The sequence below is a fragment of the Dama dama genome, chromosome 12, assembly GCF_033118175.1.
Source record: "Dama dama isolate Ldn47 chromosome 12, ASM3311817v1, whole genome shotgun sequence".
NCBI classification, from domain to species: Eukaryota; Metazoa; Chordata; class Mammalia; order Artiodactyla; family Cervidae; genus Dama; species Dama dama.
In genome coordinates, this window is record NC_083692.1 from 79,426,223 (window position 1) to 79,714,580 (window position 288,358).

Sequence of the window (288,358 nt, forward strand, 5' to 3'; positions counted from 1 at the left end):
CTTGTTCCTGAGCATCTTCAGGGATTTAATGCTTCTTAATGGGAACTGAGACATCTCAGTTATGGCTAAGTTTTTAAGAGAATGGGAGTTAAGGGAATTATTAAAAAGCAAGTGTTACAACTTTACATGTACTTTAGGCATGCTTTCAAATCTATCCAAAACTCGGACAGAATGCCTTCTTAAATCACTGACCTTGCCCATCTCACTCTCTGAAGCCACAAGCAGCAGGACCTTTCCTTTCTCCACATGGAAGACAGTGGGGCTGGGGATTCTGCTCATCAGAATGTTACTACTAGTTTGCATCAGATCTTGCAAGGATGTCCTTGAACCCCAACTGTCTGTGATAGATTGTTCACTGGCTTTCCTAAGTCTATAGATTTCTTTTGCTACCTTTGTGGCCTAAGAAAGTGGTCCCTTCTGTGCACTGCCTACTTGGTAGAGCTGAGGAAAATAGGAAGGGCAGGGACAAAGTACAAGGCAAGACAAAAAGACATTAGTACCAAGGGAAATACCAATGTGGACTCAGAGTGCTCCTCACTTGAATTGACAGTGACCTGAGCTTCCTAGAAAATAAAATTGTCAGTATTATAATGTATATTTTCTTAGTGTCTCTGAAAGAATGTATGAGAATTCAAGGAATCTTTGAATCCTCAAATCCTGCAGATATTACCAAAAAAGGGCTTAGCTGTGGCTGGAATAATCCAAAGTCTTGGCAGTAGCTAAAGGAGGTTGTCAGCTGCCATCCCTGCAGACTGCGAAGTAGGTCATCCATGGCTTCTCATTCATCTTTCTGGGCCCTTTGGACCCTCCCTACCACATCCCTCAGATGATTTTATTCTGTTCCCATCGAAACCTGGTATCAAGAAATCACCAGAAACCAGTTCACGCTAATTTGATGAACAATGGAAACAGTTAGAGGCTTTAGGTTTTCTGGGGTTGGGGTGAGAGAGAGAGAGCATTGTATTTAATAGAGATAAGAGCCATGAAAGTGAAAGTCACATCCAACTCTTTGGGACCCCATGAACTATACAGTCCATGGAATTCTCCAGGCCAGAATACTGGAGTGGGTTGCCTTTCCCTTCTCCTGGGGATCTTCCCCACCCAGGGATCGAACCCAGGTCTCCCGCATTGCGGGCAGATTCTTTACCAGCTGAGCCACCAGGGAAGCCCAGGAATACTGGAGAGGGCAGCCTGTTTCTTCTCTAGTGGATCTTCTCGATCCAGGAGTCGAACTGGGGTCTCTGCATTGCAGACGGATTCTTTACCAGCTGAGCCCTAAGAGCCATGAGCTAAAGACTAAAGCAACCATGGCAGAATTTTCAAAGCTTTGGGTACTGCCCAAAATGAAAGACTGAAGTTTGTTCCCTCCCATTTGAAGACTCAGCGTGGATCAGACAAGGAGTGTCTAAAGTCTTCAAGCAGGCACTTCTCTTCTTATGTTCAGGAGGAAGCCCAGAATTGAGACCAATTTAAAAAAATAAAATTTATATGTGTGTTATTTAATTTAATAGCAGGAATATGTTTGCATAGTTGCCATTTTTCAGCAGTGGAAGAAACATCTATGTCAGAGCGTGAGTTCAGGTGGGCAGATTGTGTGGTTAGGAGCTAGAACTCAATGACCTGAGTTCTTCCTTTCCTAAAATTCATTACAGTATCCATATTGGAAAAAACTCAACTGACACCAAAAAGCAACTACAGTTAGTATTTGGGTATATTCCTTCCCAGCTTTCTTTTTTGATGTATAGATTGTTACATACTGTGTATATGGAATCATACTCCATATACACATTTCATCATTTTTTACATTATAAAATCAATTCCTTGTTATTAGATGCTTATACTGACCAGTATCTTTAATGATCTACATTAATACTGTACTTAGAAACTTGCTATGTATCAATCAGTTCTTGTATGATGGAGAATTTGGGCAACTTCTACATTTCTCCAATGGTAAGAATTGTTTTAAGGAATATACCTATATGTAACATTTCCATTACTTAAAATTGTGATATGTAATATGAGGTAAACTTTATATATATGTAACTAAATACACATAACTATATTATTTACATAAGCATATATATACAGTATATGTATATATGTGAAGTAAGTTCCCACTTTTCCTCAATTAGAAGATTTAAATAAAAGTTTAAAACAAATCTGAAAATATAAATATATTAAGGTTGTAAATAAGATTGTGAAATTTTACTTTAAATGTTTAATATGTCAATTCAGTTGCACATACTTAATTTAAATCACATATTACATATTTATTGATTTTGAAATAAACTTTTTTCCATTCTTAGTTCATAAAATTTATTTTAATTTCCTTAGTAGCAACTTAAGCTGATGTGTTTATCATCACTAGAACTGTTTTTTATCTTCAAACATTTTCCAAGCATATCATGTGCCTACATGTGTCTACAATGTGCCTACTTTATTTAAATTAAGCACATTGGGAATCCATGTATGAAGTCATCACTAAAACATTTCTAAACCACAGAACTAATTCACAAAATATTACAACTATTGCTTTTCCACTTAGCCTGTAATTGAGTATTTGTGATCTCAGCAACAAAACATTCATTTTAAAAGATTTGTTTAAACAATATTGAACACATAATTTTAAAAGCTTAATCCCAAGAAAAGTGGTTAAGTTTTGTTAAATTATACCTATCTTTTTCACTAATCTCATCAGCTGACTTCCAGAGTATTGTAGAACTGGCCTTGATGAAGATCATTCCCGGTAAAAGGATCTTCACTAAATTGTACTTAACTGTGCAAAATCAAATAATTGTGTGAAAGCACTATAATATTGCTTTTTGTAATTTTTGCAAAGAATCAAATATAAGGGGACTCTCCCTTCTCTGAGAATAAAGAATTTGACCTTTCATTTAAACATATATGGTATTTTCTCACAGGGAATTTTCCAAAGTGAAGATATTTGTTCAAACTAGTATTAGTATCTTCACCCTTTTGATATTAACTAATTGGCTTCCAATAAATATATAGCAATTTATAGTGTTACCAACATCTTACAAAGCATTGGGAACATAACTTTTTCTAACAAAACATTGCTTAAATTAGAAATTTAATTCTGTGTTTAAAAACTGCTTAATTGATGCTTTATTTACATTCTTATTGCTAGAAGCATATAACATTTTTCTAAGTTTGTTATCTGATGAGTGACTTTCTTCATTTGTCCTTTGCCAATTTATCTTTTAGGTTCATACATTCAAATTACTTATGAATTTGTATGATTATAATAGTTTTTGCATGAGTTTCATAGCATTCAACACAATAATAACATTGGAGAAAGGATATTTCTGAGATATTCTAGACAGTGGAGGGTGGTGATGGCAAGATGCCAAGGAAAAGATAAAAGAAAGAGGAGGGTTATTGTAAAGCTATGCTTCACTGTGACTACGTACCACAGAAGTTGAAGTGTATTAAACCCTTGTTCAAAAACCCCAGCTATGCTCCACTACATATGTCTCAGCATCAGGAACCAACCTCTGAGTGTCAGGGGAAAATAATACACGAGCTTACTACCCACTTGCCCCCTGATTCCTTTCTTTAGAGATTTACCGCACATGTCAACTTGCAATAGTTCAGAATGTGAACAAGTATCACCAAAGTCATCAAAATAAATAATCTTCCCACATTTTAGCAAAATTTATTGGACATATACTCATGGCCATATAAAAGAGAGCATCATGGAAGAAGTATAGGAAGTGGAATTAATAAAGACTCTGAGTCTGTGTGGGCTTCCCAGGTAGAACTAGTGGTAAGGAGCCAGCCTGCCAATGCAGGAGACATAAGAGCCAGAGGTTCGATCCCTGGGTCAGGAAGATCCCCTGGAGAACTTGACAACCAACTTGCAATATTCTTACCTGGAGAATCCCATGGACAGAAGAGCCTGGAGGGCTACCATCCATAGGGTCGCAAAAAGTCAGACATGACTGAAGCGACTTAGCAGCATGCATGCACACACATTAGCCTGAGTACTGGGTCACTCAGGAGTATATGATGAGGCAAGAAGTTGAACCCACGTCTGTCTGATTTACATAATTCCTCTTTTCATAAGCTCAGTGTGAAACAAAAACGAGTGTTTGGAAAGTGGTTGTTGTGAACTGAATTCTACTGATTGAAAGAGACAGCTTTTGTAAGACATTTCTAAAGTCCATAACTAAAAGCAGATCTGCAAGGTGAAAATATAACACTAAAGTCCTCAAACCCTGACAGTTCATGTGTCTTGTTCTATGAGAAAACCGTCAAATGAGGGAGTAGAGATAGCAAGAAGGTAGTTATTAGGTAACACTGGACAAATGAAGAGTACAGACCCTTCAAAGGAAAACCTGAGTTACCACAAGGTAAGTTAAGAGATGTGGCAGGTGAATTCTTTTTTCAAGTAGAGTTAGCTGGAAAGAGCTCTTGGAGATGAGCCTTAAATGGGTCCTTGAAGATTACACAAGACCTACCCCAACTGGGAATGTTATTTCAGAGTGAAGGAATCTTCCTCCTCATCCCAGAGTAAATGCACCACTTATCCCCCTGCACTTACACTTTGTGTTTTTGAAAGATATTTCTTGGGAACTCAGAAAAATTTCTGATCAATCAGAAGAGAAATCAATCAATGTAAATCCCACAGGTCTAAGAGCTGACTAGTCCTGGCCTGTCCTTCACTCTTCTGACCCTGCTAGTGTTTGCTCCTAGAGCACAGGGATTAACCCCTTCATCCTGGGATTATAATACCCATTACCATACCACATTGCTCTTTGTGAGTCTATAACAGAAGAATAAATTCATGGAGGAAGAAAACTATACCTAGGCTTCCTCCTAGGTTGTTCAAAATGACTGAGCTCATGGCTTGCAGGAGTCCCCAACTTCCGGGATCTAATGCCTGATGATCTGAGGTAGAGCTGATATAATAATAATAGAAATTAAGTGTGCAATAAGTGTAATGTGCTTTAATCATCCATTAAATCATCTGCCCTTGTCCATGGAAAAATTGTTTTCCATGAAACCAGTCTCGGGTGCCAAAAAGGCTGGGGATCCTTTCCTCAAAAAATATAATACATCAGCTCAATAAAATTTTTAAAAAAGAACTCATTTTGCAGTTTACACATATCACACTTTTAATGAAATTCTCATTTATAGAGCAAATATGGAACATATCATCCTTGGGTTACAATTTCTGAAAGAGCGAACTCTTTTAGATATTAATGTTTCAGCATTTAGTGATGAGTTTATAACATCTCTTTCTGGTGTTACAGGGATTCACAGTTGTAGGAAGAAAAAAATGTGAACTAACACCCTGCTTCAGGCAAACAATCATGCAGGAAAAATTATTTCAAGCCCAATAAAGAAAAAGTGTTAAAACCTTGTGATGTCTCAAATTATTTTCTGGTTGCAATGGGAATATAAAACTTCACAAAAGATAGATTTTTCTGCCACCATCTTATCCTAGTGATGGCTCTTAGCCTCATCAAGTCATTATGTCTATCCTGACATGATATCATACTCAGGACATGACCTCCCCTACACAGTATTCGTGCCAAAAATAAGAAAATAAACAAAGCCTAATCCAGCTTTAGTTCTATCAGGAGGCAAGGGAGCCAGAAGACCAACAAGTCAGATTCAAATAAAACAACTAGACAAGTCCAGAAAGTGAGATATTCTTCAGGACAACAGGCCCAGCCCCTTCAAAAATCAATATGATGGAACAAAACACAAGTACAATGGAGGGAAAGCAATGGAAGGAAAATTATTACAGACTGAAGAAACTTAACTTAGTAACCTAATTACATGCATAGTATTTGACTGAACTCTTTTTTTTTTTTCATTTATTTTTATTAGTTGGAAGCTAATTACTTCACAACATTGCAGTGGGTTCTGTCACACATTGACATGAATCAGCCATGGAGTTACATGTATTCCCCATCCCGATACCCCCTCCCACCTCCCTCTCCACCCGATTCCTCTGGGTCTTCCCAGTGCACCAAGCCCGAGCACTTGTCTCATGCATCCCACCTGGGCTGGTGATCTGTTTCACTAAAGATAATATACATGCTGTTCTCTTGAAACATCCCACCCTCACCTTCTCCCACACAGTCCAAAAATCTGTTCTGTACTTCTGTGTCTCTTTTTCTGTTTTGCATATAGGGTTATCATTACCATCTTTCTAAGTTCCATATATATGTGTTAGTATGCTGTAATGTTCTTTATCTTTCTGGCTTACTTCACTCTGTATAATGGGCTCCAGTTTCATCCATCTCATTAGAACTGATTTGAATGAATTCTTTTTAATGGCTGAGTAATATTCCATGGTGTATATGTACCACAGCTTCCTTATCCATTCGTCTGCTGATGGACGCCTGGGTTGCTTCCATGTCCTGGCTATTATAAACAGTGCTGCGATGAACATTGGGGTGCACGTGTCTCTTTCAGATCTGGTTTCCTCGGTGTGTATGCCCAGGAGTGGGATTTCTGGGTCATATGGCAGTTCTATTTCCAGTTTTTTAAGAAATCTCCACACTGTTCTCCATAGCGGCTGTACTAGTTTGCATTCCCACCAACAGTGTAAGAGGGTTCCCTTTTCTCCACACCCTCTCCAGCATTTATTGCTTGTAGACTTTTGGATAGCAGCCATCCTGACTGGCGTGTAATGGTACCTCATTGAGGTTTTGATTTGCATTTCTCTGATAATGAGTGATGTTGAGCATCTTTTCATGTGTTTGTTAGCCATCTGTATGTCTTCTTTGGAGAAATGTCTGTTTAGATCTTTGGCCCATTTTTTGATTGGGTCATTTATTTTTCTGGAATTGAGCTTCAGGAGTTGCTTGTATATTTTTGAGATTAATCCTTTGTCTGTTGCTTCATTTGCTATTATTTTCTCCCAATCTGAGGGCTGAGTATTTGACTGAACTCTTGTCTCTAAAAACCGTCTATAGAAGACAGAATCTGCCTTCCAATTCAGGGGTTGCAGTTGTGATCCTTGGTCTGGCTAAGATACCACATTGTTGTTTTCGCAACCCCATGGTCTGTAGCCTGGGGTTCCTCTGCCAGGTTCCTCTGTCCGTAGGATTTCTCAGGCAAGAATACAAGAATTCCGCCTTGTAAATAAGTTCATTTGTACCCTTTTTTAAAGCATGCTTTCTTAAAGAATACTGCTTGGCTCAAAGAAACCCTGAATCCAATGATGTTTCAAGAAATTGAAACTGTATGTTATGTGAAATATTTCTAAGACAACAAGGACTCTGTCAGTGAATACACAGGTAACATTAATGAGAAAACTGCCAGAGATGATGTTGCAGATCTTGAATTATTCTAATCCAAGAAATAGGCATTAATAGTATATCTTAAAACCACTGTCTTTCAAGATCTGAGATATGACTATAGCTCAAATCCAGTCTTCCACTTGCGTGGGGGTGGGACAGTGCCAGGCCTCTACAGATGCCCCAAGGACTCCAAGCAGTGGACTCTCAAGCTTACTTCCCTGCACAAGGTGGGCGTCACAGAGAAGGTAGGCGAAGGTTTGAACAAAAGACAAGCAGAGAAGGTAGGCGAAGGTTTGAACAAAAGACAAAGTGTGTTGGGGGTTCCCTGACTAGGGAGAACTTGACCAGGTTTATCCATTCTTGGGACTTCCTATGGGTCTCAGTTCAAAACCCTGGCCCTTTTTATTTCCTGTCCAGCTGCTAAGTGTATTGCTTGATCCATTAACCATGAAAGTCAATTCAGTCTATTCCTCTCCTTTAAGGCTTTGCCAAAAATTCAGCTCACCATCCTAACTACCTGTCATTTAAAGATATAGATAATATTTTTAATGGAAAGTTTGAAATATTTCTGCAGAAATATAGTATGGGTACTGAAAGCATATGTTACAGTTGATAGGCTATTCGCCAGTCAACAAGTTAGAGAGTGGTGAACTAGTAGAGAAAGCCTGGGGTGACTGCTGCCATTGCAACCTTGGCAGCACAAACCACATAGACTAGGAGAGTGGTTCTCAAAGGGTATTCCATGAACCACAAAGGACCCAAAGACCTTTTCAGGGATTCCATGAGGTCAGACCAAGCTTCATAATAATGTCAAAACAATATTTGCCTTTTTCTCTGTGATGACATTTGCCCTGATGGTTCAAAAGCAATGGTGGATAAAACTCCTGGTTCCTCAACATGAAACAAGACAGAAGTCTTAATTCTATATTAGAGGTCATTGTATCCTTCATTTCTATATTTGCAGGGGGGTAAAAAGCCAGTTTCACTTAAAAATGTTATTGACTATATTAAATGACTAGGCTGCCATAACAAAATTCCACAGACTTTGTGGTTTAAAGAATAGAAACTTATTTTCTCACAGTTCTGAGGCTAGAAATCTAGGATCAAGGTGCCCACATAGTTGGTTTCTCCTGAATCCTCCTGCCTCGACTTGGAGATGGCCACCTTCTCCCTGTGTCCCCATATGGACTTTCCTCTGTGCATGCAAATCCGTTGTGTCTCTTCTCTTTGTTTGCTCACATTCCTCACTGTACACCAGTCAGACTGGACTAGGGTCCACTCTAATCCAGTGTAAATGGCCCATTTTACCTTATCTTTAAAGGCCTCGTCTCCAAAGAAGGATACATTCTGAGGTACGAGGGATAAGGACTTCAATATATGAATTTGGGAAGGATACAGTTCAGGCTGTAACACTGAAAAAGCAGTAAAACTATTAGTTTTATTAAATCTCCACTCTTGAGTATAAGTCTTTTTAGTATTATGTGTGACAAAAGTGGAAGTACACACAGAGCACTTCTGCTGCATTCCAAATTATTAGATTATCTCAAGGGAAAACATGTGAGCAATTGTTTTAGTCACAAGCCGAACTAGCCACTTTTTCATCGCTGAACAAGCTATTTTGCTTGACAGAATAACTGGCAGAGACATGGTTAATCAGATCTTGGTAGCTGTCAGGTATTTTCTTGGAAATGAATTGAGCCCGCACATGGAGAAAAACAATGGACCATTGCTGCTGATGATAAAAATCTAAGTGTTCAGGCAAAAATTAGAATTTGGGGGCTTCCCTGGTGGCTCAGTGGTAAAGAATCTGCCTGCCAATGCAGGAGACACGGGTTCTATCCCTGATCTGGGAGCTGCCCCACGCTGCAGAGCAACTAAGCCCAGAGTGCTACAACTATTGAGCCTGTGCTCAAGAGCCCAGGAGCCGCAACTACTGTAGCTGGAGCACCGAGAGCCCATGCTCTGCAACAAGAGAACCGCTGAAATGAGAAGTCCACGCACCACAACTAGAAGCTAGCCTCCACTCTCCACAACTAACAAAAGCTGGCACAATAATGAAGATCCAGCACAGCCAAAAATAAAAAACATTTTTAAAATATATATATTAAAAACAGAATTTTGGAAACTTGTATCTGCCATATGAGCTGTATGGTTCCCTAGTGTTTAAACACTGTTCTGAGTTTAAAATATTGGTGGTCATATTAACTACTGTGATACATTTGATATTGTATAATGAAACATGCCAACATGCAGAAATCACCTAACTCAGTGAACCAATTATTTTGCAAAAAGACTACTGGATAATGTTACAAAACCATGCATGGGTGAAAGTTCTAACCAAAATGCAGGCTAGACCAGAGGATTTTAATGGAAAAGAATAAGAAAAGTTCATTAGCACATTTTCAAATTTCAAATTGCAACTAACCTACTTTTTTTGGACTACATGTTTGTCTGTATAAGGCCAAATTTTGCTTGTATATTTCAACCATACTAAAATATTACAATAGATAGAAGACATACATATACGAGTAAACCCAGCTGTCTTCTAATAAGCCAGCTCTACCCTGATGGTTATCTGAAGAGTATGATCAAACAAACACCTCCAGGATCTCCCAAGCTGTTCCTGCCTGTATGTGGTTGGAAGTCTTTTCAATAGCCTAGTATTCAGCTTTGAATACACTGCAGTGTGTCTATAATCTTCAAAGAGTACATGTCAATATCAGGAGCAGAGGGTGGAGATAAATAAAGCAAGTTCAGAGTCCACAATTGCAAAATTAAAAGCTCTAGGATGCCCCAGTTCAATCCCCATGTCTTTTCTTGGCCTGGCATCCTCATAAATTTTCTTGAAGTGCTCTGAGTCTCCAGCAGCAAACCTTATCCCACCCAGGACTGGAGAAACCGTGATAAACTCAGTACCCTCAGACCATCCCAGTCCTTTGATCCCCTCTGAGAATGCACTTCTCTGACAGTGAGAATGACCCAGCCTCCTACCAGAAAGAGGAGGGTTCAGGATGAACCCACCCTGGGCCTGTCCCTCCCCTTTCCCACATAAAAGCATCTCCTACAACAGTGAAAAGCTACATAAAGAAAGAAAATGCCAGGCTGCCCAAGCCACTCTAAGGGCACTCCAGGGAAAAAGATCAGCTGGAAGACTGAGCAGATGCTAAGAAACTTTCAAATAACAAATATCAGAATAAAAGACCAAAGACCAAAATAAGACCAAAGTTTAAGTGTACCAAAAACTATCACTGGACTAGGAATTGGGATACTTGATTTCTTGTATGTTCTTTTCAAGTTGAGTGCCTTGGCCAGTTGTGAAACCTCTCTGGATCTTTCTAGATTCTTTCCTCTGAACACATAGGGAAGTGAACATATGATCCTTGAAGAACTGTCTTAGCTATGATATTCTAGGATGCCACTCCAGAGGCACAGTTCATCCTTGATTACTCATGTTAGTGGAAAGAAAGTAATTTGAATACCCCAAACATGTAGACAACACAGAACGCATTTCTCTTTGGCTTTGGCATACATTTCATGACGTGGAGCAAAGCACAACAAATTTATCTTCTCAGTGATGCTTGTGCTGTGCTGTGCTTAGGCGCTCAGTTGTGTCCGACTTCTTGCAACCCCATGGACTGTAACCTTCCAGGCTCCTCTGTCCGTGGAATTCTCCAGGCAACAAAACTGGAATGGGTTGCCATGCTCTCCTCCAGGGGATCTTCTCAGCCCAGGGATCAAATGCAGATCTACTACACTGCAAGCAGATTCTTTACTGTCTGAGCCACCAGAGAAGCCAATGATGCTTAACTCAGGCTAATGTTAAAAACCCAGTTATTTACAACTAATGGTTATAATGGTTATTTTGAATGGTTATTTTCAGATAACTGTGCTCAGAGAGACAAATGTAAGATAGTATTTCATTGGGCACCCAGAGTCAGAGAGAGCAGGGTACCAGGAATGGGTTCTGGCCCCGGTTCTGTCACCTCAAGCTTATCCTTTCTCAATACGAGATACCACATCTCTAAAACAGTTTCTGAAGGCACTATCAGAGCACTCAATCCGTGAGGCACTGTGCTGGAGCAGAGGACACAGAGATGAGCAAGAGAAATCTCTTCTCTCAAGGGTCTTTACCTAATGAAGATGAAAGGAATGGGGTTTTGACAGCAATGATAAGGATCAGCCCTGGATGCAAGAAGATTCTGGGAAAGGGATACACCTAACACAGTCCAGTCTTACGCAGTCATTTAGGACTTCCCGGGGGGCATCCACAGCTAAGCTCAGACCAGCAACTCAAGAGGATCTAAGGAAGTGAGTAAGGGACCAAACTGGAGAACTCAAAAAGAAAGGGCATCTCAGACAAAAGCAATCACAGGGCAAAGCAAAGAAGAATGAAAGAACATGGCCCTTTCAGGAAGCAAGTAGTCTGAGGCAGCTCAGTTTAAGGGAGCATGTGGTAAGGTATAAGATACAGGACTAGAAAGGTAAGCAAAAGCCTGTGTTCCAAAGTATCTTATTCTAAACTAAGTGGGGAGCTACCATAAATTCTGGAAGGTAATTTCATAGTTGGGGTCCCTCCAAGGCTTAGCATCTATATTAATCAGCTCTTGGCCTAGGGGACAAGTAGGGTTAAAATTCAGCTTGAGTTCTGCTGGCTGAGCCAAGATCCTTGTGTGGAGCTGCATCAGTTGGAGAAAGGGAAGCCTTTAAGAAAGCTCACGAAGCAGCCCTTGTTCACCATATTGAACCCAAGGGGCTACCTCTGCATTCGCCCAGCAGGTCAACTTTTCCAAGTCACACTAAGTAGTATATGGGCTACTGGCCCTGAATTCAGCCCCAGAGAGTCAATGGAGAAGATAAAATTCTAAGTTTATGTGAAAGTCCTTTGTCGGTTATATGATCCTCCCCATGTGCAAAGTGGAGTAAAGAGAATTAATTTGAGAGCTGAGCAAGATAAAGGAGAAATTATATTAGCCACAGATATTTTTTGCCTACCTACAGCTTGTAGAATCCAGTTGAGACATTCAGGTCTGGCAAACTCTTCTGGGGAAACCATCTAGAGTAGACCAGCCAGAAGGCACAGTGGGAATAGACATCGTGATTTGATCTGTTCTAGTCACAAACTCCAAGACAGATCTAGCCAGGGGTTCAGAAGAGCCTCAGACAGAAAAGCCTGGGGATCCGGCCCTGACCTAAGCCAAATCCTTTTGATCTTGCTGGAGCATGACTTGGAGAAAACACCTGGCCCTATAGTTCTAAGAGGCCACGTTGGGCAAAACCATAGCGGAGGTTTTTGTAACGGACTGTAGCATTGTGGGTGGGATACGCACGGTGATACAAAACCCACAGGGACCTGTACAAAAACTGCAGGAGCCCAAAAGACATTTCCCTGGGAAATCCATAACCTGGCTACCCTGCCCTAGGGAACTAACACAGCAAATAGTTGTCCTTCCTTCCTCTGTGACCCAGAAGGGATGCCAGAAAATTGTCTGAACCAGGAGAGGTGACACTCCAACTACCACCCCCACCCCCACCCCCAACTGCCCCTGCCAGCTGCTACTGCTAGCCTTTCTCTCACTGCTGTTTTCTCTTGGATTTTCTCTTGGTATTTCACCCATATTTGAGGAATACAGAAAGGTGATCCTTGAAAACTATCCTTGTCTTGGTTTCTACTGTATGGAATTTCTGAACCCAAATTCCTAGAGACATTTGCCTGTGTGCTTTGCTATGAAGTTTGGGAAGATGAATTTAAAGACGGGGATTTGGTTTTAGGCCATCACCAATAGTAGCTGCTCATTCGAACACTGAATATACTATAAATCCCCAGGAGAGGACTGGTGCTTCATGCTGTCACTGTGGATATGCCACATGTTATCTGACTTAAAGCAGCTCTGGTGTCTGTGAAGCCCTTGACTCTGGAACGGTTGTGGATCCAAGACCCATCCCATGAGCAACACTCATCTTCTAAGACTGAGAGTTAAGTATGCATCTAGGAAATGAGAAAAATTTAAAATAACAGAAAGCAACCATTCCAAGAACTTCACAAAATGCCCTGTACAGGAAATGTCCACCATAAGGAGTATGTGCTCTTACCTTCTCTTCAGACAGCAACCTTCCAAAAGCAAACCCAAAAGCAATTGCGATTCTGCAATTGACTAAACGAGCATGAACCAGTTGGGTGAATATCAAGTGCCATCTTTCAAAGAGCCAAACCCTTAAGATCCTCCCATCCTCAAGCTGATAGGAAGAAGAAAGGCGGGAGCACTGCTGAGGTTTTTGGAAAGCCCTCAATCTCTGTGTGAGACTGACAAACTCTACTTTGGAAAAGGGACCCGCCTCATCGTGGAACCAAGTAAGTAATTCATTTATCTGTTCTTTGAAAGGTAATCCTCCATCTCAGGGGTGGAAATATCAGGGAATGTGAAATGGGTAGTAATAGCACCAATACTGTGTCGAGGAGGGGCTTGGGGAAGATATGAACTACCGTTAAGCTCCTCCATAGGAATTGGGAGGGGGTTGTTTTTTAAAAAAGTAGATTTGGGGGTTGTAAAAGACCCCCACACAGCTCAGGGAGACTGAAAAGGCTTCTGTCCAATGCCTGAGCTTTGGGTCAGGCTGTAGAAACCACACAATCCCTGGCTCAACTCCTCCAGGAGAGTCATAACTGACCAGGTACAAGGTTAGGCTGAGTCTGGGTGACTCTATCAAGCTGGCTGCAGATATTAAGAATTCTGATCTTTAAGCCAAACACTTGCTCTTAGGAGAGCTCAGAACTGCATCAGCTTCCTGGGCACAGAGGCTTAGGCCAGGGTAAGTGGGCTGGTGCCGCTCCATTTTTCTTCAGAAAAAGGGAACCAGTTCCAGAAATCTGTTTCTAATTGTTTGCAAATGGAAGTTAGGTGGCTAGTGAGGAAGAAAGTGGATGTGCTATGCTTTCTTTAAAGCCTATAGGACATAGCCAGGTGTAGCTCCCTAAGGGCTCATGGCGTCCATCTTCCTCACAAAGGGTATGCAGAGCCACTCACTAATTAACTGTTATAATGGAATCGATGTTAATGTTGTCAAAGGTCTATGCTCAACTCAGAAGGCATCGTCTCGTGTCATTTAAGTGACATTTTAATTCAATTGTGTCTTGTTTAAAAAAAAAAAAAAGACTGTAATCTCCAGTGGGCAGCAGCTTCCAATTAGAAAGTGAAGATTAATAGTAAACTAGAAAATGTAATAAACAACACAAAACCCCATTTCAAAGACCCTAGGGAAGTCTGGCAAGGGGGTCTCAAATTTGTTGGGGCCCCCTTATCTGCTGGAGCTGTCTGCTAGAAAAGTAACAGCACAATCTGGCCTGATGCCCTGGTGTTCAGATTGTGTTTTCTAAGGTAAAAGAAGGCTACAGAGAAGTGGGGTGGAAGTGTGATGGAGTGGGCTCCTCTCATAGAATGGTTGGGGACAGGACTGTCCTGGGTGTATGAATTGAAGGAGGCATAGAATTGAGATCAGATGAAGGGCAGGGAGAAGTGCAGGCTGGGCACCCCCCAACCTCACACACAAAATGGAGAAGTGGGGCAGGTGCTTTGCATCCAGAAAAAGATGGAGAGCCAAAGTTGGCTAGCAGAGGCAGAGCAAAGAAAATCACATATCTGTTTATCTGTTTTTTTAAATCATAGTAAGATTTGAAAATTCAACTAATTAAGGTTCTTGCCTTTAGACCTTGTTGGCTTTAATTTTTCTCACTAAAATAACAGTTTATCCACATTCCTGACAAAGCTAGTGACTGAGTTCCTTTATCTCCCTTTGTTCACCGAGTTCTTCCTAATGAATTAAGTTCTTCCGTTTACTGACTTACTTGAGCCAACGTTGCCCTAAGTGTAGAACGCATAACATATGATTTTCGGAAGTACATAGACAAACGTTCTTTTCATTTGAATTGCACTATCTTTTAATGGTATCAGCATAGTGCAACTAGGTTGTCAAATCTATGTGATTTAAAGTTTCCTCTTAATTGTATTTTAAGTTCAAATGTGAGTAAATTTAAAGAAATTTATTAAGCAAATCTTATGACTAATGGAAATGACCCAAAATAAAAGCCCCAAAAGAGATGTGATTAATTGAAGTTTAAGAAACACTGATCTGGTGCCTTCCATTGTCCTTTGAGATGAAAAGATAGCAGGCATCCAGAGAAGGCATATCTTTCAGTGTAGCCCAGATCCAGAATATCTTTGCACAGTGACTTCTTTTTAGCCAACACATATTGGATAAAGAAGGGTCACTGCAAATCCAGATCCTTTATCTTCTCAGAAGCCTACTTTCTTTTGATGCTCTCTTTCCTCAGGAGCTTCTGTCAAGTTCTTACTTGCAGGGCTCCCCGGTTGCACCAAACTAACAGGTCTACACAGACCCACCGTCACAGGTCCACCATAGCTTTTAACCCTCCAGCTGGAAAAAACCTAGGGTTGCCACTTAACTTCATAAAACAGAACCAGAGTAAGGACAAAACAGCAAGGAATGACGTACCACAATGTAAATATGTGCTACTGACCATGACAATGACAGGAGCTTAGAAAGGGTAGTCAGGAACATTTTCATGCCAGTGGGCCACTGGATGCACTTAGAGTTATATATAGTTATATGATAGTCATATATCATCATCATATCAACTACCACTTTTTGAGAGCCTACTATGTATTGGGCCACTTTATTCATGAATGTCATTCTACTTGGTTCTCACATGATCATGCAAAAATTAAGTACTACTACTTGCATTTTTATAGATCAGGAGAGGTTCCCCAAGATCATACAGCTTAGCAAAGTTAAAATTGGTGTCATCTGTCAATTCCAAACCCTGTGCCCTAAAAACACTCTGTTCTTCTAGGGACTTCAGTTGGACTGGGGCACCTGTGGAGGTTTTTCCTGCCTGTCTCTTCCACACAGGCTCCTAATGAGCTTCTTTCCAAGCTGCCTACAAAGTCAGAATCAACAGTTAAGCTATTTCCCTTCCAGCTGCCACCCGCACCACAATCCTTCACCAAGGCAGAATTCCTGTCCCCCAACAAAAAACCAGTTACCCAAAGAGGCATTCTCCAGGCAAGGCCCATCCCCCACATTACACCTCTCAGGCTAGAGGGTCCCTAAACTCACAAAGGTTCAGGCAATGATCAAAGCATCAAGAAAGAGGAGTCTACAAAATCCTGGGCTCATCAGCATGTTTCTAAAATGCCAAGAGACAGCTTTCCCACTCTCATCTTTGGCATTTGTTCCCTCTCACTATGGAGGAGCATCTCCCAGAACAGAGCCTTGACCTGCTGTACTTTCTGCCTGGAACCATTTTCTCTCATGAACTCACCCTAGCTTTCTCCCTCACCTTCTCCAAGTCTTACTCAAACATCACATTTAGTGAGGCCTTCCTCAACCACCACCTGTCTTCTGCAGTCCTTGCTTTATTTTACCTGGCTTTATTTTTGTTAATTTTATTTAATTTTTGGCAGCACTGGGTCTTCATTCCTGCTTGCAGGCTTTCTTTAGTTGTGGCACTTGGGGATACCCTCTAGTTGTGGTGTGTGGGCTCCTCATTGCAACCGCTTCTCATTGCAGAGCACGGGCTCTACACACCTGGGCCCAGTAGTTGTGGTACTTATCTTCCTGGACCAGGGATTGTACCCACGTCCCCTGCATTTTCAGGTGGATTCTTAACCACTGGACCACCAGGGAAATCCACCTTGCTTTTTTTTTTTTTTAAGTGACATTATTCATGTTTTACAGGAGAGCTTAACTGTCTATATTAGAGACTCTATGATAGCCATAATTTAAGGTAAATGTTCCATGGGGTCACAAAGTCAGACACAACTGAGCGACTGAACACATACACGCATAGCTTCACTGGGCTGTCCTAACAAAGGACCACAACCTGAGGGGCTTAAGCCAGAAGCTCACCCTCTTGCAGTCTGGCGCCCACCTTGCTTTATTTAGTATAGCCTTCATCTCCACCTGAAACTTTGAATGCTTATTTATCAGCTATCTCCCTTGTTCCATGAGGACAAGGGCTACATTGAAAGCAGTAAATAAATATTTGTTGAATGAATGAATGGACAAATGAAAGAATGGATGAGAGGACAAGTCAGCAGTGGTATAAGGCAAAAGGAAACAGAAATGTAAGCAAGCTAGGCACTTCCAGAGCCAAGCCCAATCCCAGCTCACAACCTGTGACAAGTTGCTGGCACTATATGCAGGGCACTCTTCTAGGTGCCAGGGAATCAGCATGAACAAAACAGACAGAAACCCATGACTTGTTGGAGCTTACAGTGTACTGTAAAAGACAGATGATAAACTCACCAAATAAAATATATAATATTTTAGGTGGTGATAAGCCCTGTGAAGGAAAATAAACCACAGAAGAGAAATAAAGAGTATCAATAGAAGGGGACAGTGTGCAGTTTTTAACAAAAAAGTTATAGAAGGCCTCATTGGAAAATTGACATTTGAGCAGAGACCCGAAGGGGTGACGGAGTGAGTTGTGCAGATTTCTGAAGAATGAGCACTTCCGGGCAGAGGGAACACAAGCACTGCCCAGGGTACATGAAGGACAGCAAGGAAGCCTGGGTAGCTGGAGGAGAGTGAGTGACCAGGAGAGAGTTTGCCAATGAAGTCAGGTTGATAATGTAGAAAAGATGGCTTATAAGTCACTGCAAGTACCTGTACTCTTGGATTTAAGAGGGAAGGTTAGAGAAGGGAATGGTGGTCACACCTGACCCTGGTAAGAGAAAGGAGACAGAAACCTGGATTCCAGTCCTCACTTTTATCCCAAACACCAAAGAAACAGGATCCTCTCCTGTCTCAGCAACTTCTCCCTACACCTTGCTCTGGGGAGCTCTGAGCTTAGTATAATTACATTCTCCTGCTTCAAGTAAAAATTTTACTCTGAGTCTGACCCTAATAAGCATACTAATACTTACACTGAACATTTACAGAATGCTTTATATATACACCTTTTCACTTAATCTTACAACCTCTCAATACAGAAGACAGTATCCTCATTTTATAAAGGAGGCAAATGAAGCTCAGTGACCTTAAGGAACTTGGCCAAGATTACACACTTAGTAAGTAAGAAACTGAGTGGAATTTGATTTCAGGTTCTCTGATTCCTTTCTACTTCACACAACTGAGAACCACTCTCCATTTTAGTGATTCTCAAAGTATGATATGCAATCCTGTATGGGCTGTAAACTGATCTGAAAAATCTGCATCTTTTCTCCCTGGATTTTTGTGAGTAACATACGGCAATTTCATAGACTCTGGTTTTTACATATGACAGAAGCTATTTTAACTGTCATATCTAAGTGTCAGTATGCCATTGAAGTATGCTCAAATTTGAAATTCATGAATATATTATTAAAATGTTATTAAAATAGACTCCAGTTCTATTTTATACCAAGTCTGGATGCTGCACAATGCTTGTCAATGAATCAAAGCTCTGATTGGATAGGAAATGGAATTCTCCTGAAAGGTCCTGAGTGGGGCTCATAACTTACTAGATCTTGCCCCACCTAAGTATTCGCGGGCTACAGTTCATGGGGTCACAAAGAGTCAGAAACAACTGAAGCAACTTAGCATACCCTCATGCACTCTGTGACCAATAGCCCATCTTTTTTGCTCCAGACTGGAAATTGTTTTTCAATCTCTCTTATTCGGACCACAAATTCAGACTATAACATGGCAAAAGTCTAGATTTCTATTTGACACAGGAATCACCCCCTGCTTTGTCCTGAAGGGTAGCTCCCAAGACAGAGGAAGAAAGAGGTTAAGCAGATGAGACAGAAAATCTCATCCAATGACTGTCACATGACTTGGCAACTGGGGCCAGGGTTGCGGTAAGGGAAAGGCAAGGCAGTTTTTAGACTGGGTTTATCAGCTGTGCAAATCCACTAATATTTGGCAAAGGAACCTATCTGAACGTGGAACCAAGTAAGTGACTCGGTTTTCTTCTTCTTCTTCTTTTGACCACTGTATCTGTCAGTTATCTTTGTTAAATATTTTCCCAATTCATCAGTTTAGGAAACACTTCTCGGGTTGTTGAAAGTCCCTTCAGCGAGTGATTTAGCAAGGGATGGTGGAGGAGCAGGGACTGAGTTTCTGACAAAATCCAGGGTGGGATGTAGCAGGTTTCTTGGTCCACTCTCCATCCTGGAGTGTCTTTGTGGCCTTCCCTCTACCTGACTACCCTTAGAGAACCAGCTTACTTAACACCCATGCATTCACCATTTACAGATCTGGGCCATGACCAGACCTGTATTACAGCTCATCTAATAAATGTGAGGAGCAGTGGCAAGCATGTTAGGCCAAGAATTGAAAGACTGAGTTCTAATCCTTCTTTTTGACCAGCTCTGTGACTTAACTTCACAGTACTTGAGTTTCCCTCTAGCTGATTCAAATGATTTCCAAGGTGTCTTCCAGCTTAGCACACTAAGATCCTGAATATCAGGATCTTTTGCCAGACCAATTCTAAGGGACAATATATTAGGAAAAGAAAGAAAGTTCAGTGATGTGAATGTCTTATGATCCAGTGGAAATTCTGAGATTTAGTGAAAAATTACACTGAAAAAGGAGTCCAAACTCTCTCTATATGCCCATTACTTAGTCTTGGTGTGGCCAAAGGAATTTTGACAAGTGGCAGCTGAAGCTCCTTTCAGTCCTGTCATCTATTACTCTGGTTCAATGGATGGGAACTGGGGTCTGGAGACCTAAGAGTCAGACACAGCTCAGTCACTATCTTAACTGCTCTTTAGCTCCAATGACTTCATCTGTAAGACAGATCTAATAATATCATCTCAAGGAGTTTGTTATGATAGTGTTTGTTGAGGTAGTGTAAGCACAAGCCATCTGGAAGTAGTAAAATGGCTTATAGAAATGGCAGACATCTGAGAGTATTGGGATCTTTTGAAAAGACTCCCAGTCTTTTGCAGAAATGACTTTTGGTCCAGCCATCATGTCCTTCCAACTCTAACTGAGGCATAGTCTTTTCTGATTGACTTGAAACTTACAGCTATGTTTCTGCTGAAAATAGCCATTTGACATTCTCAGCAAAGCCAAATTAATTCCTTTCTCTCTGTGAAAATATGATTGTGAAGCAAGATCTTGGGGTAAGAGATGACAGGTTGAGGGGATAACAGAAGTAAACCCTGGGACTTCCCTAAATGCCAACACTCAGAAGATAACACACATCAAAGAAGCTGCCAAAATGAAAGGCTTAGATCTCAGAAACCCTTGTAGAGCTCTATCCAGCTAACCCATCCACTTCCAAACAGATGGACTAGGCAGGGAGAAAATAGGTAGTGAGATTTTGGGTCATGATGTCTGAAATAGTGTGCTGATAATACAACTCGTCTTTTGAAATGAGACTCAACTCATCATGGAACCAAGTGAGTTATGTATTTTATTTAGTGTGTATATTCCCTTGGAATTGTGGTACAGTCCTGAATAAGCAGAGCTTCTTGAGAAGTTAGGAGGTTCTAAATGGGAAATCCATTGTCATTCCTGTTGTTGCTGTAAAGAGTCAACGTAAAATTGGAGAATAAAATCGCTAGATCTCTCTTAAGAAAATATTCAATGTGTACTTGGAAGCTCTCTTCTGCGGATTAGTATTGATAAGTCTTCTGCAACTGCTTAAATAAAGCCCTAGTCAGACTTCTGGCCTCTGGTCAGGGACTGGGGCTAGGGAAAAGGCAAGCTCTGGATCTTTAGAGTATTTCCACTGTTGATGAGGGAAAAGAGCCATGGTCACAGCATAGGGAGAGGGAAGGTTAGAAGAAGAAAAATATTATTAAAGAAGGAGTTACAGCAAAAGCCCCTTCTCTGCCTCAGATGTCAATAACCAACCTGCCCTTGTCTCTTTTTTTGCTGAGAACTTGCATTAAATCATCATGCCTGACTCACACTAAATTATTTCCAAGGTCCCATCCTTGTTTGGGTCTCTGAGCACTGTTTTGTGCTCACCTCCCTTGTTGGCCCTGAATCTGAGGATTCCGTAAAAGGTCAGGAGTCTACACCAAAAGTAGAAACACAGCCCCCAACTTCAGGACAATAGGGAAGTAGTGGACTCTCCTAGGGATACTATCCACGGGCAGTCTGTTCCCATGTTTGGAAATCCAGGGGCCATATTCAGGTAGTTTGGCTAGCTGCCAACCATCAGTCACTGGAACCAGTCCAGAGAACAACAGTCTCTCGGAAGCTTTCCAAAATGCCAAAGCCAATGGGGCATTGGTTAGATTCTGATTTTACTTATTTCAGAGGCAATAAAGAAGTGGAGAAATATACACGAATGTGAGGAGGCAATCTGACAGTCTTGAGAGGGACTAGTAGTGTCAACGTGGTCTCTGCCTCTCAGAGGGTAATATAAACTTACAGGAGTTCTTGATTGCCTTGGGCTTCCAGGGAAATAGTGGAATTTGGTGAGTTTTCTTATCTTTGAGGAGAGGGAGACTAGAGTAATGAAAAGGAGGGAAAACAGAATCGCATTGTAACTGATTGCAGTCTGATTGATGTTGGGTAAATTGCATCTGAGCAAAAAGTATTGTGTTTCATTTTCCCTTTAAATCATTTCCACTTGAAATTCAGAGTTATCTGCAGTGTTAGAATCAAATCTCTGAGGCTATGCCTTTGGGAGTTCTAAAGAAGAAGGAAAGAGATGAAACCAAAGCTTAGACCCTCTGCCAAGATGCTGACCTGCACTCTCCAATGATATCCCAATTGCTTCTCCAGTTTTCTCTTCCTGCAGCAATTGAGTATAATATGATGATATGAGGCTCAGGTAGGGGGTTTAAGAATTTCAAATCAAGCCCCTAATCCTTAAAGTTTTGACAGCAAAGAATGGTCCTTCCCTTTCGCCTAGCTCTAACCCTGGACTCTTGATTTTTTCGGTGATAAGACAAAGTAATCTATAGGGTTTTTAAGTTCTATTTCACGTGATTACTCTGTCCTCTTGAGGCTTGTATCTGGATCCAGAGTCAAGAGAAATTATAAAACAAAAATAAGCAATCCAAAGCAAGCTCTGGTTTCCCTGACCTGTGTCCATAACACGCAGCACCACTGGGTTCCTCTGTCAGCTACCAATTTCTTGTTCAACCCTCGGGTCCTTAGAAAGTCTTTCCATGGGCTCAGGGAATTAGAAATTAGATTTGTTGTTACTGTGAGACTCAGTCTGAGTGATGGGGGAGAAATTAGGTTTCTAATCAAAAAGCAGGATTGTGACCCAAGAGAAGGGAAACAGAATATGAGAAAAAGAGCAGTGCCTAAAACTCTCCTCAGCCTAACATTCATTACAAGAAATGTCGATATTCAGTGCCCCATTCTTACTCCCAAGCTAGTGTGTTCTTAGAGAGTCCTTCCAAAAGACGGGTGTTAAATCTTCCATCTTGGAGGCAGCTACTGGTCTGCTGTCACCCCTTTCTGCTGCTCTGTCTCAGCCCTGTCCCCTGTCCCAGTGCTCCTGGGCTGGGGATTTCATGCTCACCTCCTTACCCAGCAGTTACACTATTCTTAGCTTCAGAGGGAACTGGGACTCTATGTGCTCAGCCCCCTGATTTCATCAAGTGCAGCTTTGTAGCTCTCTGAGCTATGGGGTCTCTAGGCTGGAACCCGAGCTGGGGAGGCAGGACACAGATGCTCTAGCCCGGGCCCCAGGGCCGGCCCCAGGCTGGTTACTTGTCAGGCTGTGTTGCGATGTGCTCCTGGGAGACCCGGCAGATGTTTTTTGGAGCTGGCACCAAACTCTTCGTGGAGCCCCGTAAGTTGATTTTTTTTCCATACATTTCTAGGGACAAGTTGACTCCTGGGACTAGACTTGCCATCCAGTTTGTGGTACATGAGAAAGTATAATTAGGAGATGGAGTAGTACAGATGTGGAGTGGGGCACAGTAGAGATAGTAGGCTGAGTAGCGAAGTAGCTCTGTAACTATTATTAAAAAAAAAAAAAAAAAAAAAAAATTCTGATAAAAGAGCAGCCCAGAAAGCACAGAGGAATCTAGTAGAAGAATTACACTGATATGTTGGAATATCAGATGCAGGAGGGGCAGAGGCCCAAATTCTCCAGGTGGTTGCTTCATCCTTGCACATCCCTTTGGCTAAGCTGTGCATATCTTTGGGCCACCTGAAAAGTGTCCTGCAGCTGGAAGACTTAGGAGAGAGATGGTTAACCAGGTGAGAGTAACAGATGGAGCAAACTTATATTTCAGTGTTCAAGTTAAAGGCCATCTTGGCAGAAATCTTTGAAATTGTGAGTGACATCTGTTATCAATGTTTAGATGCTTAGAGAACCTGTAAGGTGCTCTATAAGAATCTAGAACATAGATGATTTCTAAGTTTATAAATTAAGGAAGACTGTTCAGGGAAGGTATACACTTCTTTTTGTATGTTTACCAGCACATAACCGTAGCATTAGATGGTACTCATAAAAAGAGAAAGTCTGAAAATAACAATTGCCCAAACAAATAGCATTTTGAAACACATGCCAAAATGTAGTTGTATTTGTGGACCAAGAAGAAAGACTGGAAATTCTCAAAAGACAAACAATTACATCTTTAAATTTTAGACTCCAATGTAGTGCAAATTTTACACAACTTCAAATTTTGGTTTAGGCCTAATATAAAATAGACTGGGTTACATGTGACAACTATACTGAATGCATTCTATTTTTTAGTTACCATGATACTAAAGAATGAATTAAACCCTTTACCTTCAAACAACTGTTTTGAATAGATAGACATTAATTTAGAAAGAGGATCTGAGAAAAATGTTTTTTCAAACCAATGCATCATGCTCTATCTGAAATACAAACAGCTTCAGAGCTCAATATCCTGAGTGTATGACCTTCTTCAGACATTTGTCTTGTTTATATCAAATTGTTCAAATTACTCAAGCCAGGTCTCTCCATCCCAGAGTGATTATTAACAACTGCCTTTGAATGTAGATTTTTAAATCCCAAGCAAGGCTTAATTTTCCAACTAAATCAGACTAGGATTGGATCATATTTTTAAGTAATGAAGAAAATAGGAATGTTTTGGCTTTGGTTTTTAATGGACTAGTTTCCTTTCTCTATAACTCATAGCTTCCTTGAAAATCAAATGGATTCATCTCACCAAATCAGTATTGTGAGCGAGAAATGCCACAGTTCTGAAGGGAGATGACTGAGCAGAATGTGTGGTTTCCAAGCCGTTACTGCTGGGCTTATCGGTGTCGGTTATCAGCGGCTTCAGCTATGCCAGGAAACAAAACAATGAAGCTTTTCTCCTTTTAGGTTCCAGGAGAGCTTTTGAAAAATCCCCAACACCCCCCACCCCCACACCTCTGATTTTAAGGAAAGAAAAAGATGCACACACAGAGTAGCAGATAAATGATTGTCCAAGATAAGGCATGAAAAGAGAGAAGGCCAGGAGGAGAGCCAGTTATTGTAACCCATATTCCACAGCTCCGCTTAGAACAAAACAAGAAGAAATGGGCTTAAATTGGTTTCATGCTCATTAGGACTTCTGAGAATGACAGTTATTATTCTCTGATTAAAGACTCAAAAGAAACTGTAGGGTAGTCCCTTACAAGAGAACAAGAGTTCACCTTAAGGCAGAGAGATGGATCACTTAACTTTAGCAGATCCCTTCTAGTCCAAAAAATAGGAATGACACCCTGAAATGATGTCAACACTACTATCTGCAGAGTGTTGGAACCACTATGGAGCCCTTTTCAGACTCTGCTTTGATCTCACTCTAAGGGTTCATGCATCTAAAATAAACCAACTACAGCACAACTTAAGCTTGGTGCTCTGTGATGACCTGGAGGGGTAGGATGGTGGGCAGATGGGGGTAGGGGGGTTGAGAGGGAAGCTCAAGCGGGAGGGAGATATATGTATACTTATAGCTAGTTCAAACTGTTGTACAGTAGAAACTAACACAAATTTGTAAAGCAATTATACTCCAATCTAAAAATAAATTTAAAATAAATGAAAATGGAGGATATTCAGAAATTAAATAAATGTACTGATTCAGATAGATATTCAGCCTAACTCAACTGTCCAGAGGATTGACTAATAAGACATAGATAATTGAAACTCAGTTGACCTAGACAGTTTTTTGTATTTGTCATTGTCTATCTCTACTCCCAGTCATATCTCTTCGCATCTCCTAACTAGGAGTCAAACTGCCTGCCTTTCATTTCTACTTCCCTTGGTCATCCTTTCATGGAGATGCTAACAAGTTCAGGTCACTAACAGGATGCAGGAAAGTCTGGATTGTGGTGTTTGACCCCAGGGAAACTGAGGAAAACAGCATTGTTCAACTCCCACATGTGGATAATCATCTCACAAAATAAACTGATTATATTTGCAGAAAGTCAACCTGCTGCCAGCCCATCTGTTTTTGTCATGAAAAATGAGACAAACGTCGCTTGTTTGGTGAAGGAGTTCTACCCCAAAGATGTAACTATACATCTGCAATCATCCAAGAAAATAATAGAATATGAACCTGCTATTGTCGTCTCACCTGGGGGGAGGTACAGTGCTGTCAAGCTTGGTCAGTATGGAGATCCCGATTCAGTGACGTGTTCGGTTGAACACAATAAAAAAACCATAAATTCTACTGAATTTGAGCCAAAGAAAACTATTTCAGGTAGGTCCTATCTGGCTTCAAGGGTCTGGGGTTGTGGGGAAGAAAAGTTGAGGGAAAGAGAAGTTGGAGATGTAAACTTTTGACAGATCACATTCAATATGGCATCATGCTGGAAATAAGACAGGTTCAGACTTAAGGATTAGCCTTAATTTCCATCCCTGAACAGGAATTAAACTTGTTGCGTCTCTGAGCTAGAATCTAGGATAAAATCCATCTTATTTCATCCCCATCTGTCCTCTTCACCAAACTCTGTCTCCTTCATACTAAAGACTCTAGGATTGAATGTTCATGTGGGATCTGATCTAGAGTGAATGCTACAACCAAGGGCAGCCCAGCTTATCTTGGTGTTCATTATCCCAATTCTTCCTACAAATTGAGGCATACCTGGATGTTGGCTTCATGGCCTAATGGGGAAAAAAACCTCAAGATAGGAAGCATGTTGATTGTGTCAATACCTGTAGGACCTTGACCAAGTCACTCCTCTGGTTCTTAGTTTACTTAAAGTCACCTCCAATTCTAAAACCTGAAAGCCCTTGAGCCTCTCAGCTGTCATTGTAACCCTGATCACTGCTGTTTGTTCCAGGAACTCCAAAACCAATGGAACTTCAAAACAGCAAACAAACTTCAGATTCAGAGACCTGCTATGAGCCCCAAGGTTAGTTGAAGCCAAAGGGCCAACTTCAGAATTGAGGTTAAAGCAAACTCTGTCATTGTTAGATGGGGCCCAAAATCATTCTAGTTCAAAAGAAAACAAAAACCATACTTGAGTCCGGTTGGCTCCCTCTAACTCTTCAAGCAGAGTCTTCCTGACTATAGGAATGGGTTTTTCCAAAGCTTGCTTTGCTGACTGTGAACAGCAGCTTCAGGTCTGTGAAGGCTGTCTGGCACCACGCTGGGCTTCAGACCAGGAAGAATGATGGTGATGCGGGGCAGGCTGGTGTTGGTGCTGTAAGCCAATATCTGGCAGGAAATTTAGTCTCTTGCTAAGTGAGTGAACCATCTTCACTCTTGTTCATCTGCAGTGCAACCCGGGAAGGTGAACATGATGTCCCTCTCGGTACTGGGGCTCCGAATGTTGTTTGCCAAGAGTGTCGCCGTCAATTTTCTCTTGACTGCCAAGTTATTTTTCTTTTAAGGTAAGATCAAGCTGCTTATTATTCATAACTCCACCCAAACTATGCTACATGTGGAAGAAAGGAGTTTAGGAATGATAAGATGCATTGGGAAAGGAAAAAAACACATAGAGACATATTATGATTCAATAAGGTGGACCATTCTGGATACTTAGCATAACATTCTGTCTCCTGTTGGCCTTTTATTTCAAGACAGACTCAAAATTCATGTAAATAATGCAATACCAGTCAATGATCCTCATCTCCAACTGAGGAGCTAGAAAAACTGGACCTGAACAGGAAAGATCTTTTTCTTCATTGCTATTTTTGTGTATATGGCCAAAGGACCATGGGCTTTTTGAGAGACCATCAGTAAAGGCTCACTTGAAGAATATTCAGGGGAGCAGAACTTGTCTTTGCCAGACAAAGGTGATGCCAGTTCTTGATCCTTAGTCATAGGACTCAATGTGTTGACCAGCCTATCTTTGGGATGAACCTACACTCCTATTCTTAGTGAACAGCTCACTAGTAACCACTCAGGATGCATGCAAATTGAGGATAGATGTGAATTATTTGCCTGTTACTTGCATTCCCTCTTTGGTTATCTTGTTATTAGTGTTCAGTCACTAAGTCACGTCCGACTCTTTGCGACTCCATGGACTGCAGTACGCCAGGCTTCCCTGTCCTTCACTATCTCCCAGAGTTTGCTCAAACTCATGTCCATTGAGTCAATGATGTGATCTAACCATCTGCCACCACCTTCTTCTCTTGCCCTCAATCTTTCCCAGCATCAGGGTCTTTTTCAATGAACTAGCTCTTCGCATCAGGTGGCCAAAGTATCTTAGACATGAAATTTGAACCGGGACTTAGGTTTGCCTATAAAGCTCCTTCTCCAGTGCCCCCAAACACCCTTCAGTCCCAGCTCCTGATCTAAGGGCAACCCTAAACTTAGTGTGTGGGACTTACCCAACCTAGCCTGCAAGCATCCTCAGTCATTCCCCAACAGGTGAGTGTTTTACCAGCCATCCCAAGGACACAGGCCAAATAGCTACGTGAAAAGGACCTTCTGACCTCAGTAGCAATCAGAAGCACTAGATTTTAGTTTCAACTTTGTCACTAACTCACTACATTACCTGAGCCAGTTTGCTTCACCCTGTTGGACCTGGGTTATCACATCTGTAACACAAAGGAGTGAAGAATAACTAAAGGAGAGCAGATGGGTTTTATGACTGGTGCCAACACTGATAAACTGATAGTGACTAGCTGAACTATCACCAAGTGTAGAAGGAAAATATGCCAGGATAGGTTAGTGATGTCTGCAGTGGTACAACCACAGCAAGTACTGACCATCCCCATGACTGTTACGATTCCTTCCAGCACTGAAGGTCTATGATTCTATAGCTCTGACAGTTTTCCTTCATTTCCAGGCTGACTGGCAAGAGAAGGCTGCATTCCCTGAAAGAAACCAAAAGCCTGCAGAGGAACTATCTCCTAGGCTTTCAACTTTTTGGTGATTCAAGTTGACCCGTCCCAGCCTTGCTTAAATGGCTGTTCCCCAAACTGGTTTTCTTTTAAAGGCAACAAACCCAGCTTATCCTTCAGCCTGATGAAAGATAGAAGTCCTGAAGAGTGGGGGCTTATGGCCCCAACTGTTTTATATGCTGCTTTATAAAGGGATAAGAGATATGAAGGTATATAGGGCTCATTTTTTTTCCTATGACTGACATACTTTGAAAGTGGTGTTTTGTTCCTTTGACTTTCTTTGCCTTCAGAACTAGAAAGTGGGACCCATCCGGTTCCCAGCTCCATCTTCTAAGAGGAAAAATAGATCCTGGGGAAAGGAGAGTGGGTATCCTTCTACCTAAATGTAAAAGCCTCTGCTCAACCCAGCACTAGATTTGCCCAAACTAGCGTTCTCGTCTACAAAGGCACTTTCTGCTTTCCCTATTACTTGGCAAACAAAACTACACTTGACTCCCTAGTACTCTCTGTGTAAGCAATGGGGTTTCTAAAGTCTCATCTAAATACTCTCAGAGCTATTAGCAGAGATCAGAGTAAAATGCAGAGGAAATGTGATTTCCTCAACTTAACAAACATGAATTATTGCAAGTTCCAGGCACTGTGCTGAGAGTGCAAAAATAAGTAAGACATGAGTCTTGCTTTCAATCAACTCACTGTACAAGTATTTCTGGAGGGAGGGATAGGAATGAGTCCCCAGTATTTCCCTGTAAAACCAGAGTCTTCCTGACCCCTTGCCTGCCCATCTGTGCATGGGGCATTTGAGGGCATTGGATCTTTGGTGTTGATGGTTTTCTGCCATTCTTCTTTGTCTCTGTTACATTTATTAAAGTGCATTGTATGTACCTTGCTTCTGACTTTATTCATTGTGGACCACTGCAGGGGGAAAGTGGAGGGGCTGTGAATTCACTAGTAGTCAGACAAAAACCAAACTGAGCTCATAGGTCACGCCACAGCTTCCTGGACCCCTAGCCCAGCCCTGGGTTTCCTGCTGTTGTTGCCGCAGCTGCTACAATATCAGCAGCGCCCCTCCTCGCATGTGGCCACTGACCTCTGCTCCCCTCACCTCGGCAAGGCCAGCTTCATCCCTTTGCAGGAACACAGGTAGCAGAGGCCTAGAAACCCAGCACCGTGGGCGCCTCAGCACCTCTGCGGGGTGTCAGCTGGGGACTCATGAGGTTACAAGTGAAAGAGCAAGGCTCACCCACAACTCCCCCACCTGTGACATCTGCAGACTGCCACGTCAGTTCCTCACACCCCAAACCAAAGAAAGGAGGCAGCTGCATTCTGAGTCAGTGAGTTTAGGACAATCTAGGTGGATAAGCCAGGTCTATCCTGGGAAAAACCACTAGAAGATTCCACACATTGTCATCTTATGGGCATCAAGAATGCCTATTTCCAAAACATGTGCATCTGTTACCTTGGGCCATTCTTAGAATATTTCTCTGAAGTTGCTAAAAACTAAAAGATCATAGATTCATTTTTCAGGTGGAAAAAAAATGCCCGCCAAAAAGTTGTGTACCTTGTCCAAAGTCATTCAGTGGGGCAGGGATATTTCTAGGAGCAGAACCAAGTTATCAGGGGTGCCAACTCCAAGTTCAAACAGTCCTGCACTTAGCATATGAATGGGCCACCCACTGGCCCACTTTGATCATCAGCAAAAGGCAACTAGCATTTTAGAGGACTATGAATTTCTTCCACCAAAAGGACCCTCCAGAAAAGATTTAAGGCTGGAGCCAGAGGGGACTGTAGCTGACTTCAGGTGTGGGGACCTTGCTACCATGGATTATAGGTTTCCAGAGCTTTCACATGCAGAATCTCAAGTCCCACAAGGACCCGAAAGGAGTTTACAGAAGAGTATTACACACACTCAGTAGGTGGCAGAACAGAAGCCCCAGAGGCTGAGTCATTTGCCTGAAACTTTGGCTCCCTCACCCATGTTCTTTCCTTCCCTCTCTATAGTGACTACTCTCCACTTGCCTGTGCTGAAGCCCAGACAAATTGCTGCCCAAGCTGCCTACTGCTACAGCCTCCTAGGGCGCAGCTGCATGGGAGCACCCAGAAATGCAGCCCCGCTCCCTTGGCCCAGGCATTAACCAGCTCAGTGATCTTCTGATTGTCCCTCACTTCTCTGGGCTTCGATGCTTTTCCCATAAAATAACATCTAACACGTCTACTAGGGCTTCTCTAGTGGCTCAGCCATAAACAATCCGCCTGCAGTGCAGGAGACTGGTTCAATCCCTGGGTCAGGAAGATCCCCTGGAGAAGAAATGGCAACCCACTCCAGTGTTCTTGCCTGGAGAATTCCATGGATGAAGGAGTCTGGTGGGCCACAGTCCTTGGGGTCACAAAAGAGTCCAACATGACTTAGCGACTCAACAACCACCACCAAGACTTCTACTATTTCTAAGATTACACGTAATAACTCTAATAGTTGTCTTAAGGCAGAAACATCAGTAGTAGAGGAAGGAGGGGTGCAATCCCAGGGCTGAGGGTGTATCTATTTTTGACATCACATCTTGGTTTACCCTGGAGGTAATTCTCTCCCCTGGGGATGCCACTGGGCTCCAAACTCAGGAACTTTGAAGCTGGGATTCTGGTTTTCACAGACAGCTTTCTGGGAATATCTCAAAGCTCTTTGGTGAAAAGGAAAATATTCTCCAGACAAAGTAAAAAGGAGGTACCAAAGAACATCCCAGAGAAATAAAGTAACTGCACAAGAAGATGTTCATGAAAGTTAAACTGGGGACATTTTTTAAAGTAAATAACTTTGTGTCCAATTTGAATCTTAAAAGGGAAACAGGCCAATTCCAACAATGGCTAAACGATGGAGATAAAATAAACACACTTCCAATGGGCTCTCTTTAGATTGGTCCCCCACCCACCCCATCTGGCTATCCGCCCAGGGCACACAGCACATCCCTGTCAAGCCCTTCTCTGTATCAGGCACAACCTGGGCACCAGGGTCCCTCAGACAGGCAGTCTCCCTTCCCCACCACGGGCACCAGGGCAGCAAGGGCCCTCTATGAAGTGGGGCGACATCTCTTCCATTGGAAGTCGGGGTGCTCCCCTGCAAGTAACCAGGCTTTTTCGTATTAGGCAGACACGTTAGGGCACCTCCCAAGGCCAGACTGGACCACAGAATGACGAGGAAGAAGGATGCCATGTCCAAGGACATGAGCTGCCCAGAGAAGCAGCTCTGCGAGGCTGTGCCCGGGGGTTTGTGTGTAGACTTCCTGGGCGCCTGCATCACTGTCGGAGCTCTAAAGCACAGTAGTACGTGGCAGTGTCTTCAGGCCTCACAGAGGAGATCACCAAGTGGAAGGTTTTGCGGCTCACACTATGCTGCACGGAAAATCTACCCTGAGCAAAATCTGCATCATGGGATTTAGTGTTGTCCCGATACAGGACAAACTGGAAGACACCATCTGGTCTTATTCGGTACCAGTACAAGTCTGGATTTGAATATAAGGTTTGGAAAGTGCAGAGCAGTGTCACCTCACTGCCAGTCGCCACCCTCTGCTCCGGGGAACTCTGGGTCACTTGGTTACACAGCACGCCCTTGTCTGTGAAGAGAAAAAATAAGGGAACAGTGAGGGGCTATGTCCTGCAGGTCCTGGGTCCAGCACAGGCCCACCCAGGGGACCTCAATGGGCAGAGGCAGGGGAAGGACACAGAGAGGAGAATTAAAGGCAGAAAATAACTGGAAAATCTAGCGTGAATGGGAAAGAGCCCAAGCCTCGGAAAATCAGAAACAGGGAAACGGATGATAGAATAAGTGGGACATAACAGCAAGTGCACTTACAGAAAAGCAAAAGGCTGAAGCCCACAGGGAGAAACATCTTCTTTTTATATCAGGAAGGAGGATATAGAATAAAACTGGGCTCCTTGAACCTCTGAGACTGTCTCTGGGGCTTCTGAAGAGAAGGAGATGGGAGGGACATGACGGGAGTGGAACAGCGTGACAGTCACGTGGCTGAATTAGCTGTAACTCTGAGGCACATGCTTCCAACCCAGGAAATGTCGTTGTTGTTGTTTTTGTAGTCCTCAACCCTCTTGAACTAATCCTTTTGTAAAACACAATGAAAATGAATTAGTTTTTTAAAAAGGAAAAAAACAGAAATTACAAGCCTAATGATCACATACTTCGATATCAAACTGCCCTGCATGCTGCATGCTCAGCTGCTTCACTCATGTCCAACTCTCTGCGACCCTGTGGACTGTAGCCCCCCAGGCTCCTCTGTCCGTGGATTCTCCAGAAAAGAATACTGGAGTGGGTTGCTATGCCTTCCTCCAAGGAATCTTCCTGACCCAGGGTTCGAACCCACGTCTCCTATCTCTCCTCCATTGCAGGCAGATTCTTTACCCACTGAGCCATCAGGGAAGCCCTAACACTGGCTCATCGTCCATTTCCACATCCTCTGGGGACAGACTGGGTACCAGTCCAGTATCGCACTTTAAGTAGCTCTGTCTCCCAGCATGAGCCCAGCTGCCCATACCCGGGGCACTCGGTACGTGGAACAAATGGATGGGGACCTTCACCTAGTATTACATCTTTGTGTAATGAGGAAAGGAAGAGGCTTGGATAAGGTCATTTCTAAAATCTGCTCTAGGTACTTCCCTGGTGGTCCAGTGGCTAAGACTCCATGCTCCCAATAGAGGAGGGGCTTGGGTTTGATCGCTGGTTCACAGAACTAGACCCCATATGCCACAACTAAAGAACCGGCATACTGCAATGAAGACAGATGATTCCGTATGCTGCAACCAAGACCCGATGCAGCCAAAGAAATAAATATTTTTTAATAAATAAAATCTGCTCTAGCCCTGAATTCTAGAACTCTTATTTCTTTTGCTGTTGTTGTTGTTTATTTATTTTTATACAAGTTTTTAATGTTTACACTCTGTTCATGATTACTACAAAATATTGAACTCCTCTATTTCTTTTTCCCCCAGTTTTTTTTATTTTTTCTTTCTTTTTAATTTTTTAAATTCTGAAAGTATGATAAAGTTACCAGAGACTTGGAAAATACAGAACAAAGTAACATATAGTTCCACTCTACATTACAATTATTTTCTTAAGTAGCTAAATTAAGATTTTTAGTTGGAGTTTCAGTATCAAACTCTCAAAAATGAATAGAATGAATATACAGAAAAGCAGAAGGATCGATTTCTGATGGATCAGGAGGGCTGCGATTCTGAGATCATTCTTTCACTTCCCGCAGTCTGATTTCCATCTCTCCTGCAGCACACACTTGGCCCCAGCTGGAAAATTCTCCCCTGAAGCAGCGCTTCCCAGTGGGTGAGCTGCCGTGAGTAGGTTACAAAGCTGCTGAGACAGTGCTCCCAGGGGCCACTGGGACCTGGGGTAGCTGGAGCCTCCTGGGTCAGCCCCTCCTGGCCACACTCAAGTACAAATATTATCTTCTGTATAAGCCAAGACATGACAACTGCTGGGAGGCACTGCCCTAAAAGAACAGATGACCAACTTGCTCCCCCAAACCTAGGAGTGTTTCTAGGAGTGCTCTGGAGTCCCTCTGTTTCCCTGTCCGCCACCTTCAGTTCATCAGGAAGGCCTGTCAGCTCCACCAAGAAGTGTGTCTCCAAGTGCTTCCACTTCTCTCCACCCCCACCCCCTCCTGCCAATACCACCCTCTCGTGTCAGGCCCATGGCAGTAACCCCCCAACTGGTCCCCTTGCCTCTGCCCTTGCCCCTGGACAATCCCTCTCCAGGTCTTCATAAAATGTAAATCTAATGATGTCAGGGGGGCCTCCTATCCTGGCCTGTGACCCACTGCACCTGGTGGGACCGCTGCTGTCTGCCAGCATCTTCGCGTACCCTCTCCTACACCCATCACTGCCCTTCAGCTGCTGCGGCCTTCCTTCTGCTCCTCTCCCTGCCTCCCTCTTCTAGCTGCCTGAAACTCTGCTTTTTATCAGTCTCAGCTCTGAGAGTCTCTCCCTGGCAAATAAATGTCACTCACTTGGGTACCCAGAGTCCCCCTCAATTTCATCTCTGTCTTATTTTCACATTTCATCAATCACTATATTTGACATCACTGGGCTTATACACGCTTATTATTTGCCTTTCCCTTCTCACCCTGTATGGGCTTCCCTGATAGCTCAGTTGGTAAAGAATCCACCTGCAATGCAGGAGACCCCAGTTTGATACCTGGGTTAGGAAAATCCTCTGGAGAAGGGAAAAGCTATCCAGTCCAGGATTCTTGGGTTCCCTGATGGCTCAGCTGGTGATGAATCTGTCTGCAATGCAGGAGACCTGGGTTTGATCTCTGGGTTGGGAAGATCCCCTGGAGAAGGGAAATGCTACCCACTCCAGTATTCTGGCCTGGAGAATTCCATGGACTGTATAGATGGGGTCACAAAGAGTCAGACACAACTGAGCAACTTTCACTTTCACTTTCTCACCCTGTGTACATACACATACACGGTGAGTCCTAGCCCCTAGGACTGTGTCTGCCATGTATCTGGCAATCAACAAATATTTGTGAACAAAGGAATATAATTTTCTCCACTTAAAAACTCACCACTGGCATGGATAAGTTTGCCAGATTTTTTTTATTGAAGTATAGTTGATTTACAATGTTGTATTAGTTTCTGGTGTACAACATAGTGATTGCTATTTATATGTATATATATACATATTCTTTTTAATATTCTTTTCCTTTTTGGATTATTACAGGATATTGAATATAGTTTAGTTTCCTGTGCTGTACATAAGACCTTGCTGTTTATCTACTTTATGTGTAGTACTTTACACAGTATTTGTCTTTCTCTTTCTAACTTACTTCACTCAGTATGATAATCCATAGATCCATCTGTGTTGCTGAAAATGGCATTATTTCATTCTTTTTCTGGCTTAGTATTCCATTGTGTATATATATCACATTTTCATTATCCATTCATCTGTTGATGAACATTTAGGTGACCTCCATATCTTGGCTATTGTAAGTAGTAAAGATGACAGATTTAACAAATAAAAATACAGGACACTCAGTTAAGTTTGCATTTCAAATGAACAATAACAAAAAATTTTGGTAATAATTAACGCTTCCCTGGTAGCTCAGCTGGTAAAAAATCCACCTGTAATGCAGGAGACCCCAATTCTATTCCTGGGTCAGGAAGAGCCACTGGAGAAGAGATAGGCTACCCACTCCTATATTCTTGGGCTTCCCTGGTGGCTCAGCTGGTAAAGAATACACCTGCAATACAGGAGACCTGGGTTTGATTCCTGAGTTGGGAAGATCCCCTGGAGAAGGGAAAGGCTGCCTACGCCAGTATTCTGGCCTGGAGAATTCCATGGACTGTATTGTCCATGGGGTCGCAAAGAGTCAGACATGACTGAGAGACTTTCACTAGTAATAATTGGGACATGCCATATTTGGGACATATTTATTCTAAAAAGATATTCATTGTTCTTCTGAAATTCAAATTTCCTGGACATTTTGCATTTTATCTGGCAATTCTAGTCATGAAGATCACCGAAAGCATACCCCAGGAAGTCTGAAACCCCAGCGTGAGCATCCCCAGGCCCCCAGATGTGAAAGAGGGAGGTTCAGCAACCAAGTTGCTATGTCTGATCAGCTGCTGCCAGGCCTGCACTGCCTCCTGCAGGCAGGGGTCCCCCTCTCAAAGGCACCAGCCCCTCCGAGAGGGAAGGCCACTTGGAGCTTCTGGCTCTGAGATAATCACGTGCTCTGGCATCCCGCGCTCAGTCTTTGGGAGTCTGTCCCTGCTCTAAAGGTGGTGCGAAGCATGATACGTATGAGAGCTGAGTGCTCCCTTCCTGACCTAGGCAATATAACAGTTTACAAATTAAACTGCTGCTCCTCTTCTGACAGCCCACCTTAGTTACATCTGCCCACACTCGAGAACAGAAGAGAGGGCTTCAGAGACCTTCACTCAGGGGCACCTGCCCTCTCCATTAGCCTTCACATTGAGACCTTCTCAGGGTGGCACAATCATAAAACGACCCCCTCCCCACCATGGTGCCCTTCCATCACTCCTTGAGAGGCGTCGCTTCAACCAGGGCACTTCTCAGAACAGCAGTGCAGTAAGGAGTGGAGCTCCGGATCCACACCACTTGGGTTCCAAGGTCTCACAGCATCTTGCTGTGAGACCTTAAACACAACCTAACTCCTCCTCAAGCCTCAGTGTCTCCACCTATAAAATGGAGATGAAAATAATAATAGTTTTTTCACGGGACTGCTGGAAAATTAAATGAAATTTAACACAAGCAATACACTCAGCAAGTGATCTAAGAGTGCTAGTCATTGCTGTTGCTATTGTCGTTTTTGTGAAATAGACTGATGAATAAAGTCCTGAGAGCTTGAGTCTCATCAAAGACGTTCAGAAATAAGATGTTGAGTAAATCTAAAAAATAAAGTTGTGAAATCACACCAAAAAAAATTTTTAAACCATGTTGTACCAATCGATGGCAAATAAAAAAGGGACTCTCATCTTTCATTTCTGTCACTGCTGTAAGTATGTCATAGAGCTCTGTGCTCCCCTAAAACCTGAGCCAGCTATGCTTATCCCAAACCCCTAAGAGCACTGGGAATATGAAATGAATCTGCTAGCTCACTGCCCTATGTCTTCCGAAGGTTTCAACAGGCTTGTTCATAGGAGACCACAAAGTACAGAAGAGAGTGACCCCCAAAGTTTAGAGCTAAGAGAGACTCAAGATCTAATGACCTACTATGGACGCATTGCCCTTGAATTTTCCTGCCCCATCTCCCTTAAACCTGTGGATGTCTGCATCTGAGTCCAGGCAGCGAGCGCCCTGGACTGCCTTTCTTTAACCCAAAACCACCACACAACAGAGGCCTTTGGACCTGACGGGGCCCCAGGGATTTGATAAAGAAGCCACTCTTGTCCCAGGCTTGGATTTGATCACTACACTAGCTCAAAGAAGGGGGGTTTTTCTCCCAGTTTCCTTTGAGGAGGGCAGCTTTGTTTTTGACCTTATAGCGCCCTCTGCTGTTCTAATTAGCCCATCTCCATAAGTAGGTCATACTGGAGGTTGGCAGAAAAGAGGTCAGAGGAGGAAAATATTCTTTGTTCAGAACTTAGTCAAAGTTGCAGCTTCTGTTCCCCAATCCCCTTTCAACCCTGACACTGGCAGCTGCTTCTCTGTTGGGCCAAAGGGGCCATCCTCCCCAGTCACTCAGAGCACTGTCTTCAAGGACATAAGACAGCACCCCACAAGGGTACATGGGACATTTCCCTACCAGACAAAAGCCTAGTGCAACAGCAAAGGGCACAGGGAAATGTCTTTGGATGGACATGGACAAACACATCGCTTTTTTAATGAAAGAACAGAAATGTGATTAAAAGGAAAAACTTAGAAACATCTGTGTGATGATGGCAATGAGTGGTCTAGCAGAAGGGTTTCTGCATCACTTTCTTCCTGTGGCCCATTCCATTCCAGGACCCCCAGGAGAGACCTGGGCGGATGGATAAGAGGAAGCATGCCAGGGAGGGACTGAGGTCCAGCAGACATCTTCTATCCCCAGGACCTCTGTTTGGGGGGAAGATCTTGCTGAAGGCTCTTTGGGCCAGAGCCAGCATGAAGAACACTACCATGGTTTGCTGCCCAAGGCCTGTGTTTGAAGGAAAGCAGTGAGGAAGAAGTAATACTCCATGGTATTACTGCCGTCACCTCTGGAGCAGCCTATGGAAGGAACAGTCTTGGTCCAACCAGGTCAGTGATATCTTTTGTGATGGGGCTGTGTGGGACCTAGCCTGACCCTGACCCAAGCACATCTCTCAAGCCATTTGTAGGATCTTCTCTCCAATTATCCCCCAGGCATGGAGAGCAAGCAGGTGATATCTCAGTTACCAAGGGCTAGCAATTGGTAATCGTTATCTGGAGCACAGTTTTAAGAAGGATTGTGAACTGTATGTAAAATAGATAAGCAACAAGGATTTATTGTATAGCAGAGGGGAATATATTCAATATCTTGGAATAACCTACAATGAAAAATCAGAAATACATTTAATATATATTTATATATTAATAAATATATATATAACTGAATCACTTTGTCATACACCTGAAACTAACATAATATTTTAAATCAACTACACTTCAATTTTTTTTTTAAAAAGGACTGAGGCTATATCTAGACCCAGAGGAGCAGAGTGATGTGTCTATTAGCAATACCTGCCCCGGGAACAGGAACAGAAGGGAACACCACATGGCTTTGTGTTTGCCACCACCCTGCTTAGATGTCAACCCTGGTAATGAGTCCCGCAGAGAAAGACTAATCAGAGGCAACTCTCTGTTGGATTATCCTTTTGGTAAAGGGCAAATTTCTAAATCTCTGTCTTTCCCTTGGCTTCCCTGAGACCTCATGGGCCATTTCCCCCGCTATCAATTGCTGTTGCCTGCAGCCTAAGAAATAAAATTTTGAAAATGAATTAAGATGCTCTATATCTCTCTTTAAAATTTTAAACCCTGTGCCAAAGCCAAACATCTCCCTTGTGTCACTTATCCACTGCTTAACAGAGATAATCATACCCAGGCTAGCCAGGAGAGCCCCAGGGATGGGGCCTACCAAGGGAGGGTCCCTGTTCTCTTGAGTCACGAGAAGGAAGAAGGCAGGAAGGGACTTAGGTGTTCTGATTTCTAGTCCCACTTCTGTCTCTATCTACTGATGTGGCCTTAAGCAACTTTATCCCTCAGGGCTTGGGCTTCATCTTCTGCTTGGCCCCAGCAGCTGCTAAGTTGCCTTCCAGGTCTTGCACTTTAAGATGCTAATGTATGAAGCTGAGAGCTGAACTAAGAGAATTATTGGTTTATATCCCCCTGAGTGGTGCTTAAACTCTGTCAGGCCCAGCAAGGGAGGAAAGCAAAGCATGCTTTCTTTTCTTCACTGGGGGGTAGCATCATTTCTTGATTCAGTATGTGTGTGACTCATCAGAACCTGGAGGTTTGTGCCCTTATGCCAGCTTGGAATCCGGTTATTATTGCATTTGGGAGAAAGAAAGTGCTGAAAACAGCCTTTGCAGGGAGGTGGGGAAGAAAAGCATTAATTTGGCAAGAAAAAAAAAGTCTCTGCATCGTGTGATAACATTTTGATATCTTGTTTATCATCTTCATCCCTAAAATCTACTCAGCCACCTACTATCTCTGTGCTAACAGAGGGAAGAGGGCAGACCTTTCCCAGGAAAGAGGGGGCCCCTGGGGAGGACAGAAGGCTATCTCTGTCTAGTGAGGAAGGAGAACAAAGGTGATGCCACATCCCTTTCAACCATGCTGACACTTCTAGTTTTTGTAAAGGTGTTCGCTTCTGTGGGAATGGGGTTAATAGGAAACTGACATTTTGGAACCAAGACTAGAGGAATCTTGAAACTCAGTACGTACTATCTGGCAGAATTAATTTTTTTTTCATCTGAAAATTGTCAGAGAGATATTCAAGTGTTCTTTGAGGAAGAGGAACAAAAGATGAATGATTAATACAATTCAATTTAACAGATATTTATTAAGTGCCCACAGTTTTCCCCAGGGATCACCTGGGCCAGTTTTGGAGGAGGTGGTTTCATTGCCCTAAGGGAGGAAGGGTTTTGTCCATGAATGAACAATGACAACGGATTTACCTTTGAGACCCAGACGTGGTTAACTGTGGCCCTGGGTAAGTAGCTTATCTTCAGGGGGGGGAATAAGTACACAACAGCATGGATAATCTAAAACACAAGATCATCAAAAATGGTATTTTATAATTGACTTTTAGCATGTATTTCATTATTTTGTAGGGCCAGTTTCTCTCCCCAACTGTAAGTTTTCTTGATCTATTAAATCTATGGGGGGAAAGCTTTTCAAGAATCATAGATTTCTGAAAGTAGGCTCACAGTCAACATAGGAAGAAGTGGTACCTTTTATCTTTCCAATAATGAAAAAGGGGACCTGACATCCCTCATATACTTGATGCCCACAGGGGTCTCCTTTCCTGTTGTAGGTCAGAACCAAAGGTGAACCACCAGGCAGTTATGATTTTTATAGATCTGTACAACAAGATGGACAATAAGAAATAGCCTACAAGATGTTCAGAATACGGGAGTCTCAGCTGCCCAGGAAGCCAGAGAATTCTGGACCCCTTAACATGATTGGTCCTGGCGTCCTCATGGCCTGAGTTCTGGGCTGCAGAACAACCCTAAGTGACCTTGCTCACCAAGCTGGCCCCCTAATCACCCCAGAGACAGGCTGCATCTGAGAAGAGGAAGTCACAGCCCGGCACTAAGAGGAAGTTTTGGTAAAGGGCCCAGGCACTGTGTAAACAGCACTGAGAAATTCACCTTTGGGAAAGGGACTCAGTTAATTGTAAGCCTGGGTGAGTACCTCCATTTCAGATGTAGTGTTAGCAAAACCCCCCTCATGATGTAACACCTAGCAAACAGAGAGCTGGCACTGGTGGCTAGATGATGAACTCCCTCATCCACTGGGAAAAGACTATAAATATCGAACCACCTTTCCTGTGGATAAGCAAGAGCCTGTAGTTTATGTAAAGGTGTCTGCTCCTGTGGGAAGCAAGGCAATTTACATTCGGAACTGGGACTCAAGTGAGAGTGAAACTTAGTAAGTACTAGCTTTAAACCAAAGGTGTCAGTTTATTTGGTTTGGTTTTTGAATTATCTGGAAGCTCCAAAGAAAGAACACTTTTCCCTGAGGATTTGGTTCCAAAATTCTGACTTCAAACTTCTAAAAAGATCTAATGTTAAGGCAGATGGTAGGCTTGAAAAACTATTTCCCTATGTGATAAGTAGAGACCTACTTTTCTTTTCTCCATTTATTTGTTTTATTTTGTTTAGGAAATGGGGAGGAGAACTAGACACTCTGGGAGGTTGAGGGGGATAGATTTGCACAGTATTTTTGGATAGATTAGGCCCAGAAAATCAAATCAAAGAGTAACAGCTCAGAAAGTCTTGAAAGACCACCTAACTCACTTCTTTAATTTTGAAATGAGGACAGTGAAACTCAAGAGAGGTTTGTGAACTTGCTCAAGGTCACACAGCTGAGCCTGGTCTGGGACTAAGCCAAGACACCTCACAGCTCAGACCAGGCCAGACCCAAGAGAAAGAAAACATCATGGTTCTTGACTAAGCAAGTTTATTTGCACCCCAAACATTCTTTTTCCAAGATTTAGTGAGCTCAGAACAGAACCCCAGGGTTCTAAAGAGAGATAAAATCATCACATGCCTGTTTTGTGGGGGAAAGTTGACTAAAGTCGAAACAGCTAAACTTGATCTTAGGGGAAATGTTCAGCCATCTGCAAATGGAGGCAGGGATGCAAAAAAGCCCAAATGAAAATGCTGGTCTTGTCTTCAGACAATTGACTGTGACCATCAAACACTACCTATAAATTCTGCAGTGCTAATTTCTCTCCCAGTGGGATTTTATATTCTATGATAAATTGCATCAGCTATGCAATTACTCTGGACCACAGAATGTGTGTACAGAATCGGCTTGCTGAGCTCTTATGTCTTAAAATGGCAATCATATCTCTGGACATATCTCTCAGCCCTGAAGCTCTGGGCTACCACCAAGAAAGATACCATCACTTATCCTGTCTGAAAAGCTTGGAGGTTGAAGGAAAAACTTAATTCTTGGGAAGCTCAGCAAAGTTGGGTTCACTGAGATGACCCCTCCGGTTTTTGCAAAGCCTCGGAGCATTGTGTTCAACAAACCAGTGGCTCTAAGATGATATTTGGGAAAGGGACTCAGCTCACAGTGCAACTTGGTAAGTGGAGAAAGCACTGAACCCTCTTCTTGAAAACGGTATGAGACCCTTTTTACAGCAGTTCATGGGTATGTGACTTCTTGACCCATCTCTGCTCATATGCAAGTTCTGCCTGGCTAAATGATACCCTCTCCATATCCTCCGAGACAGTCCAGTCATGAAGGTGCACCCATGCAGCTAAATACAGCTTTTGCTAAATTCTCACAAAATCACTTACCCTTCTCATCAAACTGCTGGGTAGTTCTTCTGTTACCCTCATAGCCCTGCTGGTTTACCAATTAGAGGAAGAGAAGCACTCAAGGACTTGGAGATTTTTAGGGCATTGTGAAAAGAGGATCACTGCCAGTGTGTTTGGCTTCTGGGGAGGAAAATAATGATGATTTTTAATTGCTTACTATGTGCTAGGCAATGGGCTGCATGTTTTCCATCCATTATCACAGCAAATCCTTATACCGGCTATGTGGGTTAAGTGTTATTAATATCGTCATTTTATAGAAGAGAACTTTTTTCATCTTTATATTCTAATATTCTTTTGGAAGCTCAGAGAGAGGTTGAACAATTTGTTCAAATTGATTGAGTGAGATAGAGGACCTAGAATTTAATTCTTGGAACTCAGATTCCAGAGCTTAGTGTTTACTAGTGGGGGAGTGGATTATGTTTGAAGGGAAATCACTGATGCTTTGGTCTCTAAAGTTGCTAAAACAATCCCTAGAGAATTGTGCTCTCAGCTAAGCAAGCCAGGGATTGAGCAGCAGGGCAAGTGCAACCCACATACAGATCCTAGTCCTTATAACAACTTCACCATGCAGCCTCATTCTCCCCACTTTTCTCCCCTCTTTACAGACAGGGAAAGTGGGGGTGCAGCAGGTTAAGGAACTTGCCCTTAGTTCCAAACCCAAGTCTCCCTGACCCCAAAGCTGAGCTATTTCAAATTCATTGCAACTGCTAACTAGCTAGGTTAATTAATTCATTAATGGCAACAATCAAATGTTAGGTAAAGCTGGATTAAAGTGTTTCCTTAGCTCCTCCCCCTTTTCAGGAATAACTATACAGTTTAGTGATTATACAACACTGTGTTTCCACCTTTGTGCTTCCTTTGGGAGAGACGGAGGAGCCCCGGCCCCCAGCACCTGGTGGAAGGGTCTTGGCAGTATTTGTAAAGCAGTCTGTTGGGGTGTAACTCAGGGCGGATCTGAAAAACTCCTCTTTGGAAAGGGAACGAAACTGACAGTAAGGCCACGTAAGTTTGAGTAACTAATGGTTCCAGATTTCTCTCTGGAACCCTGATTCTTAAATTTCCTATTCTGTCTTATAATCAAGTCCAAATCCTGGCAGCCCCATTGATGGATTCCAATTGAAACAACCAGTGACATATACCTACCTCATGCAGGACTCTGCTGTTTACCCTCACATGCTATTTTACCTAATAGACCAGTGTGAGACTGCTAGTGAAGCATTTAAACTAAAGAGTCAGACTGTTAGAAAGTTTAATTTCGTATTATACTTGGTGGGATTTTCCATGAGACTAAGAGAAAATCAGTGAACTCGCAGAGCCTCTATTCTCTCCCTCTGTAAATGTGGGAGGCGGTTCCTACTCCTGTTTTACCGGAGCAGGCAGGCTGTGGGGGGATGCTGGCACATTTCCAACTCAGTGACATTATGGCAAGGAAAAAGAAGGGCCCAGATAGTCTATAAACTCTACCAGCAGACCCTCATCATAAAAAGCTGGTTCTATCAAGAGAATCTTGGAAGATAAGTAAACATTTAAATAGGTAGTAAAGGGAGTTTGAGCAACTGAGTTTTTGTAGAGTCTCGTGTCATTGTGTGGCACCTCATCCAATATTAAGCTGATATTTGGAAAAGGAACGATCCTGAGTGTTAGACCAGGTATGTTTTAAAGAAGATGATTTGTTTCTAAACATAAGCCTTCACTCTTAGAAATTCTGTGAAAGATCACTGAGTTACTCACTGAACTATTAGCATCTTTGGGGACCTGGTGTCGCCAGTCTTTCTGGTGATATGCTCATGAGGGCAGCCTCATATGGAGACTCTTTAGGGCTGTTTCTTCTACACCTTTAAGCCCTTGGACATGTTATGCTGGTTTTGGTTGTTATTGGAGATGTGTGTCTGACAAATGAAATCTAAACTAAAGTTTTAGTGTGTAGGGCAGAAAGCAGTTGGGAAGAAAGGATATATTAAACTAAAGCAATGTAAGGTGTGCAATGCAACCTGACTCAAAAGAAGACAGTGAGATGCAGCCTGTTGATATAAATGGCTGAATGACCACTCTCATTCTGATATCTCAGGTCAGATACTTGCCTTCCTAAGGCCTCCATGTTGGTGCAATTAGGAAAGAAATTGCCTAATCCCTATGATTCTCAAATTCTTGGAGCCACACCAGTTGGGTAAAACCATGTAGGATTTTCTGGTGCCGACATTAATCTCAAGCTGATATTTAGGAAAGTGGTAGGATTGAAATCAAATACTCAAAACAGATCACAAACTTCTGAAAACATGACCCAGGATGCTGTTAACCACAATGCTTCTAACTGGAACTTTTTCATTCTCACCTTCGCTGAGCTCAGCAGAGAAGCCCCTTTGAATACCCTCTCATTTCTGTGCCCTTCAGTGAAAAGGGGCAAGTACGCTGGGAAGTGTGAGGGAAGGATTCCCTAACCCAACATAACAACTCTTCTCTCCATCTTGCAATACTCAGAGGGAGATTTTTGAGTGCTACTTACCACTCTCAAAACAAATCTAGTTAATTAACTTGACTGTAGCTGAAATTTTGCTCCATGAGGGAATCTCTATTTACTGCAATAGAAGCTCATTCCAGACAATTGTTTGGGGTTTAACTTTTGCTTACAATTCATAAGAGATACCCGTACCCAATGACTATCTCAAACTAAAACTTCCACTTTCGTGGCCAAATTAGTGTCCACAATAGAAAGGCTAGAATCAGGAGGTCCTAGTGAGCATTATGTTAGTCCCAGATGACCCTCCTGAAGTCCCTTATGCCTAAAACAGCATAAGAATAAAAAAATATATCCATGCTGACCTGTGTGTCCAACTGCTAACTAGAGCTCAAAACATGGACCAGTCAGCTGCCATGTTTCCAAATTGGGTTGGATATTTAGAGTCCCCCAGACACTGGAAATGATAATCAGAAAAAGCACATGCTATTCCATTTTTACTTATAATTCTCATCTCTCCCAGAGAACTGTTATAAATTTTCTCCCAGAGGTGTTATATTCATCCTTCTTTTGGTTCTTTATTTGTGATGTGTACAGAGATGAAATATTGGTTGAGATTCAGAAAACATCTATGAGATTTACCTTAAGCTTTGCCTTTCAGAGAGATTCTAAGAGCTAAGAAGATGGGAAGCTGACATTTGGGAACTAGATTAAAAAGAAAACTCAAATTAATCCCAAGGAGCAACGTTCAGTAGATGGTTATTTAGACATCAGCCCCACAAGCCGAGTTGCTCAGATGGCTGCACTGCCCCTATCTTGGGCTTGCCTAGAAGAGTAATAATAACGTGTTCACCCCCAGACCTGTTTTCGGAAGAGAGAAATGTCAGCCTCCGGCCCTAAAAACTCCTGAATTGGTTCATTTCAATAGAGTTTATCATTACACATGGTGTTCTGGAAGTAATAGAAAAAGTGCATTAGAAGCTTCAGCAAATGGAAATGAAATGCAAATTTAGATTGTAAATATAGGACTGCAGTAAATAGATAGCAAGAAAAAAAAGATGAAGAGATTAGAAACTTACCACATTTCTCTAACCCTAAAGGGGTTGTATCTATGAATAGTTTAAAACTACTGAAGAGGAGGGGGGAGGAGAAAGAGAACAGAAGCAAGCAGATTTTCTCCTAATCCTTTTCACTTTGCAAAATCAGAAATTGTCTTTCAATCAAATTTCCCCAAGCAGAAGAAAGAAATGATGTCTGTTTTCAGAGTTCAGGGTGTGTGGGTGGGAGCCTTCTAGAACTGATGCTGAGCAGGGCTCCCTGTTGGTGACAAGAGCTGGCAATGTCCTGGTTGGAGAGGAAAAGAGAATAAGTCCAAAAATAAGTGCAAATAAGAGTGTGAAGACAAGAAGGGCTCACAGGCCAGGATTTCCCTTGGATTTTTCTGCCTTGACTTCTAACCTTTCGTGTCTTAGCCGATGGATGAGGTCCCAGATGAGCATACCCTAGGATTCAAACCACCAGTTTCAAGGGGGAAGCCAGCTTAACTTCACCCAGGAGACCTTGTTTATTCTGACTTGAAAGATTCTTTCAATCCAGCTGATTTTAGGCAGAGCTCTGTAAAGGCTGAAAGATTTTTTTTTTTTTTAAGTTAAAATTCTATGAGGTGGAAATAAAGATGTTAAATATTTGACTGACAGGGAGAACAAAAATCTGGTACATGCCTGCAACTGCTAAAGGGGACATTGACAAGGAGGAAAAGGACAGCAAAGAGACTGTCCTAAAGCTCTCTGGCTTGTGAGATTCAGGGCCCAGCCGCCTGGGTCACTGAGGGCAGAGCAGGCTCCTCTTCATGGGAGAGAGAGAGGGGTCTCGTGGGGAGATAGGGGCCTTGCATATAGTTTGTGTAAAGCTCTTTGCTGGGGTGTGACTCTGAGAGGTGCAGGCCAGAAGCTGGTATTCAGGCAAGGAACCAGGCTGACCATCAACCCCAGTGAGTATGAAAGGATGCAGCCACACGGGGCCCCTGACAGTTTTGTCCTCTCTAGACCACGTCCTGCAGGCTCTCTTGGACAGGCACTGCTTGTTTTGCCTGGCCCATTATAGGGAAGCAGATCAGGAAAGACCAAAAAGCCCTCAAACTCCTACCTTTGAATACATCCCTGTAAAATTGCTTCACTCTCCTCCCCTTCTGCCGGGTGTTTCCAGTAAACCAGAATCTGGGGGTTTGATGTGAACAATTTCCAAAAACCAGAGAAACAGTTAGCCCCAAAGTATAATAAAATAGAGACTGTGAGTGCCAACCGGGGTAGACAATGGGGGAAGAAGAAGAAAAGAGTGGTTTATCCAAACTAAGGTGGCAGCTCAGGCAAAAAATGAAAAAAAAAATCTTTAATTTTTAATAAATAACATATATATTTATCAAGCTTCCATTGCCCTCTGGAAGCCCAGCTCCCACGTGCAGCAACCAATTTGGGGGCATGTTGTTAAATAACCCACAAGCCATGTTGTGCTATCGAGACTATATTGACCCCCAGGGCCCTGCTGCAAAGAGCTGCCCCTGTTAGTGTTTTTGTAAAGCCTCCCCTGACTGTGAGACTAGTGGAACCAGCAGCTATAAACAGACATTTGGAAAAGGCACTCTCTTAATTGTGAATCCAAGTAAGTTCGAAGGGCCCGGTGGGAAGTGGGAGGGATTCAAAACATGTCTTTCTTCTGATTTAAACTACTTGTCTCCCCCCCCCCCCCAACCCCCAAAACATTCCAGGTTAGTTTCCAAATCTGATGCTTGTGTTGGGAAGATATGGGCCCCCTCAGAGAGATTAGAACTTCGTTGTACAAAGACTAAATTACCTTCGGCCAAAAACATTCCTATCATCCATCTTCAATGAGATTGTTGGTTCAGGGAGAAAAATTGAATACAGGATCCTGAGGGATTCAGCTAAAGCCAGGAAATGTTTGCCAAAAAGATAGAGAGGAAATTGGCATATTGTGACTATGCAAATTCAGTAGACCAAATATAAATCTTCCTGATGTAGATACTAAAACTCCCCTAAATTTATCTCCTGAAATAATGAGACCCAGAGATTTCATTAATGAATGCTGGAAATTCTACAGACAGATTTCTTTTCTTCTTTTACCTTCATTTTCTCTCTCTTAAAGGAACTATTCTCCATCCCCAGTCCAGTAACTGAGGTCTCTGTGAGTGGAGCTGCCAGAGTAACTCAGCATTTAACCCCTCTTTTCCCTCTGTTACCAAAATTATTGATTAAGTCACCGTTTGATTTAGCTCAACCCAGGAGGGGGCAAAAATACATTTGTCCTCTGAATCATGAGAATACAGCACTACAATCTCTCCTTCAAATATGCACCCACATGTTCATAAGGGTAATAACATGTGTTAAATACTTGGAAAAGTTTTAAATGCTATATATATAAAATACTAAGCAACTGCGGTAGCTATTGGCATTCCTTGAGAATCTTTCTGGTGGCTTCAGACAGTGGTGCTTATAAACTAATGCTGGGAAGACTAACTTGTTATAAAATTTGGGTAAATAGGAAAAACATGTTGAAAGCACTCCCAGTCTCCTTTTGACATAAGCTAAGCTTCCTGGTTGCTGAGTTTTATTTATTCAGTTCTGCTTTCTATGATTAGGAGAGGATACAGCACTGGGAGAGGCATACTACAAAATACAGCCCAGGCGAAGCTCTTGCAAGACTGGCTGGGGGTGGGGGGGACAGTGTAAATGCGTAAGTGATGCAGTGCATGCAGTGCTAAAGGAGTTATTGCGGCCCTGGTAACAGCCAGCTTGGAATGTTCTGAGCTAGGTCCTGCCTGAAAAACAGTCTGTGTGGTTAGCTCAGCGGTGAAGCTGTCACATGCATAAGTGCCTTGCTCAGCATGGGCAAAACCAGCACACGTCTGCAACAACAGAAACAGTGAATAATGTGGAAGCCCATGCATTCAGTAGTCTCTGAGGTCCTAGCTAATTAAAGTTTCAGGGGGCTTTACATGAGCCTCCTGGGAGACTCAAGGACATCACTTTTCAGAGAGTGGGCAGCCAAAACTGGGGACCAGACTGGTTTCATCTTTGGTGTCTCGCTGGAAACACTAGGGAGAGCTCTATGGTGGGTGTTCTAGAATGGACAGAGAAGCTGAGAATTCCTCTCAGTACTTGGTGGGCCAGTCAGGGAAGTGAGAGCTGTAACCCCTACACAGTAAAATGTAGAAGCAGACAGCCTCACGGTGCAAAGACAATACCTGTGCAGGGCCAGCATTTTTCCAGAGCTCCAGTAATTGTAGGCCAAATTTTCCATACAATGGACTCGTCTTCTACAAGGGCTACCAAGGCAAGGCTGGAGTCCAACGGACCTTAAATACTATTTTCCTTCAATCAGCAGAGGACAGAGATTATTGCTATAGCGACACTTTGGCACCGTCTGTTGGAGAACTTTCGCTGAGGGTAGGCATCTAATTTTGCTTAGGTTCTGAAATTTCAGTGGCTCAAGTGTGGTGTGGGGAGCTCTGTAAACTGTGACGCTAGGAAGCAGGAAGAGATGAGAGGGTCATTTGAATCCCTGACTGCTGTCCTTAAAGCAGATGTCACTTCTTTGCTAAATCATAGCCTTTTTTTTCCTCTCTCCCATTTCAGGCTTCATGTTGACACTTTGTTAATAAGTGGTTGCTTGAAGAGATGACTAGAGAGAGTAGCACAAATTCAGTCGAAACAGTTGAAGAGTTTAAAAGTTGAATGCAGATAAGGAGCTAAAATATTTGTGTTTCATCTTCTTTGGGGACAGGGCTTGATCACAATGTGCCAAATAATGAGGTTGCCTGAATTTGGCTCCTCACATGGTCTGTGGCATCCCCCAGACACAGCCTGGGGCCAAGGAGACCCCAGGGCTTCCTATGGTTGTGACTGTGAGCAGTGGAAGCTGTGTTTGATCAAACGATGCAATTTACAGCAACTCCAAGTAAACACAGAGTAACTCCAAGGAAACTCCAAGCACCCCTAAGAGAGGCCTCAACTAACTCTCCCATTATGGCTGCTGGGTTGCTCTGAGGTCAGGACACCTCAGATGAGCCTGTAGGGTGACCAGTTGTCCCGGTTTGTCTGTGATTGTGGGCTTCCCAGGACAAGGGTCTTTCTTTCCTAAATCCAAAAGAGTCCCCAGGATGATTGATCACATAACAAAGCTCAGATGTAAACTTTCTATGAGATACTGCTCTCAGTAATGAGTAATTCAGGTTTAAAACAGACTGGAAGTTCAGTCAAATGTGCCCATCATTTTCATTCCTTATGCTGGGGCATGAAGGGAAGCTCAGGAGATGGTGTTTCCTGAGGCTGGAGCCTAAACCTCATCAGATTCTAGTCAGCCTCCAGAAAGCTGAACACTCTCCTCCTGTCTCCTTGTAATCAATTCATTGTCATCAGAAATGTGTGACACCTCGAAGGGAGGGGAGGACATGTCTTGAAAACTGATCAGAGAAATTGTCCTGAAAATGATGCTGTAAAATGGAAATGAGACCTTTAGAAAGAGAAATGCTGAACATGAGAAATCAGAAAGCCTCAGGATGGAAACCAGAGGAAATGGACAGAGACAAGGGGGCGGGAGGGAGGGAGGAGGTCAGCGTCCCAGGACCAGACATGCAAATGGTTCTCTGATCTTAGGTGGGAAGAATCTCAGCCTCACAGATTCGGGCCCCTTTGGGTGAGTCTGTTCTCCCTGGAGTTAAAGAGGAAGTTGTCTGTGAGCCCTGGGGGTGCCCCCGGGGTTCTTGTAAAGGCTTCCACTGCAGTGTTAATACTGGTGGTACCTATGGAAAGCTGATATTTGGACAAGGAACCACTTTGACTGTCCATCCAAGTAAGTGTAAAAGGACACAGAAACATACTGGAAATTCTGGGATTTCAGCCCTGGTATTAGTTTTGAGAGAAATGTGTGTTGCCTAGAAACCAGCTCTTGCTTGACGTTGACCAGTAGCCTCCAGGGTCCTATCTCTTCTTTAATCTCAGCATTCATACATTCCATTTTGGACCTTGAGACTTTGGGTCTAACCCTTTGAGACTCTGGGTCTATCCCACTGCGGTGGAGTAAAGTTGACCTTGACCTTGGAAAGAGAGAAAAGAGTCTACTGCTTTCAGAGCCTTCTCTAGAGATGATGCCCAAATTTGGGGGTGAGGGTGTCCCTTTTCCAATCGCCTCCCCTGAGTAACCCGTTCTAACTGTTAGTACCATTCCTCATCAGAAAGTTCTTCCTTATATCAACCTTAAATTCTTCTTGGTGCAGCCGAGGCCATTTTCACTGGTATCATCTACAGCGGAGAGGGATAATCGAGAGCAGAGGTTGAATAAGTCCATGGCATTCAGTTCAGAATGAGTTTCAAGTGAAAGCAGAGAAGGAAAAAATGAAAACTGAACAGGAATCTAAGGTCTTATTTCAAATCCCTCTATGTTCCCTGCATGTCTCCTATGGCTTCTCTAGATGCAAAACTACAAAAAGAGAGGAGAAGGGGGGAAAGGGGTGGAAAAACACACATATCCACGTTTCCTATCACTGAAACCACCAGCAAGGGATTACAATTAATTCCAAAGAGTTTCAGATACAAGGCTTAATACCTTTCTCCTCGTGGTGACTTGTATCCTTGCTGATAATTAGAGCAGATAGGAAGATTTGGCTTTGGTGTGTTTGCTGCTGCTCCCCACTGGGAAGAGTGAGAAACTCTGTTTTTTTAAGATTCATAAAGTTCCTTCTGTCAGTCGTTGTAAAACTCTCCACTGCAGGGAGTAGCACAGCAGCTCTGAGTTAGAAAAAGAAAGAACTTGACTAACCGTGACGCCAAGAAGCCAGAAAGACCCAAACTCACAGTGTCCCCCAGGTATTCTTGCATTTTAGGACTTTTGTCCCTTTCTTGCAAGGATGCTAATGGAGTCCAGTGGAAACAGATCACGGAGGCTGGAGTCCCGTGGGTGCTCAGAAATGTAAATGGAAGGAATGAGCTATAGGAAGGGGGAAATGTTAAAATATTAAAATGTAGGAATATGTCTTTAACAGCAGCATGATAAGACTGAGATGGGGAGGAGGGTGTCACAGAGAAGGGTGACATCACTCTGACTGTGTTGCAGGCACTCTGTTTTCCCAGGCTTTCCACTGAAGGCAAAGTCTTCTGATGCTAAAGGGATGAGAATCTAGGTCTGTGTCTTTGTGCAGGCATCATTGATCAGGCAGACAGCATGGTCCCTACTCTGTGTGATGGAGAGGGGAGTGGGGATGGAGGGTTGGGATTTTCTGATATTGTGGTCTCTATCTGCTCTACTGAGGGGCAGCATCAATTCACACCAGGTGCGTGTGGCACTAGAAGTGCCTCTGTGAAGCTGAATCTTGGCTTGTTATGACCATCTTGAATGTGCAAGATGCCTCCAAGAGGAGCCTGGGTCTACCGAACAGGGGGCAGGTTGGACCAATATTGCCCAATTTTTGTTGAATTTCTCCAAGCCTAGTATTGTGGGGGCTGAAACCGAGAGGATGACATTTGAGCCTGGAAACCCTTTGACTGAAATACGCCAAAGGGGTCTGAAAGGGCAACACTGCCTTCAGAGCTCTGCTTTTGTTGTTAGCTCTTTGGCAGTTGTCATTTCAGCAAAAAAGCATCCACTTAGAAAGGTCAGCTCTTCATTAGCCAGACAAATGAGGACAACATATTGACTAGCGATCAAGAGCGAGGGGCCCAGATCTCAGCTTCTGAGAGGCTGGCATTTCTAGTCCTTTAATCACGGCAGCCTGTGAATATATGCTGTCTCAGAGAAGGCAGATCAATGGTGCCTGAGAACCGAGTGTCACCAAACAAGGGCTTGGAGATGGAAATGAGATGCAGATGGGGACATGGTGTGGATGGGTGACAACAGAGAAGGGAGAAGACGACAAGGGAACTCACTGATGTTTTTAAAATCATTGGCATGTCAGAAGTTGCAATGACCCCAAGGTGAAGAAGCATGTGTTCCTAGCAAGTTTCCTACCATCCCCCAAAGAATCTGACCTAACTGTGGCTCCATACTCTCAGATCTGAAGTTACCTGAGATGCCTTTTGAAGTGGCATCAAGAAAGACTGGGGTGTGAGATCACAGAGTCACCTGTCAGTTATTGCAAAGTGCTCGATGGCTGTGTGACAACTCCTACAAGTTGATGTTTGGGCAAGGGACAAGCTTATCAGTCATTCCAAGTAAGTTTGCCTGTGACTCTGCCTGTGGAGGGTGGCGGGGATAATTAGCATAGGCATGGGGCTCAGATGGCTGTGCTGGTGGCATGATGGTTGAAAACACCCAGCTAAGAGAATCAAGATGTATTAACTGTGATCAGAAAAGGAGGTCAAAGAATGGCAGATATGGGTTTAGTGCCTAAAAGCTATCACAGAGAGCTTAGACCTGAACATGGCAATTTGAAAAACAAGTCCCTAACCTGTGTTCTCCTCACTCCACCCTCTCCTTGCTCATGGGGTACAAGATCAGGTGGGTGAACAATGGATACTGTAATAGGGTGTTAGGGAAGTGAGGTAGGTTGGAAAGGAGCAAGTGATCAGAGTTTTGCGTTAATCCCAAGAAAAGGAAATGTTCCAAAAATTTCACAAAGAAATAAAATCCTTCCCAGAGTTAAAAGATGTAATAAAGAGACCTAATGAGAGTGAGCTTCAGAATCATGTGATCATTAGGAGAGAAATTAAATCTTCAAAGAAAAGGAATTTTTCAAATGTCCACGCATAAAACAAATGGGCCCACAACTTTCACTAGACAGCGAGCAGCCCACAAAGCACTTTAACCTTCCCTTTAACCCCCGCTCAGAAGGACTCGGTCCCTCCAGCCACTCCTCGTGGTCACAGCTGCTCTAAGCCCTGAAGCTCCTGTCCACTAATGCCCTGGCCCCTGAGCCTGCACAGGACAAGAGATTGTCTGTCTGTCTGTCTGTCCGTCTGTTGGGTGGGCCTCCAGGTGTCTGCACCAGCTCTGTCTTCTGCCTGGTTTTTGTTGAGCTTCCTGTCACAGTGGTACAGCGACGGCCGACAACTCTATTTTGGGAGAGGGACAAGTTTGACGGTCATTCCAAGTAAGTCAAAGAAAATTTTCCATCCCCATTGTGTTGAGCAAACCCTTTAAATTCCAGAAAGAAAGCATCAAGATTCTGCTACTCTGTCTCTAAACTCAGTTCAGTGCAGTTGCTCAGTCCTGTCCGACTCTTTGCGACCTCATGGACTGCAGCAAGCCAGGCTTCCCTGTCCTAATTCTCTAAACTAGATAGAATTTTATCTGGAACAGAGCAGAGTCCCTCCCCCTTCACCCGCAAGGGTGATTCATGCTTGGGAACATAAATCCTCACCTGGCAACCCCTGGGAGGAGGGGGACAAATGGTGTCATCTGCAGCCGGGCCACCCCCACCAGCTGGCCCCTCACACCTGCCCTGACCGGAGAAGCGTGGCCTCTCACGGCACAGGCCACAGGAGCAGAGACTGGGGGGCAAGTTTCATCTGAAAGAAAATGGCCCAGAAGGCTAACGGAGGGAAAAGAGGTGACTTCAGAGAAAACTGAAATATGGAATGGTATGAAAGGATGAGAAAGATGGCAGGCTGTCCAGACTCACCCTATGTTTACACCTGAGGGATTCGCTGATGGCACCTGGAGAGAGAAAGAGGATGTCTAGTCCTCTCTGTGAAGAAAATTTGGCAGAAAAATCAAAACAGTTCTCACATCTCAAGCCTCTCCTAATTATAGCCTTTTCTCCACTTTCTCTCAGCTGGTCCAGCGGAAATGGTATGAAGGGGTCACTGACAGCTTTGATGGTGAAGTATTGGGGGAAGGAGGTTCAGAAGAAATGGGGGCTGCACAGTAGGGTTTGGAGAGTTTGGAGCCTTGGTTTTTGTAATGACTTAGAACACTGTGTGTCTAACTATCAAACCAGTCAATTATACTTTGGAACAGGAACTAGACTCACCATCATAGCCAGTAAGTATTTCATTCTTGGTCAGGAAATCAGCCATTCTTTAATTTTTAGGTCACCTATGTGAGATTCTGGAGGTCACACTAGATAGAGCAGGCTTAAAAGAATTTCCACCTGTCCTTTCTCACAACTGGTAGGGATAGGTGTCTGCCAAATATCTGAGTTCTCTGGGGGAACTCCAGTCTTGAATATTTAATTCAAAGCTGAAAATATGATTCACAATTCTGTTTTTGCTGCTGCCATCATGTGCTAATGTGACATGTGAATAGAATTCAGACAGAATAACTGCATCTCCACTTTTATCTTGTATGGTAATTTGAACTTTGAGTACTGCAGTCATTTGGAAGAAATGGTTGAAACGTAGACAATCAAAATGACAAGCAAACCATGAGACCCAGAGAAGCAGGCAGACAGAACGCTGGAGAGTATAATTTTACAAAGTTAGTCCAATGTGTTTCTCTTTGCAGATGGTAAAGGTATTTGGGAAGGTGCTAAGAACTGGTGCCTTAGGTAGGGCAGAACAATGGGACACTGAACACTGGTCCCAAGTGGAAGGCTAAACTTGGAAAACTTGGAGGGGGCGGACCCCAGTGGAGTTTATCAGTGTGACAGCACATCTCAGTTTAGTACAGTTCAGTCGCTCAGTCATGCCTGACTCTTTGCCACCCCATGGACTGCAGCAGGCCAGGCTTTCCTGTCCATCACCAATTCTCGAGCATTTAGTAAGTTACAGCATGGATAAGGCACAGAATTAACTTGAGGGGGAAAAAAAAAACTATGTCTGAGATGATAGATAGATAGTTGATAGTTGATAAATGAGAGAGAGATAGAAGGAACAAGATAAATCCTGGATATATATACCCAGAGTACAGTAATATGAAAAGCATGGGGCAAAAAAAATTTCTTGCATCTAAAATTTAAAGCTGTGGAAAATGTGAACATGTAGACTTTGTAACAAAAGACGTCACAAATACTGGAAGGGCAAGAACTAGATAGATGGAACCTGTCCAAGTCTGGATTTCTCAACTGTCTTAACCACTCAGTTACCTAGAGGAATGTTTTTCTCTTTTTTCTGCCTTAGAAATTAAAGGCATGAGTATTGAGGACTTGGATGGTTCAGACTATTGTAGTGAAAATTACATTATAAAGCATCTCCCAGCTAGACTGGATAAAGCACCTTTAGGCTTCAAAGCCTTTTTCTTCTCTATCTGGAGAAGGTAGAGGAGTGGTACTCTCTCCGCTCTGTATCTAGGGAAAGGGAGCTCTGAGAGTTACAAAGCAAGACAGTGACAGAGCTGAGCTGTGGGGACCCAGTGATGGTCAGTAGCCAGAAGTGTTCACGGGACTGTCCCCAGGTGAAAACATAACTCACTCAGTGAAAATGTCACTCTCCTCTGTGCTACCAAGAGCAACTCAGTAAAAGTATGCTCTCCCCAGCAGGGGACAGTCAGAGTGGTTCTAAACCAACTCAGAGCCCCAAATACTCTAAAACTGTATGTGGAAGCCAGCTGCAAAGAGTTTGTTTCCAATCAATGCATCCAGAAATGTTTACTAATTGGTGGTTGCTATGGGTTTTGAAGTTGGAGGACATCACAACAGAGTAGAAATGTTTCTAACAGGGGAGTCTGATTAGGATTAATGAGATGAAAGAAAATTCTGCCAGAGGGTTAGAAAAGCACTGAAAGAAAAGATGTACTGAATCTTTGGAGCATTCGTTCCTTCTAGAGAAGAGTCATAGCATTTATCCTACTCCAAGAAGCAAAGAGCAAACACAAGGGACACTCCACACACAATCGAACTTTTCAAATTTGGAAGTTTCTGTGATAACTCCAATATCTTTGACTTCTTGGCCAAAACCCAGCACGTCCTACATGCAGAGAGGAAGAGATCTGTTTCCAAGACCAAGTCACTCACCCTCACACCACCCCACATGCTTAGACCCACGAGCTGTTTTTGTAGAGGAGTTTGATGCTGTGTGAATTCTGGAAACACACTGATCTTTGGCTCAGGAACCACTTTGACAGTCAAGCCTCGTGAGTATAAAACGCACACCTTAATCCCAACCTGTGTTTCATAACAAATCAGCTAGACTCTATTTTAGAAGGTTTTGTTTCTAAGGAAGAAAAAGTGAAATTTCAGTGCAACACAAACACTTTGTTAATGTGATTCACTTAAGAATTCCCATGCAATTATAAGAAATGCAAGAGTACACACTTGGTTCTTTCCTTGTAGTTACTAGTTTGGGAATATTGAATGGTTTCCTAGTTTCCTCAAAGGTAACCAGGGGGTTTTATATAAACTTAGTATTATTATAAACTGTAGATTTTTTAATTTTTCAAATAATTCCCATGCATTGCATTTGAGAGAATTAAACACACAAATTAACTGATGTTAAAAGAGAGCTTAAATATTTTTAAGGTTTGAAATAGAACTTAAATTTTTTTTTTTAAATGTCAGCGTCTCTGCGGGACCACACTGCTTGCTGTTTGGGTGTCTAGACTTGTCAGATAGAAACCTTAGCCTGTGGTTTTGAGCTGAGAAATTTATCCTGAGCCTGTGACTTGGAGAGGTGTGAGGGAAGATGAGCACTGCTTGGTTTGTAGGGCACTTTGGGATCGGTGTCAGGAGAAAGCCAGCCAGACAGGTTGGTGAGCTGACACTCATGACAGATGTCTGCCCTGTTTCTGTAAAGCTGCTGACAACAGTGAGAAGAGTGGCAGCCAAAACAGGCTGACTTTTGGGACCGGGACGCATTTAGCAGTGAGGCCCAGTAAGTCTGAGAGGAAAGTGAAACATTTATGTCTCTTCCTATTATTTGTTCTAGCATAGTTTTTGCATTGTCCTGTTTTACATGCCAGATGTACAAACCATAGCCCCTTTAAATGTCTGTGGCTAAGGGCCTCTGTCCTCCCCATCTTCTCCTACGTGACAGGGGTGTGTTCTGTGACCTTGTCCGCTCTCATGAAGAAACCGACAGCGGTGCAGTTGGTAGCCATGTGTTGGCAGCCCCAGCCCTCATCTCCAGTCCCCTTATCTCATTATGTGTTTTGAGTTTTTACGACAGCAACAAGGGAGGGGAAGAAATGACCAGCAGCTTCAGCAGGGCTGTGAGCTGTTCTGGTGTCTGTGGGCTTTGGAGCAGCTGTAGCTAGAAGTTCTGAAGGTTCAGGGCATGGGTCTCTGGCAGAGAGGTTTATGTAAAGAGTTGACATGGGGTGTGAATACAGGAGGAGGTAACAGACTCTTCTTTGGAAAAGGGACTCAGCTCATCATCCAGCCCCGTAAGTGCTTCTGCCTGAGAGCTGGGGACCTCAATGCGGACTGCACGGGAACATTCCCACACCCTGCTGATAAGCCTCTGGTCCCATGGGCATATCAGCAAGTCCTAAGGACACAAGCACTTTTGAGATGTGTAGATACGGGAGGGGATAGTCTGGGGGGGGCTCCTGGGTGCTTATTGTGAGTGTAGCCCCATTACTGGGGATTCTGGATTCTGGCAGACAAAGGATACCACTTGGGACTGAAGCATGAATATAGAGCGACCGTTTTGTTATCAGCACCTTTGCAATAAAAATGACTCTCATGGGTGTTGTGGACATGGCTGTGTGGATAGAAGTTTGATCGTTTCTCCTTTTCTGTCTTCATGCCCTCTTCTCTGCCTGACTTAGGGACCTTAAGTTAGAACAGTTATTAATCATTTGCTTTCTGAGTCCCATCTCTCATCAAATTCTGACAAGAGAGATTCGTTAACATAAAACCCAGAAAGGGAAAGGACAAGGAGTTCAATTCCCAGCGTCTGGGGAGTTGAACTTGACAACTTCTCAGTCTTCATCAGCTAGCCAGCACTCCATGATGAGTTGAGGTCAAAGAGGGCCGCAACAGGTAGTATCTGGCCAGAGCCCCACCACCCTCCTAGGCTTAATGCTGCAGAGTTTGGGAGATGGATGAAAAGCAATCCCCAAGGGCTTGCCTGGGCAGCCTGTCCACGGGGAGAGCTCTGAGTAACAGTGTAGGATGGAGACCAGCAGCAGGTTTCTGTCATGGAGCATCTCACAGTGTAACACGGGCAGTGGCAGGAAAGTCATATTTGGGACTGGAACGAGACTTCAGGTCACCCTTGGTAGGTAACAAGAACCATAAGGTAACAACCGTGTGTGTGTGTGTTCAGTCACTCAGTTGCATCTGACTCTGTGACCCAATGGACTGTACACAGCCTGCCAGTCTCCACTCTCCATGGGATTTCCCAGACAAGAATACTGGAGTGGGTTGCTGTTTCCTTCTCCAGGGGATCTTCCCGACCCAGGGATCGAACCCGTGTCTTCCACATCTCCTGCATTGGCAGGCATATTCTTTACTCCTGACCCACCAGGGAAACCTCTGAAACAGGAGTGCTCTGGAGGGGATATCCTAGCTGGATGTTGCCCTGCCTTTGTTCCAGTGGGAGATGGTCTCACTGAGGGTACCAGCATTCCATCAGTATTTGTACTGGTTTTTATTTCTACTACTGAGGCTTTCCTATCCACCTGTGAAAACAGACTTCTCCCTACTTGAAGCTCTTTCCGTCTTTGTTACTCTGTCTGTTTTCTTTGGAGCAGCAGGTTTGGGAATTTATCACCAGGATTATGTCACTCTGAGCAACAGAATGAAAAGGGTTCTCAAATAGAGAGTAGAGAGCCCTGCTCTTGCAGATAACTTTTCAAGGATGATGTGCAAATGGGAGGAAGTGGGCAAGAGTGACCTTCTAATGACTGTTTTTGAGTGACTCTCAGGAAACTTGCTTAATGTCCTACACACTCAACTTCTGAGAGGAATTGTTGGGTTAGACGCTTGGTAGAGTAAGACACTCGATCCTCTGAAAACCTAATGAAATACCAACCCTCTCCCCCAACACACTGCCATGTTTCATTATTTACCAATTATGAAATAACTACATGATAATTAACGTGAAATTATATAGATGAGCAGTTTGAGTATTTTGAACCCATAATTAAGATGCAAATTATCAACAGTCTGGAGCATGCCACCAGGCAGTAACTCATATCCAGTGGTCCCTGAAGACACACCATGCGTTTGGGCATGATTTGTTTGTGGCATGGGTTTATGCCTAATTTGGGAACCTGTTAGAGAGCTGATTCTATGTCTCAGAGTGCCAATTTGGGTTCTGGATTAGCTGTGCTCAGTGTGCTGAGAAGTGCCCCCTTGTACAGCCTACTAGCATGACAAATGGCTCCATTCCTGTGAGAGAGGAGAATGGGACAGTTGTGTTGTGGCCTTAGTTGGTGCCTCTGCCCCCTGCCCCTGCCACACTGGGAGCCTGGCTGCAAGCTTTCCTTGGGAGGTTTTTGTTAGAGGGTGTACTGCTGTGGCAATTATAACAGCAACCTACGCTTTGGAGCAGGAACCAGACTGACGGTAAAACCAAGTAAGTGAGGGAAGCGGGTCAGTCTGAAAGGCAGTGCTGTTCCGCGCGGTTTAGCAGGATTAGGACGCTGCTGCTCCCCAGGGTAGATGCACCTGGCTTCTTTGTACCTGAGCTGGTTGGAGTCCTTTCCTTGATGAGTTCTGGCAATCCTAAGAATTAGGCCGCAAAGAAGTAGAAATTTTTGTTGGTTTCTTCCTTGGCTCTGGATATATACAAATGCTAATGATAATATGCAAAACCCAAATTAAAAAAACCAAACAACTCAGAAATCAGGTTTTCCTCAAGAAGATCCCTCCTCATCTCCGAGAGGAGCACAGTCGGCTCCTTTGTTGGGTTTTTATTGGATTTTATGGTTGTTGTTATTCTTTGTAAGAACTATGAAAGTGGCATGGTCCCTAGTCCCCAAAATAGCCACTCTCTGACCCCGTGCTAGATGGCATATCTCTGCCTGACCTTGCAATTGTTCCACATGTCTCAGGCATGAGTCAGCCATCAGAACTCAGTGTTACGGAAGCAAAACTGGGGGTTTAAGATCAAGCTCAGATCTATCCGCACAGCCAGCTCTTATTTTTAGAGACATGTCCTATCCCTGCCAAGGTACTGGGAGTTGAGGCTGCAAAGCAGTAAGACTTTCACTAGAGGGCAAGTGGTCTCCCTTATTCTGTCTCCCCCTGAATCCTTCCCACCCACTGATTATTGTAAGGTCCCATATGACTGTGTGAATGATGGGAGCGGCCAAGGAAAGCTCATCTTTGGAAAAGGCACTACAGTCTCTGTTAAACCAAGTAAGTATTAGGGGATTTCAGAGACTAATCAATGAGCGCAACTAAATCACAATCCAGAGAGAATGAGAAGAAATTTACCTGCCCTTCAGCCATGAGCCCACAGAGCTGCCCTGGTCCAGGCCCCTGGCTGGCCTCAGTTCTGAGAGGCCTGGCCTCTGCTGGACACAGGGTTTCACAACGTGTAACAGGGCCCCCTCCCCAGGTTGGCGCTTCTCAGGAGTGATCGCCCACCTCACTGTGGTGAGTGAGCGACCTTCTCAGCATTGGTCTCCTGGAAGAGGGCCCTGGGAGACTTGTGGTCTGTGTGACTGCAGGGTGATGGGTGTTTGGATGTTAGATTTAATGGAGGGTCCCATGAGGAAGAGAGGGGTTTTTGTTTAGGAAAGGTGCACTGTGGAACTCAACACCGGCTATGTGCTCCACTTCGGCCAAGGCACCTCAGTGCTGGTCACACCCGGTGAGTTCTTGCGGTTAACTCCTGATCCTTTCTGGAGAGCCATTAAAAGGGACCTGTTGAAACGCAGCTGAACATAATTGCTTCGTTTAGCATGCAGTTGTTAACTACGTCGGATGTGTGAGTCAGATATGAATACATGTTTCCCTGGAGGCTGGATTTAGTTATCAGTCCTGTGGGGAGTTTGATAAATTGTATTAATACCATAGTCAGTGTTTCTTGAAGGTCCACAAAGCACGTTGAGGCTTTGGGGGAAAAGCAGAGATAAGAGGCAGAAAAGCTTGGTGATAGAGACAAAAACAAACCAATGAAAAGGGAGGCTGCCCAAGCAGCAGCGTGTGGCCGCAGAAGCGTGTCCTTAACAGATAAGCGCTGAGGAGCCGCTTGCACTTATGCCATGACACCTGCTGGAATTGGAAAATCCAGCAGGTGGACTGAGGGTTCGTGTGAGGGGTGGGCAGCAGAAGTTACAAGCTTCTCGTGGCTTTCCTCTGCTGGGAGAACAGTGGAACAATCCAACTTTCTCTGGTGTGAGGACGGCCCTCAATGGGTCATGTCAGTGGACAGCCCCCTCCTTCACTCTGGGGACAGAGGAGGTCCCCACACAGACTTCTCCCATCACCCAGCCTGGCTGAGTCTCCTCTGTGGGAGGGACAGAGAATCCCAGTACTCTGGAAGCCTCCCTGTTGCCACTGGATTGCCTGTGATAAAGCAGGGTGTTTATCTGAGTTGTGAAGCTGTCAGGGAGAGGGGAGGAAAGATGTATTACAACAAGCAGTGTTGAAAATTTATACACTATCTCCACCCTTGCAGAGTTCAGTGCTCCGGGGTTTGGGTTTGGGTTTTTTCTGTTAGAATTTTAGAAACCGGGGTGCCTTCCATGCACACTTTTTGCAGAAATGCCTGCCATCTCACATTTCAGTTGTATTTTTGTCAGCTACCCTCTGTGCCTGAACTGGGTGTGACAACAAGTAACCGGGTTGATTTGTTAACAAATAGTTTATACATGTAAACGAGTGGCCCAGTCAAGCCACTCAGCCTGAAGTGACACGCACTTCAGTCCCCCACACACACCCTGCTGTCCATTGCTCACCTCCTCCTTTGAATCTGCCCTCAAAAGGCCTGGAACATTCTTTCTGTAGCAGCCTTGATGGTTTTATCTTTTGAAGGTGAATTTTATTTTTGTTAATAAGCAAGAGGCTTTTGGAGCCATGACTTATAAATAAAGGAGGGATTCAAAATAATTACTGGTACTATCGTGGTTCCAAGAAATGAGGTATGACTGTAAAGTAAGGTCATTGTTATGTATGTGTGGCCCATAAACTGATCCTAAAGAGAGTACTTTGAAGGGTTCAACCATCATTTATATGTTTAAATCCTGCCATGTTTATTAAAACAGCCTCTTTACTTAATAAACACGCTTAAGATAAACATAGCCTAAGACTGAGGGAGTTTTGCAAGCCCAGACCTAACCAAAGCAAGAAGACTTCAATATGAACTGAGATGTTATCCCAAGTAAATCCCTTTTAGAAAAACATGAGGGCAAAACCTTCCCATGGAAAAAGTGCATACGATATCTTGCTAATTGACTCCAAAGCTACTGTAAGAAAAGGGGAACCCTATGTCGGTTTGTGTAGAGCCATATAGCACTGTGATTCAGGAAGCTACAAATACGTCTTTGGAGCAGGTACTAGGCTGCAGGTTTTAACAAGTGAGTATTACAGGCAAGACAGATTTTTTTTTTTTAATACAATGTCATATTTATTTATTTATAAGACAGATTATTTTAAATGTTGTTGGTATCTGAGAGGCAAAGAAAACATAAGGGAAATACTTGCTGTAAACTATGGAAGCAAAAATGGCAGCTGCCTGCAGTGACCATTCTGGGTCCCTCCACTCTGGACAGGAGGGATGAAGGAGAGCTTGGGGCTCACCAACATGGACTTACCACCAATTTCATAAGAATTACATTAATTACTAGAAAACATTTATTGGCTTAAGACTTTGAGAGATTCCTCTAAACACGGGAATTCTTTTCAAAACTGTACTCTCATTCCACATTTTTCACGTGCTTTTCCTATCCTCTTTATGCCTTTCTCCCTCATCCAATTCAATGCTTTATCTAGGCATTCATGTTTTGAGAAACCGTCATGTCCACTTCTTAGCCTGTGACTTAAGTAATTAAGTGAAAGATAGTTGCTCAGTCATGTCCGACTCATGCAACTCCAAAGACTATAGCCTACAGGGCTCATCTGTGCATGGAATTCCCCAGGCAAGAATACTAGAGTGGGTAGCCATTCCCCTCTTCAGGGGATCTTCTGACCAGGGATCAAACCCAGGTCTCCTACATTACAGGCAGATTCTTTACTGTCTGAGTCACCAGGAAAGCAGGCTCTCTAAAACCTGGACCCTTTCTGTTCTCCAAATCTCTTTCCAGCTGTTCCCTTTCTCAAATGCTCTGCTCCAGGCAAACTGGACACCTTCTTCCCCCGAATGCTTACAGTTGCCCACACCTGAACCTAGTGTCCATAAATCAGACTCCACGGACCCACCAATGAAAGCAGACTTGCAGACATGAAACAAATTGTTTCTCAGCCAGGAGACCCAGCACAATGTCACCAGACTTCATTTCACAGGACAACTTGAGAAACTATATCCCTTCTTCAAAAGGATGGAGGCTTGGGTAAGAGATCCAACAGGCAAATAGCAAAGTAGGAAGGAAGGAGATGATCCTGTAACTGGTGTGGAGAGGAGGGAAGACATTCTCTGGAGGAGAACAACACTGACTTAACCCGAGTAGGAATGTATGGGCTGCCGTATTTCCTGCATGTTTCTTGTTTTCCCTCCGGAGGGGTCCATTCCGGATTGTTGATTGTTAAGCCCCTGGTCCCTCCCGGTGCCCAGAGGTGGGGAAGAGCAGGAGACACTTTGCCCTATACTCAACAGTGGAAGTAAAAGGTAAAATTCTTCTCAGATTTTCCTTCAAACTACCTTAAATTAAGAGAGGTTCAAGAGAATCACCTTGACAGAACAGGAAAAGCTACCTTTAAAAGAATGATCTTAGGTTAGTCCTTGGCTTGTGTTATCTCCTGGGAAAGGGACAGTAAGAAAGGAAAAGTCTCCACTAGGACAAAGATAGAAAGTAGTGAAAGTCCTTTTCCTGGCGATTGTCCAAGCTGGAGATGAAAGTTCTGGAGCTGGAGTCAAGGGTGAGCTCCAGGGCTGACCAGTGCCTGCAACTGTCTCTAGTTTTTTGGAATGAGAACAAGGCAGGAATCCCCTTACAATTCAAGAGCCTGGGCATCAGAGCCAGGCTCCAGCATCCTGAAAGGGTGGACCAACGTGCCCACCCCTCTTGCCGGGTGGGCAGTAGCAGCTGCCCTCAGTCTCTATCATTGAGATGACAGCGTCTCTGACTGCTTTTGCTTTGGTGCCATGGACAGGAACTGTTCCTACTTTGTCCAAATGAGGTACATGATCTTCAGAACCTCAGGAGAATTATTATCTAAAGTACCAGAGGACAGCTAGGATTTTGGCAGTCTGGGCTTTTGTGGGAAAGTATTCTGGGCTTTTGTGGGAAAATTCCTTCTTTAGAATATTTAGAAAGAATACCCTCCATTCATCCAATGTGGAAACAGTTCTGAACTCCAAGCTGGAGCTAGGATTCTGTGCCAGGTTATTACTGTGACAATTACTTAATATTCTCCATGCTCACGGTATCGCTTCTTCCAGAAGATCTTTAGGGAAAACTTAGTTCAGTTTCCAGGAGGTTTTTGCTGAGCTGAAGATCACTGTGTGAATAATAATGCAGGCAACGTGTTCACATTTGGAGGGGGAACAAGGTTAATGGTCAAACCTCGTGAGTATCTCTGCTGAATCTATAATGAATGTTCTGATTTCTAAAGGAAACCATAGCACTGAACTCCATTTGAGGACTTTCTCCACCCGATGTTTTTAAAGTTAATTCTAACCATTAATCCTAATAATGATACAGCATGCATATATGCCATATGTACATGTGAAAATGGGCACATAGGTAATTATCTGGAACAGAAACAAATAAGCTGGGGGATAACAGATTCTTTGTCCTTTTTGTCTTAACCATTTGCATCAGAGAGTCTGGGTTGAACTCAGGGACAGCTGAGCACTGGAGTGGAAGAATCTCTCCAGCGACTTTGTGAGGATTTTGCCATGCCTTGCTGGCCTGGTGAGAGGACAGCTTGGTCTGGAGGTTGGGGGATGAAATATGTAACCTCAGAAGAGCCTTTGTGTCCCAACCATGCTGTGAACTGGCCACGATTATGAGCAGTCTTCCCCACTGCTTCTTTGGCCAGGATCCCAGCTGGAGGAGCACGCTGGCTAGATTTGGGGATTGAAAGGGATTTCCTGGTACACACTGGCCTGGTCGGTTTCGGTAAAGCTTTCTATGACTGTGTCATATTGGCAACAACAATAAGCTGATTTGGGGACTGGGGACAAGTCTGGCAGTAAATCCAAGTGAGTCTTCAAATTAACTCTCTCAAATCTGTCTCTGTAGTTTGAAGTATCTGAGAAACTGTCTCCTCTTTAGAGAGAAAGTTTTAAATGTGCGGTAATGAGTAGTGTTCTTCTCTTGTCCACCCAAGCTGAGTCCTCGCCTACCTCTCAATCAAAATAACTAGATAGAACAGTTCGGATGTGCCTGGTGGGAAAGCAATTAGAGTGTTAGACTGTTGTCTTACAGAGCAAACAGGTGGCCCATTTCAAAATAGCCATCAGGAAGCATCAAAAGTTAGACAAGGGGAAACTACACATCATGCATCACAGCCTCCTTAGCCTACACTGTACCAGCATCATCGCAGGCCATCAGTGAATCCTGTTAGCCTCCAGCCAAAGATAACTCCAGTGCTGCTGGGAACTCTCAGAACTCAGGGCCCTCCCAGTGGCCTCCCTGGAGAGCAACTCCCTAGTACGGATTATCCAGCATGACTCAAACCTACCATGTGATTTCTGCATCTCTCAGTTCTCTTTGGCTTACAGTCTTATGGTAGATTTACTAGAAGTAACAGGGAAGGAAGTTGGTTTCTTCCTAACTCTGCTCTCTTGAAGAGTTCTTCTCTCCAAGACTCATCAGAAACATCTTAGGGACCACCCACCCTGCTCAGAATTGCACTTGTACAACCAGACTGGTTCCCAGCAGTGTTTGCTGTGGCTTTGGCTAGCTCCCAGGGAATTTCTGGAGCTCCAGGCTGGAGCTGTGGGGAGAGGAACAGGGGTGATACAGTGAGCTCAGAGGATTTGGGAAAGACATCTCTGATAGAGGCACTAATGAATTTCTAAATGAGCTTCTGTGTGTTAACTTGATAAGACTCTCCAGGGAGAAGGTCACCCTTACCTTTGCAACTCTAAATGTAAGTCATGGGTTGCAAGAAGAAATGGGAAATGTCAATTGCTACGCCAAAATGAAGGGAGTGGATATAAATATTGAACCAGTTTTAATGTTAAGTTTATGAAATGTAAGACTTCCAGGAGAACCTTCTCAGGGCACCTTTATTAGGATCGATGAGCTAACTATTTAGTCAGTGTTATGGGGATGCACACTTTAAAGGGAAACCCAGAATTCGTTTAAGGCCAATGAAAGGTTTAGCCACTATAGGTGAATTTTGGAATCAAACTGCCTGGGTAAACCCTAACTCTGCTACTTGCTATATGTGTGACTTCGGGCAGGTTACCTAATCTCTTTATGCCTCATTTTTTCATCTGTTAAGTGGAAATAAGAACAGTACCTATAGCACTGCATTGTTATGAGATTAAGAGAGTTAATATTGACCGAGGGCCTTACATACAGTGGCACATAGTGAGTCTCCAATAAATATTAGTTATTATTACTAGATCAGGTTGCTGGAGGGAGGAAAAGGCTCTCCTTTTACAGTTTTTGTAAAGCAGAGCATTACAGTGTGGCTCAGCAAACGCAGGAAGACTCACCTTTGGGCAGGGGACAATGTTACAAGTAAAACCAGGTAGGTCTGATGTTCTGGAACAGTCCAGAGTTACCCATTCAGCTCATTCTTTGGTTAGTCTTCTCTGCCTTTTCAACTTATCAAAGACTCTTTATTTTTTAGATTTCATCTTTAGTTAACACTAGTAAGGAGAATGTGGGTAAAGTTTGGCTGGTGCGGTCTTTTCTAGCTCACTTGGTTTCAGTTAGTGGCAAAAAAAAAAAAAGGAGCAGGACTTAAGGTGAGTTAGGTCTGGAATTTCTAGGCAAGACCAAGAGAATACAATTTGATGGGAGACATAAAAATGTCAAGTGTAAGAAGTGTACCAAAAATAAAGGTGATTTTACGTAATAACATACTGTAGTGAGAACCACCCCAGTAGCCACTAGAATTCTCTTAAGAATTGCCTTTCAAGGGGAAGATGGGTAACATGAAAATGATAAGTTTTTATGTGAAAAAATGGGGAAGAAAAATGGGAGACTATTGATAATTTGGATTTTTTTATAAGAAACATGGAAAAGAACATTTTTTTCCATAGGATAGTTGGTAAAAGAGTCAAAATGTGTATAGTATCCCCCCGGTGACCTTCACAGAGAAAGAGGAGGAAGAAAATGGCCCAGAGTAAAGTGTTTTCATACTGGGCAGAAACACTGTGTTAACTTCTGGAGCAAAGCAGCTTGTCTTTGGGACAGGAACAAGCCTCACCATCCTCCCCCGTAAGTTCTTTGCCACTTGAGAAAAAGCCCTTAATCTATAATGACCAGCTCTCACATCCCAGACACCTAATGAATTTCTAAATGAGCTTCCGTGTATTAACCTGATAAGACTCTCCAGGGAGAAGGTCACCCTTACTTTTGCAGCTCTAAATGTAAGACATGTTATAAGAAAAAATGGAAAATGTCAATTGCAGTGCCAAAATGAAGAGAGTGGGTGTAAATATTGGGCCAGTTTTAATGATAAGTTTATAATATGTAACCCTTTCGGGAGAACAATCACAGGGCACATTTATTAGCTTGTGTCTGCACAGCACAATCATCCAGTTAATTTGATTAATGTCAGCAGCTGATCCAAATATTTAGGCATTTCCTTGAGAAACCTTTTTTGGGCTCAAAATGGCCTGAATTGGCTGTCACGTTACCTAAATAATTGCCAGATCTGTTTTACTTTGTGCTGTATAGACTCAGCCTAATAAAAACAAATGCTGCTGTGTTTTTTCCCTTGTCTGTCTCGTCTCCACACAGCAAGTTTTCCATCTATTCAACAGCAACTCTGCGCACAAAGACACCCAGCAAGCCATTTGACTTATGGCTGCTGCTGTTTTGCATTTATATGACTCCTTTCCTTGGAAGAGATTAAGACACTTCATAGGAATTATTAGCTAAACAGATTGACAGCCTAATTAGAAACAGGGAAACAGATTCAGAAGATCTTTTGTGGCTGCCATTCCTGCCCCTTCGTGTAGAACATTTGGTCAGATGGTTCTACGAAACAGAGTAAGACGGGGGGCGGCAGGGGGTCTCCGTTTGCAGTGCACCCCTTCTTAGCTGCATACGAGAGGTTGTTACGGGAGGGAAAATAGCACTAAGTATGTCAGGGTGACTAACAGAGCTGGGAACATGTTTTTCCTCTAGAACTCCTGTGTTCTCACACATCAGAGCAGGACGAATTTTGACATCAGCTGTTGCTCTGTGGGTCTACCCTTCTTCTGTTTTCCGTGCCTTCCTTCTCCCACTCCTCTAACTCCTTTCTCTCTCCTGTGATCCCTGGGTCTCATGCCCACCCCAGCACCAACTCCACCACATACTAAAGAGGCTGCCAGACATACTCTGATGGTATTGTCCTCAACTCCATGAGTGACCCTTCAAAACCTCAGGCACCTGAGGGAATCCTCCCGGCCGCCCCCGGTACCGAATGCCTGTATCTAGGCTGGGGCTGGGCCCAGGGTGAGGGAGAGCCTCTGGAGGAAGGTCAGTCACAGAATGAGGACCACCGTGGCCTTCGTGATACATGTGTCTGAGCCACCTCCTCCCTGGAAAACTGTAGCTTCCACCTTGATTCCACATATGTGGCTCTGAAGGGTGGCAGGTTTTTGTAGTGGAGTCAGCCATTGTGGACAGTCAGCCTTTGGGGATGTACTGCATTTGGGGTCTGGCACTCAAGTGATTGTTATACCTCGTAAGTATAAGCATCTCTTCTCATTTCTGTGGGTTAGTATGTCAATCAAATAAAGGAGTTATCCCCCCACCCCCATTTCCCAGCTAGTTGCTGATGGAATACGATTTCTGGATCTAGACGCACCGCAGGATTGACCATTAAGGCGATCAAATTCATTTTCAGACATAACTTCGACTGATTTCCGCTAATGCTGCCAACAGCAAAGGGAAATTAGAACGTGGTGGGAACCTAATCTATGCTCATCACTGCTGTGGGAGGGCAGCCATTTCTTCTTATCCCCCGGCAGTCAGACTTAAGAATTCAGCAGACCTTTTCCAGGCCTGTCTTCTCTGGCAGATTAAGTGACTGTGTCCACTAACTTTCTTGGGGGAAAACATACAAGATAGATACAGTCCCCTTCAGCTTTTCCTCAGAAAGCTTTTTGTTAGTTATTTTAGCAATACACTTTAGCTAACATATTCCCTCCTATTCGTGTTAATAATATCTTGGCTTAAATAAGCAATTTCCCCCCACATTATTCAAAATGCATTGCTGCGTGTAAGCCACTGCTCTCTCACCAGCCCTTTTGCCTTCACAACATCCTCGGAGAAAGTAAACAGCATCACATATCATCACACATAATTTCACAGAGGGAGAAGCCGAAGCGCAGACAAGTTAAATAATTTAAGTCAAACCAAAAAAGTCAGAACTGGGATTACAGTCTGAGATTCCTTGTTTTCTTATGGTGAATTATCTTGAGCTGTCACTTCTGTGAATTGAAAACATAATAAGCACAGGCCATAGGAATTCGTCGGGGATGGAGCTTAACCAAAACAAAAACTGACTGTTTGATGATTGCATGGGTGTTTGAAATGTATGCCCAGATCTTCTTTGCCACTGGTGATTATTTGGTGTCAGAGATAGGGAGAAAGCAGAGGGGCCAGATGTGGGCAGAGAGCCTTGCTAGGCTCAAGGGTTTTTGTAGGCCTTTGTATCACTGTGTTACCAACAACGACAAACTCATCTTTGGAGCTGGAACCAGATTACAAATTTTTCCAAGTAAGTCCTAGAAACCAAGCAGAGATTTTGCAAAGGTGTTTTGTATAAACAGTAAACTGGCTTTGGTTCATCCTCATGGTACTGTGGGCCACCCTTCCCAATGCTGTGTTCTGTATGGCTTTCCCCACTTCTGGCTGTCTGGTCCTCGTTCCCCCAGGATACCATTTCTCGAAGAGAGAAGTTTCTGTAAACCAAATCAGCTCAATCTATGTGTGAATACCATGGTACTGACTAGAATCTTATCAGCAGTGAAAATAAGACAGTCAGATGCATCATGACTCCAGACAAATGATCTGTTTTTCTCGTTTGCATTTTTATTTAAAGTATCGGGGAAGGTGAAGCAAGTTCAGCTTCTCCCATTTGAAAACTGTTTATGAATTACTCTTCCCTTGTGTGCAGAGAGACCGAGATTGACTTTAGATGTTTAGTCATTTGATTTCATCATCTGTGTCTGAAATCTAAAATGGGCAAAGGAATCAAATGTAATTAAATGAGCAAATAATCTTCAATAGTCAATATTCCTACATTGTTTTATGTGCTTGGCTCTGGACTTTTATCTGGGACTTAACTATAATAGGCTCCCCAGAAGGACAGTGAAGGTTTTTGTTAAGGTTTTTGTCTCTGTGTGGATGGCAACTATCAGTTGATCTGGGGCTCTGGGACCAAGCTAATTATAAAGCCAGGTAAGTCTCAGAGATGTGACTGTAAGGGAGAGGAGACATGGGTTGAATAATACACGAGGCATAGCATGCAAATTATATTTTTAAGAACAATCCAGCCTGCTGGAGACAAGACACTCGACCCAAAAGGGCTTTTCACTCCCAGCGAGAAGCAGTGTCAGCCACCAACTCTCTTGTTTGATCTGCTTGCTTCCAGAGTGAACAGTGCTTAACTCGCCCTCCAAAAGAGCAGAGTTGGGCTGTTACAAAGGTTGATTCCCTCTAAGATGGTTGGAATGCTTTCCCAAGGGTATAACCAGTCTTGCTTTGTCAAAAAAGAAGGCTAGAGAAAAGGCCAAGAGCCACAGTCAAAGGCCAGGGGATGAAAGCAGTGTTTGCCACTTCCCCAACATCCTTGTCTCTGGTTGCTATCTTGTGTGGGGAAGCAGATGCCTGCAAAGTTTCTGGCCATTTGCTGGAGAACCCCCTGAGGTTCTGGACCTCAGCAGGAGCCCCACAAGGATGTCATGTAAGAGGTCGTGTCAGGGCATGTGAGGGGTGTGCGGAGCCTAAAGGGATACCTGGCAAGTCAGTTCTCAAAGCAGTAGGACTCAGGAGTTCTTAAACTGGGAAGACTAGGCCCATTCTCCTCCATCCTTTTGCCCCTTCCTGTGGGTTATTGTAAAGCACTGAAAGGCTGTGTGAATTATGGAGGTGCTAATAACCAGCTCATCTTTGGGACTGGCACGCTGCTTTCTGTCAAGCCAAGTACGTGAGTAGTGGGATTCTGTGTCCCTAGCAAGTGGGAAGGAACAGCCACTCTTTGATGAAAGTGAAGGATAAAGTTAGATTTCTTACCCCTCCATCATTCCTTATCTATTAGGCTCTCAAATGTCCTAATCTCCTCATAGCACCACAAAGTCGGAGAAGGGGAAATGGGCTAGTGTTAAGATAAATCCCAGGAAGAAAACCCCTGTAGAAAAATTCTTCTCATCTAAATGTTACAGGCTTTCTGCTCAGTGAACTTGATTTCCAGGCCATTTATCAGCTCTAGTCCTACCTTTATCTAGATAGATACAACCTCTCCTAGCCTATTCGTGCAGTTGTATGTGAGCCGGTCCAAGCATCTTATTTTTCTTCCCAAAGAGACCTGAGAGTTATGGTTGGCGAGATTGCTAAGAAGGCAGACAAAACTGATGCAGGGTAGGGGAGGCCAAAGACGAGGCTTAGGGTGGGCTGTGGTTGTTATTTAGACACTAAGTCATATCCAACTCTTCTGCAACCCCATGGACTACAGCCCACAAGACTCCTCTGTCCATGGGATTTCCCAGGCAAGAATGCTGAAGTGGGTTACCATTTCTTCCTCCTGGGGATCTTCCCGACCCAGGGATCAAACCCACGTCTCCTGCACTAGCAGGCAAATTCTTTACCAGTGAGCCACCAGGAAAGCCCTAGGATAGTTTAGGTCAGTATTAAAATGGTGATCCATAGAACACCTTCCCCATATGTCCTGCATTTGTTTCCCTTTTCATTTTCTCTAGAATACATCCTTTTGGCATGTTCTGGACACTCACTGCTCCCAAGCTAAAAGGAAAGAACATTAGTATTTAACTCGCTCTTCAAATCTGAAGAAGCAATAAGTCACAGTTATGTTGGGGATGAGATCTAGTCTCCTCTCTCCAAGTTTAAAATCCTGTCACCAAGGCCCTATTTTTAACCAAGATCTGGTGTCACCGTCTTGGATGCTCACTCCTCTCTCTTCTCTTCAAGTATCAGTGTATGTGTTAACATGTATATTAAAACTCAGCCAATGCTCAGCTTAGTGGTAAAAGGGCTCTTGTGTGCCCTTATCCTTGTCTTTAGGATACAATCTTTCTCGTCACAGAAAATGTTCACTTCTTTCATTTATTTCAGAACTGGACTTTCTTAAAGTGTAGTAGATGGTATGTTATAACTCTCTTGTTCATCTGAAACATCATAAGAGTCCATGGTGGCACTTCTTTAGGAAAAGATGAGATGGTTTGCCACTTGTTACTCTTCCCTGGTGAAATATCTTCTTAGGCTGCCAAATAGACACTATTACATAGTGAGAAAGCTTGGAAATACCCTGATCAGCGAGTAGGGAACAGGACCGTGGCATTTGGGTGGAGTCTGGATAGGAATTCAGACAGCTCTGAAGCTGGAAAACATCCCTGTGGGTATAGGAAGGCATCATCTTTCCAAACCTGTCTGTCTAGGGCTGAGCTCATGCATATGAGAACAAGAGTTGTTAACAGATTAGTTGATTTGGCCATGGCAGATTGAAGCCTAACAATGCAAAAGGTCTTAAAAGCTCCTACATTTGGTCTTTTCAAATAAAACTTATTTGCTTTTTGTAGCAGAACCAGTATTTTCTTCTTATCATAAAAGACCATTTTCCAGAAACACAGGAAAAAAAAACATGGGGAATCCAAAGCCCCTTCACTCCCAAGCCACGTGTGCGGTGGGGTTTCACTAGGGGTTTCAGTAAAAGCAGGAAATACTGTGGGGACTGGCAATACCAGAATCTTCTTTGGAACTGGAACCCAGGTGGTGGTAAAGCCCAGTAAGTGGCCCTGTTCTATTTATACTTGACCAAACAAATAAATCCTGTGAAGTTAGTAGAGATTTAATTTAATATGTAGACAAATGTGCCTTTTGAAAAATGACTTTTGCAAATGCATGAAACATTCATGATTGTTGAAAATAGAGCAATAATGATGAATGGATGCAGAATGAGACCATCCCAAATTGCCTTTAATATGGTAGCTCAGCTCCTCTTCTTAAAGAGATACGGGAGTCATCAGTTATTTACAGCCACAGTATCTCTGAAACTATGCTCTGCAATGATTTGTGTGTTTACTGTGATGTTGCCCACAGAACTTGTCTTCCATTCTACTAAAAATGAGAATCTATCTCATTTTAAATGCTCCTCATGTGGATAAGGTAACTTCTTTGTCGCTCACGCCTGCATATGTATTTATTTCTAAAAGATCCAATATAAAACCCAAACATTATCCCAGTTTGACAAAGGTCCACATCTAGTCCTATACATGTCAAATTTCACTAAAAGCATAGCTTTACTATTCAAATGCAATGGGAGAAAGAAACAACTGAGATAAACTGACGATCCCAGATGGCTTATTAACACCTGAAAGGGAATTCAGAGTGAAATAAAATGGCAGGCATGATGACAGGATTTTTTGTTTAATGATCAATTCCTCCATGGGGAGTAAAAACTTTTTGAACATGCCTCAATGGGGAGGAGGGAAATAATGAATTCAGGAGCCTGGCATTCCTGGGGGCGCACCTGGGATGTCAGTTTCTTCACAATACATTTTGGAAACAAAGCAACTCATCCAAATGTCTAGTCAAAAAAATAATAGTAAGAGGCAGGTGTTGTCAAGTTGACTGAATGAGTTATTAAACTCTACATTAGGTTATAACCGAAACTATGGACTGACCAACTGACCAAAGAGCTTTGAAATAGAATGGCCTAATCTTTAAATGGTTTAACTGTGGGAAATGACCAAAGACAAAGAAACAAACTAGAGGACTCCATAACTTTGCTTTGGGCTGTTTGCTGGGCTCTACTAAGTCACTTCAGTCATGTCTGACTCTTTGCCACCCTATGGACTGTAGCCTGCCAGGGTCCTCTGTCCATGGGGTTTCCCAGGCAAGACTACCGGGGTGGGTTGCCATGCCCTTCTCCAGGGGATCTTCCTGACCCAGGGATCAAACTCACGTCTCAGGTCTGTTGCACTGGCAAGTGGGTTCTTTACCACTAGCACTACCTGGGAAGCCCAAGTTTGCTTTAGATCTAGCAAATATGACCAATCCATGCTAATCCTTTTTAACAACTGTGATAAAGACATTTTGGGGGTCAGGTAGTCAATGAGGAGGAAACAGTGGGGTTTGGTTTTTTATGGGTCAAACAAGGATTCAATTACTGGTGGTAATGCCATCCAGTGTCCATCTCTTAGTGGTGAGAAAACATAGGCATGGACTGTGAAAGAACAGCATTCCCTGAAAGGCTAGAGTCCTTCTGGGCCAATGGATGACCCGCACTGCCATTCGCTAGGGCAGGTCAACAGTCAGTGTAGCAAACATGTGCTTGACCTCAGGTAAGGTATCTTCAGGGTTAGGTGGTACGGCCCCTCCAGAACAGAGCCCAGGGTGAGGTGAGGGCTCTGTGAAACAGTTCTGTCTCAGGTGAAATTCAGATGTGTGTCTTGCGTAGTCCCTTCCTGCCCCCATCTTTCCTCAGGCTCTGAGGAGTGGGTTTCTAGCTCCGTAGCTGTCTGCTCAGTCGTTTTTCACCTGCTACCACAGAATTGTGTTAGATATCACAAAGGAATTCATTGAATTGTTGCTTTTATCATTCACTCTCAGTGTCAAATGAGGTCGTCCAATTTCCTCTCTGCATATTTGCAACAAGCAGCATAAAATTGAAGCAAAACAACCAGGAGACACAGAGAAAGATAACAGAAGAGATAACGAGGCCTGTTTATTATAATAGAAAGGAAAGTGTCCTGTGAAGGTGAGATAGCCATCAAGCTTTCCTGAAGAGTCACTGGGAGTTTTTGTTGTGGCCCCAATCACAGTGTGAACAAACTGCTAGCAAAATTGTCTTTGGAAGAGGGACTCAGCTTCATGTTCTCCCCAGTAAGTGCTGTTCATGTGATTTTCTGATATTGACTCCCATTGACTGAAAGTGGTTTGGTGTTGGGTGGGAAAAGCTTCTTCGGCTGTAAGACATATGGTTAGCCTATAATTCCTGAGTCCTTCTGCTCTGCAGACAGGCCCAGTCCTTGACCCTTCCACAGCCTAGCCAGATATCAAATTCTTTCTCCTCTAGAGCTTGAAAAGTTGTTGCCAGTGCTTTTGGTGCTTAAATATTAATTATCCTTTCCACAGTTTATACATTTAAAGAGTCAATAATTGTGAAACTTTGTCAAGGGTCATGTTTCAAGTTTCCCCTCCCCAACCCAGGCTGCTCCCCACCCCTTCATGGACTTTGTTTGGACACATCATTAAATCCAGGATGATTTCAGACTTCAACAAAGTGGCTTCAGAAATGACCCCAGCCTATCTATGACCCTCTCCTCTTCCATTCTTCATAAAAGACCCACTTTCTCTGTTCAGCCTCTGGTAAAATTCCTGGCTCTGGTGCCCCACGCCTTCGCATTTCCTTTGTTCCAGGGATGAGCAGGAGATAACTTTTTTAAGAGCTACTTTAATGCCAGAGGCAACAAAGATGGTGTGTCAGCCAAGAACAACATCTTGGGTTGAGCCTTTTCACTCTGTGCCATTTTCCAAATCCTTTTCTTCATTTAGGTAAAGCAGCCACTCCTATTTATTCCTAGCACAGCAAAGAGTTCATTATGAGGCCAGAGACAGGGGTTTCCTTTGGAATATGTTTCACAGGCTAACAATAAGCTGGAAGTTTGCAGATGGTTCACAAATGCATTCTCAGGCCACAACTCCACGTATGGAAGCCAGTATGGGCTTCCAGGGAGAAGGAGGCAAAGACGTGCAAAGGGAAAACAAAAGCTATGGTTTAGTGGGGAGATTTCTGGCTGATTTCACACAGGGAAAAAGATTACCATGAAGAAACACTCAGAAAACCCCCAAGGCCAGGCATTCAGAGTTTTTGTGATGGAGGCAATCACTGTGGGGATTCAGGAGACAGGCGACTTGTCTTTGGAAAAGGCACAAGACTTGCTGTGACTCCAAGTAAGTGTCCCTGGCCATCCCTGTCAGCAATAGCATCTACGCTTAAATGATTTTTCAGTGAACTTATGAATGCTTTTTTCCCCAAGAAAAGTCTAGTAGGAGCTGAGAAGTTAGTACTCGGCAGGAAGATGAACAGGTTACTCTGACATAATTCAAAAGCCAACCAGACAATCAGGGGCAAGCCCCATACCTCACCCCGGCCTCAGCCTCTCCAACTGGTTCTGGTCACATATCCTGCCCAGCTCTCTCCCCTGATCCCAGGAGCTCAAAACCCTAGAACAGAGAAACTGAGACACCTTAGTCTGGGGAGCACAGGAAAGCTTTTCTGAGATCCAAGAGCCACTTTTAAATATATTGTGGGTTTCTGTCTAATGTTGATATTCATTTTAATTTGTCTAAGTAATATATGAAATTTTCTCATTATAAAAGCAATCCAAATCACAGATAAAGCCAATATTCACCCTGACCTCCTCTTCCTTCAGTATCAGTTTCCTCCCCAAAGGTGACCCTTGGGACTGGTTGGGTGAGTTGTGATAGGTTTCTCCTTGGAGTATGACATGAAATCTCCTGTCTTCAGTGAAGGCAACTCAAGACATAAAGAACTCAGACTGCAGCTAGCAGATTTCAATTAGATAAAAGGATCGGTTACATCCTTGAATGCAAAGGCTATTGGCAAAGGAGAGTTATCTTCCCAAGAGCTCTTGAAGAATACTTTGGTCTTTGGTTAGAGAACTCCTTGGCTGAGGACAGGAGGATGGACCAGGTGACCTCTGAAATCCAGCCAGGTCTCTGTAGGACTCAGGGATGGTCCACCTCATGGCAAGTGTCTGTAACAGCCCTTCTCTTCTGCCTGTCCTCTGGTTATTGTTTTAGCCTGAGCTTTTGTCAGCACTGCTCCTATACTGTGAATGGTTTGGTTTTTCTCAGCATCTGTGGGGTTTTTGCAAAGAAAGGAAACTCTGTGCCTACTCTGGGGCCGGGAGTTACCAACTCACCTTCGGGAAGGGCACCAAACTCTTGGTCACACCAAGTAAGTTCTTCTTTCTGGCTAATTATTCTTCCCAAGATGCCTGCCTTCCATCATGCAGAAGCTGTCAAAACACAGGTGGTGTTTTCTTTGCTTGGTTTGTGTTGGGTGGTTCACGATACCAGTTGGAAAACAAGGTTATTAATGCACATATCCTCTGGGGCGTTGTACTTGGCTTTTAAGATCCATGTAGTTTCTCCCAGAGAAAATATGTGAACCTCCACAAAGAGGAAGGCCCAGGGAAAGCCGAGGGGAAGGGGGGAGGCAGGGATTGGATGAAAACAGATAAAGGGCTTGCAGGAACAACAAGCAAGAGGGGATCCCAGGAGACCATGCAGTAGCCACCTTGAGTGAACTTCCCAGGAGTTGATCCTGCCAAGGCCCATTCTCTCAAGGAAAATTATAGCAAATAGAATTGGACTGGGAAGTTGCTAGTTATTAGTATTCATCCCACATGCTAACCTAATTACAAGGAGATTGTTTTGGCCATGGGCAGTCATTTCAGGTTTTGTTTTCCTGCTTGCCTCCTCCACCTCCACCTGTCTTCCTAGAGGCCCAAGTCAAGGTTATTGCAATAGCACTGAACACTGTGTAACACCGGTACAGGCAAATTAACCTTTGGGGACGGGACCGCGCTCACTGTGAAGCCAAGTAAGTTGTGTTCTTCTTTGGCTGTGCCTTCAGGGGCAATCAATCAAATCGTTAGTTTGAAAAATACTTTAATCCTCTGCATCTGCTTGGGCTCTTTATTAATGTTCTTTCCCCAGGCCAAAGAGAGTTGGTTTCTTTCTCTGCTTTAAAATGAGATATGCGTGTACGCATGCACACGTGCACACACACACACACACACACACACACACTTGCTCTGGCTCATGGTGAGGGGCTTTCAGGAGCATAGACAGCATTTTCAAAGAAATCAAGATATAAACAATAACTGAGCCAATGAGAAAGTTGGGAAGAACCTCCAGAGAAGACCCCCACCCCGGTCTGGCTTCTCTGCACGTTCTCAGCCAAATAGGGGGCTTTGGCTCTGTCTGATGGTCTAGGGCAGGGAATTCCTCAGCTTCTCTCTGTAATCAATTCTAAAATTTAGCAGCCTTTGCTGCCAGAAATAAAGTACATCTAACTGACTACGCATGTGTGCACTGAGATTTAAATCTCTGAAAAGAACCCCTAGAACTTTAGGCATCTAGTTTGAGAATAAAATTCCTACAGTTAAATATGAAATTCAGCACTGAAATTTCATCTCTTTCTGCAGCATCTCTGAGATGCCATGTGTCCCTCAGGACATGAATCAAAATGATTAGGGATTAGGCATTATAGTGTGAGCTTTGGAGACAGAAAAACCCAAATTCAAGTTCTGGCTCCACTACTTTATCAGCTGTGTGATCTTGGACAAATTAATTAACCTCTCTGAGCCTCAGTTCCCTCATCCATAAAATGAGGATAAAAATATCTCTACCTTATTATGCTGCTGAAAGGATCAAATAAAATAATAACAGCTAAAATATTTAGCATAGAGCCCAAAACATAGAAAGAACTCATTAAACCCTAGCTATTAATAATAATGATAAACATCATCTCCAACACACAGTAGCACTTTTGTTTCACCCCTCAGGCTCTTCTGTCAAGGCTCTGTCATGCATCAGGAGAAGAGCTGGCAGGAGGGGAGGGTGGAGAATGTCAGCCTGCTCTATGAAATTTTTCACCTGGGATTGGAAAGTGTCTAAAGGGAAATAGAAAGAACCCTGGCTAATTTGAATACAAAATCATCCAAATGTCAGAGGCAGGGGAGAGATTTCTGCAGAGAGCTGCGTGGTCCGAGCTCCCGGGGCTACACAATAGCCCCTTAGAGCAGAGATGCAGCTCACGGTGTAGTTAGGCGAGGGGTGTAGCAGCTGAAACCTAGCCCCATCCTCTAGGCAAGGTGACCCCCGCGCAAGCCCCTCCCAGACCTGGGCTCCCCATGTGGAGGGACAGGGAGAGAGAGAGGATGGCAGCTTCACAGGGAAGAGCTACTTGCCCCCAGATTGTGTATCTGCTCCTCTAGGTAGTAATGCTCATGAGAGATATGATGCCTGAAGATAGCCCCTAAATGAAATCCTCAGACCCAGGGATGGAGAATCAGGAGTCTATAGAGGCAAACTGGGCCGGTTAGTATTGAAGAAGAGGGGTGGAGGGTAAAGTGGGAATCTAGTCATAGCTAAATCTGGGAAAGGACGCATTAAACAAAAGCTGGAGGTGCTGTGTTCCCCAGCTCCCTGCCTGACCCCGCCCTGGGACTCAAACCACAGGACATGGCTAATACTGCAAGAGGAAAGGAGTTAGGTTAGTAGTAAAACCTTCTTAATAGGTTTGCTAACAGTGAAAATGAGCTGTCAGGAGTAGTTGCCAGGGCACTTTCTCTGGAGGGTTTTTGAAAGGAGATAGACACCCTCCTCTCAGGGCTGACTGAAGCGCAGCCCTGCCTGGAGGCAGGAGGAGAAAGAGAGACACTCTAAGCCTCTTCCCCGACCTGGAGCTGCTCTGTGAAAAAAATTCTGGCTCATTAATGCGGAGCTGCCTCCTTCGGGGGACCAGGGTTGCTGGGTTAAGTTTGGGAACCCTTGCTTGTCGTGTCCCAAACTCCCTTTGTACTCAGACTGAACAGGACAAGCATCCTAAAGCTAAGGACACAGAGGCTGGGTCGTGGGTCATTGGCGGTGTTGAGATGTGTGAGTTGGGGGGGTGTGGGCTCTGGGGGCCTCTGAGGGGTTTTTGTAAAGCCCAGGGGCACTGTGGGAATAACTATGGCCGGGGTTTGATCTTCAGTGGAGGAACCAGATTGTCTGTGCAGCCCCGTAAGTATGGAGAGGTGGGAGCAGAAACCAGCCTGTGCTTGAGGCCTGGGTCCATTGTGACCTTGGAGCCAGGATGGAAAGGAGAGTAAGGAGTGAGAGGGATGTTTATTCTGGGAGGAAGATCACAGGATCATGTGAATAATACTGGGGGAAGTACATCGGAGGTTTCCCTTCTCAGGATGGCTTTGTCAGGGGAGAGCTGAGTTGGCAGGTTTTTGATGCTGAGATAATCACTGTGGGGAAAGGCAAGGCTTCTCCCTCGTCTTTGGGAAGGGGACAAGACTGCTTGTCAAGCCGAGTAAGTGGCATCCAATTTGACTTGTGCTCTGAATATGATAATCTCCAAGAGAAGACCTGCTCTCTTTCCCACGGGGGTCTCCTTGGGCCAGAAAGACATTCTAGGGGCTGAGCACACCAAGGCCCAGGGCCTGGCCACCTTTCTTGTCTTTGAAGGAGCTCTGGGAGGTGCAGAGGGGGAGAAACTCACCAGGACCCCACCGACAGTCCAGACTTGGGGTCCGTCCACACTCTCACCTTCCAATAAGTAAAAGCATCTTGATGGCAGATCTTCTTCAGGAGGAGATGCCGGTAGAGTTATGCCCATTTTATACACTTAAAAACAGGCCTCTCAGAGATTGGCATATTCTAACAGGAACGGAACTCAGGGAGACCAGTTTTTCCAGTAGACAGTTGGATTTGAAGCAGCAGGTTATTTAAATGAGAGGGTAGCTGGGGTCACCAGCTTTCACCTGAGCTTGGGTGCTGAGTGCTGGGTAGGGTTTTAGGTAAACTCCTAGACGGTGGGGTTTTATCACTGCAGAACCCAGTCTTCCCTAAGCCTGGTCTTCATTAACCCAAGCAGTGCTACTCCCTGGCCCTGCAGCCTTGGAAGTGCAGCTTCTGGCAACATCATTCTTGGTGTCTTGTAATAAGAGAAATTAGAAGAGAAGCAGGGGAAAAGCTTATATCTCGGATCACGCAGTTCCCTCATTTTGTAGCAAGATTGTTTCCCCATGAGCCATTTGTCTTCATTTAGCTGCTGTCTTCTCTGGGGAAGCCATTTTGTAGAGGTGTTCGTCACAGTGTGACAACTGACGGCTGGGGGAAATTGAATTTTGGAGCGGGGACCCAGGTTGTGGTCACCCCAGGTAAGCCTGATTCCCTGGAGCCTCAGCTGTCCTTAATTCTAACCCGTGTGCCAAGTATTTCTAGCTGAGACCATGAGAGACATATTTGAAAGGAAGCCATTTTGCCGAACAGCAGTACCCAGAGCCATTAAGCAAAAGTGAGAGACCGGTTTGGTGTTAAACAGTAACATTTTTGGATAAACAGGAATTCTCATTATTCCCTATCAGTCCCCTGTGTAGGTACCTGATTTCCCTTATAAGGAAAGAACTTACAGGAGAATGTAGAGCCGTGATTCACGCCGTGGTGTGAGAGAGATGGGCTGTGGATTCTGGAGGGGGAGGATTAGAAATGTGTTCAGGAAGATTGGATGTGTTTTTGACAGGCTGTGTAACACTGTGTGAATTATAACCAGGGAGGAAAGCTTATCTTCGGACAGGGAACCGAGTTATCTGTGAAGCCCAGTAAGTATAAATGTGTATCCCTGGATTAAGCAATGTCTATGGATTAAAGGCTGATTTAGACCCAATTATACACTATCGGAAGAATGTTTAGAAAGGGTGAATGAGCGTCAGATAGAAGGACAAAAGTCCCCTGGCTAGGATCTGACATCTGTGTTCAAAATGTGCCATAGAGGGGAGTGTCTGGGAATTGCTTCCAGAATATATTCAGTGAGACAGTGATGTGTGACTGATTACTTGAGGTGCTAACTAGGATCTGTAGCCCTAGATTTGTACCATCACCAGTGACAAGACTTCTTCTTCCTTTCCAAGCCTCTAAGGTACTATTCTTTTTGGCTAAGATTATGTCAATTTATAGAAGGAACCTTGTAAATAGTGATCATTGACCAGAATAACTGCGATTCGCCTCTCCCAAGGTCTAAAAATCACTTTTAAAACAAAGTTTATTCATGAGTACTGTTGGGAAAATTTCTGTTTCTGGGAATTTAGGCCAAAAATGTGTACAGCATAGCCTCGTGGAGCAGAGAGAACCCTTAAAAATCATCTTTTCTGACTGTCCACATATAAGGAAACTGAGGCCCAGGGAAGAGACAAATCATGGCCCCACAGCCAGTCTATTGTTGAGCTCAGGCTAGAATTTAAGTCCCTATCATTAATTCTCCTGGATGAGCAATTTCCTGGTGGTGTAACCCAGAGATACTCAAAGCAGTGGAGAAATAGTCCCTGTCCTGGCTTTGTGAGTCTTCTTAGATGAAAAGATGTAAATACTGGTTTGACCTATGAAATCAGAGAGCACTTACCCTCTCTATATATTAAAAGCATATGTTTGATGCCTGGAACTCTGTAGTAGAAAGTGAGAAGCAAAGGTTCCCTAAAAGAAGGTGAGATTTTAAAGACAAAAAAGGCTTTCTTATGATTTGTAGATAGGCAATTTGGTTACTCCAGATCAAACCTAGTTTGACAGGCTTAATTCATGGTGATCTCCAGCTCTTCACTCTGTGCTCCAGCCAAGCTGGCCCGTTGGCTCTGGTTTTTGTTGTTGGGCTTATCACAGTGCTTCCTCTGGTTCAGGCTGGCAACTGACCTTTGGATCTGGGACCCAACTGACTGTTGTACCTGGTAGGCCATCACATTTAAGTAATATTTTCATGAATTTATTAATCTATAAATGTATAGTGTATATTTATGTAACATAATGGGCCTGCAGGTGGGGTGGGAGAGAAACTAACAACACATACTTTAAAAGGTAACATAAGAAGAGAATTATTTATCAAAGACCAAAGAGAAAGAAGCCTTTTTTGCCAAGTTTGGAATAGGAGTTGGTGAAAATGAATAGAAAAGAAGCTGCCCTAACCTAGAAGAATAACAGATTTCATAACGGGAACCTCTGTTTCTCATAATATTTTCACTAGAACAGGTGAAATGCTACAAGATGGTTTTAACATGAATTATCTTAAACCAAGTCTAGTTGGCCAGCTATGTTGCTAGCCCATCCTGGCTTATTTCTAAATAAGTTGCTAAACACAAAAGTGCCTATTTAAGATATTTAAATGAAGCTCTATTTCTATAGCTTTCTGGTGCCCTTCCAGCAAAGCATTCCTGTAACACACTGCTTATCATTTCTACGAGTAAGAACAAGTAAGCCCTTTGCCCTCCCAAACTGTATAAGTATTATAATTACTTGCTTTAGACTGAAGTCACCTCTATTTTATTTCTCATAACTGTGTTCATTTGTTGAGATTTGTTTAAATCCAAACAGTGTGGGCGTCTAACTGTTGGCACTGAGGTTTCCTTTCTCTTGAAAGTGTCAGCAAAATATTTTGCCCATAAATAATGTTTCATCTAGACTTGCAAATGACAGCCAAGTCTGCGGCCTCTTTTTTCCTCCCCCTTCCTAAAGGGAATATGCAGGCAGAAAGCAGGAGAAAAAAAAGCCAAAACCTACAGTTTCATTGTGGGGGGTGGACGGGGGCTGTTAAAGTACATTTGGTTATATAATGGAGGTACTTTGATGGATAGGACGCGGTGATCTTGTTTGATCACACACACAGAACACTGCTAGCTTGCTGGTGTGGTTCAGGGTGTCCTTGAAAAGAAGCTCAGGTCAGGTTGCCAAGCATGACACAGACCCAGGTCCAACTCAGGGAGAGAAGCTCCTCGATAGCCCTGGAACTAAAGGCAGAATCAGGATTCTCCTTACAATCTAGTCTATCTGAGGAGAACTTCCATTTATAATTAGGAAGAGAGAAAGGTAAAGAGCATTTATTTGCAGAGTCCTTATTTCAAATATTGTGTGTATGGAGCACAGAAGACACAAGAATGAACCCAAGCAGAAAACAAAAGAAAAGAAATCAATAAAACCACTGAAGAAAATCAGATGCCCTTATCTTGCCTGTCTTTGATAATGAATGTGTCTTCTTGGTTCATTCCTCACTTTGGTTCTTGAATTTTCTAGGAAAGTAGCAAAAAAAGAAAAAGAAAACTGGTGGCATTGGGTTAGTCTTGGCCTAGCTTGGTTAGTTATCTCTGGATAACATACCTTCCTTTTAGAAAGTCCAGGAGACTTTTTGTAATGGTGGTAAACATGGTGTACAACACCAACAGATTTTACTTCGGATCTGGGACAAAACTCAGCATAAAGCCAAGTAAGTGACAATTGTCTATAAGAAAAAGTCACCAGCATATTATCGTAAACTCCTCTTACCAGTCTGTATTGATTTTGAGTTCTTTTCTTTTGTTTTTTGGCCCTTGTTCATATGTCCCTTAAACAGATATAAAATGTAGTAAACAAATCCTATGATTCAGCAAACATTTTGAAACTGCCAACCATACTTTTGGGATGATATCCTATATAAGGAAAATTCTCAGATTTTAACTATAGTTGCTTTTATTATTAGTTGACTCAAAAAAAAAAAAAAAGCATTTGGACATAATTTAAAAGGTCTATGAATATCCAGGACCTCAGAAAGGAGATATGACAAATTAAAATTTTATTAAATTGAAATTATATATTATAATTATATTAATAATAATCTAATAGCTATATTTACTGAACACTTGCTATGGTATAAATGCCTCTCACACTTTAACTCACTTAATCTTCCTCACAATCCTGTGAAATAGTTATTGCCATCCCCATTTCACAGATGAGGAAACTGTGAAAGTGAAAAATAAAACAAGAGGTTAAAATAGTTACCAGAGGGCTCTACAAAGGGGAGGCCTCGGAGCAGCCTGCCTGTCCCCACGGCCCACTCTCTCATCCAAGACAAGGTTTGCGTAGGAAGATGTAGCACTGTGACTCTAAATAACTACAAGCTCACCTTTGGATCAGGAACCACAGTAACTGTGAGAGCAAGTAAGTAAAAAGGAAGAAACAAGAATAACTTTAAAACAAAATGGTAGGCACAATTACAAGCAATTCCACCTGGGGAGCACAGTGGTCAGTAATGAAATTCCAAAAAGCTTTCCCCGTTTGCACTAGGACAAAACCTGCCTGCCTCATGGTCACCCTCACATCCTCCTCCATCCCAAATGGTTCTCCTCCTCAGGAGCACCTTCACAAGGATAAAGGTGTCGAGAGCATTGGCTTTAACGTCAGATGAAAACCAAGCTAGCTATCTGGAATTCTCTCAGATTCCTAAAAAAAGTAAGAGAGGATGTCAGTGGGCTGTATTAAGATGAGATATAACTCTTTTCAAATATTTGAAGGACTGCCATTTAGACAAGGGAAGGGGTGAGGACAGGAGGCAAAATCAAAACCAGTGGATGAAAGGAGATGTGTCTCGGCCTTCTGTGGAACCTTTCTGAACAAGGCCTGCAGTGGAAAGGCTGCTTTGTGAAGTGTGCAACCCTTCTTCCTTGGAGACCTTCACACTGGGTCCTGTAGCTGACTATCTGATGTTGTAGAAGGGGTTTCTGTGCCATTTTAGATATTGGACTGAATCATCTTTGGGCTCCCTTTCAACTCTAAGTGCTAAGATCTCATGACTCCAGCCTAGAGGATGAAAAGGTGAGCTCAGACGTGTTTCTTCTATTTTTATTATTTTGATAGTCAAAGAAATATGTCATTGAATTATTCATGAGCTAAAGCCTATTTGGGCTTTTTATACCTAAGAGATGGTGGGATATGATTTCCCAGTGCTGTAAATGGAAAAATAAAGAGTGATATCAGGAAGAAAAAAAGAGGAAAAGAGAATGCCTGGAGGGACGACCAGAGGTCGAAAGAGGGGAATGGGGTGATTCTGCAAAGGACAGATTTAGTCTATTAGAGTTTTCACAAGTTCAGCTTTGGAAAAGGATCCAAACACAATGACAATCCAACTAAGTGAACTGTCTTTTATATGGGGAAATAGGGCCCAGGAAGCCAAGTTCCTTCCAATTTAAACACTCTCAAAAGGACGTGTAATTGCTTTCTGATGGGAGGGTGCCTCTGCAGGTGGGAATGCTATTGTTAGCACAGACCATTTGTCCCCTGAGAGATAGCCTCTGAGATCTGACTGTCCCGCTCAAACTGTTGACTGCACAAGGAAAGACTTAAAGCCACTTAAAGAGGATGAAGATGGATTTTCAACCTGGCCCTCAGGGCAGGAGAGAGGGGGACGGGGAACATTAGGAGCAGGTTCATGTAAAGGGGGCCGGCACTGTGTCGACAGAGGCTCAAGTCTGGGGAGGTTCTACTTTGGAAGAGGAACCCGGCTAACTGTCCAGGCTGGTGAGTGGGTTGTTATCTACTCCAGGGAAACATCTCTATGAAGAAACTGAAAAGGGAGATGAATAAATGCCCTTAGTTCTAAAACTAAGGGAATATGTGTATTGCTGTTCCTGGAGGACCCTCCTTCCTAGGTAGACCAGGATGGGGAAGCAGAAGAAAGATCAGGACCACCTAGGATCCCTTTCAGGAGCCCGAGACTCTGAGAGGAGGCTGTGCTTGTCCCCACAAGGAGAAGGGCATTCCCACTGGAGTGTGTGAGGCATCCCAAAACCCCCACTCTTGTCCACACCCAACACTTGGCTGGACGTGCCAGACTGAGGTACAGGGTTGCCAGGGTTATTTTTCTGGAGTCCAGAGGCCCTATCAACTTCTTTCTTACCATGAATAACCTCTCCATTGTATTCTGTCAACTTTCCCCAGGAAGCCTCCTCCCTCTTCCTTAGTGGAAGCCTCCCCATTGGACGGGCTCTAGAATAACTGGAGGGAGTGAGGGTCTGCAACCTGGACCAAGGAAAGAAAAGCTGATCACAGTGTATAGGAGCTCGGAGGGCCTGAGTAGACCCAAGACTAAATATCCTTCCTCTCTTAGGGGTCTTCCCAGGGCACTAAATTGAATTAAAAAAAGGCTCATGGTGTGCATGCCTGTGTACAGGTGGGTTCATTAAGCTGTATGTATGAACAACCTAATCCCAGAAGTCTTATAGAGCTTATAGGACTTCCTGTTCTCAGGTTCCTTTGTGGGTTACAAATGGTCAAATGGGCCCCTGGGTGAGGTTTTGTTGGCAGTTGTTATTCTCACTCACAGATCCAGGTCCAAGCAGCCAAAGCAGAGAAGTAAGTTAATATGTGAAAGAATGAGACCCAAATATGTGCCACAGACAAGCATTTCAGCTCTACAAAGTGGGCACAGTGCTGGGAGCCAGGATTACCCTAACCATCACAAGCCCTCCACTTTGCACCAGCCACAGGACAGGGGTCAGGCATCTAAAGAGTGTGATTTCTTTGGTCCCTGTGGTTTTTGCTGGGCCTCAAATCACTGTGTGACCACCTCTGCAGGGAACAAGCTAATCTTTGGAGGAGGAACCAGGGTTATAGTCAAGCTGAGTGAGTACCGGTACTTGAGCCACAATTCTGTTTCCAACATTGAGGCAGGAATCTAGTCGTCAATTTTAGATTGAGTGTGCTGTGTGGTCCCACATTAATCTGTCTCAAACTTGCCTTAAAATTGTGTAGTGTTGTTCTTATACATAAGCATATAGGGATGCACAAATTCAGTGTGGAGAAAAATAGCGCTATATTGGTATTTTCTAGGATCTGTCTTCTTAAAAAAAGGAAAATAGTTAAGGCCCTTTCCTTATTTCTTCACAGCTTTGTCCCACAACGTAGAAGAAAGAGGAAAGCAATGATTCTCTCGATTCAGAGTGGTTAAAGGATTTGAACGTGCACATAATAGCAGGGCCAGCACCCACATGCTCTAAGGTGCAATATATTGCTATCTGTACCAAGCTTCACCCTCTATAACCATCACTCTGATATATCTCCTCTGGCCCTCATTTTTCCCAATTAATGCAACTGAAATATTCATAACTCTTATCTACAGGCTCACAGAAAGCATGTGGGGATTGAAAGGACATTACTCTGAAAAAGTTGAGCTGGAGGTTTATTTAGAGAGGTTCTGTTTTCTTTTGGTTTTTTCTAAGGGAGGAAATGGATATTGTTTTTGTTGTTGATGATACTGCCTTTTTCATTAGGGAAGAGAAAAAAGAAGGGAGAGATCCTTGAAAGCCATGGTGATATGATCAATACATGAACATGTACAAATAAATCATTAAGGCATTCAACGCAGGGCCAAAAGGCAGTGGATCTGGCTCAGCCATTCACCAGCCACGTGCCCATGGGAAGCCCTATAAGCCTCAGTTCATCTATGACATGCAGATTATGTTTCTAGCTCTGCCTAGCTCAAAGGATTTTGTAAGAATCAAGTGAGATAATGTATGTGAAATCTCTTTGAAAAGTATGGGCAGTCAGATGATTCATGAATTTTTTGAGAGTCAGATTTTATGAAAAATTCCGTTTGAGGGTAAACTTGGAAATCAAAACGCTTCATGGATCTTGGCTACCGCAGAGAAAGGGTTGAACGTGGATATAAGGTGAACCTTTCTAGCCATGAGAAACCAGAACATGAGAATTAGTGACTGAGACTGTCCCTGGAGACCATCAAGACCTGAGATCACTTGGGAGAGAAATGAGTGAGGTTGTGAGCTTGTTGGAAATGGTTTCAGAGGTTTCCTATCATGCTGAAAAATGTATGACTTTAAGACTTTTCTTGAGTTTACCTAAATATGTGTTTAGTGTTGAACTAGGTGTCAACCAAGCAAGAGAACCTGGGAGAATTTCTGTGCTTGTAAATGAAGCTCACTTTGGTTTTTGTGGTGAAATAGATCACTGTGGGGTTTTCAAGTGGCCAGAAGCTGGTTTTTGGAAGTGGGACCATGTTAAAGGTGAATCTTAGTAAGTATTGAATTTTGAATTCTATTAGTTATGGAGACATGTAACAGGCTTTTTTGTATATCTAAGGGGACTGCCAAATGTTTTCAGTTTATTCAGATTTAGTGGAGAACAGAGTTCTTCCCATGTCCTCCCCATCCTAACTGTAACAGCTCATTTTGTTTGTAATGGTTTGTGATGGTTTGCATTGTTTAACAGTTTAATAGAGAACCAGAATGGCAGAAGTCTCCCCATCTCAGTGGTCAGCTCCATCAGAGAAGTCATCTGAGAAACACTCTGAGAGGCTAATATCTTCTCTTCCAGTGGGCCTCCTCTTACAACCTTAATGCCCTCAACAACCATTGCCACAGTTCCCAATTCCTGTAATGTCCCAAAGTCACTTTGGAAGAACCTCAGTCTCATTTTATCTTTCCTAAGCAGGAATTTATGAGGTGGAACTGTATCTAGTATTTCAACAGAGAGAAGGCATGATCTAGGCATCCATGGCCATCCTTGGCACTGTGTGATTTGGAACCAGGCTTTGATCTTTCAGGCCCTCAAATTGATGATCTATAAATGGAGGTGACGATTCATTCTTCCATGCTTGGATCTCACTTCAGACATCACCTTCTCAGAGGGACCTTTCCTGCCTAATCCATCCAACAAGCCACCAAACACAGACAACGCCTGGTTCTCCATCCCATTATCCAGCCTGATCTGTTCCTGCACTTTCATCACTTGACATTGTATTATCTATGGATTGGTTTCCGTGTGCCTCCTCCTAGACTGTAAGCGCCATGGGGACAGGGACAGTGTCCCAGCGGCTTTCAGCTGTATCCTAGCACCTAGCGCTGGGCCTCACACATGGAGGTGGTGGGTGAAGAGTTGTTAAGTGAGTACAGGACCCACCACATCTACCTTCCTTCTCACAAAGTAACACAGCTTTACTGTTGCATTCCCAAACCCTGAGCGTTCACTGAATTCCTTGCCAAAGGCAAGGACAGAATACAAGTGTGCCTTGTTAGGTGAGTGAGCAGGTACTCAGGTATTTGCAGGGCCTTGTTTCACTGTGCCTACCAGGCAGGATATGCATTGGTCTTTGGAAAAGGAACCACAGTATCAGTGCATCCCAGTAAGTACCTGGTTATTATTGATCATAACACCTGAACTTATCCTGCAGACTTACATTGTACAGGGGACTAAATGTTTCATTCTTTTTTTCTAAATGTGTCCCTGTGTGTTTCTGTGTATCTTCTTTTTTAAATATTTATTTATATGACTGTTCCAGGTCTTAATAGTGGCATGCAAACTCTTAGTTGCAGCATGTGGGATCTAGTTCCCTGACCAGGGATTGAACCATGGCCCCCTACCTTGGGAGTGCAGAGCCTTAGCCACTGGACCACCAGGGAAGTCCCTATCTCCTTATTCTTTAACTCAAGGAGTATTGGGGTTTGGTAATGCAAGACATTAAAACAAAATGAAAAAAATGTGTACTATCCCCCATGTCTAATACTCCAACCACACCCACCACATGCTCACAAATTTTTTTTTAAATAAACTAAAGTGAGTGATAAAAGAAAGATTACCTATAGGGATGGGAGCAATTCACTAACCGCTGGTAAAAGGAGCTGTGTACAGGGGTTGATGCCTAAGTAAACATGGGTACCAGAGCTGATGTCCTTTGGCTGGTAAAACAAGATGACTTGGTGAAATTTTGCAAATCTTTCTGAAGGAAATATGTCAGAGTTGTGTAGAGACTATCACTTGGACTCTTCTCAGGCTTTCCCCTCCATCAGTTCTATTGTGCTCTGAAAAAGAAGCTTTCAGAGGCTTAACTCCATGGCTTAGTCTTTATTTCAATAATAAAAAGGGAGGAAATCCCAGCCAGAGTTCCCAGGAAGGAGGACAGCTACACGCTAATCACACTAATCTATTATCAAGGTAGCTCAGGAATTATTGTCAGGCAGCACGGTGCTGTGATTTATAACACATTCATCTTTGCAAGTGGGACAAGATTATCAGTAAAACCCAGTAAGTAGACAATATGTCACTAAAGTAGGAGGCTTAATGTGGCCGTTGAACTTACTGCAGCATTTGTAGGGCCCGAGCGTCAAGAAATGAATGGTTTATGTGGACTAAAATGCATTCTGATGTAGAAAGAAATGTTAAAGTAATGCCACAGAGGCTAGAAAGATCTAACTGTGGAGCAAAAGTAGTCATGTCAATGAACCAAAAATAACAGACTGGAACAGCTCAGTCCAAGAGTGGATCATAAAGAAAAAGGCAAAGTTTGGCTAAATACTGCTAGTCCTTCTAAACCTGGCTAGATCAGTGCATCTGGGCCAAAATTTCACCACCTATAAAATGAAAATACTTCATCTCACCTCAGAAGTTTTTTTAAAAATAAAATAAGTTAATGGATATGAAACTTATTTTTATAAACTAGCAAATGCTATGTACATGTAAAATATTATGACTGTTTTCAGAACAAAAAGAAAAAGTTAGGATGGCTAGTACAATTCTACATAGAGAATATGTAGGTTCTTAGTAAAACAGCTATTTTCACATTGATCTGTAGCCATAGACATTGGTGAAAACCACTCTCTCTTCTATGAAGTACAGACACTTAAATGTCACCCACATGAGAATGGCAGGAAGGAAGCCATTCTGTAAAGGCCTGCATTGCAGCATGAATCCTAGGGGTGACCTAAAGGTTGCCTTTGGAACTGGAACGACACTTCAAGTCACCCTAAGTAAGTCTAAATTCCTAAGCATTTCTCCTTCCTTGTGTTGTCATCTCCCAGATTGTAACATTTGGAGCACATAATGGGGATGTAATAAGCCTTTTCTGGCCATTTTTGAAAGATTTAAATAAAGATATTTAGAAATATCCCTCATCCAACCTTTAATGTTCTAATAGTTTTGTCTCATCCAAGTTGTGCTCTTTCTTAATAGAAAAGAAAGCCAAGACATTGCCCATGAGGCCAACTGAAACAGTAAAGTTGCAGAGAATAAAGAGAAGGCAAGTGATTTTTTTTTTTTTTTTTTAAATCAGACCTGAACCAGAAATGGATGCCCTCTAATCAGAGGCATGCCTGACTTTGGGGACAGAACAGAACTCAAGTAGGTAACCCAGGTGCCGCTGAGCCACTAAGTCTGCAAGATAAGGAGGTAGGAGCAGTAAGTAGTCACTCTGTGATCTGGATGTTATTCCATGAAGTTTCAGATTGGTTGAAGTTAAAATTGGGAGAGACACTATGGCAGGAAATTAAAGTTTGATAAGTGTAATGAAGACAAAAGAGCTAGATACATCTGCTGGATAAACAGAGTTGAAAATCACAAGTTGGATGGTGATAGACCCAGGGCTGTGAGTAGATAAAGGCTTCATTTTAAGTGTTACACAATAAATGCTCATATTTGAGTCAAATGGCCTGTGTTATGCAGAATGTAAAAAGAAAGTTAAGATGAGGGGGTTGTATCTCTCAGTCTTGGGTATGAGAAGATGTGTGGGCTTGCAGGTGTTTTTGACTGACTAAGAAACACTGTGGGAGGCTATACGTGGACCTTCGGAAGCGGGACTAGACTGCTGGTCAGGCCTGGTGAGTAGAGTATCAGAGGAACAGCAGGAAGGTTGATGAACTTGTTTTCATGTCTCAGGAAATGACTATGATAGAGGATGAGCTGGAGTTTTGGGGATCACTGATACTAGCGTTCTAACATCTGGTTCTGGCAAGAGGATTAACTACAACACGGCTGCAGTCTCATTCTCCTAGAAACAAAAAGGAGAGTCCTTCTCTCATAGCTCCTGCTAACATGTATCTGTCCTGCACTAAAAAGTCTCATGCATCCAGGATACTTGTGTAGCAGGACTGGTTCCACGTGCCCATCCCCACATCATCTGTTCTTCATTTGTAAAATAAGGATAATAGTATCAGAGTTCATGGCATAGTTATGGCCCGAATAAGGCAAGGTTATGTAGAGAGGTTGTTAACCCACTTGGCATGTAATAGATTCTAGTACTGGTCTTCTTTCCCTTCCTAAGTAGGTCAGAGGTTGAAGGGCCCAACACTACAGTCTATTTTTGTATGAGGGTTTGCTACAGTGTGAATTCAGGATACAACACACTTACTTTTGGAAAGGGCACTATGCTTCTTGTCTTTCCAGGTAAATGTTGACTCAATCCCACTCCTCTCTTCTCCTTCTCTGGTTTAAGGCTTCTACGCATAATTTCTGTGTTTTACCCTTGTGACATCATCCTTGTTTAATCAGTTGACCTATGAATTTAAGGTCGAGCCTTCATGGAAGGCTTTGAAAAAGGAAAGTAACCAACAGAAGAGTTGGGTTAGTAGAATTAGTTGAATTAGTAGAACTAATTCACTAGATCAGGATGGAATAGAGACTAATACTCTAGGTGATTAAGACAAACCTGGGTTTCCCCAGAAATAGCTTGGCTTCCTGCTTAAAGACTAGCCTGTGGTGTCTCCCCGGTACCCCTCCCTTTCCTCTTCCCTCTGTATCCTGTATCTAGCAGCGGAATACTGGACAGCCTATGACACATACAGCTACAGAATTCTTTCATTAGTGAGAAGATCTGCCTATTAAAACTGAAAGATCCTTAAGAGCAGAGGCTCCTGTTATATACCATGAAGTATCTAATATGGTCCTTTTACAAAGTAAGTGCTTGAAAAGTGCTTGTTTAATTGAAATCAAATACCCAGAGAAATCAAGTTTCCAGATCAGAGAGAAGAAGAGAATATAGTAAGTGACACAGTACATACCAGTATGTGGTAGAGAGGGAAAAATACTAGACTGAGAGTCAAACAGACTCAGGTTTTGGTCTCTGCTGCCAACTAGCAGTGAAGCCTGGACCAGATCTCTTGCTTCTGGACCTCAGTTTTCTCATCCAAAAATGGGAGAGTATGTCTGGATGGCCCCTCTGGCCCCTTGGCACCAGCAGCCCCTGAATTTATTCTGCTTGGGCTGTGGAGAGTTTTTTTCTCATATGAGTAAGTCAAATAGCCATATTAAGTCTAAAACATTTTCTAACTCATCAGGTAAATAAAGGAAAGGGGTGAAGTGACAGAGGAAGTTTATTGTGAGGCATCAGACACTGTGGGAATTGGGCAGGAGGAAACAAACTCACCTTTGGGAAAGGCACCCACCTAAAAGTGAAGCTGAGTAAGTGTGCAATTCTATGGTAAATGCAAAATGTATTCCAATGACAGTGACTGGGAGTTTCTCAAGGAGATGTCATTTTTGTCATTTGTATCTTATTTATAATTATCCACAATCTAGTGCTGAAGTATTAAGAATTGTAGCACTCAGATAAATTAGTGAAAATATTCAAACACTGTATGAGCATCCTTTCCTTATGTTGAAATTTAGCAAACTATTAAGACTTTTCCCAAGAAGTGAGGCTGACAAACCCGGGTTTCTCCAGAAATAGCTTGGCTTCCTGCTTAAAGATTAGCCTGTGGTGTCTAGCCTGTTCTAGGCCCTGCTATAGGGCTCCATTTGTATACAGTTGGCCCAGTCACGGGGTACGATTTTTGTATAGAGTTATGTCAGAGTGTGAACACAGGTTATCAGAAATTCGTATTTGGAACTGGCACCCAACTTTTGATCAACCCAAGTAAGTCAGATCTCCAGAAATGTGTAACCCCACTTCCAGTATTGGGTTTACATGTATCTATATAGCATTTGCTCTGGTCTAAATATAATATGATGATGATGATGATGATAGTCATTATTATTGTCATATCATTATTATTACCACTACTGTCTTGTTATTATTAATCATAACAATGCTGCTAACTTTGAATTTACTTTTCTGCCACGTTATTCATCCTACCCTTTAAGGAGAATCAGTGTGAAGGTAACAGAAGGAAAATGGACAGGACAAAAAGCTCTGTCCAGTATTAGAGTTTTCAGCACTAAAACTGAGCTAAATGCCAGAAAGAGGAAAAAAGATAAAAAGCAGGAAATTGCATGGCCGTAATCTAATAGAATTTTTCTACCTCCACTGCCATTGACTCTGAGACTCACCATAGGAGGCTATTCAAGGTCACTTTACCTGTGCCCCAGCTCATTCCAGAGGCTATGGCCCTTTGCACTAAACATTATTCAAGAAGACTCAGTGAAGTGCAGAGAAAGGAGCCCAGGGTTTCTAGTTTCAGTCTAGAGTTCTAGATTTGATTGCACCCCAACTGACTGTGTCATTGCCCCTCTGTGTGCCTCAGACGCCTCCAGTGTGAGATGAGAGGGTTGAAGCACTCCAAATCTATGGTTCTGGGATCTTACTCCTATAGCACCCTAGAGTTTATATCACTACAACCCAAGGATATTGACTCTTAGGGCTATTTCACAAATTCTCTAACACTAAAAAAAGCCTTATTGATTAATAATTTAACAACATAGAAATCATAACCACCATCTCAATTTCTATGATGGGTGGATATCATGTTAGGTACATGACATACAGTATTGTGTATCTTCAAACAACTCTATGGATCAAGGAACAGTATTTCTATTTTACAGAAGAGAAAACTGAGGTTCAGAGAAGTATTGCCGAAGAGCCCAGGGTTAGTGAGTAGAAGGGTCTACATTCAAACCAGGATCTGCCTGCCTGATCTCAAAGACTTACTCTTTCTACTACTTTATCTCACAGACACTGTACCAGTGCTTACTTAGAAATGAGGGAGGATGCCAATCAGAATTGCTAAGGAAATATATGGAATTTATCTTTTCTATTCTTAGATACTGCCATGATTGAGAGATGGAGCCTTGAGAGATCTTGACTTGGGTGCTGCAAATCTAAAGGATTCTCTGCTCCTTTTAATGAGAAATAAGTAATACAGGGGGCTGCTGAGAGCATTTACCCCAGTGGAGACAGGAGAGAGAAGAGCTGGCAGCAGCCACTTCCTTAACGCTGACTGTCCTTTCCTCTCAATATTTGTTGTATTTTCCCCAGGCAGACGGTCTCCAGGGTAATCCACCTATAAGTGCCTCACTCGTTTGTGAATTATAGAAATATGCAATGGTGAGGGCACTTTGGGCACTTCTGGATCATAGAACTTTAGCTCTGAAAGGGAATTTTTTTCCTATAAGGAAATTAAGATCCAAAGAAGTTCACTGAACTGTCCATTATCATAAATTCAGTGAGAACTAGGGCTGGGACTAAAACCTGGGGATCTTAGTCTCTGGGCCATATTCCATGACTACTGTTTGGAGAACTAACACTTCTAACAGGAAAGATGTATGAGATTGTCCATGAGCAGGAAAAAAACTGGGTTTTACTGGGAAACTATTAAAAAAAAAAAAAAAATTGCTCCTTGCTTAAGAGTCTGTGCTTCTACTTCAGGGGGCACGGGTTTGATCCCCGGGCGGGGAAGTTCCACATGGCCAAAATAGAAAAAACAAAAAAGTGCCCCTTACTTTGAATACCTTCCCCAAAATCAGGCTCCCTGCGCCAAATCCCCAGCTGTGGTATAAAAATGGAAGGAGAAGGAAGTGGTCCATTTTGTCACAGCACAAATCACTGTGGGAAATACTGGAGGCTTCAAACTTGTCTTTGGGACAGGAACAAAGTTATTTGTTAAAACAAGTAAGTTCCATGAAATAACCTGATTTTTATTACAGTTGAAAGATATCAATATCTGTTTTCATTGACTTTTTCCCCAAAGTTCTGTCTGCTATTTAAATAAGATAGGTTGGCAATGGTAAAGTTGCAGTATATGTCCATGAGCACTGTTCATGTAGAAATATGTAGTGAACACTTAGTAAGTGTGGATGGACATAGCTACCCTAGGTCCTGTCTAGAAATAAAACTCTGTAATTATATGAATGACTTATTAAACCTGAATATTCACGCATTTTTTAATATAATCTACTGTATACAGAGCAGGATTTTCTATTGAATTATGACTTATTTCTCTTCATCTTCCAGTGTTCTTAGAAGTGAAGGTTAAATAGTAAAATTACACACCTCTTCCTACTTTGATGACCACACACACTTGGTAACTAACTTGTGTGTGACTGAGGAGTCCCAGGGTATGGCCCAGCTACAGGGATCCATTTGTATAGAGTTGGCTCCGTTGTGAGGTACCATTTTTGTATAGAGTTATGTCAGAGTGTGAACACAGGTTATCAGAAATTCATATTTGGAACTGGCACCCAACTTTTGATCAACCCAAGTAAGTCAGATCTCCAGAAATGTGTAACCTCACTTTGAGTATTGGGTTTACATGTATCTATGTAGCATTTGCTCTGGTCTAAACATAATATGATGATGATAATAATAATCATTATTATTGTCATCTCATTATTATTATTACCACTACTGTTTTATTATTATTAATCATAACAATGCTGCTAACTTTGAATTTACTTTTCTGCCACGTTATTCATTTTACCCTTTAAGAAGAATCAGTGTGAAAGTAACAGGAGAAAAACATCTGTGTTTCCTTTGGACTCAAGTACTTGTCCATTCCATTGCCCCCTCTCTACTGAGGGTTCATATTAACCTCACGATATTTTGGTTTCTATGCTGCTTCCTGATTACCTCTCTGAGAAATGCTTCCTTAGCTTTTCCCTGCCTAAGCACTTAGATTTTGCAGCTCATATTTACCCAGAGTATACTTAGCTTTTAACCTCTCCCTAAACTGGCCTTCTTGTCCCAGTAATTATGCACAGTAAAGCTCAGTTCACCTCAGTAGGTGATGACTGAGTATCATCAACAAGCCAGGGGCCATATGTGACTTAAAAAGAAACAAACCAAGAAAAGAAGAAGTGTAAGATGCGGTTCTTGCTCTCGAGAACTTCCAGTCTTGTCAGAAAAACAAAACACCCATCTATTAAAAGTCTGTTAACAATTTATATGTGGGCGCGCCAAGCAGCATGCTGTGTGCGGTCATGCATAGGACCTGGGGCCCTACTGGCTGGAAACAGGACAGTGGACAGTCCACATTCCCTGGCAGAGAGCAAGCAGGATTCCACCCCTGTGTTTCTGGAAAAGGACCTAAGACTGTTACCTGCTGAGATGCTTGACTTTCTTGACAACCCTTGACAGAAAGCAGCCTGACTGGGGTGAGGATAGAAACAGTAGAAGCAGGAATGAGTCAGGCATGAGTCACCAGGAGTCTTGCTCAGCCCCAAGGAGGATGCGGTGACTCTGAGTCTCCCCGAAGCATGTTTTTAGCGTGTGCCCCAGCATGGCTTACTGAAAATGCTCTTGCTCCCACTCTTTCTGGCAAAGTGAAACATACATTTTTGCAAATGTCCCCAAGATGATGGTGCCTTCCTCTCAGGCGGGGCAGCTGAGGTGGGAAACGCCCGCTGCTGCCTGGTACCTTCAGAAACATGCACACCCACCCGGCCGAGGTAGGAGACAAGTTTTTCACCAAGTGTTGTAAAGGCTCTGCTTCCCCTCCACCCCCTGCAGGAGAAGTAGCCAGAGGCTGTTTGTTGATGGCTGTGATGAGGAAAATGGAGGTGCTGGGTAGCAATGGGGCTGAAGCTGCTACAGCCATTACGGGATCTCCCTCCAGTGCTCTGAGCACCCATCCCAGGAAAAAGGTTAGGGTCAGCCTTCCCGAGTTCCCAGCATTTAGAGCTCCTGGGATGTATGTGTGTCCTCTGTGAGAGGGTGGGCAAAGCCAGGACCTTTTTGTAATGCACTTACCCAGAGTGTGATTATGGAAACAGAGTCACTTTTGGAAATGGGACTCGAGTGCTGGTCACACCAAGTAAGTGAGCTGGGATCCTCCTGGGCACATGACCCTCTCCCCCACCCATCGATGTTCCTACCCCATAGGTGCTGGACAACTTACGTTCGTGGGAGTAGGAAGGGCATGTCCTCCATCAATGCCACACCTAACATTCTTAGAAAGTCATTTCTAAGAAGCTTTGTGTCTAACCTTTGTGTGCCCCTTGTTGCTTTCTCTCAGCATCTGCACTGACAATATAATATAAAATCTCCTTTGCCTCCACTCTGGGAGCACTTGTGTTTGATGAAAGAGTAACAGAGTCAGACTCTGCTGTGGCCCCAGGCAAGCAGGCAGTGCTGGTGGTGCTGCTGCTACAAGGGAGTTGCCGCCTCGCTTCTCCACTGTCAGGAGCGTGTGCGTTCTCCTGAGTAAACCAAGTGTGGCGCTCTCCCAGTCCCATCACTGCCCCTAGCTTCAGGGGCCCTGGACAACTGGGAGATTCCTGCAACTCTGGGCATGTCGGCTAGTGTTTCCCTGGATTGTTGCCTCAACCACTGGGGCAACAGGTAGAGGGAGGTCATGTTAGATGGGTTTTAGCAAGGGCTTTCCTTGCTGTGTGTATCAAGAGGAAATGATGAACTTATATTTGGAAGAGGGACCAAGCTTGTTGTTTACCCACGTGAGTATTATAGAAACAGCCAAGGGATATTCTGTAGACAGAGGACAAATGATGGAAGGATACGGCAATAATGAGGGAGTCTATGATTGGTCTGCTCCGTCGTTAGAGAGCCCATTGTTGTCTGGGAGTAACCTACCATTGTGTCAGGTCTAATGAAATGATTGAGGTTGTGCTGGACAAGGGTTTTGCATGGTGTGTGCAGAGGACAAATCCCTGAGGGTTGAAAAAAAGGCTTCACTCTTGGTTAGGTTTCTGAAGCAGAACTATCTTCTTGGCAGCCAAGGGGTCCATCTTACCCCTCAATTCTGTGGCTGAGAATCTCTTACCATGTTGTCTTGGATCCATGAGATATCTGTCCCAGGCAAGAGCATCCCAGTCAGAATGCTGAGGCACCCTGGAGTGTTAGAAAGGACGGTGGAACAGGGACAGGTCTCCTCTGGCCACAAAAAGCCTCATCCCTCCCTCAGTGGAAATCATTGCTGGGAACCACTGTACTATTAGCTACTATTTACTGAATGTCTGACATGTGCCAGTGACTGTCCTTCATAGAATTTCTCATTCAATGCTCACACCCATCCTAATGCTAGGTAGCTAGTATTAGGCCCATTTTACAGATGAAGAAACAGAGGCTTGAAACAAATAACTCGCCCAACCCAACATCATACAGCTAGGAATGACAGAGCTAGAATTTAACTCTAATCTATTTGACTCCAGGGCCTTACTATTAACCAGGCCACTACACTGCTACCACTGTCCCTCCTGTATTCTGTGAAGGAAGATCACAGACCTCAAAGGCTACTGGTCTGGTCCTTGGTTTGCCTGGCAGCCTTGGTCCCAGGACTCATCGTTTCTGAAGAGATGAGTAAAGTCATTGAACTGGGTTGGCAGAATGCAGGCATGGCAGGGAGAGGAGTAGAAACCTAGGGGGACTTGTTATTGGGCATAAAGTAACACAGAAAGAAATTTATCATCCAAACCTTGGAACAGGCTGTTTAAAAGCTCTGTTCCCAAGAGTGAAGGCTGTATGGGGGAAGGAGGGGGCAAGGGCAGCCGCCCTGGGTGGCAGAGAGCAGTATTTGTACTGCATTGTAGCAGGGTGTGGACACGGGCGGCAGAGCACTCACTTTTGGGAGTGGAACAAGACTCCAAGTGCATCCAAGTAAGTGCCCAACCTTAGACTCCAGCCAAAAGCGCAGAAAGTCCCTACTCTGCTTTCTTGGATGTTGAGTCTGCACTTCCCGAACTAATTTCTCATGCTTCTCCATGAGGTTTGAATGTTTTGAAATTTGAATTCCCAGCCACAAGCTCAACAGTGGTTTATTTTCTAAACGTAGTCATTGCCAGTGGGGCCTGGCCTTTTCATCATTACAGAGGTAGACTCTTTTGCTATTTCTAGATTCCTTTGAGACAAAAGACCTTTATTGGAAAAGAAATCATGACCGATTATGCCAAAAAAATTATTTTTGTTACCATTTAATTTTCATGAAAGGTGATAAGTTAAATTTCCCAAAGACCATGGGCATGGGATACACTCTCACAAAGCTCCATGTCTAGTCAAGAGACATGGGAAGGACTTAAGGCCTAAATAATGCAATAAAAACAATACTGAGTTTAGAAAATAGACCCATACAGTACTTAAAAGATAAATAAAATGGTCTTAATAAAAGAAGATAGCAGGATTGCATTTAAAATGAATTAAAATATTGAAAGGGCTTTCATTCAACAAATATTTACCAAATAACTATTATTGGGGTGACCAAAAGGCTTGTTCAATGCAGGAGACGTAAGAGACATGGGTTCTATCCCTGGGTTAGAAAGATCCCCTGGAGTAGAAAACGGAACCTGCTCCAGTATTCTTGCCTGGAAAATCCCGTGGTCAGAGGAGCCTGGCGGGCTACAGTCCACAGGGTCAAAAAAGGGTTGGACACAACTGAGCAACTGAGCACACACAAAAGGCTCATTCGGGTTTTTCCATAAAGATCTTACAGAAAAACCTGAACAAAATTTTTGGCCAGCCCAATATATTCTAAGCACTAGAGAAGGAAGGAGGGAGGAAGGGAAGGAAAGAAGGGAGAGAAGGAAGAAAGGAAAAGGCAGAGTCTCTGTCATCCAGTATCTCCCAATGGATAGACATCCATACACATAGACAGTTAAAGACAGTGTCACCACACTGCAATGGAAGTACACACAAGTTGCGATGGAATAGCAGAAAGGAAGGCATCCTGACCTCCTATCCTAGCTGCTTGGTACTTTCACCCATCCTGCACTGCACCATAAGCTCTGTGAGGTTGAGACCCTCTCTCCTTCATCCTTACACCTCCACACCCCAGCACCACACCTGACACATAGGCATCACCAAACAAATGATTGTTGAAAAATGCCTTTAGCTAGAGAGTTGGGGAAGACTTTAGTGCAGAGGTGGTAACTGTTTAGAACCTTTTGGTTTAGACAGTAGCAAGTATTCTCCAACAGAGTTGCTAAATTTCAAAACCAAGAGATTACAGAATCCATCAGAATGTGCATGGGTGGGTGAGAGCCCATTTCTTGAGGGAAAACTTCCTCCACATTTGTCCGTTCATTTGTGCACTCACTGAAGCATCTTCCCTGCCCTGGGTCAGTTCAGAGTGCCTTTAGAAAGCCTGAAACCCCATCATATTTCTAAAGAACCAGAGTTCAGACGTATAAGAATTGCACTACCCTGCTAGGGAAGTAGCACAAGTGGAAAATCCTATGGTAGCAAAAAGGAAAGTGGTCTAGTGATAAATACTTGAAGTATTTGACTCTACTTGAGATACCACCCAGGACAGAAAATTTTCTCCATTAGGACCAGAATCTCCTTTGAAGCACACAGCCCTAAGGTATGTAGGAAGGTGTGTGGAAAGAAAACCAATAAATTCACATTTGGGCAAGGCTTTCAAGTTGCCATTGTTCCCAGTAGGTAAACCCTACAAAGTGTTGGGGTGATGTGGTCTTGCATGATGACTGCGTTCATATCTGCCCTCGAGCCCCTCCTGACAGCGTCAAGAAAATTTGCTACATAGCTGACTATTGTTCAGCAATTGCCCAAATAGAATGAAGCTGTTTCATAATGATTAGAAAGAAATAATCAGCATCAATGAGACCCCTAATTGTGTCGGTAGGAGTTGGTAGGAGAACAAACAGACTCAGAACATGAAAGCTTAAGGATAAAATTAGGCTGAAATTTAGGAAGAATTTTAAATTCTTTGAACTAGAAAAGGGACTTCCGGGGAATGTATATCTAAACCTGTACATGTTCCACAGAGTTTAATGGATGTTTTAAGAAAAAAAACATTATTGGATCAAATAAGTTTAAGAAGCTCTAAATTTCTTTATTGTAAGACTTCTCAGAACCTTTAAAATGCTAATATGCATTGTCAGGCTTCAGGACTGAAAATAGAGTATACTCTATTTTCCAAACTTCTTTGAGCTTAGAATCTTTTTTGCAGAGAAATTTAGGACTAGAGTTCTGTGAAATTCTCACTGAAAAGGACTTGTCTAAACCACTCTCAAACTGGAGATTTTTTTTTTGTCCCCATATGAACGTTAACCCTAACCTTAGAACTTTCCAGAGAACTAGATTCTTGGACCCCATCTGCAACTCACTCCTGATTCTCACAACCTTCACAATTAAGCAGTCCTCCTTGTGCACTTCATGGGACTATTCCTATGGCAATATTAGTCTGTGTCTGCCCTCGAGGAGTAATGGAACCATTTTCTAATAGCACTCTCATAGGCCTCCCTACCATGATTAGGTTGTACTCAAGGTTTTCCATCTATTGCCAGTGCTGTGAATTTTCCCTCAAGATTCATTTCCCAATTAATCTCTGGTTTTTCTCCAGACTCTTTCAGTTTTCTTTCCTCATTTTCAGTGTGGAATCTAGAATGGGCATTCACCCTCCAGAAAGAGCCTGATCTACTCAAGGCTGGCTGGGAGAGAAAGGTGTTTGAGGTTGTTACACAGAAAGCTCAGGAATTAGGACTTGGTGAGCCAGACTTTTCTCTTGTGCTAGAGAAAGGGGGATTTTTAAGGAACCTGTAAAATAGACTCAGGAGTCATTGCTAACCCTGCCAGGGGCCAGAGTTCTTGTAAAGCATCCTCCTAGTGTGTGTCGTCTGGTAGCTACAATAAGCTGACCTTTGGAACCGGGACCAGGCTGACTGTACACTCCCGTGAGTATGACGGTGTGAATGACCAAGGCAAAGTGGCTGACCATTTGTCTGTGAGAAAACCGGCAATAATTTATGGCAAACTCGAGGATGTGTGAAACACTCGTTTTCATTTCTACAAACTCTCTGGTAACTTGAAATGTTCCCATTTCTCATGTTAAAGATAGAAGTGCCAAGAGCCAGCTGGGTAAATGAAAATCTGAGTAGAACAATTTACAGAAACATAAAAAGAGTTGCAGATACTTGGTGCTTTCAAGCGAAACGGATCATATCAGCACCAGATAATCTGAGCATTCAGGAAATTAGCTAAATGCTCTTGGGGGAAAGAGATGAGTTAATGGCAAACACAAATTCTCTTTTATTGCAGCAGGTAGCTAAATTCCCTGGATGGACTAATGAGCATAGTGTGGGGATAGCTGCTCACAGAATCTTTCTCTCTGAGATTGAGTAGAATTTTGAACTGCTCCCAGGGTAAAAATGACCCAGACCCCTATGTGAATGGCAAATAAGGCAAGGTATGGAGGCAGGATGGTGTGGGGTTCACAGCATAGCTTGGGAGGCTAGCAGACCTTGGGGGGAGTCTGGATTTGTCCTCTCCAGCTAATTAAGTCTTCACCTTCTCAAAAGAAAAATAAAAATTAGCACATCATAATATGAGATAATGCTTGGCATATAGCAAGTAATCAATAAATGACAGGTTTTCTAAATAATATTAATGATAATTATCATCATCATCATGAAGGCTTTGTTATTCTAAAGCTTCATTATTGTTAACGGGAAAGGGGAACAATTTCCATGGGAAATAGGAAACCTAAGAAACAAAAGCCAGGGTCCCTTCTCAGATGGTACCCTCAGAGCCTGGTAGGTTCCAGCAGGTTAATGTCAGGATGGTTATTGCAAAGACCTTACTCTCGGTGGAGATACGGCACTTTTAAGTTAAACTTTGGAGCAGGGACCAGCCTGAGTGTCCAACCAAGTAAGTAATGTGGGGCAAAGGTGGACATTGACAACTAATTCTTCTTTGTCTTGAGATGCCCAGTTGAGCGCGGGTGCTTTCTTTTGTTGAATCCCAAAAGGTTCTCTCCACCCATCCCAAAACATCCTCTCATCCTGCTCTCAATGCTCAGCAAACACCCTTGGGCCAGAACCCGAAAAATCATGAGTCAGATGTTGGGCAAGGAGTCCTGGACCTTTCACGAGAGGATCCAAGACACTGTTGTCCTGAGCAGGGGGTGTTGTCTACTGAATTCTGTGTTTATGGAAATCAGAACCCCCAATCCAGAGCACTACAGCAGGACGAGGCAGGAAGAAAAGGATTAAGAGACAAAGACTCAACACGGAAGAGCAGGTCTAACTCTAAAGAGTGTGATCCTCTGTCCCCTCTGAGAGATCAGTGTTTCCCACTGAAGTAGGAGGCAGGGCCAGTGAGTTTCTGTAATGGTATCCCCAGCAGTGTGAATACAGGAGGAGTGACCAGTAAACTCACATTTGGGAAAGGAACCCAAGTGTCCATAATATCTGGTGAGTCATTTCAGGTGGCACCATTTGCAACCCCATGGACCAGTGTCATAACCTTTTCCCTGGGGATCTTATTACTATGGCAAGGCTAACTGTGAGTGTTATAACTGTCTTACAGAGGCCTCTGTGAATGGAAAAGGCAACACTATTGATCTTGAAAATCTGTGTTTCTCTAGGTCAAACACATTAAAATTTGACTTGAATCATTCAACAGATAACTTTAAATGCCTTCTGTGTGGCCATCACTCTATAAAATGTGAGACTGAGAATGAATACCTAAGATAGATGCCTGAACTGTCTCCAAAAAGTATAAAAACTAGTCAACGGGATCGAGATATTGTAAATTTAGCAATCCTGAAAACCATTTTTGTATCAACCAGCTGATGATGATAACAGGCACGGTAGAGATTCAGAGAAATGGGGTCCTGGATGAAAAGTTGGCCTACATGGAAAAGGTTTTATGAAGTAGAAAGAATTTGTTGAGGCTAAAGGATAAATTAAGATCTATTGGGGCAAAGTTAGGAGATGAGGGGACTTCCAGGCATAAGAAACACCAAGAAAGAGGGCATGATCTCAGGAATGAATAAGGCATGTGCATTTTGGCCAAGTAAACACTCTGATAATGAAGTTAAATGGAGAGAAAGCCAAAGATGTCTTCAGAGACAATGGAGAAAAGGAATGCTAGAGCCTTCAGGATAATATAGACCATTAGGGCCAAGACCAGCCACTGGGAGACGGAATCAATTCAGAAATGCAGACCAGAGGTGAAGGTGAAAGAGGCCAGCTCTTCCTATGGACAGCTCATGGCCTAGACCACCCCCCTTTGTTGCTCAATGGGCTGTAAGAGCCCATCCGTCAGAGGAGGGGGAACCTAAGGCTTTTTGTAATGAAGACAGTGAGAGTGAGATGGAGGTGTTGCCTCCCAGATGCAATTTGGCAAGGGAACTAGAGTCCATTACTCCAGGTATGTCTGTGAGGGTTCACTGCTTCCTGACACTCACGAGGGCCTCAGTGGGATTCAAACTCAAAGTCAGTAGTGCTCACTCACATTTCGGGTTCCTGATGCCCAACTTCCAAACACAGATTTGGTGGTAAGGGAGCTTTCCATCATTGCTGTGCCCTGGGGATCTTAGGCACTAGAGCCTTGGAACATGTGCTTCTGTGGTTAATTCTGAATTAAAATGAATGGTGAGGATCTAGAAATAGCTGGACTTCCACACTGAAAAGTAGATCCAGTCTTGCTAAGCCTACCTTCTGAGATGTCATCAGTGGCAAGAGGCATTTATCTTACTAAAGTGGAACAGGATGTTTCTCTCTCAGGGCTCTGGCAGATGGACCCCTAAAGACCTCCAAATTAATAATGACTCATTCTTTGTTTTCAGACAAAAATGTAGCATTGAGGCACCTGGGGATAAAAGTAAAAGGGGGCTTTATTTTTTAAGGACTTCTTCTTTAGTACTTATTTTTATTTATTTATTTGACTGCGTCAAGTCTTGGTTGTGGCACGCAGTATCTTTAGCTGTCCCACTCGAACTCTTAGTTGTGCCATGTGGGATCCAGCTCCCTGATCAGGGATCGAACCTGGACTCCCAGCACTGGGAGTTCATTCTTAGCCATTGGACTGCCATGTAAGTCCCTAAAAGAGGGCTTTAAAAAGCCAAGTTTCGGGATAAATATCCAGGTTTTTTGACCAAAAACTCTAATTAGTAGAAATTTTCCAAATCTGGTGGTCACTAGGCTGTTTATTTATCCCACAATTATTTCTTGAGCACCTAGTATAATGGCAAAGACTAGGGACACAGCAGTGATCTAGGGACAGGTCCTAGTTGTCACATAGCTTATATTCCAGGGAGCCAGGGTGAAGAGTTTTGTCCAGCTGTGTTCATACAGGGCATATACAGGACTTGAGAGAGGAAATTCAAGCGCTTCAAATCGTGGCAACCACCAAATGCTATGCCATGAAGTATGGACATAATCCTATAGGCGATAGGAGCCTCTGGAGTATTTTGAACAGAAAGTGACTCGATCAACTCCATGTTTTAGACAGGTCATTTGGATGATGAGCTCAAAGAAAAGACTGAGGTCGGGGGAGCAGGAAAGGGTGAGTAAGAAGGAAACCAGGGGTAAGGAAGCCGGACAGGAGAAACAACAGCAAAAATGCACATGGGGAAAGCCCAAGGGTATCAAGTGGTAAAAACGAGAACTGAGAGAGGCTAAAAATCACCTCAATTCTCTGACTTCACTAACTGCTCTTTCATTTTGATCTCTCACTAGCAAAGCTGAGCAACAATAAGCCTGCCCTGGTATCGCCCTCCACGCACCTCAGCTGGCTTTAAGTCTCACTCTCAGCCCTTGCAGCCTTTCCTCATGGTCTGTGGCATTGCACCCTCCAGACCAATGCCGTCTGATAGAATTTTCTGTGACAATGGAAATACTCTGTCAGCCTGCACTGTCCTATGCTGCAGGCATCAGCCACATGTGGCTACTGGGGTCTCAAAATGAAGGTTTCATTGCTAATTGAATTTTTAATTTTACTTGATGTTTGTTGTTGTTGTTCAGTAGCTCAGTTGTATCTGACACTTTGTGACCCCATGGACTGCTGCACACCAGGCTTCCCTGTCCTTCTCTATCTCCCGGAGTTCGCTTGATGTTGGTTAGTGTAGCTAAAGACTATCACACCAGACAGCGTGGTCTAGACCCTCTCCAGACTGACAGCCACTGGCTCTAGGATCTGAGTGAGAGTTTAACCAAGATTCAAAGTCAGGTATCTGGCCCCCATAATAACCCCTTTCTCCCTCTGAGGTCAACCTGTGTCTGGTGACAGCTTTCTTGAGGCCACATTCTCTCAGCACCTCCACACCCTTCCACATCGCCCTCTCTGGTCCCACCCATGACTCCCACTAATGACTGACACATCCACTGGGGTGTGGTATTAGCTAATGGCTTCCGGTCTCCCCCCTCCCAGTAAAAGATTTCTGCCGTAAATCCTTAACCCACAATGATGTCGTCCTCTCGGGCACATGGAGATTGGAGGGGAGCAGGCAGAATCCTTTGAAGCCAGAGCTTTGGGTGTCGCTCACATGTGACCATGGACAACCCCACCCATAGGCAGCTCTGCCTTGATTCAGCATCCCAAGGCCATGCCAAGGGCTGATTCCCCTGGTTTTCATCCAGATGGATATCTGCATTTCCAAGGCCACCCTGACTGGCTCAGCACACGGGGTGCGTCATGTATCACTGGTCTGCAAGATTTTGCCTGTGCGGTGAGAAGCTAGGGGAGCAGAGAACCACGAGCCCCGGAAGCTGCCATCCCAGCCCTGCTGTAAACTTGCTGGGTGGCCCCAAAGTGTTAATCCTCCTAATAAACCTCTGCTTCCTCCTCCAAAGACAGGAGGTCTGAAAGAATAAACACTGAGGGTTGCTTTAAAAACACAGAATCCCATGAAAATACTGAGGAGTCATTCTCAGCACTAACGAAAAGCCTCCAGCTGCTCCTTGCTTTCCCCGGACGAAAGAGTAGAAACTGTATTACTGGGTAGCGCAGTTATCATGGCAATCTCCTGGTAGTATCAAGAGCTGCAATTACTAAAATTATTTCAGTTTATTAAGTATAACTTTACATGGAGAAACTCTCATGGCTTCTCAGAAGAGCCTGGTCAGGAAAAAGAATGAGGCAATATCCCCACTTGACAGATGAAATTCCTGAGACTCAAGGAGCTGGTGTGAATTGCTCAAAGCCTTGTAGCTAGTAAATGGGAGAGCCAGGGCTTAGACACAAGGGTTCTGATTTAGAGCCTAAAGCTTTTATCAGTGAGAGAGATCTCCTGGTGATGTGGCCCATCTTCCAAGTTCATGCCAGCCTATTACAAACATCACACTCCTGTCAACACCAGCCCAAGACAGGGAGACCACCCTAGACTCTAAGACATATGTCTTGCTTTGCTGGGTCTCTTTTCTCTGCTTGTTTTGTCCTGCCAGAACTATGTTGTTGCTTCCTAGGCCTTCTGAGCTTTTGAAAAAGTTCCTATTAAGTAGAAAAATGGGCAGCATCCTTAAGTAGCCCTGCATTGCTAGTTTCCTTGAATGGTAGGCAGGGCCTGGCAGAATGTGTTCACTGAGAGCCTGGCCTCTTGGCCAGGACCCGTAGTTTGTGCTTGTCCCTGAGTCCCATCTGTTGTGAGCAGATGGTTTCTAGGATGTTCTTTCCCACCTCAAACCTGAGAATGTGACTTGCCAGCCCCATAGAGCCCTATTCTTGCCCATCACTGGCATCTGGACTCAGGCCTTGGTTGGAGCAAAGAGGAAAACAACCATCTCCTAACCTGGGTCCTTTTGGTCCACAGAAATCAAGGACCCCAACCCCACTGTGTACCAGCTGAGAAGCCCCGAGTCCAGCAACACTTCTGTCTGCCTGTTCACCGATTTTGACTCTGAAGTCCAGCTGACACAAATCACGGGGAGCAAGTGGAACATGATGCACAAGACAAATAGCACCGCGCTCGACATGGAGATCCTGGGATCCAAGAGCAATGGGATAGTGACCTGGGGAAACACCACCGATGCTGGATGCAAAGACACCTTCAGCGAGGACATTGTCGTAGCCCTCAATGACGGTGAGTGCAGCCTGGGTTCTGCTCTAAGTTGTCTCCTCCATCGACAGGCCCATTTGTGCCCAGGGCTCAGGTGTGTGACATCTAAAAGCTGCTCTGATTGGTGGTCTCAACCTCATCAACTGTCAGCAAAGACCCCTCCCTTCTCATTCCTGAGCATCCGGGAGCCCCATCCAGGCAGGTCACAGAACGTCCTAGACAAATAGCAGAGGGGGAAGAGCCTGAGAGTGCCAGGGCCCTGAAGCTCACCCTCTCTGAGCCCCACCCCCTGCCTCTGTTCAGCCCCTCACTGCTCCTCCAGGCTCCAGTGTGCTTCTCCCAGATCCCTCCTTTTACTCCTCCCTCTCGGCCAAAGGGCTTCCCAGCTCCTAACCTCATTCACTCATTCACTCAGCAATTGCTGATCGTGCCTGTACAACATGCCCAGTGCTTCCATGGAGGAAGAAATGCATCCGATGAGGGGTCTGCTCTGAGTAAGCCCCATTCTAGTTGGGGGAGACCAACCATCAACAAGCAGAAATCTAAAGAACTCCAGATTATCATACTTGCTTTAACTTGGAGTTGGGGAAATAGCCACCCTACCGACAGAAGTCAGAGAAGGGCCCTCTGGGGAAATGCTATCTGAGCTGAGATTTCAAGGCTAAGGAGGTACCAGCCATAAGACAAGAAAGGACCTTATAGAGTCATGAGCACAGTGAGAAAGGCCAAGGAGGAGGAGATGAGATGGAAGAGATAGGCCAGAACCAGATCACAGAGCTTTGCCCGTCATGAGAGGGAGACACTGTTTGGGTAGTGAGGAGCTATTGATTGCCTATAAGCAGGCAAAAAAAAAAAATCTTCCTGGGGGCTTCCCCGGTGGCTCAGTGGTAAAGAATCTGCCTGCCAGTGCAGGGGACACAGGTTCGATCCCTGTTTAGGAAGTCCCACATGCCATGGAGCAACTAAGCCCCATGTGCCACAAATACTGAACCTGTGCTCTAGGGCCCAGGAGCCAAAACTACTGAGGCCATGTGTTGCAACTATTAAAGCCTGTGCACCCTAGAGCCCGTGCTGCCACCGCAGTGAGAAGCCTTGGCACCAAAACTAGAGAGTAACTCCTGCTCACTGCAACCAAGGAACGTCTGGCACAGCCAAAATAAATAAACCATTTTTTTTCCCAATCACTCTGACTAGAGTGGGAAAAGGATTGTAGGAGCCAAGAGTAGATACAGAAAAGAAGCTCATGCAGCAGAGAGAAGATGGAGGCCAGGATGGGGTTGTGGCAGGGGAGTTATTTATTTGATATTTTGTTTTTTATTTATTTAATTAAGGCACTGGGCCTTAATTAGGACATTCGAACTCTTAGTTGCAGCTTGTGGGATCTAGCTCCCCAACCAGGGATAGAACCCAGGCCCCTTGCATTGGGAGCACAGAGTCTTGGTCACTGGACCATCATGGAAGTCCCTGTGACAGGGGAGTTAAAAGCTCAACACTATTTGAGATTCAAAGCTAGAACTATGCAGGGTCGAAAAGGAAAAGCGGGAACTGAGGAAGGTGGCTGGATTTTCTTTCTGAGCAGCTAGGTCAATGATTATGCCATTTACTGAGTCAGAAAAAACAAGCAAACAGATTTGGGGTGCAGGGGTCAAAACTTTGTGGAACAGATGAAAGCATCTATGCCCCTTATGGCACTTCTCACGGTGTCTGTCTTACTTCCTCTATCAGACTCCAGACTGGAACTCACCCAAGGGTGGAGTCTGACGGCTCCTTGTGTCATGTAACATGCACTCAGCACAACCAGTATTAAGTAAACAAAATGGTGCCTAGAAGCCAGGGTGCTGGTCCTTCGAGGGTCAGTGGTGGCCCCAACAGGTGCTCATACGGGACAAGTTCCTTCCAGATCTCTCCACGAGGAGGCACGGAAAAGCTGGAAACATTCACCAGCCCAGCTTCTGGGGTGGGAAGTCAGAATGCTCAGGACTCTAAGAAAAATGTCTTTATTTCTCCTTTTAGGAATCGCCTGTAATGCCAAGCTGGTAGAGAAAAGCTTTGAAACAGGTAAGCGAGGGATCCATCCTGGCTTCACACAGGTCTGGGGAGACAATGAACCCACAATCACCCAGACGGGATAGAGGCAGTGTGAAGGAACATGTGGATCTAGGAATGAAGTTCTAAGGAACAAGAACAGCAGTTCAAGCCCCGTTCAAAGCTGCCTGGGGACATTCTTGAATCCCTAGATTCCTCTCACCATCTCTAATTTTCTTCTCCACTCTAAGAACTTTAAGGATACGTCTAGTTTTGCTAGACCAATGACTCACTCCCAGGCCTCTATGTTCCTTTCAGTGGATTCCTCCACTGTCCACAGAGATCAAGAGAGCTTCTGGGTGGCCCAGATGGGAAATCTCTGACCTGCTCACATAAAGCCCTAGACTAACCTGGTCTTCCCAAGGATGTTTTCCCTCCATAGCCTGGGGGTTTTGCCTTCTTTCAAGAAGAGCAGCAGAACTCATGTGGGCAGTGACCTTGGCTCTCAAAGATACCCACCACTCCTCACCACCTACTCTGGGCCCACGTTCATTTCCATTTGAGTCATTTGTACTGAGTCATCCCTCTAGGGCTTCCCTTCTGGCTCCTGCAATGCGGGAGACCTGGGTTCGATCCCTGGGTCGGGAAGATCCACTGAAGAAGGAATAGGCTACCCACTTCAGTATCCTTGGGCTTCCCTTGTGGCTCAGTGCGTAAAGAATCCACCTGCAATGCGGAAGACTTGGGTTCGATCCCTGGGTTGGGAAGATCCCCCAGAGAAAGGAAAGGCTACCCACTCCAGTATTCTGGCCTGGAGAATTCCATGGTCTGCATAGTCCATGGGGTCGCAAAAAGTCGGACACAACTGAGTGGCTTTCACTTTCACTTTCATCCTTGTGGTTCCGCCACTAGATTCTCACTAAGGGGCCCTGACCCAGGGTGTTGCGTATGCCAAGTTCTGAGCATCCACCTCCCCACCCACTGAGAGGCTCAGCCCTAAAACTGAGAGTAAGGCTGTTAGTGTTTCCCTTTGGAAATGAAATGCTGGTGACCCTGGTGTGTGCACACTCAGTCACTCAGTCGTGTCCGACTCTTTACAACCCCATGGACTGTAGCCCACCAGGCTTTTCTGTCCATGGAATTTTCCAGGCAAGAATACTGGAATGGGTTGCCATTTCTTACTCCAGGAGATCTTCCCAACCCAGGGATCAAACCCGCATCTCTTGCATCTCCTGCATTGGCAGACAGAGTCTTTACCACTGTGCCACGTGGGAAGCCCCTGTTGACCCTAGAGGGATGTACAGATATGTTTATGAGGGCATGTGCACCAAAGCCCAAAGGGAGAGGCAGGTGGAGGTGCTGAAGCCCACCATACTCCCCACTCTGCTTTCGGTGTCACGGGGGCTGTGCAGACCTGCACCATGACTGCTGTGACTCCTTGTTTTTGCAGATATGAACCTAAACTCCCAGAACCTATCAGTGATCGGGTTCCGCATCCTCCTCCTGAAGGTGGTCGGGTTTAACCTGCTCATGACGCTGCGGCTCTGGTCCAGTTGAGGTGAGCTGACGTCTCAGCCAGGTGGTGGGGCCCCGGGCGCAGGTTCCCAAGCTCTGAAAAGGAACTTCCCCCAGGCTCTTGCTTTTAGGTCCTAAGTCTGGACCCACCAGACTCCTCTTTTCCTGTTAGTGGTTCCTCTTGTTAATAGCAATGGCCCAAAACACTTAAGAAACACAATACACTCCTCGGGTGACATTGGTCACCTCCTTTGAGCCACATCTCACCTACAAAGTATGAGGAACAGTTGTTATTATCCTCATTTTGGGAATGAAGAAACTGAAGCCAAGGAACATCAAGGCCACACAGTTAATGAGTGGAACTTAGGAGACACTTAGGACCTGGACTCATTCATACCTATGCCTTCTATTGTACCCCATGCATTGCAAATCTTAGGGGGCCCCCCATTCCTTTTCTCAGGTCCTCTGGCCCCAATGTGGTAAGGCAGTATTGTATTTGTTATCCACCCCAATTCTGACTAGAATCTCCAGACCCTTTCCCCCAGTGTCCCAGGTCATCCCACTGACAAGAGCATCTCATCAAAAAGGACTCTGGGTCCATCTGCCCCTAGAACTCTACAAACAGAAGCATCCTCATCACATCCCTAACTGTCCTGGGTCTCATCACTATGCAGCCTGACCCTGTTCTTCCTCATCCCAGGTCACCGACAGCCTGAGAGCCCCGTGCTCCCTCGCCCCTTGCTCCTCGTCGCCCTTCCTCTCCCTCTCCAAGCAGAGAGACGCACTCTCTGCCCCTGTGGATGAGAAGTCTCCCTCCTCCTCTCTGGCCTGGCTGGCCATAACACCAACTGGATCCTCCAGATACTGGCGATCAAGATGCTGACAAGCTGCCCAGCATAGCTGCCACCCACTCTGTTCCTCACTGCTGCTTGTCACTGCCTGGCATTCTCGGCAAAGTCGGGGGGCTGCTGCAGCCTCTCCTGGCTGTAGGGACACTCCCTCCCCACCCCCACCCCCCAGAGACTGCCTCTGATGTCCCACTGGATGGTGGATCCCCAGTGGGTTCTCTTGGGCTCCAGCTCCCGGAGAATGTTGTGTGGTGTTTATATTTTTTACATAGTGTTCATAAAAAAATATATATCACCCTTTTTCCCAAGATGTGGGGAAAAATTATCTTTTCATGATCTAGGCCCTGCTCTGCTGTGTATCTGAGCCACATTGTATATTCTGCTGCCAAGGCTTCAATAAAAGCGATTTGGAAGAGACTGTGCTCCTGTTTGACTGAGTTTGGTCCGGGTCATTTTCAGCTTGCTGTGGATCACTAGCTGGGCAGAAAGAAACCAAGCCGTCCATCCATGAGGACATTCGGCAGGCCTAATTCAACAAGCTGCTTAAGTCCACCTCTTCCTGGAAAAACCTCTAAAGAATTCCACTGAGAAGGCTGTGCTGGGGCCAGGCAAACCCACTTAAAAGCCTGGGTCCCTGCTCTTCCACTGGGCAACCCATAGCAGGAGGCCCATGTACATGGGTGGTAATGACCTGTAGCTGAAATTTGGCAGACAGGGACCACACAGCAAGTGTCCCCAAAAGGCCACCCACTGTCTCTTGCCCTGAAGAAACATTTCCTTTGCCTTTCCTTTCAGACTGGATTCCCACTGAAACTGTGCGTTGCTCTACAAGTTCATGGCTGGGGACCACCTACCACTCCACTGCCCCCAGTGCCCACCAGAGGCTCAGCCCCTTGGCGTGTCAGTCTAGGAGTGGGGGAAGCGGGGAGAAGAGGGTGACCCTAGCCAGACGTTCTGCTCCCATCACCCTGGGTATGAGAACAAGGAAAGCAGAAATGAGCTCTCTCCTCTCAAGCCCAGGGACTTGGCCAAGGAGAATAGGCATCTCAAGCCCTCACCTAGAAGACAGGAGATGGGGTCCCCTAGGATTCTCCTGAGCCTCCTGCTACCTTAGCACCTTTCCTGGGGTGCTTAGGAAAGGGAGCACCCCTCAGACACTACTCAGCCATCCACCTCACAATTACCATTCTCAAGACTGGAGCCCAGTGCTTACCGATTCCTGGTGTAGGAGTGGGAGGGGGTTCTAGCCCCAAGTACATCTACAGTTCACCTGTGTGTCTCTGACCACACAGCCAGAAACAAGCAAATCCTTCCGGCTACAATTCAGGTCTGCGGCTTTTTACAAGGATGGAGCCACCAGCTCAATAGGTAACATCAGCATGTCCCTCCCGTCTGTGAGTTCCAGGGTCACCACCTATAAAACCTATGCCACTTAGGACTGGAGGCTGCCTCCAGCTCCCCACATCTCTGATTCTATGGCTTCTATAGAGGTTAAGAACCATGTTCAATACTGGTAGCCCTACCAAGGGTAGTCACAGAAACCCCAGTGGTCTCTGAGCAGCCTCATGTGCAGCCTAAATACAAGTGCCTTTAAAGATCACTAAAGGGAAAGATCTCAGAGGAAATCCCATCATAGCAGATCACTCTCACACCCAGAAGAAGAGTTACCACCTGCGGGGAACTCAAAACTGCCTCCTCATCAGTCTAACACGATGCCAGAGACTCCACCATTGGGAATTTCTTTTAATTAAAGCATTCTCTTCCCCCTATTAAATGAAAATGCCCCTTGGAGGGTTAACAGAGCAAGCCTTTATCAACTGTTAAAAACTTTAGGCAAATTAGCCTCTTTTTTTTTCCTCCTAAAATAGTAATCCACTTTGGTCTGTATACATAAGATCCAGGCAAGAGACTGTGTGGGTGGCTGGGGAGGCAGGTCTGCTCCTGAGCCTTGGCTGTGAAGATGCTGAGGATGAAGGGGAAATGGGACTTGTGGCAGGGGACAGCGGCAGGGACACTGGAAGGCAGTGAAGGGGCCAAAGACAGACCCCCCAAGAACCGCAGAGGAGGCCCAGGTGGAAGGAGACCGAGGGGGCCTGTGGAGTCATGCCAGCTCAGGGTCCTTAGATGGCAGGGCCCTGTGGTCACTGGACCCCTGAGGCCACCTGAGGAGCTAGGAAGGGGTGTGGCAGCAGTGCCCAGGGATCCTCCCAGACCCATGGAGGGGGGAAGGCCCACTCCTCCCAGGCCCAGCCCAAGCTGAGAGTGACAAGGCCTCAGGCAGGTAAGAGGCCATCTGGAAAACAGGGTCAGCATCAGCTCGGGGAAGTTTTCCATCTCAAATCTGGATTCCTCTATCGCAGCAAGAACCTTCTCTCAGGTCTGAGGCTGTTAAGCCAACAGCCAACTAAGCAAGAGTGCTGAAGAGGTGGTGCAGAGTCTTGGGTGGCTGTGTCCTCTCTGTTCTCACGTCTGGCCCAGGCCCCACCAGGGTGTCAGAGGCGATCGAAGTGGCCTTGTGAGGAGGCCTGGGGAAGGGTGCCTGTGCCCGCTAGGAGGGCGGTGCTGGGCCAAGGGCCACTGCAGCAGATCCCTCCATGCAGTAAGGGACAGTGTTCAGCATGGAGGGAAGAGGCTGCTGAGGAAACCTGGAGACATGGTCACCAAGTCCCTGAGAAGGCCCAGCCCTGAAGAGCCCCAGTCCTCACCAGCAGGGGCCAGCCTCGGGGAGGGACACCATGCCATCCCAAGGTGGAATGGGCCCCCAAGGCCAGTTACAGAACAGAATTCTCTGGACAGACATCTTACTGCCCCCAAAAGACTTAAGCTCAGGCCAACCCTGGAGGCAGAAAAATGGACCAAATAACTTCTCTGGACCCCAAGCCTAAGATTCTAAAGAATTCTCTGCCACTTCACCCAGAAAATCTGCCCTCTGAGTCCAACTGGAATCATGATCTGGTCAAGGAAAGGGCAGGCTAAGCCAGTATGTGTTTCAGGAACACTTGGGTGGGGTCTCAGCCCCAACAGAGCACCCCTCACCATGACCCACCATTGGAGGGGCAGCCTTCTGAGTCTTGAAGATTGTTTTCTTCTTGATTTGCCCATAACATCTAACTCCCATGGGGTCACATGTAAAGCCTTTGACAGATACCACTTTAGTTATCAGGTAATATCTCAGCAAGAAAATCTATTCAATTATGAGCTCCTTGGGATGGGAAGTATATGGTGTTCATCCGTGTGTCTGCAACACCCAGCACAGTGCCTGGCATACAACTGATGCTTAATATACACTTAAGCAGCAAGTGAACAAATAAATGAGGCAGGGGGCTCATCAGGCACTGGGGAAGGAGCGAAGATGTATATGTGTGTAGGGGGGTGAGGGAGCATAAGAGAAAGGAAAACAGGGATTAATATACGAGGTGGTCCAGTGAGCCACATTTTCACAATTTGTGTATGTGTGGTCGCTCAGTCTTGTCTGACCCTTTGCAACCTCATGGACTACAGCCTGCCATGCTGTCCATGGAATTTTTCAAGCAAGAATACCAGAGTGGGTTGCCATTTCCTACTCCAGGGGATCTTCCCAACCCAGAGACTGAACCTGAGTCTCCTGTGTCTCCTGCATTGGCAGGTGGATTTTTCACCGTTGAGCCTCCTGAGAAGGCATTTCATAATTTAGCCAAGAGCTAAGAGTAACCTGTCGAGAACTATCAGGAAAAGCAGAACCTGAGTGATGGTCCCTGGGCCAGAGCAGCCTCGGGTGGGCACTCATCCAGTAGAGCCTGGGGGATGGGAAAGCATCAGGGCTTCTAGGAATCAGCCCTCCCTTTACTGAAGGACCACACCCAGGTCCAGGGCTGCAGGCCACCTTACCATTCACCTCGCTTTCTCCACGTGTCCTGTCTTAAAACTCTCTCTCCATCTACCTCTGGGAGCAACCTGTGGGAAGAAGAGCTTCTGACTGATGGGTGGGTCTGGGGAGGTCTGCAAGCCCAGGTCACTGTCACTCTGTACACTCAGAAGCCAGGAGGCTGGCGGGCCAGTGCCCTGCCCCTGTGTAAGGCCCCCTGGCATGCAGGCCTAGTTTCACCCAGACAGGCACGTGAGTAAGGTTTCCTCTGAGTATCACACTGAGAGCTATATTTTGAAATTAATAAGCAGGTCAGACATTGAGTCAGTAGCCAGATGTAGGACAGGAAGTGGAAAAAGCCTCCCACTTCCGTGCAGGTGTTTGGGGGGCCTTGGGGCGGCCCCTCCCATTTCCATGACGTCATGGCTGCCGCGAGGGGCAAGTGGGGCACCCTTTGAAGCTCTCCCACAGAAGCCACATCCTCTGGAAAAAGGAGTTAAAAATACCGAGTTAGAGATAGCATCACCCCAGGCCACGTGCCGGGGCCGGGAGGGCCTGGCCGTTACACCACCACGACCGCAGGTGCGACAGGAAGGCGGCGAGCTGGGCGGGGGCGGCGGGGCCCTGGCGGCGGCACCCACGCCCACGGCAGGCAGGGGGGCTGCGCACCCCGCGGCGAGAAGTACCCCCGCCCCGCCTATCACCCCCTCCCCCCCAGCCAAGCCCTAAGATCAAACCTTGATCTCCCTCGATCACACCATTGCTTTATGCAGGACAGGCCCTCTAGGCTTCTGTCCAGCCCGCCCTCCCCGGGAGGCGTGGGGCCACATCTCACCCTCCTACGCACAGCTGGAGCTGGTTCTCCAAGGAACCGCTCCAGATCAGGGTTGAAGTGCAAGATGATGGTCTAGAGGGACATCTGGCTCTCAGAAGCCAAGGAGACCAGGATTCAGGAGGCCGGGAGACGGAGAGCCACAGAAGGACGCTCTGAACCTGAGACCTGAAGATCGCGGGGTTTGGACGTCCGGCTCCGTGGTAGTGACCCAGCCACCCACCTGGGGGCAGCAGAGCTCCACCAAAGATGCCTCTTCTCCCTTCATCCGCTTCTTTTGAAGCAGGAAGGCCCCCAAACGCTTAAGAAAACGTCTTTTCGGAGGGAAATAAAAGGACAGGAGACTTCCTTCCAGGAGCCGAGTCCCTGCCCTTTGTCCATCACTGCCCTGGGCTCCTGCCCGGGTGATTCTGTCACTTCCCTTGGAGGAGAGAGGGTGTGGGGGTCTGGCCCCGGTAGACAGCAGGGGGCGCTACCTGCCCAGGATCACCAGGCCCCTTCATCCAGAGCACCAGATAGGCGCCCCCATGGAGGGGTTAGGAGAGCCCGCTGGGAGCCTGGAGAGAGCTTTGGATTCAGAATCGGGGAGCCTGGGCTGGTCACCAGGACCCACCATGCCCTGTGGGCATCTCACTGACCATCCACAGCTTCAATTTCCCAATGGGGTCAGCGCTCTCTTACAGGGTAGCTTAAGAACCAAGGCTCCTCTCACAGTGCAGACCTGCCAAGTGCAGACACAGGCCAGGCCCCAGGGGTTCAGGCTCTGTACAAACTATATGACTCCACACAGATGAAGCTCAAGAACAAGCAAAACTAATCACCAGCGACAGAAATGGGAACAGTGGATGCCTCTGGGGTACAAGGACTGGCTGGAAAGGGGCCCCAGGGAAGCTTCCAGGTGGTGGAAATATTCTGCATCTTGATTTGGGTGATTTACACAGGTATATAGACACGTCAAAATAAGCCCAACTGTACACATAAGATTTGTGCATTTTAGCACAAGTAAATTATACCTCAATAAAGTACTGTTCCTATTAAAACATGCACCGTTTCAGCAAAGTAAACTGAATGCACATTTTAAGGGAATGCCCAGAAAATTGGACGGAGACCCTGCCTGCGGGTCAGTAGAGCTGGGTCAGGCTGGACCACCACGCTGAGATAAAAGTGGGGCTGCTGCTTCACTAGGCCAGCGCCCAAGGGAGCCTAGAGCTCTCAGCCCACCTGTGTGTCTCTGTTGCCCACAGTGGACAGGTATTTCTCTCCTCATTATGGCCCCAGGAGCTTCTGGTTACACCATCATATGCATTTTCTTGCCCCCTCCACAGCTTCCAGGAGAGCTTGAGGGAGGGGAAGTTACAGCACTGGGAGGCCCTGGCAAGGCTGCAGCCGATTTTCAGAACAAAGCCAGCCCTCCCAGCCCCAGGGCACTGCAGGCTGCCCACTGCTCTCTTTGCAACATCCCTGAACACTCTTGCTTTTTATCTCCCCTCTCACCCTCTGGGGGCCTCTCTGCTTTCAAAAGGGCCCCCTTGGGGATTCCCCGGCAGTTAGGACTCTGCACTTCCACTGCAGGGGGCAAGGGTTCAATTCCTGGTCAGGGAGCTAAGAATCCACATGCCACATGGTACAAGCCTCTCCCCCAAAATGGGCCCCCTTGAGTCCTGGCTAGACGTGAAGTCTGAAGGAACGAAGGTGGGCCACCCCCCAGTGGGTCGTTTCTCTGGGCAGCCATCGTCCCAAGCCAGAACACCCTACATCATCCCAGAGGGGTCTCATCACCTTTGGGAAAAGGGCAGCCCGTTCTCACTGTTTGTTTTGGAAATGTGGGCACCCTCCCATTCTAGAGGCAATAGGATCCAGGGGAGAGAGCCCTCCCATTGTCAGATTCTTTAAAAATACCCCCGAGAAGCAGAAAGCATGCTTGTCTACTCTTTTCCTGAGCCACCCACACAGAATTCAGCCAAGGAAAAAGAAGGAACGATTAGGGGAAGAGCATATAAATGTGAGACATGGCTGGCAGGACTTCAGAGAGTTTGAGTAGATGAAGGACTGTGGTTCAGAGAGTGGTCAGCAACTGGTCTCCATTTCATGCTTCCAGCCTTGATTGGAGGAAACTGGGCTAACATGAAACAGGACTTTTTTCCAGTGGAGACGGTGAGACACTATTTTTAGCAAACTCGAGGGCGTCCTTGCCTCTCCTTGCTGACCCAAGTTATTCTAGCGATTTACCAGGGGACGTGGGTGGGGCGACATCCTTATCTGGAATCTTTATGAAGAATAGCGTGTCTGTGCAACACCAAAGCAAACATGATCTGGCTTTGACCTTCACAGGAAAGCTAAGCAGCAGGCAGGGTATGGTCCCTCCCTTTCACAAATGGAGAAAGGCGAAATGGCTTACTTGCCATTCCAGTGAATGAGGCCCACATCAGCGCCAGTGGACGCCCAGATCCCAGGTGCCTCCAGATACAGCCATCACAGAGGAAGAAGCAGGAAAAGATGGGGTCTCAGGACCAACTCAGGATCACCCACTCCCACCCCTGCCCCAAGACTGGTGTCTTCTATTCTGTCCGGATTTCCCTTCCCTCTTCAGGACTCTTGACTCCTCTAGGATTAGAGCAGAGTTGCAAAACAGTTTGCTTAGGAGACACTCCTTCGGTAAATGTTGTTTATTAGTCATCTCCTGAGGCAATGCTTTCTGCAAAAGCAAACTCCAGGACTCAATCACACAGCAAGGAGAGTTAGTAAAGTAATACCTAGACACACTCCAGCTGCCGGTGACTGATGATAAATGTCTCCTGTTTAGAGAAGCTTTCCTAACCACTGTGTCTAGGGAGCTCCCACCTCATCCCCATTCGTGATCACTTCATACCATTTGTGTCCCTCACTCCACTTAACTGCAGTTCTCTTCATGTGCTAATTTGGCCCTCTTCCTGACTAGAATGTAAGGCTCAAAAAGGGAGTTACCTTGTCTGTTCTGATCACCTCTGCATGTCCTGGAGAGTAGGTACGCAAATACTTTTTAACTCAATGTTGGAGTCATAGAAAGAGCTTCCCATCAGATGTCTCTTATAGTATCTTGAAACTAGACGGGGTAGTGAAAGTCACTCAGTCGTGTCCGACTCTTTGCGACCCCATGAGACTATACAGTCCATGGAATTCTCCAGGTCAGAATACTGGAGTGGCTAGCCTTTCCCTTCTCCAGGGATCTTCCCAACCCAGAGATCGAACCCAGGTCTCTCGCATTGCAGGCGGAGTCTTTACCAGCTGAGCCACAAGGGAAGTCCAGATGGGGTAAAAAACATTGATAATTTTTTAAGCCAAATGTCGGGTATCCGTAAGTTTATGTCTTGACATGCATGCATGTGTGTGCATTGTATGTCTGTGACATTTTCAGTAATAGAAAGTTAAGAAACAAAGCTGTTCATCCCTGGGATTTAAAAAGGCAGAGCAGGTTCAAATAGCAGACCCCAGGGATGTCTCTAGGGACACCTAGGAAGACCTGACCTTGGCCACCACAGTCCTTTAGCTGGAAGCCAGTAGAACTGGATGTGCAGCTGAGGGTGAAAAGCAGTACGTGAGGACAATTTTCCGCATTTCTGACGACTGCGCTCAGGGTACCAATACACTGGTACAGCAGCTGTATTAACAAGGTACTTTCACTTCTATTTTGTCGGGACAACAGTGAGAAGTCTTATTAGCCCCATGCTATTCTATCATTTTCTCATAAAGCCTAACCCAAGTGCTTTGAAATCAGACAGAAATAAGATTCAAATCCTCACACTGTCGTCTGAGTTTCCATTTCCTCATCTGAAAGAGACTACCTTCCTCTTCATGGGATTATTGTGGTTGTTCAGTCACTAAGTCGTGTCCAACTCTTTGCAACCCCATGGACTGCAGCATGCCAGGCTTCCCTGTCCTTCCCTATCTCCTAGTTTGTTCAAACTCATGTCCATGGAGTCGATCATGCCATCCAACCATCTCACAGGGAAATATAAGTAACAGGACGCTTAATACCACGCCAGACATACGGAGGGTGCTCAGTGGTAGCCACTCCTGGACAACAAGGCTGTATCTTGTCTCTGGTGATCCCACGTGCTATGCAGCATCATGCCTGGGTGCCTAATTATTGGCTAAATTTGAGAGACAAAACACAAGGTCTTCAGGTCAACAGACAGGAAGTGGCAGAACATGTCCTTGAATCAACACCTTCAGGGCAAACTAGGTACTTCCGGCAGTAGCCGGCTGCCCAACTAGAGTCTTGAAAATGCCTCTCGTTTTCATCCCATGGACAGGTCTGCCTAAGCTTGAACCTGCCTATTAATTAATTCAACCTAAGCAAGTCTTTTTTTCCCCCTCATTTCCTTATCTAAGATCCTTGTTCTGTGAAGTATTGTTTCCTCATGCAGGAAAAATCCATTTATTTATTTTTAATTGAAGGATAATTGCTTTACAGTATTGTGCTGGTTTCTACCAAAAGGAAAAATCCATTTTTTATATTCGTTAAGTTTTTAAAAGTTAAAGACAGTAAGTCATACAGCACTCAGACTGTAAAAGCCCTGAGCCACAAGCCGAGATGGGAAACACAGTCACACAGCGCCCCAGGCCCTGGTAACCACCAGGGCAAGTTTGCTGAGCCTCCAAAACCAGAGAGGCCCCCACCCCCCAAGTATTTTCAACCATCGTAACAAAAGTGTTTTGAAGACTAAGATGAAAGGATGTGATCAAAGAGGCCAAAGGTATTGGCTGCTAAGAGAAGAAAACACAAACGATGGTTTCCATGTGATAGGGGGCAGGAAATGTGTGGGCAGGAGGTGCTCAGGGCCGGGCTTCCCGCCACTGCAAAGAATGGCAGGGAACAGACCATGTACAGTGCTTGTGGCGAATGGTTTCCGGCTCCACAAAAGAGCATAGAAAATAAAAATAAAGCCACTTTGTAAAGGTGTTGAGCTGGAGACAGCAGAAAATGCTAGACTATAGCTCACTCTGTGGCATGGTACTCAAAATCCATTGTTGCAGCATGCTCCTTTGGGCACCCATGTGTGAGACCCATAGAGAGGCACCATCACAAGAGCTGATGGGTATCAAGACCCAGGTTGGAAGACCCATTTGATGAAAAAGATTACCCATCCTGGTTCAGTGCCTCTTATCTTAAAAAAAAAAAAAAAACACCTAAGAATCAGAAATTCCATTGGGGAGAGGGGGGAATGTACTTTTTAAAATTTCACAGGTAAATTTTCTTCATCTAGAGTTGAGAACCACTCAGCTATTAAAAAGAATGCCATTTGAATCAGTTCTAATGAGGTGGATGAAACTGGAGCCTATTATACAGAGCGAAGGAAGTCAGAAAGAAAAACACCAATACAGTATATTAATGCATATATATGGAATCTAGAAAGATGGTAACGATGACCCTGTATGCGAGACAGCGAAAGAGACACAGATGTAAAGAACAGACTGTTGGACTCTGTGGGAGAAGGCGAGGGTGGGACGATTTGAGAGAATAGCATTGAAACATGTATATTAGCATATGTGAAATAGATCACCAGTCCAGGTTCGATGCAGGAGACAAGAGTGCTCAGGGCTGGTGCACGGGGATGACACTGAGGGATGGGATGGGGAAGGAGGTGGGAGATTCAGGATGGGAACACATGTACACCCATGGCTGATTCATGTGAATGTATGGCAAAAACCATCACAATATTGTAATTAGCCTCCAATTAAAATAAATTTTTCAAAAAAATAGTTGAGAACCACTGAACAAAGCCCAAAAATGGAGTTTTATTAAACTGAATTTAAACTCAAGATTCTAAAAGCTGTCCATAGGCTTTTGCCCTACTGCAAATAGTGAGAAGACAACACGAGATGAATGTTTCCCACTGACAGTCACCGGCTTGGGTAAATCACGTCTGAGATAACAGCTAACCCAATTAAGTGGGTGCTTGGTATCTGCCCCAGGTATCTCAAGATCATGGATAGACATTAAAATGTGTATATCAGAGGCTCTGAAAGTTGTGACGTCTTCCTTGATAAAATTAGTACTATTCCCAGTTTTTAAGCCCATTTATACTGCTTTTCTTATTCAAAATACTGGTCTATCAATCTACACTAAAAATTGTTCAGAAGCCTCCTGATAAAGATGCATGCCTGTACATATGTTTGAAAGCATTATTAGTTATGCGTGAACTAATATCCCTCAGAATGGTAAACCATGTCCCAAGGACCAACAGCCTGCCTTTGTGATACGGTTTTAGTGAAACACTGCCAGACCATTCAGTGACGACGACTCCTGACTCAGTTATTCTCAAACCTCAGTGTGTATCAGAGTCCCATGGAGAGCTAAAAAACACAGAGGCCCAAGTTCATTACTAAGTTCCCAGAGAACTGTGAGATAAACCAAGATTTGAGAACCACTGGTCTGGATGGGTGCCTCTCAAACTTCTAACATGCACGTGTTTCACAAGCAGACCATGTTAAAACAGCTTTTGCTTCAGGAGGGAGGTGGAGCTGGAGAGTCTCCTTTTCAAATAGATTCCTAGGTGATGTCAATACTGCAGTCAATGGGCTACATTTTAAGGAGCAAGAATCCAGTGGTGCTTCTCCAATCTGGCTGCATGTTAGAATCTCCTGGGTAGCTGTACAAAGTAAAGATGCCACCCCAAAAGATTTTTATTTAATTGGTCTGGGCTGTGCCCTGGGCATTGAGATTTTAAGTTCCCTAAGCAATTGTAATGTGCAGCCAAGTTGGGGAACCTCTAGAGCCCAACATACCAAGGCAGCAGTCAGCTAAATTTAAATAGTGGAATCCTCAACATAGCTTATTTCCTACAGCCCCCAAGACGGAAATAAGGCCGCCACCACAATACATATAAATATGCCTAGACTTCAGCCAGCAGACCTATTGTTCCACCCAAGCGTGTCATGAACTCTGATCTAACGCAAGTTACAAATCAGAGCTTCAATTTCTTCACCTACCTAATGAGGACTGGAACCCCTGAGATAATAGTAAGAACAAAGTGAGGGTGTTGGTGAAGGTGGTCCAGAGAGCAGTGTCTCATAAACAAGCACACACACAACTCCCACACTTTTTGTACTCTTCTTACACTAAGAGATACGTATTTCACTTTTCACCACTAAATCACAGTGAAACAGATATAAATGGGGAAGCACACACATAGCTCAATTTCTCACAAAGTGCTTAATGATGGAGTTCCAGGAATGCATTGTGTCCTAAGAGCAAAACCACCAGCAACAATTGAAGGATTAGTAAAGGATTACCAGCTCCAGGGAAAAGACAAAGGGCTCTCCTTTCCCAGGGTTGTCAGAGGTGCCTTTTGTCATTAACTTCAAATACACTTAAGGAAAACATGGAGGTAGATTCACAGTTGCAAGTTATCAACTCCTAAAGAAATGTGCACAGAGGACTGAAGGAAAAGGATTTTAATACCAAAAAACAAAGCCAGAGGCAGAGGAAGGAGGGGCATGGAGCTTTTTAATTTGGAAGGCAGAAAGGTTACACTGTATGGAAGGCAGAGGCTATGCTAACAAATGCTTATTACAAAGTTGTTCTGGCTGGGAAGGCAGGGAACTTCTCTAGGCTCTCCACCTGCACTCCAAGGAGTTGGTAGTAAGCATAAATCTGAAGAAAATCCATGTGTCCAGCAAACTGCCATCTCAAAGAGCTCTTATCCAGAGGAAATTAAAAGGTGAACCTGAAAGAAAGAAGCAGAGAGGTAAGAAGAGATATTCATGGTTCCTAAAATGTCTTGTGATACTACAGACAGGGCCTCAAATCCTTTAACCTAAATTCTAAACCTGTATAGACAAAGGCAGTTACAGGGTTTCCCAATTCTGGAAAGTATTTAAACAAGGCTAGAACAACCAAAATAAGGCGAATATTTTTCACTGAACATTTTACAGAAGTATCCATAAAAACTAATGCTCAAATCTCAATTCCAAGACATAACTGACTTGGAACTGCAGACACAGTTCTAACGCTGGCTCTCCAATTAATCAGCTGTGTGACTTCATGTAAGTCACTCTGACCTCCCTGATCCACAAACCCTCTTTGAGGCGAGAGGGCTTCAACTTAACCTAAAGAACTTTTCTGGATTTAGAAAGCTTATAAAGCACTAACTTCTCTTTGGGGTGGGAGGGGTGGGGAGCGGAAGAAAGAAGAATTCGAAAAACCTAGAAAAAGATCCCCAACCTCAGGTTTAACGAAGGACCAAAAGAGAAGGAATGGTTTTCATTTAAAGATAAGACTATTTTTGGTGAGAATAAGGTGGAGAACAACTCCAAGAGAAGTGGCTTTCTTTCTCACCCCTGTGGGAGGGCTACCCACAGTTGCTCCGGCTTGGTGTGGCCAGGGGTGACCCCTTGACTCTAGGCACCCCAATGTCCCTGGCCACAAGCAGCCCATTTTCCTGCAGTGTGCCGTAAAAATACTGTCATCTTCCGTGCGTGTCATCACTTGAGAAATGTTGGGAAACACGACCTTTCAGAAGAGGGGGGCTACCCCCTATGTGAAAGGGCACCACCTTACTTTGTGTATTGGTTCAGGCGACCTGGAGATTCTAGCATCAGAGCTTAAAGGAAAGATCTTAAGAGTTCTAGCCAGATTGCTTTTATCTCACTAACAATGGCACTTACAGTAATGCTACATAATTGCAGAATATTCCTACATCAGTGGAATTAGAAGAAATATGTAATAAAACAAAGAGCAAAAATTGGGGAGCAAAAGTGAGCACAGTGCCAAAAAAAGAACAAACAGATCTACTGAAACTCACCTATTCACTACATCAAATTTTTTAAGCAAACTCTCTGACAACAGACTATGAACTAGTACAACGCATCGGTGCTAAGGTGAGAGCGGACTAGAGCACAGGCCACTTCAGGGAAGAGCCTTGACCACTGAGAATGCTAAAAGAAATCCTCGTTTATTAGGAAAGTCAAGTTTTGAGATCTTATGATATTAAAACATTTAAATCTAAGACATTGGGACTGGTCCATCTAAAAGGCAAGAAAATGATTAATAAATTTCTTTGAAAATGGTTTTCAGAAAATTCCTACATAGATCTGCTCCTTTCTTTTAAGGCAAAAGTATATTTACCAGACAATATTCTAAAAGCAGAGCTTCTAGGAGTTTCTGAATTATTAGCTCAACAAAACTGAACTATTCACCAGCTCAGAAGGATGATTTCAACTGTTAACCAGGGGATAAAGGTTTCAGGAAACTGACTAATAAGATTTCCTCCCCTGATAACAAGATATGTAAAGTGGAAGACACCTACTGAGAAGAGTGCGCATGGCTTCTTCAGTCTATTCACCCAAGCAGGAAAGACAGCACCATTCCATCAACCTGTCCCCGTCATCTTGAGAGAAAGTAAGGCACAACACAAAGAACTATTCAAAATAATTACTCTCTATAAAGTCACAAAAGATGATGCCAGACAGGGTCATTTCCATTTGGAATCTGTCTGCTTCCTCAGCACCATCTCTATTCAGACACCAGCACTGAGCAGATATGCTCAAATACCGATTTTCCTTCAAATCCATCTCATCCTAGATTCTACTCACCCAATTAAAACTAAAATTGGAGAAAATATGAATCAAAGCGCATCTAGTCTTCTCATCTTACAGATGAGGCAACTGCCATCTGAGAGTTTGACAGATATGTCCAGAACTGAGCTGTCCAACACCACAGCCACTGGCCACAGGTGAGTATTCAAACTGAGTTAACATTAAATAAAATTAAAAATTCAGTGTCTTAGACGTCCCTGGCGGCCAAGTGGTTAAGACTCTGTACTTCGAGTGCAAGGGGTATGGGTTCAATCCCTGGTCAGGGAACTAAGATTCCACATGCCGCGGGGTGTGGCCAAAAAGGAAAAAAAACAGTGTATCAGTCACATAGCCACATTCGTAATGTTTAATAACTACATGTGACCAGCAGCTACCATACTGGGCAGCTGCAGACTCAGTTTGCCCAAAGCAGAGTTCTATCAGACAGCGCTGGCCCAGGGTCAGCCTCTTGAGATAAAGTCAGGTTTCCTGATATGCATTCTCCTCCATTTCTTCCAGATCATATTAAAGATGACTTATTGTACAGAAACATTTACCTCTAAGTTTTTCCCATTTAAAAAAGAGAAGCAACTTTAATACTGTTAAAGGAAACCTTCTAACAAGACATTATATTCATCATCCAAAAGTCTTTGAACACTATAGAGAGGAAGGAATATAAAAGTTTGGAGTAAAAATGTCAGTTAACGAGCTCCTACTCAGTCACTTATTAGTTCCAGGCCCTGGGCAAATCAATTTTAATTTCATCAAGGTTTCCTCACCTCATGTATAGAAAGGGACTACTACTATTTGTCTACCTCCATCCCAGTGTGCTGAGTGCCATGCTGAGCGCCAAAGAATTGATGCTTTGGAACTGTGGTGTTGGAGAAGACTCTTGAGAGTCCCTTGGACTGCAAGGAGACAACCAGTCCATCCTGAAGGAGATCAGTCCTGGGTGTTCATTGGAAGGACTGATGCTGAAGCTGAAACTCCAATACTTTGGCTACCCGATGCGAAGAACTGACTCATTGGAAAAGACCCTGATGCTGGGAAAGATTGAGGGCAGGAGGAGAAGGGGACAACAGAGGATGAGATGGTTGGATGGATCACTGATTCAATGGATATGAGTTTGAGTAAGCTCCGGGAGTTGGTGATGGACAGGGAGGCCTGGCGTGCTGCAGTCCATCAGGTCGCAAAGAGTCGGACATGACTGAGCGACTGAACTGAACCAAACTGATCCCAGCATGAGCTGTGAGGATGACATAGGTTGATGTGTATAAAAGTGCACGTGGGATGTGTGTGAGTCCTGCAAGCCTGGTAATGTGATAACGTTAAAACATTCAACAAATGTTGTCTAATTTTGTAAAAGGCTTTATACAAACATCGTACATTTTTAACTTTCCACCACCCTGATGGATGATGAAAACCTGGTAATGTATAAAAAGCAAAAACTGAAGGAAAAAAGCAAAGGAAAAAAAAACAAAGCTCAGCTGAGGATCCACACAGTGTGATCCTCCTCAAACACAATGGGACTATCATGAACACTATTAATTAGAGGCTTCAACAACTGCAAGAGACTCTGATGACCACCCAGGCCAATTCCCTCCCTGTAAAGACAGGGGAAGTGAGGGCTCAGAGACAAGCTTATTTCTCCATCCAACTAGTTAACAGCACAGCAAAGTCTACAACGCAGGTCTTCTGACTTCTGGTCTCATGCTCATGCCCCAGTCTACCACCCTTCATGTGGGCTGTTTCCTTGGCTTCGTCCTTCTACAGCACATTCCTCATGTCTGAGCATCCACATAACTAAGGATACAGCTATTTTATACAGCATTTCTTGCTGTTGAAATGATTTACACAACAAACATGCACTATGTTAGCTCTGTGTTTTTTTTTTTTTATGTCATATTTTTAATTTTTTTTATTAGTTGGAGGCTAATTACTTCACAACATTTCAGTGGGTTTTGTCATACATTGATATGAATCAGCCGTTAGCTCTGTGTTAAACTCTAAGGTCCCCATTCCCTGGGCATTTAAGAGTCCAGTGGGAGAGACAGAAAATGAATGGTTTCGTAAGTGTATGGCTAAGTGCAGCATTAGGGGCAGGCACAGGGGACCGTGACAACCCCAAGAGGACCGACCCTATGCAACCTGGGGGCAGAATGACTTGCAGCAGGACTCATCTGAGCTGCAAGGGTAGAGAAAATAAGGCAGGGACTTCATAAACACAAATCTGTAGGAGTCCCCTGGCTGTCCAGCAGTTAGGACTCAGCACTTTCGCTACCGGGGCCCAGGATCCATCCCTAGTCGGGAACTAGGACTCCGTAAGACACAAAGCTCGCCAAATTTAAAAACAGAACAAATTAAAAAAACACACACACAGACAAATCTACCTGATAGTCCCTCTTTTTTTTTGGTAGTTTTCAATAAACCAAATACAAAATAGAGCAAAATCACCAATTAAAAGTCATCAATTATCAGGGTTTTTGTTTTTTTTTAAAAATAAGCAGATTCAAGGTTTTAAGAATAGGTAAAAAATTAAGCTCACTCTCCAACCAAGGGAAAAAAAGGGGGGGGTTGAAAAAAAGACTATGCTAACTCAAAATGTTTTCTACAAATTTAGTTATTCCCCTTTTTCAGAACTTATCTGGTGGCTAATTCAATATAAGGTGAAATGTCACAGAGAAAATGAAAGACACTAACCCCTCACTCACACACACTCACACACACACACACACACACACACACACACACACACAAACTTAAAGCTGGCTTCCAGGAGAAGAGCAAAACCAGGTCTCAGTTCAGTCACTCAGCTGTGTTAGACTCTGCAACCCCATGGACTGCAACACACCAGGATTCCCTGTCCATCACGAACTCCTGGAGCTTACTCAAACTCATGTCCATCAAGTGAGAAACAGGTCTAGAATAAGCCAAAATGGGAGCTCCTGAACTGACAAGAAAAAGAAATAAAAAGTACATTTGTGGGCCACTGCACACTTGGTCTTCACATGTAACAAAACCTAGGGTCACTGTAAGGCTGCATGCCCTTTTGTGCCTCACTCGACACTGCCCACTTCTGGTCAGAATGTAAAGCAACCCCCACCTAACATCCAGGCCCACCTGGACCTCTGCTGCCCTCCTGTGACTGGAAAGAAACTGGGTTCTATCACAAAGGTGTTTGTGGTCTCTTTCCCTAAACTCAGTTTCTCCTTTGAGTTTTGTAGTATATTCTCTCAGCAATGAAATGTACCTGCCACTAGGTGGCAGTATAGCCTAAAAAATAACATTAGGATTCCCTTTAGAGGTAATTTTCTAGATTACTATAGTACTGATATTTACTGATGAATTCAAAAAGCCAACAGCAACTGCTTGTTGGAATATAGTTCCGTTAGTCAGAGTTATGCTCTGCCCAGCCTTGTAGCACCCTCGCTTCAGCCAGAATTAAACACTATGAATTTTTAAAGACTTATAGAACAGCCTCCAGCATAAAGACTAACACTAACAAGCTTTCAGCACAAGCTGGTGGCAAACCATCTCCCCCAGGCTAAGCACACTTCCAAGCTCAGGTCTGTCCCTTTGTCAAAGCCCTGTTCACTCTTCCCTCTGATCCAGGGCGGAGTCATCAGGAACTTCCCTTCCCAAGCTGTGATCCAATGTAGCTAAGTCTCTCTTCCCTTCTGAACACTTGAGGCTGGCTGACATTTTCTGAAAAGAATTTCACAGGGAGACATGGAAAAACAAAACAGGAAATATTCACCTGTAGTTATGTAAATCTCTAAATATTCAAGTCCACTGAATATGATGCATTCATTCAAAACAGACTTACTGCCACCTAAGTGCCAAATACCATCACTTGAGAGGTGCATGAATTCTCCCAACTCAGAAGCTCATGAGGAGAATTTTTCCTTTTTATAAAAACTTTTTAAATATTATGAAGTCTACTCTTGACCCCAGGAATAGCCACCTATACCAGTGTTGCCAACTGAACAGCTAACTTTTACCACAGGTTTCTCACTCTGCTATCTCTGGACATGTTTTCAGGAGGCCACAAAGTCTGAAGTTTGGATAAGGTTGTATTAACAGTAGTTTTTATATATTTATAAACTTCAAGAAGACAGTAAAGTCTTACAGCAGAGGGAAACAATGGGGACTGGAGGGATTCAAAGGAACTTTAGCTTAGTTTCTGTTCAAAATCTGTCCACTGCAAGTAGTGAACATGGGGATGTTATATTATTCTCTGTACTTTCCTGTACTTTTAACATTGTCATACAAGCAAAGAAAGCAAGTAATAAAGGAAAAGATGGTGGTAAAATAACTGTGGCCACATTTTAAACACATTTCTCTGACTATGCAATTGCCAAATACTTTATAACAAGCAATTTTTTTTTAGGAGGGTGATTTTTTTAAAAATATATATTTATTAACTGCCCCAGGTCTTGGTTGCAGCACGCAGGATCTTCAATCTTCATTGCAGCATGTAGGACCTTTAGTTGCAGTACAGGAACTTCACTTGTGGTGAAGGAACTCTCAAGTTGCGGCATGTAGGATCTAATTCTCTGACCAGGGATCAAACCCAACCCCCTTCATTGGGAGCACAGAATCTTAGCCACTGGACCACCAGGGAAGTTCCTATAATAAGCAATTTTAAGCAAAAATTAGGGCTTCCCTGGTGGCTCAGATGGTAAGGAATCTGTCTGCAGTACAGGAGACCCAGGTTTCCCTGTGTCGGGAAGATTCCCTGGAGAAGAAAATGGCAACCCACCACAGTATCCTTACCTAAAGAATCCCTATGGACAGAGGAGCCTGGCGGGCTACAGTCTGTGGGGCTGCAAAGAGTCGGACAAGATTGAGCAAGTAACACAAGTGAAAATAGAAATTAAAAACATTTTTTGACATCAGACTGGATTATCAGACTTAAAAGATTTCCAGCAAGGCTCCTTGAATCTCAGTTTCCCATTCATAAGTGGAATTAGCAAGTTTATCCTCAAGAGGTTGTTCTGAAAATAAAATAAGACAGAATAAAAAGAACTTAAAACCTGGTCCATGTGAGCATTCACTATCTGCTAACTTCCTTACTTCTCCTTGAAAACACTTCTTTAACTCAACGCCATTTTCTTCTGATCTGCCTTTTTCAGAGTCGCTGCTGGTTTTAAATACTACCCCAAATTCACAAAGAGCAGTACCCTATAGATGTTTATTCTTTTTATACCCAATTCCCAACATACTTGGCAAATATGGAGAGTATTAAATTTTTGCTGTACCCTCTGATACAAATATTGAAAACTCACTTAAAAACCATTTTTAAAAGTGTTTTAGGACACTGCACATAGAACTGAATTAGAAACACAGAAAAAGAGCAGGAAAATGTCTATCTGAAGATTGAGAGCAGGACAGTATACTGTATGTCAAATGAAAGATCTCTGGGGAAAAAACCCTGACGAGTCCCCCACAGAAGAATTCTCTATGAATATACCCTCTATAGAATGATTTAACACTGCAATCTGGGATTGGAAGATTATGCTGTACCCTGGATCCATAATTTCCAGCTGAACAGGTGGCCCTAGGTCATTAATATGGTCTGCAGTATGCAGTTTCTGCTGAGCCTGCTTTTTTGTCTGTTTTTGTCATAATTTTGAAATACTAAGCTCTCTGCAGCAGAGTCCTCTTCCAATCATGACAGCCCTAAGAAATAATTTTTCATGATTTGGTATCTCCCTGATCCTAGAGAACATCCTTGGACTGTATGCTCTGTCCCTTGTTAAAGCATACACCACCATGACTCATCTAGAAAAAAGTAAGGCATTTACTTTTTAGAGTAAGGCATTGCTCTAAAGTAAGCCATTACTTTTAAAGTAAGGCAATCAGAAGACTTATGACCTTTCCCGCAAGTTTACTCTCAGAGCCCGAGGGATACCCAGGATGTTCGCGGGTCAGTGAAGGTCAGCGTTGTTGGCTAGGTTTTCCACCTGCACTGCAGAAGCTGTCACTGGTCAGACACCTCGCCTGCGGCCTCTGCCCCAGATAGCACGGCAGCCACCTTCTCTCAGCCCCCACAGCACTTTGTTCAGGTCTTTAGCATGGCTCTAACTGCTGTGGGCACGTGGCTTCTCCATTAGACTGTTCACTTCTTGAAGGCAGGAACTATATTTTCCTTTTCTTTGTATTCCCAGTACCAAGGCATTGACTGGCATATGAGAGAACAATTCAAGTCCTGATCAGGTCTCCAAAAAATTCAACTGTATTACAATAGTAGAAAGAAGTGGTTCTCAAGCTCTTTCACTGATATAAACCATCTCTGTCAACTTAACTATTGCCAAAAGTGAAACTTCACCTGAACTAACAGAACTGTTTTTGAGACAATATACAAAATGGAAAGGCTTTATGTAATATACTAAGTAACTGATTGACTTATGATAGAAACTAAAGTATAGTCAGTCACATTATTACATTTACCTTGCCCATGGCTGTTGTAACTCATGTGTTAGATTTCTGATTAATACAAAAAAGACAGCTTTCCAAGTACAACAGAAAGAGGCTGGGCATCTTCCCTCAGAGAAGGTAACATTTCCTAATGTTCTCTTTTCTCTACCCCAGTAATACCAAGATTTAATTCTGTGGGGAAAGGCAGAGAATAGAGTGCATTTACTCATGAGTAGGCAACATAGGATATTGGAAGAGCACCACTGGACTAGGACACTGCTCTGCCTCCACTGAGCTACGTAGCCAAGGAAACCAGTAGATGCTCTGGAACTCTCTTTCCTCACATATAAAACAATTATTAACAGAGTCAAGTGCTTCTCAGAGCTTTAGGATTCTGCTTAGGAGGGAAGGATGGAGGGGAGGGCATACTACACACAAGGGGAGCCCAAGCAAAAGGGCTTTTCAACTTTGTCAATCAAAACAACCCTGGCTCCTCTGCCATTTTATATATTGAGATTCTATTTTTGGGGCTCCAAAATCACTGCAGATGGTGACTGCAGGCATGAAATTAAAAGGCGCTTGCTCCTTGGAAGAAAAGCTATGACCAACCTAGACAGTATATTAAAAAGCAGAGACATTACTTTGCCAACAAAGGTATGTCTAGTCAAGGCTATGGTTTTTCAAGTGGTCAAAGAAAGCTGAGAAAGAAAGCTACAAAGAAAGCTACAAAGAAAGCTGAGCTCTGAAGAATTGACGATTTTGAACTATGGTGCTGGAGAAGACTCTTAAAAGTCCCTTGGACTGCAAGGAGACCCAACCAGTCCATCCTAAAGGAGATCAGTCCTGGGTGTTCATTGGAAGGACAGATGTTGAAGCTGAAACTCCAATATTTTGGCCACCTGATGCAAAGAGCTGACTCATTTGAAAAACCCTGATGCTGGGAAACATTGGGGGCAGAAGGAGAAGGGGACAACAGAGGATGAGATGGTTGGATGGCATCACTGACTCAATGGACATGGGTTTGGGTGAACTCCGGGAGTTGGTGATGGACAGGGAGGCCTGGCGTGCTGCAGTTCATGGGGTCGCAAAGAGTTGGACACGACTGAGTGACTGAACTGAACTGATTGAGATACTTAGGGGGAAGAAAGAGCTCTACTGCTAAAAAAAAAAAGGAAAACTGACAAGTGAACCAAAGAGCATCTCATCTTATATTTTAAGGTGTTCTCCCAAGCTAATCCAATTTTCCCATTAATTTTTAATTTAGCACATATATTAGCAAGAAGCTGTCATCATGAAGCTATCATTCATTTAGCATATACTATATGTGTATCAAGTGTAAGCACTATACTAGGTACTCTGGGAACAATGGCCCAGCATATGAAGTCATCTGAGATCAATATCAGAAAAAAAATTATAGAGCAAAACTAAAACCAAAATCTACAATTTATGTCTCTTCCAAGAGCTCAGAGTTATTTTCATGGGGTTATTGGTGCAGAAATTAATGTATTAGCTACAAGCAAACTCCCATTTTCTGCTCTCTTAATCATTTCCAGAACAGTGAGAAGAGAAGGCAATGACCAAGATCAGCAGCACTGATGAATCATGATGATATTAACACAAACTTTGCAGACCAATATGGAAAATTCTGCAAACCTCTCATCAGCACTATGGGAACTCTGCCAACCATAATCAAAACCAGCCCCCTCCAATCTCTATTCCTAAAATCAACATCATGTGATAAGCGCTAAGATCATCACTTACATTCTTCTAGTCTCCTTCTCCTCAGTTAAGTAAACAGGAATGATTCAGCCAACAAAGTTCATGACAACAAGGTGAAGGATGGTGCTGGCAAAGAGAAAATCAGCAAAGGCTCGCTCTGGGGAGATGCCTTGGAAATCCGCCTTGTTTTGTGGGTTGATCTGTATTCTCAGACAAACTGTACAAGAAGAAAAAAACAAAAATGATTATCAAGTATGTAACATGTATGACTAATGCAAATACTCAGACCCTCTGACCCAATAATTCTATTCCAACAGAAGTGATACGTAAGGAATGATACCGATGATGGCCCCCAAATGGATGCAATCTAATATCTATCAATAGTAAAATAGGGGGTATTCTCTAGCAGTCCAGTGGTTAGGACTCAGCACTGTCACTGACAGGGACCCAGATTCCATCCCTGGTTGGAGAACTAAGATTTACAAGTTAAGCAACCAAAAATACCCACAAACAAAACAGTAAAATGGGTAAATTATGGCATATGCATACAACAGATACCATATAGCAATGAAAGAACTTCACAACATGGATTTCCACAAGTATCATGATGAGCAGTACAATCCAGACGCCAAAAAATACATTCTCATGATTCTACTTCTACAAAGCTTAAAACCGGCCAAAAACAATCTACAGTTATACAAGTCAGGATAGTGGTTTTTAATCTTTCACAGGAGAGATGACTTGGAAAGCATGTGGAGAGATCTTTAGGGTGCTGGTAATGTTCTATATCTTGACGTGATAGTGGTTAAAAGGGTAAATTTTTTAAAGTTCATCAAGCTGTACACTTAAATTTTCTGCTGTTGTTTGTTAAAGGGAACAATATGACTTCTCAGAGTTAAGCTAAAAATCAAAGGCTTACTTAGAAAAAATATATATACAACCAGAAAATCTTGAGAACTCTCTTATCTCCTGACTTAAGTTTATAAACTTATTAAAGACTGAGATGTAGTTGAGGTAGTACAAAGGAAGCAGGCTGAGACCAAGTTATAAAATTGTCAATTATTTCCAACAGAACATGTTTATTAGACAGCAGAGATGCGTATTCACGAGGACCTCATAGTTATAAATAATCTTTGATCTCCCAGTTCTAGCAGCTGCTGGTCTCAAAAAAGGCAAGAGATCTAAGTTACATAGCTCTGACAGAGAACTCTCGATGGCCACCTTCTGTACCCTTGAAGATTCCAACCTGATACTGTAGCCACAGTCACCATTTGACATGAAAAGAAAGTTCTAGGGATACACTTTTCCTAAATATTTTTATACCTGTGACAAATGATTATACAACTTAAATTTACTTCATGCTAGCATCCGGTCCCATCACTTCATGGCAAATAGATGGGGAAACGGTGGAAACAGTGACAGACTTTATTTTCTTGGGCTCCAAAATCACTGCAGATGGTAACTGCAGCCATGAAATTAAAAGGCTCCTTAGAAGGAAAGATATGACCAACCTAGACAGCATATTAAAAAGCAGAGACATTACTTTGCCAACAAAGGTCCATCTAGTCAAGGTTATGGTTTTTCCAGTAGTCATGTATGGATGTGAGCTGGACTATAAAGAAAGCTGAGCTCCAAAGAACTGATGCTTTTGAACTATGTTGTTGGAGAAGACTCTTGAGAGTCCCTTGGACTGCAGGGAGATCCAACCAGTCCATCCTAAAGGAAATCATTCCTAAATATTCATTGGAAGGACTGATGCTGAAGCTGAAACTCCAATACTTTGGCCGCCTGATGGGAAGACCTGACTCATTGGAAAAGACCCTGATGCTGGGAAAAGATTGAAGGCAGGAGAAGGGGATGACAGAGGATGAGATGGCTGGATGGATCACTGACTCAATGGACAGGAGTCTAAGTAAACTCAGGGAGTTGGTGATGGACAGGGAGGCCTGGTGTGCTGCAGTCCATGGGGTCACAATGAGTCGGACACAACTGAGTGACCGAACTGAACTGAGCATCCATTTTACCACTAACCAAGAGAAGGCAACGAACTGAGATCTAACCCAAAGGTCAGAAAACTATTAGACTAGTTCTCAAGAGTCCATCACTATGGCAAGAGTTGTCATTATGCTTAAACATGCAAACACTGTAGAAACACCCCTGATGTTTTCAGGAACCTGGACTCTTCAAAACATGAAGGACACTGACTGAAACAAGGGTGGCCAATTAAAATCCACTGGGGTGAGTACAGCTTGGTTCATCCATTTGCCAGAGCAACTAGCAACATCTATTAATATTTAAAATGTTGCCACCTTTTAACTAAAAAATTTATCTTACAGAACAAGGACATTCTAACAGCATGTACCTAAAGCTGAAAAAAAAAGTGATAACAGTCCAAATGACATCAAGGGATTATTTAAATAAATTACAGACATGCAATAAAATCTCATGCAATTATTCAAAAGAATGAGGTGAATTCTCGATAGGTTGACAGTCAAGATATCTAAAATATATCAATTGAAAAAAAGCCAAAAATATTACACTATTCTATTCCATATTTCTCTTAAATATATTTTCTCATTTTTCTTGGAATGTAGGAAAAAATCTGGAGAGATACCAAACACAATTAACAGAGGCTATTGAGGTGGAAGGTGGGAGTAGAGCAGTGCTTGAGAATGGGGGACAAAAGGAAAAGAGAAACTCTACATGAAGGTGATGTTACCATTTTCACAACCCTTAATGTCATACAGACCAACATCCCTTATGATGCACAAAATGCCCAAGAGATGGTGAGAATGGGCATGCCAAGAGGGCTGCATGAATCAGCTGGGAATCGTTTCAAAATATACTTACCATTTCCGGAATCTGATAAGTCATCCCCAGGTAGAGAATTACAAACCATCCAGAGCCTGTGTTATCACAGAGGCAACATATCCCCAACATGCAGGGGTGAAAAAAAGGCAAAGAACGCCTGTTCAAAAAGTGTTAGTCTCTCAGTCATGTCCAACACTTTGCGACCCCATAGACTGTAGCCCTCAAGGCTCCTCTGTCCATAGAAATCTCCAGGCAAAAAGAATACTGGAGTAGGTTGCCATTCCCTTCTCCAAGGGATCTTCCCAACCCAGGGATCGAACCTGCATCTCTTGCATTGCAGGTAGATTCTTTACTGTCTGAGTCATCATGGAAGCCCTCTGTTCAAACCACACCCCCCCACCGCCGCCGCCCCCCACAAATATCCTCAGTCTCTCCCTGAGCACTTCCAAAAATGGAAATGTACTACCTTCTGAGGCAGCTTGCTCCATTTTAGTGGTTCTAATTTATCTCCTTAAATGTACATTTATTCAGCAAAATATTTACTGAGCATCTACAATGTGCCATTTGGCATAGAATAAGACAAGAGTCTGGCTCCCAAAGAACTTACACTTCAATGAAGAGGAACATAATAAACAAAAAAACAAATAAATAAGGAAATATGAGGTAGAGATATGTGCTATAAAGAAAACAATGTAATAGAAGAGTGACTGGGAAGCTATTTCTTATTTGGTGGTAACAGAAGTTCTAACAAGGTGCTATTTTAAGACCAAAATTTGATAGGAGCCAACTATGGAAAGATCTAGGGGCAGAGCATTCCAGGGAGCAAGAACAATGTTGACATGCTCTAGGTACAACATGTCAGACTGACTAGACTGTAGAGATCAAGGGCAAGAGGGGGACAAGGGCCAAATCCTGTGGGGCTTTGTAAGCTTCAGTAAAGAGTCTGGATGTAGTTCTAAGAGCAACGGAGCAATATTTCTAAGTTTTGAGCCGATGAGTAAAATAATCTGATTTACATTTTTTAAGGATGGTAGAACTGCAATATAGAGAATGGTTTGCAGAGTTAAAGAAACAAGAGAGTCAAGTAGGAGCCAGAGCTTGGGCAATGGTAGTAAAATGGACAGAAGTGGAGAGATACAGGCCATGTTTTGGAAAAGAAGGGCTTGCTGATGTGACGGATGTGGGAGATAAGAGAAACCAAGGCATCAAGAAAACCTCCTAAATTTTTAGCTTCAACAATTTAACCAATGTTGACACTATGTTCTGACTGGCAAGAGAAAGATGGTTGGGCCGGAAGGCTCAATTTGGAGTTGTCTGTTAGACATCAAGTGAAGATGTCAAGTGGGCAACTGGACTTACTAATTTGGAATTCAGGGAACAGGTTAAAACTGAAAATATTAAAGTGGTAGTTGCAGTTACATAGATATTATTTAAATTCACCTAAAGGAAAGAAATAGAGAATGGGTTTGGAACCACACCCTCAGACCAAGAAACACCTAGCACCAACAGTAAGAAGGAAAAACCAACAAGGTAAAAGAGAACAACCAGGAGAGTGTAGTGTTGTAAAAGTTTTGAGAAGAAAGTACTTCATTCACTCAGAAGGAAGCAGCCAACTATGTTAACTGATAAATGTTGCTGAGCATTCCGGCAAGGTGAGGTGTGTGCTATTAGATCTGGCAAGATGGAAAGAGTGGTTTCACTGCAGTGGTGGGGAAAGACCACCACCATGAGTGGGTTAAGAGCAAATGGAAAATGAGAAAGCAGAAACAACTAGACAACTAGACTATTTTTTTCAAGGAATTCCGTGATGATGGAAAAGAAATGGAACAGTAGCTAGAGGAGTATCTGGAGTCAAATAAATTTTTTAATTGGATGATTAACTAGAGCATATGTATATGATGGGAATGATCCAGTGGAGGGAAGTTAATGGTACAGAATGGAGGGATGATTACAGAAGATGAGTCCTTGAGTGAGCAAGAGACATCAAGATGCTCTTCGCAAGCGGAGGAGGTGGCCTCTGATAGGAAAGGGATATATCATCCACCATCACAGGAAGTAAGCCAGAGAGCAGGGGTACAAGTGGAGGTGAGCTGCTATGATTCCCTGTTGGGAAAGGGAAAGCAAAAAACAAAGCAAGATCAACTGAGAATAAAGGAAAAGAGAAAAGACAGGTGAGAGTGCAGAGAGAAATTACGAAGCATGTCTTAGAAAAGCAAACATATTAGGGAAGTGTTACAGACCACTATTCTCACCAATACTTCTCCATCACAGCACCATATCCATGTACTTGCCTGCATCTCCCACCAGATTATAAACCCTGTGGGAGTAGACACCACATCTGCATGTTCCATAGTTAAATTCTCAGTTCCCCGCCAGGAAACTTGACACATAAATATTCAACATTCTTTAACTTATCGGAGGCATGCTCAAAACTGAACATTCAGTATTAAGCACTGATTGATGAACAGAGCATTACACACCTACAGAACATGGGAGGAAGACCTAAATCTCAAGAGCCAGGCAAGGGCTCAAAGGGAAGCAGCACTTGAGCTGTCTAAGAAGGGAAGGAATTTTCCAGGCAATCAAACAAAGGTAAAATAGCTTAATACACCTTGGCATGTTCAGGGAATAATAAGTAACACAATAATACTGGGATATAAAGTACAGAGGAGGTGGAGACAAGAGATGAAGCTCGCGATGTGGCCAGGGCCAGATCATCAAAAAGCTTCTACACCATTAAAAAATATTTTAAATTTCTCTTTGGATACAGACAAATTTTCTGTGAGGAGTAGAACAGTTAGATCTGTAAGTCAAATCAAGCCCGCAAACATAGTGGAAGAGGGACTGGAGGGAGAGACAAGAGGCTGGGAGATCAATAAGGAAGATTACAGTAGTCCAGATAGCAGATATTGAGAACCTGAATGACAGAAGACAAACAGCTAGCAACAGATATGAAATTTAGAAGCAGGACTGTCAGGCATAATGCTGCCAAACTCCCAACTTCTTTGATAACAGCTATGGTCCCAGGGACAGAGGAGCCTCTTGGGCTGCCGTCTATGGGGTCGCACAGAGTTGGACATGACTGACGTGACTTAGCAGCAGCAGCAGCAGCAGCAGCAGCATGTGCCTAGGAATCTAATAGATAATTCCCAAAGAAACACTGGACTCCAGTCCTCACGGCCAAAGAGCTGCCATGAGAAAGAAAACACTCTGAATTAGGCCTCTTTACCTTTCAAATTCAAACCATTTTGGATCTATAGACTAGGGGAAACAAAACTCTGTTAATTCCAAAAGTATTTCATAAAGATTAGAAAACAGAATAGACAAAAGCTGTGAAACTACTTAAAAACTGATTTCAATATCAAAGACTTATTTTAAGGACAGTCTTAATGTTTTCCACACATCCCTCCTAAAGAGCACTTTAAAGGAGCAAAAGAGGGATTTGAATCAAGTAAAAAAGGAAAAACTAGAAAGGCTGCCAATACTGGGATGCTATTCTGAAAAAGGGACAGGTGTCCTCTTCTAGAGATATCTAACCAAAAGATAAACAGTCAGCTGCTGAGGATGTCTGAAATCTGTCTGGAAGAAGAAAAATATTCTATCATTGAAGTCTTCTACACTGTAAACTGTTGATCCAAAAAAACAAACAAAAAAAGATTTATCAACGGCAATTTTCTACCTCTGGCTCCTTCTTGAAACCATGGGTAAGTCTCCCCAGTCATGAGGGAATAGGAGAAAACAGATCATTTTCATTGGGCTCAAATAATGTCAGGCCTTAAAAAAAAAAGTGACAGGGTCCTGCACTGATTTATAATGTACTAGTCAATGTCCAAAGAGCATATGCTAAAGAACACATGCAGAAGAGATGGAAAAGAACAGACTACCAAAAAAAATTAAGGAAAAAAAAAATTTTTAAAAAAAAAAAAAATTAAGGGAATCAGATTAGAGAACTTTCCCCTCCAGTTTATCCTACATATTAACACCAATTTTAAGTCTCTCCTTCACTCAAATCTAAAAAATTTTTTAAATGTTTTAAATGCTTAGATGCATTCCTATTACCTAGAGGATAAAATTCCTTGGCCTGGCCCTCAAAGTTCTGGCACCCAGAACTACCTAATCCTTCCACATAATCGCCTACAATTCCCTTTCTCAGCCAAACTGACCTCCCTTCTCTTCCAATAGACAGAACAACTTGGGGAGGTTAGAAACCCCAGCACAATAAACAGACACAAGGCAGTGGTGTATTTAGTAAGGTCAAAGGTGTCAAAAGAAATGCAAACAAAAATAGACAAATGGGATCAAATTAAACTTAAAAACACTTGCACAGCAAAGGAAACTATAAACAAAAATAAAAAGAAAACCCTCAGAATGGGAGAAAGCAACTGACAAAGGATTAATCTCCAAAATATACAAGCAGCTCATGCAGCTCAACATAAGACAAACAAGCCAACCAAAACATGGGTAGAAGACCTAAACAGACATTTCTCCAAAGACGTATCAGTTCAGTTCAGTTGCTCAGTCATGTCCGACTCTTTGGGACCCCATGGACTGCAGCACGCCAGGCCTCCCTTTTCATCACCAACTCCCAGAGTTTACTCAAACTCATGTCCATTGAGTCGGTGCTGCCATCCAACCATCTCATCAGTCTGTCATCCCCTTCTCCCACCTTCAATCTTTCCCAGCATCAGGGTCTTTTCCAATGAGTCAGTACTTTGCATCAGGTGGCCAAAGTATTGGAGTTTCAGCTTCAGCATCAGTCCTTCCAATGAATATTCAGGACTGATCTCCTTTAAGATGGACTGGCTGGATCTCCTTGCAATCCAAGGGACTCTCAAGAGTCTTCTCCAAAAGCATCAATTCTTCAGCACTCAGCTTTCTTTATAGTCCAACTCTCACATCCATACATGACCACTGGAAAAACCACAGCTTTGACTAGATGGACCTTTGTTGGTAAAGTAATGTCTCTGCTTTTTAATATGCTATCTAGGTTGGTCATAACTTTTCTTCCAAGGAGTAAGCACCTTTTAATTTGATGGCTGCAATCACCATCTGCAGTGATTTTGGAGCCCAAAAAAATAAAGTCAGCCACTGTTTCCACTGTCTCCCCATCTATTTGCTATGAAGTGATACGACCAGATGCAGGATCTTAGTTTTCTGAATGTTAAGTTTTAAGCCAACTTTTTCACTCTCCTCTTTCACTTTCATCAAGAGGCTTTTTAGTTCTTCTTCACTTTCTGCCATAAGGGTAGTGTCATCTGCATATCTGAGGTTACTGATATTTCTCCTGGCAACCTTGATTCCAGCTAGTGCTTCATCCAGCCCAGTGTTTCTCATGATGTACTCTGCATATAAGTTAAATAAGCAGGGTGACAATATACAGACTTGATGTACTCCTTTTCCTATTTGGAACTAGTCTGTTGTTCCATGTCCAGTTCTAACTGTTGCTTCCTGACCTGCATATAGGTTTCTCAAGAGGCAGGTCAGGTGGTCTGGTATTCCCATCTCTGTCAGAATTTTCTACAGTTTATTGTGATCTACACAGTCAAAGGCTTTGGCATAGTCAGTAAAGCAGAAGTAGATGTTTTCCTGGAACCCTCCTGCTTTTTCGATGATCCAGCAGATGTTGGCAATTTGATCTCTGGTTCCTCTGCCTTTTCTAAATCCAGTCAATAAACACATGAAAAGATGCTCAACATGGCTCATTATTAGAGAAATGCTCTAAACAAATCAAAACAACAATGAGGTATCACCACCTCACACTGGTCAGAATGGCCACCATTAAGAAATGTATTATACAAATAATAAATGCTGGAGAGGATATGGAGAACAGAGAACCCTCTTCCACTGTTGGTGGGAACGTAAACTGAGAGAGCCACTATGGAGAACAGTATGGTGATTAATTTGAAAACTAGGAATAAAACTACCCTATAACCCAGGTATCCCACTACTGGGCATACACCGTGAGAGACCCATAATTCAAAAAGACACATGTATTCCAAATCTCACTGCAGCACTATTTACAATAGTCAGGTCATGGAAGCAAGTGAGATGTGCATCAACAGATAAATGGATAAAGAAGCTGTGCATACATACAGTGGAGTATTAGCCATAAAAAGGAACAAATTTGAGGGTGCTGAACTGAGGTGGATGAACCTAGAGCCTGTTACACAAAGTGAAATCAGTCAGAAACAAAAAAATAAATATCATATATTGACACATATACATGGAATCTAGAGAAATGGTACTCATGAACCTATATGCAGGGCAGGAAGAGAAAGACAGACAGAACAGACTTGTGGACACAGCAGGGTAAGAAAAGGGTGGGATGAATTGAGAGAGTAGCACTGAAACATATACATTACCATGTGTGAAACAGATAGCTAGTGGGAGGCTGCTGTGTAACTGAGGGAGCTCAACCCACTGCTACACGACAACCTAGAGATGGGGGAAGAGGGTGTGGAAGTGGGAGGGAGTTTCAAAAGGGAGGGGATACAGGTACCCTTATGGTTGATTCACTCTGCTGTATGGCAGAAACCAACACAACATTGTAAAGCAGTTATCCTCCAGTTAAAAATAGTTTTTAAAAAATAAAAAGAAATGCAACCAATACCCTTCCACAGCAACTATGGATTGTCCTGAATCCTTTTTCCTAAAGCAATTTTCATTTCTTAGCCCCAATTACCTATTATCCAACAGCTATGAAATCACAATCCCCCACAAGAACCCCACTATTCCCTCTCACTAGGCATTTTCTTCAATGACAAGTCATCAACTTCTCATTGGGGAGGAAGTTAGGGGATCTGCCAATTCAATTTTAGCCACAGCAGCCTCAAATACAAAGACTTGGCATAAAGAAAAATTATCTGCTCAAAAATTCTTCTGATTGTATCACACCAATAACAGAATTATGAGAATGAAAGCTGAATTCAAGATAGTAAAATAACAGCTTCAGAGTTGGGTTTTCCATTTTAAAAGTTTACCAACTTCAAAGCTGTGTTAAATAAACTTAAGTTAAAGCCGAAATGCAGTTTTCCCTGGACCAATATGAAGTGAAGTGGATCACCAGGTTGAGGAGCAGAATGAAGGTGTTTCGAGATTTAAGTCCAGTTCTTCGGCGGCTTTTTGGTGTTAGGTACGACAACCTGAATAAGCCTCAATTTCCCCACTCACAAAAACACGGCAATGCAGATTCCCCTCACAACTTCAGAAGGCGGTGGTCTGATACAGAACCGAGTACTGTGGAAATACAAGCACGCACCAAAGCAACACATTATTATTGAGAACACTTATAGAATCATTACCCGCTAGGATGAAGCTCCCCACACAAGAGATGAAGCCCGAGAGGAAGGAGTTGAAGGGGAAGGTCCCCACGAGGAGACAATAACCGAACTGCAGCGCTCCGGTCAGCAGTATATACAGGAGGTATGCGTCCAACAACTTCAAACGCTGAGGAGTGGAGCTCAAGTACTCTTCTAAAAACCGCGAGATGACCGACAACACAGACGCCGACATGGCTACAGTCGGCTTCAAGCTGACTATTCCCGCCGGCGTACCCTCAAACTCCTAACTGACCAGACCACCACACCGGATATAGCGTTGGCGCATGCGCACAAATATCCCAGCTCCGCCCTCCTCGAGTTGCCACTTTGCGCAGGCGTATAGCCCGGCCAAGGCGCGAAGCAAGTAATGCGCAGACGCAGAATACGTCAACTGCATGAGAACTACAGCCAGAGAAAACTAGTGCGCCTGCGCAACGGATCTGTCCCAGAGCTGGAGACGTGTACTCTTTCTGTCCTGTTTCCGCCGTCGGGTTAGAGACGCCCACAGTTGCTCTAGCAACAGAGTAGCGTGGGAGGAAGAGAAGGATAGGTTTTTCAGCGGACAGCGTGGCTACCCAAAAGTTCCGGCTTTCTTTGGTTCTTAGGCGTCCTAATTGGATCTGCTTTAAGTCAATGTCTGGCGCTTCCTAGGTTTCGGTACCCGCCCGGCCCTAATTCTGTTCAGGGCACTAACTGCAGATGCCTGTCCCAGATCATTAGAGGAAGTCGAGTTGTCCCGCAGTGAGAACCACCGGAGCCGGTCACTGCGTAGGCATCAGTTTAGACTTGGTTATTGGAGAAGGCAAGTGCGGGGCGGAGTGGGGGAGCTCGACCTCCGCCCGGCCCTGAACTCGATTTGGGAGCTGACCTCTTGAGGACGCTTAGAAATAAGAGCGGTAGAACCTAGGCCCGCAGGTGTTCATTCAATCAGCAGACATTTACTGGACGCCTTCTCCAGCCTCCATTTTGCTATAAATTGTAGATCGTTATGCTAGATTTTAGGTATCCTCAGGGAAATATGATATAGTCTTAAAAGAGCTGATGATGAGTAGGGGCGGGGGAAAAGTCCATTAAATTGCATAAGAGTATATGATCAAGTTTAGCAGCCTTCTATTCCCAAGCTATCATCTTGAACCTGTCGTACTATCCCAGAATGACAGCTCTGAAAGGCCTGTAAAAGCATTGCCTGGTGCCTGGTTCAAACCCTACACGCTCCAACTTATTTTGCAGAGGAAACTAAAGGTTTGAAGGTTTGTATTTTAACAAGTGAGATTATTCATATCTAGCATTTTAACTTTTTTTGAAAACTAAGATATACCTTAATTTCTGGCATTTTCTGCGTTTTAATTTCATATGAATCTGACCTTCCAGACCTAGTCTTTCTCCGAGCTGCAAGCAGTACATGAACCAGGTACTTTTACAGCTTACATTTATAACTTTGAACTATCCTAGGCATTCAAGCAAAATTCCTAAAACAGCAAGTTTCCTTCATTCATTTTCACTTTTTATTTGTGTTTAAACTGGAACCAAATGGGTGTCACAAATGTACTGATTAACAGTCGTGAGCAAAACCTTGCTTAGTTCTAGAAAGCAGAGATGTAATCCATGTCCTCAAAAAACTTTACAATCTATTTGAAGATATATTCATATTCACACTCATGGAGATTTATACTGTTATCAGAACTTCAATCTAAACTCTTAAGTTGCTGAGAAAAAAGTGCATAACCATGCCAGTTCTGAATTTCAATATAATAAGGCAAGAAGCCTCAGTTTCTCTGACAAGTTGAAACTTTCTCCCTGCCTCATCAGTAAGTAGGACGGTAGCTTCCTCACCAGTATTCAACTTCAAACTTTAAAGACTAGGCGGATCCTGTTTAATCATTTAGGAGTGGATTCCTGAGGGGAATCATCCAGGCTCCTTCCCGTAGTCTCTCCCTTAAGTTTTGTCTACCTTTGATCCTTGTCTACTATCATCATTAGCATCTCCATAGGAACTCCCAAAGGGGGAAAGCAGAGAGATGAAAAACATCAAATTCACTCACTGAATACATCCTTTTCTGAGATCTGCAAAGTCAAACACCGATATAATGAACTAAAGCTTTCTGGACTACTTAAAACAGCAAGAAGTAGACTTCTGTGTTCAGTTTATGATTCTGTAATCATTGAAACATTTTTTTTTGACTGATCTCTCAATGGGAAATTGTTAATACTAGTGTTAGTTTCAATATTTTAAATCAGAATCTCTATGTAAAGAGTCATGTCCTGAGTAGTGGACATACTCAAGAGTCAGACAATCCTGGGTTTGAGCCTTGATTCTGCTGTTTTATTGTTGTTTAGTGGATAAGTCATGTCTGACTCTTTGTGACCCCATGGACTGTAGCCTGCTAGGCTCCTCTGTCCTTGGGATTCCCCAGACAAGAGGACTGGAGTGGGTTGCCATTTCCTTCTCCAGAAAATCTTCCAGACCCAGGGATCAAACCCACGTGTCCTGCATTGGCAGGCAAATTCTTTACCACTGAGCCACCAGGGAAGCCCTGCTGTTGACTGGTTCTCTAATCCAGGACAAGTTAGTTAGTCTGACAGCCTCATTTTCCTCTTGTTCAAGATGGAAAGAACAATACCTGGCTTGTTGGATTGTTGACTGAAGTAAAAATGCACAATGTGAGAGCTGTGAGTTTCAGTTTTATTTGGGGATTTACTGAGGACTATAGCCCAAGAGACAGTGTCTCAGGTAGCTCTGAGGAACTGCTCTGAAGAGGTAGAGGAGAGGTGATCATGTCTTTGATTGTGGAGAAGGGAGTGGGTAAGTGCCGCCAAGCACATCTTGGTAGAGGGCTACTGCTAGTCACAAGGCACAAATATCTTAGTTAATGATTTTAGTGCTTTTCTAAGTATGGGAAAATGCAAGAAGTTGTGTTGCAGGAAAATGGGGCATGAGAGAATGGTCACTTCCCAAGTCTTGGGCAAGACCCTGGGATAAGCCCCAAAGTGAGGGTCCTTGGCTTCCTACAGGAAAGAATTCAAGAACTAGATGAAATAGAGTGAAAGCAGGTTTATTGAGGGAGTTACATACTCCATAGACAGAGTGTGGGCCATCTCAGAAGGAGAGAAGCCCCATGGTTGTTAGTTTTTATAGGTTGGGTAATTTCATAGGCTAACAAGTGGGAAGATTACTTCAACTATTTGGGGAAAGGAGTGGGGGTTTCTAGAAATTGGGTTACCACTCACTTTTTGGGCTTTTATGGCCAGTCTCAGAACTGTCATGGTGCCTGTGGGTATGTCATTGAGCATGCACATGTATTACAGTGAGCTTATAATGAGGGTCAAGGTCTATGGGAATTTGAATCTCCCACCATCTTGGGCCTACTTGGTTCTAAATGGCATTTGTCCTATCTTCTATTTTTTGGGGGGTGGGGGGGACGGGGGGCAGGCCACATGGCTCATGGGATCTTAGTTCCTCTATCAGGGGTTGAACCTGGGCCCCAGGAGTGAAAGCACCAAGTTCTAACCACTGGACCACCAGGAAATTCCCCTGTGTATCATTCTTTTAATGGTTGTGCCCTGCCTCCTTCCCTCCTGTCTCAATTGGGTTCACATTTTCTCCTGAAAATATCCATCTGAAGGCCTGTTCTGCCAGTTTTCCCAAAGCACAGAGTGCCTCATTCCTGATCTCTGCCCTCAACTGCTTTCAGAGTGTGTTGAAAGTCAGTCACCACAGTGACTAATGACTCAGTCCTTTTAGAGATACAAGACAAGCATGACATTCTTTAGTTCAAAGGTTGTGGGGATTAAATGAGATGATGTTAACAGTAACAAACACAGCACTTGACACAAAGTAAGTATTAAGGAAATGTTTGTTCTTATTAACTATCTTTAACCCAGGTAATTAACTATGCTTTGTTATTTCTCTGAATAATTAGAAGTTGGGCAAAGCACAGAGCCCCAATATTTGGGCATGCAAAATAACGGGTACTGGAGGGACTGCAAGTCTTATGGCTTTCAGAGGACAAATCAAATTTATAAGTTGAAGCTGAAATCAGTGTAAAACTTAGACCTTTTGTTCCTAAAACAGTGAGAGAAAAAAACTATTTCCCTCTACTCATGTTCATTGGGCCTTTCATTGGCCCTATAATTAGACTGACAAAAGACAGATTAACAAGAGGAAAACCAACATGTTTCTTAACATATGCATTGCACATGCACAGGAAACAGTCAGTTAGGAGTGACTCAAAAGGGTGGTCAGGACTTGGGCTTATATAATATTAAAAAGCAAAATTCAACTCTGCAAATGTAAAGATTATATTGGCTTTATTCAATAATGTATGAGTCACGCAGCATCCAACCAACAGATATAAAGGTGCTCTGAGGAGTTATCTAAAATAAGAGAGTTTTATAGGCAGAAGGGAGAGAGAAGAGTTAATTATACTAGACAAAAATCAGATTAGTTACAGCAAGGTCATTTTCCTTTAGGGGATGGCAGGGATCTATCAGGCAGATTACCTAATAGTACAGCAAGCTACTCCAGTATTCTTGCCTGGAAAATCCCATGGACAGAGGAGCCTGGCAGGCTACAGTCACAGGGTTGCAAAGAGTCAGACATAACTGAAGTGACTGAGCATGCACACATGCACACAGTACTGATCAGACAATCCGTGATTGTCTGGTTTAAGATTCCATTTCTGGGAGCACTGAAATTGTGATTAAGTTAGCATAAGTGACTCCATTTTGAGCCTGTTGTCTTGTTTTTAACAGTAGTATCTTAACCCAAGAAAGCAATAAACTTTTAGAGAAGTAACAAGACAGAGGAAAACGACTTTGAGTTTAGAAATTCAAAGCAACTTGTGAGTAAATATATGAAGTTGAGCAAGTAAATATATAAAGCATTAATGAAAAATAAAGGCTAGCTAGTAAAGTTTGTTATGTAGATTCCTCTGGTGCCCTCTCTGGGCTGATAAGGTCAAGAGTTTTCTGTCCTTCCTGGTAGAGAGAGGAGCGGGAACACCTTTCTGTCCTGCTTTTAGGCAAATAAGAGGAGGGCAGAGAACCTTTATTTTTAATTATTTATTTTTGGTTTTGGCTGTGCTTCGTCTTCTTTGCTGCTCGCAGGCTTTCTCTAGTTGTGGTGAACGGGGGCTCCTCTCCAGTTGTGGTGCACGAACTTCTGATTAAGGTGGCTTCTCTTGTTGTGGAACAGAGGCTTTAGGCATTCAGACTTAAGTGGTTACGGCATGTCAGCTCAGTAGCTGTGGAGCACCAGCTTAGTTGCCCAGCAGCCTGCAGAATCTTCCTGGATCAGGGATCGAACCCATGTCCCCTGCATTGGCAGGCAATTCTTAACACTGGACCACCAGGCAAGTCCAGAACTTTTCTTGTATCTGTGTCTTCTCAGTTGCCTTCAGCTCAAAATAATGCTATACTAAAGTGGCATAGTTTGGGATGGCATATTCTGCTACCCTTAAACACTCAACATCATCAAACAATGGGAAAGTGGAAGGTCAAGAAGGTCCCCTGATAAACAAAAGCCATGAATGTACAGTGTATCTCACTATGGTAAGAAATTACATTCTTTATCAAAAGAAACACATATCTTCCTAAGAAGAGGACTCTTCTAAAGACAATCTTTGTGTGAAAAAGTCTGTTTTCCAGTTCTTTTCCCTTTTATTTTCACTTTCTCCTTCAAATCCCTTTTTTTTTTTTCTTCTCTCTGCTATTGCACATAACAGCTCCAGCCTTTAAACTTTGGCCCTAGTGTGGCCAAAACCCACTTTCTTTGTAACAGTGTGCCATAATAAGAAATACATATTTGTTCTTCATCTCCAGGTCTGGCACAGAGCTTTCAACCCTCATTATTCCCTAAGTGGTAAAAACAATAGGAGCATCTTTTGTTATATTTGTTTTTGTCCCATTTCTGAAATAGCTCCAGAGCAATAAAGGTGGAAGGAATGTCTTTTGTTTTTCATAACAAGCCCCTTTCACCACACTGGAGTTTATATTAATGAAGTGACTTTTGGAAAGCCCCTAAGAATGGAGGCTGGATGCCAGGGGAGCCAACCACATGGTTCCAAGGTTGGAACTTTCATTTCCTTCTCAAGGTCCAGTAAGGGGAGAAGGGCTGGAGATTGAATTCAATCACCAGTAGACAATTATTTAATCAATCATGCCTATGTAATGAAGCCTCCATAAAAAACTCTTAACCAAAGGGGTTCTGAGAACTTATGAATTGCTGATTACATTTAGATGCTGGGAGGGTGACACAGCCTAAAAGATAAAGGAGGTTATGTACCTTTTCCCCAGTGTCTCACCCTGTGCATCTCTTCCTTATGGCTGTTTCTTAATTGTATCTTTTTATAATAAACCAGTAATCTAGTGTTAGCAAGAATTCAACAAAGTAAATTTTAAGGATCTAACTGGCTTTACTGAACAACTCATGAATCAGGCAGCATCCCAACTTACTAGTAGAGAACAGCTCCAAAGAGTTACAGAAAGGGAGAGGATTTTAGAAACAAGACAAGAAAATCATAAACAAAAAAGATTATTTCAGGACTTCCCTGGTAGTCCAGTGCTTAAGACTCCATGCTTTCTCTGCAGCAGGGGGCAGAGGTTTGATCCCTGGTCAGGGGACTCAGATCTTGCTTGCCTTTCAGTACAGTCAAAAAAGCAAAATATAATTAAAAAGATTATTTCAGGTTTAGATAACCTACCTATGGGAGACAGAATGGGTCTTTGTGACAAATTACCTAACCTTTCTTTGGAGGATGGAAAGCACCTCATTGGTCCTGACCAGAAAATTCTGCGCTGACCAATTAGAAATTGGTTTTAGCACAAGTGACTCCATTTTGGACCTGTTGTGTTTTTTTTGTTTGGTTAGTTTTTATTTTGTTTGTTTTGTTTTTGTTTCTTAGTTCCCTAACCAGGGACTGAATCCACATCCTTGGCAGTGAAAGCACCAAGTCCTAACCACTGGACTACCAGGGAATTCCCTGTTGTTTCTTCTTTAACACTAGTAAGTAAATTGTTTTCCTGGGGTCTGTGAACCATTGCAGTAAGTTATCAAACCTTAGGAGTGGGTCTTGGGAACCTCCAAGTTATAGCTGATCAGAGGTGAAACCTGAACTTGAGATTAGCAATTTAAAGTAGGAGGAGGGGAGAGTCTTATGGGACGGAGTCCTTAACCTGTGGCATCTGTACTAGGTCAGGGCAGTTGGTGCCAGAACTGAGTAACATTAAGAACACTGAGCTCGTGTCCGCTGAGAACTGGGGAAATGCCTGGTATGAGAAAATCCACACATCTAGTGTCAGAAGTGTTGTTTGAGTACAGAAAAAGGAATCTTCTTTTCTTTTATTTTGTTTTCTAATATAGTAAATAGGTTATTAGTTTCTTTTTAAAAAATGTTGAGGAATCTAATTGCAAACAGCACAAAGTCAAATTTCTCAAGTATCAAGTTTCTGATCTAAGCCCTAGTACAGCAGCAAAGAGCTTCAGTAAGCCCATATCACTTCATCCCAACATAACTGTCCTTGTAGTCCCTGATGGAACAGAATAACTTTACAGGCTCCTTTCATTTTCTTCCCTTCTAGTCTTAGAGAGTCCCATAAAGAGAACCCCTCAATCTTGCTTCCTCCCTGACACCCATAAGAGAGTTTACTATATTGTCCTTTCCAAGGGCCACCCTCCATAACATGGGACTGAAATCATCACTGCTTGAGCAACACTGTCCGATAGAATTTTCTGTGATGATAAAAAAGCCTCTGTGCCATGCAGTATATGATAGCCACTAGACACATGTGGGTGGCTGTTGGGTGCTTGAAATGTAGCTAATGTGACTAAGGAATTTGGATTTTTTTATTAATTCAAATCTAAGTAGCCACATGTGGCTAATGGCTATCATATTGGAGAGAGCGACTTTAGAGCTATTTTACTTACTTTCTTTGTTTAATCTGAGGGTCAGACCTTATTTATAGTTCATTCAAAAGGCAATGACACCCATTTGAAACCAAAGAACAATCTATCCCTGGCGGGCATGAGCTATCAGGTCATCAGTTCCACCTATTTCTGGAAAAAAAAACTTTATTTTTTTTTCTGGAAAATTTAATGTGATTCAGAGGCACAGGAAAGAGGGTTTGTTAAAAAATTAGTTTCCCTTCATAAAGAGCATATTCATACTTTAATCATACATAATATCACATATGTTAGAGGTAAAAGATACACTCGTACACAATGTATTTTATCTTGAAGCTAAGGAGAAACAAGTACCTTGTGTTTCTCCCCAGAGGCCTGTCTAGAGCAGGCCCTGAGAGTCTTCTCCACTCTAATTCTCACAGATTCAGCCTAACCCTGAGATATCTCAGCTCTGGGGATGAGACCCAACAGAGCCCTGTAGGACCCTCCCTGGTACAAAAGTTCCTGTGTCCCCTGTTTCTTGTTTGTAGAAAAAGGCTTTGTGGCTTCCCTGGTGGCTCAGTGGTAAAGAATCCATCCACCTGCCAAGGCAGGAGACAAGGGTTTCATCCCTGATCTGGGAAGATCCCACAGGCCCTTGTACCACAACTCTTGAGCCTGTGCTCTAGGGCCCTGGAACTGCAACTACCGAGCCCATGAGCCACAACCACTGAAGCCCGCAAGCCAGGAGCCGATGCTCCACAACAGGAGAAGCCATGGCAATGAGAAGTCTGTTCACTGCAGAAGAGTAGCCCCATCCAGAGAAAAGTCCGAGCAGCAAGGAAGTCCCAGCAGAGCCAAAAATAAATAAATAAATACAGTTATTTTTAAGAAAAAGTCTTTGGTCTCCTAGGTCTTCCCTGAGTGCCAAAGAGCAGACCCAAGTGGTTACTAATTAGAGAGATGAGGGAACACAGAAACAAAGGACAAGCAGTCAAGAAACAATTTAAAGCAGCCCTGGTTCCTCCCCAAAGGATATACATAATGACCTGACATTTATGTTTGAGGTGTTCTGCGGGAACTGACGCCCCCAGTCCAGGTGGAGGATGGTGACCGCATGCTGAACACAAGCTCATAGACCCCAGACTGGTTGGAACCAGAAGGCTGATGATTAAAATTCCTAAAACCCCATCCTGTTAGCTCACCACCAACCAATCAGAAGAAAGTCATGCACCTTGTAACTCTCACCTCAAATGTTGCCTTTAAGAATGTATGTATGTGTATAACTGAATCACTTTGCTGTACAGAAGAAATTAATGCAACATTGTAAATCAATTATACTTCTATTAAAATATATCAACTTTAAAAAATTTCAGTAAATAAGTTTTAAAAAAAATAATAATAACCTTTTCCTGAAAGCCTTCAGGGAGTTCAGGTCTTCTGAGCAGAAGCCACTTGGACTTCTGGCTGGGGGCCTACAATAACCACTATACTTTCCTTCATCACAACCCAGTGTCAACAGATTAGCTTTGCTGCACAGCGAGTGGACACAAGTTCAGATCAGTAACAGGGACATCTTAAGAGATCTCTTAACTTTAGTTATAAAAGGCACTTTCCATATGTTGAAGTTTCCTACTCATGACCAACCTCTACAGTAGAGCTGGTTTGACACACAAAGACAAAATACAAACGCCTCTGCACTGCCTCAAAAGATGAGGTCGAGAGAGATCTGACATCAGTTCCAGCCAGGTCATCAGCTGAATTCAGTTCAGTCGCTCAGTCGTGTCCAACTCTTTGCGACCCCATGGACTGCAGCACGCCAGGCCTTCCTGTCCATCACCAGCTCCCGGAGTTTACTCAAACTCATGTCTACTGAGTTGGTGATGCCATCCAACCATCTCACCCTCTGTCGTCCCCTTCTCCTCCCACCTTCAATCTTTCCTAGCATCAGGGTCTTTTCAAATGGATCAGTTCTTCAAATCAGGTGGCCAAAGTATTGGCGTTTCAGCTTCAGCATCAGTCTGTCCAATGAATATTCAGGACTGATTTCCTTTAAGATGGACTGGTTGGATCTCCCTGCAGTCCAAGGGACTCTCAAGAGTCTTCTCCAACACCACAGTTCAAAAGCATCAATTCTTCAGCGCTCAGCCAGGTCTGCTTACCCTGAAAAGTTCTACATCTTACAGGTTTTCTGAAAAGTGGGAGATTCTATTAACCTGTCTAACAGTGATGTAGCCTGGAATATCCTGTATGGCACAGCTTCCAAAAGCCCTTGACACTGTCAATCAGAGAAAAATTGCACAAACTAAAAGTTGAGAGTTAAGTTTTATTTGGGGACCTTCCTCAGATTGCCTTGAGGAACTGCTCCCAAGAGGTAAGCGAGGAGCCAGGATATATTGCAGTTTTTGCTGGGGATGGGGGGGTGGGAGGTGGGGGTGTCAGGGGGTGGAGACATGTAGTGGAACATGGAAATCACAAAAACCAGACATCTCAAGTTAGTGATTTTAGTCCTTAACTACATATAAGAATTATTCCTTAGATATGCATCTTAACTATCTAGGACGGACAGTTTCCTGTTTATCTCCATCCTGAATTCCCATCAGGGCACACCATGTCGGGGTGGGCTGAGTGGGCGGCCAGCAGTTGCTCTGGCTGATGGCAGGCAACATTCACTGTTTACTGGAACGGCAGGTAACATTCTTTGTTTATTGGAATTATAGGCAACATTCCCTTTTCATAACATTTAGCACCTTGGTTTGTGTGTGTGTGTGTGTGTGTATGTGTTTATAATTAATTAATTTGGCTGCATCAGGTTCCAGTTGCGTCATGCAGGATCTTTTGTTGCAATGAAATGAGTCTTAGCCACTGGACTACCAGGAAGTCCCTGTTTCTTTACTTTTGATAATGGTGTTATTAGTGTTTAACATAATGCTGGGCTTTGAATAGGTATGTTAATAATAATAGTAACTTTTTAGCATAAACAAATGTACTAAATGTTTGAATTATCTTAATTCTTACAACAAAATAGGAGACAGAGGAGGAAAATTTAGAGATGCTATATAATTTACTCACAATGATGTAGCAGATAAGCTGCAAAGCCAAAATTGACCTGCACCCAGAATTCTGACCCTAGAAATTATCTTCTAATTTCCAATGAGTCCTACTGAACTTTAGCATCTGAAGTGCTTCCTAAAAATGCAGCTATTAGCATCAAACCAAACTTAATGAATTAGAATCTCAGAGGGTAGGGCTTTAGCAACTTTTTTTTTTTTTTTTGGCTGCACCTCACAGGCATGTGGGATCTCAGTTTCCCAACCAGGGTTCAAACCCTGCATTGGAAGCATGGAGTCTTAACCACTGGACTGCCAGGGAAGTCCTGGAAACTTGAATTTTTAAACAAGCCCTCCAGATGATGGTCATGCATCCTGAGGTTTGGGATCACTCTGTGGTAAGAACAAGTGACAAGACGGGTCCTTGTTTGTTAGTACTACCTTGCTCCACACCTTGCAAATTCCTAGACCCCCAAGCTCTAAAAATGCCCGTTCTCTCTTTTTTTTTAATTAATTTTTACTGGAGTGTGAAAGTGACAGTCGTCAGTTGTGCTCTACTCTTTGCTTGATCCCATGGAGTATACGGTCCATGGGATTCTCCAGGCCAGAATGCGGGAGTGGGAGCCTTTACCTGCTGCTTTACAATGTGTTAGTCTCTGTTGTACAGCAGAGAACCAGCTATATGTATACATATATACCCTCTTTTTTGGATTTCCTTCTCACCTAGGTCACCACAGAGCACTGAGTTCCTTGAGTAGGTTCTCATTAGTTAACCTATTTCAACATAGTATCAATAGTGTATTAAATACCCATTCTCTTGAACTTCCTGCCCTTTGATAATCAGATCAGTTTAACACTGTGTTACATGAAAGAAGAAATCACAGACTCTCCTGAGTCTAGCAGGAAGGCTAAAAAAACAAACCAAAAAAAACCCATCTTGACAAACCCTAGCATCAGTATTCTCCCACCCTCCACTACTAGTCTGGTTTTAAGCTTATCAAGAGGATGCCGGAAAAAATAAATAAATTTAATAAATAAATAAATAAACAAAAGAGGATGCCGGCTCCAGGGACATCAGGCCTTGTTATCCAGTTCAGGTAAGTTCTGGAGCCAGCCAGCCTTAAGATTTGGCTCCTCTGCTGAGCAAACCATCAGGACCTCTCTCCCCCTTACCACCCGCCCCCATTCCAGCTACTTAAAACCGACCCAGCTTTACAGGTTAGTCCTTCAACTTCCCTCCTGCGGGGAGTGGAGGCAGGGATCGTCCAAACTGAGGGAGACCTGAGGTTGAGCCACCTTGTTCCTGAGAACCAGGCTGGGGCCAAAGACATCCCCGGGGTTGAGGAATGCTCATCTTGGCTGGCGTGGCTTAAGTTTGGGGTGGCCAAATAAAATACAAGATGCTCAGTTATGTCCCACATATTGCACAGGACAGACTTACTCTAAAAAAGTAGTTGGTGTTTATCTGAAATCCAACCTTAACTAGGCGTCCTAGTTTTATTTACAAACTCTAGCAGTCTACTTGGGCCACAAGCTCCCAGGCCCTTCGTAGGAGCGTTCCACCGTTGGTACTGTGTCCACAAACATCTTAAGCATCTGGTTAGAAGGAACGCTAAGGAGAGGACCTGGGGGGCGGGGGTCTGTAATAGGGAAGAGTGTGTGGGAGCGGGCAGGGGTAATTCTGTTACCTTTTACTTATCAGAGAATGGAGGTTTGACGGAGGAACTCGTAGTTTCAGTACTACTTACCTCCCTCGCTGTCCCCAAATGTGTGGCGGGACTGCGGTCGGGGCTCAGAGACAGCTCACGTGTCCCGGCTGGCCCAGCCCGAGTCCTGCGACCCCGCCTCCCCGGCCGCGGCGCTGACCACGCCCCACTTTGTTATCCGACCCTTTTCTGGGTCAGCTGGTGCTGGCGTCAGGCGGAGGGATGGGCTGGCTCAGCTCGACCCGGCAGGGCTTGTTTACTATGGCCGATGATCTGGACCAGCAGTGAGTTAACCTTGTCTCTTTTCTCTCTCTCTCTCTTTCTCGGGGCCGTGAACCTGGGACTGTCTGTGGCTGAGGAAGAGTTTTAGACATCTTCCCTCCTTTCGTTTCCAGGTCGGCTTCCGGGGAGGGCTGGGGGCTGCGTCTGCTTGCTTTGCTTTAGCCCAGGAGCTGCGGCCGCAGAGCCGAGGGAACGATGGAAGATAACGCTTGCCTGCAGCCCGGCGATTCTGACTTTCCACTTTAGTCTCGGCGATCTTGCTCCCCTCTAGTGCCTGCACCCTGGGATTAGATTTAGTGGTGATGTCTCAGATCCCTCAAAGCAAGCGTGTGTGGACGCGGGTGCGGGGGTAGCAGCCAGCTCTGCTGCTAGTCTGCGTTTGCTCCCGGACGCGAGTCGGAGGTGTGGGAAGAGCATCGCTTAGCCCCGCAACGCGAAGGCTTGGAAAGCGGAGAGAGGGCTCCCCTGGGCTGGGATTGGTCTGGGTTAATAGGCTTGCAAGTTCCTTTAGCTTTCGCCCAGCGAGGCGCTTAATTCGCCAGCAATCCTAGTTGATAGTTTTTAATCATCATTAACAATCTCCTTAATGCTACGGTTTCAGTATTAGAGCTTTTGGATTTTGTTACCGCGATCTCAATGACATCAAGTTTGGGATGCCACCTGTAGGTGGTGTGGCAAGCAGTTCACCGTCTGATAGGAACAAGGAAAAGTTGCTTGGAGAATGACTCAGCTTCCACCCAAGCCAGGGTTATACCAGAACTGGGCCTTTCCTGAATCCCGTGTTCCCCCCATTTTGGAGCTGCTTGCAAAACTAATAACGTTGTGACAGGCTTGAAGGAACTGCCAAGGAGAGTGGTACTTTCCAAAATGATGCTTTCAAGAGGAAATTTACAATATCTACAATGACTTAAGGAAACACAGAATATTAGAGTTGATTTTCAGTCAGTGCAGTTTCTTTTTACAAATGAAGAATCCAGTGTCCAAAGAAGTTAGACCCCAATATCACAGAGGTCTAGAACAGGCTTCTTACGCAGCACAGAACCTCTTCTGCCTCACCCACCATCAGGGTAAAGATCCCTTGACCCTAGAGGGATGAGACCACCCCAGTCAGGCTAAGCTTGTGGCTAAGGGGCCACTTTGCTTCTTGTCTCAGTTCCCCACCCCAGGCCTTCTTATCTCCCCAGTGGTACTGAGCAGATAGTGTGCCAGGTGCTATTTCCAGCACTTTACTGGTAGCATTTTTGGTGAAGAAGAAAGGCGGGATATCTGAGGATCTCTGCAGAGCAGCCCATGATGCTGTTCCTTGGGACAGCATCTCTCCTGAGTGCTACTTTGGGCAGATACGAGGCCATGTGGGTTCCAGATGACATGCTCTGACTTGTCACAGTTTCTGTAGGATGGAGAGAAAGTCTGTCTCCTAAGACCAGCAACATTCTGTGGTCTTGGTGCCCGCACTCAAGCCTGTAATGAATTCCAGTGGATTTTTGAAGGGTTCTGAGTCTTCATAGGATTGAGACTAACAGCTCTCATCTGACTAAAGCCATTGACAGACAAGTTTCAGCTGCAGCCTCGGTAATTCAAACCTCTTAAGATTTGAGTAACTGAGATTTGCTACTTGAAAAGCACAGAATATGGATAGTTTATGATTTGGCCAGGGGAAAGAACATTTATGAGAGTGTGTATTGTGCTAGGCATTATTCTGTGCTTTAATTTATTCGATCTTTATGACAACCCTATGAAGTAGATACTATTATTACCTCCCTTTTAAAGATGAGGAAACTCTGACAGAGAAGGGCTAAATAATGTGCTAAGGGCATTGTGTGTGTGTGTGTGTGTGTGTGTGTGTGTGTGTGTATACTCACCTGGCTGGTGAGTAGTGGTGCCAGGATTAGAACTCTGACCTCTGGCTTTAGGTCACATGTCCTTTCAGAAAGCAGGCAAGTGTAAAACTGCTTGTATATTGGAGTATCCATGTGTGACCTTAAAAAGCTGAGGCTGGAATGTCCAGAGGAAACACAAGGAGAAACCTGGATTTGACTTTTTTTTTTTTTTTTTTTTTGGCCTTGTTTCTCAGCAGTGAAAGCACAGAGTCCTAACCACTGGACCATCAGGGAATTCCTGAAACCTGGATTTGAGATCCAGGTCCTGGTTCTGCTTCTTTTTCTAACTAGATGTATGGTCTGTTTGGGCATCACTTTGCTCATCTGTTAAATTAAGAGGCTGGACTAGATTTCTAAGGAATTAGCCTAATCTAAAATGCTGCATTTCAAATGATGCAGCACGGTGCCCAGTGTGTAGCGAGAGGGGATTAGTAGTAGTTGCCCTCACTCCTTCACAGAATGTCCCTGCTTGACTATTATGATGTTTACAGGCCCTTCCTATAGCTGGTAGTGTCCATCCTGAAATCCACTTTATCTAGGCAGAGTTCAAGGAAAGAGAAATATGGGGTAGAAAAGGAATAACAAAAGCGATTCACTGAGCATCTGTTTTATCCCAGGCACCTTATGAGATTCCTTTCATAGCTGGATACTCAAAGACAGGTTATTTATCAGGCCAACACCATTCTTCTCATAAATGACATTACTATGACGTAAATCTAGGGTTTTAAAAAAATTACTCTAACACTGGTACTTTCCACCTGTACCCTGCAATGAATTAAAGTCCCCTGGGTGTAAAGTAGAAAACAAGATAGGTTATCTTACCTGTTTTACTGCAAGCCATTGGTGGTGAGCTTTCTACTCATTTTATAATCTGGAAACAAGGCCAGAGGCAACATGTGTCCTATCAGGGAATCAAAACTGAGTTTGAACCCAGGTCTCCCTCCTCCTACTCCCTGCCTATCCCAACACATCATTCAAGTCTGGACTGATTGCCTGAGAGCCCCACTGGCCACTGACAGAGTGCTCTGGACTCCCAGGGGCTGGGAAGAAGGCATACAGCAACCCTGGTACTCTGCCAGGAGGGCAGGTGGCATGGGAATTTGTCCTACTCTAAAGGAACATACAGTCCTAGGGATGGCAAAGGAGAACTGAAACATTAGTTAAAAGCTTGCCTCTCCCCACCCCCTCCCCCGTAACCTCCTTGAACATTATAATAACCAGTAACAAAGGGGAGTTGTAAAGCTCAAATGAGATTAAAAAAAAAAAAAGTGAAAGGGCTTTATAAACTGTAAAGTGCTGTACACATAGTATTCTGAGTATCTGTTGAAACAAAAGGTATGTTGTTGCTAATAACCATTTACCAGAGAAGAGTAACAGTTTATCAGGCAGCCAGGGAATTGCTGACTGCCACAGGGGTAGGTTTCCTGAGCCTGGGAAACACCCTGCACCCTGATAACTCTTTTGTAACTGCCAGCAAGACTGGGGGTATCAATGTTTGCAATATTGCTAGTGAATGTTTCTGTGTGTTCCTGTCCCAGGCCTCAAGGCTGGCTGAGCAGCTGGCTGCCCACTTGGCGCCCCACTTCCATGTCTCAACTGAAGAATGTAGAAGCCAGGATCCTCCAGTGTAAGTAGAAAGTGGCTTGTGCCACCTCCCTCGGGAGCCCCAGAATACAGGGTCTTCCCAGAGCCTGGCCCAGTGAGCCCACTGATTCCTGGTTGACAATGCTCGATGTAGAAGGAAGGGATGTCCATGATTGGAGGGAAGCAATTTGTGCAGAGGGCACACATTCTATGATAGCGGTTCCTTAACATCTCCCACGCTGTCCAGCATGCTGGTTTCTGCCACATCCTACAACTTCACCTCAAACCCTGTACCAGCTATTAATACACAGTGTGTACAAATACACATTCACTTCTTGCTTCTCTTATTTTTTTTCCATCTCTCCCTTTCTCATCAGACAAACACTTCTTAGATTTACCACCTTCCTAGCCAAGGACCAGCAATCCTATATTCTCTAATAATACTGTTCCTTGTATTCTACCCAATAAGCCACCCCTCCCCATCATCCAGTTACCAGAGTAGTTGGGCACTCCCACTGGCCAGTTCTCCTAGGCAATGTTCTGTGGGGTCAGGGCATCCCCCTAGGAGCACCATCAGCCACCAACTCAAACAAGACCCTTGGGCCCCATCTTCCCATATTTCTCATATGATCTTTCCTGCCCTGCACCCTCTGCCCTAGCCATAGCTACCCTCTCTCTTATGAGCCTGAGTAAGTACAACCACAGAACAGTCAGTTTTCAGGCCTCTGTCTGAAATCCATGTGACTTACCTCAGGTGCTCTGTTGTGTGACTGCCTTCACGCCGGCAGAGCAAACACTGCCCACCTTCATCTTTCCCTAAGAGGGACCTGGCTTGACCCTCCCAGATACCCTCAGTGAGGACACACTCTCCCTCGATCAAGCCCCAGGCATATACAAGTACAAGAGTGATGAATGCCAGAGCTCTGTGGGGTCACTTCTGCCCTGGACCCAAAGGGAGCCCAGGGAATATGATGGCCCCTCTTAATGCCTACAGATTAGACATCTACAAGGATCTTCCCTGTAGCTCAAACAGTAGAGAATCTGCTTGCAATGCAGGAGACCCAGGTTCAGTCCCTGTCCTCTGGAGAAGGGAATGGCAATCCACTCCAGTATTTTTGCCTGGAGAATCCAATGACAGAGGAGCCTGGCAGGCTACAGTTCGTGAGGTGGCAGAATCAGACACGACTGAGCAATTAAGACTGCTAACACTAGACATCTACAAAATGTACTTGGAGTTGAACTCTTAGGCTGTATGATCAGAGAGTTGTAAAAGGAAAGGTGAGAGAGGCCAGGAAGGGTTTGGGGATGAGAGAGAGCTGAAAAGTGGGAGTCCAAGCAAAAAGATGATGCGGTCAGCACATAGTCTTATCCCTCTGCCCTGTACCCCCTCTCCCCAGGCCTCCAGAACAAGTTCCTGGCTCGATATGTGTCCCTCCCAAACCAGAACAAGATCTGGACAGTGACAGTGAGCCCTGAGCTCAGGGACCGCACCCCACTGGTGATGGTGCACGGCTTCGGGGGCGGTGTGGGCCTCTGGATCCTCAACATGGATTCACTGAGCACCCGCCGCACGCTACATACCTTCGATCTGCTAGGCTTCGGGCGAAGCTCGAGGCCAACGTTCCCAAGGGATCCAGAGGGGGCCGAGGACGAGTTTGTGACCTCAATAGAAACGTGGCGGGAGAGCATGGGGATCCCCAGTATGATTCTCCTAGGGCACAGTCTGGGAGGATTCCTGGCCACTTCCTACTCGATCAAGTACCCTGACAGGTAAGGAGGAGCCACCTGTCTCCATCACAACAGTGCCTTGCTGGGAATCTTCCATTACCCATTTCCAGTTGTTCTCTTCCTGGGCAACTTAAGGGCTATGGTACCTTCAAGGAAAGAAAACTTGTCTTCTCCCTTTTCCTCCTTTAGAGTTAAACACCTCATCCTGGTGGACCCATGGGGCTTTCCCCTCCGACCAACTGACCCCAGTCAGATCCGTGCACCCCCGACCTGGGTCAAGGCTGTGGCCTCTGTCCTAGGGCGTTCCAATCCACTGGCTGTTCTTCGAGTCGCTGGGCCCTGGGGTGAGTAGCCTGCAGATGAAGAAACTGTCTCCTCCAACCACAACTGTCCCATTCTAGAAGCCCCCCTGTGTCTGGACACTTACCATCCCCTTTTGTTCATGAAAAATGGGAATAATCCTAGCATTATTATTTAAAGCTGTTCATCTGCACCAGATGTCTTGGTCGGCAGTTTCAGAAGGTTTTCTTCCCCCCTTTATCTGCATGGAAAAATCTTTTCTATTCAAGAGACAGATGGAGCAGAACTTGTACTCTGTGCCCCAGAGAGAGAGAAAGGGATTACGAGGCAACTCTTCCTCTGCTGAGCTTTTATGCTACATGTGTGGGTTTGGGGCAGCTGTTGGTGTTTCAGCGTGGTCACTATGGATCCCATCTCTGTAGCTCACCCAGCATCTGCTTCCAGGAGAGGTCAGAACCAGAGCCTCCAGCATCAGCTACAGAGGCAGGCAAGCCCCTCTACACCATGCCCTACCCCAGTCAGACACCACATCCCCACTTAGTAGCTGTTAGCAAATCCTGTGAGTGAAGGGAGGAAGGAGGTGGGGCAGCCAGAGTGCCTAGATTTAGTAGCCCCAGGCTTCTGACCTCACACTGCCGGCACCTTCCTGTCTGGAGAGGAGCCTTTTAATGAAGCAAAAGCAGCTTCCCTTTATGGTAAAGGTGGGCAACGCTGTCTTGCACTGATGGCTTATATATACACAGTAATGTTCAGCAGCCAATTATTAGGAGTTAACTGCTAGTGGCCGAATAAGAGTTGTCTCTCTAGGCCCACCAAGAGAAACAGAATGACTCTGGGTAAAAGAGAAAAGTGAGCATTTGAGCAGAAGGTAGGAGTCTGGGGAGAAAGGAAGGAAAACAAGAGACACAGGTGCCAAAGGGTACTAAATGGGCAGAGGACTGGTCTTCTTAGGGTACCCAGCACTGTGCACTCCAGCAGACCTTCCATAGTCCTCCAGGCAGGAGCCCTGTTCTAACCACTGTCCCCATTTCAGGACTTGCCTCTGGCCGGGGCCATGCATAGACATCAGAGCTAGTATGGTAGGGGCAGGTGGCTGGCAGCCATGGAGGAGGGCTAGTGCCCAGGAGATCCTGCCATGCCTCCCTCTCACCCCTCCTCACACAGAGAGAGCAGACTGGAAGAGGGAGAGAGGCCAGAAGCTGATGACTAGGCTCAATTTTTACAATGTGTTTCAAGTGCCCTAAACTGCTTGTGTATGGACTGTTTAAAGAAAGGTGGAAGGAACAGATTTCTCTAAAACTTTGCCCTGAGTCTGAGATGCCAGTGTTAGGTTTACCTCATCACTTGTATTCTGTTACAGGCCTGAACCTGAGAGGGCTCTTGGTTTCATCCACTACCTTCAAAGATTAAAAGGCCATACATGCTCTCAGGGAGAAAGAGAACATAGATCAGACCATAAAAGCAAAGCATCTCAACCATGGACTCTTGTGGGGTTGTGATCCTTGGAGGAAAGGATCTTGGGATTTCATTGAGCTGCAAATAATCTGGTTCCTCAGTGACCTTAGACTGTCCAAATTCTTTGGCAACTAACTGACTCTCATTTGTAGTTACCTGGAGCTTCCCAAAAGACTTAACATGCTCTGTCACTATAACCTTAAGTTTACAAAGCAAACAAACCCTTAAGAGAAATAATGTTTGGTTAAAGTTGTTAAAACATACAATGACAGGGGTCTTTCCTCCCCACTCAAACTGGCCCCTCCACATTCTGTTCCCTCCTAGGGCCCGGCCTGGTACAGCGATTCCGACCGGACTTCAAGCGCAAGTTTGCGGACTTCTTTGATGATGATACTATATCAGAGTATATCTACCACTGCAATGCACAGAATCCCAGGTGAGGGCAGCTCTGGGAGTCAGCTCAACATCAATGGGTTTGGACCTAAAACTCCAGCTGCTGGAAAACTCCAGAACTATCCCAAGATCAGTCTGTGCTGTATTTTTTTCTTCCACAGAGCTCTCATCCACTTAGGGGAACGTAGGCATTAGCAGGTGTGCTTATTTCCAGAGATTTCCCCAGGGATAGGCAAAAAAGGGATGGAGAAGATAACAGATTAATTAAACATACCACCTGTCTCTATAGAGGAAGACCCTTACTCTTCCCTGGAAGTAAGCAGTTGGCCTGACAGGCAAAGAGTCTGGAAAACATTTGCAAAGATCTTTTTTTTTTTTTTTTTAACTGAAGAAGTATTATGAACATGGTGTTTTTGTAAAGGAAAAGAAAGAAAGCAAGTCCTCTCCTGTCCCAGACCTGTAATTCCCTCATTTTCTTGTTATTTTCTGTCTGAGATATCATGTGATATTGCTTCAGAGAGCCTCCTTGTATATCTTCCTTGGCACACGTCTGACTGTACCTCTAGGCTACATTCCTACAAATAGAATTGCTGATGGAAAGATTATACATTCTAAAACTTAATGTTTGTGCACATTGAAATACTTACTGTTGGGATAGGAATGCCTTTTCTGTCTTTTGGAGAATTGAGGATGTCCCCAGAATCTCAACAAGCTGATGTTTGTGACAACTCAGACAGTGGGCCCCTGGCCCGTACCCTGTGATCCGCAGTCTTGGCAGCCGCCAGCCAGGGCGGAGTCAAGGAGGTAATCTTCCCTTGGGCAGTGCCATGTGAGCTGCTGATACCATGAGGCACCACCTCTGTGGGGACTTCACCCCAAGCTGCTGGGAGGCATCGCAGGCAAGCCAAGATCACTGGGAGCAGCAGCATTGCCCTGCCTCATTTCAGGCCTGTTCAGTCCAAAGCTGTGAAGCAACTGGGACTTTGCATTCCAATAGCACTGTCTGAGCATTAACCTCAAATTCAGACTGCTTTCAGGCAGCGTGGGAACTGTCCATCCAGCATTCCTCAGAAGCTCAACTGATGGAAGGGCCCTGCTTAAACAGCAGTCTAGAAACTCAGTTCGACAGTCGAATCAGCTTCCTGCTCGTGACCCCTCTCAACTGGGCTTGGTGCCAGTCTCATACCCTCTGAGGCCTTGCAGGCCCACCCCTAGTCCTTTCCTCAGAGCATTCCCCAGCCTCAGTCCTCTTCAGTATAATGAATGGCCTCCCATCTAAGCCACAGAGTATGTAGTCACACAACTCACTCAGGTCCTGGAAGAAGCAGAGATGATGTTGGTGATAACCAGCCGCTTCCCCTAAACACCATCACTCAGTTTTATAAGCCCCTGAGTCTTTTTGAGTTGTAATCTTGAGTTCATGGTAACTGTTACCATTCCCTTGGAAAACATATAATTTAGCAAAAGAATAATATCTGGGGGGTGGGATACCTACTTCGCTTCATTAAACTTGGGGCTTTGTACATATTTTCATTTTCCCCATAATGACCTCAAAAAGTGGGTATAATTTCTCTCCAGTTTGTAGATGAGAGAACTAAGGTATATTCTGGTTCCACGACTTGCTAAGAAAGTAGAACCAGGATTTGCAGGTATATCTCTCTGACTCCAGAGTCCATGACTGTTCCACTGTGCTGCAGTGTCTTAGGAAAGGACTCTTTCTGGTGACCCGTGCAGGACTCAGGCTCCCCTTCATCTCAGGGATGCTAAGGAGACTGGGGACATAACCCCCAAACAGACCGAGCCTGCTGGGTGCCAGTCACCCCAGCCTTTCCTGCTTCCCACAGAAGTGACAGAGCCGTCCAGACAGCTGCATTCCCCTCCAGCCTTGCAGACCCCTCCCGACATGACCTCTGAAAGACCAGGGAGCAAAGTAGATTAGATTGGCCGTCATTGCTTTTCAGGTAGCACAAACTGCTGCTCCCCCTGGGTCCTCGAAAGACTGACGTCTCATTCCCCAGTCTCCTCAGTTAACCCTCTGTGCTTCTGTAGTTCTTGCCCTTCAGAGCCCACCTCAAGGAACTCTTCGACCCTCTCCTCCAGCCCCAGCCAGCCAACTCCCTAGTCTGTGTTCTCCTAGAACTCCACCACCCTTTCATAATTCTTGGGAAATGTGAAGTTAAGTTAATCCTGTAGTTCATTATGTAATGCCTGAAGGATGAGGAAAATGGGAACTCCGGGAGGGCAGGTACTGCATGTGTCTTGTTCGTATGTGCCCACCCTCCGCCCAGAGCTGCCACATCAATAGCTGTTAAATACATATTAACCTGCTATGCTAGTGGACAATCCTCAGTGCCATGGGGTTTTCACAAGTGTGTCCCTCCTACCTCATCTGTGTCCGGACCCTCTGGAGATTCAGTCCTGTCTCGTCATCTTCCTAATATTTAATGAGCCTAGTGTTGGGCTCTGAGGTAAACAAAAAGATGCCAAAGATACTGCCCCAGCCTCCGAGAGACCCACAAATTGACATTTTATGCTGTGACATTTACTCATCGCCTCACCTGTTTGGCTTTACCAGTGGGGAGACGGCATTCAAAGCCATGATGGAGTCCTTCGGCTGGGCCCGGCGCCCCATGTTAGAGCGAATTCACTTGATTCGAAAAGATGTGCCCATCACCATGATCTATGGGGCCAACACCTGGATAGACACCAGCACGGGAAAAAAGGTGAAGCTGCAGCGGCCGGATTCCTACGTCCGAGACTTGGTACGTTTCCACCAGAGGGGACAGACTGAGGTGGGAATCTCGCAACATGCAGCACATGTTGATTGACTCAGTGTAGCTACGAGACCAGGTAGCGAAGGGTGATGGGAGAGTCAGGGAGAAAGAGGAGTGGAAAGGTTGAGATCGGGTCATGAATTTGAAAGGGTTGGCTCTCTGTAATATCATAATTCAGGGTTCCTCACTTCTGTGTAGCCAGTCAAGCTAAAAGGCAAGTTCTTGTCCAGTAGTCAGGCATAGGGAGCATGCTGCTCCTCTTCCCCTGTAATTCTCACTCCAAATCAGAGCTGGGTACAATAGAGGCTGTCAAGAAGCCTTCCCACCATTCTCCTGCCTCCACCTTCACTTGCTAAGGAGTGTGCTTACTTATGGCTATCCACTCCAGTATTCTTGCCTGGAGAAGTCCATGGACAGACGAGCCTGGCGGGCTATAGTCCATGGGATCACAAAGAGTTGGACAGGACTGAAGGATTTTCACTTCGTGCTTACTTAGTCTGGTGCCTCAGGGGCCCTGGATATCGAACCTGTGGATGATATGAGCATGGTGGGGCTAGCGTGGAAGGAAAGATACAATCAGGGACCATAGGAGCAGTAGGGATGAGACATTGGGATTCACTGGTTGCCACTGGGAAGTGCCAAGATACGGGGAGAAAGGTGGACAGTTGTCTTAGATAAAATACGTGCTTACGGGCAACAGGCAAGCAGGTTTACAAGAAAAAGAAATGGTGTGGCAGCTTTCCAGTGCCTAGAATAAAGGGCCATCCTGCCTCTGGTGGGGTCCTCCCTCCATAGGAGATCGAGGGTGCCTCACATCACGTGTACGCAGACCAGCCACACATCTTCAACGCAGTGGTGGAGGAGATCTGCGACTCAGTCGATTGAGCTGCTCTTCCTGGAGGACGAGGAGAAAGCCAGAGAGTTGCTCTCACCTTCCTGTCTCCTTACTTACCCCTCTGTCCTTTCCTCACTGACTAACATGTGCCAGCCAGGCGGAGTCTCAGGCTGTCCCCAAGGCAGGACCACAGGAGAAGAAAGAGCACGATGACCCCACACTGAAGGCTGGAGGCAAAAGCCACAAGAGGCCTTGAGCTCCCCACCCTGGGGAAGAACATGAAGGGTTGTAGAGTGCCATCCCATTCTCTCCATGCCGGTATCACCGAGTGGCGGTTGTGAAGGGATTGCACCAAGCCACATCCCCCCTGTGCCAAGGGAGGGCAGCTGCTTCTCCCAGACAAAGGAGAGGCTCTTTGCCCAGGTCTGGAGTGTGTCTGCGGGCGAAGGGGGGAGGCTCCATGCAGGACATCTTCCTCCTCCATCATCCCTGGCCCCCCAGCCCATGCCAGTTCTGTTCAGGGGCTGGTTGGGGCTGGTTCCCACTTAACTACCAAGAGCAGGTCCTGGAGCTCCCATGACCTAAGAGGTCATATCCAAAGCTCTCGTTAGCAGAGGAGGCAAAGGGCAGGGCAAGGCATGGCTGGTCCATGGAGAAACAGCTCAGGGCTCTTGGCAGACTCTGTTTGCTAAGGTTTGAGGCAGGCATCGAGGCCACGGGGCTGGTCCTGGCTGAGGATAAGCCCACCTGGCCGCACATTCCAGCCTCACTGTATGGGGATTCTGTTTTCCTGCTCTGTGTCTCATCCCTGGCTGCCTAAGCCAGGAACACTCAAGTGCTTCCTTCCCTGCCCCTTCTTTCTCCCACTGGGAGGCCTCTGGGCCTCCCTCTGTGCCTTGGGCCCTGAAGCCCCACCCGTAGTACTGAGAACAGTGACCCCTGATGGAGAGAAGGGAAGGCCCTTCGAACCCAAGCTGAGTCTGGATCCCCATCCTCTCTAGTGTCTGCAGGGTTTTTTTGCCTGCTCATGTGAACCTCTGCCCAGGGTCCAGTGGGGAGCCTCCAGCCAGCAGTTCCCTGTCCTCATCAGCCACAGGATGGTTCTCACTGCCTGGCCCTCCATCCCCGCTGCCTGTCCTTCTGGTCTCCAGCTCGTCTGTCCCCGACCTACCTGTCACTCTCTCCCGGGGGCTGGTTCTGGGCAGTAGGCGGGGCCTGGCCCCAGAACTAGGGTCGCTCCTACCTACTTCTTCACTTTTGTAAAGCCAACTCTTTCACCAGAATAGTATTAACTCCTGGTGCTTTGTACTACTGGTCCAGCTGCCTTGGGCTCCTTTTCTATATTAATAAAGAAATGAATCAAAACCGCTCATGGTGATGATGTTTAATATTGCTCTGACAAGAGTGCTGGGGGTGGTGCTGAATACACAACCTCTCCTGTGATGTCTGAGTCAGAGGAGGGGCCCTGAGAGGTATCCATGCACAAGCCTGTTTAGGGCATCATCCGCCCTCTGGACCCCACCCAGTCTCCAGGTCAGCACAGGTCATCTCAGCCAACCACTTGAGAGGATAGAGAATTAGGCTGAACTGAGTGCTCCCTACTTGCCCGTTAAATAGCCCTGTCATCTGAAGTTCACCTTGGCCTCTACCCGGATGGCTCCCTATGCCCTGTTCTGCTTGCCCTCAATGTTAGCCACTCAGCAGTGTCCCGCTCTTTGCAACCTCATAGACTGCAGCCTGCCAGGCTCCGCTATCCATGGGATTCTCCAGGCAAGAATACTGGAGTGGATTGCCATTCCCTTCTCCACGGGATCTTCCAGACCCAGGGATAGAACCCAGGTCTCCTGCATTACAGGCAGATTCTTTACCATCTGAGCCACCAGGGAAACCACTCATCCTCACCTCAGTTCAAATGTTCCTTATGCATTATGCAGGGAAGCCTTCCACTGACCTACCCCCCCTCCCCCAGACGAGACCTGCACCCCTTCTTCTGTGCCTCCGTGGCTTACTCAAATGCCCCTTTGTAAAACTTATACTTGTAGTCACTTGTTTCATGCCTGTCTCCCCTCCCCAGACCACAAGCTGCTTAAGCAATAAGGGGCATGTCTGGCGCCTAGTTCTTGTTCAGTAAATTTTTATTTTGATTGAGCCAAGAGAAGTGAGGTGTGCCAAGTGTCCAAACATGTTCAAATCATTACCAGCAGTGCCTGTTATCACCAGGGGTATCAACAGGTATCACTGTTGGTGATAACTAGGCTATGATAGTGAAGAAACATGGTCCCTGCCTTCATGAGAAATTACATTCTACATGGAAACTTGTGTTTAATCAGATTATTACATCAATCAGTATAAAATTGCAACTGAAAAGTGTGGCCCCTGAGAGGTTGGGAAGGCATACCTGGAGAGGTAATGACCTCTGAGCCTGAAGGAAGGGCAGTGAAGGGGGTGGGGGCCGGTCTGTGGAGATACCTATTAGCAGGGACAATGGCTGGGAGAAGAGGCTGGGGAGGTGGGTGGGGATCCGGGCCTCTGGCTGTGAGAAGAATGTCATATTCATCTAAAAGCAATGGGAAGAAATACCGGAGTGAAGGTCAGAATGGGGGGAGTGTGACAGAATCTGAGACTGGAAATGACCACTCTCGCTGCTGCTATGTGGAGTACCAACTGGTGGGGGATGAGTCCCTGCAGGGGAAGCTTGGAGGCCACCGCAGTGGTCCAGGCCAGAGTTGCGGGCAGCACTGCAGATGGTGATTGCAGCCATGAAATTAAAAGACGCTTACTCCTTGGAAGGAAAGTTATGACCAACCTAGATAGCATATTAAAAAGAGAGACATTACTTTGCCAACAAAGGTCCATCTGGTCAGGGCTATGGTTTTACCAGTGGTCATGTATGGATGTGAGAGTTGGACTGTGAAGAAAGTTGAGTGCCGAAAAATTGATGCTTTAGAACTGTGGTGTTGGAGAAGACTCCTGAGAGTCCCTTGGACTGCAAGGAGATCCAACCAGTCCATCCTAGAGGAGATCAGTCCTGGGTGTTCATTGGAAGGACTGATGCTGAAGCTGAAACTCCAGTACTTTGGCCACCTCATGCGAAGAGTTGACTCATTGGAGAAGACCCTGATCTGGGAGGGATTGGGGGCAGGAGGAGAAGGGGATGATGGAGGATGAGATGGCTGGATGGCATCACCGACTTGATGGACATGAGTTTGAGTAAACTCTGGGAGTTTGTGATGGACAGGGAGGCCTGACGTGCTGCAATTCATGGGGTCGCGAAGAGTCGGACACGACTGAGTGACTGAACTGAACTGAACTGAACTGGACTTGGCCAGGAACTAGTGGACACATAGAAGATGCAAGAAATGTTTAGGAGGCAAAGTCAAAAGGACTTGATGTCAACACAGAGTGCGCTACCATCCCCTTGGAGAAAAGGCCAAGTGAGACAGTAGTCAGCAACGCTGCTCACATCACAGAACAACTTGGGGTACTTTTTAAAATATAGATTCCTGGACTGTATACCCCAGAGTTTGATTCAGTATACCTGTGTGGAGTTAGACCGTGACATCTGCATTTAAACACATGCCCTGGGAGATTCTGATGCCCCCTGTCTGCAGGCACTGATCTAAGAGATTTTGTGTCTCTGACCCTTGACCCAGGAGATCCATGTGGAGAAGTAGGGCCTATGGCCCTGAAAGTCCATCCCCTGTTTGCTCCAGAACCACTTCTCTTTGGGAGGCTGCATAACATACTGACCTGATTTTCCAACACAGTGCAAACACATTGCTCAGAAGCAGGTACAAGAAGGATCTGACAGTACAAATGAACCAATTTACAAAACAGAAATAGAGTCACAGAGGTAGAAAAGAAACTTATGGCTCCCAGGGGAGAAAAGAGGGAGGGGATAAATTGGGAGATTGTAATTGATATAGAAAATAATTGATTAACTAATGTATAGCTATACACTAGTTATACAGGAAACTCTTCTCAATACTCTGTAATAACCTGTATGGGAAAAGAATCTAAAAAAAATGGATACATGTATATGTATAACTGATTCACTTTGCTGTACAACAGAAACTAACACATTGTCAATCAACGATACTCTAGTTAAAAAAAAAAATTTTTTTTAAGTCTGAGGAAGGTCTCTCAGAGTGCCCTGTTTACACTACCACACTCAGCACATGAATGCATGCCAGCGTGTACACACACACACACTATCTGACTGGAGCCTTCCTGACCTTCCCAGGGCGGGGACTAAGAAATCACTATGAACATACCACCCAATCGGCACCTTTCCTGGTGGGTTCTAAGGATTTATGGTTACAGTTCACGCTATCAATTCAGGCTCCTCACAGGCCTAGCAGTTTACAAGGAGGCCTTCCACAGATAGACATAAAGGGCTGTGACTAACTCCAGACTCAGAAGGTCTTGCACTGTTCGGTGGCTAGCAGGAAATGTGCTAAATATAACTTCCTCCTCAGGGATAGACACCAAAATATGTGTGCTAAAAATGCAGTCTGACTTCATTGCCAAAAGGGCGGTGAAATCTTGATGAATACCTCTCTTCACTCTGGCATGTCATGCCAAAAGCCCACAGCTGCAGGTACAGTTTGTAACCAGATAGAAAATAATCCTACTGGCTGATAATAGTGTGCAATAATTGTTGCAAAACATCACTTTTCTCATCATGTGACCTATCAGTTCACACTGAATCCTCCTTAGATGGGGTCTAGAGGGTCCTTTCTCTCTGAGCTCCACCCTCTCTACCAGGGTCCTGGTCTATCTATAATGCTCTCTTTTTTAAAATATTTATTTGCTGTGTTAGGTCTTACTTTCAGTAAACGGGCTTCTCTTCAGTTGTGGCAGTGCATGGGCATAGCTGCCCCGCAGCATGTGGGATCCTAGTTCCCTGACCAAGGATCAGACCCACATGCCCTGCATTGCAAGATAGACTCTCAACCACTGGACCATGGGGGAAGTCCCCAGGGTCCTAGTCTAGCAGAAAGAAGCAAGTGAGGTACTTGAGATTTTGAGGGTCAGTCCCAACGCCATCCAGGGGAAATAGCTCAAGACAAACCATTTCTTCATTTGCTCATGTTGACTGTTTTCCATAACCTAAGTTCACCATGGTTATACCAGAGAAGTCTTTACCTTTATCCCACTAAATACCACTCTTCTCTAGGGTTGAGGAGGAAAGACAATCCTAGCTTGACACTTGTGAGTATAATGAATTCCTAGATTAAGGAGGATCCATTGATGCCAACAGATGCACAGAGCCCTCCTCCAGCCCAGGAAGACAAGACCCCAGTCTGTTGGTTGGTGATTCTGTAAAGGGGTAGGAGGAACGCTCTGTAGACCTGACCTTGCTAATGATACTCCTTCCTCCAGTGTGTTCTGAGGCCTGATGTGGCGTCTGTTATAGTTAGGCAATCTCGTATTTGAGTTGATACATGTGAGAACAAGTTATACAACCTTAAGAAGCCTGGGACAAAGATGACTCTGAAGGACATGGGGTTGTGGATGGTATTTTTGTCTCTGTGTGAAGAGTCTGACTTTGGAAAAAAAATAGCACATGGCTAACACCTGATAATTGACATGGGGTCAGAGAACAGGATTTGGGGGAGGGATTGTGACTTATAACAAAAGATTTATGGACCTCTGGTAAATTATATGGTAACTAAAAAAATGGGCATCATGTACTTCCCAAAACTTTCAAGGAAAGAGAAAAGTGTCCAACTAAAGCTGCCTAAATATGTATTACAGGAACTTCCTTGGTGGTCCAGTGGCTAGGACTCTGGGCTCCCAATGCAGGGGGCCAGGGTTCAATCCCTGTCAAGGAACTAGATCCTACATGCCACAACTAAGAGTTCACATGCCTCAACTAAAGATCCCAGCCTGTGCGCCGCAACTAAGACCTGTGTGTGTGTGTGTGTCTCTGTGTCTGTGTGTATATGTTTGTGTGTGTCTGTCTGTGTGTTTGTGTGTGTGTGTGTGTGTGTGTGTGTTCAGTCACTCAGTCGTGTCTGACTCTTTGTGACCCATAGACTGTAGCCCACCAGGCTCCTCTGCCCATCGAGTTTTCCAGGCAAGAATTCTGGAGTGGGTTGCCCTTTCCTTCTTCAGGAGATCTTCCCAACCCAAGGATCAAACCTGCATCTCTTATGTCTCCTGCATTGGCAGGCAGATTCTTTACCACTGGACCACCTGGGAAGCCAAACTAAGACCTGGGAGAACCAAATAAATAAATCAATATTAAAATGGAGAAACAGACATAGAGAACAGACTTATGGACATGGGGAGAGGGGAGGAGAGGGCGAGATGTATGGAGAGAGTACCATGGAAGCTTACATTGCCACATGTAAAATAGAAAACCAACGGGAATTTGCTGTATGTCTCAGGGAATTCAAGCAGGGGCTCTGCATCAACCTAGAGGAGTGGGGTGGGGAGGGAGATGGGAGGGAGGTTCTAAAGGGAAGGAATATATGTACACCTATGGCTGATTCATGTTGAGGTTTGATAGAAAACAAAATTCTATAAAGCAATTATCCTTCAATTAAAAAATAAATAAATGAAAAACAAACAAGAAAACAAACAGGTATTACAGTAGTGGTTTCCTGCATGAGTCTGCAGACTGGAGCTGGACCGTGACAAAGGATTTCTGGTTTAAAACGAAATAATATTTTTTGGTACTTTTTAACTCTGAAAGTATATCCTTTCTAACCCTACAAAGATTAAGCTATGTTCTTTTATGAAAAAAATGGTGACATTCTAAGATTGTTTGGAATAAGAGGGAATATCATTTCTTTTTTGTCAAATACATCAATTTCAAGGGATTTTCCCCTGTAATTAGTTAACTTTAATAAAATCCTAAAGCCTGGAAGTGCTGCATCAGAGAAGACCAGAATGGGAAAGGAACTTGAATCTTTTCACAAGAAGATAAATAGTTGATGTAGGACTCATGACTGGAGGATGACCATGGAAAGATAACAGTGTTCATAGGAAGCAGATCTAATTAAAGATTCAACACTTAGTATATAAGTCCAAAGGGAAATCACAAAACTGCAAATGAAAGCATTTGGATGACAGGAAAATAACATCTGGGAGGAGTTACAGAATAGCTGTCAAGATGAAAGGAAGACATGGAGGGATGATGCTTTTTAAATTCAGGTTGCAAAACTGTTCCAAGGCAAGATACTAAGGTGCCAGAGGTCCCAGAATCAGGGCATCAACTCCAAGTCTCCCTCTGCTGGAAGCAAAGCACCTAGTAAAGTCTTGCCCTATTGACAACTTCACTTACTAGAATTTTTTACATTGAATTATAATTGATATATTATACTAGTTTCAGGTATGCAACATAGTGATTGATATTTTTATACATTATATAATAATCACCATGATAAGCCTAGTAACCATCTGTCACCAACACAATTATTACATTATTGACATTAGTCCCTATGCTGTACATTACATCCCCGTGACTTGTTTATTTTTTAACTAGGAGTCTGTACCTCTTAATCCCATTCACCCATTTCACCTGCTCCCTCACCCCGTCCCCTCTGGCTACCACTCCTTTGTTCTCTGTGTCTGTTTCTATTTTATTTTTGTCACTTCCTGGAATGTCAAAGAAAGATGGTCAGACATAACTTTTATAGATTTCAAGTCAGATTTCAAAATGTTCCAAGAAAAATTACCTGAGGGGCTCAAAAGGGACAGCTAGTTCTCTGGTGTGAAGTTCCAGTATTTTGTTTCCCCAAAGGATCCTGCTGAGGAAAAAAAAAACCGTCACCAATCAGAAAATTGCACTGGTTGTTTTCTGATGTGATCAAACTATGAGCAGGGACAAATGACAAGTCTCTTACACTGAAAAATGAACCAAATAAGTAAAGCAAGGACACAGTTCATGTGAAAATGTTAAACCAATATGAAGGTTTTAGTGAACTGAAAGGTCAGTTTGAAGTGGTAAAGGATGAGGCTGCCAAAAAAACTAATGCAATGTTAGGGCTCATTCCTTGCATTCCTAGGTAGATGCGATGGTTCCACTGGACTCCGACCTGAGCAGAAGTTCAGTTCCGGGAAATTTTTCCTTTTTTGTGTGAACAAAACATTTTCATTTTAATGCAATAAGGAGAACAGGACTTTTAAAAAATCATTCAGGACTTCCCTGGTGGTCCAGTGGATAGGATTCTACTTGCCAATACAGGGGACATCCATTCGATCCGTGGTCCAGGAAGATTCCACAAGCCTTGGAGCAACTAAGCCTGTGAGTGGCAACTACTGAAGCCCGTGCACATAAAGGCTGAGCACCGCAACAAGAGAAGCTACCACAATGAGAAGCCCATGAACCTCAACTAGAGAGTAGCCCCCACTGTCCACTAGAGAAAGCTCAAGAGCAGCTGCAAAGACCCGGTGCAGCCAAAAATAAATAAATACATTAATTAATTAAAATATTTTAAAAGTCATCCATAATTACACTACCTAGAAATAACCACATTAAATATTTTTAAACACATATGTATGTATACATGTATTCTTTCTATATCAATAAATATAGAATATAAAAATGCAGTCACCCTGTAATAAGGAAGAAACTTTTGTATTCTATCACAAGATAATCAGGGCTTCCCTAGTGGCTCAGCAGTAAAAAAAATCCTGCCTGCAATGCCAGAGATGCAGTTTCCATTGCAGGGTTAGGAGGATCCCCTGGAGAAGAAATGGCAACCGACTCTGGTGTTCTTGCTTGGGAAATCCCAGGGAAAGAGAAGCCTGACAGGCTACAGTCCACGGGGTCACAAAGGAGTTGGACACAACTTATCGACTAAACAACAACTAAGAGTAGGAATTTATGCTAATAAATTTTAGCACCATTAACAGTATACTAGAAATCTCAGTGTCCACTGTTTATAAATGTGACATCTAAAAGTAAATTATGTAGTTTTGTTGGTATTGACATGGAAAGATACTTTAGAATATCAATTTGCAGACAATTCATATAATGCCATCCCATTTTTGTAAAATAAAAGTTTGTATAAATAAATATGTGCATGTTCTACAAGTGAAACAGGAGGGAAGGGGGCAGGGAACAACCTTTAAAAGAAAGGCATAGCAGTAGGACATGACAAAAATGGGTTAGAACCGCCTTTTTTCCTCTTAGTGCTTGGCGCTGACTGGTTGTTCGCCTCTTTTCCTCCGCTGCCTCCCAGTTCTAGATTAGCCATCGCCATGGGTTTTGGAGACTTGAAAAGCCCTGCTGGCCTCCAGGTGCTCAACGACTACTTGGCGGACAAGAGTTACATCGAGGGGTATGTGCCATCACAAGCAGATGTGGCAGTATTTGAAGCCATCTCTGGCCTACCACCTGCCAACTTGTGTCATGCCCTGCGTTGGCATAATCACATCAAATCTTATGAGAAGGAAAAGGCCAGCCTGCCAGGAGTGAAGAAAGCTTTGGGCAAGTATGGCCCTGCTAATGCAGAAGACACCACAGAAACAGGAGCTACAGATAGTAAAGATGATGATGACAGTGACCTCTTTGGATCTGATGAGGAGGAGGAAAGTGAAGGAGCCAAGAGGCTAAGAGAAGAACGCCTTTCCCAGTATGAGTCAAAGAAAGCCAAAAAACCAGCACTTGTCTCCAAGTCTTCCATCTTATTAGACATGAAACCTTGGGATGATGAGACTGATATGGCAAAACTGGAGGAATGTGTCAGAAGCATTCAAGCAGACAGCTTGGTCTGAGGCTCTTCTAAACTAGTTCTGGTTGGGTATGGCATTAAAAAACTTCAAATACAATGTGTAGTTGAGGATGACAAAGTTGGAACAGACATGCTGGAGGAGCAGATCACCGCTTTTGACGAGTATGTACAGTCTATGGACGTGGCTGCATTCAGCAAGATCTAAAATCCATCATGGATCAGTGCCCTTAAATAAAAGTTTGAAAGACAAAAAACCCTCAAAAAACTGGTTAGAAACAACGCAGCTCAAGATGGCAGAAGATTCAACTTCCAGTGGACCTTGAGACTGATTATACATTCATGTAATTCATTAGCAAGCTAAATGACATACCCACCAGTGTCATGACAATTCTGAAGCCAATCATGAAAGGCCAAAAATGGGCAGTGGCCTAATTCCTGGAAATCTCCCACTTATTAGCCTATGAAATTACCCAACCATATTTTAGGGCCTCTCACCTTCTGACAGTTCATACTCTGTCTGTGGAATATGCTTCTCCTAAGTCCACTCCTTACCTATCACTGTCTCTAACTGAATTCTTTCTGTGACAAGACATCAAGAACCTAAGCTTTACTAAGTCCTAAGACCAAGCGTATGATCTCAGTTAAAAGATGTTGGTTCAAGACCCATCTGAGGTGCACGGTCTCAAAAGCACAAATTGCTTAATTAATAATGTTTGCTGCTGGAGAGTAGAATTGGCTGATAAAATTCTCATGGTTTATTTTACGGTTTATTTTCAGTACTGGCTGAAATTTTACAATGAATGTGTATTTTTATAGTTAAAAATTAAAAATCAGAAACAAAAAAGCTCTCCAGTCAAAGGTGATCCTCATTTTGTTTTTTTTTTTTTTTGGTTGCAATTTTCCAAATTTAATAGAAACTTGAAACATACAAGGCTCAAGGAAACACAAGCATATAAAACAAAAATAAAACAGCTCCAAAGCACATCATAATCAGATTGATTAACACTAGTGAATGAAGAGGAAACCTTAAAAGTGGCCACAAGAGAGGCCTCTACATTCTATGTAGAGGAACAATGATTAAAATGACTGCAGACATCTTTATGGAAACAAAGAAAACCAAAGGACAGAGGGGTCACATTTTTAAAGCACTGGGGTAAAAATAAGCCAAGGTAGAACTCTATATCCAGCAAAAATACCTTTAAAACATTAAGCTGAAATAAAATTCAGCATGCAAAAGGTGAAAGCATCCATCACTAACAGACCTGAACTATGAGAAATGTTAAAGGATGTCTTCCATCATAATGAACAGAGTACCAAGCAGAAATATGAATATACAAAAAGGAATGAAGAGCACCATGAATTGTAAATCTGTGGGGAAACTGAAGAGGCTTTTCTTCTTTTCTAAAATCTCTTTTAAACTGATTGTTTAAAGGAAAAAAGATTACACCATATTGTGGGGATTTTAATACATGTACTAAGTAAAATGTATGACAAAAGTAACACAAACCTGTGAGTGGTAAAAGAAAAGAATATCACTGCAAGGCTTTTATACTATTGTTTTTGTACTGTTTAGTCACTAAGCTGTGTCCAACTCTTTTGCAACCCTATGGACCATAGCCTGCCAGGCACCTATGTCCATGGGATTTCCCAGGCAAGAATACTGGAGTGGGGTGCCATTTCCTTCTCCACCTCATTTTGATTTATATTTATCTGTCACTATCAGACAGGAATCAGGTGTGCTCACTTTGATTCCTACCTAGCCCAGCACAGGCATTTACCTAATAGTCGACAAAGCTTGGAGAAGCAAAAAGCATTGCAGGAATGGACTCCCAGAGGGCTATGTAAGGTCAAACAGAAGTAAAGTAAGAGGCTGTGAGGTAAAATTCATATTTTATAGCAAGACAAGAAAAATTTAACAGAAAAATTTCTTCTATGCCCTCTAGCCTCCTCTCTTCCCCATTGTGCATTGTGTATCTGAATTATGCATCGACCAAACCTCCCCAGTTGGCAGGAATACCTGCTCAGACATAAAAAGCAACATTCTCTTAGAATCAGCAGGACAACTCCTTAAAGTTAGCATTCCTGAACTTCCCTGGTTGTCCAGTGGTTAAGACTCTGGGTTCCCAATGCAGGGGACATGGGTTCTATCCCTGATCAGGGAAGATCCCACTTTGCCACATAGGGAGACCACACTTCCAAAAGATAACATTTCTTTTTGACCTTATAAGGTGTAACTTGATCTACCATGATGAAGAGTGTGTGTATGTGTGTGTGTGTGTATGTGTTAGTCGCTCAGTCATATCAGATACTCTGCAACCCAATGGACTGTAGCTTGCCAGACTCCTCTGTCCATGGGATTTCCCAGGCAAGAATACTGGAGCGGGTTGCCATTCCTTTCTCCAGGGGATCTTCCCAACCCAGGGATTGAACCCGGGTCTCCCGCATTGCAGGCAAATTCTTTGCCATCTGAGCCACCAGGGAAGCCCATAATGAAGTTTAGATCTGGATTACATAAACTGTCAATAATATGTCATTTGATATACAACCCTCTGTCTCAAGAAACTCACATAACTTTGTCTTGACTTCTTACTGGTTCAACAGTTCTCAGAGCTTTCTGAGATGCTCCTCCTGGGTTATAATCCTCAAAGTCAGCTCAAATAAAATTTTCCATTTGTTTATTAGATTGGCTGATTAATTTTTTATCTACAAGGCTAAATTCTCCCTGTTGAAAATAAGAGAAGAGCTGTCTCTCTCCCTTTTCTGAGACATATACTTTAGAAAACTTGTGAGTTCTATCTGTTCTTTGAAATGTACATAAATATTAAAGTATGTTTACATATATAAATCTTAAATGTACATAAATCTTTAGTTTTAAATTTTAAATCAGCCTCTGGTCAGCTTTGTGACCCAGCAAGTCTTTCTTCAGGACCTTGGAACCATCTCTTTGAAGTAGAATCAAGGAAGATGGCACCCTTTCTCCCAGTCTCCGTGGGAGAATAGGAACCTAGCTTGGAGGATGCCTCATTCACAAACTACCTTCCATCATAAAGATATGAGACGTTTATTTTTCCTCTGGATAAAGCTAATTAGCTAACAGATGGCTATGCAATTACCAGATGAAATTAGGATATTACCTGTGACAAATGTAAGAGGTCTTGACCACACCATTTGCATTCCAGTTCCCTGACCAGATGTTGAACCCGGGCCCCCTGCATCAGAAGCACAGAGTCTTAACCACTGGACCACCAGGGAAGTCCATTGCCCCTATTCTCATTTGAGTGACCTTTATTTCCAGCACTCTACAGAGTTGCCTTAAGTGTGTGTTCCATGAAAAGCACAGGTGTTAATTCAGGCAATTGCATACTGCAGTGCTAGAGGTCAAGGAGGACAGGAATGTAAACCCTGGTGTTTCTGGTGACATTGAAAAAAATCTGGCTTGCACTGACCTGAGCCATAGACCTACATGGTGCCTCTCAAATACCTCAGGCAGTGTTTGGGCACCAAGAATTCAAAAAGTTTCGTTAGAAATAGGCATCTTTCTAGTTCCTCAGAAAGGGGGAAGGGCTATACTTGGTGCAGAGAGAGAGCTTTAGTCAAACTGTTTTTTAGTCATGAGAAATAATGACCTTCTCAAAAGTGCTCAATAAAGAGGGGTTTGATATATGGGTACTGGCAACATCATCAAATCCAGGAATAGGAAATAAAACTGTCAGCGTCTTGACCTGGGAAGTCATTAGAGAGGAGGGCCCTTCACTCTTATGTCTCTACAACTGAGTTGACTCTCATTCATCTCTTCTCTATTTTCTGTTTTCTCTATTATTCTCTGTGATGGGCAGACTGGGCTCCTCTAATTACTCATCAGCTTGTTGCAATAACTTATAATGGAAGGTGTCTGAAAAAGAATATATATTCATATATACACATATATGAATATACATAACTGAATATTTATAACTGAATCACTTTGGTGTACACCTGAAACTAACACAAATTGTAAATCAACTATACTTCAATCACAAAAAAATGAAAAAAAAAAAAAAGAAGAGATGGAGGAACCCCTGCCCCCACCAAAGTAATTACTCATCAGCTTGTACCTGCCCCAAATGGCCACTCCAGGCACCAAGTCTATTTGAGCTTCCAGAGGGAACATCACCATTGTCTGGTAAAATCACTACCTCTCTTAGTTCAAACTCTCAAAAAAGAGACATGTGTTTGTACAATTTATCTGTCCCAGCCAAGCCACACAGGTCATAGGTCACTGGCCAGGCAGTGGACTGTTTCTTCAGGCAGATTATCCATCGGTGGGTCAGTCCTTGGAAGCTGAGGGAACAGGGCATGTCTTACATAAGAATGCGAGCATGTTGGGTGTTATGAATGTGTTCTAGTACAGAAAGCAGTGTTATTAAATAACATGGACTACATATATCCACCACAGTCACTACAAATGTCCACTGAGTGGGGCACAGAATATGACAGTGGCCTGCAGAATAATGAAGATTATTCCTAGAAAGATTCCTAGAGAAAACAGAAGGAAAGGGCATCCATGGAGAAAGAACTAGGAAAGACTTTGTGTCAAGTTGACAGAAGAGTTGTATTCAGGATCCACGAGGAAAGGGGGTCAAATATGTTGAGACTTCAAACAGGACACACACCGGCTGTAGACCCTTCCTCGATTCTTGGAATATTCAGTGTGGACAGAACTTAGAGATCAAGTCAAGCCCTGATGCACTTCAGAGGAGACCACTGAGGGCCAGAGTGGCAGGTGACACGGCGACCCATTGTGGCCACAGAGTTAGAGTTAGAACCAAGGCCAAAGTCCAAGTCCCTGTCTCCAACTCAACTTCTTTCTGCTATAGACCACTCAGGATCCCTCAGCTAGCTCACTCTTTTGCTAAGGCAAGTCCTCTCTTTTATTTTTTTTTTATTTATTTAATTTTTGCTTTTTGGCCATGCCGCATGGAACATGGGATCTTAGTTTCCCGACCAGAGATCATACCCACTCCCCTTACATTGGAAGCACAGAGTCTTAACCACTGGATCACCTGAGAAGCCCCTTTCTTTTTCTTTTCTAAAAAAATTCCTCTCTTTTATTTATTTATTTTTTTAATTCCTCTCTGTTAATACTGGGAGTCTGCACAATGGGTACCTGGTAGTGAAGAGGAAGAGGAACTATCCCCCTCCTCTGTGGTCACTGACAGAGGACACTCCTCTCCTCAGCATTGTCCTCATCCTCTTTTCCAAACCTGCTCGAACCCAGTCACACATCCCTGAGGACCTTCAACACTGTATCATTCCGCAGGGTATATATGAAAGGGTTGAGGAATGGAGTCACTGCTCAGGACTGAGGGGACCTTGTTGACCTCCAGATATTCTTTCTGGGATGGAGTCACGCAGATAAACACCATGATACTGCTGGAAATCACAACTATGGTCAAGTGGGAAGCACAAGTTTGAAGGCCTTCTTTCTTCCACTTGCAGAAGGGATGCTCACTGTCGTCAGGAAGATGTACATATAGGAAAAGGCCACAAGGACTATGCAGCAGAGGATGACCATGGATGAAAGCATAAAATCCATCAGCTCAATGGCGGTGGTGTCTGCACAGGCTGGGGCCAGCAAAGTCCACTGTCACAGAAGTGGTTAATGATGTTGGAGTCACAGAAGGGCAGCTGAGAGATGAGGATGGTTGGAAAGAGGACAGATATGAAGGCTCCCACCCAAGAGAACACAACTGTCCTGATGCAGACAGGGGGCCTCATAATGGTGCTGTACCACAGAGGGTAGCAGATGGTGGCATAGCAGTTATAGGACATGACTGTCAGCAGGAGAAACTCTGCTGTGCCCAGGAAGAAGTAGAAATAGCACTGGGTGATACAGCCAGCAAAGGAGATGGTTTTATCACCAGATACTAAGTTGGCCAGTGCTTTGGGGAAATGACAGAGGTGAAGAGGATGTCCAGGATGGAGAGGTTGCACAGGAAGAAGTACATGGAGGTGTGGGGGCGGGTGAAGGACAGCACCACGGAGATGACGAGCAGGTTTCCCAGGAGTGTCAGCAGGAACATGGGCAGCAGGAGCACCAGGGACAGCAGCTCCACCTGCCTGCTGAGAGGAAATCCCAGCAAGATAAACTCCATCACCGGGGCACTCTGTTCTCCGTGGGCCATCCGCCCAGCTCAGTACCTCTAATGGGACAAAGGGAGATGATATTTAGGTACATGTTCTTGGTATGAAATCCCAGGGCTGTTCACTGGAAAAATACACAGAATGTGCTAATCCAGATTAGATTTGTAAACCAAATTTAACCTGGTTTTAAATTATTTGCCCATGGAGCTGGAAAATGTGAGGGTTCTTTTTGCTTTTTGTTTTTGGGAATGATAATGGTCCCTTTTCGTAAGGGTACCTGCCCTGCAACCTCACTATCACACAGTTCATATGAACTTCCTAAAAAATAACATAGTAATTTCTATCAAAAAAACTTAAAATTGAACAAATCCTTAAACATCCTACTTCCATCTTGAGAAAATAGGCATGAATATTTTACCACAGGAATATTCACCATAAAACTGCTTATAACAAGAAAATTTGGCAACAACTTAAATATCAAGAATGGGGCATGAAATGAGTAAATTATAGTATATCTAAATTATAATATGTCATGTAGTTATTAAAATTATATTTTACAGTATTATGTATTCCAAATATTCACAATATTTATTAAGGTTTTTCTTTAAGCAAGTTATCAACCAGTAATAACATTATGATCCCATTTTGGGAGTAAAATGTAAATCAGCAAAGATTCTAGAATAGTTGAGACATTGCTAAAGAAGAATATGGCAGGGAGGACTTGCCTAGGCAGCTAACAAGACATAAAAGAAGAATGATTAAGGCAAGGTAGTCATGACATGAATATACACAAAATGGCCAGCAGAGCAAAATAAAGAGCCAAGAAACAACCCCACACAAGACTTTCAGAAGAAAAGAGAGAAGAATATTGTTTTGGACCCCAGTATACAAAAGAGTTTACTAAAGAACAGAAAATTTCTAAACAAAAAAGAAAACTTTGATAAATTAAGCTACATTACAATTAAGAGTTTTCTGGGAATTTCCTAACGGTCTGAGCTCGCACTCCTGAGGAACTAAGATACCACAAATTGCACAGCATATGGCCAAAAATATATATGTGTGTGTATATACATTAAATTAAATTAAGAGTTTCTATTTATTAAATGACCCCAAAGTAAAGTTAAAGGCAAATCACAAACAGGAAGAACATATTTGTGACAGAGATAATGCACAAATGTTTAGTACACATAATATAGAATCAATATATTGATTTTTACAAAGCCATAAGAAATAGATAAGCCATCTAATAAAAAGTAGACCATATTTGACCTGAATTACATTTAAGAAGGAGGAAATACAGAATAATGTACCAAAAGATGCTTGATCTCATTAGTAATTGCTGCTAAGTCACTTCAGTCATGTCTGACTCTATGTGACCCCATAGATGGCAGCCCACCAGGCTCCCCCATCCCTGGGATTCTCAAGGCAAGAACACTGGAGTGGGTTGCCATTTCCTTCTCCAATGTGTGAAAGTGAAAAGTGAAAGTGAAGTCACTCAGTCATGTCCGACCTGTAGCGACCCGATGGACTGCAGCCTACCAGGCTCCTCCGTCCATGGGATTTTCTAGGCAAGAGTACTGGAGTGGGGTGCCATTGCCTTCTCCAATTAGGGATGTTCAAATTAAGACAGTAACAAGATACTATTCTTATACTCCCTATTATCGGTAGAGTCTGCCTGCAATGCAGGAGACCCGGGTTCAATCCCTGGGTCAGGAAGATCCCCTGGAGAAGGAAATGGCAACCCACTGCAGTATCCTTGCCTGGAGAATCCCATGGACAGAAGAGCCTGGTGGGCTATATATAGTCCAGGGGGTCACAAAGAGTTGGACACAACTGAGTGACTAACACACACACACATATTGAAAAAAATAGAAATATGATAAAAACAAATGTTGAAGAGATGGTGAATCCATATAAATTCTTTATTTTTAATTTTTAAAAAATGTTATTGAAGGGGACTCCCCTTCAGTGGGAAGGGAAGTAGTCTGGTGGTTAGGAATCCACCCTGCAATACAGGAGACTTGGGTTCAGTCTCTAGTCCTGGAACCCTTTTCAGGGAGCTCAGGGCCCATGTGCCACATGGCATGGCCAAATTAGAAAAAAAAAGTTTAATGAAGGCAAAGATACATGCATCAGATTGTAATAGGATCTTCTGCGCTTTAGTCAACCCGGAAAAGCCAGATGGTTGCTCTGCATTCAGCTAATCATGCTACCTCTAAGCTCAGATCTGCTCATCCAGGTTTTGCAGCCACCTTATCATTGGAAAAGACCCTGATGCTGGGAGGGATTTGGGGGCAGGAGGAGAAGGGGACAACAGAGGATGAGATGGCTGGATGGCATCACCGACTCGACGGACATGAGTTTGAGTAAACTCCAGGAGTTGGTGATGGACAGGGAGGCCTGGTGTGCTGCGATTCATGGGATCACAAGGCATCAGACATGACTGAGCGACTGAACTGAACTGAGAACCTTCTATAGTAATTACCTTGATTTAAAGCCACAGTGAGCTCCACATCAGACCAGTAGCACCGAACAGGTGAAACGAACCCCTCCCTGGTGGCTCAAATGGTCAAGAATCCACCTGTAATGCAGGAGACCCAGGTTCGATCCCTGGGTCAGGAAGATCCCCTGGAGAAGGAAATGGCAACCCACTCCAGTACTCTTGCCTGGGAAATCCTATGGACAGAGGAGCCTGGTGGGCTATAGTCTATGGAGTCACAGAGTCTGACACCACTGAGCGACGCACACTTTCATTTTCCACTCATCCGGACTTCTGCCTGGCTGTAAAGTCATCTCTAATGAGCATGCACATGGTGTAGACAGCTGGAAGGTTTAGTCTGTTGGATTTTTATATTCTTTATGCAGTTACAGGGAGTGGCATCCATTCCAGTACTGGGCCCATCCATTCCAGTAAGTAGCCGTCAGTCCAGCTGGGCCATCCATTGACCAACTGGCTCCTCCCATGCTATCTATGCATTTGACCCAGCCAAGGAGCCAGGGGGTGGCCTCACCAGCAAGCTGCTGGATGGCGGTGTGCCCCCTCTCATGCTGCCATCTTCCCTGCTCCCTCTCCAGTCCTCTCAATGCCTATAGCCCAGTCCTACTTGCTTCTTAAGAAAAGGATCACTGCACTCACCTGATGGGCAACAATTATTATTCTGCTTCTCTCATTTTCTTCTCCTCTGGCCCCTCAACCCAACACGTACCACTTTCCCATCACTTGTTTTCAGAGACTGCTAGGCCAAGTGTCCCGAGGGCTAAACGTCTCCCAGGATTACTGCAGGACAGCTGAATCCTGTCAGGGGAAATATAGCTAGTGTACTGAGAAAAATCTGGACCTGGAGTCAAAAAGACCTGGTTTCAAATTCTACTCCTTACCACCTTTGAGACTGGATAAATCATCTCACCTTTCCAGACATCTGCACATAAATCCTCATATGATAAGCAGGGCTCTTTTCCCTATCTTTTTCACAGCCTGGTTGAGAAGCTCAAAATGGAAAAAAAGATAATTCACATGAAGTGCCTCAGGAAATCATAAACATACCATAATCAAATGTTGCTGTTCTTTCAAGACACAGAAGTACAAAACAGACTTTTGAACTCTGTGGGAGAAGGTGAGGGTGGGATGTTTTGAAAGATCAGCATGTATATTATCTATGGTGAAACAGATCACCAGCCCAGGTGGGGTGCATGAGACAAGTGCTTGGGCCTGGTGCACTGGGAAGACCCAGAGGAATTGGGTGGAGAGGGAGGTGGGAGGGGGGATCGGGATGGGGAATGCGTGTAACTCTATGGCTGATTCATATCAATGTATGACAAAACCCACTGAAATGTTGTGAAGTAATCAGCCTCCAACTAATAAAAAATTAAAAAAAAAAAGAAGCTCTGCTACCCTGTAATATTGGCAAAGAACAATTCCTGTTTCCTTGTCTTTTTTGCTATTGTTGTTTCAGTTGCTAAGTCATGTCAAACTCTTGGCAACTCCATGAACTGCAGCATGGCAGGCTTCCCTGTCCCTCATGTCCACTGAGTCAGTGATGCTATCTAACCATCTCATCCTCTGCCTCCCCCTTCTTCTCTTGTCCTCAATCTTTCCCAGCCTCAGGGGCTCTTCCAGTGAGTCGGCTCTTCACATCAGGTGGCCAAAGTATTGGAGTTTCAGCTTCAGTCCTTCCAATGAATATTCAGGGTTGATTTCCTTTAGGATTGACTGGTTTGATCTCTTTGCTGTCCAAGGGACTCTCAAGAGTCTTCTCCAACACCAGAGTTCAAAAGCATCAATTCTTCTTCAGTGCTCAACCTTCTTTATGGTCCAACTCTCACATCCATACATGACTACTGGAAAAACCATAACTTTGACTATATAGACTTTTGTTAGCAAAGTAATGTCTCTGCTTTTTAGTATGCTGTCTAGGTTTGTCATAGCTTTTCTTCCGAAGAGCAAGTGTTTTTATGAGATGTTAACCATTCCACCTTGAAACACTGTCACTTCTGGCCCTGGAATACATCTCATCAGATCACAGTTCTACCTTAATCTACCGTTTTTTCCTTGGACAGCACATCTGGTTGTCTACAAAGAGTGAAGACAATGGAAGATGGTTCTCTACATGAGAATTTTGCTGAACCCTTCTTGCCCGGGGTTCATGGAATGAACTGTCCTCCACTGTCTGCATTCTACAGAGGGGGCTCAGCAATACTCACATTATCCTCAGTGAGGCACGCTGGCCAGTCTCCAGCATGTCCTGCCCACAGGGAAGCCCCAGGCTCGGGCACTGTCACGCGGAGGCTTCTACTGCTGCGAACAGACTTGCACAATCAAGGCTTAGAGCGGGGATACGATGGGAGGGTCTCACGTATGAGTCCCATGGTTGCTCTCACTGGGGTGGGGCGGGCAGGCTTGGCTCGGGCGAGAGCACACACTTTCCGAGAAGGATCCAATCATGGGGGAGTCCTCAGGGGCACAATTTACCAAGCCGTCCCTGAACACCGAGCCTGAGCCCGATGCCCCTGAAGCCCACTTAGGAAACGATGCAAACCCAAACATGTCTACACTAACAAGAACTGGAGTTGGAACACTAGCCAAGGTCAACACCACCAGACACATCTCAGAGAGTCTCAGAGTTCAGAGTCCTCATTTGCCCTTCTCCAGTCCCATCGTGACAACTGTGTCCACCCCTACCACTCTGTGCTCTGGACTCCCCTCCTTTCCAACATCCTAAAGTTCTGCTATCAATAGGTCAAATCTTCGATGATCTTCCACCATCCAAAAGAAGAAACCTAGCTGCTCAGCTAGGGACTCAAAGCCCCACCCGTGGTCTTTCCCAGAATCAGCTCCCAGCCTCAGCTCCCACCTTACACACTCTAGTACACGTCTTTTACTTCAGTCTAACCACTTTCTTCACTCTGCCCGCTGCTAGCCCAACCAGAATGTCTTCTCCACACACCTAATTTCCAGAGCTCAGCTCTTGTGGCCCCCTGCTCTCACCTAAGCTGGGTTCTCCCTACCTAAACATACTTTTCTTGCACTTGGAATCAGGAATCTACAGTGTAGAGTTCAAGCATTTTTAACATTTAAAACTTAAATATAACACATACACAGACAAGCACACAAATCACAAACTCCATGAATTGTTATGAACTGAACATATGTCTGTAACCACCACCTAGGTCAAGAGATAGAACAATACTAACACCCCAGAAGACTCTCTCTAGCTCCTTCCCTACATTCTAAAGGTAACCTTTATCCTGGTTCCTAACATCATGGGTTAGTTTTGCCTGTTTTTGAAATTCATATAAATGGATCCATGTAGTAGGTATTGCTCTATGTCTGGCATCTTCTGCTTAACCTTGTATTTGTAAGGTTCAAGTGTGCTGCACGTGACTTGCTTTCACTGCCATATAATATTTCATCCTTTCACATATGTACGCATGACCCTTTAGTCAACTAGCTTGAATGGACCTGTTTTTTAAATTCAAAATATCAGTGACTAAAAAAAAATATTATTTTTCTAATCAAGAAGTTATTTTTCAAGATCCAAAGCAGAACTGTTACTCTACAGAAATTTACTTAACATGAATAACACATAAGGATTGTGCCTTATGGATTAAGGCACAAACTTACTATAAAAGGCAATGATCTCAGAACTGTCCCTATATGAGGACAGTCCCTACAAAGCCTTCCAAAGTTCAAGGCTACCATCTTATCCAGCTTTAATGTCAACTCCTCCCATGCCTGCCTTCCCTTTATCTGAACATGTTACTAGCTCTGGCAACTGGCTAATTATAATAAGTGTTAAAGATAAATATTTCCCAGACCAGCAAACAATTTTATGATGTGCTAGCAACCCCCATGAGGATGCTAAATTCTTCCCAAAAATGCATTAGCTTCACTATACAACTGCTGTTTTGTATTAGCCATCACCTCCCTCCAATTGTAAACAATCATGGCATTTTGGAGATGGAAGAATCCAGGTGCTATGACCGTCTCATCCCACAGATGAATATATTGAGTCCAATACAGGTCAGATGAGTTCCCCAACCTAACTAAATTCTGTTCAGTTCAGTTCAGTCGCTCAGTCATGTCCGACTCTTTGCGACCCTATGAATCGCAGCACGCCAGGCCTCCCTGTCCATCACAAACTCCCAGAGTTTACTCAAACTCATGCCCATCGAGTCGGTGATGCCATCCAGCCATCTCATCCTCTGTCATCCCCTTCTCCTCCTGCCCCCAAATCCCTCCCAGCATCAGGGTCTTTTCCAACGAGTCAACTCTTCGCATGAGGTGGCCATAGTATTGGAGCTTCAGCTGTAGCATCAGTGCTTCCAATGAACACCCAGGACTGATCTCCTTTAGGATGGACTGGTTGGATCTCCTTGCAGTCCAAGGGACTCTCAAGAGTCTTCTCCAACACCATAGTTCAAAAGCATCCATTTTTCGGCACTCAGCTTTCTTCACAGTCCAACTCTCACATCCATACATGACCACTGGAAAAACCATAGCCTTGACCAGACGGACCTTTGTTGGCAAAGTAATGTCTCTGCTTTTTAATATGCTATCTAGGTTGGTCATAACTTTCCTTCCAAGGAGTAAGTGTCTTTTAATTTCATGGCTGCAGTCACAATCTGCAGTGATTTTGGAGCCCAAAAAAATAAAGTCTGACACTATTTCCACTGTCTCCCCATCTATTTCCCATGAGGTGATGGGACCAGATGCCATGATCTTAGTTTTCTGAATGTTGAGCTTTAAGCCAACTTTTTCAATCTCCTCTTTCACTTTCATCAAGAGGCTTTTTAGTTCCTTTTCACTTTCTGCCATAAGGGTGGTGTCATCTGCATATCTGAGGTTACTGATATTTCTCCCGGCAATCTTGATTCCAGCTTAGGCTTCCTCCAGCCCAGCGTTTCTCATGATGTACTCTGCATATACGTTAAATAAGAAGGGTGACAATATACAGCCTTGGCGTACTCCTTTTCCTATTTGGAACCAGTCTGTTGTTCCATGTCCAGTTCTAACTGTTGCTTCCTGACCTGCATACAGGTTTCTCAAGAGGCAGGTCAGGTGGTATGGTATTCCCATCTCCTTCAGAATTTTCCACAGTTTATTGTGATCACTCAGTCGAAGGCTTTGGCGTAGTCAATAAAGCTAAATTGAGGAAGGTATAAAACCCAGTTCTCCTGACCAGAACAGTTTGATGGAGAAGAAAATCAGTGAAGGATAGAGGTGCAGGCAAAGGAGTCATGGAAGATGTGAGATTAAAATTGAGTGTGCATGTGTAACTTAGAGTCTTTACACAGAGGGCAAAGAGCACTGGAATGCATGCAAAAGCCAGATATTGAGTCAGGCTACCACTTATTGGTTATATGACTCCCTGAAAGCAGAAACTGGATTTTATTCATCTTGGTGTTCTCTAAGCCGAGTACCACATAAGGGAGGGTGAGAGAGAGGCTGAGTAATGAGTGAACAGGAGTAATTAAGTTAGTAAGTGAGAGAGCAACAGGTAGATACAAAACTGTACACTGTGGAGAAATTTATGTAGAGAAAGAAAAACAGCATGGGGCTCAGTGAAAGCCCCTGGAGAATAAAGAGCAAACCAACAGAAGCAGAATCATGCAGGTTTAGCAAGCAGGGGAGGAGAAATTCAAGATGACAGGAGCATCAACAGTGCCAAATATATGGAAAGGTAATGAAGAACAAGAATGAAGAAAAAGCCATTAGGCAATTTTTACGAATAAGGCATGGGACTTCCCTGGTGGTCCAGTGGTTAAGACTTTGCCTTCCAAATTAGGGGGTTCAGGTTTGAACCCTGGTTGAGGAGCTAAGATCCCACATGGCTCATGGCCAAGAAAAATTAAGTAAAACAGAAACAATACTGTAACAAGTTAAATACTCTTAAAATGGTCTACATAAAAATTCTTAAAAAAATAAAATATGGCAAAATGTCTATTATTAAACTAGAAAGAAAGTGAAGTCACTCAGTCATGTCCAACTCTTTGAGACCCCATGGACTGTAGCCTACCAGGCTCCTCCATCCATGGGATTTTCCAGGCAAGAATACTGGAGTGGGTTGCCATTTCCTTCTCCAGGAGATCTTCCCAACCCAGGGATTGAACCCGGGTATCCCACACTGTAGGCAGACACTTTACCATCTGAGCCACCAGGGAAGAGCTATTATTAAACTAGACCAGCAGCATATTTCAGCTGGGCTAGAGTTGGGGTTTCAGTGCAGCTGGGAAAAGCAAATAGCGTCTATCTACCTACTGACACACATTCTGAGCTCACACCCCAGAGCACCCATTATGTTAATTAGTGCCTTGAATTCTGTAGGAAATAGAGGTAAGAAGTGCCCCCTCATTTCTCTTTGCATATACAAAGTTGCATATAAAATAAGGGCTTTCCCAGGGGTTCAAAGGGACTCGTTTTGATTCAAGGACATAAAAATAGATCTGATGCACACAAGTGGCCCCAAACTGAGGATCAGTCTCAGGGAAGGACTCTGGACTCCCTCACAGGGAGCTCACCACCAGGCAAGACAGTGTGTGAATGGTGGGTTGTGCTCAGCACCAAACCTTCAGTTCACTGTGTATCTGTCATTCTGGCAGCACTTTGGGAGAATCTGAATTTGTGGACTTCCAAATTGATAGACCCTTTTCAATTAAGCTTCCGATATTTGGGACTCAGTTCTCTTTACTATGGAGTCCCATCCCATCCTGAACTTACAGAACTTAGCCCTGAGCCAACTATGAGCAGCATGACTGTGTTCAGCATGACTCACAGGGTGTCAGTGATACAGAAGTTTCTAAAGATGGCACTGATAACAGTGGTCCCTCTTGTTGCCTCTCTAGCAGTGGCAGAGGACTTTTAAGTGACCCAGACCAGCTGTTATGGCCATTCAGTCCTCAGCGTTTATCAAGCTCAGTAAATGCAGCTGAATGATGACTTTAGAGAAGCATTTAGAATAAGTTGATATCATGCCATTGCAAAAACCAGGTAGCAGTGTGAGGATCCTCAAAATGTCACTTCTCATCTCTTCCTCAGACCACCATTGACCTACATGTCTCAGGTCAGCACACCAGAGGGTCGGAAGGGTGAAGAGCTCACACACCATCAGGTCCAGAACAGTGACAGGGCTGTCACTATCAAAGCCCCTCATGGCACTGATGCCACTGGCATTTGCACACCCTGGCCTGGCTTCTGTCAAGCAAATACAGGTTTGCTTCTGCCTTTTAGCTCTCAACAAATATTTATCAGCGCTTCCTTTATCTCAGGCACTTTGGGTAGGCACAGGACACACATCAGCGCACAAGGACAATCCTTGCCCTCCAGGAGTTCATAGTCTAAAGAAGAAGGTCCATAGATGAACTTCAGGGTTTTCTGGGAAAACCCTTATGTTGTATGCAAAATAGTGTGCCTATGTAGATTAGGGCATTGTTGTTGTTTATCGCTCGGTCATGTCTGACTCTTTGCAGCCCCATAAACTGCAGCACACCAGGCTTCCCTGTCCTTCACCATCTCTTGGAGTTTGCTCAAACTCATGTCCATTGATTTGGTAATGCCATCAGACCATCATGTCCTCTGTTGCCCCCTTCTCCTCCTGCCTTCAATCTTTCCCAGCATCAGAATCTTTTCTAACGAGTTGGCTCTTTGCATCAGGTGGCCAAAATATTGGAGCTTCAGCTTCAGTCCTTCCAATGAATATACAGTGTTGATTTCCTTTAGGATTGACTGGTTTGATCTCCTTGCAGTCCAAGGGACTCTCAAGAGTCTTCTCCACCACCACAATTCAAAAGCATCAATTCTTCAGTGCTCAGCCTTCTTTATGGTCCAACTCTCACATCCATACATGACTACTGGAAAAACCATAGCTTTGACTATACAGACCTTTGTCAGCAAAGTAATGTCTCTGCTTCTTAATACACTGTCTAGATTGTCATAGCTTTTCTTCTGAGAAACCATCTTTTAATTTCAATGGCTGCAGGGGTGGGAAGAGTCAAACTCTCAACTGGATTTTTAACTCATAAAACGTTAAGAACCACTGATCAAGACCATCCATTTCCCTTATTTCTAAGTTCTTGGTAAGTAATCTCACTTACAGCACCTCCCCACCCCCCTCACCCCCAACGTCTCACCTTTTACTCTGTCCATGACTTGCCTTCCTCACCAGCTCATGGCAGACCTCTAGCGGTAGAGGACGGGAGCACACCTCAAGACTGCCATTGTCTCATAGTTCCCAAGGGCTCTGTCCCAGGAAGGATAATCATATCCAGAGGGTGGCCACCCCTGCCCTTTTGGATGACTTTGGGCTCATCCAGTGAGCAGCCCAGTGCCTGCTCCCTGACAGGCAGAATGACCAGGGAGGAATTTTTATCTATTTCTGAAGTATTGCTTGCTTCCCAAGATTTCTTCAGACTAGACAGCCACTCTCTAAGAGGGAAGAACACACTTTTCTTCTACAAAGGATCAAAGAGATCTCAGGGAATGGTACTGACTAGAAGGAAGGGAGCAGAGGGAGAGAATGCACGGAGCAGATAATTCTCCAGAATTTTCTAGAAATAGGTCTAGCAGTCCTGTTTCTCATGCAAATTAACAAAGCATCATTCTGAAATGCTCATCACTCCTAGGTACATTTTTGTTGATGTGACTCTCTTAAAAAATGACACACCCACCCCCAGACACTTTTGGAGCCTTCAAAAGGGAGGGACAGATTCCCCTGGCTTTTGTCAGAAGACACCATTAATATCCTCCTAGATGCTTTATTATTCTGCCAATTTCTGTAAAGTACAAACACCGTTAAAGAAACAAAAGTGTACTGGAGTGTTCTAATGAGATAGAATCCTCAGAGTTTTGAAAATGTAATGTCTAAAAGCCAGAATAATTTATTTAAAAATTATCAGCAATTTTCAGATTCAATTTTGGGAACAGGGTATGTTTGTTTGGGGAAACATTTCAATGGCTTTATGGCAGCAAAGCCAAAACAATGACTTAAGACAGACAGAGCTACACCGCTCTCCTTCATGACATAGAAACAGCTTGCATTATGGAATGAGATCTGTCTCTGCAGAATAAGATGTGTCCTGGGAAGTCAGTATGGGGCTAAAATGGGGTTTTACCTTCTTCCTGGGTCTCAAAGATCAGAATCCTGCACCCAGAGATGAAAGAAACAGAGAGAGATATAGGCAAGGGTACTACATGGCAAAAGGTAGGTTTATGGCCAGATGGGAGCAGAATGAGATGAGGAAAGTACAAAAGAAAAAAAATAGCCTGTGTAGGTAGGTGGCTGGTGGACTCTTACAACTTCCTGTATCTTGTTCTATGGGATTTTCCTCCCTCTTTCCTATACTAGAATTCCTTCATTTCCCAAAGTTTTGGCAGGTACTATAGGTGGTCTCTGATGTGCTTGGACAGATAACAGAGGGGCCTTCATCTGCACTTGGGGTGAGGAGGTATGGGGAAAGCGGGAGCAGTTGAAGAAGCTGGTCACAAGATGGCCTAGCAGAACTCCAGAACCAGCAGGACTAGGCAGAAAGCATAAGCATTCCTCTGGGAATTACAAGGGCGGGGAACCAGTCCATAGCTGAACCTTCAGTTGTGGATCAGGGTCTGAGCTTGGGCACTTGTGATCTTAAGCACCAAAGGGAAGGATGACTTTTGAAGACCTGAGAAGCCAAAGACTTCAGTTAGTTAGTTAGCTAGTTAGTAAGTTAGTTAGTACTTGAGTTGCCCCCAAATTGTTCCTGGCCAAATGTCACTGCTGAGTCAAGATGGCAGAGGAATAGGACGGGGAGGCCACTTTCTCCCCCACAAATTCATCAAAAGATCATCCGAATGCTGAGTAACTTCCACAGAACAACTTCTGAACACTGGCGGAGGACACCAGGCACCCAGAAAGGCAGCGCATTCTGTTCACAAGGAGGTAGGACAAAATAGAAAAGACAAAAAGAGAGACAAAAGAGTTAAGGATGGAGACCTGGCCTGGGGAGGGAGTCATGAAGGAAGAGAAGTTTCCACACAATAGGAAACCCTCTCACAGGTGGGTCTATGGGGAGTTTTGGAATCTCAGAAGGCAACATAACACAACTGGGAGAGAAAAAAGAAAAAAAACCCTACAGAATACACGCTTAACTGCAACTTCAGAAAAGAGAACTTTCCGCAAAAGGCTCTAACCTAACAACCTAACAATCTAACCAACACAGCCTGGCCTGCTCACAGAACAAAGGATTGAGCAAATACCAAAGGAGAGCTATCCGGCTTGATAGCATGAAATGCATGCCCAACCCACAGAGACTGAGCCAGAACTGTGTCTGAGTGTCTCCTGTGGAGGTACGGGTCAGCAGTGGCCTGCCGCAGGGGCTCTGGGTGCAACAGACCTGGGTATGACATAAACCCTCTTGGAGGAGGTCAGCATTAACCCCACCATAGAACCACCAGAACTTACACAGGACTGAGGAAACAGACTCTTGGAGGGCACAAACAAAACCTTGTGCCCATCAGGACCCAGGAGAAAGAAGCAGTGACCCCACAAGAAACTGACCCAACATGCCCACGAGTGTCCAGGAGGCTCCGGCTGAGGCGTGGACCGGCAGTGGGCTGCTGCAGGGTGGGGGCACTGAGTGCAGCAGTGCGTGATTGCGCCTTTTGAAGGAGGTCGCCATCATCTTCATTACCTCCACCATCCTTTGGCCTCATGTCAAGCAACAGGGAGGGAACACAGCCCTGCCCATCAACAGAAAACTGGACTAAAGATTTACTGAACATGGCCCCACCCATCAGAACAAGACCCAGTTTCCCCCTCAGTCAGTCTCTCCCATCAGGAAGCTTCCATAAGCCTCTTATCCTTCTCCATCAGAGGGCAAGCAGAACAAAAACCACCATCACAGAAAACTAACCAATCTGATCACATGGACCACAGCCTTGTCTAGCTCAATGAAAGTATTAGCCATGCCGTCGTGTAGGGCCACCCAAGACAGACGGGTCAAAGCGGAGAGTTCTGACAAAACATGGTCCACTGGAGAAGGGAATGGCAAACGACTTCAGTATTCTTACCTGAGAACCCCATGAACGGTATGAAAAGGCAAAAAGATAGGACACTGAAAGATGAACTCCCCAGGTTGGTAGGTGCCCAACATGCTACTCGAGAAGACTGGAAAAATAACAACAGAAAGAAAGAAGAGACAGAGCCAAAGCAAACGCAATACCCAGTTGTGGATGTGACAGGTGATGGAAGTAAAGTCCAATGCTGTAAAGAGCAATATTGCATAGGAACCCGGAATGTTAGGTCCATGAATCAAGGTAAACTGGAAGTGGTCAAACAGATGAATTTAACTCAGATGACCATTATATCTACTACTGTGGGCAAGAATCCCTTTGAAGAAATGGAGTAGCCATCATAGTCAACAAAAGAGTCCAAAGTGCAGTACTTGGATGCAATATCAAAAACGACAGAATGATCTCTGTTTGTTTCCAAGGCAAACCATTCAATATCATGGTAATCCAATTCTATGCCCCAACCAGTAATGCTGAAGAAACTGAAGTTGAATGGTTCTATGTTGTCACCCCACTTATTTAACTTATGTGCTGAGTACATCATGTGAAATGCCGGGCTGGATGAAGCACAAGCTGGAATCATGATTGTCAGGAGAAATATCAGTAACCTCAGATATGCAGATGACACCACCCTTATGGCAGAAAGCGAAGAAGAACTAAAGAGCCTCTTGATGAAAATGAAAGAGGAGAGTGAAAAGTTGGCTTAAAACTCAACATTCAGAGAACTAAGATCATGGCATCTGTACCCATCACTTCAGGCAAATAGATGGGGAAATAATGGAAATAGTGACAGACTTTATTTGGGGGGGCTCCAAAATCACTGCAGATGGTGACAGCAGCCATGAAATTAAAAGATGCTTGCTCCTTGGAAGAAAAGCTATGACCAACCTAGATAGCTTATTAAAAAGCAGAGACATTACTTTGCCAACAAAGGTCCATCTAGTCAGAGCTATGGTTTTTCCAGTAGTCATGTATGGGTGTGGGAGTTGGATCATAAAGAAAGCTGAGTGCCAAAGAATTGATGTTTTTGAACTGTGGTGTTGCAGAAGACTCTGGAGAGTCTCTTGGACAGCAAGGAGATGCAACCAGTCCATCCTAAAGGAAATCAGTCCTGAATATTCATTGGAAGGATTGATGCTGAAGCTGAAATTCCAATACTTTGGCCACCTGATTTGAAGAACTGACTCACTGGAAAAGACCCTGATGCTGGGAAAGATTGAAGGTGGGAGGAGAAGGGGATGATATGAGATGAGATGGTTGGATGGCATCACTGACACGATGGACATGAGTTTCAGTAGGTTCCGGGTGTTGGTGATGGACAGGGAGGCCTGGCGTGCTGCAGTCAATGGTGTTGCAGAGTCGGACATGACTGGGCAACTGAAATGAAATGTCATGAAAGCGTGAATAGTAAGATTTAAAGGAGTTTAGAGGAAGGAAATTTTGCTGTTCCCCATGATGGCTGGGAAAGCTTCACAAAAGAATTTGAACTTAGTCTAGAAGAGAGGGTAGCAGTTGGAAAGGGGCAAGAGCAGGAAGAGCACTCTTGTTAGGAGAAATAGCAGAAGCAAAAGCAGGAAGACCAAAGGTGGTTGTGCTGAATCTTCATTGTTGCATATGAGCTTTCTCTAGTTGTGGAGAGTGGGGATGTCTCTCTAATTGCTTGCAAGGGCTTCTCATTGCAGTGTCGTCTCTTGTTGCAGAGCATGGCCTCTAGGGCACACTGGCTTCAGTAGTTGTGGCACACAGGCTCAGTTGCCCCATGGCATGTGGGATCTTTCCAGATCAGGGATTGAACTCATGTTTCTGACATTGGTAGGTGGATTCTTTACCACTGAGCCTCCAGGGAAGCCCACCATTGGGCTTTAAACAACAAGTGGTCCTGTCTGGCTAGAAGCAAGCCTATATTCTTGAGTATTCATCCTCCATACTTCAGATCACTTTAGGTCCCATTTCTGAGGCCCAAAGATGAGCACATATTAAGCTCGTCTCATTGGAACAACCAGAGGTGTTGAAGACAACTCAAGTTAACTGGTATCATTCTCAAAGAGAGGTCAATCATCCCAAGAGGATGGGAATTGGTTTAAATGACTCACCCTTAGTTTTCTCATGCCTCATGTCCTCTTCTCAAAAGGCACTCCTGAATCCCATACCCAAACCTCCTGCAAAATGCTGCAAGAAATGTACATCTCCCCTTCCACCCCAACCCAACAGCTACTCTCCTCCATGCAACAGCTCCTCTGGGAAAGAAGTGCTTTGCTTTCTTATTTTCATTTAAAAATGCCTACTTAGTACCTCCTCAATGCCAAGCCTGTTCTAAATACACAATGATGAACACACCCATCTGTGCCCCCACAGAGTTTTCCTTCTAGTAGGGAAAAGTAGAGACATTACTTTCCCCTCAAAGGTCCGTATAGTCAAAGCTATGGTTTTTCCAGTAGTCATGTATGGATGTGAGAATTGGACTATAAAGAAAGCTGAGTGCCGAAAAATTGATGCTTTTGAACTGTGGTGTTAGAGAAGACTCTTGAGAGTCCCTTGCACTGCAAGGAGATCCAACCAGTCCATCCTAAAGGAAATCAGTCCTGAATATTCATTGGAAGGACTGATGCTGAAGCTGAAACTCCAATACTTTGGCCACCTGATTTGAAGAACTGACTCATTGAAAAAGACCCTGATACTGGGAAAGATTGAAGGCAGGAAGAGAAGGGGACAACAGAGGATAAGATGGTTGGATGGCATCACTGACTCAATGGACGTGAGTTTGAGTAAGCTCCAGGAGTTGGTGATGAACAGGGAAGCCTAGCATACTGCAGTCCATGGGATTACAAAGAGTCAGACACAACTGAGTGACTGAACTGAACTGAACTGAGGGAAGACAGACAAATATAAATACATAAATAAAATATCAGGTAGGGTTATGAATAAAACTAAATAAGTAGTGGGAGATGGGAGGGAGGTTCAAGAGGGAGGAGACATATGTGTACCTGTGGCTGATTCATGTTGATGTATGGGAGAAACCAGCACAATGTTGTAAAGCCAATACCCTGCAATAAAAAATTTAAAGAAAAAAAATAAGCAGAGTAAGGGGACAGAAAAGGATAAGAAGAGGGTCTATCTTAAGATGAGCAGGAAAAGCCCATCTAAAGAGGTAACATTGAACAGAGAAAGGCCATAGGTATGGGGGCCCACCCCTAGAATTGGGCCCAGGTTTTGAGAAGCCCACTCGGGGTGGGGCAAGCTCATTGAACAAGAACAGGGACAGGCAGAGATTTCTAGGAAAGGGACAGAGGGGAATTGTCCTGCAGCTCTTCGAGTGTGGCCCACTCCTGCCCATCACAGTCACACAATGCCCATGCTCATAACCCCACTGTTCCAGCCCTTGGAAGGGCCTTGCCTACCATTTTTCCCTCACTCTCTCAACCAGACTCATTCAGCTTTTCCAAAGTTACTATGCTCTGCAACAGGAGGATGAAAGGGCAAACTTCCAGCTTTAAAGTTAGAGCAGTCAACAGCCAAGGGATTTGAGGTAGCTGGGGCCTTGTTATCAGAGTGCTATAATGAGTCTCCAGAGAAACCTCACACCATCGCTCCAGAGAGGGAAAAGTTTCCCTCAGTGAATCAGCACTTAGGGTTCCAAGTTTCAAAATTCCATAGAAATTGGGAAACCATCCAAACACATCTATGTACTACAGACACATGGAGTCATAGTCTCCCCCAAAATGGCTTATACCAAAGGATATTTTAGGGATATTATTCCTGAATGTAGATGAAGGATAATCTAGCAGGTCCCCTGGGGCCATCTGTGGTTGCACTAAGTGAATCTCATGACCCACAATTACACCTATAGCTCAGAAGGAAAAGACAGGAGGACAGACTCCAAGGCCATTGCCATGGGATGGTGCACTTGCTCCCTCTCCCACAGAACCCAAGAGCAAGGGTCAGAGTCCTCTCAGCTGAGAATGTAAAGTTTTGGTTTGTTTTGGTTTGTTTTTCCAAGCTCTCAATTTTTTCTTTTGTATTGAGGTAAAGCCAATTAACAATGTTGTGGCAGTTTCAGGTGAACAGCCAAGGGATTCAGTCATAAAAATACATTTATCCATTCTCCCCCAAACTCCCTGCCATCCAGGCTGGCACAAAACATTGAGCAGAGTTCCATGTGCTATACAGTAACTCCTTGTTGGTTATCCATTGTAAATACAGCTGTGTGTACACGACCTTCCCAAAGTCCCTAACTAGTCCTTTTCCCCAGCAACCGTAACTTCGTTTTCTAAGTCTGTGAGTCTCTGTTTTGTAAGTAAATTCATTTGTATCATTTCTTTTTATATTCCATCCATGTGCTATGTTGTGCTTAGTCTCTCATGTCTGACTCTGCAACCCCATGGACCCCTTCAGGCTTCTCTGTCCATGGGGATTCTCCAGGCAAGAATAGTGGAGTGTGCCATGCCCTCTAGGGGATCTTCCCAACGAAAGGATCAAACCCAGGTCTCCTGCATTGCAGGCAGAGTCTTTACCATCTGAGCCACCAGGAAAGCCTATAAGGGATGTCATACGATATTTCTCCTTTTCTGTCTGGCGAATGTAATGGTTTTGATGAACCTAAAAAGGCAAGAAGCTCCTGAGAGTCTGAAAACCCTCTGCAGCTGGGTGACCAGGAAGATCCAAGAGTGGCTGTTTCTTAGCCCTGAGGTAACTTGTTCTGTTTAAGGTAGCCAAGTGACTACAAAATGAAGAGCATGTGGCTTGTCAAAGAGGATGCAACACAACTAGGCTAAATAATACAAGTGAACATTAACTGAACATTTACTATGTGCTGTTCCACACGCTTTACACCTTTCCTTGAATCCTCCAAGCAGATCCTGTGAGTTAGGTGCTGTTATCATGATACCCAATCCACCAAGAAGATGGAGGCACAGAGACTAATATGGCACTTGTTTCCAAAGTTACATATGGATGGAAGAGTCAGGATTTAAATTCAGGTCAGAATCCAGAACCCACTCCCCTAGATGTTATCATGCGTGGCACTCTGGAAACGACCCTAAAGTCTGAATAGTCTCAGTATGGCTCTGGATATAGTGGGTACCAACTCTTTTTTGTGTGCATGACTTTTTACTATCAGGGAAATTTGCCTGACCAATGTCTTAAAGTCTGTTTCTCTGATGGAAAATCCCCTACTTTTGTTAAGTGCTAGGTTGGCATGAACTGACCGTTCCCAGAAGAGTAATAACCTGGCTGGGCTCCATGAACTCCAGGGCCCCTCCCTGCCTTGTGCTCAAAGTTCTAATGGAATTGCTCTGGGCAAGATGCAAGGCAGAGCCTTTACCACAGAGGGAACCTACGGAGTTCATCAGGTCCACTGTATAGACAGAACCTAATTTATACCTGGACATGTGTGCTAAGTTGTTTTGGTCATGTCCGACTCTTTGTAACCCTATGGACTGTAGCCCACCAGGCTCCTCTGTCCACGGTATTTTCCAGGCAAAAATACTGGAGTGGAGTGCCCTGCTCTCCTCCAGGGGATCTTCCCAACCCAGGACTTCAAACCCCTATCTCTTACATGTCCTGCATTGGCAGTTGAGTTCTTTACCACTAGTGCCACCCGGGAAGCCTACTGGACACCATCCTACTAACCCTGCACGGTGCTGTGTGTTGCAGCTGCTCCTAGATCTGTTTGAGAAACCATTCCACTGTCTCCTGCCTCCAGCCAAAGGGATAGCCATCTCACTTGCACCATGCTACACCTGTAGCTCTTAAAGACAAGCAAGGGGAAGTAGCTGCATAGTCTCCTACAAAGTCATACCCTCCTGTACTCCTGACCTACTTCCTGTCACACACGAGCAATTTCCACTGTCCATGAGGAAAAACAACAGAGTCACTGTCTGCTTTTAATTCAAACAGCTACTGTGTCCTTTCCCATGACTGACTGACTTTCTTCTTTTATCATTTCTGAAGCATTCCTAGATGTCTCATAATTATATAAACAGGTCTGACTTTTTCCAGCTTTTTACTATGAAAATATTTAAATACACAGGAAAGCATTAAAAAAACATAGTGCAATGAACACCCAAACCCACCACCTGATGCAATTTTTCAACTCTTAGTGAGCATCTATGCTTCAATGGATAAATGAAATTCCTAAGGACCGGAAAAAGTTTCAAATATTCACAAGAAACCTAATTAATGACTATACTCAACGGTGAAATAGTAAAATAATTCTAACACTGCAATCAGAAAAATATACGCTTGATATGCACTAATTTGATCTTGGTTAAAAATTATGACTGAAGACAAAAGCTATAACCCTTAGTTAACAATGTAACAAATTACCTTGAAAGAAAGGGAGACCACTGACACAGAGGCTTTAAGAAAGCAGAGTCATAAACCAACCACTGAATATTATTAGATAGGGAACCTATCTAATAGGTTAGAAATAGATAGATAGCTATCTATTTCTATCTATCTAATAGATAGAAAATAGCAAAAATACTTACATATAAGTTACTCAAAAATTTAGTGAAATCTACTTTTTTTCTGGACCTTGTGCTTGCAGAATTGACCATTTGTCTGGATCAGTCAACTAAAAAGACCAAGGAGCATTCCCACAGTACTCAAAGATTTTTTTCCCTCTTTCAATTATTTTTTAGCCACACCACATGACATACAGGATCCTAGCTTCCTGACCAGGGATTGAACTCTTTGCTCCCTGAAGTGGAAGCTCAGGGTCTTAATCATTGGACCTCCAGGGAAGTCTCTACTGAAAGATTTTTTTTTAATACTTCCATGGATCATTGTCTTATAACACTGAAATTAAAAATATTTGTTATAGGAAACCATATGTGTGTAAAATGTTTGTTTTCAGAAGACTGTGTGTTCATACATAGTTGTAAACTGTTTTCATGAGAGGCTGATTTATTCACCACTATTACTGTTATTACCTCACATATGAAATTATATAGTTAAACACCAAGAGAAACGTCATAGTCTAAAATGCTTATGTTAATAAACAAGAAAGAACAAAAATTACTGAACTGAGGATGCAAAAGAATATATTATGAAGAAATGTTAGAAGGAAGAAATTAATATAGAGAAAATCACAAAATAGTGAATTTTTATAACTTGAAACAGCAAATACAAGAACTGATTTTTGAAAATCAACTAATAGATTAACTGTTAGTAAGCCTAACTGTTTTTAAAAGGAGAAAGCACAAACACACCGAATAGGAAAGGAAGAAATAACCAGACACAGCAGAAATATATATGTGTGTGTGTGTATAAAAATATATATATATTTGGTTTTGCTCACATATATGCAAATATATTTGAAAACTTGTATGAAATGGATCAAAACTGACCCTAGAAAAGATGGAAAATCTAAATACACCAAGTAGCACAGAGTAACATAGAATAAAGAAAGCTGTCATTTACCCTCGACACACTCTCTCCCCAAAATCACCAGCAGATAATTTAAAGGTATGCATGGGGAATCCGCTGCTCAAAAGCAAATAAGCAAGCCAGGTTGGTGGAAAGGAAAGTTTGCTTTATTTCAGACACCGGCAACTGGTGGGAGAGGGTGGCAGACGCTTGTCCAAAGGTCGACTCAGTCCCCTGCCCCGCCCCCCAAGTAGGGGGTGAGGGTATTTAAGGCAGAGTGGGGGTGGGGTGGGCAACATGCAGAAACAGCACAGTCATCTCTAACAGTCTTCTTCAAATTGGTTATTAGTGGTCTGACTAGCATTATCTTGGTTGTTTTAGGTACAGTTAGTCTTCAGTTCCGGGGTCCATTTGTTCCCATTTCTTTGTGATCAATTCTTGGAATTGTGGTAACTCGAGTCCTGGGTATCATGCAGTTAACTTTTCCACCTGGTGTTTTAGTGTCTATAAGACAGCTCACAGGACATGGCTCAGAATATTTATCTACAGCCCTTGAGAAAGAACTAAAGGTGCTTGATTATGCTTGATGACTACATTATCATTGTTTGATCTCCTTAGATGTTTTCCTTTGTTTCCACATTTCTTACTTCTCTGATTAAACTTATTCTATTATTAAAGTTTTCCACAAGCAAAAGGCAGGCAGAGAACATGATAGAGGGGCAAGGACCATATGGTCCTGCTCTGTTTCAGAACTAAGCACAGAAAATAAGGAAATCTTTCTAGCTATTTCATAAAGCAAGCATTGCATCAGTAGGAAAACTGAGAAAAAAAAAATAGTACAGAAAAGGAAAACTACCCACTTTTGAATATCAGTGCAAAAATCACAATATATTTGCAATAAGAATCCAGTGAAGCAGTAAAAAAAATAAGATACCATAACCAAGTGTAATTTTTTCAAGGAATGCAGGATGATACAATATTAGGAAATCTATTAATATAACTCACCATATGAATAGGAAAAAGAGAAACATAATCATTTCCATAGATGTTGGAAAAAATTTTTTCTAAAAATCAATTTACATTCTTAATGTTTTTAGGTTAGAAGTTCTTAATAAAATGGGAAAAGATGAATATCTTCATAATGTTATATATCTGTAATCTTCAAAGTCAGAATTATTTTCAGTTGGGAAAGATAAAAAAACTTTCCCACTAAAGTTAGAAAAACAACAAAATGTTCATCATTGCCTACCAATATAAGGTGCAAATATTCAAGAGAAATGAAGAAGGAAATAGCAAAGAGAAGTTGAAAACTGAACAATTTTTAACTAGGAACTTCCAGAGAATTACTGAAAAATTATTACTGCCAATAGAGTAAGATGGCTCAGTACAAAAACAATACACAAAAATCAATATCTTTATTGTTAGTGAGAAATAGGTTACAGATAACAGAAATCATTCAAATTGATATAAGTAGAAGGTGATTTTTTTGTGTGTGGTTCACAATGTCACTGGTAGGGCTGGAGGAACAGGACCAAAGCAGAATTCCAAGGAACCCTTAGTAAGACTACCTCTGCTGTGACTGTGTGTGTTCTAAGTCACTTCAGTCGTGTCCAACCCTTTGCAACCCCATGAACTGTAGCCCGCCAGGCTCCTCTGTTCACAGGATTCTACAGGCAAGAATACTGGAGTGGGTTGCCATTTCCTCCTCCAGGGGATCTTCCCCACCCAGTAAGCGAACCCATGTCTCATGTCTCATACCTTCTGCATTGGCCGGCGGATTCTTTACCACTAGCGCCACCTGGGAAACCCCGCGCTGTGATGGGGTGCACTGCAATTCTACTGCAGGAAGTTGCAGGATCAGGAAAAATGACACCATCTGCTGGGAACCCCATTATCTCATGCCCTGCCACTCCACCCCACATAACGGAGCTCCAGTTGTACTTTCTACATGTACAAAATCTAGATTCCATCCAGAATACTAGTTATTCTGGTCTTGGAAATGTAGTTTTCAACTATAGAAAGTCAGCTCTAATGAAAAACTGTAAAAATAATCTCCTTGGACCTAAAAGACTTTTAACTTCAGATGCTGTATTATAAAATGCCTTGTTTTGTGCTGATAAGAAACTCAATTTTATAAGCTTTCAAAATTAAACACAGCTGGTTAATCAACCATAGGGAAAGAGTCAGATAAGAATAAATTTAACTGTGTTCTCAAACAAAAGTGACAAATTTCTCTGTTGCTCTCCTGCTCTTCAATATAAAAGTAAATAAGTAAATGTGATTCACTGTTACATTATTACTCATTTTAAATGAACACCTTAAAGTTTATCAAAAATCATGAACAGGGTTTAGTTAAACAGAAGTCATGAGGCACAGCTAAGTGAAGGAGATAATAATGGCCTGATAATGATATTTGTGAATCACTTCCAGTAAATCTGATTTCCCAATGAATCCTGTTTGATATTCAGATGCAGTTCTTCATAAATTATAACAAGCCCATATGACTTTTAATTACTGAGGCTGGTACCAGAATTCACTGACTCCTTTCTGCAAAAGTAACTATCGAGACAGGATGACGAAATAGTTGATAATAATCTCCTTGTGGAAGTATTCCAGCTACTAAGTAAAGAAAGTATGAAAGAATTAGAATCCAACCATATGAAATATTCTTGCCAAGAAAATCAAACCTGAATCTGATCAAGCTTCTACACTGAATAAACCAGGCTTCAAGGAACACAGAGGGGGAGAGGAATGGGTTGCACAGCACCATGAGGATGCAAACAGTAAGCAGAGGCTGTGGGCATGCTATAGGTCAAACGACCAGTTCATTCAAGTAAATCGTAGGAGAAAAAAGAGGGAGAATGAGGATGAGGATCTAGACTTTAGAAGTCTTAGAGGAACATCAGCAAGGTGCAAAGTATGTTAGGTAATGTTATAAAATTTATCAAGATGATCAGAGAAATATGGACAGAAAATCTGAGAGGCTATCTAATGTACTAAGTTTACTATGCTGTATTAGATTATATTTACTATTAGTATCATATATTAATATATAATATTTAGTATAAATATGAAGAAGTTATTATTAAACTTATGCTAAGAGAAATATATCAAGAGAGAAAAAGTAAATGTGGTACATTGTTAACATATAGGGAATCTGGGTGAAGGACATACGGGAATTCCTCACAACTGCAAATCAAAAGTTATGTCAAAATGAAAAGCTATAAGAAAAATAAAATTGTGTCTCAATTAAAAACAAAATAACCAAGACAGAGGAAATTGTCTTTCTAGAGCCACAAAGTCTTTGTTTACAAAAAAAGAAGCTTATGTCTTCCACATGAATAGACATCTATGTACCATCAACACCTATCAAAGGAATCCTGTTGCGGGGAAACTGATATAAAGCAGGAATGGAGCCCAGGCCCCCACAGAGCCAGAACTCTGCAGTCCTGAGCTGCCCTGGAGCCTGAGGAGAGGATGCCCCAACATTCCAACCCCACCCAGGGTGGAACCAGGGCTCTAGGGGCTGCATACCTGGTTATCCAAGCATCCCAGCCATGGTCGCTCCTTCTGTAATCTTCTCACACTGTCTCTTAATAACATGTGGATTCCTGAAAGGCCAATTAGCATCACAACTTTGGATGGACTAGATCTGGGATTTGCAGGGTGTTGGCTTCAGGACAATACCTGGCCAAGTCCACAATGGTGAAAGGTCAGTCTCCTCAGAATATACTGGAGCTTCAGCTTCTGGACAACACCAAGCCTCGTCCATGCAGACAGAAGCCCAGTGTTTTCAGAACCCACTGGAACATGCCACCTTGGCAGTAAAAGCTGAAGAAAAAGTGGGGAGAAGCTTCTTGTATGTGGCTGACTGCTAAGAAGGGGTCCATTTTCAGAGGAGCCAGCAAAGGAAGGGGGCAATGTAGAATATTCTGGACTTCAGGTAGTTTTGTTTGTGGCATAGACAGTTTCCAGGGTCTTTGGTATGTGGTACCTACTTTCCTTGACATCATTTATTGAGAAGACTTTCCCCAGTATATGCCTTTGGCATCTTTCTTAAATTAATTGATCACATACACATGTTTATTTCTGGGTTCTCTATTTTATTGCTTTGGTGCATGTGCCTGTTTTTGTGCCAAATCCATACTTTTCTGATTCCTGTAGTTTCATAGTTTAGTTTGAAGTCAGCCAGTTGATTCCAGCTGTGCTCTCCTTTTGTAAGATCACTTTGCCTTTTGGGGGTCCTTTTTGGTTCCTCACACATGACAGAATTGTTAGTTCTGTTTTGTGAAAAATGTGAAAAATGCCATTTTAATTGTGTTAGAGATTGAATCGAATGTGTAAGGTGCTTTAACTGGAGGAACATCTTAACAATATTCTTCCAATGCCTGATTATAGAATATTTTCCTTTTTAATATTGACTTTTATTTACATATTTATTTACTTGACTGTGTTGGGTATTAGTTGCAATACACAGGATCTTTTTTTCACTTGCAGCATGTGGCATCTAGTTCCCTGACCAGAGATTAACCCTAGGCCCCCTGCATTGGGAGCGGGGAGTCTTAGCCTCTGTACCACCAGGCAAGTTCTCAGGATATTTTTGTTTGTTTCTTCTTCAGTTTCTTTATTGAAGTGTCTTACAGTTTTCATTGTGCAGGTCTTTCACATCATTGGTTAAATTCATACCTAGGTATTTGTTCTTTTTAATGCAATTGTAAATGTGTTGTTTTCTTAATTTTTCTGATACTTCTTTATTAGTGTATAGAAACTCAGCTGATTTTTGTTTATTGCTTTTATATCATGAAATTACTAAACTCATGTATTACTTGCAACTTTTGGTGGTTTGATGTAGAAAACTGTAATTCAAAAATCCCATTGTTTCTACCATATCCCAGTCATCCACAGCACTCAACACAGTAATACTAATACAATCTTCCCACAGTAGAAATAAATACATAAATAATAAAAGTCTCATTTTCCCATTTCATTTGATTGCAATACCTTTCACATATATTTTTTAGTGGTTTTACCCCTTTTTTTTTTTTTTTGGCTGCATTGGGTCTTCATTGCCATGCATAGGTTTTCTCTAGTTGCGGTGAGTGGGGGCTACTCCTTGTTGCGGTGCACGGGCTTCTCACTGCGGGGGCTCCCCTCATTGTGGACCACAGGCTCTGGGTGCACAGGCTTCAGTAGCTCCAGCACCTGGGCTCAGTAGTAGCGGCTCAAGAGCCCTGGAGCTTCAGTAGTTGTGGCGCACAGGCTTAGGTGCTCCAAGGCCTGTGGAATCTTCCCGGACCAGGGATGGAACCCCTGCCCCCTGCACTGGCATGTGGATTCTTATCCACTGTACCACTGGGGAAGTCCATTTTTCATATATTTTAAGTTCTCACACACAATGGACTCTAATTTGGATATTTCATTCAATTTCCACCAATCTACTTCCTACTCTATGTGTCTGTCATGCTGATTTGCTATAGAGCTTTGAAGTCCATTCTGATACGTAGTAAGGCAAGCAGATCATTGCTAGTTTTTAACATTTCCTCTCACAAAAAATTTCTTCCCTATTGTAAGGCACTTATTCTTTTAGTTACATGTTGTTTGTTTTATTCATATACACACACCTACACACAGGTTAGTATTCTTTATTTATTTTCTGCTGCACTGGGTGTTCACTGCTTTGTGAGGGCTTTCTCTTGTTGCAGTGAGCAGGAGTTACTCTTTGTTTGGTTCTGGTGCCTGGGCTTCTCATTGCGATGGCTTCTCTTGTCGCAGAGCACAGGCTCTAGGCACACAAGCATTTGGTAGTTGAGACATAAGGGCTCAGTAGTTTCACGGGCTCTAGAGCTCAGGCTCGGTGGTTGCAGCATTCAGGCTTAGTCAAGAGCCCTAGAACTCACGGGCTTCAGTAGTTGTCATGCATGGGCTTAGTTGCTCTGAGTCATGTGGAATCTTTCCAAACCAGGGATTCAACCCACATCCCCTGCATTGGCAGGCAGATTCCTATCCACTGCACTACCAGGGAAGTCCCAAGTTAGTATTCCAATTAAAATGACATTGGATTAACTTTTTAAAAAATATTTATTTGTCTGCACTGGGCCTTAGTTGTAGCATGTAGAATCTTTAGTTGAGGCATGTGGGATCCAGCTCCCTGACCAGGGATCAAACCCAGGCCCCTGCACTGAGAGTTCAGAGTCTTAGCCATTGGACCACCAGGAAAGTCTCTGGGTTTACTTTTGAAAGAATCAACTTTTTTAATATCAAGACTTCCCAAGAGTATGGTATGTCTTTCCAGTTGTTTGGGTTTTGTATAAAATAATTTTCTTCATAAAGATGTTCCTTTTCTTGTTTAAAACAAGTATTTTATAGTTTTTATTGTTATAGTTCTTGCTATGAATACATTATTTTTCCTATTGGCTTATTCTTTATTAACTACAGTGATATAGTACTAAATCTCTGGGGTTTTATGCAGTCATATCACCAGCTTATGTTTATCTCTTCTTTTCCAATGTCTTGACCAGCTATTTCATTTTGTGTGATTGTATTTGCTAGAAATAATAATGTCAATAGCAAGCATTCTTATCTGGTTCCTAATTTTAATTGAAATCCTATTTCAATTAGCTCTACTGGCATGTCTGGTAATTGGTTTTTGTTATATTTAAAAAATCTGCTTTTGTCCCTATTTGTATAGAGTTTTTAAATTAAGAATACTGCTAAATTTTATCAGAAGAGTTTTCAGCATCTATTGATATGATCATATCATTTTTTATTTAATTTTTTATTGTTCTAGTTTATGTTGCTAGATTTTCTGATATTGAACACACTTGTATTTCTAAAATAAACTTTTCTAGACATTATTTATTATCCTTTTGATAAATACCAGATTTTACTTACTAGTATTTAATTTAGAGATTTTCTTCCTACATTCAAAAGCAAGCTTGTTCTATATTCCTTTCCCTAATTTTTAAGTTTTAGGTTAAAGTTATGTTGGCTTCTCAAAAGGAATCATAGAGATTTCCATCTTTTTCTATGACCTTAAATAGTTTAAATAACATTGAGATTATCTTGTCTTGAAATGTTAGACAAAATAGAGCTGTGAATCTATCTGGTTCTGCCCCTTTTTATTATTGAATCTTTAATTACCTTTCCAGTCTTCAAAATGTAACTGGACCACTCAGGCAACCACATGTGTGCATGCCTGCTTAGTCATTTTGTGACCCCATGAACTGTAGCCCACCAGCTCCTCTATCCATGGGATTTCCCAGGCAAGAATACTGGAGTGGGCTGCCATTTCCTCCTCCAAGGGATCTTCCTGACCCAGGGACTGAACCCAGGTCTCCTGCATCTCCAGCTCTGGCAGGTGGATTCTTTACCACTCTGCCCCCTGGGAAGCCCCACTCGGCTGCCACTGGTCTGCCTAGTTTGTACCTTCCCACCCTAGAGAGATGTCCACCTCTTTATAAACCTAGCCAGCTTACACAGAGCCAACAGTTGGCTTTCTCATTCAAGTGACCTACTCCTCTCAGGAGAAAAACCCACACCAGATACCTTTATTTAACAGTGTTTGTTCATAAACATAATTGGATTCTCAAGTACCACCAAATATTTGAATAAAAATCAATAGCATGAAGAAAGAGGCACAAAGATGAACAAATGGGCAACAAACATCAGAGAAACCTGGGGTGATTAGGAAACTAAAAGTTTTTTCTAATTTATGCAATATTTGGGAAGTCCAGTAGTTAGGGCTCTGCGTGCTCAGTGCTGAAGACCCAGGTTCAATCCCAGGTTGGATAAATAAGATCCCACAAGCCATGCAGAAGAGCACCCACCCCCAAATTCATGAAGTACTCAAAATGATTGAGTGGGTATGACTCTCATTAAAGCATATAGTCTGTAAGGAAAAAGGAGCAATCAGAGAAAAAAAAATATTTTGGAACATTAAAAATACAAATGTCAAAAAATTACACTGAACTGTGTGAATAATAAAATGAAAATAAGGTAATAAGAAATCATATTTAATGTCCTATAGTGGAAACTAAAAGGTAAATAATTCAAAAATAAGGGAAAAAAAACCACATGGAAGATGGATCCAAAAGTCAAAGATCTAAGAGAAGTTTCAAACACAGACAATGGCAGAAAAGAAATAATCTAAGAAATAGTAGAAGAGAATCTCCCCAAACTTCATGAAATCTTCATTTTTAAATAATCTATGTAGAGGCAAATAAAATTAATTTTTAAAAGGCCCACTCCTAGGCTCAATCTAGTAAAATATCAGAACTCCAAGAGTAGAGAAAAATCCTGAAAATTCTGAGAGGGAGTAAGAAAGAAACAAGGATAAGAAGAAACAAGGATAAGGATGGCACCAAGGACTTCCTTGGCAGTTCAGTGGTTAAGACCCCCTACTTACATTGCACAGAACACAAGTTTGATCCCTGGTCCAGGAACTAAGATCCTGCATGCTGCTCAAAGTGGCCTAAATAAATAAACAAATTTCAAAAAAAAAAAAAGAATGGCACCAAACTTCTCATCAACACTTAATGCTCAAAGACAATTGGATAACTTTTGAGGATAGGGAAAGGCTGGAATGTTTATATTACTCAAATTTTTATAAATAATACTTCTACTTGGTAAAAGAATGAAACTATATTAAAAAAGTGTTTAGAGTCTCACTCTCATCCCTATTTGCTCCATTCTCCACTCATCTGTCCCCAAAGGTAATAACCATTTCTGTTAGTTTCTCATTTATCCTCCAAGTTGGGAAAACAATTTTGAACTTAAATTTCTAAACAATCAACCCAAATCAAGTCCCCCAAATCAAACAAGTTTGGGCAAAATAATTGCATATGCAACACACAAGCACTCAGAGTATAGTGTGCCATGGGGTTTTTGTGAAAAAAAAAAAAAAAAAAAATGCTAGAAAAAGATTCTAGCAAAATGAAAAGGGAGCCAAGAAAGGGGACACAGAGGATAGACATTAGATATATGGCAGCAGCTGAATGTGACTTATGAGAAGTGATTCTGAAAAGAAGTTGAAAAGGATCTGCTAGAGACAGGTTTTCTAGGAAACTAGTAATAATAAGCTTCAGGGCTTCTCACTCACTAAAGACCATTCCAAGGCCAAGGGATAGCCCTTAACTGCGTGTATTTGTAAATTTGTATTTCTTCTCTTGAAATACAGCTCCCCAGTTGTATAAGATTCAAGACCTACAAAACTTGGATCCATCCTTGATTAGACTTAAACATTTGAAGGATTTTCTTTCAAGCAACGAAGTTTTAATGACATGAATTACATTTCTTTCTTTGGGTTGAATCAAACTCTTGTAACAGTATTTATCTAATCACATGAAAAATATTTTTGCTTATTTTTTTTTAAGTTAATTTTAACAGTTTATTGGCCAACGGAGAGCTCTCACATTTTCTTCCCACCCGGTGGTGCTATTCCTGAATTTGTCTCTTTGCAAAGTCAAGCAGAGACCAAAAAGTTTCCCTTAGTACTACTCAAAATCTAAACAAGTGAGGGGAAAAAAATGCTTATGGTTAGAAAATAAAACTTGTCTCTCTGTTTAGAGAAAATTTTTGTTTGTACATCATATTTTAAAATACACTTTTGTTTTCCATTTAGGAACTGTGGAAAACCCCTGTTTAAAAGTCTTTGGAAGGATAGCCTGTTTTGAGATGTTTGGTCTTCCAGGTTCTTGTGGGTTAGCGATGTTGAGAGGTACTCCATGGTATTCTCATTTCCTTTGAGTCGATGTTGTCTGACAGAGCCTCTCTGTTTTCAGCTGTCTGACATCAAGAATTAGCAGAGGGGCAAGAATTCTTGCCCGACTTGTTTCCACAATGCAGCCATTTAATACCATCTCATCCAAAATGATGTGTACTTTATCCAAATTAAACATTACATCTAGTTCACTCACTCGGCTGAAGTAGTCATCTAAAACTTGCACGAAGTTATGCATGAATTCATAAATTGCCATCTCGTTCTCAGTGTCATTAACTCCAACCACAATGAAGAGAGCTGCGTATTGCCTGCCGGTATATCAGCTTCAAGTCCTTATATTCAATGAAAGAGCACTGTTCATTGGATCGAGAGAGACAGCTCTTTATGACTTCTGTTTCCAGAAGCGTACGCTTATTAATCTCCACATGTTCATAGTACTTAGAAAGTCGGGTCTGCCCTTGTTTATTCACCATGAGGAAAAATTTTATAATTTTTTTTCCTCTGGCCACTATTTTTCCCAGTATAATTCAAAAGATATGGCAAGGGGTGGCTGTAACCAGAACCTGTGCGGCACGGGGGGCGATGGTCCTGGAGACAGCTCTTCCTAGAACCCCCGCCCCCTTTCCCGCAGAAGCTTGTTACCCAGACCTCACTGGCTGCGCGGTGCGGGCTTCCTTGGGGCAGCCATTTTGGCTTTAGTATGGCGTCTGTAGGGGCTTCTCCCTATTTTTGCTTATTGATTTTCCATTTCTAAAATTAACCTAGAGATGAGATATGAAGACTTAATTGGAGTTATAGAACAGAACTGAAATGTTATAAATCTTGTCAATATAAAATTACAATATAGCTATAAATATTAGGAAAGAGAGATGGAAGGATAATCAATTTATTAACCTTTGATTACAGAATTTCTAGGAACACTAAAGTTGACAACAAGAATAGAGACTCAATTATACTGTATATTGTTAACTACATAAAAAAGTTACTACTGCATTCTGGAGTTGGAGGGGTTAGGGAAGTGGGAGGTACTGCAGCAGTGATAAATTCCTCATCTTTGCGAATATAGCCCAGGACACTATTAAAAGATGATGAACCAAAGAAAAAGAGATATTACTAAAAACAGAAATATTAATTAAAGATATAATTAACCAAAGGCATTAATTAAAGCTAAAATAATAATCATGTGAACAATGCCGGTAAGAAAGAATTATCAGATGCTTGTTTTTAACTGAAGTAGAGGAAGAGGAAAGAAAACTTTTTACCTTTCATTTTATAATTCTCTATAATATTTTAATTTTTAAATGTGTACTACCTCTATAATTTTTTAAACAAATTTTTAAATATCTGTACAAGTACACACTTTATAATTGTGGGAATGGGAAACAATCTAAATGCAGAGAGACAATTAGGAAACTGATTAAAATAATTTAAATTGATTTTATGTATTTACTGACATGGAAAGACCTCCACATTCTATTATGTGTTTTGTTTTTGTTTGCTTGTTTGTTGTTTTAGTTGCAGCATTCAAACTCTTTTTTCAGTTGCAACATGCAAACTCTTAGTTGGAGCATGTGGAATCTAGTTCCCTAACTGGGGATGGAATCCTGGCCTCCTGCATTGCGAGCACAGAGTCTTAGCCACTGGACCACTAGGGAAGTCCCTCTATCAAGTTTTTTTATTTAAACAAATCCAAATGCTAAATAACATGTGCATCATGACCAATTTTTTAAAAAACCTGTGGTGTATATAAATGTATATATGCAAAAACGCTTATTCTAAAATGTGAATAATTATTTTATCCAGGTGATAAGAATGCAGGTGGATTTTTATTTTTCTCTCTTTGCTTGGCTTTTCTAAAATTTCCTAGGAGGAACATAAACTATACTGTAGCAAAAGGAAACCAATAATGTTATTTTAATATATTTTTCCCTAATTCATTCCACATTTTTCTGAACTGAAACAAGGTTACATGATTCTATTTGTAATTCTTGGCACAACTTAATATTTTATTTGCATCAAAATCTGTTTGACATCACCTTCAAATCAAAGTGCTGAGGTACAAAGATGTCCTTCTTTGTCCACATTGATAAAAAGAACAAAATTTCATAGCTAAAAACAGACAAAAAGAACATCATGTGCCTGGTACCTAGTGCAGCTGTGACATCGATTTCAGAGCCAAGGAGAGGGGAATTTAAGTTATCACAGTTGACAACAAAGCACAAGCTGAGTTTGTCGGCAGTTGTTCATTGTCTCCATGTTCATCTCAAAACGCTTTGGGAAGCCAAAGTTACTGCTGCTAAATTTCAAAAGTCTGAAAATCTATGACTTTTCCAGTCATAAAGAACAGTTCTGCAAGCCTTGATAAGGAAGTTTATACTGATTTCATTGCAACAGATTTAACACAGAAGATAAAGCCAAAAGCAATAGGTGCTCATGTTCTAGTGCAAGTTCGGATCCAGAGCATCTTCACCACTTTGAAGCAAGTAAGAGGGTCACGAAGTAAGTGGGTCACAAAGCATTTCCCCCTGGTTTGGGACATCTTAGTTCCACATCAGGCTGCCCTGTATTTCAGAATTTTTCTTCTTTTCTTTTTTGGCCTTCTGGCATGTGGGATCTTAATTCCTCCACCAGGGGCTGAACCCGTGTTCCTTGCATTGGAAGGACAGAGTTCTAACCTTTGAACCACGAGGAAATTCCCAACTTCAGAATTTTTAAAGTGACAAGAAGACATTTAAAAGGTAACCACAATACACTTTTACTCAATTTCACTTGTATTTTTTTTCCACTTTGTCTACTCTTAATCAGATTTCTCTAAGAACCAGAATTCAGAAAATCAAAAACCATCCAAACGGTCCAAAGGTTCAAGTAATAATTATGGTAACACTGAGCCTTTCCAATGCACCAGGAACTACACTAATTACTGATTAACTACTTAAGTGTTGATTAAGTGCTTAATCAATATTGAAGCACTTGATTTAAGCAATTAAATCAGTACTTAAGTGCTGATTAAGTCCTATACTAAGAACATTTCTCATTTGATACTCACAGAGCCTCACAAAATAGGCAATATTACTTGCACATGGCAGATTGTATTTCTAAATATGGCCAGAACTGTATCTCTCATCCCAAATACTTTTCTACAACGTGATTTGCCGAAATTCCCATCAACAGGTTGGGCCCTCTATACTCTCACTTTGGCTTTTTTTTCAATATTTAATATTTTTCTTTATTCAGCTGCATGGAATCTTAGTTGTGGCATGTGGGATTCTCGTTCTTCAACCAGAGATCAAACTCAGGCCTCCTGCGTTGGACACACAGTCTTAGCCACTGGACCACCAAGGAAATCTCAAAGTTCTACATTGCTTGTGATGGCTCCTCACATCCCTGTAATAATAGGACTATCTAATGTTAGACAGGAGCCTCAATTTCAGAATAATAATTAGATGTATCACTTTAAAAGTAACTATTATTCTTGACTTGAACAAACAACTGAAACTTTTATTTGAAAAGTTGTAATAGGAATAGCCAAGAGAGTTGGGCAGAAGCTGAGTGAGGCTCATTATACTAATTCTCCAGGGAACCCAGGGACCATAAATCTTAGGATAAGAGTAGATCCCTGAAGAAAACAAAGCTGCCATCCAAATCTTCCAACCCTTATGTCACTTCCACAAGCAGATGTGTTTATTCCAGGAGTAGCTCATTCACTGTCTTATAGAGCCCCATTGTCCACAGGAGAAATATCTCACAGAGACTGGCCCAATGTGGAGAATGTAATAGAAGTCTTTATCAGTCAAACTCACCTTCGATTAGTCCAAAAGGAGGATAAAGGAAGATTCCACTAAATGGTAACTGAACGCTTCCCAGGCTTTTCCCAGGATGAGCTTGCTGAACTTGGAAATTTTCAAGACATTCTGGCCTCATCAGATCCTGTGAGTTGAATAATGACAAAGTTAAGGAAATCATTCTCCCACCCAGGAAAAGCCAGATACTTTTTTCAGGATACTTTGGAAAAGAATTGTTGTTCTTAAAGGATGCCATCAAATTCATGAGAGATAGGGGTCTCATACCAACGGTGTAAGATCTGCATTTAGTGCACATAGACAATACTGCAAGCTCAAGACACACTCATGTGAACCAGGTTATCTTCTGAAATCCTGTGAGTAGTGTATTTTAGATAGCCTGATCGGAACCTCCCTAGAGGGCTGCCTGGTGGCTCAGACAGCAAAGAACCTGCCCGTAATTCAGGAGCTGCTGCTGCTGCTAAGTCACATCAGTCGTGTCCGACACTTCGCGACCCCCATGGACTGTAGCCTACCAGGCTCCTCCGTCCCTGGGATTTCCCAGGCAAGAGTACTGGAGTGGGTTGCCATTGCCTTCTCTGCAATGTAGGAGACCTGTATTCAACCCCTGGGTCGGGAAGATCCCCTGAAGAAGCAAATGGCAACCCACTGCAGTATTCTTGCCAGGAGAATTCCATGGACAGAAGATCCTGGTGGGCTATAGTCCATGGGGTCCCAAAGAGTTGGACACAACTGAGCAACTAACACTTTCACTTTTCAGAGGGCAGCAAGAAACCTAACCCTGGGCCAGAGGGTAATCTCCACTTTGTCCTTGCACAGAAGGCAGAGCAGCAGTGACTTCCCCAAACCATGCTTTTCTTGGCACTTATCTTCTGTATTCTAGCACATTGAACACACACACACTGGGTCTCATCTGTAGCTTCAGTCCCACCATCCAGGTCAATGCTAGGCAAGCCAGTGTTCATCCAGGCAGAACCATTAAGTTACGCACATCGAGGAAATTTGTCTGTCCTGCCTTGTGCTCTGTGTAGCTGTCCCCTTGAAAAACCCAAAGCTCTGGAGAGCATCAGGTCTGCATGAAATTCTTAATGATTTTCCTTAGAAGGAGATCTCACCCTCCTTCTATCTACTAGAACTATCGAGAGGCAGGACCTCTCGGGTCCTCCAGGGCATCCATAGAGACTTTCCTACTGGGTACTGCATGACTGACCCTTAAAACAATGAATAGTCTGGGTGAATAGTGCAGCCATGCCTAGGCTCTCAGGGTGCCAGGCAAGTCTCCCAGTTCAGTCACCAAGTCTGAAGGATAAAGGAAGAAATACCCGAACTCATGAAGTGGACCCCTTCCCTTTGTATCTGGAAGACTGCCCCACCCAGCTGTTGACCTCCCATTTGAAGTAGGGAAAAAATAAAAAGTTTATTAGCCACCCTGTCTGTGAGACATATCCTTGGGCTAATCACAGTGTCTTTTCATGATTTATCTGTGCTAACTTCATGATTCAGTATGAGCCCAGAGCTTTCTCCTTCTACCCCCAGCCAATTCTTCTTCATCTTAGTCTCTATTCCCATTTCTTTCCCAATATGTTCCATCAGGACTTCGCCTAAATGATACTCATTCTATTACCTCCTGATGGTGTGTCTGGATATCACACTTATATTGGATCCTGCTTCTCTTCTAAAATGAGTTGGGTAAGTTTTTCAACCAACTGGACTCACCTGTGAACTGCATGATTGGGCCACAGAGAGCTCTTTCTCAAATTGCTGAGAAGCTAAATGATATTGAGCCTAGAAATAACCCCTGGTGAAGAGCCCTTAGTTATATTCTCTGAGGCTGATCAACTATTTTGTGCTCTTTAATACCTGTAAACCAATGTTAGATACAATAGTAGTTTTGGAATAACTTTGAATAGCGTAGCCTGTGCTGAAGAGAAGGCAAAATCATAAGAAAGGTAAAGTTTATATAGTTTACCATTTCATCCTCTGTACTAATATCCCCTAGCATTTCCTTCATCCCAAGTACCTAAACTGGATCCCAATCTTATTCTCCAGTGACAGGAAAATAATTGTTGCTACAGTTCTGATAATTAAGGGAGTGGTTGATAATGCTTAAGGAAGGAAACTTGTAGGGAGGTAGACTTTTAAAAAGAGCTGTTTTTTAGGTTAGGGGTTTTGCTTTTGTTTTGTTTTCTGCTGGAAGCATTCTAGCAGATCCAAACAGACCTCTATTTACTAGCTCAAACTCCAGACTATCTCAAAGATGGAGAGTTACTCCTTAGAGAATGTTTGCGGGGAGACATCTCCACCTTCTCGTGAGGAAAAGCAAACCCTCTTCAGATCGGCCAATTTAACAGACTACTTGGCATATGACAGCAGGATTTCTGTCTTCCATGAAGTGCCACGTAAGTGACACCTCCTCAATCTACTGTGTGTCAAAAACCACCAAATCCATCCCACAGATATTTGAGGTGTTGTTCTCTCATTCAATACATGCATATTAAAGCTGATTGTTTCAAGAAACTTGTTCTAAGGGCTATATAAAATACAAAGATGAAAAACAACTATAAAACACAATAAAAGTTGTGATATACAATAAAATTATGAGGGATACAGAGACTCATGCATTCAAAAGAGAAGACTCATTGAGGAGAGACTTAAAGGATAAATAGGATTTGAAAAGCTAATGGTTCCAAGCTGAAATGCCATGTCCTGAAACCTATGTATATAAAACAGTTAAAAATTTTTTTAAAAACAAAGGGTCTATTGTATCTTGAGCCCATGGGAATATGTAATCAGGAGACTATGGATCTATTACATTAGGACAAATCCAATGTCCACATTAGGATAAATACCAAATTCCCATTAACAAATTTTGTTTCCACTAACAAATTTTTATTTCTGCATATATTACTTGGATTATCCTCTTTTTTTTTTTTTTTTTAAAGTTTTATTCATTTATTTGGCTGCACCAGGTCTTAGTTGCAGCATGTGGGATCTAGTTCCCTAACCAGGGATCGAACCTGGGCTCCCTGCATTGGGAGCTCAGAATCTTAACCACTGGGCCAGCAGGGAAGTCCCGGATTATCCTCTTTTTGATTGGTAAGGATTGTGCTTTTCTCTCATAGATTTCCTCTTGTCTCTTTATTAAGCCAAATACTAGTGAAAGGCATCACATTTTCACATAATACTGAAATAGCAATAGAGTGTCTATGAATAATCAGTTTACCCAAGATATGGATCTGTATAGTGAATGGCTAAGTTAAGCCATTTTGCTATTTCTCTAGCTTCAAATATTTGTCAGCCTCAAATAGGGACTACTTATGAATGAAGACCCAATATTAGGATAAAGATAAAATGAAAGGTAGTGAAAGGTAGTGAAAGTCAGAGCAAAGGAATTGCTAAGGAACAGAAGTAAAATTTCAGTTAACAAAAGCAAGCAAGAATAACTTTTGGTATAGGACGTTTACTTAGCATCCCTGGCAATACCGCTCTCTACCACACAGAAACACCAGGGGCAATAAAAGAGACAGGTAGCCTCAAACGGAGAAGGCAATGGCAACCCACTCCAGTACTCTTGCCTGGCAAATCCTGTGGATGGAGGAGCCTTGTAGGCTGCAGTCCACAGGGTCGCTAAGAGTCGGACATGACTCACTTTCACTTTTCACTTTCATGCATTGGAGAAGGAAATGGCAACCCACTCCAGAGTTCTTGCATGGAGAATCCCAGGGACGGCGGAGACTGGTGGGCTGCTGTCTATGGGGTCGCACAGAGTCGGACACGACTGAAGTGATTTAGCAGCAGCAGACACAAAGAGGCTCTCCAAAAAAAAAAAAAGAAAAAAAGGACTCCTACAACTCTAAATGGTACATTCAGCACTTTTTCCTATAAATTCCAAGTGTCCTCAGGTCCCCAGAACATCACGACTCCTGAAGCCGCACACCTCTGAGTGGTCATTCCCAGCAGAGGCCAGAGGAGCCACGGGGAACCACACCGCTGTCACCGAGTTCATCCTGCTGGGGCTCTCAGACGCCTGTGAGCTGCAGGTGCTCCTCTTCCTGGGGCTCCTCCTGACCTACCTGCTCACTCTCCTGGGGAACCTCCTCATCGTGGTCCTCACCCTCACGGACAGGCGCCTCCACACCCCCATGTACTACTTCCTCCGCAACTTTGCTGTCCTAGAGATCTGGTTCACCTCGGTCATCTTCCCCAAGATGCTGACCAACATCCTGACTGGAAACAGGACCATCTCCCTAGCAGGTTGCTTTCTCCAGCTTTTCCTCTATTTCTTCCTGGGCACCACTGAGTTCTTCCTACTGGCAGTGATGTCCTTTGACAGGTATGTGGCCATATGTAACCCCTTGCATTATGTCACCATCATGAGCAAAAGGGTCTGTGTCCAGTTAGCTCTTTTTTCATGGATCACGGGATTCCTTCTTATAGCCATTCCATGTTCCATCATATTTCAGCAGCCATTCTGTGGTCCCAATATCATTGATCATTTCTTCTGTGACAGCTTTCCACTCCTGGAACTCGTATGTGCAGACACAAGTCTGATCGAGCTTCTGGGTTTTATCCTGGCCAACGTCAGCCTACTGGGCACTCTGTCCGTGACGGCCACCTGCTATGGCCACATCCTCCACACCATCCTTCACATCCCCTCAGCCAAGGAGAGGCGGAAAGCCTTCTCAACCTGCTCCTCCCACATCATTGTCGTCTCTCTCTTCTATGGCAGCTGCATCTTCATGTATGTCCGGTCGGGCAAGGGCGGCCAGGGGGAGGACAGGAACAAGGTGGTGGCCTTGCTCAACACCGTGGTGACCCCAGTGCTCAATCCCTTCATCTACACCCTGAGGAACAAACAGGTGAAGCAGGTGTTTAGGGAGCAGGTGAACAAGCTCTTCTAATAAACCTGTGGATCCAAGAGGTTGCACATAAGATCCCCAGTCAAGCTGAGGGAACATCAGGCCTCTGCAACAGATGGAGGCTGTCTCATCCAGAAAAAGCTTGATGACATGTTTCTGGGGTGCCAGTCACTGTGCACCTCAGCATCAACTCATAAGCTCTGTGGCGCCTCAAGGCATTTTTAGTAATTATCAGATTTAAATATTTCTCTTCATTCCATATATGTCAGCTTGGCTTCCCAGCAGAACATAAGCTCTTTGATAGCAGGTACTAGCTCTTCAGAGAAGGGCAGGGCAACCCACTCCTATATTCTTGCCTGGAGAATCCCATTACAGAGAAGCCTGGCAGGCTACAATCCTTAGGGTCATAAAGAGTCAGACTTGACTGAAGCAACTTAGCATGCACGCATGCATGCACTAGCTCTGTAATTCACCGTAAACCTCTAACACCAATCTGTAGTCATAGGTAATATCCATACTCAGAAAGTACTTTCAGGCCTATTGCTTTGTGTCTATTTATCTAACAGCTTTGAGGAGAGGAGACCAGTCCTCATTTAGCACTGTTCTCATCTCACCCTTATATTCTTGCCACTGAAATACATCAGTAAAAATTCAAAAAATAAGGCTAGCTGCCTACTTATGTTTTGTTTAGTATAAAAATTCACAGAAATTCTTCATTCCTATTTAGAAAGACTCTTCCTCTTTCTGGTTGGTTACTTCCCTGAGCCCCAGTTTTCTCATCTGTAAAATGGGGATGACAATGGCCATTCCAAAGGATTATGATAAAAGTCAAAAAAGATACTCTATGCAAGAAACTTAAATAGTGACAGGAACCTAATAAGTCTCACTAAATGTTAGTTTTTTTCATCTCTCTCATCTTACCTTTCCTCTCTTCCTTTTGAATTTCACACCAGTTGCTAACAAAAGCTTTCCTGTTTCAAATGCTATAAATTTTATATTCTGAATGTCATATTCATCTTATAGAAAGCTAAATACAGTATTTAACCTATGAAACTTGCTACTAACATGTTCAATATTTTAATGAAAATTAAGTCATTGGTAAATAATCAAATATTAATTAAATAATGGAATTCACATGTTCATTTATTCTGAAACAATTATTATATGAACACTATATTCAAGGAAATGCACATTTCATTGATAATATTTAATTTATGCTTTGAATAGAGTTTGAAATCTAAGAAGGAAGATATACATAGATAACTATAATTTAGGGTGTAAAATTATCTATGCAAGAAAATACCATGGGTAGCTCTTCGGCAACAAATAGGAAAACCAGGAGGAAATGGATGAATCGCTAAAGAAAGAGAATTTTCAAAAATCTAAAAAGAAATAGAAAACTTAACTGGCCCAATTACAATGGAAAGATTTCAAAAAAGGGTTATAAAGCCACTATAAACCAAAAAACTATGTTCTCAACAACAAAAACAAACAATCCTCCTACAAATGGCTAACAAGTACATGAAAAGATGTGTAGTATCACTAATCAATACAGAAATGCAAATTAAAGTCACAATGAAATATTACTTTATACCCATTAAGAGGAATATTATTTAAAACATTTTGATGAACAGATTATACCAAATATTGGCAAGAATGTGGATAAAATGGAATTCTCATGCATTGCTGATGAGAGTGTAAAATGATGCAGCCACTGTGGAAAACAGTATGGCAGTTCCTAAATAAAGTAAACACAGATTTACCATATCATCCAGCAATCTCACTTCTAGACATAAACCCAAAAGAATTGAAAGTAAGGGCTTGAATAGATATTTTTATATCCATGTTCATGGCAACATTATTCACAATAGCCAAAAAGGTAGAAACAACTCAAATGTCCACAGATTGAATGAATGGATAAACAAAATGTGGTATGTACATACAATGGAATATTATTCAGCCTTAAAAGAAATGGAACTCTGATAAATAAAACTCTACAACATGAAGGAAACTTGAAGACATTATACTAAGTGAAATAAACAAGACATAAAAGGAAAAGTATAGTAGGATTCCATTAATATGAGGTATCAGTTCAGTTCAGTCGCTCAGTTGTGTCCAACTCTTTGCAATCCCATGAACCACAGCACTCCAGGCCTCCCTGTCCATCACCAATTCCCAGAGTCCACCCAAACCCATGTCCATTGAGTTGGTGATGCCATCCAACCATCTCGTCCTCTGTCATCCCCTTCTCCTCCTGCCCTCAATCTTTCCCAGCATCAGGGTCTTTTCAGATGAGTCAGCTCTTCACATCAGGTGGCCAAAGTATTGGAGTTTCAGCTTCAACATCAGTCCTTCCAATGAATACCTAGGACTGATCTCCTTTAGGATGGACTGGTTGGATCTCCTTGCAGTCCAAAGGACTCTCAAGAGTCTTCTCTAACATCACAGTTCAAAAACACCAATCTTCGGTGCTCAGCTTTCTTTATAGTCCAACTCTCACATCCATACATGACTACTGGAAAAACCGTAGCCTTGACTAGAGGGACTTTTGTTGGCAAAGTAATGTCTCTGCTTTTTATCCTTTTTTTTTTTTAATTTATTTTTATTTTTTTTATTAGTTGGAGGCTAATTACTTCACAACATTTCAGTGGGTTTTGTCATACATTGACATGAATCAGCCATGGAATTACACGTATTCCCCATCCCAATCCCCCCTCCCACCTCCCTCTCCACCCGATTCCTCTGGGTCTTCCCAGTGCACCAGGCCCGAGCACTTGTCTCATGCATCCCACCTGGGCTGGTGATCTGTTTCACCATAGATAATATACATGCTGTTCTTTCAAAACATCCCACCCTCACCTTCTCCCACAGAGTCCAAAAGTCTGTTCTGTACATCTGTGTCTCTTTTTCTGTTTTGCATATAGGGTTATCGTTACCATCTTTCTAAATTCCACATATATGTGTTAGTATGCTGTAATGTTCTTTATCTTTCTGGCTTCCTTCACTCTGTATAATGGGCTCCAGTTTCATCCATCTCATTAGAACTGATTTAAATGAATTCTTTTTAACGGCTGAGTAATATTCCATGGTGTATATGTACCACAGCTTCCTTATCCATTCATCTGCTGATGGGCATCTAGATTGCTTCCATGTCCTGGCTATTATAAACAGTGCTGTGATGAACATTGGGGTGCACGTGTCTCTTTCAGATCTGGTTTCCTCAGTGTGTATGCCCAGAAGTGGTATTGCTGGGTCATATGGCAGTTCTATTTCCAGTTTTTTAAGAAATCTCCACTCTGTTTTCCATAGTGATGTCTCTGCTTTTTAATATGCTGTCTAGGTTGGTCATAACTTTCCATCCAAGGAGTAAGCGTCTTCTAATTTCATGGCTGCAATCACCATCTGCAGTGATTTTGGAGCCAAAAAAAATAAAGTCAGCCACTGTTTCCACTGTCTCCCCATCTATTTCCCATGAGGTGATGGGACCGGATGCCATGATCTTAGTTTTCTGAATGTTAAGCTTTAAGCCAACTTTTTCACTCTCCTCTTTCACTTTCATCAAGAGGCTTTTTAGTTCCTCTTCACTCTCTGCCATAAGGGTGGTGTCATCTGCATATCTGAGGTTATTGATATTTCTCCCGGCAATCTTGATTCCAGCTTGGGCTTCCTCCAGCCCAGCATTTCTCATGATGTACTCTGCATATAAGTTAAATAAGCAGGGTGACAATATACAGCCTTGATGTACTCCTTTTCCTATTTGGAACCAGCCTGTTGTTCCATGTCCAGTTCTAACTGTTGCTTCCTGACCTGCATACAGGTTTCTCAAGAGGCAAGTCAGGTGGTCTGGTATTCCCACCTCTTTCAGAATTTTCCACAGTTTATTATAGAGTGATCAAAATCATAGAGACAGAATGTAGAATCGTGGTTACCAGGAAGTGTGGGTAGGAATAGAGAGTCACTATTTAATGGATATGGAATTTCAGTTTGGGATGATGAAAAAGTTCTGGAGATGCATAATGGTGATGATTTCACAACAATGTGAATGTACCTGATGCCAACAAACAGTACACTTTAAAGTGGTTAAAATGATAAATTTTGGGCATGTAAGAGCAAGTGCACAGTGGGATGGCCCAGGGTGGTCAGCGAGTTTCGCATGAGCAGACAGGCGAGTGAGTGGTATGAGGGTTTGGCTCCTGGTCACCAGCAGGGTGGGCTCCTGAAGTCCCTGGGGAGGGGGCTCCTGCCAGAGATCCAGCCCTGAGCCTTTGGAGTGGGAGCACTGACTCCAAGACCCTAGACTCTCAGAGAACTAACCCTCAGTTCAGTTCAGTTCAGTTCAGTTGCTCAGTCGTGTCCGACTCTTCGCGACCCCATGAACTGCAGCACACCAGGTCTCCCTGTCCATCACCAACTCCCGGAGTTTACTCAAACTCATGCCCATTGAGTCGGTGATGCCATCCAGCCATCTCATCCTCTGTCGTCCCCTCCTCCTCGTGCCCCCAATCCCTCCAAGCATCAGGGTCTTTTCCAATGAATCAGCTCTTCACATCAGGTGGCCAAAGTACTGGAGTTTCAGCTTCAACATCAGCCTTTCCAATGAACACCCAGGACTGATCTCCTTTAGGATGGACTGGTTGGATCTCCTTGCAGTCCAAGGGACTCTCAAGAGTCTTCTCCAATACCACAGTTCAAAAGCATCAATTTTTCAATGTTTAGCTTTCTTCACAGTCCAACTCTCACATGCATACATGACCACTGGAAAAACCATAGCCTTGACTAGACATACCTTTGTTGGCAAAGTAATGTCTCTGCTTTTTAATATGCTATCTAGGTTGGTCATAACTTTCCTTCCAAGGAGTAAGCGTCTTTTATTTCATGGCTGCCGTCAAATAATGAGAACTCACACAAAGGAAACCACTTGAATACAAGACCTGGCAATACCCAACCACCAGTAGCACCCTGTCAGGATGCCTTATCTAAACAACAAACAAAACAAAAGTACAAACCCAATCATCAGCAAACAGGATTACCACCTCACTCAGCCTTGCCCATCAGAGGAAAAACAAAAAAACAAACAAACAAAAACTCAGCACAAATCTCACCCTATACAAAGATTACACAAACCACTGGACAAACCTTAGTCGGGCAGAAACCAAAAGGAAAAAAGAATTCAACCTTATTCAAGGAAAGAATTCAACTTTCCTTGAAGCCTGGGAAAAGGAGACCTCAAACACAATAAGTTTAAAAAAATAATAATGAAAAGGCAAAGAAATACTACACAAATGAAGAAACAAATTAGAAACACAGAAGTCCAAATAAATGAAGAGGAAATAGGCAAACCACCTGAAAAAGAATTCAGAATAATGATAGTAAAGATGATCAGAAACCTTGAGAACAAAGTGGAGAAAATGCAAGAATCAATTGACAACGACCTAGAAGAATTAAAGAATAAGCATACAGAGACAAACAACACAATTACTGAAATTAAAAATACTCTAGAAGGAATCAATAACAGAATATCTGAAGCAGAAGAATGAATCAGTGAGCTGTAAGATAAAATGGTGGAAATAACTTCTGAAGAGCTTAATAAAATAAAAAGAATGAAAAGAACTGAGGACAATCTCAGAGGCCTCTGGGACAATATCAGATGCACCAACATTTGAATTATAGGGGTCCCAGAAGAAGAAGAGAAAAAGAAAGGGTATGAGAAAATTTTTGAAGAGATTATAGTTGAAAATTTCCCCAACATGGAAAAGGAAATAGTCAATCAAGTCCAAGAGGCACAAAGAGTCCCATACAGGGCAAACCCAAGGAGAAACATGCCAAGACACATACTAATCATACTAACAAAGACTAAACACAAAGTAAGAATATTAAAAGCAGCAAGGGAGAAGCAATAAGTAACATACAGGGGAAACCCCATATGTTTAACAGCTGATCTTTCAGCAGAAACTCTGCAGGCCAGGAGGGAACAGCAGGATATGTTTAAAGTACTGAAAGGGAAAAATCTACAACCAAGATTACTGTACCCAGTAGGGATCTCATTCAAAATTGATGGAGAAATAAAAAGCTTCTCAGACAAGCAAAAGTTAAGATAATTCAGTACCACCAAACCAGCTTTACAACAAATGTTAAAGGGACTTATATAGTCAAGAATTACAAAAGAAGAAAAAGATCTACAAAATCAACCCCAAACAATTAAGAAAATGGCAATAGGAACATATATATCATGGATAAGGAAGCTGTGGTACATACACACCATGGAATATTACTCAGCCGTTAAAAAGAATTCATTTGAATCAGTTCTAATGAGATGGATGAAACTGGAGCCTATTATACAAAGTGAAGTAAGCCAGAAAGATAAAGAACATTACAGCATACTAACACATATATGTGGAATTTAGAAAGATGGTAATGATAACCCTACATGCAAAACAGAAAAAGAGACACAGATGTACAGAACAGACTTTTGGACTCTGTGGGAGAAGGTGAGGGTGGGATGTTTTGAAAGAACAGCATGTATATTATCTATGGTGAAACAGATCACCAGCCCAGGTGGGATGCATGAGACAAGTGCTCGGGCCTGGTGCACTGGGAAGACCCAGAGGGATCGGGTAGAGAGGGAGGTGGGGGGCGGGGATTGGGATGGGGAATACATGTAAATCCATGGCTGATTCATGTCAATGTATGACAAAAACCACTACAATATTGTAAAGTAATTAGCCTCCAACGAATAAAAATAAATGAAAACAAAACAAAACAAAAAAAACATATATATCAATAATTACTTTAAATGTAAATGGATTAAATACGCCAACCAAAAGACACAGATTGGCTGAATGGATACAAAAACAAGACCCATATATATGCTGTCTACAAGAAACCCACTTCAGACCTAAAGATATGTATAGACTGAAAGTGAGAGGGTGGAAAAATATATTCCATGCAAATGGGAAGCAAAATAAAGCTGGAGTAGCAATCCTCATATCAGACAAAGTAGACCTTAAAATAGAGAAGATTACAAGAGACAAGGAAGGACACTACATAACAATCAAGGGATCAATCCAAGAGGAAGACATAACAATTGTAAATATCTATACACCCAGCACAGGAGCACCTCAATACATAAGACAAACACTAATAGACATAAAAGGAGAAATTGACAGCAACACAATAATAGTAGGAGACTTTAACACCCCATTCATACCAATGGATAAATCATCAAAACAGAAAATTAATAAGGAAACACAGGTCTTAAACGATACATTAGATAAGACGGATTTCATTGATATCTTCAGGACATTCCATCCAAATGCATAAGAATACACCTTCCTCTCAAATGCACACGAAATATTCTCCAGGATAGACCACATCTTGGGTCACAAATCAAACCTCAGTAAATTTAAGAATATTTAAATTGTATCAAGCATCTTCTCTGACCGCAATGCTATGAGACTAGATGTCAATTGCAAGAAAAAAACTGTAAGAAACACAAACACATGGAGATTAAACAACACATTTCTAAATAACCAACAGGTTACTGAAGAAATCAAAAGGGAAATCAAAAAATTTCTAGAAATAAATGATAATGAAAACATGACAACTCAAAACCTAGGGAATAGGAAAAAAAAAAAAAAAGCTATGGGATGCAGCAAAAGCAGTCCTAAGAGGGAAGTTTATAGCAATACAATCCTACCTCAAGAAACAAGAGAAACATCAAATAGACAACCTCATTTTACACCTAAAACCTAAAACAACTGGAAAAAGAAGAAAAAAAACCCCAAAGTTCATAGAAGGAAAGAAATCATAATGATCCAAGCAGAAATAAATGAAAAGAAAGTGAAAGAAACAATAGTAAAGATTAATAAAACTAAAAGCTGGCTCTTTGAGAAAATAAACAAAATTGACAAACATTGAGCCAGACTCATCAAGAAAAAAAGAGAGAAGGATCAAATCAACAGAATTAGAAATGAAAAAGGAGAGGTTACAACAGCCAATGCAGAAATACAAAGGATTATAAAAGACTATTATGAACAACCATATGGCAATAAAATGGATAACCTTGAAGAAATGGACAGATTCTTAGGAAAGTTCAATATTCCAAGACTGAACCAGGAAGAAGTAGAAATTACGAACCACCCATTTACAAGCACTGAAATGGAAGCTGTGATCAAAAATCTCCCAAAAAACAAAAGCCCAGGACCAGATGGCTTCACAGGAGAATTCCATCAAACATTTAGAGAAGAGCTAATGACTATCCTTCTAAAACTCTTTCAAAAAATTGCAGAGGAAGGAACACTTCCAAACTCATTCTACGAGGCCACATCACCCTGATACTAAAACCAGACAAAGACAACACAAAAAAAGGAAAACTACAGGCCAATAGCAGTGATGAACATAGATGTAAAAATCCTCAACAAAATTTTAGCAAACAGAATTCAGCAACACATCCAAAAGCTCATACACCATGATCAAGTTGGGTTTATTCCAGGGATGCAAGGATTCTTCAATATATGCAAATCAATCAATGTGATACACCATATTAACAAATTGAAAGATAAAAACCATATGATAATTTCAATAGATGCAGAAAAAGCCTTTGGCAAAAAAGCCTTTGACCCATTTATGACTAAAACGCTTCAAAAAATGGGCAAAGAAGTAACCTACCTCAACATAGTAAAGGCCATATATGATAAGCCTACAGCAAACATTCTCAATGGCGAAAAACTGAAAGCATTCCCCCTAGGATCAGGAACAAGACAAGGGTGTCCACTTTTGCCACTATTATGCAACATAATTCTGGAAGTCTTAGCTACAGCAATCAGAGAAGAAAAAGAAATAAAAGGAATCCAGATCAGAAAAGAAGAAGTAAAGCTCTCACTGTTTGCAGATGACACGATACTGTACATAGAAAACTCTAGAGATAGTATCAGAAAATTACTAAAGCTAATCAGTGAATTTAGCTAAGTTGCAGGATACAAAATTAATACACAGAAATCACTTTCATTTCTATATACTAACAATGAAAAATCAGAAAGAGAAATTAAGGAATCAATCCCATTCATCATTGCAACAAAAATAATTAAATATCTAGGTATAAACTTACCTAAGGAGACAAAATAACTGTATACAGAAAATTATAAGACACTGAAAAAATAAATCAAAAACAACATAAACAGATAGAGAGTCCGTTTTCCTGTGTAGGAAGAATCAATATTTTGAAAATGACTATACTGCCAAACACAATCTACAGATTCAATGCGATCCCTATCAAATTACCAATGGCATTTTTCAGAGAACTAGAACAAAAAATTTCACAATTCATATGGAAATACAAAAGCCCCCAAGTAGCCAAAGCAGTCTTGAAAAAGAACAATGGAGCAGGAGGAATAAATCTTCCTGACTTCAGGTTATACTACAAAGCTACAGTCATCAAGACAGTATGGTACTGGCACAAAAACAGAAATATAGACCAATGGAACAAGATAGAAAACCCAGAAATAAACCCATGCACTATGGGTACCTTATTTTTGACAAAGGAGGCAAGAATATACAATGGGGCAAAGACAGCCTCCTCAATAAATGGTGCTGGAGAAACTGGACAGCTACATGTAAAAGAATGAAATTAGAACACTTCCTAACACCATACACAAAGATAAACTCAAAATGGATTAGAGACCTAAATATAAGACTGGAAACTATAAAACTCTTAGAGGAAAATATAGGCAGAACACTCGATGCCATAAATCAAAGCAAGATCCTCTATGACCCACCTCCTAAAGTAATGGAAATAAAAATGAAAGTAAACAAGTGGAACCTGATTAAACTTAAAAGCTTTTACACAGCAAAGGAAACTATAAGCAAGGTGAAAAGATAACCCTCAGAATGGGAGAAAATAATAGCAAATGAAACAACTGACAAAGTACTAATTTCCAAAATATACAAGCAGCTCATACAACTCAATACCAGAAAAACAAATCAATCAAAAAGTGGGAAAAAGACCTAAACAGACATTTCTCCAAAGAAGACATACAAATGGCTAACAAACACATGAAAAGATGCCCAACATCACTCATTATTAGAGAAACGCAAATCAAAACTACAGTGAGACATCACTTCACACCGGTCATAATGGCCATCATCAAAAAGCCTACAAACAATAAATGCTGGAGAAGGTGCGGAGAAAAGGGAATGCTCTTGCACTATTGGTGGGAATGTAAGTTGATACAGCCACTATGGAAGACGATATGGAGATTCCTTAAAAAAACTAGGAAAAAAAACACCATATGACCCAGCAGTCCCACTCCTAGGCATATACCCTAAGGAAACTAAAATTGAAAGAGACACATGTATTCCACTGTTCACTGCACCCCTATTTACAATAGCTAGAACATGGAAGCAACCTAGATGTCCACTGACAGATGAATAGTTAAAGAAGTTGTGGTACATATACATGATGGAATATTACTCAGCCATAAAAAAGGAACACATTTGCATCAGTTCTAATGAGATGAATGAACCTAGAACCTATTATACAAAATGAAGTCAGAAACAGAAAGATAAATATCATATTCTTACACATATATACGAAATCCAAAAACATGATACTGAAGAACTTACTTACAGGGCAACAATGGAGAAACTGGGATTTTGGAGAAATTGGGATTCATTCCAATCCCACAGAAAGGCAATGCCAAAGAATGCTCAACTACTGCACAACTGCACTCATCTCACATGCTAGTAGAGTAATGCTCAAAATTCTCAAAGCCAGGATTCAGCAATACGTGAACCATGAACTTCCAGATGTTCAAGCTGGTTTTAGAAAAGGCAGAGGAACCAGAGATCAAATTGCCAACATCTGCTGGATCATCGAAAAAGCAAGAGAGTTCCAGAAAAAAACATCTATTTCTGCTTTATTGACTAGGCCAAAGCCTTTGACTGTGTGGATCACAATAAACTGTGGAAAATTCTGAAAGAGGTGGGAATACCAGACCACCTGACCTGCCTCTTGAGAAACCTGTATGCAGGTCAGGAAGCAACAGTTAGAACTGGACACGGAACAACAGACTGGTTCCAAATAGGAAAAGGAGTATGTCAAGGCTGTATATTGTCACCCTGCTTATTTAACTTATATGCAGAGTACATCATGAGAAATGCTGGGCTGGAGGAAGCACAAGCTGGAATCAAGATTGCTGGGAGAAATATCAATAACCTCAGATATGCAGATGACACCACCCTTATGGCAGAGAGTGAAGAGGAACTAAGAAACCTCTTGATGAAAGTGAAAGAGGAGAGTGAAAAAGTCAGCTTAGAGCTCAACATTCAGAAAACTAAGATCGTGGCATCCGGTCCCATCACCTCATGGCAAATAGAGGGGGAAACAGTGGAAACAGTGGCTGACTTTATTTCTTTTGGCTCCAAAATCACTGCAGATGGTGATTGAAGCCATGAAATTAAAAGATGCTTACTCCTTGGATGGAAAGTTATGACCAACCTAGACAGCATATTAAAAAGCAGAGACATTATTTTGTCAACAAAGGTCCATCTATTCAAGGCTATGGTTTTTCCAGTAGTCATGTATGGATGTGAGAGTTGGACTATAAAGAAAGCTGAGCACCGAAGAATTGGTACTTTTGAACTGTGGTGTTGGAGAAGACTACATTACCATATGTAAAATAGACAGCCAATGGGAATTTGCTGTATGGCTCAGGAAACTCAATCAGGGGCTCTGTATCAACCTAGAGAGGTGGGATGGGGAGGGAGATGGGAGGGAGTTTCAAAAGGGAGGGAATATATGTATACCTATGGCTGATTCATGTTGAGGTTTGACAGAAAACAGCAAAATTCTGTAAAGCAATTATCCTTCAATAAAAAATAAAATTTTTAAAAAATGATAAATTTTATATGATTATGTATTTTACCATAAGCAAAGTACTTATTGCTCCAGATCAAAAGCAAAACTACATTACCTTTGACTCTCTCTCTTTCTTTCATTTCCCAAAGTCAATACATTAGCAAATTCTGTGGATTACACATTCAAAATAGGTATCAAATTTACCACTTCTTACCACCACACTAACATCTTTGTCCATACCACCTTCCCCTTCCTCTAGCATATCTATCCACTACATGCCAACTCAATCCCATCCCATATCCCTGGAGGAGGACAAAGTTAGCACACACAGATAAAGGGGAGGTCTACTTGCACAGTGAACACGGAGGATGCCAAAACCACACACCCTTTCTCTCTGAGGTTCACCTGCCTGAAATAGGCCTCATGTGAAGAAAGGAATACATTTTCACTTTAAGTGACATTCAAAATTTAACAATTATATGGGTTCAGACAATTCAGTAATTCCATTCTTTGAACAAAGGGTAAATAAAGGACTTCTAAAACTATATGTATGCCCAGAAAATTTGCATAACTGTCCTGAATTCTATCCAAGGTCAAGGAAGAAACAACTACATGAACAGGGTAAAAGGGCATTCAAGAAGGAGGTAGACGGAAGAATGTAAATACATATAAAAGACTATTTTCTATAATAAACAAAAACTAACAACCCAAGAGATAAATGAGATAAGTATATACATAGACACCTGACAGAAAAGTAAACCCAAAGGGCCCATATACAAGTGAAAAAATGTTCAACTTACTAACGGTCATTGTTGTTTAGTCAGTAACTTGTGTCCAACCCTTTTGTGACCCCCATGGAATGGAGCCTGCCAAACTCCTCTTGTCCATGGGATTTCCCAGGCAAGAATACTAAAGTAGGTTGCCATTTTTTTCTCCAGTGGATCTTCCTAACTCAGGGATCCAACTTGTGTCTCTGGATTGCCAGGATGATGCTTTACCATTGAACCACCAAGGAAAAGTGAAGTCGCTCAGTTGTGTCCAACTCTTTGAGACCCCATGGACTGTAGCCCACCATGCTCTGCTGCCCATGGAATTTTCTAGGCAAGAGTACTGGAGTGGGTTGCCATTTCCTTCTCCGGGGGATCTTCCTGATTATATTAATGGTCAGGATAACTCAAATTAAAATGAGTTTTATTTTAATTTTTAAATAAAATAAGTTTTATTTTAAAGAAATTCAACCCTTTGATGCTAAAGAATTTAGACATCGAATCCAATCCCAAAGAAGTGCAATGTCAAAGAATGTTCAAACTACAGCATACTATACTCATTTCATATGCTAGCAAGGTAATGTGCAAATCCTACAAGCTAGGCTTCAACAGTACGTGAACCAAGAACTTCCAGAAGTACAAGCTGGATTTAGAAAAGGCAGAAGAACCAGAAACCAAATTGCCAGCATATGTAGGATAATAGAAAAAGCAAGAGAATTACAGGAAAACATCTATTTCTGCTTCATTGACTACACTAAAGACTGTTGGATCACAACACTCTGCAGAAAATTCTTAAAGAGATGGGAATACTGGCTCACCTTACCGGCCTCCTGTGAAATCTGTATGGAGGTCAAAAAAAAAAAAAAAACCAGGACAGAATACAGAGCAATGGACTGGCTTAAAATTGGGAAAGGAGTATGTCAAGGCTATATATTGTCACCCTGCTTGTTTAACTTCTATGCAGAGTACATCATGTGAAATGCTAGTCTGAATAAAGCACAAGCTGTAATCAAGATTGCTAGGAGAAATATCAATAACCTCAGACACGCAGATGACACCACCCTAATCACAGAAAATGAAGAACTAAAGAGCCGCTTGATGAAGGTGAAAGAGGAGAGTGAAAAAGCTGGCTTAAAACTCAACATTCAAAAAACGAAGATCATGGGATCTGGTCTCATCACATCATGGCAAATACATCGGGGAAAAATGAAAACAATGACAGACTTTATTTTCTTGGGCTCCAAAATCACTGCAGATGGTGACTGCAGCCATGAGATTATAAGATACTTTCTCCTTGGAAGAAAAGCTATGACAAATCTAAATAGCATATTAAAAAGCAGAGACATCACTTTGTGCACAAAAGTCCATATATTCACAGCTATGGTTTTTCCAGCAGTCAAGTATGGATGTGAGATCTGGACCATAAAGAAGACTGAGTGCAGAAGAATTGATGCTTTTGAACTGTGGTGCTAGAGAAGACTCTTGAGAGTACTTGGACAGCAAGGAGATCAAGCCAGCCAATCCTAAAGGAAATAAACCTTGAATATTCAGTGGAAGGACTGATGCAGAAACTGAAGCTCCAATACTCTGGCCACCTGATGCAAAGAGACAATTCATTGGAAATGACCTGATGCTAGGAAAGATTGAAGACATGGGGAGAAGTGGACAACACAGGATGAGATGGCTGGATGGCATCATCAACTCAATGGATATGAGTTTGAACAAACTCCAGGGCAGGGAATCCTGGCATGCTGCAGTCCATGGGGTCACAAGAGTTGGACATCTCTAAGTGACTGAAAAACAACTTTATGTAACTTCATCAGGAATATCTTTCCTCATACCTCAGTCTGGTTCAGGATCTCCAATGTGGTCTTCTTCAGACACTAGTCTCAATAGCGTCTTATTATTTAATGGCTGTCTTCCCCACAAGACATTGCCTATATCTGGCATCTGGAGTCATACTTACCACACAAAAAGCACACCACAAAACTTATTGAACGTTTTAATAACTATGTTTCTTTGTTACAGTTAAAATTCATTAGAGGTTTCTCAGCTTCTCGGTCAAAATAAAGTAAACTTTAATTCCAAAGTTGAAGAAAGTAAGAGGTTAGGGACTTTCTTAGGTCTTATTACCACTGATTGTAATGAATCTCCAGGGAAGCATAGCTCCAACCAGTAAGAGAATAACATGAATCTCTAGATTGATTAAGTTTGAGCTCTGCACCTTCTGTATCTCTGAGTTTCCATGGAGACCAAACAGAACCCCAAGCAGTCCAAGCCTGTTGCCAGCTCCACAGAGGCAAACAGTCTGCCATGACTATTTCACCCAGAACTCTCTATGGAAACCATACTCCTGGAAGGGCCAGAAGTCTCTTAAGCCCAACTGAAAAGGAGTTAAACTAATCAGCATCTATTGATGTCTGTCTCTGCCTTACTATATGAGGGATGGAAGAATAATTAAATAGGTCTTCATGTCCTTTTCCCCAGGAAATTGGCCCAGTGGTAACACAGTGATGGATCAGGAGAAACTGGTGAAGTTCTGGGGAATGTCCAGAGATTGTTCATTATTGAGGACAACTGATTATATGTGGATGGTGAGAGTCAGAGAATATTTCTTAAGAGAGATTGGTTGTTGGAAAATATGAATACCTGCAGACACTGTGTACAAGAGAACAGGACCTGTCTGTGTCCATGACCTGCAGACCATGTTACAGCTCTGGCACGTCCTTCACTTCACATCTCTGGTAAGCCCCCAAGAAGTGTACTCCTCGGGCAACCCTGCAGAGTTGGGAGTTTCCTGTGAAAACCAGGAGTCTCCCCTTATCAGAACTGCCTTGAAGACAACTGAGCATCTCACCTAGTATCTAGTGAGGTAATCTATGTTGGTGCAATTTTTGGAGTCCGGAAGGGGAACCTGATTCCTCTGGATTCTCTGGCTGGAAGCCTGCATCTGTTTCCAGGTGTCCACTGGCGGGCTGTGGCACAGCTCGCTTCTTTGATTTTTTGCATCATTCTCAGTATCCTGACTCAGGAACAGCTGATGGCTCAAAAAATCATTAAGACTTTTTTCACTCTATGCATGGGCAGCCATTTATTTCCCATTTGTCTCAAAATGTTTTACCCAATCATTAATCCAAATGGGCTCATTGTGCAAGTTTCCTTTATGACTTTGAATTTAAGTTAGTTTACAATCAATAATAAAATAATAAAGAGACAGAACAAAAATCACTCGCCATCCTCCCATCCTATTGTGGCAATTATGCTCGTTTTTCTGTGTTCTCATCCAATTCTCTTCCATATAAATACATATTTTACACAGCTATCCTGCACTGTGTTACCATTTCTCTGAGAAAGGCTTATCACATTAGTTCCTGCTCCTGTCTCAGATAGAGTCAGCTCTTCTCCACAGAAGCTTGCCTTTACCTGTCATTTCTATAAAGGACAAACAATGGCAAGAATGCCTACTGCTTTATCCAGAACCAGAAAGACACTGTTGAACAATGTAAAAACTAGAAAAAAAAATCTTCTAGAAAAGACCAAGAAAACAAAAACATATTCTCTAAAATTGAACTAAAAAAATTCTAAATATGAGAATTTATCATTATTGTTAATATTACTTAGGAATGTATCCCAAAGAAATAACCATCATGCCTAATCTACAAATGCATGTTCTCTCCTCCAATACAACAATCTTATAGCACACGAATCCCTCAAATAATATCAGCCAATAATATCTAAGAAAGGATTTGTAATAGCATAACAATAATTCATTGTATTGATATGTGGGAAGCAAGGATGTTGAAAATAATAATCTGTGTGCATGACCATTCAAATCCATACACTGGAAATAATAGAAAAGTACAATAGAAATAAATCAATATATTAATAACAGTTGTCTCTGTAGGACTACAGGTGATTCTTTTCATTTTCTGTATATCTTAAAGTGTCCATGATGACCTGATAATATTTTTATATTTTAAAACTTTTTGTTTAAGTACACATTGCTCTAAATCCAGTATGTTTTCTCCAATTTTATTTTTACTTACCCTTAATCATCCTGCAAGAATATCAGTCAGAAAGAGAGAAATAAAAATCACTAGCATTATGTGACTGCATGGTCAGTGGTCAACCTTGCGTGAGGTGTTGAGTATACATTACTAATTTAAATTCTGCAGAACTTTTCCCTTGTGAACTGTTTTATTCCCATTGAAGAAGCAGAGTTTTGTGAGGTTAGACAACTGGCCCCAGACCAGTTAGTAAATGTTGAAACTCAGGTGCACACACTCAGGTGCACACACGGAGTCTCTCTAACTGAAATATCTGTGTAACAAGTTCTAGAGTAAATTTTCCATGGTGTTTTTGATAAAGGTCTGTGATCAATGGATACAGGATTTGCAGAAGAAGTATTTTACTTTATTTGAGAGACCCCTTAAAACATTTGGACGAATAAGGGGAAAGACATCATCTGATCAAGAAGAAATAAAAGGACACACACTTCCTACCATAAATAAGAAAAAGAGAAAAAGAATTGGTAAAGGCAAAAATTTGCCCAAAGAATACCAGACAATTAAATCAAAGTATGTGACTTGATGCTAACTCAGTGAGGGACCTGGACAATCAGCCCAAGGAGGGAGGAAAAGGGATTTGCAGGTTGAAGAAAGAAAGTATTCCTTCAGCTCAAAATCCCTCTTTCCTTTCAGTTCCCAGTGTCCTCAGAACCCCAGAACATCACGACTCCTGAAGCCGCACACCTCTGAGTGGTCATTCCCAGCAGAGGCCAGAGGAGCCACGGGGAACCACACCGCTGTCACCGAGTTCATCCTGCTGGGGCTCTCAGACGCCTGTGAGCTGCAGGTGCTCCTCTTCCTGGGGCTCCTCCTGACCTACCTGCTCACTCTCCTGGGGAACCTCCTCATCGTGGTCCTCACCCTCACGGACAGGCGCCTCCACACCCCCATGTACTACTTCCTCCGCAACTTTGCTGTCCTAGAGATCTGGTTCACCTCGGTCATCTTCCCCAAGATGCTGACCAACATCCTGACTGGAGACAAAACAATTTCCCTGGCAGGCTGTTTCCTACAAAGTTTTCTCTATTTCTTCCTGGGCACCACTGAGTTCTTCCTACTGGCAGTGATGTCCTTTGACAGGTATGTGGCCATATGTAACCCCTTGCATTATGTCACCATCATGAGCAAAAGGGTCTGTGTCCAGCTAGTTCTTTCTTCATGGATCACAGGGTTCCTTCTCAACATCATTCCAGGTTTCCTCACATTTCAGCAGCCATTCTGTGGTCCCAATATCATTGATCATTTCTTCTGTGACAACTTTCCACTCCTGGAACTCATATGTGCAGACACAAGTCTGATCGAGCTTCTGGGTTTTATCCTGGCCAACGTCAGCCTACTGGGCACTCTGTCTGTGACGGCCACCTGCTATGGCCACATCCTCCACACCATCCTTCACATCCCCTCAGCCAAGGAGAGGCGGAAAGCCTTCTCAACCTGCTCCTCCCACATCATTGTCGTCTCTCTCTTCTATGGCAGCTGCATCTTCATGTATGTCCGGTCGGGCAAGGGCGGCCAGGGGGAGGACAGGAACAAGGTGGTGGCCTTGCTCAACACCGTGGTGACCCCAGTGCTCAATCCCTTCATCTACACCCTGAGGAACAAGCAGGTGAAGCAGGTGTTTAGGGAGCAGGTGAACAAGCTCTTCTAATAAACCTGTGGATCCAAGAGGTTGCACATAAGATCCCCAGTCAAGCTAAGGGAATGTCACGACTCTGCAACAAATGCAGGCTTTCTTATCCAGGAAAAGCTTGATGACATGTTTCTGGGGTGCCAGTCACTGTGAACCTCAGCATCAACTCATAAACTCTGTGGCCCCTCAAGGCATTTTTAGTAATCATCATATTTGTGTATTTCTCTTCATTCCATCTATATGCTTCGCTTCCCAGCAGAATACAAGGTTTTTGATGAGAGGTACTGGCTCTGTAATTCACCATAAGCCTCAAAAACCAATTGTTGTGATAGACCATATAAATACTCAGAAACTGCTTTCAGACTGATTTTGTGTTTCTGTTTCTCCAACAACCTCAAGGGAGAGGAGAACACTGTTAGCACTGTCCTCATCTTGTCACAGTAATATATCCCTAAGAATTCAAAAAATACGGTTAGTTGCTTATTATCCTGCATACTAACACTAAACTCTTGTTTTAGTATTAAAATTCGTATGTATTCATCATTCCTATTTAGAAAGACTCTTCCTCCTGGTTGGTTACTTCCCTGAGCCCCAGTTTTCTCATCTGTAAAATGGGGATCCGTTCCAAAGGATTATGATAAAAGTCAAATGAGATACTCTATGCAAGAATCTTAAATAGTGACTGGCACATAATAAGTCTCACTAAATGTTAGTTTCTTTCATTTGTACCTCATCCTACCTTCCCTCTCTTCCTTTTAAATTTCACACCCATTGTTAACAAAACTTTTCTGTTTGGAATACTATAAATTTTATATTCAGAATATCCTATTTATCTTATACAAAGTTAAATACAGTATTAAACCTATTGAAATTTGTTTTTAAGATGTTCATTATTTTCATGAAAATGAAAATTAGGTCATATTGGTAAACTATCAAATATTAACTAAATAATGAGATCAATTCACATGGTACCTTATTCCAAAATAATTATTACACGAATGCCATGTTCAAGGAAATGCATATTTCAGTGCATAACACTTAATTTATGCCTTTAAAGAATTTGAAATCTAATAAGGAAGATAGAAAGGACACAAATAACAACATTTTAGGGTACAAAATGATCTTTGTAAGAAAATACCACGGGTAGCTCTTCAACAACAAAAAGGAAAACCTGGAGAAAAGCGATGACTCCCTAGAGGATGAGAACTTTCAAAAATGTAAAAAAAAATAGAAATCTTAACTGGCCCAATTACCATAGAAAGATTTCAAGAAAAGATTATACAGCTACTATAAACTAAAAAGTATGTTTTCAACAACAAAAACAACTCTTCTACAAATGGCTAGTAAGTACATGAAAAGATGGGCAGCATCACCAATCATTAGGGAAATGCAAATTAAAATCAAAAATGAAATATTTTTTTATAGCTATAAAGATGGATATTATTTAAAAATTTTTCTTGAACAGATTATACCAAGTGTTGGCAAGAATATGGATAGATTAGAATTCTGGTGCATTGTTGATGAGAGTAAAAAATGATGCAGCCACTGTGGAAAACAGTATGGCAATTCCTAAATAAAGTAAACAGAGATTTACCATATCATCCAGCAATCTCACTTCTAGACATAAACCCAAAAGAATGAAAGAAAGGACTTGAACAGATATTTTTGCATCTGTGTTCACAGCAGCATTATTCACAACAGCCAAAAAGGTAGAAACAACTCAAATGTGCATGGATGAATGAATGGATAAACAAAATGTGGTATGTACATACATTGGAATATTATTCAGCCTTAAAAAGAAATGGAATTCTGATAAATTAAATGCTACAACATGGAGGAAACTTGAAGACACTATGCTAAGTGAAATAAGCAAGACATAAAAGGACAAATATAGTCAGATTCCACAATATGAGGTATAGAGTGATCAAAAAAAAATCATAGAGACGGAATGTAGAATGGTGGTTACCAGGAAGTGTGGGTAGGAATGGAGAGCTATTATTTGATGGATATAAAATTACAGTTTGGGATGATGAAAAATTTATGGACATGGATAATGGTGATGATCTCACAACAATGTGACTGTACTTGACACCACCAAACAGTACACTTTAACATGGTTAAAATGATCAATTTTATATTATTATGTATTTTACCCAATAAGAAAAGTACAGATTCCAGGTCAGAAACAAAACTGCATTACCTTTGACTTCCTTCCTTTCTCTTATTTCTCAGTCAACCCATCAGCAAACTCTGTGGATTATACATTCAAAATATGTACTAAGTCTACCATTTCTTACCACACCACTGCCATCTTTGTTCATATAACCTTCCCCGTCCTCTAGGAAATCCATCCCTACTTGCCACACCAATCCCATGCCCATATCTCTGGAGGAGGACAAGGTTAGCAAACTCAGGTGAGGGGGAGGTGGACTTGCACAGTTAACACAGAGGAAGCAAAAACCACACACCATTTCTCTCTGAGATTTCCTGCCTGAAACAGGCCTTATGCATCAATAGAAATACAATTTACTTTAAATGAAGTTCAAACCTTTAACAATTATATAGGACCAGACAATCTAATAATCTCACTCTTTGAACAAATGGTGAATGAAGGACTTCTAAAATTATACATATGCCCAGAAAATTTGCATTACTGTCCTGAATTTCATACAAGGTCAAGGAAGAAATAACTGCATGAAGAGGTTTAAATGAACTTTCAGGAAGGAGGTAGACAGAAGAATGTAAATTACAAATAAACGATTATTTTCTATAATATACAAAGGTAAATAACCCAACAGATAATTGAGATAAGTATATACATAGACACTGACAGTAAAGTAAACTCAAAGGACAAATATAATTGAAAAGATGTTCAACTATATTCATGGTCATTGTTGCTGTTTAGTCCCTAAGTCTTGTCCAGCTGTTTTGTGACCCCAAGTACCCTAGCCCACCAGGCTCCTCCTCTCCATGGGATTTCAAAGTCAAGAATACTGTAGTGGGTTGACATTTTCTTCTCCCAGGAATCTTCCAGACTAAGGGATCGATCTCGCATCTCCTGAATTGCCAAGAGGATTTCTTACCCCTGAGCCACCATCTAGTCAAAGCTATGGTTTTTCCAGTGGTCATGTATGGATGTGAGAGTTGGACTATAAAGAAAGCTGAGCAAAGAAGAATTGATGCTTTTGAACTGTAGTATTGGATAAGACTCTTGAGAGTCCCTTGGACTTGCAAGGAGATCCAACCAGTCCATCCTAAAGGAGATCAGTCCTGGGTGTTCACTGGAAGGACTGATGCTGAAGCTGAAACTCCAATACTTTGACCACCTCATGCGAAGAGCTGTCTCATTGGAGAAGACCCTGATGCTGGGAGGGATTGGGGGCAGGAGGAGAAGGGGATGACAGAGGATGAGATGGCTGGATGGCATCACTGACTTGATGGACATGAGTCTGAGTAAACTCCGGGAGTTGGTGATGGACAGGGAGACCTGGCGTGCTGTGATTCATGGGGTCACAAAGAGTAGGACATGACTGAGTGACTGAACTGAACTGACCTCTGGATATAAACTAAATAAGCATAGTGACAATATACAGCCTTGACGTATTTGACATGGAACAACCAGGGAAGCAAAGTAAGTTGTATTCCTTGGAGAGACTGGTACTGCTATACTTGACATGCATTTGAATCTTATTTGATGATACTTTTTCAGGCTTTCCTGGTGGCTCAGATAGTAAAGAATCCTCCTGCAACACAGGAGACCTGGGTTTAGTCCCTGGGTTGGGAAGATCCCTTGGAGAAGGGAACAGCTGCCCACTCCAGTATTCTGGCCTGGAGAATTCCATGGACTGTAAAGTCCATGAGGTTGCAAATAGTCGGACACAAAGAGCAACTTTCACACCTCATACACAAAGTATCATCCATGCACAGTACATCATGTGAAATGCAAGGCTGGATGAATCAAATTGGAATAAAGATTGCCAGGAGAAATATCAACAACTTCAGATATGCAGATGACACCACCCTTATGGCAGAAAGAAAAGAGGATTTAAAGAATTTCTTGAAGAAGATGAAAGAGAAGAGCAAAAATGTTGGCTTAAAACTCAACATTTGGGCTTCCCTAGTGGCTCAGTGGTAAAGAATCTGCCTGTCAATGCAGGAGACATGGGTTCAATCCCTGGTCCAGGAAGATCCCACATGCTGCAGAGCCACTAGGCCCATGTCCCACAGCTACTGAAGCCCAAGAGACCAAGAGTGCATATTCCCCAACAAGAGAAGCCACTGCAGTGAGAAGCCTGTGCACCACAACCCCTGCTTGCTGCAACTAGAAAAAAGCCCAAACAGTAACAAAGACCCAGCACAGCCAAAAATAAATAAATAAATAAATAAATAATTTAAAAAAAAAAAAAAAACTCAACTATCAAAAAGCAAGATCATGGCATTTGGTCCCATTACTTAATGGCAAATGTATGGGGGAAAACAGAAACAGTGACTGCAGCCATTAAATTAAAAGACACTTACTCCTTGGAAGAAAAGCTAAGACAAATCTAAACAACATACTAAAAAGTAGAGACATCACTTTGCCCACAAAGATCCATAGAGTCAAAGCTATGGTTTTTGCAATAGTCATATACACATGTGAGAGTTGGATCGTAAAGATGGCTGAGTGCCGAAGAACTGATGCTTTCAAATTGTTGTGCTGGAGAAAACTCTTCAGAGTCTCTTGGACAGCAAGATCAAACCAGTCAATCCTAAAGGAAATCAGTCGTGAATATTCATTGGAAGGACTGACTCTGAAGCTAAAACCAATACTTGGGTCACCTGATGCAAAGAGCTGAGTCATTGGAAAAGACCTTGATGCTAGGAAAGATTGAGGACATGAGGAGAAGTGAACAACAGAGGATGAGATGGTTAGATGGCATCATCAACTCAATGGACATGAGTTTGAGCAAACTCTGGGAGATAGTGTGGGACAGGGAAGCCTGGGTGCTGTAGTCCATGGATCACAAAGGGTCAGACACGACTGGCGAATGGACAACAAAAATGCATTGAGTGCTCCATCAGAACACCTACGGAATAAAGACCAGAATCTCAATGAGAACTGTATTAGCCTCTGGCTCCAGATATCTCATAAGGCTGCAACCAAGGTACAGGCTGCAACAGTAGTCATCTCAATGCTTGTCTAAGAGAGGATCTGCTCTCATGCTCACTACGGTGGCTGTTCGTTGTCATTAAGTCCTTGCTGGCTGTTGGCTGGAGACATGAGTCCCTTGCCATGTGGGCTTCTCTACTGGACAGCTAATAATATGGCTTCCTTCAGAGCAAGCAAGAGAGCAAAAAGGACATGCAAGATGGAACCACAGTCTCTTTGTAACATTCTCAAAAGTGACATCTCATCCCTTTCACTGTATTCCATTCATTAGGAGACCATCACTAGGCACAGCCACACACAAGGGGAGGGGATAACACGTGGGCATGGATATCAGGAGATGGGTCATCGGGGCCACCTTAGAAGCTATCACAGGCACTATGTCAAATCAACCTGTGACACCAAGCACGTAGGCTGTATCATGTCTAACTGAAAATTATGAAAGTTCTGGTCAACCAGAGGAGGTATACAATTTCTATAACCACATCTCAGCAGATGCAACCAGTGTGTGCCATGTATGCTTCTTAACCTCAGCTATCCAGTCATATGAGCCTACTTCTTATAAGTTATTGATGTAGTCATGACTCTTTACCAGGAATAAGGTGACTATACATGCAGTTTATATGAGATGACCAGGTGTTTAGAAAGTGAGTTGGTAGCCTTCTGACTACATTAAGGATAACCAGACTATCAGGAAAGATAACCCCAGTCAGATTAACCCACTAATGCACTTAGAGAACTGAAAGCCTGTCATTCATTTGCCTTTTCAAATATACCATTGGCTCCTAATCATACCATTTCTGACAGTCACGTTACCTCAGCCAGTTTTCTCCAGTGCACAGAATAGTTTGGTGACCAAAGAAAGTGGGATTACAAAGTACTTATAGCTTGAATGGCCCAAGGACCAAGACGAACACAATTTCAACATCCTTTTACAAAGATTCCATAATAGAGAGGATGCTCAACAGGGACTGGACACCATCTCTGTTTTCTTCACTACTGACAGTCATCTTCAGTACACAGTATAGAGTCTAGCACACAGTAGGTACAGTAGGTACTCAATTAACATTTATTGAATGAATGATTAATTACTTAATTAAAGGTCCTTCACCTCCACACACACTCCAATTTATTCTTCACGTCTCAAATTTATAGAGATGGAAATACCAGAATACCTTACATACCTCCTGAGAAACCTGTATGTAAGTCAAGAAGCAACAGTTAGAACTGGACATGGAACAATGGATTGGTTAATAATTGGGAAAGAAGTACATGAAGGCTGTATATTGTCACCCTGCTTATTTAACTTTTATGCACAGCATACCATGAGAAATGCCAGGCTGATGAAGCAAAAGCTAGAATCAAGATTGCCAGGAGAAATATCAACAGTCACAGATGTGCAGGTAACACCACCCTTATGGCAGAAAGCGAAGAGGAACTTCAGAGCCTCTTGATGAAGGTAAACAGGAGAGTGAAAAGTCTGGCTTAAAATGCAACATTCAAAAAAACAAAGATGATCGCATCCAGTCTCATCACTTCATGGCAAATAGATGGGGGAACAAAGGAAACAGTGACAGACTATTTTCTTGGGCTAAAAATATCACTGTGGATGGTGACTGCAGCCATGAAATTAAAAGACACTTGCTGCTTAGAAGAAAAGCTATGACAAATCTAGACAACGTATTAAAAAGCAGAGACATCACTTTGCCCATAAAGATTCATAGAGTCAAGGCTATGGTTTTTGCAGTAGTCGTGTACAGATGTGAGTTGGATCATAAAGAAGGCTGTGCACCAAAGAATTGATGCTTTCAAACTGTAGTGCTGGAGAAAACTCTTGAGAGTCCCTTGGACAGCAAGGAGATCAAACCAGTCAATCCTAAAGGAAATCAACCCTGAATATTCATTGGAAGGACTGATGCTGAAGCCGAAGCTCCAATACTTTGGCCACCTGATGCAAAGAGTTGACTCATTGGAAAAGACCTTGGTGCTAGGAAAGACTGAAGGCAGGAGGAGAAGGGGATGACAAAGGATGAAATGGTCGGATGGCATCGTCGACTCAATGGACTTGAGTTTGAGCAAACTGGGACAGAGGGGTTGGTGAAGGACAGGGAAGCCTGAGTGCTGCAGTCCATGGATCACAAAGAGTCAGACACAACTGGCGACTGAACAGCAACAACTTTATGTAACTCTACCAGGAATACCTTTCATCATACTTCAGTTTGGTTCAGGATATCCTCTGAGCTCTTCTTCAGACACTAATCACAATAGTCATTAATATTTATCTGATTACTTAATGTCTGTCTTCCCCACAAGATACTGCCTGTCTGTGGCATCTATAGCCATACTTATCACACAAAAGCACATCACAAAACTTTTTGAATGTTTTATTAACTGTGATTCTTTGTTACAGTTAAAATTCATTAGAGGTTTCTCAGCTTCTCAGTCAAAACAAAGTAAACTTTAAATCCCAAAATTGAAGAAAGTAACAGGTAAGGGACCTTCTTAGGTCCTATTACCACTGACGATAATGAATCTCCAGGGAAGCATAGCTCCTTCCAGTAAGAGAATATCATGAATCTCTAGGTTGGTTAAGTTTGAGCTCTGCACCTTTTGTATCTCTGAGCATCCAAGGAGATCAAAGAGAATTCCAAGCAGTCCAAGACAAAGAGTCTGCCACGATTATTTCACCCCAGAAATCTCTATGGACACCATACTCCTAGAAGGACCAGAAACTTCTTAAGCCCAACTGAAGATGAGTTAAACTAATCAGCATCTATTGATGTCTGTCTCTACCTTACTATATGAGGGATGGAAGAATAATTAAACAGGTTTTCATATCCATTTCCCCACGAAAGTGGTCCATGACATGGTGATGGATCAGAAAAATAGAAGCTTCCTGAGAAACTGCTGAAGTTCTGGGGAATATCCAGAGACTGTTCATTTCTAAGGATATCTGAGGATGTGTGGATGGCAAGCGAGTCAGAGAATATTTCTTAAGAGAGATTGATTGTTGGAAAATATGGATATTTGCAGACACCTGCGTGTACTGTGTACAAGAGAATAGGACCTACTTGCGTCCATGATCTGCAGAACACATTATAGCTCTGGCGCATCCTTCATTTCGCATCTCTGGTGAGCCCACTCCTCAGGCAACCCTGCAGAGTTGGGAGTTTCCTGTGAAAACCAGGAGTCTCCCCATCATGAGATAACTGAGTATCTCATCTAGTATCTGGTGAGGTAATCTACGTTGCTGCAATTTTTGGAGTCCGGAAGGGGAACTTGATTCCTCTGGATGCTCTGGCTCGAAGCCTGCCATCTGTTTCCAGGTGCCCACTGGCGGGCTATGGCACAGCTCGCTTCTTTGATTTTTTGCATCATTCTCAATGTCCTGACTCAGGAACAGCTGATGGCTCACAGAATCATTATGGCTTTCCTTCCCTCTATTCACGGACAGCTATTTATTTCCCCTTTGTCTCTCTAAATTGTTTTATCCATCTCTTAGACCAAATGGGCTCATTGTGCTGGCTTCTTTTCTGATTTTGAATTTAAGTTACTTTATAAGCAATAATAAAAATAATAAAGAGACAGAAGAAAAATCACCCACCATCCTCCCATCCTATTATGGCAATTATGCTCATTTTCCTGTGTTTTCATCCAATTCTTCTCCATATAAATACATATTTTACACAGCTATACTGCACTGTGTTACCATTTCTCTGAGGCAGGCTCATCACATTAGTATCTTCTCCTGTCTCAGAGAGAGTCAGCTCTTCTTCACAGAAGCTTGCGTTTACCTGTTATTTCCATAAAGGACAACAGATGGCAAGAATGCCTACCTCTTTATCCAGATCTCTAAGTGAGTGAAGTCGCTCAGTCATGTCCGACTCTTTGCGACCCCATAGACGGTAGCCTACTAGGTTTCTCTGTCCGAGGGATTTTTGAGGCAAGAATGCTGGAGTGAGTTGTCGTTTCCTTCCCCAGGGGATCTTCCCAACCCAGGGATCGAACCCAGGTCTCCTGCGTTGTAGGCAGACACTTCACCGTCTGAGCCACCAGGGAAGTTGGTAAGACACTGTTAAATAATGTAAGAACTAGAAAAAGATTATTCAAGACAAAGACATCTTCTTTAAAATTGAAATTGAACCAATGAACAATTCTAAATATGAGCATTTATCATTATTATTCTTCATTACGATTATTTAGGAATTTATCCCAAAGAAGTAACCATGATGCCTAATCTACAAATACATGTTTTATTCCCACTGAAGAAGCAGAGTTTGGTGAAGTTAGAGAACTGGCCCCAGACAAGTTAGAAAATGATGAAGCTCAGGTACAAACACGAAGTCTCTAACTCAAATGCCTCTGTAACAAGTTCTAGAGTAAATTTTCCACTAGTGTTTTTGATAAAGGCCTGTGACCAATCGATGCAGGATTTGCAGAGGAAATATTTTACTTTATTTGAGAGACCCCTTAAAACATTTGCACAAATATGGGGAAAAAAACATCATCTGATCAAGATTTAAAGGGACAAACACTTCCTAACAGAAACAAGAAAAATGGAAAAAGAATTGGTTAAGGCAAAACTTTCCCCAAAGAATACCAGACAATTGAATCAAAGTATGTAACTTGATGCTAACTCAGTGAGGGACCTGGACAACTGGCCTGACAAGGGAGGGAAAGGGATTTACAGGTTGAAGAAATAAAGGATTCCTTCAGCTCAAAATCCCTCTTTCCTTTCAGTTCCAAGTGTCCTCAGAACCCCAGAACATCACGACTCCCGAAGCCGCACACCTCTGAGTGGTCATTCCCAGCAGAGGCCAGAGGAGCCACGGGGAACCACACCGCTGTCACCGAGTTCATCCTGCTGGGGCTCTCAGACGCCTGTGAGCTGCAGGTGCTCCTCTTCCTGGGGCTCCTCCTGACCTACCTGCTCACTCTCCTGGGGAACCTCCTCATCGTGGTCCTCACCCTCACGGACAGGCGCCTCCACACCCCCATGTACTACTTCCTCCGCAACTTTGCTGTCCTAGAGATCTGGTTCACCTCGGTCATCTTCCCCAAGATGCTGACCAACATCCTGACTGGAAACAGGACCATCTCCCTGGCAGGCTGTTTCCTACAAAGTTTTCTCTATTTCTTCCTGGGCACCACTGAGTTCTTCCTACTGGCAGTGATGTCCTTTGACAGGTATGTGGCCATATGTAACCCCTTGCATTATGTCACCATCATGAGCAAAAGGGTCTGTGTCCAGCTAGTTCTTTCTTCTTGGGTCACAGGATTCTTTATCATCATTGTTCCAACTTTCCTCACAATTCAGCAGCCATTCTGTGGTCCCAATATCATTGATCATTTCTTCTGTGACAACTTTCCACTCCTGGAACTCGTATGTGCAGACACAAGTCTGATCGAGCTTCTGGGTTTTATCCTGGCCAACGTCAGCCTACTGGGCACTCTGTCCGTGACGGCCACCTGCTATGGCCACATCCTCCACACCATCCTTCACATCCCCTCAGCCAAGGAGAGGCGGAAAGCCTTCTCAACCTGCTCCTCCCACATCATTGTCGTCTCTCTCTTCTATGGCAGCTGCATCTTCATGTACGTCCGGTCGGGCAAGGGCGGCCAGGGGGAGGACAGGAACAAGGCGGTGGCCTTGCTCAACACCGTGGTGACCCCAGTGCTCAATCCCTTCATCTACACCCTGAGGAACAAACAGGTGAGGCAGGTGTTTAGGGAGCAGGTGAACAAGCTCTTCTCATAAACCTGTGGATCCAAGGGGCTGCACATAAGATCCCCAGTCAAGCTGAGGGAACATCAGGCCTCTGCAACAGATGGAGGCTGTCTCATCCAGAAAAAGCTTGATGACATGTTTCTGGGGTGCCAGTCACTGTGCACCTCAGCATCAACTCATAAGCTCTGTGGCGCCTCAAGGCATTTTTAGTAATTATCAGATTTAAATATTTCTCTTCATTCCATCAATGTCTGCTAGGCTTCCCAGAATAATATAAGTTATTTGATGGAAGGTACTAGCTCTATCGGAAAAGGGCATGGCAACCCACTCCAGTATTCCTCCCTGGAGAATCCCATGGACCAAGGAGGCTGGTGGTCTACAGTCCATGGAGTCACAAAGAGTCGGACATGGATGAAGTGACTTAGCATGTACTAGCTCTATAATTCTGGAGAAGGAAATGACAACCCACTCCAGTATTCTTGCCTGAAGAATCCCACGGATGGAGGAGCCTGGTGGGCTACAGTCCACAGGGTCGCAAAGTGTCAGACACGACTGAGCGACTTAACCAACTAACTAACTAGCTCTATAATTCACCATAAGACTCAACAACAATCCATTATCATAGACCATATAAACAGTCTGTAAGTACTTTCAGTCTGATTGATTGCTTTGTGTCTGTTTCTGCAGCACCCTCAGAGGGGAGGAGTACAGTCCTCTGGTAGCACTGTCCTCATTTCACTCTTACACCCCTGTCACAAAAAGACATCAGAAAGAACTCAAAAATAAGAAGAGTTACTTAGTATTCTACATAGAAGTTACTTATGCTTCTTTAGCATCAAAACTCATAGAAATTCCTCATTCCTACTGAAAAAGATGCTTCTACCTACTAGCTGGTTACTTCCCTGAGTCCCGGTTTTCTGATCTGTAAAAGAAGATGACAATATCCATTCAAAAGGACTGTGATGAAACATCAGAGATATTCTATGTAAAGTGCCTCTAGTGACTAGAGGATAATAAATCCTCACTAAATGTTAGTTCCTTTCATCTGTTTCTCACTCACCTTCCCTGTTTTCCTTTGATTTCCCACCAGTTACTAACAAATGTTTTTTTGTTCAGAATGCCTTAAATGTCTAAAAATGCTACAAATTGTATATTCAAAATGTTATATTAAATCATATATAAAGTTACATATAGTATTTCACTTTGAAATTTGTTACTAAGTTGTTTAATATTTTATGAAGTTGAAATTAAGTCATATTGGTAAATAATCAAAGATTAAATAAAGAAATTAACATATTCTTAACCAAAAATTATTACATGAATAACATGTTCAAGGAAATATTCTATGTCATCTAAGAGATAATAATTTATGCCCTTGAAGAATCTGAAGTCTGATAAGGAAGATAGAAAATACACAAATAGCTTTAGTCTAGGGTTAAAATGATTTTTTAAAGAAAATACCATATGTAGCTCTTCAATGATAAATTTGAAAAACAAGAGGAAATTAATGATTCCCTAGAGAAAGAGAATTTTCAAAAACCAAAAAAGAAATAGAAAACTTAACTAGGCAAATTACCATAGAAAGATTTCAAAAGGGATTATGTATCTACTATAAACTAAAATACAATGTTCTCAACAACAAAAACAAACAGTTCTACAAATGGCCAATAAGGGCATGAAAAGATGTGCAACATCACTAATCACTTAGGGAAATGCAAATCAAAATCACAATGAGATACTACTTAACACCCATTAAGATGGCTATTATTTTTTTTCAATATTTTTATACAGAAAATAGCAAGTATGGGCAAGAATGTGGAGAAACTAGAACTTGTGTGCATTGCTGATGGGAATGTCTAATAATGCAGCCATTGTGGAAAGCATAATGGCAGTTCCTAAAAAAAAAAGTAAACAGATTTACCATATCATCCAGCAATCTCACTTCTGGGTATATAGCCAAAAGAACAAAAAGAGAGACTCAAAGAGATATCTTTATATCCGTGGACTCAAAGAGCTATCTTTATATCCTTGTTCATAGCAGCATCATTCATAATAACCAAAAAGGCAGAAACAACACAAATGTCCACAGATAAATGAATGGATAGCCAAAATGTGGTATGTACATTCAATGGAAGATTATTCAGCTTCAAAAAGGAATAGAATTTTGGGGTTTCTCTGGTGGCTCAATGGTAAAGAATCAACCTGCCAATGCAGAAGATGCAGGTTCAGTCCGTGGCCCAAGAAGATCCCACATGCAGCAGAGCAACTAGGCTCATGTACCCCAACTACTGAGCCTGTGCTCTAAAGCCTAGGAACCACAACTACTGAGCTAGCACACCTCAGCTACTGAAACCCATGCACCCTGGAGCCCGTGCTCTGCAACAAGAAAAGTTACCAAAATGAGAAGCCTACACACCACAAGAGAGTAGCCCCTGCTTCCTGCAGCTAGAGAAAAGCCCATGCAGCAATGAAGACCCAGCACAGTCAAAATAAATAAATGAATGATTTTTTTTTAAAAAGGAATGGAATCCTGACAAATCATACAACTTGGAGGAACCTTGGAGACATTACGCTAACTGAACTAAGTACAACATAAATGGGAATGCGTTGTATGAGTCCACTCACTTGAAGTATGGTGGTGGTAGTTTAGTCACTAAGTCATGTCCTAGTCTTCCAACCCCGTGGACTGCAGCCCACCAGGCTCCTCTGTCCGTGGAATTTGCCAGGCAAGAATACTGGAGTGGGTTGCCATTTTTGTCTCCAGGGGATCTTCCTGACCCAGGGATTGAACCCGTTCTGCACTGTAGGCAGATTCTTTACCCCTGAGTCACCAGGAAAGCCATTATATGAGGTATAGAGTAATCAAAATCATGGAGACAGAAAGTAGAACGGTGGTTACCAGGGGCTGGAGGTGGGGGTAGGAATGGAGAGTTATTATTTAATGGATACGGAATTTCGGTTTGGGACAATGAACAAGCTCAGGAGATGGATGACTGCACAACAATGTGAATAGACTTGATGCCAACAAACTGTACATTTTAAACTGGTTAAAATGGTAAAGTTTGTATTATTATGTATTTTACCACAATAAGAAAAGTACAGATTCAGATCAAAAACAAAACTACCTTAACTTTGACTCCTCTTTCTCTTATATTCCACAACCAATCCATCTATTAATTCTGTGGATTATACATTCAAAATATGTATCAAATTCACCACTACTTACCAGCACCACTACCATCTTTCTCCATATCATCTTCCCCTTCCTAGAGGATATCCATCCACTTCTTACCACCCCAATCCTATCCCCATATTCCTAGAGGAGGGTAGGGTTAGCAAACTCAGGTAAGGGAGAAGTGGACTTACAGACTTAACAGATGAAGCCAACAACACACACCCTTTCTCTTTGAAGATTTTCTGATTGAAACAGGCCTTATATGGAGGAAGAAATACATTTTAACTTTAAATGAAGTTCAAATTTTAACAATTATATGGGATCAGACAATTTGATAATCCCATTCTTTGAACAAATGGTGAATGAAGGACTTCTAAAATTATATGTGTGGCCAGAAAATTTGCATAACTGTCCTGAATTTCATCAAAGGTCAAGGAAGAAATAACTACATGAACAGGTTTAAATGGACTTTTAGGAAGGGGGTAGACAATGCAAACTACAAATAAAGGATTATTTTCCATAATATACAAAGATAAACAACTCAATAGATAAATGAGCTAAAAAAGGATATACATAGATATTTCACAGAGAAACAGACCCAGAGAGCCAATAAATAAATGAAAACATGTTCAACCATACTAATAATTAGTACAACTCAAAATAACAACCCTTTTTATGATAAAGTATTTTTAATTTTCTAAAGTAATAATGACATTATGTTTTTATTTTAAAGAGTAATAGTGTTTTAATACTGAAGTATTTACAGATGAAATGATATAATGTCTTGGATTTATTTCATCATAATATGGAAAGCAGATGGTGGTCTATTGAAATAAGAATAAGAAGCCATGACTTGGTTTTCATTGAATCTAGGTGATGACTACATGGAAATTCGTTATACAATTTGTCCATTATTTTATGTGCTTGAAATTTCCATATTAAAAAAGTAACATAAAAAGATAATGGAAAACTTAAAGTAAGAGGTCATGTGTATATGACCTTGGGTAGTATTTATGACACAGCAGCAAGAAAGTATGTAAGATGTTGCACATGCAGAATCTGGTAGGGGTTGGGTACTGAAGAGATAAAATGTTTGGAGAGAAAAAATAAAACATAAACAAAGGAGATCCCCAGGTACTGAATCCAAGTAATTAAAATGATGTTATCACAGAAATAGAACAGTAAGGCAGAAAAGCTGGCTGAGGAGGAAATAATAGTTGGCTTAGACACTTCTATTGTGGGCACTGAAAACCTGAGGCATTGCCTATTGACTGGGAAAAGGAACTCTTCACAACAGTTTCCAATGGCATTGGAATTGTCCAAATATTTGTCTCTCATTCTCATTGTTTAGTTTATAGCAAAGAAAGCTGTCCTGAAATTGGAGTGTCATAAAACCGAGAAGAAAATTGTTAATATTTATAAGCTTGTCACTAACCACTTGTACACTTATGTCTCTATATTCAAACCCAGGCTTCCCTGGTGGCTTAAGAATCCACCTGCAGTGAAGGAGATATGGGTTCGATCCCTGGGTTGAGAAGATCCCCCGGAGAAGGAAATGGCAAGCCACTCCAGTATTCTTGCCTGGAGAATTTCATGGGTAGATGAGCCTGGCCAGCTGTAGTCCATGGAGTCGCAAGAGTTGGACATGACTTAGTGACTAAACCACCACCATTCAAACCCAGGAAGTTGCAAATACTACTCTCTATACATTTATATAAGAATCATAAATGACATCAACTAAGTTAAGGGTTTATAGTATAAGAGCATTCAAAACAGTTTTGTCAGCAGAATGTAAAAGACCAAAAGTTATAGGAGGTATGATATCTATAAGTGGTCCATTGTGCATTGAGTTCCCCATCATGACACCTCAAGAATAAAGCCTAAAAAGGCTAGAAGAGAACTGTATTAGTTATCTATTGAAGAGTAACACATTATCCCAAAATTTAGCTCCATAAAACAACAAGCATTTATTAGTTCACAGTTTCTGAGTTAGGAATCTGAACAAGGATTGACTATGTGCTTCTGGCTCAAGATATCTCCCAAGGCTGTAACCCAGATATAGGCTGGGGCAGCAGTCATCTCAACGCTTTTCTGGAAGAGAATCTGCTCCCATGTTCACTCCTGTGGCTGCTCATTGGCCTCAAGCACTCACGGGTTACTGGCTACAGATAGCAATTTAAAGACACGTGGGCTTCTCCATAGGAGAGCTCACAATACGGCAGTTGGCCTCCCTCAGAGCAAGAGACGCATGTAAGATGGAAACCACCGTCTCCTTGTTACATTCTCAAAAATGACACCTCATCCCTTTATTCTATTTATCAGAAGGCAGTCACTAGGTGCAGCAGCACAGAAGGGATTACACAAGGACATGAATACCAGGAGGTGGGGAGGTCATGTCTCTGCTTAAAACCTTCCAATAGCTTCCACTTGCATTTGGAATGAAATCTATCCTCCTTACCAGATATGGTCTACAAAGCTCTACAAATTTTGAACCCAGCCAAATCTCAAATCACTGTCACCCTCTTTCTGATTTACTGGCCTTCTCACTTTAACTCAAAAATACCACCTCTTTGCCATAACATGGCCTTAACATACCTTCTCTTTGCCTGGGACTCAACCAACCAGCCATCTGGTCAAGCCCTCCTCTGCATTCAAGTCTGAGCTGCAATCACAATTCCTCATGCGTGCCTTTTCTGGCTATCCATCTAAGGCAGAGGCAAGTCTCACTTATTTTCTCTCCTAAACCACCCAGTTCTATGCCTTCATAGCCCTCATTGTGTCTTGTTATTACATATTTACTCGCATGTGTTTCTCTCTCTGAATTTTAGTATGACAAAAACACTAATTTTTTTTCTCTGTTCACAGCTTGAGACCTGCAGGGCTCAGAAAGCAGTGTGCTTTCTCATATGACCAGAGGAAGAATACAATCTCTATAAGCTGATCCCAGGGGATACAACCAGTGTATGCCATGTACAGTCCTTAAATTCAGCTGTCCAGTTATCTAGGCCTCCTTCTTATAGGTTCGTGGTGTAGCCATGACTCTTACCAGGAGTAAGATGACTACGCAAGCAGTTCATATGAAGGGATCAGGTGTTTAAGGAGTGGGTTGCTGGCTCTTCACTCTCGAGGAAGAATATTCCCCCAAGTTATTCTTCCCTAGTCAGAATAACTCACTAATCCATTTAAAACAGAAAACTGAAAGCCAGTCACTCATTTGCCTCTTCAAAGACATCATTGGCTCCTAAAATAATACCACTTCCTGCAGTCAAGTTACATCAGCCAGTTTTATCCAGTCTGGGAAATAGTGTGGTGACTAAAGAGAGAAAGTGGGATTCCAAAGTAGTTTTAACTTGAATGGCCCTTGAATGAAGACAAAGACAATTTCGAAACCCTTTTACCAAGATTCCCCCAATGGAGAGTAAACTCGAGGGGGACCTGGGATCATCTCTGTTTCATTCACCACTCATAGTCATCCTCAGTACATAGTATATAACCTAGCACATAGTAGGTGCTCAATAAACATTTATTGAATGACTGATTAATTAAAGGTTCTTCACCCCCCTACACTCCAGCTTCTCCTTCAGATTTCAACTTTATATAACTTCATCAGGAATATATTCCCTTATCCTTCAGTCTGATTCAGGATCTCCTATGAGCTGTTCTTCAAAACACTTGTCACAATAATAATTAATACTTGTGTGTTTAATGTCTGTCTTCCCCACAAGACTCTGCCTGTCTCTGGCATTTAAACTAATCATGCAGTAACTCAACTAAAATTCACCGAATGTTTTAATAACTATATTTCTTTGTTACAAATAAACGTCATTAGAAGTTTCTGAGCTTCTCTGTCAGAACAAAGCAAACTTTAAATCCCAAAATTGAAGAAAGTAAGAGGTAAGAGAACTTTCAAGTCCCTATTAACACTGATGACAATGAATCTCCAAGGAAATACAGCTCCATCCTGCAAAAGAAGCATGTGAACCTCTAGATTGATTAAGTTTGAGCTGTGTAACTGCTGTATTTCTGAGTTTCCATGGAAACCAAACAGAACCCCAAGCAGTCAAAGCCTGATGCCAGTTCCACAGAGACAAGAAGTCTGCCATGATTAATTTACCCCAGAATCCTCTATGGACACTATACTCCTAGAAGGACCAGAAACCTCTTGAGCCCAAATGAAGATGAGTCATACGAGCCTACATCAATTGATGTCTGTTTCTGTCTTAGTATAGGAAGGATGGAAGAACAATTAATTAGGAAGTGTTCTGGCCATGACATGTGAGGAGCACTAGGAGCTTCCTGAGAAACCGGTGATATTCTTGGGACTATCTAGGGATAGTTCTTTTCTGAGGATATCTGAGGATACACTGATGGCAAGAGTCAGAGAATATTTAAGAGAAATTGGTTGCTGGAAAATATGGATATTTGCTGGCATTTGCATGTACTGTCTACAAGAAAACAGGACCTGCTTGTTCCATGACCTGCAGACCATGTTACAGCTCTGGGGCATCCTTCACTTCGCATCTCTGGTGAGCCCCCAAGAAGCATACTCCTCAGGCAACACTGCAGAGTCAGGAGTTTCCTGTGAAAATCAGGAGTCTCCCCTCATCAGAACTGCCTTGGAGACAACTAAGCACTTCACCTAGTATCTACTGAGGTAATCTTTCATTGGTGCAATATTTGGGGTGGGGGAAGGGAAAGCTGATTTCCTCTGGATGCTCTGGCTGGAAGCCTGCCATCTGTTTTCAGGTGTCCACTGGTGGGCTGTGGCACAGTTCACTTTTTTGATTTTTTGCATTATTCTCAGTGTCCTGACTCAGGAATAGCTGGTGGCTCACAGAATCATTAAGACCTTTTTTTCACTGTTTTCATGGACAGCTATTTATTCCCCCTTTGTCTCTCTCAAAATCTTCTACCCAACTCTTAGTCTAAATGGGCTCACTGTGCTGGTTTCTTTTATGACTTTGAATTTAGGTTATTTTACAAGCTTTAATAAAAGTAATAAAGAAACAGAAGAAAAATCACCCACCATCCCCCCATCCTATTGTGGCAATTGTGCTCATTTTTCTGCATTCTCATCCAATTCTTTTCCATATAGATACATATTTTACATAGCTACAATGTACTGTGTTACCATTTCTCTGAGTCAGGCTTATCACATTAGTTTCTGCTCTTGCCTCAGATAGGGTCAGCTCTTCTCCACAGAGGCTTGCCTTTACCTGTCATTTCTATAAAGGACAATCGATGACAAGAAAGCCTAGTTCTTTAACCAGATCTCTAAAGACAGTGTTACTCTCCAACATAAATCACAGCAAGATCCTCTATGACCCACCTCCCAGAATATTGGAAATAAAAGCAAAAATAAACAAATGGGACCTAATTAAACTTAAAAGCTTTTGCACAACAAAGGAAACTCTAAGCAAGATGAAAAGACGGCCTTCAGAATGGGAGAAAATAATAGCAAAAGAAGAAACAGACAAAGGATTAATTTTAAAAATATACAAGCAACTCCTGCAGCTCAATTCCAGAAAAATAAATGACCCAATCAAAAAATGGGCCAAAGATCTAAATAGACATTTCTCCAAAGAAGACATACAGATGGCTAACAAACACATGAAAAGATGCTCAACATCACTCATTATCAGAGAAATGCAAATCAAAACCTCAATGAGGTACCATTACACGCCAGTCAGAATGGCTGCTATCCAAAAGTCTACAAGCAATAAATGCTGGAGAGGGTGTGGAGAAAAGGGAACCCTCTTACACTGTTGGTGGGAATGCAAACTAGTACAGTCGCTATGGAGAACAGTGTGGAGATTCCTTAAAAAAATTGGAAATAGAACTGCCATATGACCCAGCAATCCCACTCCTAGACATACACACAGAGGAAACCAGATCTGAAAGAGATACATGTACCTCAATGTTCATCGCAGCACTGTTTATGCAGGACATGGAAGCAACCTAGATGCCCATCAGCAGACGAATGGATAAGAAAGCTGTGGTACATATACACAATGGAATATTACTCAGCCATTAAAAAGAATACCTTTGAATCAGTTATAATGAGATGGATAAAACTGGAGCCCATTATACAGAGTGAAGTAAGCCAGAAAGATACACCAATACAGTATACTAACGCATATATATGGAATTTAGAAAGATGGTAACGATAACCCTATATGCAAGACAGAAAAAGAGACACGGATGTACAGAACAGACTTTTGGACTCTATGGGAGAAGGCGAGGGTGGCATGATCTGAGAGAACAGCATCGAAATATGTATATTATCAAGTGTGAAACAGATTGCCAGTCCAGGTTGGATGCATGAGACAAGTGCTCGGGGCTGGTGCACTGGGATGACCCAGAGGGATGGGATGGGGAGGGAGGTGGGAGGGGGGTTCAGGATGGGGAACACATGTAAATCCATGGCTGGTTCATGGCAATGTATGGCAAAAACCACTACAATATTGTGAAGTAATTAGCCTCCAACTAATAAAAATAAATGGAAAAAAAAATAAATAAATAAAGTGTTAAACAATGCAAAAATTAGAAATAAAAATCCTTTAAAATGAAGACATATTCTCTAAAACTGAAATTGAATCAATGAAGAATTCTGAAAACCAGCATTTATCATTATTATTTAGAATTATTATTACTTAGGAATTTATCCCAAAGTAATAACCTCAGTGACATCTAGTCTACAAATGCATGTTCCCCCCACCATGTAACAATTTCATAGTACATGGATCTCTCAAAAAATATCAACCAAATAATATAGTAACAAAAATTTGTAATAACATATAACAAAAAATTGTTATAATAATATGTGTGAAGGAGAAAAGTGCAAAATACATTATCTATGAGCTTGGCTATATAAAGCAATAAACACTGAATAAGAATAGAAAAAATATAAAAGAAATTAATCAAAATATTAATAATAGTTGTCTCTGTGGGGCAACAGACAATTCTTTTTATTTCATTTTTTTTTATTTCCTAAACTTTCCATAATGAGCTGATACTACTTCTCTACTTTAGCCACAAAGGGAAAAATAAAAATAGCTAACATTATGTGACTGCTTGCTCTATGGCTAACTTTGTGCTAGGTGTTGGATATACATTATTCACTTAAGTTCTGAGAGAACATTTTACATATATATTGTTATTGTTCCCTTTGAAGAAACAGAGTTTTGGTGAGATTAGAGAACTGATCCCAGACAAGTTAGTAAATGATGGAGCTCAGGTGCAACCACAGTTCCTCTAACACAAATGCCTCTGCAACAAGTTCTAGAGTACATATTCCATTAGTGCTTTCAATAAATGGCCATGATCCACAGGATGCAGAATTTGCAGAGGAAAATATTTTAATGTATTGAGAGCCTTTACAATATTTGGACAAATATGGGAAAATATGTCATCTGATCTAAAAAAATAAGAAGGGACTTAATATAGTTTCCTTACAAACAAACAAAAAAAGTGGAAAAGAAATGGCAAAGGCAAAATTTTTCCCAAAAACTACCAGATAAATGGGTCAAAGTATGTGACTTAATGCTAACTCAATGAAGGGTCTGGACAACCAGCCTGAGGAAGGAGAAAAGGGGACCTGTCGGTCAAAGAAATAAAGGGTTCCTTTAGCTGAAAATCCCTCTTTCCTTTCAGTTCCCAGTGTCCTCAGATCCCCAGAACATCACGACTCCCGAAGCCGCACACCTCTGAGTGGTCATTCCCAGCAGAGGCCAGAGGAGCCACGGGGAACCACACCGCTGTCACCGAGTTCATCCTGCTGGGGCTCTCAGACGCCTGTGAGCTGCAGGTGCTCCTCTTCCTGGGGCTCCTCCTGACCTACCTGCTCACTCTCCTGGGGAACCTCCTCATCGTGGTCCTCACCCTCACGGACAGGCGCCTCCACACCCCCATGTACTACTTCCTCCGCAACTTTGCTGTCCTAGAGATCTGGTTCACCTCGGTCATCTTCCCCAAGATGCTGACCAACATCCTGACTGGAAACAGGACCATCTCCCTGGCAGGCTGTTTCCTACAAAGTTTTCTCTATTTCTTCCTGGGCACCACTGAGTTCTTCCTACTGGCAGTGATGTCCTTTGACAGGTATGTGGCCATATGTAACCCCTTGCATTATGTCACCATCATGAGCAAAAGGGTCTGTGTCCAGCTAGTTCTTTCTTCTTGGGTCACAGGATTCTTTATCATCATTGTTCCAACTTTCCTCACAATTCAGCAGCCATTCTGCGGTCCCAATATCATTGATCATTTCTTCTGTGACAGCTTTCCACTCCTGGAACTCGTATGTGCAGACACAAGTCTGATCGAGCTTCTGGGATTTATCCTGGCCAACATCAGCCTACTGGGCACTCTGTCCATGACAGCCACCTGCTATGGCCACATTCTCTACACCATCCTTCACATCCCCTCAGCCAAGGAGAGGCGGAAAGCCTTCTCAACCTGCTCCTCCCACATCATTGTCGTCTCTCTCGTCTATGGCAGCTGCATCTTCATGTATGTCCGGTCGGGCAAGGGCGGCCAGGGGGAGGACAGGAACAAGGCGGTGGCCTTGCTCAACACCATGGTGACCCCAGTGCTCAATCCCTTCATCTACACCCTGAGGAACAAACAGGTGAGGCAGGTGTTTAACAAGCAAATTAACAAGCTCCTCTCATAAATAGGAGCTGATCTGAGAGGGTGGAGAAAGTTGGCTCCTTTCCTGAACCTCTCCAAATACTGCTGCTTCCCAATCTCCATGAACTATTTCCTCTCAGACAGTTTCTTAGCAAATGCTATAATCTACAGTGGTTTCTTACATTTATCATTACCGGCTCATGCAATCTTGTCAGAGAGTATAAAAAACTCAGTGTACCACAACTGTGTCTGGTATGCCTTTCTGATCCTAGAATGTATCTGAGTGTTTTTTGGGTTTTTTGTTGTCAGGTTTTTGTTTTGGTTTTGGTTGCACTAAGTCTTTGTTGCGGCACATAGGCTTTCTCTAGTGGCACCGAGCAGGGGGTACTCTAGCTGTGGTGGTCAGACTTATTATGGTGGTTTCCCTTATTGCAGAGCTCTAAGGTGTCTGGGCAGAGAAGGCAATGGCAACACACTCCAGTTCTCTTGCCTGGAAAATCCCATGGATGGAGGAGCCTGGTAGGCTGCAGTCCATGGGGTCGCGAAGAGTCGGACATGACTGAGTGACTTCACTTTCACTTTTCACTTTCATGCACTGGAGAAGGAAATGGCAACCCACTCCAGTGTTCCTGCCTGGAGAATCCCAGGGACAGTGGAGCCTGGTGGGCTGCCGTCTATGGGGTCGCACAGAGTTGGACACGACTGAAGCGACTTAGCAGCAGCAGCAGCAGCAAGGTGTCTGGGCTCAGTAGTTAAAGTTCACAGGCTTAGTTGCCTGGTGGCATGTGAAATCTTCCCAGATCAGGGATAGAATCCATATTTCCTGCATTGGCAGGCAGATTCTTAACCACTGGACTACAAGGGAAGTCCTGTTGCCATTTTTGTTTGTGTGTTTTGTTTTGTTTGCCACATGGCTTGTGGAACCTTACCTAGCTCCTTGACTACGGATTGAACGCGGGCCCTCAACAGTGAAAGCGCAGAGTCCTTAACTGGACCGCCCTGAGTCTTAATCTGGCCTCATTTTAAATTATAATTTTTTTTTAAATTTTTTTATTAGTTGGAGGCTAATTACTTCACATTTCAGTGGGTTTTGTCATACGTTGATATGAATCAGCCATAGATTTACACGTATTCCCCATCCAGATCCCCCCTCCCACCTCCCTCTCCACCCGATTCCTCTGGGTCTTCCCAGTGCACCAGGCCCGAGCACTTGTCTCATGCATCCCACCTGGGCTGGTGATCTGTTTCACCATAGATAGTATACATGCTGTTCTTTTGAAACATCCCACCCTCACCTTCTCCCACAGAGTTCAAAAGTCTGTTCTGTATTTCTGTGTCTCTTTTTTCTGTTTTGCATATAGGGTTATCGTTACCATCTTTCTAAATTCCATATATATGTGTTAGTATGCTATAATGTTCTTTATCTTTCTGGCTTACTTCACTCTGTATAATGGGCTCCAGTTTTATCCATCTCATTAGGACTGATTCAAATGAATAAATTATAATTTAACATTCCTTCTTCACTAAAACCTTTAAAAAGCAATGAAAATATTCTCAATGAGAATATATTTATGATAGACTTCAGAATTATTATGTGTCCAGAAAAATTAATGAGGTGGAATAACCAACAAATATTGAACAAAAAAAGTGTCAGGTATGAAAACACTAACTTAAGAACAAACAATTCATATCAATGTATGACAAAACCCACTGGAAAAAAATAATAATAATAATAATAAAAAAAAAATAAATAAAGATACATTTTTATTTTCCATGTAAAAAAAAAAAAAAAAGAACAAACAAATAGAACAGTGGAATTGGATAGTCTAGAAAAATGATGCAGATTAGACATAAAGATCTAATAGATGATTAGGGTAGACTTTCTAGGAAATTCCCTGGTGGTCCACTGGTTAGGACTCCAAGCTTCCATTGCAGAAGGCATGGATTTGATCCCTGGGTAGGAAAGAAAACTAAAATCCAGCAAGCCACATGGTGAGGCCAAGAAAATAATAACAATAAAACAAAGTAGACTTTCTAATCTGTAAAGAAGAGACAGTCCAGTGGATAAATAATGCCAAGACTATTGGCTAACCACAATAGAAGACTGCTGTCTTTAAAAAAAGATTGGGGTCTAGTACATTATTGGGAAAAGGTTAGAGCAGATCAATTTAAAAGTGATACATGGTTTAAATATTTATTTGAAATTAAAAGCCAGAAATATGTATTCACTAACCTATAAATATTCTTTTCTTTGAGTATTAATATGATGATTGTTGTGGTCTTTCTTGCTTAAATCACATTTGCAATATGAAATTTCAGGATTTGCTTCAGTGGTACAAAAATTGTAAAGATGCCAGAGAAACCATCTATGAACAGAATTCTAGAATTTTCGCATTTTGTCTGTTGCCAGTCTTCACAGTCCTTGCCCACACCTCAATCAATGATTTTTTCTTTTTTTTTAATTTATTTTTTCCCCCTGAATTTATTATTTTTTTCCCAATTATTTTTATTAGTTGGAAGCTAATTACTTCACAATATTGTAGTGGTTTTTGCCATACATTGCCATGAACCAGCCATGGATTTACATGTGTTCCCCATCCTGATCCCCCCTCCCACTTCCCTCCCCATCCCATCCCCCTGGGTCATCCCAATGCACCAGCCCCGAGCACTTGTCTCATGCATCCAACCTGGACTGGTGATCTGTTTCACACTTGATAATATACATGTTTCGATGCTGTTCTCTCAGATCATGCCACCCTCGCCTTCTCCCATAGAGTCCAAAAGTCTGTTCTATACATCTGTGTCTCTTTTTCTGTCTTGCATATAGGGTTATCATTACCATCTTTCTATGGAATCTATTGCAAGGACTCAATTTTGTTTTCGCAGTAACAGCTTTATTTTTATACTCATATTTCTTTGGTTTATCTTTATTTAGTTAAAAATGTCACTATAGTAACAAGTCCAATTATCAAATCAAGGTTTGGAAACAACTGATACTTGGAACAAGCTAACTGGTGGGAACAAAAATATGCATGGGTACAGCAGACACGTTCTAGCTGCAAAGGCATGCTGTGAACATCAATAACTTGGGGAGGTAATATAGCACAGAGGCTGAGAACAGCTACTAGAAGTCTACCACCTAGGTTTAGATTCCCAGCTATTAGCCATTTGAGCTTAAATAAGCAAGACTTCTTGCATCATATATATTGAAGGCAGAAGGAGAAGAGGGCAACAGAGGATAAGATGGTTGAATGCCATCACAAGTTCAATGGACATGAACTTGGGCAAGCTCTGGGAGATGGTGGGGGATAGGGAGGCCTGGCAAGCTGCCGTCCATGGGGTCACGAAGAGTCAGACACAATTTGGCAACTGAACAACTATATATATATGGAGATAATAATATATCTACCTCATAGAATCCTTATAAATATTATTAATATATGTCAGAATGTTTAGCTCAGTGCCTGATAAAGTTAAGTGCTATGTTAAGTGTTGGGTACTATATTTTACTGAAGGAATAAGCTGCATAAATGAAGATAAATGAAGAGATTACCTAGAACCTTGGAGAAAAAGTTGTTAGATTCTCATCTCATATCTTAAACTGAAATAAATTCAGGATAATTAAGTAAATAGATATAAACCACGAAAAAGAAAGTTTGGATAAAAATTATCTCATTAAAGATACATAGGGGACTTCCCTGGTGGGCCAGTGGTTAAGATACTGTCTGCCCGAATGGATAAGGAAGCTGTGGTACATATACACCATGGGATATTACTCAGCCGTTAAAAAGAATTCATTTGAATCAGTTCTAATGAGATGGATGAAACTGGAGCCCATTATACAGAGTGAAGTAAGCCAGAAAGATAAAGAACATTACAGCATACTAACACATATATATGGAATTTAGAAAGATGGTAATGATAACCCTATATGCAAAACAGAAAAAGAGACACAGATGTACAGAACAGACTTTTGGACTCTGTGGGAGAAGGTGAGGGTGGGATGTTTCGAGAGAACAGCATGTATATTATCTATAGTGAAACAGATCACCAGCCCAGGTGGGATGCATGAGACAAGTGCTCGGGCCTGGTGCACTGGGAAGACCCAGAGGAATCGGGTGGAGAGGGAGGTGGGAGGGGGTATCGGGATGGGGAATACATGTAACTCCATGGCTGATTCATGTCAATGTATGACAAAACCCACTGCAGTGTTGTGAAGTAATTAGCCTCCAACTAATAAAAATAAATGAAAAATAAAAAAAGATACTGTCTGCCAATGCAGGGAACATGGGTTTGATCCATGGCCTGGTAAGATGCCACATGCCATAGGGCAACTAGACCCTGCACACCACAACTACTGAGCCCAAGTGCCCTACAGCCTGTGCTTAGCAATAAGAGAAGACACCACAATGAGAAGCCTGGGCACAGCAACAAAGAGAGTAGCCTCTGCTCACCTAAACCAGAGAAAGCCTGCACACAGCAACAAAGACCCAGCACAGCCAAAAATTTAAAAAAAGAGAGGGCCAAAAATAAATAAATAAATAAAAATAAAAAAAGAGAGGGCATACCGCAACTAAAGATCCTGCAAGTTGCAATGAAGATGAAAGATCCCGAGTGCCACAGCTAAGACCCAGCATGCCAAATAAATACATATATTAAAAAAAAAAAAGATGTGTAGGGAGTTTTTTCAATATAACTATAAATTTATAAACTTGGCTATATAAATTTTTAGACTTCTTCATGTTAGAGAAAAAAAAAACCAGTAGTCATGTATGGACGTGAGAGTTGGACTATAAAGAAAGCTGAGCGCAGAAGAATTGATGCTTTTGAACTGTGGTGTTGGAGAAGACTCTTGAGATATCCCTTGGACAGCAAGGAGATCCAACCAGTCCATCCTAAAGGAAATCAGTCCTGAATGTTCATTGAAAGGACTGAAGTTGAAGCTGAAACTCCAATATTTTGGCCACCTGATGCGAAGAACTGACTCATTGGAAAAGACCCTAATGCTGGAAAGATTGAAGGCAGGAAGAGAAGGGGCTGACAGAGGATGAGATGGTTGGATGGCATCACCGACTCGATGGACATGAGTTTGAGTAGGCTCCAGGAGTTGGTGATGGACAGGGAGGCCTGGCGTGCTGAGGTTCATGGGGTCGCAAAGAGTTAGACATGACTGAGCAACTGAACTGAACTAGACTGAACTATCTGCCTGAAATCCATTTCCCATTCTTAAAGTAGCAGGTCCCTGATCTTAATAAAGCCCCTCTCCCCTCTCAGTTCATGTAACTGACATGGCATGACATCATCCCCAATCAGTTAAAGCATGACCATGCCTATTGGCTCAGGAATGGCCATATCACTAAAATCAGACCAGTGAAGTCAAGCAAATCTCAATTCTGAGATACGGGACCTTGTGGAAGAAGAGTCGCTCATCTGGACTTGAGGTTGAGAGGATTTTGGGGGAAAGGACAGAAGACACAAATTACCAATAAGGGGAACAAGTAAGTAGACACTACTATGGATTCCTTAGGCATTAAAAAGTAATAATGGAACATTATGAACAACTTATGGTAATGTTTTTGACAACTTAGCTAAAACTGATAAATTTCTTGAAAGACAAACTACCAAAACTTGGGAACTTTCCTGGTGGTCCAGGGGCTAAAACTTGCTTCCAGTAGAGGGGACCCAGGTTCAATCCCTGGTTCACATGCCACAACTAAAGATTCCACATGCCTGATAAGGGGTTAATATTCAAAATATACAAAGAACTCGTAAATCCATAGCAAAAAAGATAAACAATCCAATTTAAATGGGCAAAGGGCCTGAATAGACATTTTCCAAAGAAGACACACAAATGGCCAACAGGAACATGAAAAGGTGATTCACATTATTAATTATCAAGGAAATGCAAATCAAAACCACAATGAGGTATCACTTCACATTAGGATGCCTCTCACTATAAACAAAAGCGATAACAAATGCTCTCAAAGATGTGAAGAAGAGAGAACTCTTGTGTACTGTTGGTGGAAATGTAAACTGGTACTATCACACAACAGTACAGTGATTCCTCAAGAAATAGAACTAGTATATGATTCTGCAATCCCACTTCCAGATACACACCAAAGGAAACAAAAGTCATTGTTTCAAAAAGGTATCTGTATTCCCATGTTCACTGCAGCATACTCACAATAGCTAAGATATGGAAACGACCTAAGTGTCTACTAACAGATGAATGAATAAAGAAAATGTGGTATATATAAACAATGGGCTATTATTTAGCCTTTATCCTGACATTTTTGACAACATGGATGAACCTGGAGGCCATTATGTCAGGTAAAATAAGCCAGAAAAAGACAAACATTACATTGTATCACTTATATGTAGAATCTTAAAAAAAAAAAAAAAAGGTTGAACTAATAGATAGTAGAAAAGTGGTTGCCAAGGGCTGAGGTGGAGAAAATAGGGAGAGGTTGCTAAAAGGCTATGAACTTTCAATTATAAGATGAATAAAGTATATATCTAATATAACGGGGTGAATATAATTGATAACACTGTATTGTGTAATTGAAAGTTGCTAAGAGTGTAGAACTTGTATGTTTTCATCAAATAAAAAGGTAAATATTTAAGGTGATGAATATGTTAATTAACTCGGGGTGGGGGGGAATCCTTTAACAGTATCTATCAAATCATCACCTCTGAACACTTTAAATACCTTGCAATTTTGTCAATTATACCTCAATAAAAAGGAAAAATACTACACTAGGGAGGGAGGGTTGAGACAAAGTTAAATGGTCTCTGTTTGCAAATGACATAATCATCTATGTAGAAAATCCTAAGGAATCTACCAAAAATGTTCCTAGAATTAACGAATCAGTGTGGTAAGGTTGTAGAATACCAGATTCTTGTGGAGAAACATGTGGTCGTGGTGGTTTAGTCACTGAGTCCCGTCTGACTCTCAGGACCGCACTGAATCTTCCCCAGTCAGGAATCTAACCCACGTCTCCTGCATTGCAGGCAGATTCTTTACCACTGAGCCACCTGGGAAGCCCTTATAGAGAAGCCTATGATACTACCTTATATGCTAGCAATAAACAATCAGAAATTGAATTAAAAAAAAAACCCATTTACAACAAAACCAAAACATATGAAATACTTTAAGGGGTAAATTTAACAAAAGATTTTTAAGACTTGAATACACAAGTCTGAAAACGATAAAGCTACTGAGAAAAAATTAAAGGCTTTAATAATAAAAGGAGAAATACACTCATGAATTGCAAAACATATTATTATTATTAAGATGTCACCTCTCATAAATTGCTGATGAGGTTATAAATTGGTACAATTTCAGCCTTGTTGAAGCCAAGACAACAACATGGATCACCAGCACCTCTACTGGAACCATCTGAGAAAATTCGGCCAGGGGTCTCGTTCTTGCCAGGTCTGCTCAAACCGGCTTGGTCTGATCCAGAAACAGGCCTCAATATGTGTCCCTAGAGTTTCCGCCAGTACGTGAAAGACATCGGCTTCATTAAGTTGGACTAACTGAACTTCTTTAATCATCCAGCACAGCTACCTTATGCAGAAATAATACCAGCGCTTTGTATATAAAAGTTTTAAAAACTTCAAAAATAAATAAATTGATACAATTTCATATTATCTAATGAAGTTGAAGATCTGCATAACCCACAACCTACTAAAACCACCAAATCCAGCAGGTACCCTGGAGAAATTCTACATGTGTGTCCAAGAGACTTGTCCAAAAACACTCACAGCCACACTTCTAGAAATTGGGGGGAAGAAACTGAAAACAGTCCAAATGTCTCTCCACAAAGTAAACGATAAAGCAATGTTACATAATAGAACAGTATACAGCCATGAAAATGAATGAATGATAGTCACACATTTTAACATGGATGACTGTCAGGAAAATAATATTGCAGTCAGAAAAGAATATACACAATTTGATGCCATTTATATAAAGTTCAAAAATGTACAAAGATAAAAATATACTCTTTAGGATTAATACTTTCCCATCCCTCTGCCCACTGGTTCCAGCATTCTCAGCCTCTGGGTTCCTCCCTATCTGTCCCTTTATGATGCCACCACCATCTTTCTTAAAAGGGGAATTTAGTTCTTTTCCAGCTTCTCCAGGCTTTAATTCCCACATGCTGCTCAACAAACATTCTTAGGCTATTCCCTTTTTATAGAGCAATAGGGATTATAAATGGTAAATTAACATTCCTTCCCACTTTATTATTACACCACACTGCAGACTTCTATCTCAGTGCCCAACTCACTTCCTCAAGTGCTTATCCTTTAGCTTTCTCTAACATTCCATTAGGTACTTGTAAGTCACACTATTTTAGAAATCTCAGAAACTTCAGATTGCTCATGTAAAGGGTTTAAGGCCTTCAGTACTAGAAAGTTAATTACAGACATAAGGTGTATATAGTATCCAGCTTTGTTCACACCACAAATCAACTAACCCAAATTCCCTTGGTATGAAATAAATTCATTCATTCATTCAGCCAGTCAATCAGCCATCTATGTATTTGTAACCGGTATTATCAACTGCTCCACCAACCCATGGAGATATGTGGCTACATGTGCTCATATTTTTTTTATTTTTTCAGTTAATTATGTAAGTGTCCATTTTATGTATTGACATCAGTTCTAGTGTCTGCTATTGGGCCTACCTGTTTCTCCCCTAAAGGGTCCCTGAATTCCAGTCCTTACACAGAAAGAGGGTTGGACAAGAGCCCATTCTCAGACCCTGGATGGGGTCCCCTCCCTACAATAATATTACAGAGTTTTAACAGTTAAGTGAAATCATTCTTTGCTTGTTCCTTGGAAAAGAGTTGACTTATCATTATATTTTAGAGAAGGAAATGGCAACCCACTCCAGTATTCTTGCCTGGAGAGTCCCATGGACAGAGGAGCCTGGTGGGTTGTTGTCCATAGGATCACACAGAGTTGGACAAGACTGAAGCGACTTAGCATGCAAGCATGCACTGGAGAAGAAAACGGCAACCCACTCCAGTCTTCTTGCCTGGAGAATCCCAGGGACAGAGGAGCCTGGTGGGCTGCTGTCTATGGGGTTGCGCAGAGTCGGACACGACTGAAGCGACTTAGCAGCAGCAGCAGCAGCATTATATTACACCTCAACAACCTGGAGAGAAAAAACCTGAGCAAAGATCCAGCTAGCTCTTCAGTCTGGAAGGCTCTTTCCCTGTCAGAAGGCTCCTCCTTAAGAGGATGGAGGTCGGAGCTCAAGAAGTGGCTCTCCTTCCTCCCTGTGCTGATCACAGTGGCTGCCTTGGAGTAACCCTGGAGAGAGGGGAAACGAGAATTGGTCATAGAGAAAACACACTAAGACGCTAATTCAAGTTCTCTCCGTAAACACAGTCCTGAATCTCGACTTTGTGGATGATATCTAGGCGAAACCTTCCCTCTGGGTGAAGTGTGCCTCCCTCCAGCGGAAGAAAGGAGCCTCACTTCACCCTGCCATCCTTAGAAATAAGCACTGTGCTCAGTGGCTTTACGTGTAAACAAGACCTTGCAATCATTCATTATTTGTCCCACATTTTTAATGTACTCACTTAATGTAATATAATTCCCAACCTGTGGAGCTGAATACAATTCATAAGCAAGATATATTTTAAAATATTTCCCAATTGTCTGTTTATCCTTCCTAATCCTCCCTATCTTCTCTTTTAGGTCATCTACCCCTTTGCTGTCCAACTCACTGGGAGGAGAGAAAAGGAGTCAGTGCCAGAAGAAGACGTGAGGGTAGGTAGTTTCTAACTAAACTTCTGCAGACAGTACAAACCAGCATTAAAATGGTGATGCTGCCAATGAAGTTATGTAGCATTTCCTAAAAAGGCCTCTTATCAATCAACTAACAATTATTTATCAAGTCCCTGCCATATGCCTCACATTCAATCACTCATTTCTTCAACAGAATTTTGCACTGCCAGGAGCTGTGTTAAGGACTGAAATGCAAAAATGAGTAAGATATGGTATCTACTCTCCAATAGTTCTTTTCTGAAAGAAATAAATAACCATAAGACCACCAATTCATACAACTGAAGGATAATCTGAATTAAATTATGTGCGCTAGAAATGCATGTCCATAGACAGTAGAGCTCAGTGGACTGAAATTGTAAAGATGCAAAAAAAAACAAAAACCTTCTTAAAGGAGGAAGTGCCTGAAAAGAGCTTTGAAAGAGAAGTAAATAATAGATAAGTAAAAGAAAGGAGGGAAGGCACCCCAGGCTGTGGGAACAGCTTTGGCAAAAGCCAGAGGCTGAAATAGGCTTGAGATGATTTGAGAGCAGCAAGGAAATGGAAAAGACAAAGTAGGCTCTTCATTAGCTCCACAAACCAGTTTAAACCTCTTTCCAAAGGAATGGTGAAATTTTGATAAGATATTGTATGTGGGTTAAGAGTCTTTTAACTGTGGCAGCTTATAATTAAACCATTGTCTCTAGTCATTGTTAGACAGCTACTGAGAAAAGCCAGCTACCCCATGCTAATGTATAACTTCTTTGTTTTATGCAAAATAGTCAGCTCCAGTCTAAAAAAGAGTTGTGTGCTTCTATTCAAGTAGAAATGAATACCTCCTTCTGCTTGGATAATAAAAACCCAGGGCTTTCAAGCTCACAGGGCCTTTCCTGGACACACACAGTCAGAGCATCATGTAATTTTCTCTCTTTTCCTTCTAAACATGTGAAAAAAGAAGCAAAAACGCTCTGCATGCAGGAAAGTCAAGAATAAGCCAACACCTGGCTGTCCCCACGTAAGGAATCATGCAGGCAGATGCAGCCACCCATCCCAAAGGCAAAGAACGATGGCGAGATACACTCCTGAGGAAAGGAAAGGAGAAAAAGGACTTCCAAAAAATCAAAATGAAAGGAAATATAAGGGAAGGGAAATATAAATCACCAGGAAATGTGTCTGTCTATAAAATTAAAGTTCAGAGAGAACATGTAAAGACTGCGTGCTAAGTCACTTCGGTCATGTCCAACTCTTTGCAACCCTATGGACTGTAGCCTGCCAGGCTCCTCTGTCCCTGTTTTCTCCAGGCAAGAGTACTGGAGTGAACTGCCATGCCCTCTTCCAAGGGATCTTCCCCAGATAAAGACTATCCAATCCCAATCCTCTTTATCTCTGACTGTTAGTCACACGCCTGAATTTTCTTCAAGAGTGATGAGAAAAACTGAAGAATGAATAGGAGAGGCCCAGAAATGAATTTTGCTTTTTTTAATGTCGAAAATAAAAATCCTTGACACTAATAATTAGTTAGCTAGCCAAAGTTTTTAATGTTGGTCACCCTAATGAAGAAAGTGAAAAGGGACTTCCCTGTTGGTCCAGTGGCTAAGACTGCACTCCCAATGCCGGGGGGCTGGTTCGATCCCACATGCTGCACCTAAGACCTGGTACAGCCAAACGAATATTTTTAAAAAGAGGATAAAGAAAATTCAGGAGTGATGAGTAACAGAGAAAAAGAGGATTGGGATTGGATAGTCTTTATTTCTAAATATGAGAGCTTCTTAATGGTGCCATCCATTATGCTAACCATTACAGTGAGTAACTGAAACACCCTACAAAACCTTTTCTGAGCTTTCACAGTAAAAAGGATCCTCTCAAAAATGACCTATTATGGTAGGAAAAGTAGAGTATATGTATGTGAAGGATCCTTAAAGAGTCTGGAGCTCTTATGTTGCCAGTAGGAATGTTCGACAGTCTTTAATAAAGATAAATATACACTTACCACATTATCTAGCAATCCCACCTTTAGATGTTTACCCAGAGGAAATTTAAAAAGTATGTCTACTCAAAGACTTGTATGCAAGTGTTCATAGAAATTTACTCAAAAATAGCCCTAACGTGGAAACAACCCAAATGTCAACTGGTGAAAAGATAAATAAATCAATGGGATACCCGTACTGTCAGGGAAAAACACTGACTGAAACACCCCACCCTGGCCAAGCACCATAGTAACCATTCGCATGAGTTCTTTTACGATGGGAGACCCTGGTAAGGAAGACAAAACTAACAAGCTACCACTAACCAGAAGTATTCAGGAAAGGTTAAAAGGAGATGCTATGTGTCCTACCGAACAGAATCTTCGTTGGAATCATTCTTGGTGGAGCAATGCATGCGCCACCAGGAAGGACCTTGAGTCAGAATGACTGGCCAGAGACAACCCAGAAACTAATCCCATTACCATAAAACGCGAGACCGCAAGCCATGTGGCAGAGTCCTCCTGGGTTCCCTCACCCTCCTGGTCTCCTCCCAGGCACCCTTTCCCAGTAAAGTCTCTTGCTTTGTCAGCATGTGTGTCTTCTCAGACAATTCACTTTGAAGGGTTGGAGCCCAGTCTCGGGCCCTGGAAGCGGTCTCCCTTCCTCCAACAATCCACGGAATGCTGTGCCTGCATGCACGTTCAGTTGCTTCCGTCGTGTCTGACTCTTTGCAACCTGTGAACTGTAGCCACCAGGCTCTTCTGTCCATGGGGTTCTCCAGGCAAGAATACTGGAGTGGGTTGCCATGCCCTCCTCCAGGGCGTCATCCGGACCTAGGGATCAAACCCATGTCTGCCTGCGTCTCCTGCAGGGCAGGCGGATTCTTTACCCACTGAACCACCTGGGAAGCCCCATGAATGCTACTCAGCAATAAAAAGTTATAACTAATGATACAGGCAGAAATATGGATTCATCTCAAAAGCAATTGCTAAGTGGAATAAGCCAGACACTAAAGACTATATACTGCATGATTCCATTGATGAGACAGTCTGGAGGAGGCAAACAGTACAGAGGTCAGATTGATGGTTACCAGGAGCTGAGGATAGGAAAAGGGAATGGGTTCCAAAGAGGAGGGAAAATTGGGGGGAGTTATGGAACTCTTCTATATCTTAATTTTGTGTGTGTGTTATATTTTGAGAACCTTCCTCTGCCATGTGGAAGGTACACATATTTTGTACATTTGACAGCCAACTGAATAGACCGGGACTCTGAGCAGTCTTTTTTCTGACTGTGCCAGCTCTCAGGGACTTTTTATCATTGCATCAGCTATACAGTGAAATCCTTCCCTTTCTTAGACTATCCTGGGGAATAAATTTTCTGGATCTTGTATCAGTGGCATCCTTCGTGATCTCTTGCGGGGACACCTCTTTTATCTTATTGGTTTGATTCACTGTTAAGATATATTTCATCAATGGCAAGAGGATGGATCATTTAAACTGGAGAAACTTCTAAACTGGTAAATTTTTAAACAGTTCTCATCATAAACAGCTGTTTTATTGGTGGGAAAAAAACAAGTTAGATAGTGGGGAAATATATATATAGTGGTTAACCTAAGAACTCCTTTAATTTGGAAAAAATGGTTTAAGAATCTTTATTTGTGGTCTGTTCTTCTGCTCAAGGAGTCTTATCGATGCTAATAAAAAAATTAGGATAATTAATATTAACTAGGTTTATTAGCAGGGAAGTAAGAAAAAACTTAAGTCTAGAGACTTTTTCCCAACAAGATGGAAATTTTAAAAGAACTCATCACAAAAGTATAAAAATTTTTAGATGATAATTAAGAAATGGAATAAGGGGTGCTTCACTGACAGCAATGGCAGCCACGGCGTTGGCGGCGCGTACCCGGCAAGCCGTCTGGAGCATCTGGACAATGCAAGGCCGAAGCCTCGGAACCAGCAGATAATGTTAGGTCCAGTGCAGGTGCGGTCCGGGACACCAGTGGGGCCTTCGGAAAAAGAGAGCAGGATGAAGAGGAATGATACTTCAGAGCTCGTGCTAAAGAACAGCTGGCTGCCTTGAAGAAACACCATGAAAATGGGATCTCTCATCATGCAAAGGAGATTGAGCGTCTGCAGAAAGAAATTGAGCGGCACAAGCAGTCGATCAAGAAACTAAAACAGAGTGAGGATGATGACTAAGTGCACAAGTTCTCCATAGAATGGCTACCTATTATTGCCCACTTCTATGTAGACATAGTTCTGGTTTAACCAAAATCAACCTGTGTGCTTCCAACAAATTATAATAAATTGTCATTAGTGGAAAAAAAAAGATGGAATAAGTAAAATAGATGTTAATAGGATTAAAAACAAAAAGTTTTGATATAATGCTACCTAAGTTTGAATGGGTCAAAGGGACCCTCTATTGGTCCCTCACTGTGTGGTCAGTCCATTCAAGATGGCCGTGCCTACACTGATTGACTGGTGCCTCCCCTGATTGACCTCCCCTGATTTTGTGCCTCCCCTGATTTTGCTCTCTGTGCCTCCCCTGATTGACCAGTCTGCTTTACCTGTACCCTACTCACACAAACCTCCTTACCCCTTAGACCAGAAAGGCTCCACCTGCTAGGAAGGAAAACATCTGCCTTCCTAATGGTTGTTAACCTGAGGGGCTATGAGGGATGTGCCCCATTTTCTGGTTTCCCTGGTAACTGATAAGCCAATCCAATATCAATTCCACCTATAAATGGTAGCCTCCTTCCATCCCCAGTAGCAAAGATTGCTGTTGTGGCCTGCCTGCCACACAGAGTGGCATGTCACTTCAGGAACTTATTTCAGGTATGTAAGATCTCCTGTCTATTAAATCATTGATGTCTCTTGTCACTATCTTGAGGCTCTTTCTTCGGTCTCTTGAGGCTGGGCAACTACAAGGCTTGCAGGCACATGGAACACAACCCAATGCCAACTTTAAAAGACCCCAAACAAATCTACTCTATTCACCCCAGTTTAAATATATATTTATATTTAAAAGACTGAAAGAAAATTATGAGCTACCTGGCCAATAATTTCTTGGGCCAATTAATCAAGTAAAAAAAAATTAAGAAAAAATTTTTAAAAATTAAGTGGAAAAAATTAACTCTTTGGTTAACCAAAGAGTTGGTTAACCTCTCACTGGGGACCCCAGAGCCTTATTATGCAAAATGGATAAAATGGTCAAGATAAAAAGGATGGTTTCTGGACTCCTTGTAAGAGTAAAATTTGTTGATGGGATCTTAATGGAGAATAAGGTTAAAAGTATAAAAGCTGATAGAATTGAGATAAAAGCTTATGAATATTGGTATATTTAAATGGGCTTTATATAAGATGGTTACATCTCTTTTGCCTAATTATATTGTGCAATAGACATTACATCTTATTGGAGACAGCTTTTCTGCCTCTATAACACAGGGCATATGAATCTGATCCTCAGGAAAATATAATTAAACACACTAAAGGAAACCAACAGGGTTACCTGGTGGTGGTGGTTTAGTCACTTAAGTCATGTCCAACTCTTTGTGACCCCATGGACACCTAGGCCTGCACAATATAAAGTAAAGACTGGGAGCAATATTTGGGCCAATAAAGATGATCACAGAGATTTGCTCTGGATTTAGCCAGTGAATTCAGAAAGAGGACCTTTGTTTAGTGCCTTATGCAAGCTTTTGAATGCATGATAAATTAAACCCTAAAATTCTAGAACATAGAACTCTGAATTTCAGTTTAGTTGGAAATCCCATTGATATTAAAAAAGCAAATAAAAGAAAATATGGTGGGGCAAATCAATCTTTTAATATCATTTAGGCAGCAAACCAGTTCTTTGGAGAATTAAAATATAACAGATAGAAAGGGAGAAAATATTTGCAAATGATGTGACTGACAAGGGCTTAATTTCTAAAACATACAAACAGCTCATACGGCTCAATATCAAAAAACAAATGATCCAATCAAAAAATGGGCAGAAGACTTAAATAGACATTTATCCAAAGATACAGATAATCAATAGGCACATGAAAAGATGTTTAACATCCCTACTAGAGAAATGCAAATCAAAATTACAATGAGGTATCACTTTACACCAGTCAGAATGGCCATCATCAAAAAGTCTACGAATAATAAATGCTGGAGAGAGTGTGGAGAAAAGGGAACCCTCAAAAGCTGTTGGTGGGAATATAAATTGGTGCAGCCACTATGAAGGACAATATAGAGGTTCCTTTAAAACACTAAAAGTTACCATATGAAGCAGCAATTCCCTCCTGAGCATATATCCAGAGAAAACTCTAATTCAAAAAGATACATGCACCCCAATGTTCCCAGCAGCCGTATTTACAATAGCCAAAACGGGGAAGCAATTTAAATGTCCATTGACAGATGAATGTATAAAGAAGATGTGATATATATATACACAGGAATATTAGTCATAAAAAATTAAATACTGCCATTTGCAGCAGCATGGATAGACTTAGAGATTATCATACTAAGAAAGAAAAAGACAAATATTACTTACTTACAGGTATTACTTATATGTGGACTCTAAAATACAAGTGAACTTATTTACAAAATAGAAATAGACTCACAGACATAGAAAAAAAAACTTATGGGGACTTCCCTGGTGATTCAGTGTTGAAGAGTCTGCCTGCTGCTGCAGGGGACACAGATTCGATCCCTGGTCCGAGAGAATCCCACACGCCAAGGGGCAGCTGAACCCTTGAACCACAATTACTGAGCCCATGTGCCACTGGGCTCATGGGTGCCCAGAGCCTAGGCTCCACAACAACAGAAGCCATCACAATGGGAAGCCCATGAACCGCAATAAAGAGAAGCCCCCACTTGCCACAACTAGAGAAAGCCCACACACAGCAAGGAAGACCCAGCACAGCTATAAATAAATAAGAAAAGCAAACAAACTTATGGTTACCAAAGGGGAAAGAGGAGAGGGGGCTGGGGATTCACACATTACTATACATGAAATAGACAAACAAGGTCCTATTTCATAACATGTGCTTGTGCGCTCAGTTACCATGGACTGTAGCCTGTAAGGCTTCTCTGTCCATGGAACTTTCCAGGCAAAATACTAAAGCAGGCTGCCATTTCTTCCTCCAAGGGATCTTCCCGACCCAGGGATCAAACCCACATCTCCCACATTAGCAGGCATATTCTTTACCACTCTGTACCTGGGAAGCCCTACTATATAGCTAGCATAGGGAGCTATATTCAGTATCTTGTATTAACCTGTAGTGGAAAAGAATCTGAAAGAATATATATGCATAACTGAATTACTTTGCTGTATATCAGAAACAACATGGTAGACCCACTATACTTCCAATTTAATAAAAGTTTCCCTGAAACCCATTGGAGAGTTTGGATCTTTTTAGCCTCCCCATTCTCCTTGCTTGGCCTTGCAATAAACGTTCCTCCACTCCAAATTCTGACAAACTCTTCTCCACTCCAAACTCTTAGTTTGGCCTCTCGGAGAGTCCATAAAACATAATTCTCTGCTCTTAGCTGTGCATCTGTTCATTCAACACACTTTAAGGCAGTTATCCTAAGGATAAAACTATGGTTTTTCCAGTAGTCATGTATGGATGTGAGAGTTGAACTCTAAAGAAAGCTGAGTGCAGAAGAATTGATGCTTTTGAACTGTGGTGTTGGAGAAGACTCTTGAGAGTCCCTTGCACTGTAATGAGATCCAACCAGTCAATCCTAAAGGAAACCAGTCCTGAATATTCATTGGAAGGATTAATGCTGAAGCTGAAACTCCAATACTTTGGCCACCTGATGCGAAGAACTGATTCATTTGAAAAGACCTTGATGCTGGGAAAGATTGAAGGCAGGAGGAGAAAGGACCAACAGAGGATGAGATGGTTGGAGGGCATCACTGACTCGATGGATATGAGTTTGAGTAAGCTCCGGGAGTTGACGATGGACAGATAAGCCTGGCGTGCTGCAGTCCACAGGGTCGCAAAGAGTCAGACATGACTGAGCGACTGAACTGAACTGATCCTAAGGACATAATTGAAGATAATGTGTACAGACTTAACTAAAAGGATAACATTTTATACAAAAGTAAAAAACTGGAGTCAGCTAAATGCTAGCAAAAAAATGACTGGTTTATACTATAATTTACTTAACCGATAATGGGATGTTATACAGCCATTAATAATCATGCACAGGGGAATAGTTAATGACATGAAAATATGTTCACAATGCCCTAAGTAAAAAAAACCAAGCTTAAAAATAAGCTAAAGTATATAATAATCCATTTTTTTATTTAGAAATAAATAGACATAGAAAGGGGCTTCCCTGGTAGCTCAGCTGGTAAAAAATCCTCCTGCAATGCAAGAGACCCTAGTTCGATCCCTGGGTCAGGAAGATCCCCTGGAGGAGGGCATGGCAACCCTCTCCAGGATTCTTGCCTGGAGAATCCCCATTGCTGGGAGCCGGCACACGAGATCCCACCCATGACAAGGTCATAAGGGAGAAAACCTGATGGGCAAGGCGGATCAGGTTTTCAGGGGTTTCGAAAAGGCCAGCTCACGAGATCCCACCCATGACAAGGTCATGAGAAGAAAACCTGACAGGCAAGGCGGATCAGGTTTTCAGGGATTCCGAAAAGCTGCCCCCGGCACTCACCTTAAAGATGATATCTGTCTTTCTGATGCTTGCTTCAATAGACTACTCCCTAATTTCTGTGACACAGGCAGAAGGCCTTCCCCCATCTCTTTCCAAATAAGAATCAATTTAGAACTTTAATCAATAAGTTTCCCGGGTGGTGGTATGAGATTATCCAGGATGAAAGGAGGGTTTTAATTTAAACTCCTTTGCTGGTAGTTTGTTAGGATTTATGCCCTTGGTACTAATATGCATGATTGCTTATATTATCCTAATCATAAAATAGCATAAAGAACCTGATTATATAAAAGCCCTAATAGACATAGAGCCTTTTTGAGGGGTGGAGGAGTCCTATTAGAAAACATAAGAAAAATTATTCTAAAGGTGGTTATTGGGTTGACGTTTGCTTGCTGTGTTTTTCTTGCTGTGTTTTTGCTTTTAATGTGCTAAGGTTGTGTTATAGAAACCATTGTTAATATAGTTAAAGTTCTAGAGAAATAAGAACTTAGCCCTAGTGGTAACAATGAGATGGTTGTCAATTGTCAGCCAGGAGTGCTAGGCAGAAGCTGCCTCACCAAAGTCGCAGAGTCAGTGTGGGGTAAACTTCTTAGATAAACGTAACTGACAACTTCTGCAGAAGGATTAATTTTTGTGTTAACAAGGTTATACTTCTACTCTGTACTGTTGCCCTATGAGACTGCTACCTTTCAGTCACCATAGAAACAGAAAACAGGTTTACATTCACCTGACCTGCATAAAATGTTAATAGGCCCCAAGGCCAGAAGATAATGTACAAGACCTTCATAAACAAAGAAGTATGCAGAAAACACCCTGGTTTCGTGAAGGACAAGCTGACGTAATGTTAAACTATCTTCCCCTTAGAAATGTACTAACTTAGGGTATAAAAGCTATGGTAAAAAATATGGGACTTCCCTGGTGGTCCAGTGGTTAAGAATCTGCCTTCTGGATGCAGGGGGCATGGGTTTGATCCCTGGTCAGGGAACTAAGATCCCACATGCCTCACAGTGCAGCAATAAATAAAAAAAAATAATAAATAAATCTTTAAAAAAAAAAAAAAAAAAAAAGCTATGGTAAAAAATAAAGGATGGCCAGACTCTGCCAGACCCTGCAAACACCCCCATCTGGTCATTCTCTCTCTCTCTCTCTCTCTCTCTCTCTCTCTCTCTCTCCCTCGCAGACTTGGCCCTATCAAGGCTGGTCTCACGTCTCTCTCTCTCGCCGACGCCGTTCATCCTGAGGGTATCCCCTGGATCCTGCCGAGGCTGGACCCCGGCACCCCATGGACAGAGAAGCCTGGTGGGTTACAGTCCTTGGGGTCGCAAAGAGTTGGACATGACTGACAGACTCAGCACAGCATAGCACAGGCATAGAAAAGCTCTGAGAGGCCACCATCAAGATGTTAACAAAGATGGCTTTGAGTGATTTCTATTCTTTTCCTTTGTGACCTATATATTTTCATTTTCCATAATAGATATATAGCTTTTCCAAGCAAACTTCCATTTTTATTAATAGTATATACTTTTCTAACACTTTTTAGGAGGCGCTAGTGGTAGAGAACACGCCTGCCAATGCAGGAGACATAAGAAATGAGGGTTTGATCCCTGGGTTGGGAAGATCCCCTGGAGAAGGAAATGGCAACCCACTCCAGTATTCTTGCCTAGAGAATTCCATGAAAAGAGGAGCCTGGCAGGGTACAGTCCATAGAGTTGCAAAGAGTCAGACACAACTGAAGCAACTTAACACACACAGTCCACTTTTCTCACAGGGCTGCTGAGGATACAAAAGGATAATGCACCTGAGAAGCGTTTTTAGTATTGTAAAGCACTATACAAACTATTGGGCTTCCCAGGTGGCTCAGCAGTAAAGAATCTGCCTGCAATGCAGAAGCCTCAGGAGGCGCAAGTTCAATACCCGGTTCTGGAAGATCCCCTGGAGCAGGGCATGGCAACCCACTCCAGTATTCTTACCTGGAGAATCCCATGTACAGAGGAGCTTGGTGGGCTACAGTCCATGAAGTCACAAAAAGTGGGACACCACTGAAGCAACTTAGCACAGATGCACACAAATATTTTTTTTTCCATTTATTTTTATTAGTTGGAGGCTAATTACTTTACAATATTGTAGTGGTTTTTGCCATACATTGCCATGAATCAGCCATGGATTTACATGTATTCCCCATCCTGATCCCCCCTCCCACCTCCCTCTCTACCCGATCCCTCTGGGTCTTCCTAGTGCACCAGGCCCGAGCACTTGTCTCATGCATCCAACCTGGGCTGGTGATCTGTTTCACCCTTGATAATATACATGTTTCGATGCTGTTCTCTCAAAACATCCCACCCTCGCCTTCTCCCACAGAGTCCAAAAGTCTGTTCTGTACATCTGTGTCTCTTTTTCTGTTTTGCATATAGGGTTATTGTTACCATCTTTCTAAATTCCATATATATGCGTTAGTATACTGTATTGGTCTTTATCTTTCTGGCTTACTTCGCTCTGTATAATGGGCTCCAGTTTCATCCATCTCATTAG

The 288,358-nt window shown here is 42.8% G+C and overlaps 3 protein-coding genes, 4 pseudogenes and 3 gene segments (V, D, J or C); 6 read left to right on the forward strand and 4 right to left on the reverse strand.

Moving 5' to 3' along the window:
• The first annotated feature begins 22,799 nt into the window (after nucleotides 1-22,799).
• LOC133066550 (T cell receptor delta constant-like) lies at nucleotides 22,800-29,398 on the forward strand. The segment is given in 5 exon segments: nucleotides 22,800-23,049; nucleotides 25,640-25,918; nucleotides 26,502-26,573; nucleotides 26,941-27,054; nucleotides 28,458-29,398. Coding segments are annotated over 4 exon segments (528 nt in total).
• Nucleotides 29,399-30,747: 1,349 nt separating this feature from the next.
• LOC133066554 (T cell receptor delta variable 3-like) lies at nucleotides 30,748-94,229 on the reverse strand. The segment is given in 3 exon segments: nucleotides 30,748-32,114; nucleotides 32,354-32,615; nucleotides 94,026-94,229. Coding segments are annotated over 2 exon segments (354 nt in total).
• On the forward strand, nucleotides 89,887-115,379 carry LOC133066547 (T-cell receptor alpha chain constant-like). The segment is given in 5 exon segments: nucleotides 89,887-89,920; nucleotides 110,329-110,598; nucleotides 112,588-112,632; nucleotides 114,050-114,157; nucleotides 114,815-115,379. Coding segments are annotated over 4 exon segments (441 nt in total).
• Nucleotides 115,380-127,060: 11,681 nt separating this feature from the next.
• DAD1 (defender against cell death 1) lies at nucleotides 127,061-147,758 on the reverse strand. Of its 2 annotated transcripts, XR_009695163.1 has the most exons (4): nucleotides 147,448-147,758; nucleotides 137,378-137,552; nucleotides 133,973-134,193; nucleotides 127,061-127,347 (listed from the first exon to the last, which is right to left on the reverse strand). XR_009695163.1 is itself a non-coding variant. In XM_061157743.1 (3 exons), exons 1-2 carry the CDS (start codon nucleotides 147,656-147,658, stop codon nucleotides 137,422-137,424), a joined length of 342 nt encoding a protein of 113 aa, XP_061013726.1. In that variant the 5' UTR covers nucleotides 147,659-147,757; the 3' UTR covers nucleotides 127,061-127,347; nucleotides 137,378-137,421. The 2 variants fall into 2 exon arrangements, 1 of the variants encoding a protein (XP_061013726.1); XM_061157743.1 differs by lacking the exon at nucleotides 133,973-134,193 and having other exon boundaries at nucleotides 147,448-147,757.
• Nucleotides 147,759-160,243: 12,485 nt separating this feature from the next.
• ABHD4 (abhydrolase domain containing 4, N-acyl phospholipase B) lies at nucleotides 160,244-180,662 on the forward strand. 2 transcript variants are annotated; one of them, XM_061157772.1, is made up of 7 exons: nucleotides 160,244-160,384; nucleotides 163,801-163,889; nucleotides 165,244-165,616; nucleotides 165,764-165,918; nucleotides 167,654-167,765; nucleotides 170,298-170,484; nucleotides 180,529-180,662. In XM_061157772.1, exons 1-7 carry the CDS (start codon nucleotides 160,323-160,325, stop codon nucleotides 180,532-180,534), a joined length of 984 nt encoding a protein of 327 aa, XP_061013755.1. In that variant the 5' UTR covers nucleotides 160,244-160,322; the 3' UTR covers nucleotides 180,535-180,662. The 2 variants fall into 2 exon arrangements, with proteins under 2 accessions (XP_061013755.1, XP_061013754.1); XM_061157771.1 differs by lacking the exon at nucleotides 180,529-180,662 and adding an exon at nucleotides 171,292-172,699.
• On the forward strand, nucleotides 180,548-181,225 carry LOC133066568 (elongation factor 1-beta-like; annotated as a pseudogene).
• Nucleotides 181,226-186,189: 4,964 nt separating this feature from the next.
• Nucleotides 186,190-187,184, reverse strand: LOC133065869 (olfactory receptor 6J1). The gene is given in 6 exon segments (XM_061156367.1): nucleotides 186,190-186,276; nucleotides 186,278-186,353; nucleotides 186,355-186,472; nucleotides 186,475-186,639; nucleotides 186,642-186,941; nucleotides 186,944-187,184. Coding segments are annotated over 6 exon segments (987 nt in total).
• A 30,598-nt stretch (nucleotides 187,185-217,782) lies between these two features.
• LOC133065870 (AP-4 complex subunit sigma-1-like) lies at nucleotides 217,783-223,298 on the reverse strand (annotated as a pseudogene).
• A 51,485-nt stretch (nucleotides 223,299-274,783) lies between these two features.
• Nucleotides 274,784-274,962, forward strand: LOC133067403 (small ribosomal subunit protein uS14-like; annotated as a pseudogene).
• A 6,078-nt stretch (nucleotides 274,963-281,040) lies between these two features.
• On the forward strand, nucleotides 281,041-281,365 carry LOC133065871 (ATPase inhibitor, mitochondrial-like; annotated as a pseudogene).
• Nucleotides 281,366-288,358: the final 6,993 nt, after the last annotated feature.

Bases quoted from the DNA above. Each gene is read 5' to 3' on its own strand.
- DAD1 (XM_061157743.1), bottom strand. From the start codon at position 147,658: ATGTCGGCGTCTGTGTTGTCGGTCATCTCGCGGTTTTTAGAAGAGTAC. The intron at 137,553-147,447 runs GTAATGATTCTA...CTTCTTGTACAG, and splicing joins GGGGAGCTTCATCCTAGCGG to TTTGTCTGAGAATACAGATC.
- ABHD4 (XM_061157771.1), top strand. From the start codon at position 160,323: ATGGGCTGGCTCAGCTCGACCCGGCAGGGCTTGTTTACTATGGCCGAT. The intron at 163,890-165,243 runs GTAAGTAGAAAG...CCCTCTCCCCAG, and splicing joins AGAAGCCAGGATCCTCCAGT to GCCTCCAGAACAAGTTCCTG. The intron at 167,766-170,297 runs GTGAGGGCAGCT...TGGCTTTACCAG, and splicing joins TGCAATGCACAGAATCCCAG to TGGGGAGACGGCATTCAAAG.